Source organism: Arvicola amphibius, chromosome 4, assembly GCF_903992535.2.
Source record: "Arvicola amphibius chromosome 4, mArvAmp1.2, whole genome shotgun sequence".
NCBI lineage: Eukaryota > Metazoa > Chordata > Mammalia > Rodentia > Cricetidae > Arvicola > Arvicola amphibius.
The window spans coordinates 36,866,811-37,115,047 of record NC_052050.1 but is presented as its reverse complement, the minus strand read 5'-3'; the positions used below and the strand labels follow the sequence as shown (position 1 = coordinate 37,115,047).

The window sequence follows — 248,237 nt, the reverse complement described above, 5'->3', positions numbered from 1 at the left end:
CTAGCAAGAATTACAGTTACAATATTTATATCTACCTTATCTTTTATTATAACAAAGGAAAACTATAACTATAAATTCTTCAACTTCATCAAAGACTCCAGACGGATATAATATTACCTAAGTAAACAGGAAGCACATTATAAACAACTTTCAAAACTCTAGAATTGACAGAGACATCTCGCTGCCTGTATAGGCACCCAAAGTTCTTCTGTACTATTGGGACATTCATCTTCAGCCTACAGGCCCATAGTATCCAGCAGACTTTTCCATGAAGCAGGAAATTTCAAAGACAGTTCAGTCACTTTCTTCTGTATCTTGCAGAATGTCTCACAGACTCTTTCATGAAGCAGGAACCCTGAAGGATCGTCTCACCTTTAGGCAAGTTCAGCAGTCCTCTCTCTGTGGGTTCTCTGTGTCCAGTTTATGCAACAGTCCAGGCAAGAGCAGTCTCTTGCCCAAATGGCTAACTAACTCCATAAGGAGCCTCTTCGACACCCATCTTCCTCTCAAAGTAATTGGTGCTGCCAGGAGCAGATGTGTCTCACTGTCATGAAAAGTCCTTAGTTCTTAAAACATTTTAAATGCCATATTCTGTAGTCTTTGAAAGATATGAAGAATGCCTATCCATCTGAAATATATCTATACACATTTAGAAAATCTAACATGACTATAAACTTGACTATTATAGATGATTATCTATTAACCTATATTTCTTAATTATACATTACATTTTTAAAAATGAACTACACAATCACAATACCGTAATCAAGATCAGAAATACATATACATATAACAAAATTGACCTTAAATTTGTATCAATAAACCAAGATTCATACCAATGCGAATTATTCATATCTATATCACAGGAAGTTGAGGCAGGAGGATGAGGAGTTCTAGATCATCCTTGGCTGTAGCTATTTGGAGACTAGCATGGGCTCAGTGAGACCTTGATTCAAACAGACAAAAGCAAAAGAAATAAAATGCATATAAGACAACAACACAGGAACTAGAGAGTGATATGGAGTACTTACTGCTTTTGCAGAGGACCTGGGTTCAGTCCCAGCACCCGCTTGATGGCTCACAACCATCTTTAACTCCATTTCCAGGGATCTGATGCCCTCTTCTGGACTCCAGGGGCTCCTACATATACATGGTACACACAAACTTATGCAGGCAAACACATATGCACATAAATTAAAAATTCAATCTTTTAAAAATTATATTTATATTTTTTATTTTGTGGAGGGATGGGGAGCATGCCATGTGCGTGTGGCGTTCAGAGGGCAACTGGCAACAGACATTGCAAGTTTCTACCATGTAAGTCCCAGAGAAGGATGGAGCTCAGGTTCTTGGGCTTGGTGGCAGGCGCCTTTAAATCCTGAGCCATCTCACAGGCAAAGTATTAAGTAAATATATCTTTTTTTTAAAAGATATTTATTTATTTATTATGTATACAGTGTTCTTTATGCATGTGTGTCTACAGACCAGAACAGGGCACCAGATCTCATTACAGATGGTTGTGAGCCACCATGTGGTTGCTGGGAATTGAACTCAGGACCTCTGGAAGAATAGTCAGTGCTCTTAACCTCTGAGCCATCTCTCCAGCCCCCAAGTAAATATATCTTTAAAAACAAAAAAGGAGCAGGAGGAAGAGGAGGTCTGGGCATAGTGACACACACTTTTTAGTCTCAGAACTCAGGAAGTAGACGCAGGAAGATCTCTCAGTTAAGGCCAGCCTGTCAACATAGTGAGACTCAGTTTTTTTCCAGTCAGGACTATGGAGTCCAGGCTGTCCTGGAACTCACTTTGTAGACCAGGCTGGCCTCATACTCAGAATCTACCTGCCTCTGCCAACCAAGTGCTGGGATTAAAGACGAGCACCACAACCGCTTGGCCTGGGCAAAGTTGAATCTAAGTCCTAAAACCTATGACTCTTTCGTGACACAGTCCTAGACACAAGCACCCTCGAGCATAGTCAGCCTACAAGAAACTGCTAATATTCCTATATGCCTGGCTCATGGGCCTTCTATTTCAATGCCTTCTCAGCAGGGTGTTCGATTCTTCTAGAGGTTAATAAGGACCCTCTGCCCTGCACTGTTTATCCTTCATTTCCAGCACGTTGCGGGAGGGAAGGTGGCTTGTGTAAGATCCTGGAAACGTTTTCAGGGCACCATCTAATCCTGCAGAGCCCATGGCTGCAAACTTCTGAATATACCTCCCCCATTCTATTAAAATCTTCTAGAAAATGACACTTAAAGCAGAACATTCTCAGGCTGCTAGGATTGTTTACCCCGGGCAGTAATATGGACCTCGCCTTTGCTGTGACTTAACCTGTGTTGCTTGAATTTTATTCATGAATGCCGAGTGCTTTCAGGATGCAGTTATAGTACTAGCCACTAGGTGGCACAAATTCACAGGCGTCCTGTGAAAGTCTCTGAACTACAGCCCAGAGAGCAAAATAGGGTTTCTATTTGCTGAGTGGCACCGAAGAAAGGAAGACTGGGGGAGAACAGGTTTATTCTGCCTGAAATTCCTGAAATTCAGGTCAGATTATTGGATAAGGAAAAGAGAAAGAAATAAAAATGTGTTGGAAGTCAAGCTCCATGCCAGCCTGAGCTACAGCTACACTGTGGGACTCTGTTACACACAAACAAACATATTGTCTTAAACACACACACGGGGGGAGGGGAGGAGAGGAGAGCTTGGAAAGACAGTTTAGCAGTTAAGAACGCTTGCTGCTTTTCCAGAGGTCCTGAGTTCAGATTCCGACACCACCTATTCTTGGCTTTTCTAGGTGTGTATGCACATGTGTGCATGCACACACACACCTAAATAAAAAGTGATACAAATAAATCTTTAAAAAAATACATATTGAGCCGGGTGGTGGTGGTGCACACCTTTAATCCCAGTACTTGGGAGGCAGTTCACCCTTGCAGCAATGAGCATGGCAGGGCAGCCAGAGGTCCTGTTTTCATGCCTTCAGGGTTGGTTCACCCACACCTAAGACATCAGGGCCATCAGCTCCACTGTGCTGCCCAGGCAAGGTGCAGGACCCATTGTGAGTGCTTCAGTTGGTACAGGGGTAGGGTCAGCTCTCCCACCCACCACTGGTGGCAGGACCAAGGGGAAGAACATTTTGGGGGGGGGGGGTTGAGACAGGGTTTCTCTGTTGCTTTGGAGCCTGTCCTGGAACTAGCTCTTGTAGACCAGGCTGGCCTCGAACTCAGAGATCTGCCTGCCTCTGCCTCCCGAGTGCTGGGATTAAAGGCATACGCCACCACCACCCAGTCCAGACTAATGACTCTTTGCCGCGAACACTTGCAAGTAAAGGTATATGGGGAAAAAAGGGTTTACTGTGTGACTTATTATGTCACACTACAGCTTCCAGCCTCCATGAGGAGAGTTTTCCTTTTTCTTTCTTTCTTCTCTTAAATTGTATTTTATTCTATGTTTGGAGGGAGACTGCAGGGGCAGAGGGCAGATACAAAGGTATGGGGAAGGGGCTGGAGAGATGGCTCAGCGCTTAAGACTACTGACGGCTCTTCCAGAGGTCCTGAGTTCAATTCCCAGTGACCTCATGGTGGATGACTACCTGTAGTGAGATCTAGTGCCCTCTACTGGCCTACAGGCATATATGCAGGTAGAATATTATATACATAATAAATAATTTTTTTAAAAAAATTAATAACAACAAATGAATATGAACTGAGAGATGAATTTGCTGGGTGTGGTGGCACATGCATGTAATCCCAGAAGTTGGGAGACAAAGATAAGTGGATCTTTATGAACTTGAGGTCAACCTGGTCTACATAATGATAGCAAGTTCCAGGCCAGTCATAGCTACACAGTGAGACCCTGTCTCAAAGTCTAAAAGTCGTAGTAGTAATGTAATAAACAAAGAGATGAATTCAAGTTCCACTAACAATTACAGTATGGGCCCTCTTTGATCCATCTTGCCTAAAAAAACCAGTAGCAGCTTGGGGCTAGGAGAGGGCTCAGCTGTTACAGGGGTTGGTACTCCTGTTGTAGAAGACTTGAGTTTGGTTCCCAGCATCCATGGCAGGCAAGTTACAACCTTCTGGAACCCAGCTTCAGGAGCCCCGGATACCCCAGTCATCTGTGGCACTGTACCCACATATGCTCACACATAATTAAAATAAATAAAAATAATTCTTACATATAAAAGAAATAGCAACTTTTAGAAGGTTACCTGATTCTCTTGTACAATAGGAGTCATGCAGCCAGGCTTGGTGCCACAAGTTTATAATCTCAGCTACTCAAGTGCAACAGGCGGGAAGATTGTAAGTTCAAAGTCAGTTTGGATAAGTTAGTCTGTTTCTCAAAAAGTAAAAACGAAAAAAAGGGCTGGAGTTGTAGAGCACCGCTGTGGTCCATACAAGGCCCTGGGAACCATCTTCATCACTGGTAAAAAACAAAAACAGAAACAAAAACAAAAGCTGAGACTTGTCTCCCTCAACCATCCATTCAGTGATGGGCCATCAACACACAGTTTGTGTGTTTACTACAGATATGATGCCTTACTAATATAAAGCAATATAAACACACACAGTAGTGAATCTCAACACTCGGGAGGCAGAGGCAGGCAGATCTCCGGGAGTTTGAGGCCAGCCTGGTCAAAAGTTCCAAGACAGCCTGGGCTACACAGAGAAACCCTGTCTCGAAAAACCATTTTAAAAAAAATAGACAAATTCATACAGGGTTAACAGACTTCAAGAACAAGAACCAGGAAGTACACTTGACAGAAGAAATAGCAAGTCCTCAAGACAACATGAGGGCCATTGTGTGAACTCAGGATTGAAATTCTGAGAGTGGGAGGGGAGGGAGAGCACAGTCTCTTAACCTGGCCTAGGCAAATTGCGTCCATTTGGAAAGGGTTTGTGGCTCCTTGGCATAAGTAACTCTTCTTGGAAAATAGCTGAATCTAAACACTGGGGAAACACTTTAGGTCAGAATCCGTTGGGTAGTGTTTAAAGAGTGTCCAGAATCAGCAGTGGGGGTAGAGAGTGGTTAGGGCTGCTGTTGCTCCTATGCCCACTTTTGCGTAGCTTCAGGGTGCAGGAAAGGAAGAATGTTAATGCTTGCTTAGCATTTCCGGATATCCAGAATCCTATTCATTTTTTTTCTATGTAGAACAGGCTATTCTTGAGCTCATATGTAGCCCAGGTCAGCTTCAGGCTCATGGCAAGTCTCCTACTTCACTTGCCTGAGTAGGGGGATCATAAACATGAGCCACCACAGCTCGGTCAGTTTTGATTTGGTCAGAGTTATAGAGATTCTCAGCAGCAAAGAGCACTTGTTGCTCTTAGAGAGTTCAGTTCCCAGCAACCCCATGTCAGCTCACCACTCCAGGCACTAGACATACATGTGATGCATATACATTCTTGAAGACAAAACACATGTGTACACTAAATAAATCTAAAAATGGAGACATGGCAAATGTCCTTTATATATATTTATGTATATTTTAAGTGTTAATATTTTTTAGATTTATTTTTAAAATTTATGTATATATGGGAGGAGGTCTGTGTGAGTAAATGCCACGTGTGTGTGTACCTGTGGAAGCCAGAAGAGGGCGTTATGGCCCTTGGAACTAGAGTTCCAAATGGTTATGAGCTGCCTGGTGTGGGTGCTAGGACCCAAACTCAGTTCACTGGAAGAGTAGCAATCTTCCTAACCCTTTATACTTTTATATTTATATTATTTAACAAAATAATGTATTTTTAGGGGGAAAAACTTTCCTAGTAGCCATTCTTATTTTCTGTTGTTTTGCTCAGCATACAAAATAAATGGGTTTCATTATGAGAGTTTCATATGTAAGTATCATACTTGAATCTTATACTTTTACCCTACTGGCCTCTTTCTTCTTCAAATTAGTCCCCACTCCATTAATCTCTCTTAATGTAATTTTTTTTGAGACAGGGTCTCATTCTGTAGCCAAGGTTTACAGAGAACTCACTATGTAGTCCACACTGACCTGGAGGAAATCATAGCAGTCTTCCTGCCTTATCTGTCAGTGTTAGGATTATAGGAATGACCCATTGTGCCTGGCTTCAAAGTAACCCTTTTAACACCCCACAAATATAGCTGTTTACTCAGTCGTTAAGCAACAGCCTCAAAAGTTCAAAGTGGAGTTTTTTTTGGTGAACTTGTCTTGTTTGCACCAAGCAACTATCTGCCCTCATATTTGTACCTATCCAAAAGTGCTGGAAAGCTGAGCAGGTGGTTCAGGACTGTAATCTCAGCCCTTGGGAAGCTGAGGCAAAAGGATCATGACAGTCTATCCTACATTAAGATCAGACCAGCCTGGGCTACAGAGTGAGGGGGGGGAGTGCTGTATTGGAATATTAGCCAGGGAGGGTGGTGTACACTTATAGTCCTAGTCCTAGGAGCTAGAGAGAGAAAAATCAGAAGTTCAAGATCATCCTTAGCTACATTGTGAACTCAAAGCTAGCTGGGCTACATGAGACCTTGTCTAGCAAAACAAAAGGGTCATCATACAGATCCTTCAGAAAGAAAGAGTTCTAGCTGCCTTTAAAACTGAAAATAAAGCCGGGTGGTGGTGGTGCATGCCTTTAATCCCAGCACTTGGGAGGCAGAGGCAGGTGGATCTCTGTGAGTTCGAGGCCAGCTTGGTCTACAAGAGCTAGTTCCAGGACAGGCACCAAAGCTACAGAGAAACCCTGTCTTGAAAAAAAACTGAAAATAAACACAAGGACATTAATGGGTAATTGGAAATATGACAGTAATATATTAGTGGGTGAAAGAGGGCATTATGTTGAAAGTAGCATGGAGAGTGTTATGCTATGTAATATATGTCTCTTATTATATGCACATATACTTATTATGCCTATAAAAGAAGTATCAGTGTTATTAGTTACCTGTGGGAAAGTAAATATAACTTTTAATCTTATATTACTTTATACTTTATATTGTTTGATATAAATTTTGATAATGAAAATGCACTTTAGTTGTCAGAAAAACAGAATATATTTTAATGAGAAAGAGTTTGCAACAGAGACTTGGCACTTGGCAGAAGACTCATTGGCAGTTGCGCTGAAGTGTTTTATAAGAGGGTCATCCAGAGTGATGACCCGAGCATTGATGTCAGACTGAAGTCCACACCCCAAAGTCCACACAGGAGTGCCCCCTTTTTCTCTGCTCTCGCTCTCTCATCTCCTAGTTTCCCAAATCCTCCCTCCACTGCAGAAGAAATTCGGAGCTGTTGACTGATGAGGGAGTGAGGAAATCCTCAGAAGATTCTTTTGACAGGGAAAACATAATTTTGATTGTGTCAGTTTCCATGAAGAAAATCAGTACAGATGTTACCCAGTTTCACTCTTGCCAAAGAGCAGGCTGATGAGCACCGGCTTAGGAAATCTCATGATGTTTTCGGGTTATGGGACATTCTGTGGATGAGGGCAGGGGTGAAATAGATGCTGGCATTAATCCTAAGAGCAAATAGAATCTTTTTAATAACTCCCCCTACCAGACCTGGGGGAAAAAGTTTTTTGTTTGTTTGTTTGCTCAAATATATGGCCAAGCAAAGTAGCAGGTGTCCGGATAAACTTGAGGCAATGTTTTGAGTCACTAGTAGGGTGCAAGTGATCCACTCACACATCCAACACCACACATAGTCTTTTGTCCTGTCTGCTGTGTGCTAAAAGTGTGTTCTGTAGACTCTGAGAGGTTCTTCAGCTCTTCTGGGAAACTTTGAATCACCATTGTTTTGTGTCTGTCCCTTCCTCCTGGCTCAGCTTGTCCCCTGCTTAGTTAGTACACTTTCAAGAATTCTGTTGGGAACAGTACTTGACGTGAAAGGAACGGTTTCTTCTAGAGAACTAAGAAAACAGAGTCACTTGCCAGGCCTGGTGACACATACTGTAATTCCAGTGCATGAAAAGTGGGAGACAGGAGGATCATGAGCTGAAGGTCATCCTGGGATATGTACGTAGTTCAACACTAGCCTGGGCTACATATAATATATATGTATATATGGAATAGTATGTACATGGAGGAGGGGAACATCCGGCAGTTGGAATGGTTTCACGCTCTTGGGAAAGAAGCAGGACAACACAGAACAGCACCATTGGCTGCATCAGCTGTTCCAGTCCCTAGTTCTGCTTTCTCACCAAAATCCTGTCTAAGCAGGGCAGACTCTACTCAGAGCTGTGTCCCTGTGAGAGGGATCATTTTGTTCTCAGGTCCTTAATTAAAACGACATGCAGCTCATTGGTAAAATGCTGCCTAACCAGGTAGTAGAGTCAGGAAGGTTGGGAGTTCAAGGTGATCCTCAGCTACACAGCAAGTTGGAAGCCAGCCTGGGCTACACACATAAAATCCAGTCTCAAAAGAATTAAAAATTAAATAAGACATAGCTAGGCATGGTGATTCACACTTGTATTGCCAGCTCCTCTGGGAGGCTGAGGCGAGAGAGTTGAAAGTTCTTGGTCCACTAAGAGAGTTCCCGTTCTGGGTAACTGGTGAGAACCTACCTTTCCAAATAAAAGTAACCTTTACAAAAGGGCTTAGTTATATCCCAGGGACATAGCACTTGCAGGGTGAGGACCTTGATCCAAATCACAGTATCAGGAAAGAAAAGGCTTAATATCAGACCTCCTTTAGGAATCCTGAATGTTCCAATCTCATTTCAATGCTATATTCTGCTGTCCTGAAATCCTTCTGGAATGACTTATTAGAAGGGCTTTTGGGATGCTTAATGCTGGGTTCTCTTTATCAGGTATACTGACAGAGGCTAAGTCATTAAATCATAAGCCTGGGAGAGCAGATGCCCCGTGTGAGCTCGCTGACAGCCAGTGAGCATGAAGAAAGCTGGGAGGGCAGCAGAGGAGCTGGAATGTGGATGCTGTCGGCTCCAGCTCTTTGGAGACTGTGTCTCGGCTTTCACTGAAGATAAGGTCATTCACAACACTCGGAGGCAGGGACTTTGTCTTCGTTTGCTGCGATGGACAGATCACCCATCTTATGGATGTACAAAGTGAATCACAGAGGTTTATGTCTGTGTCAGGCGCAGGGCATGAGGGTAGCTCTGTCGACCCAGGGTCTTCCTTCACTGTCCTGGCATATATTTGATTATAAAGTCCCCGTGAAGACACGAGTGTGAGGGCTTCAGGAGGCAGCCTGTAATGATTTGCAATACGGAGACGGTGGTGCAGAAGACAGCACTGGCATCCAGAGTGAGGCAAAGCCGAGTTCAGAAGTATGTCTGGTGGGTTATAGTGACCCCCGTAGTTTCCTTTGAGGCTGAAGAGTTAGGAGCACTTGTCCAACCTAGAGATGGAAAGGACACGCGAAAGGTCAGTAAGTGTGCAGATGAACTGAATCAGCAAGGGATGGCTGAGAGAAATCCCATTTCAATCCAGTACACCTGGGTTTCCCTCTTTACCTGCCTGACGGTTGTTCTGAGAAAACATGACCACCTTGCTCATGAGTCAAGAACCTACAAGCCACTAGCAGAGGGCCCATCGCCCATGTCTTTTTTTTTTTTTTTTTTGGTTTTTCGAGACAGGGTTTCTCTGTAGCTTTGGAGCCTGTCCTGGAACTAGCTCTTGTAGACCAGGCTGGTCTCGAACTCACAGAGATCCGCCTGCCTCTGCCTCCCGAGTGCTGGGATTAAAGGCGTGCGCCACCACCGCCCGGCTATCGCCCATGTCTTGACCAGGTTTTCTGGAATGGAAACAGCCCTGAGTGTGCGGCTACACTGGATCCCATATGCACAGGAATTCTACTTCCTTCCTTGAATCAAACCCAAAGGATCTCATTATGTTTAAAGAGGATTTAGAAAGAGATTTTAGGATCTGATTATTTATTTTTGAAACAAGGTCTCTTGTATATCAAGCTTCCTCACTACGTAGTGGAGAACGCCTTGAACTCTTGCTCCTCCCCTCCATCATCCAAGTGCAGGGAACATAGGTGTGTGCACCACACCTGTGGGGAGTGGATGAGTCCTGAGTAAATGTGTATTGCTAACATGGGCACAGCCATGCCAACTACCCCAGTGCCTCAGACCCATAGGAGTGGGAAGCCTTCCACCGTGAGGTTCAGAGAAACGGCAAAGCCTTCTTCTGGTCCAAGTACCAGTGTTTACAAATGATTGCCCAGTATGTGCAAAAACTAGAGACCACAACTTCATCTTCCCGGATGACTGCAGCCTGGGACTGCTTCCCCCGAGACCTCCTACTGAGGTGAGTTAAACCTGCCTCCTGTTCAGTTGTAGCCCATGAGCCCGCTTCTTTACTTGGCTGTATACTATAAGCCTGCGTCCTTCATTCAGGTCTATAAAATAAAGGAGCTGAAGTTCTGGGCAGCAGTTGGTGCTGTCCATCAGAATGAGTGTAGCCCAGCTGATCCCAGTCTTTCTGTGTATGTGTCCCTGTGTCTGTCCTTCTCTCATTCCCTCATCACCCAGTTAGGCCAGTCCTTGAAGCCATGCAGAGTGTGGCATACACCTAGTTTAAACATTTTAAATAATCCAGTTCCATCCCTTACTGTGTTCAAGTTTATGACCTATCAGATTTTGTATGCATTTTCTGAATGCCAATATTATGAACGTTACACAGTTTTGTTTACAGGTATTCTGCCTACATGTATGTGTGTGTGTCATGTGTGTGATCTCTAAAGAGATCAGAAGAAGGTGTTGGAACCCTTGGAACTGGAGTTACAGTTGTGGACCACTCTGTGGGTGCTAAGAATCAAATCCAGGTTGGAAGAGCAACAAGTACTCTGAACCACTGAGCATCTCTTTGGCACCTGCACGACTTTTAGATGTGTAGGTGGCTGCTTGCTTGTGTGTACAGCATATGTGTACCCAAGAAGGCCAGAAGAGGGCATTGTAACCCATGGAACTAGAGTTAAAATGTAGTTGTGAGCCACCCTGTGTTTGTGCTAAGAACTGGTCTTAACTTCTGAGCCACCTCTCCAGCCCCCTTAGGGAGCTTATTAAAAATTTAAGAATATGATGAGCATGGGAGTAGAATAAGCTTCCTGGAAAGCTGAGATAGGAGGATGACTTGACGTAAAAAAATTAAGATTGGTCTGGGCAACATAGTGAGAACACATCTGAATAACAGTAATGATAATAAAGACCCCTGGTCCCAACTCTAGACATTACACATTTTGATTCAGTATATCTAGGTCCCAGAAATATATATTTCTCTCTAACCGACTTCTTTCCCCACCTCCACATGTCTCTGTCTTTCTTAGTATTATTATTTGTTTGATTTTGTTTTTGTTTAGATGGTATCTCCTGTAGCCCAGGGTGGCCTCAGACTTCCTATATAGCTGAAACTGAGGCTGACCTTCAACTGTTGATTCTTCCTCTGCCTGATCATGCTAGTATTATAGATGCATACTACCAAACTCAGCCAAATAATAATGTGTTTTTTGCTTTCTTTGTTTGTTTGTTTGTTTGGCTAGCCTGGAACTCACTATGTAGACCTGGGTGGCCTGAACTCAAAGAGGTCCACCTGCCTCTGCCTCCTGAGTGTTGGGATTAAAGGAGTGCGCCACCACATCTGCATCTGCCCAGTTTTGTTTTGTTTTCTGAGACAGGGTTTCTCTGTGTAGCTCTGGAACCTGTCCTAGGACTTGCTCTGTAGACCAGGCTGGCCTCGAACTCACAGAGCTTTACCTGCCTCTGCCTTCTGAGTGCTGGGATTAAAGGCAGGTGCCCCACTGCCCGGCCTGGCCAGTTTTTTGACACAAAATAATTCATCACATTTGCTTTATAACTGAAGCATTTGACCACATCTCATCACTTACAGGTTAGCATTGTTTTGTCTCGACACATGGCACAAACTATACAGAGAATACTTCCCTTCTCAGGCTGCAAGTCCAAATGGGACTCAGTTGTCCCAGGTTGCTGGTCTTCCTTTCTTTTCCTTCTCCATAGCCATTGGCATTGGCACAGCCTTCTGGCTCTGAGGCATGGACTCTGAAGAGAGAACGGCTGGTTATCATTTCAGTGGCTGATACACATTGGATTATCTTCCAAACTTCCTGTCAAGCCATTTAAAAGAAATAATGCTTTGTTTTCTTACACTCCCCCCTTCCACCCTTCTTTCTGTCATGTAACCTGGCTGGCCTCAATTTTGCAAGGCTAGCCTGGAATTCCTGGTCTGCTCCCTACCTTCCAAGTACTAGGATTCTAGAAAAAAAATGCTCCTCTCTAAGGAAGACACTAACTAGAACCACACTTCCTAAAGAGTGGGGGAAAGGAGCTCACGTTAAGAGAGCCTCTCAAACAGGATCCTGGTTAGCTGCCACAGCCACAAGCAAGGCAACATCAGGAGTTCTGTTTCAAGAGAAGGCAGCTGTAGAATGGAGAAGTCAAGCAACTTCCCACAAGCCACTCAGCTGGTGCTTGCTTTCCTTATGCTATGCTGCCTTTCCAACAGAAAGCAGCCTCTATTGATGGAGCCAGGGACCCAGTTCCTTTGTGGACATCAGCAGACTCACTGGGCATGGGACTTCGAAGATGACAAATACTGTAATGATGACTCCCCCGAGCAGCAGAGCAGCAGCAATCAGAGCTTTGGTAACAATACTCCATTTCTGCCTCTTTTTTAAGGACACATCTGTGTCTGAAAGGAAAGAGGGATGGAGAGAAAGAGCACATGAACAAGGCTTAGCAAGACTGTGAGTTCTCCTCCTCAGACTAATCAGGGACACTGACTCAGAGGCAGAGCCCGGATTTCCACCTGGGGCTCAGAATCAGGTGTGGCGGCAGCATGGGCTTCTCACTAGCTTCTTTATGAATGAGCCTCCTTCCCTAGAATTTGGGATTCTTCAGAGTCATGCATGCTGATTCTTGCACTGTTCTTGGGAAGAAAAACCTTGGGCGCACAAGGAGCGCTTCACCCATTGTTCCCAGTCAGTCATCTTGAAGTTCCCAATCTTAAAAACAAAAATCATATCTCCTTCCATCTCTGTCACTGAAAAAAGAAAAAGTAATACAAATATACAGAAATCATCTTTATTTATTTATTTATTTATTTATTTATTTATTTATTTATTATGTATACAATATTCTGTTTGTGTGTCTGCCTGCAGGCCAGAAGAGGGCACCAGACCCCATTACAGATGGTTGTGAGCCACCATGTGGTTGCTGGGAATTGAACTCAGGACCTCTGGAAGAGCAGTCAGTGCTCTTAACCTCTGAGCCATCTCTCCAGCCCAAAATCATCTTCATTTCAGGCCTGGTGGCACATACCTTTCTTCCTGGCACTCAAGAGGCAGAAGCAGGCAGGTCTCTAAACCCAAGGCCAGCCTCATCTATTTAATGAGCTCAATGTAGTCAGGGCTACATTGAGACCCTGTCTCAAAAACAAACAAAAACAAACAAAAATTACGGCTCCAGTCTTGGTTTCCGGAGGGCACAGGAAGAACAGCGGTGAATTGTCACTGCTTTTGAATCATCAGCCAAGTCCAGGCCAGAAGGCTCCCATCTATTATGTTATTCCTGATCTCATTATACTTTTCCGCTGGGATGTAACCTGGGATGTAACCCAAACTTGAATCTTATAGAATTTGAGTCTTGGCCAATTTAGGAAGGGCTTTTTTTAAAAACCAGTGAAGACGAAGACATGTTGGTTGGTGTCATCTCTGTTAGTAATCGCTTACTATCAAATATGTGCATCTGTCCATGCAAGTGGCTGGTATGTACCAGTTGGATTTAGTCCGTTTCCAAATCTGAGTTCACTTTCATGAAATAAGGAATTACCATTTTCAATAAAAGATTTATTATATATAGTCATGTGTGTATGTTTGTGGGCGCATGCACACGCACGTGCGTGCACACGTGCCTGTGCCTGTGTGACTTTATGTGCACTGGTGCATGCCTGTACCCTCAAGGACCAAAATGCATCAGATCCTTTGGAACTAGAATTACAGGTGGTTGTGTGAGATGCCTGAAGTTGGAGCTTTACTTCAGGTGAAGATGGTTCTTAACCACCGAGCCATCTCTTACCCTCAAGGAAAAGATCATTGACTGTGTTGAACTACAAACGTTTCTGGGAGCTTCCTTATGATAACCTTTTTTCCTCTTATTAAAACATGGAATAATTTTTAAATATAAAGTAGCTTCTCAGCCTCCAAGAAAGTCCTACGAGACCTAGAATAGTAATATTGGGGCTAAAATGTCTCTTTTTCTTCCTACTCTTGCTTTACCACCTCTGCTTAATTTGTACCTTGTGATAAAGGGCTGGAAAAACCCCCAGTGCTTGTAGTTTTCTCTTCTTTACTTGTAGGAGTTGTAGAGGTGGTAGTGTTAGGCACCGTCTCTGATGAAGCAGATCTACTCTTTGCTGGGTAGACCTTGCAGTGAGAGATACCTGATAAGAAAGCTATAAAACAAAAAAGAAGCAACACATGGACAACTATAGCAAAGCAAGCATCATCCTACTTTGGTTTTACGTGACAAAACCCTAGCTCTCCTCATTTCATACTACATTTTTAACTGTGGCCCCATTGACCTGTATGTTCATAGGTTTTAGGTATAGGCATAGAATAATACCAAGAATAAATGAGGCCAGCGATACTAAGAAGAGATATGGATTAAATCTCCAGGAATCCTTTGGCTATAATCAGAGGGAAAGAATGAGCCATATCTCGCTTGCCTACCATTCTTGAGGTTATAATAATAATAATAAAGATAGGGGGTGTGACCTTACTGAGCATTTCCTTCATTAATAGATGTGGTTCCAAAGTCCAGGGAAGAACTTGAAATGCATTGCCTGAATGACTGCTGCAGGTCTGTGTAGTGCAGCCCAGTCAACTACTCTGAGAAGGCAGAGGAACTAGAAGATGGAAAGGCACCCAGCTTCATGTTCTCCTCAGTTTCATCATTTAATATTAAAAAACCAGTGTCTATCATGTGCCAGGCACTGCTTCAAATCTTATATCAGTTGGATTCATAATAACAGGAAAACAAACAAAAAGGTCTGGGGTCAGGGCAGAGGAAGCAGAGACAACAATGACTTTATATATTTTATGACTGGGTGTAGTGGCACCTGCCTATAGTCCCAGCACTCGGGAGACCGAGGCAGGAAGATAACCTTGAGCTCAAGGCCCACATAGGCTACATAGTGAGTACCAAGCCAGCCACAGCTGAATAGCAGGACCCTACCTCAAAAAACAAAACTAAACAAAAACATTATTCTATATTAGGGTAAGTGCTACTTAAAAACTAAAACTATAGCTGGGCATAGTGGCACACACCTTTGATCCCAGCACTTGGGAGGCCAAGATCAGCCTGGTCTACATAGTGTCCAGGACAGCCAGTGCCACAAGGAGAGACTCTCTCACAAAAACACCAATCCATCAATCAGTCAATCAATCAAGAACAAGAAGCCACTCATGGTAGCTCATACCTGTAATCCCAGCACTAGTAAGGTTGAGTTGGAGAATTACTAAGAGTTCAAAGCCATCCTGGGGTAACTAGTGAGTTCCTAGCTAGTCTGAGCTACATAGTGTAAATCAGGCATGAGAGAGATGGCTTGGTGGTTAAGAGCACTAACAAGTGCTTTTGGAGGACCTGGGTTTTGTTCCCAGCATCACATCAGGCTGCTCATAAGTGCCTATAACTTCAGTTCCAGGGAATGCAGTGCCCTCTTCTAGCCGCTGTTGGCATCCATGTACCTGTGATACACATACATACATGCAGGCAGACACACATAAATTAAAAAAATAAATCTTTAAAAAACCAAAACCAGCTAGCTAGTCGGTGGTGGTGCATGCCTTTAATCCAGCAAAATTGGGTGGATCTCTGAGTTTGAGGCCAGCCTGCTCTATAGAGCAAGTTCCAGGACAGCCAGGGCTACACAGAGAAACCCTGTCTTAAAGAACAATCAGTCAATCCATCAAACAAACAAACAAAAAGCAAAAAAAAAATTGCAAGACAAAATAGTCGGAGGAATATTCATAGGTAAGAGTTGGGCAACCTGCAGTATAGGGCAAACCTCTCTCAGGTTAGAATTGAGCCAAGACTTGAGGGAAATAACCTAGGTGAAGGGAACAATGGGAATAAAGTCCCCAGAGCAGAGCGTGTCTGAAGGTTACAGTTATAGGGAAGCAGTAGGCAGTCAGTAGCCAACATGGAGGAGCAAGGGAGGGGATGAGGATTGAGAGGATGCAGGAATCTAGGCTCTGTGTGCCAAGTTCAGGGCTTTGGAAATAAGGATCTGTTGCAAGGTTTTGATCAAGAATGACCTTTTTGTGGGGAGGGTGTTATTACTTTGTTTGTTTGTTTGAGACAGGGTCTAACTCTGCAGCCCAGCCTGGCCTCCAACTCACAGTAGTCCTGCTTCAGATTCATAAGTGCTAGGATTACAGGTGCGAGCCACCATGCCCAGCTAAGATTCATTTTAATTGACCATTCACTGGACTGCTGTGTTAGAAACGGACCGTTATGGGACAAGGGTAGAGGAAGCATCACCTGGTGGTGGCTGCAGATTTTGGACACAGCAAGTGAGGGGTGACAGGATTCAGCCTGGGATAAAAGTGAGGAGGACCAGATGAATTCTGGCTGTAGTCTGCACCCAACTCCACCTGCTTATAGAATGGACCTAATCCAGTTCAGACAGTGGTGACTGTTCCTCTCCACACCCTCATACCTTGTACTTAAAAGACAGGGTGTGCCTATGTAGCCCATATTAGTCTAGCATCAAATGCACTATGGCCGGACTGCCCTCAAACATGAAGTGAGACTCTTGCCTTCCCAACTACTGAGGTTATAGGTGTGCCACCAAAACTAGTCTTTTACTCCATTTGAAACTGTATTATTTCCTGGGGAGTGGTGCTTCCAAGGTGTCCATGTGGAGGTCAGAGGATAACTTTGTGAAGGTGGTTCTCTATGTTTATTTGGGTGCTAGGGTTCAAACTCAGGTAGTCAGGTTTGGATCATTAGGCAGCAAGCACCTTCCCCTTCAGAACCATCTTGTGAGCCTTTATTCCATTTTGCATGGTTTCTTATCATAACTTTTCTTTAGCTTTTCTAAATTGCTCTTTTTTTGTTTTAATTTTTTGAGACATGGTTTCTCTGTCCAGGCTGTCCTGGAATGCACTTTGTGAACCAGGCTGGCCTTGACTCACAGAGATACCTCCGCCTCTGCCTCCTGAGTGCTGAGACTAAAAGTGTGCACCACCACCATCTGCCTCTAAATTACTCTCAAACGTCTTTAGATCCTTTAAAATTATCATTTGTTGTTGTTAATCAGCAGAGATGTTGAACAACTTGACAAGTAGAACAGCAGAGTGACAGTTTTAACAGTTGTGTAGAGGGAACAATCAGACTCGGGCAGCTTTCAGTACCAGTCATCATACAACAAAGGACAGGCTAAATAGTGGTCCCTGATCTGAGTCTAACTGGAGACAGTGTTGGCCACCATGCCCAGCTCCAGTCACTTCTCTTAAGTGGTAACATATATATCTGAAGATAAGCAGAACTCACTTTGGACAAGTTTAAAATTCTGAGTTTTGGTTTCTGTTTGCAATATTGTTGTAATAAAACATACTCACTGTATCTATTTCTCAGAGGTGTTGTAAACATCAGAAACAAATAAAAATGAGAAAGCAGATATGAAAACACTTTGCAAGCTGAGTGAACTGGGATTGAAAGATAAGGGAAAGCCTAGAGACTGTCTCTCTAAGCAGAACTCCGTCTGGTAGCCAGAGGGATAGTGGCGTGGAGACATATGTCCTGTATTCCCACCTATGAGAATGTGACTTCAGAGTCTGCTGGGTAGGCTTCATCTGTCAGTGTACTTTCAGTCCTCTGAATTAATGTCCACACTGGCCGCCCATCTCTTTCAGGTCCTGTCTCTGAGGTATCTGAACATCAAGGTAGAACAGATTTGAAATATATTTTATTTCCTCCGGGTGGTGGTGACACACCTCTTTAATTCCAGCACCGGGAAGAACCAGAGGCAGGCGGATTTCTGACTGAGATCAAGGTCATACAGAGTGAGTTCTAGGACAGCCTGGGTTATATAGAGAACAACCCTGTCTCAAAAAAAATAATAATAACCACTTTATTGCATTGATGATGGGATTGCAAAATTAGTTTTTCTTTGGCTGAAGGTATTTGAACTGAATGCTCCAATTTAAGGTGACCATGATGGCACATGCCTCTAGCTCCTGGACCTGGAAGGCAAGAGGCAGGAAGGTCAATGCAAGTTGAGATCGGCCTGGTTTATTTGAAAGTTTCATGCCACTTAGGGTTACAGAATGAGACACTGCTTCAAAAACAATCCACAAGAACATCCCAGCTTGCTTTAATCCCAGCGTTCTAGAGCAGAATCATGAGTTCAAGGCCAGTCCTATATACAGAATTCTAGGCAAGCGAGGACTGCATAGTAAGACTTTGGTATTTTTTTTTTTTTTTGCATAGAAAGACCCCAATTTAAGGAGTTTGTTTTTAAAAATCCAACTTTATGAAATTCTTAAATACAACAATAACTTATAGTTTTAAAAGATTCTTTGTTTAAAAATAAAGAACATTGAATATATTTAATCCATTTTCATATAAATTTAATATAACTTTTTGTTTGGCTGGATTTTGAGATTGGATCTGGTTATGTAGCCCAAGTTAAACTTGAACTAGCTATGTGTTGTTATTATTTTTTCTGAGACTGTGTTTCACTATGTAGCTAGAATGCCTTCAAACTTCCTGTCCTCCTGCCTTTGCTTCCAAAGTGCTGGGACTGCAGACATATACCACCAAGTCTGGATAAATACATTATATTTAAATAGAGGTGTCATTTTCTGGTCAATCTCTTGTGAGTTTGAGGGCAGCCTAGTCTACATAGGGAACTCAAGGATAATCAAGGCTATATAGTGAGACCCCGTCTAAAACAAACAAAAATAATAAATAGAGGTGTCTCTTAGAGATTATTCTGTAATAATACTCACAGGCTGAAGGGCCATTTGGGAGTCTTTACATTTGTTGTTAGGCTTGCACGCTAATGTTTAATCCTCTACACCTCTGAAAACTAGACCATCTTGTCAGTCCTCCCACTTGTAACTGTAGAAACTGAGCACTGGGAAAATGCCTAACTTGCCAAAGGCGATCATTAACATCATAATAAATACTAGTTTGATTTATAACATTTATAACTTCCATAACCCACAGTTTCATATGAGGTAACCAGACCTTAGATGTCAGTTCACACTAGTCAAATTATAAAGATCCTAATCCATCTACTAAAATGACATCTCAGCATTCAGGGAGGCAGAAGCAGGAGGATCTCTGAGTTTGAGGCTAGCCTGGTCTACAGAGTGAGTTCCAGGACAGCCAGGAACAGAGAAACTCTGTCTCAAAAAACCAAAAGAAGAGAGAAAGAAAGAAGAAAGAAAGGAGAAAGAAAAGAAAGAAAGAAAGAAAGAAAAGTCACACAAGAAGAAAATATTTGCCAGATGTGGTTGGACAGACCTTGATCCTAGCATTTGAAAGCAGAGAATCTTTGTGAGTTTGAGGCCAGCTTGGTATACAAAATGAGTTCCAGGCCAGCCAAGGTGAGATTGTTTCAAAAAACAAAGTAGAAAATATTTATCAACTGGATGAAACAGCTGTGTGTGGTGGTGTACACTTGTAATCTCAGCACTCAGGAAGTGGAGGCAAGAGAATCAGTAGTTCAGGCTTATTGTCAAATACGTAGTGAGGGGTACCTGAGAACCCTTGAAAAGAACTAGTCTTGAAAAGATAAAAATAAGACAAAAATCAGATAGGGTGTTTTTATCTTTCTTGTGTCCTATTAAAAACAGATAGGTCTCTATGAAACCTGATGGGTAACTGGAAAGCTTCTAAAAATAAAATCTGAGCAGTAGGAACAGGAACTGTATTGTAACTGATTGCCCCAGTTCCCTGTATGTTGGTGTGAGAAAAGCAACTTGGGCATGCACTCTATCAACTGAGCTACACCTCAGCCACTGTCTTGTGTTTCCTTTCTACATTTTATGTTTGGTCCCTGTCCTTACAATTCCACATTCTTACTTGACTTAGAGGAGCTTTTCATTAATGCCACTTGATTATATTTTAGACAATTCCCTCTGCAGACTGATATCAGCCTGAGTGCATGTCTCCTGTGACCATCTAAGTCGGACTGTTTTCCTAGATTTTATTTCTAACCTATCTGAGGTCTGTTGCATCTTTGTGATTTAATGTGGTTTAAATTCAGAACAGGCATCTTTGGTCTTTGAAAGAAAGTTCCTTTCAAAAGTCCATTTATAAGGTGGCTGTGTGGATTTGTCATGGTGGCTTTGTAAACGCGTATGGCGAATGGTGATTAGGACCCAAACTAACCAAATATCCATGAGGTCTCTTTACACGACTCAAATCCTATAGGGTGCTACCTCAGAGTCTGAATCTCAGAACCTTTGCTTTGAGCAAGCATCTGGGAGAAGGAGGAAGACTCCTTTTCTCACAGCCACATACAGGGAACTGGGGCAATCAGTTCGAGCTCTTTCTTGGAAAGAGCTCAAAGCCTGGAGTCACCCCAAGGCAAACATTTTTAATAGGGCAGGTTGATCTTTGGCAACTTTCCTCTCCCTTAACCCCCCAATTTTCCTGGTTCAGAATTTCTGACAGCTAATGTCCTTAATTACCTCAGGTCCCACAGTGTATAGCACGAATGAGTACCACTCAGAGAACTGCAGACTTAAGGTGACTTAAGGCCAGTACTGTGGTCAGGTCAACAGGGTGTCACATAGTAAGAGGAAAAGGCCCAAATAAATTACTATTGAGTGATTTTGGGTTTTAAGAGCCCTGCCAGTGGTAGAGTTTAATTAACTACTTAATTCTTCCTTCTTTCCTTCCTTCCTTCCTTCCTTTCTTTTTTTCTCTCTTTCTTTTTCCTTTTTTGAAACAGGACTTCATATAGCTAAGCTGTCTTCAAAATCAGTATGTTGTATATTCGGACTTCATATAGCTCAAGCTGTCTTCAAAATCAGTATGTTGTATATTGGGGTTATAGGTGTACCCTACTAGTCCTAGCTTTTAGTGATAGAATTTTTCTTAATTATAATAAAGTGACTGAAACATTCAAGTCATGTGAGAATAAATAATTTACCATTCTTGGGCTTTATCCCAAGAAAACGTCCGCCCCTTATTTTTCAATCTTTACTGTAGGTTTTAAACGTTTCTTTGTGAGTTCAAGACCAGTCTGGTCTACAGACTGAGTTCCGGGACAGCCAGGGATACACACAGAAACCCTGTCTTGAAAAACAAACAAGCCAAGTAGCCAAGTTTATTTCTACATCATTTTGCTTGCGAACCCTCTACTTCCCAGTTTCTCTAAGCACTGAGTGTTATTTTCCAACACTATAGCAGCAGAGCCTAAGCGACTGCCTCGTGCGAAGTGAGAGCTGTGCACTAATGTGTTGTTCAGGAACTACTCGACAGAAGGAATGTGTGAAAGAAGGAAAGGATGGCAGAAGTTGAAATCAAGAACTGCTGCTGTTGGGGAATCAGCAGCTTCACACAGAGCAGATAGCAATGGAAACTGGAACCACCTCTGTGGGGCCTAAATGAGCACCAGCTATCAGCTGTTGATGTGGCAGACCTGCTTCTTGGAGTTCTTTTTCTTGATAAATAGTAGCTACACAAGAGAACTGCATAATGTTATTGTTTGTATTAGTAAAAAAAAAATGGCAATAACCAAAATTGTCACCAGTGGAGAACTAGGGAAATAAATTGCAACTTAGTAGAATACCATGAAGAAGAATGAGGTAAGGCTGGTGACATAATATGCTAAGAAACAGACATGTGCTTAGCATGTTCAAAGCCTTGAATTCAGTATTCTACAACCCAACCACACATAGTCAAATTTATGACTATGGACATAGGATAAACCCGTGCATGTGGAAAACCAGGGTGCAGAGTAGGGTGTATGGTGTGGTACTGCCTATGCTTTTCACATTTGCAAATGATCTGGGCATGGGGTCTCAGGCCTGTATTTCTAGCACTTAGGAGGTGGAAGGAGTAGTTTTAGAAGTTCAAGGCTAGCCTGAGGTACACAGCAAGCTAGAGGCCATCCTGGGCAATATGAGACCTTGTCTGAAGGGGAGGATGTATGCACACCTATTCATGCATGGAAGGAAACACAGTAGGTAATAGTGGTTCCTTCTATCCTCAGGGACAGAACTGGAGGACTGAGAGGCAAGAGTAGGAGGGAGGATTACTTTTCACTATAGATATGTGCTGTTTGTAGATTTCACTGTGCACTAAAAAAACCCAAAGTTCACAAAATATTGGTGTTTTAAAAGACCTTTGTTTAGCTATTTGCAGATGAATGCAAATGTAAATTGCGTATAAATAGCTGTCCTGGAAATCACAATGTCCTGGAAATCACCAGCTGGTCTCAAACTCACAGACATCCTCCTGCCTCTGCCTCCTGAGTGCTCCACACCTGGCCCACAACTATTGTTAAAAGAAGACACACCCACCAGGTGGTGGTGCACGCCTTTAGTCCCAGCATTTGAGAGTTCGAGGCCAGCTTGGTCTACAAAGCTAGTTCCAGGACAGTCAGGGCTACACAGAGAAACTTTGTCTTGAAAAACAAATAAAACAAGAGAAGAAAAAAAAAAAGAAGATGAAGAAGACCCACCTATCAGAAATGAAGACTGGCTAGGCGTAGTGGTGAATGCATTTAATTCTGGTAGTCAGGAGGCAGAAGCAAATAGACTGATGTAAGTTTGAGGCTAGCCTAGTAGACATAAGCAGTCTAGAATAGCCAGGGATATACAGTAAGAACTTATCTCAAAAAATATTTTGTATCTTGTGAATATCACAGGACACTAGGGCCAGAAGGAGTCTTAGAAACTAGAAATATGGAACCTGGGATCAGTGAAGTGGATCAGTGGATAACGGCATTTACTACCAAATCTATTTTGTCTGACTCCCAAAGGTGTCTTCAGTTGTCCTCTAACCTCCATATACATGTCCTGCCTACACATATGCATGCTTGCTCGAGTGCACACACTTACGCACACACGCGCACACACACACACACACACACTACTAAACATATAAATATAATTTTAAATTATTGTTAAAGAAATTAGAAAACTGGTTCTCAGAGAGTACCCTTATTTTTTCCCAAGGGGAGAATAGTTTGTTTCACTGTGGCTTTGACTGCTAACAAATACTGGCCACCAAGTATGTCAGCTGTAAGTTAATGTCAACCTACCTCTAGCAGCTCTTTGGTCTCACTTTACCTGTTAGAAGGGATCCATTCTGAAACTGGGAAGTGGGCCTGAGGTGACAGCTTGGGGAGGCCGTGCTGTTTCTATGGAGATCAGCAAAGACTCCTAGGTTCTTCAGCGTATACTTGACCTTTGGCCTTCTCTCTGAATATGCAAGATGGACTCTTACTCTCCTCCCAGAGCCAAGGCACTGCAGGGTAGTTATAGTCTGATTTTCGTTGAACGGGGCCTCTTTGATGTCTGTGTGAATTTCTGGAAGAACTAAATGGAAAAACAAAGCGGGTTCTTAATCTGCATTGCGCAGATAACTCACTTTCATTCGGGACTCCTGTTGAACTCCACGGCTGCACTTTGTCCCACTTTGGTTCACCTCCTCCTCTGTGTTTATGGTACTAACTGTGCAGGCTCTGCTCTCCTTCCTGCAAGGGGCCATTGAAGACAAGCGACTGCAGTAAATCCAGCACAGAGCAATGCTCATAGATTGTTTTCCTAAATGCAGAGAGGACTGAGTGCCATTTCCTTCTCTTCTTCATCCCCGTCTGATTTATACAGTCATATGTTAGGCAACAAGTTAATATAAAAATTCATTTCCAGACATTCTCCTGAGGAGATATCTGTCTTTAAAATAGCACATTTGAGATCTGGACTAAGAAGTGTGGCATTTTTAAAAATTTATCTTATTTTATGTGTATGGGTGTTTTGCCTGCATGTATATGCATAGCCACTGGAGCTGGAATTACAGACAGCTGTGAGCTGCCATGTGGGTGCTGGGTATTGAACCCGAAGTCCTTTAGAGGAGTAGCCAATGCTCTTAACAGCTGAATCATCGTTCCAGCCTCCTAAAGACATTTTTTTAAAAGGTTAAAAAAAAATCCTGGTCTGGGTGGTGGTGCCACACACCTTTAATTCCAGCAATAGGGAGGCAGAGGCAGGTGGATCTCTGTGAGTTCGAGGCCAGCCTGGTCTACAGCGTGAGTTCCAGGACAACCAAGGCTACACTGAGAAACCCTGTCTTGAAAAGCCAGAAAAAAAAGAAAGAAAGAAGGGGAGGAAGGAAGGAAGGAAGGAAGGAAGGAAGGAAGGAAGGAAGGAAGGAAAATCCTGGGATGGCAAAGAGATTTTCCAGAAAGGTCTCTATTCCTTACCTCTTATTACCAAATCCTTGTGGCTTCTCACATCCTTTGGGAAGAAGCTAGGCATCTGTTCCACTTGGCAGCTGCTCTCTCTGGGGTCTAGGAAGGAAAAAAAATGGGTCAGGATGTACTGGGTCCTCTCCCTTTAGAATTCTGAGGCAGGGGAAGAGATGAAGTTCCTGCTTATAAAACTCAGAACTGGAGAGATCAAATACTCCCTAAAAAAGATTTTAAAACACATGGCCAACTACATTTAAGTAGGAATTGCTCCATTATAAAGAAAACTGAATACCAATGTATTATTTCTGAGAGAAAGAAAAGTGAGAGATGTAATTACTAAGTTAATGAAAGAATAGTCCATCTATTCTCTTTAAACAGTTTATTTTCTCGCTCACTCCTGTTCTATCTGCCTGATGTATTTTTTTAAACAGACAGGGTTTCTTTGTGTAGTCTGGAACTCATTCTGTAGAACAGGCTAACTATGAGCTTAGAGATCCACCTGCCACCACTGCTCAGCTTCTGCTTGCCGTATTAAGGAGAGAACCTTGAAGGTTGAATATGCACTCCCTTGGATATAGGCTCTCTATAGTTTTCCACAGAGCTATAGACCATACTTATTTATGTTTTTGTAGTATGTGGTTCACAGGGTATGGGAATTTTCTTTCTCATTTTCTTATTTTCTTTTTTTCTCATTTTCTTTTTCTTTTCTTTTTTTTTGTGATAAGGTCTCACTATGTAGCTCTAGCTGGCCTAGAACCTAGCTGTGTGACCAGGCTGGCCTGGAATTCAGAGAGCCCCCTGCCTCTGCCTTCCAAGTGCTGAGAATCAAAGCTTGCTGTAGTGGCTAAAGGACTGGCTCAGTGGGTAAAGGCACTGGCTGCTCTGGTAGAGGACCTGAGTTCAATTCCCAGCACTTCCTACCTCCACTTCCACGGGCTCTCATGCACTTTCCCTCCCTCCAATGGCACCAAGCACACGTGGTACACAGACATACATGCAGGCCAAATATTCATACATAAAATAAGATGAATGAATCTAATAAAAAATTTAAAAAGCATTCTCTACCACATCTAGCTTCAGCTGTTTTTTTTTTTTTTTTTTGGTTTTTCGAGACAGGGTTTCTCTGCAGCTTTTTTAGAGCCTGTCCTGGACCTAGCTCTTGTAGACCAGGCTGGCCTCGAACTCACAGAGATCCGCCTGCCTCTGCCTCCCGAGTGCTGGGATTAAAGCTTCAGCTGTTTTTTTAAGAAAAAGAAGAAGACTGTAATCTCTCCGTAGCCCAGGCTGGCTCTGTTCTGATGGCAATCCTCTTACCTCCATCTCTCAAGTGTTCGGGTCATAAGTGTGAATTGTTTAAATTTGCATAAACATGCTACTGCTACCCCTTATACTATGTTGCTTTAGCCTCCAGCTAGCTAATTTTAGAGAAGAAATGTTTCGAAAACTCTGAAAAAAATCATATTTTAAATAAACATTTACAACCAGGGCAAAGGCAGAGCTAAGTGGACGAACACTTGCCTAGCTTCCTGAGGCTGGCTTTCAAGCCTCAGCACAAAACAAACAAAAACCCCAAGTCAATCAACGTTTACCAAAGAGTAGCAAACAGTGCCACTCCACCCCCATATCACCTTTCCCTCGGCTCGCCCCATTAACATCTCCATTTAAATCATTTGAGTGTACCACCTTAAAAACTAAGGCAACACCTTATGAGGGATTAATTACAAAACTGTGGTACCATCTCACAATGAGAGCTGTCTGACCATGTTTTTATTGCTATCACTGTAAGCGAGGAAAAAGAAGGCACCACACTCCCTGAAGAGTCCTTATGAAACAGATAGATATCTCCTTGGGTTTAATGATCAGATATATGGGCTAATTTCTGCAAAGTACAACTTGGGTATTGGCTACATGCCTATCTGAAAGAAGAGGCTCCAAATTCTTTCTAGGATTCCTTTTGGATATTCTAGCATAGTATGTTAGAGAAATACTTACCGTTCTTGTTGGAATCATAGGACGCAATGATTAGACTGAAGACTAAGATGGTACCCATGCCAGCCTGACCTCATGAGCACTTCTTGCCTACAGCCCACTGTTACTCCGTCACAGCCTCTTACAGGCTTTGCCTCTTGTTGCTTCTACTGTTCTGAAACCAAGTTTCACTCTGACTATCTGCTTCTCCCCTGACTATTTTGCCTTGTTTCCTGAAGACCCAGGAATATACTGATTGGAGAGAGAACAAAAACTGCTTATTAATGATTGACTTTGATAGTCTGCCCTAACTTCACTGCTGATGCCAACTCTGAGAACTGTCATTATCTAGAGGTTTCCCTCACAGAAAGTGCATAAACACCCAAAGACATGCTTTATAAATACTTGCAGATAGACACGTAGTCATTCACAAGTGTGCTCTCTGATGGAGGCACATAGGTATACACACCAACATTAAGAGATACGGAGATACCTATTAAGAGGTACCATTTCTAGGACAGGAGAAGAAACTAGGACTGAATGAGTCAGTGCCTTATGCTGGGGAGAACATTGAACTTTAGCAATCACTACAAGTGAGTTCTAGTTCAAGCCTTTTTGGACACCTTGGAGAAATTACTTGGCAATTCAGACTCAGTTTTTCCCTTGTATAAACTGAGTCTCAACCAAAAGATCTCTGGAATTCATTTATAATTATAACCATAAGTTCACATGAACATAGGCATACCTGTGGAATTGTGTATATTTTCACATTCATGAATAATGGAATGAGTATAGTCAAAACAACTTTATTATGACTACTGGATCAAGAGGTATGAGAAAGAGCTACATACAGTGCATGAGTACTGAATATATATATATATATATATATATAATTAGTATTATGCTATAAAGACTTTTTTATTTTTATTTTTTTTTTAAATTATTTATTTATTATGTATACAATATTCTGTCTGTGTGTATGCCTACAGGCCAGAAGAGGGCACCAGACCCCATTACAGATGGCTGTGAGCCACCATGTGGTTGCTGGGAATTGAACTCAGGACCTTTAGAAGAGTAGGCAATGCTCTTAACCTCTGAGCCATCTCTCCAGCCCCAAGACTTTTTTAAAAAAAAGAGGTTTTCCCATATGGCCCAGACTTTCTTGAAACTCATGCTGTATTCCAGGCTAGCCTTGAACTCATGGTCTTCTTGCTTCTGCCTCCCAAAAAGAGAGATTACAGGTGTGTATCACTATGCCCACTCTGAAGATTTCTTGATAGCATCGCTAGGTGAGGTCATAAAGAAGAAAACGTCTAGTTAGATATTTGTCAATGTCCAGAGCCTTCACAGTCTTCCTGCCCGCTGTAAATTGCTTCATTGAAGCCAACATGGGCTTAGCTATGCATGAGAAGGTTCTGGAGGCTGAAACTTTTGGTTGATAGTCACATAAAGAGTTGGTTCAAAGAACTTTCCATAAGGGCTTTGTGATATTTTAATCAAATTACAATAAGTAGCATCCTGTGTCCTGACACCTTAATACAGCTTGAAATTTGGCCAAACTAAGCATCAAAATCTTGGTGGGAAACATTAATGGAAGGGAGATCCTTGAAGGACATTCTGTTGGCTCAAATAGAGAAGGGATAAAGGAAGCACCGGGCATCCAGCCCAGCAGCAAATCCCTGTGGGCCTCTTCCTCTGCTGCCATTGCTTTCCTGGGTTCTTGTGGGTTTTGTTGACAGTTAGTTTCCTTACTGTGTTCAAATGATTCTCCACTCCCTTGTGGTGTTGACACATTCTCTGCTGTTCTGGTTAAAAATTGCTGTAGCTGCCGCATGACAGTGCTGCCACCTCGCAGCAGAGGTAGGAATGACTCTGAAGTCTTGTTTCTCACCCTGCGTCATAAAAGAGGAAAATCTCGTTTTTCCCAAGAGCAATCTCATGCATGGTTAGAGATGAAATTGCAATTTTCCTTTATAAATTCTTGGAGATGTTTTCTTTTCGTGTGTGTGTGTGTGTGTGTGTGTGTGTGTGTGTGTGTGTTTGTACATACTAGGGACTGAACCTACTCATATATGCCCTGAAGTCAAATTGAATGTTGAAGCATGCCACACTGTGGAGCAGAGACACAAAACTAAAATTAAGACAAAATATCTAGTGGTAGAGATGAGGTGTCCTGTTGTGACCTCTGAAAGAGAGTAGGAAATAAGGCATGAATAGTCAAAGTGTGTCTGGAAAAGAAACCCTTGATGAGAAGTTTGGTTTTTCGAGACAAGGTTTCTCTGTAGCTTTGGGGCCTGTCCTGGGACTTGCTCTGTAGGCCAGGCTGGCCTCTATCTCATAGAGATATGCTTCCCTCTGCCTCCAGAGTGCTGGGATTAAAGGCGTGCGCCACCATTGCTCAGTGCCAGGAGACCTTTCAAGGTTCTAGTTGAGGCCTTGTAATTGAATCATTTCAAGGAAGTTCCTTAACCTCTTTGGGCCTTCATTACTGCAGTCCTTCTACCATGTGGATTCTGGGAAATGAACTGAGGTTGCCAGGCTCCGCAGTAAGCACTTGACCATCTCACTGCTGGGCCATCTCACCAGTCTTAATTAATTTATTTCTTCAGACAGGGTCAAACTCGAACTTGTGACAGTCTTGCCTTCATCTCCCCAATGTTAGGATTATGGTGATAAACTACCTTCTCCAGTTTAGAAATTAGCTAATCCTTTTTTTTTTTTGGTAACATTTTATTTATTCATTATGTATACAGTGTTCTGTCTGCACGTGTGCCTGCAGGCTAGAAGAGGGCACTAGATCTCATTACAGATGGTTGTGAGCCACCAGGTGGTTGCTGGGAATTGAACTCAGAGCCTCTGGAAGAGCAGCCAGTGTGCTCTTAACTGCTGAGCCATCTTTCCAGCCCTTATTATCTAATTCTTATGACCACAAATGAGTTTTGCCTTTGCCTTTTTTTTTTTGTCTTTTTTGTTTGGTTGGTTTTGCTTTTTCGAGACAAAGTTTCTCTGTGTAGCCTTGGCTGTCCTGGAACTCGCTCTGTAGTCCAAGCTGGCCTCAAATTCACAGAGCTCCACCTGTCTTTGCCTCCCAAATGCTGGGATTAAAGGCATGTGCCACCACTGCCTAGTGAGTTTTGCCTGTTTTTTAAAAAATTTCTTGTTAAAAATTTTAGGTTGGTCAGGAAGTATAACAAACTATACCCTTTGCCCAAACATTTTTCTTACAAATGTTCACTGCATTGATTATTGGTCTGGTTCAAGGCCTCTGGCTTCTGCTACCCCATCACTACGGGATATTCATTGAGACTCCTCTGATATCCTGCTGCTGCTCTGAGTCATGGAGATCCTTTGGCTTTAATTCCACAGGCCTTCCCCTTCACTCCAGCAACTCAGATATTTAAAAAAAAATTTTTTTGAGGGAGGGGAGGAGGTTACAAGAATGGAGAGCAGATATGGAAGGACTTGGAAATGAGTGGGAGGGGGTGAATAATGTGAAATTCCCTAAGAATCAATAAATAATTGTTTAAAAAATTTTAGGCTTGAATAAAAAGCAATGGGGAACCTTTGTGGTAACCTTTATATATATTAATATATATATGAATCATTATACTTTTTTGTCATTCATTCAGATTTTTGTCTCTTATTTATTATTTTTTAAATTTTTTTTTTTTGAGAAAAGGTCTTACTATGTAGTCCTGACAGGCTTGCAACTTGGTAGACAGATGAAGCTCACAGAGGTCTGCCTGCTTCTGCATCCTGGAATTAAAGGGATATGTCACCACTCCTGGCCTTGTCTATTCTTTTTTTCTGAGACAGGGTTTCTCTGTGTAGCCCTGGCTATCTTGCATCTCACTATGTAGATAGAGCAGGTTGGCCCCAAACTTAGAGATCCACGTGCCTCTGCCTCCCAAGTGCTGGGATTAAAGGTGTGCTCCACCGCTGCCCCACTGCCTTGTCTAGTTTTTAAATTAGAAACTTATTTATTTATTTATTATTTATTTAATGTTTTTTGAGACAATATCCCTTTACACAGCTGACTATCCTGAAATTCACTTTGTAGACCAGACTGTCCTGGAACTTACAGAGATCCACTTGCTTCTGCCTCCTGAGTGCTGGGATTAAAGTCACGCATCACTACACCCAGCTCTGACTTTTATTTTTTGTTCAGTACTAATTTTAAAATTGATTCATAATGTTTCATGTAGCAACCTTTTTTGTAATTACCTTTATAATATCCCATTTTATGAATGTAGCACAATTTAAATACTCTATTGTTGTTAATATTTTGGATCATATTTGAAGGTTTCCAAGAATATAAATACAAAGGTTGAAGCTGGATTAGAGGGTATGTAAGTTATGCTCAGCTTGACTATTTATAGTAAATTATTTTCTAAGAAGTTGTTTTCAGTAGTAATTCCATTTGTAACATATACCTGTTCTATATTCTTTTAAAAAAAATTTATTAGATTTACTCATTTTGTGTGTAAGCCTTTAGCCTGCATGTATGTATATATAGCATGTGCATGCTTGGTGTCCTCAGAGGTTGGAAGAGAGCATCAGATCCCCTGGAACTGGAGTTATGGGTCATGGTGAGCCACCGTGTAAGTGGTAGGAATTAAACCTGGGTCCTCTGCAAGAACAACAAGTACCCTAAACCACTGAGCAATCTCCTCAGATCCTTGTTCCATGATCTTGACAGAGGGGCCAAAGAACTGTTCCAGTATGACATGAAATGAGCAGACCCAGGTATCTTCCTTCGGTTGGTCTCAAACTCTTAGCTAATGGACATTTGCTCCCTCTCTGCAAGCACATGCTCTGCTATCCTGAATTAATAACATAGAATTTAATGCCACAGAACTCCTGAAGCGAGTGGGCATCCATTGGAATGTTTTCTAAGTACTTATAGAAAATGTGTGAAGGGGGAATAGAAAGGAAAAAACGAGTAATATTTTCTATGTGCTCCCTATGCTTCAGACTCTACTAGAGGCTTTATATTTTGATTATATTTCATCTAAAAGATCACCCTATGTAGCTGATTGTATAGTCAAGGAAACAGAGACACAGAAAAGGAGTCACTTGTTTACAGTCTAATTAGTGACAAAGCTAATTAGTGACAGGCTTAGGATTTTAGGCTGGTCTCTCTAATTAAACAGCTCAAGTTGGGTGTGTTTCTGTTTGTTTGCTTTGTTTTTTAAATAATGATAGCACAAAAGAAGCTTCCCTTATCTTTGGCTTAGATTACCAAGAATCAATTCTTCTAAATTTGTATGGACCCCTATTCAAAAGATTATGGGTGTTTCATCCATTGATGTAAGCCGCATTTCCTTTTGCTTATCATCCTCCTGTTTCCATTAAGCAAATCAGTTACATGGGAACAGAAGATCCACTGGATTTGTGCAATAGCTTTCTATCTGTATGTCTGGGTTATTTATCAGAAGTGCTTTTCTCTCTAAAGACAGAAGCCGTGAAATCTGGTTTAATATCTAATAAAGGAAGACGGGCATGCTTTTGTCGCAGGCTTGTATTCCCTCTGGAGATAGAGACAGGAGAATGAAGAATTTGGGCTAGCTCAGGTTGTGAAAATAGAATGAAAAGGATAAAAAGTTGACTAATGGATCAGTGTTCCTTGATAGTAAAGTCTGCAAATATTATCTTTATTATTTATTGTGCTTCATACAAAACAACAATGGGGAAGTTGAGGGTATTTGAGGAAGACAAATGCCTAAACATGCAGCAGGAAAAGCTCAAGTCTGATATTACGTAATGGAGATACTGAAAAAACTTAAACAGAGGGTAATGACAGGGGAAGGAAATAATTAGCCAGGAAGTCTTTCATGGCTGTAGGAGAATGAGGTGTGTAGGTTGTAAAGCAGAGTAGCACAAGGTCAGAATCCCAGGACTAAGCAACAGGTAAATAAATCATCCTGTTTTTCTACCTTTAAGTAAAAAGCTCTTTAACATTCTCCAGGTGTTTAGTATATGTATACACACTAAACACACACACACCCCTGTATGTAGGTCTCATGGAAGAAGAAACTGAGGTGTGGAACTGTCTAAAATTCAGCTAGGGACTGGAAGTGTTTGGGATTAGATAATACGGGGGGAGGGGGAAGGGGAGCTGAAATGCCATGTGAAAACCCAAGTACACTGTGAAAACCCTAGTGTCCATGTGAAAATATCGTGGGCAGTCTCCAGTATAAACACTGTTCTTCGTTATGCAATGTAATCTTGCCTTTCGACACCAGGCCTCTGTGAGGAGATTTTTTTGACCTTATGGTGTGAGGTTCCCCAAGGCTCTTAACTCTGGACAAACCTGAATGGTGTTCAGATAAGGTCTTTGTTCCTTTTATTTTACAACTGGAGCCACAGCTTTTTGGCAAGGGGCTGGCTTTCTTGAATTCTGATCATCAATACAGCTGCTAAGTAACTTACTGGAGGCTTTGCCTCCCAAAGGCAAAGCAGAGACTGATAAGCAGAGCTCAGGAGCACAGTGGCCTCTCAGGTACAGTGCTAGTCTCTTTTCTCCTTCTCCTTTTTTTAAAAATTTTTTTTTTATATAGGCTTGGCTGTCCTGGAACTCACTCTGTAGACCAGGGTGGCCTTGAACTCACAGATCAACCTTTCATCTCTGCCTTCTGAGTGCTGGGATTAAAGGCACAGGCCACCACAGAACAGTGCTAATCTTTCAGTCAGTGAAACACTAATATCTATACCTGCCCTTATGCTCAGAATTATAAAGAGGGGTGCTAAACTTTAGGGTGCTATCTTTAATATGCACACAAAGCTACAGCAGAATTAAAACACTGTACCTTGTGCTGGTAACCATACTGCTGCTAGAATGTACAGGAAAGAGATGAATGGAAGCTAGAGAAGAGCTAGCGTCTAAGAGAAATAGAGACTTTCAAGGACTACAACAATTCAGAAAAAAAACGGGAGGAATGATAGTCTGACAGCATAAGGAAAGGTATAAAAAACAATTATGGAGGGGCTGGAGAGATAGCTCAGTGGTTAAGAGCATTGAACTGCTCTTCCAGAGGTCCTGGGTTCAATTCCCAGCACCCACATGGAAGCTCATGACTGTCTGTAATTACAGTTCCAGGGGACCCCACAACCACGGCAAAACACCTATATACATAAAAATAAAAATTAAGAAAAATTATGGCAAATTCTAGAAGCCAGGTCAGACTATGAATATTGAGGGTCACTGGGAAAAGGCATCTTGATTTTGTTTTATTTTTTTTCTTTTTTTTTTCTGGTTTTTCGAGACAGGGTTTCTCTGTGGCTTTGGAGCCTGTCCTGGAACTAGCTCTTGTAGACCAGGCTGGCCTCGAACTCACAGATCTGCCTGCCTCTGCCTCCCAAGTGCTGGGATTAAAGGCGTGCACCACCACCGCCCGGCTTTGATTTTGTTTTATTTTATTCAGGGTTTCACTATGTAACCCTGGCTAACCTAGAACCTTTTACGCAGTCTAGTCTGCCTTCAGACTAGTGGCAATCCTCCTGCTACTGCCTCCTGAGTGCTGGGATTACTGGTTTGTGTCACCACGCCCAGCTAACATCTGAGTATTTTACCAGCAGGTTCAATTTCTATTAAGATACTTTCTTTCCTTCCCCTCCGTTTTGTGATATTGGGATTGAAACTAGAGCCGCAGGCATGCTAGGCAGATGCTCTACCACTGAGCTCCAGCTCCAAAATGATAAAGATATACTTTCCTTCTTTCATGCAACTCAACCCTGACCTGAAGATTGCTATCTTAGAAATAAAGGTGTTGGAGACATTGCTATTCAGCAAGATACTCTGGCAGCAAACAGGGGAACAGTAATGCTAAATACTAAACTTGTGTTGTCAAAGTTCATTGTGAACAATGATCAGGTTTCCTTTTTAAAAGTGTCTGCATTTTTCCTTTAAAATTACATAAATATACATACATACATACATACATACATACATGTGTATGTGTGTGTGTAAACTGGGAGGCAATTAGTGGGAATCTGTTCTATTTCCACCTTGTAGGTTCTGGGATTGAACTCAGGTCATCAGGCTTAGTGGCAAGTGTCTTAGCCATTGAGTCATCTTGCCTGCCCTTTTCCCTCTTCATTTAAAAATTTTATTGTATATATTGATTGCGACTATTCATATATACAAGTGTAAGAGAATCTACAACTTTGTGTGTGTGTGTGTGTGTGTGAGTATGAGTATGAGTATGACTTGGTGCTGATGTGGAGGTCAGATAACTTGTGGGAGGCTGTTCTAATTTTATTTTCCAACATGTGGGATCTGGGGATCAAACTTAGGTCATCATGATTAGTGCCAAGTACCTTCACAGGTTGAGCCATCTTGCAACCTCAACAATCTACATTTTAAACAAGCACTCCAGTGTTCTTATTACAGATGGTCAGTGGAACATATCTTGAGAAATATTGCTCTTATCTAAAGCAGAAATGACTGCCAAATGGAACTACCTGGAAAATGCTAATATGCTATTTAGATATATATGGGCTTATCTACTTCAGAGACTTTATCATCTCTCATCTATGCCCTTTACAAATTTTCATGACTATCATCTATGGAATGAGAGATAGGTAATATTTAAGAGTGCCAGTTTTGTCTTCCCAAATAAATTGTAATCATTTTACAGACAAGGATCTCTCAGATTTTTCCTGTAAAAGAGAAAGAGATCAATGAAGGGAGCTGGGATGCTTAGGATCAATTCCTGTTACCTCTATAAAACTTCATTTGTGTATCTGTTAAGACAGGGGTTCTCTGTGTAGTTCTGGCTGTCCTGGAACTTGCTTTGTAGGTCAGCCTGGCCTCGAACTCAGAGATGCGTCTGCCTCTGCTTCTTGAGTACTGGTATTAAAAGCACGCACCATCCTGCCCAGCCCGCCACCCCTTCTTTTAAACTTGCTTTATTTATGCTGAATTTATTCCTGTGCCATAAGCTTTTGTTTCTTCAGTTTCTTCTGGGGCATCTTTTTCTTCTGTGCATCCTCTTCTTCTGGCTTTGGAACAGTTTGTTCATTTCAGAGAGGATCACCTCGATGTGGCAGGGGGAGCACATGTTTGGGCTAATTTGGCTATAAGCTCTGTACGTCAGCACACCTTAGGTGCTTTGTTCATCTGGATATATTCAATGACTAGAGAACCTACATCTAAACCCTTCAGTTCATACTCTGCATTTTTAAGCATGCAGCAAAAATTTAGCTCTTTTTGAGCCACAGACCCACTCTTTGGCTTGGACAGCCTGACTCCACTGTTATACTGCTAGAAAGGGACACATTGTTCCTTTAAAATGCTATGTTTTAGACACTTGGTGGCTTTTTGAATGTGCATATCCTTAGTGACCTGGGCAGTTTCACTTTCTTAAAGTGAACATGAGGATTTGAACCTCTTGATTTGCATGATTTTGTAGTGTTTTCTGGGTCAAGGAAGCAGTGAACAACTTTTACAGGTCACTTCAGGCCACATACAGGAAGAGCTGACTTCCTCCTTACACAATCTATTTTTTTCTTAAAAATATTTTTTTATGATTGTTTTTTTTCCAGACGCTTGCTGGGTACTACACGTGTGCCTGGGGCCTGAAGAAGCCAGAAGAAGGTGTCAGATTCCCCTGGAACTGTAGTTATAGACTGTGAGCCACCCACATGGGTACTAGGAATTGAATCCAGGTCTTTTGGAAGAGTGGTCAGTGCTGCTGAACTAGCTCTCCAGACACTATATGACTTTTGAAAAATCTGGAGACCTTGCGTTATGTCTTTTAGGGTAGTTATAACAAAATACCACATCGTAGAAACAATATAGAACTCTTTATATTTTTGAAGGCTAAAGATCTGTGATTAAAGTGTTGGCAGTGGAAATGGCTTGTCAACCATTGTCTTCTCCCTGTCTTCAAAGGATCTTCTCTGCTTATCTGTATCTTAATATTCATTTGTTTAATGGCACCACTCTTATTTTACTAGGGTGTACCCTAAATGATCTTGTTTTAACTTATTAATATCCTTAAAGACCCTATCTCCAACCCCCTCACCCGCATCTTGATGTACTATAGATTAGGACTTCAGCATTGGATTTTGAAGATATAATTCAGCCCAGAAAAGACCCCTGGTTTTAGCTTCTAGCATGTGTACTCACTCCCTTCTCCTCCACCTGTCAGTCTTGTATAGTACATTTTCTCTACCCTTTGGCTTTCTTCCTCCACCTCTTACAGACATATGGCTTGTGTGGCAAGGATTCATGGAGACCAGTTCTAAAAAGCCCATGGTAGGATGGGCAGGCCTTAGCCTGCCCCAAATAGCACAACACTTAGGAGTGGTTCCTGTTCCAGCCCTTTGCCAGTCCTCTGCTCATCTGTGTCTCAGTGTTTGATACAGATTCTTTGGAACTGGTCTTGGGCTATCATCTGTCTTGGTTTTCTTTCCTGTAGCTTTTTGTTGTTTTGTGTCTTTCTTTAGTCTCCTAAGGCCAGGTTACAGACACACTTGGAGGCCCACTTCTCCTGCCTCTGCCTCCTAAGTGCACTCTTTCTGTTAGGTCTTTCAGTAGGCCTTTCCTTGAGTAGTTCATTAATTTTTTTTACATGTGTGTGTGTGTGTGTGTGTGCGCGCGCACGTGTGTGTGTGTATGTGTGTGTGTGTGTACATGTCCTGCCCCAGTGTACTTGTGAACCTTGTTCGGTTTTCTCCTTCAACCATGTGGAGTCTAATGACAGTACTTAGTTCCTCAGGCTTGGTGGCAGACACCTTTACCTGCTGAGCATCTCACTTGCCCACCCTGAGTGCTGGACTATTTGAATACCTCATTTGAGGATGGACCCCAGGGTCTTGCACACATCCCACAGTCCTGAAGTTTAGAGGATAAATCCATTACTGTGGCATCCCTAAAGCTGACGAACAGCAACACCATTAAGAGTCCTAGGGAAAGAGACTGTACCATTTAAAAGGTAAAAGAACAAGAGGCAACTTCAAGGGTTTAAAATTCTTTCCTTGGTCACTTCTTCATGCCAGCTTCAGAGAGTACTACCATGAAGAGGCAAAACTTTCCAGATCATTCTTAGTCAGTTGAACAGCTTGTTAAACCAGAAAGTCTTGCTCAATTATCTCCCTCTCACTCTTTTTTTTTAAGCTCGGAGTTTCCTTTGTTCGGCTGACATTTATCCCAATGACACAGTTACTGTTAAAATATAGGTCACTGTTTTGTAAAATTCGCTAATTCTCCAATTTGTTTCCAACCCTTACTACTTCAAGTGAGTGGGCAAATTCTTGGAGAAGCTGCCCCCTAATGGTAATGAGGGGTCCCATTGTTGACCAATCTTCCTGACTTAGCTTCCATCCAAGAATTTGTTTCCTGGGGTGTGGTCTTCTACCCTTTTCACTTTTTGCCCTCTGGCATTGAAATCCTCTACTGGCCATAATGTTCTCTGCACCTTTCCCGGCCTTCATCACAGGCTCGTATAAGGACTGGGAAAAGAACTCTGGGTCCTCTGAATTCTTGCACTAGGTTGGAACTCACCCTGTTCTTGTCAAATGGGTCTCCTCTCATCACCACTGCACCTATGCCCAATGGTTGTATTGTTGGGAATTCTTCCAGTCACCATTAATCGACAATGCGCACTGCCATGAAAGTCTTGCTGTGAAGTGGCAGAACTAGAGAAATCTGTTGGCTTCACTTCAAAAGGCTTGGAGCAACCCCAGGAAAGGTTGGAAGGAAATCTCAGAAGTCAGGACTCACTGGTGCTTAACTGTTGAAGGCAGCATGAGACTGCTGTCCTTTGTATCTGGCCTTGTCCACCAAACTTTCTTTACTAACTAACATTTCTCTTCAATATCCAAGATCCATCAACAGCTCCTTTCAGGTAGGCTGGGGAGCTAAGCAAAGGGCTGGGGATGAATTAGTTGCATTGGTTAGCCTGCACTAACCTGAAGGCAGTGGATGGGCTTGATATCCACCTCATTAGCGTCAGGATTAGTAATGCTACAGTTCATCAAGGCAGAGCCCGTACATCGCCTCCTGCACCACTTGGTCCCACTGGGTTCTGGGTTCCCTTCCCGCGATACTGGCCGCAGGTCCTTGCAGGGAGGTTCGAGCGGAACCATTGCATCCACTCTGCTCTCTGCCGGGAGGTGGAGCCATCGGGCTGGCCCCAAACTCTCCCTGGCAGAAGGGGTAACCGCCACGTCCCGGACCCGCCCGCCCTCGCACCGCTCGGCCCGGAATGGCAGAGCGGCGCTCGGACCATCGGCATCGCCTCACGTCGCCCCGCCCCGCGCCGCGCGCCCATTGGCTGACGCCGGCCGGAGGCCGCGCCTCTCCCCCTCCCCCTGGCGCCGGGACCGCGCGGCTGCCCGGAGCGGGGTCGGAGGTGAACGGCCTGGAGTAACCCCGGACGCGCGCCTACCTCATGGGGCTGGGCGGCTGAGGTGGGCGGCCGGGCGGGGGCGGGCCGGGGGCGGGGCAGGCCGTCGTAGCCCCTCCCTCCTCGGCCCGGGTGCCCGGCCGGCCTGCCGAGCGCCTGTCAGCCATCGCGGAGCTGCCGGCGTCGCCTCCCGCCCAGCACTCTTCGGCACAGGGGCTCCGCGACCCTCGGTCGGTGCGTGCCGCCAGCCTGAGGTGAGGGAAGGGCCGCAGCGCCACCCGGAGCGGCCCGAGTCGGGCCGGGGAAGAGCAGCCGGCAGGGGGCGGCCTCACAGCCTCCGCCCGCCCGCACGCGGTGGGGCTCCATCCCATGCAGACCCCGGGCTGGGCAGCCGGGTCCTCCCCTCAGCCCCGCGGCCTCCTGGTCCCCTTCCCCGGGCTCCGCATGGAGGGCTCTGGGGTCCGGGGCTGGCGGGCCGAGACCCCGGAACCTGGGAGGAGTGCCGCCCGGGGCCCTACGGGAGGACCCGGGGTGTCCGCCCGCTGCTGGCTGCCACTCGCCGGGCTCCGAGAGGGACAAGAGCACGTGGGAGGCGGGTGCTGAGGGCCGGGTCTGGTGGCTTGGAAAGTCTTGTTCCTCTCTTGCGGAGAGAGGTGTGGGGCGCAGAGGCGCGGGCTGCCGTGCCTCTCACTGTGCCTTTGTATCGGGGAGAGCCCAGGCCGGGCGGGCGCGCTGTCCCCTTGCCAGTTCCTGCTCGCAGGATTTGAGGGTTTCTATGAGGGACGGAAGTAGGAAAAGCTACTCGCCAGTTCTTCTTAACTCTCCTCTTGGCGTTCCTCTTGCTGGTGTGGGGCAGCTGTTGGAGATCGGGCATACGAAGGTGATAGGAAGCTAAAGACTGCAGAGGAAAATGAGCGTGGAGATTCTGCCCACTTATTATTTGGAACTGAGTATCCGGCAAGTGGACACTTGGAATCAGCTTTAAAGCTCAGGGGTTCATGTAGCCCTTGTGGGTTTTTCTAAAAGTACACAGTATATGTGCTCAGGGGAAATATTTAGATGGATGTGTTGGGAGATTTAAGAAAATCAAAAGACTTCAGGATTTCCTGATTCCATGTCTACATAAAGAGTTTCAGAAACTTTCCAATGTGCGGAATAAATCTCATGACCTGGCCTTCGCTCTCAGAAGTTGATCTCTCTAATTCTACAGTTCAGGCTTGGAAATATGCTTTCCTTCGTTACATAGTTTCCTCTCTTAGGGGATAGGAATACTCTAATTTGTTGCTTCATGAATGGGGATGCCCTTGACATCTGTCTTGGGGATTTCTGTGTCCACTTGACCAACACTCCTTGGGAAAGCACCGCTGTCTAAGAGTAGGGTCGCTTTTAGCAGTGCAGGTAGTAGGTGCCTGCTTGCTGCAAAGTAGCAAGTCTCCTCCCACTTCTTTGGCTTCTGTTTTATTTCTAAATACTACTTGAGCTTTAACAGGAGTGTTGGTGTGACCCCAATAATATCAAAACCTGTGGGTCTGTGAAGGCCGTCAACAGTAAAATTCTAATTTCCAAAGCTGCCTGTGCTTATTAGTGTTGTAGAGGCTTTGCTTATGTTTTACCAAAGTAAGAATAGAAATACATCAAAGGTAATATTAATTTGTTTTTAAAATGATAGGAAAAGTTGGGAAATCGCCTTTCACTTAATGAATTTGTACCTCAGCACAGCTAGGTAATGTCAAAGAACTGCCATTGTGAAAGCTAGCCTTGGAGAACTCTAAAGCTCTGAGAGAAGCTCAGGTGGAGAGCACTTTTCAGCTAATGAGGAGGAAAACTTTCCCGGCACACAGACTGGTTTAACTGCTCTGAAGCTAGTGTTTGGTTTTTATTTGGAGGGTCTCCATGTGTTCACCCTGAACATGGAATCCTCCTGCCTCCGTGTCTCAAGTGCTAGGCATGTGCCACCATTCTTTGCTCTGTGTTTTCCTATTCACTCCCCCGCCTTTCCTGTTCCCCCTTCCCCTTGCTCTCTCCTCTCTCTCTTCCTTTTCCCTCCCTCTCTCCTCTTAGGTAGGATTTCTTTGTGTATCCCTGGCTGCCCTGGAACTTTGTAGACCAGTCTGGCCTCAAACTCAGAAATCTGCTTGCCTCAGCCTCTCAAGGCGCACTCGGTTTTTCCTTTAGTCTCTTTTCTTTGTTTTACATTTACTTGTTTTTTGCTGTGTTTGTGTGTGTGTGTGGTCATGAGGTGCTGAGGTGCACGTGTGGAGGTCAGAGGACAACCTTGGGGAGTGGTTCTTCAGGTTTGATCTTGGGTTTCAGGCCCCACAGGTGTTTTTACCCACAATCATCTTCACTGCTCAAAAAAAAAACCCCCAAAATAAACAAACAAACAAACAAGCAAAAAACCAAACCAAAAACTTGTATTGGTTTATTTTTGCGGGGAGCATAGCATGATATGTGGAGATCAGAAGACAGCCTGAAATCTGTTTTCTCCTTCTATGTCATGTGAGCCTTGGGGACTGAACTCAGATCCTCAACAGCCATCCCCTTTGCCAGATGAGCTGCCTCCTGGGATTACAGGTGCACACCACCATACTCGTTTTGTTTTTTACATTTATTCGTGTGTGTGTTGTGCATGTGTGTGCTTGTGTGTGCACGCGAGTGCATGTACATGAGACCAGAAGACAATTTCCGAGAGTTGGTTCCCTTCTACCTGGTTTCCTGGCAAGTTCCTTTATGTGCTGTGCTGTCTCCTAGGCCTTCTCACCTTTTTTTATGCAGGTCTGAGGTCTGAACTCAGGGCTCTGTGGGTTCTAAGCAGGCAGCCAGCATCTAACCAGCTCAACATCCTTAGCCCCACTGCAACTTTCTTTAAAATTAAGGCATTTCCAGCCTACAGCCCCCAGGCCACATGAGCCACAATGTATCTATGAATAGGACCAAGGCATTAGTAGATGACACAGTTTTGGAATGTCAAAAGTTAGGTATTCCTTTTTTGTTTGTTTTTGTTTTTGTCATTATTAGCTGATATTATTGGATGAGGAAACAAACAAAATGTGTAATAATATACTTAAATTTAATATTTGTACTTGGGAGAAAAAGGGTATTCTTTTCAACAATTCAGAAAAGAGTTATTTTATCATTATCTAACTTTTAAAATTATATGTGCATATGGCGCAGGAGGGAGCGAGCTCAGGTCAGAAGACAATTTTGGGGAGTTAGTTCTCTCATTCCCTTATCATCACCAAAGATTGAACTCGAGTGGCCAGGCTTGCTCTTGAAGCTTGTTTTCTAGTTGAGCCATATCTCTACCCTTAGCGTGTTCTTAAAGATGAATAACTGTAGAAGCCATAGACCAAGCATTTTTCCATGCATTTAACTCAATAGTTTTATGAAGAAGTGAATAAACACTGAAGCCTCATTGGCGGAAAAGAAATCTTAATCACTGTTGAGGGGACTACCATGTGAAGGTCGTCCTCACTGATTATCCATTTAACAGGTTCCTATTTAAATGATTTATGTCTGTTTTTTAATTTCTAAAACTTCAGTGAAAATTCTCAGCTTGAATGTAATGGTTCATTTGACGTGATATAAATAAAAAACTCAACAGTATATTACAAGGATGTTGCACTTGCATGAAGAGTGCACCTGATCTGGCGTAAGCTCTTACAGGTTCAGCCAGTTAATCTTCATCCGGTGTGTTCTAATGATTGAGTTCTCTTACCAATTTGTTACTTTTTCAAGTTGCCGTTACACCATTTGGTTTTGGGATGTTGAGAAGTAGTTTCACAGTAAGGGATTTTGTTGGGTGTGGTGGCTCTTGTCTGTAATCTCAGAACTCAGAAAGCAGAAACAGGAGGACTTCTATGAGTTTGAGGCCAGTGTGGTGTACATAGCAGGTTCCAAGTGAGCTAAGGACTGCATAAGAAGAAACCTTTTTCAGAAAAAGTAAAAAGTGAAACCAAAAAGGGATGCTAATCATTATACCTATAGGTTGATGGCCTCAACTGCTGCCACTTGCTAGTGTTTTTCTTTGAGACAGTTTCATTGCATTCTTACAGCATTTTGTTCTGACTTCATTATATGAGGAACTGCAAAAATAATCACTATTCCATAACACTGGGGATTGAAGTCATATGGCCATATATACAAATTATGAAGAGGTCATCTTTTTTTTCTTTTCTTTTTCTTGTTTTTGGTTTTTTGAGATAGTTTTTCTCTGTAGCTTTGGAGTCTGTCCTGGAGCTTGCTCTTTAGACCAGGATGGCCTCGAACTCATAGAGATCCACCTGCCTCTGACTCTGCCTCCCAAATGCTGGGATTAAAGAAAGGTGTGCACCATCACCGCCTAGCCAAAGAGGTCATCTTACAATCAGCCAGTATAAATAATTTTATTTGATATGATAACAAAAGTTTGAAATTTTTGAATGAACTTGTTAAATTTGAAAAATAGACCTATCTGGGCAGTGGTGGCACATGCCTTTAATCCCAGCACTTGGGAGGCAGAGATGGAGGCTCAGAATTTGGGGCCAGCCTGGTCTACAGAGCAAGTAACAATACCACCACCACCACCAACAACAACAAAAGTCAGTTACACAGTAAAACGTACAGTGCTAATGTGTGAATAATATTTTTGTTGTTTGAATTAAATGCTCAAGATAAAGGGTCATAGCATTTTGGATTAATGGGAAGGCTGACTACTAAGTTTATTTTAAAATCTTAAGTTAATGATACATATACAAGTTAATTTCAAAATTTAAGTACAAAAAGATGAAAGCAGTGTTTACCCTCCCATCTTTGTTTTATAACCACCTTATTACCCACACCAGTAGCAAACAGTGTTTTTAATTTCTTTTTTCTTTTTAAAATTTTGTTATGTATACCAGTTCTGCCTGCATATGTAATTACAAACCAGAAGAAGGTACCAGGTCTCACTCATTACACATGATTGTGAGCCATTATGTGGTTGCTGGGAGTTGAACTCAGGACCTCTGGAAGAGCAGTGCTCTTAACCACTTAGCTATCTCCAGCCCTTATTTTTTTTTTTTTTTTTTGAGACAGGTTTCTCTGTGTAGCCCTGGCTGTCCTGGAACTAACTCTGTAGATCAGGCTGGTCTTGAACACACAAAGATCTGTCTGCCTCTGGCTCTCGAGTGCTGGGATTAAAGGTGTGCAACCCACCCCTCCTTTAATTTCTTACTAGTTATGGAATATTTTACTTATTTGTCCTTTGTGACATTTTACAAGCTGGCTTAATACTCACTTTGTAGGTCAGGCTGACCTTGAATTCAGCAATCCTGTTGCTGCTTTTGCGACGGGATTAGAGGCTCCTGGTACTTCATCCAGGTTGTTTACTTGTTTTTAGGCATGATTTTACCCAGTTTACTGATGGGTTACAACTCATATTGTAGCCATTATGGCCAAGGCTGACCGTGACATCTGCTCCTTCTGCCCCTTCCTCAAGTAGTGAGGTTACAGGTTTGTACCTCCATGCCTAGTTAGATAATTTGCATTTAATGTTATAAATTTTTTTGTTTGTTTTAGATAAAGTTTCTTTATATAGCCTTGGCTGGCCTAGACTCAGAGTTCTACCTGCTTCTGCCTTCCAAGTGATGGAATTAAAATTGTGCAAATGTTATAAATCTCTTAATGTAGAGAAATTTTCCTTGGGGTCTGGGGTCACCAAGTCCTGGAATTAAAGGTATGGGCCATACTTTACCTGATAAGTTCTTATCTCTGTCCCTCCCTTATTGAATCCAGGCCATCAAGTACCCTAGACCAGCACATTACCATATCCCTAACCCCTTGCCTATAGTTTAAAAAGTTATATGGTCCACAAAATTTGTTAAAATCCTTAGCATCCTACTTTGGTTTCTCTTGGTAGATATATTTGTGATATGTATTTTTGTGTGTGAATAACATACTTGCTGCATCTTGATTTTTCACAACTTTTAAACATTGCCTATTGATATCTTACAATAGATACTGAAGATTTGACTCTCAGTCTACTCCTTACCCTCATTATTCATCTTTATCTTTTTAAAAATTTTATTAAATATTTATTTATTATTTATTATGTATACATTATTCTGTTTGCTTGTATGCCTGCAGGCCAGAAGAGGGCACCAGACCCCATTACAGATGGTTGTGAGTCACCATGTGGTTGCTGGGAATTGAACTCAGGACCTTTGGAAGAGCAGGCAGTGCTCTTAACCTCTGAGCCATCTCTCCAGCTCATCTTTATCTTTCTTATATCCATCAACTGACCACCTAGATGAGTTACTTTATAGCCTTATTTTTAATCAGGAAGTTTATATTATGAGTGTGTAAATACTGTATAGGATTTAGTTGTATCCTATGATTTCTTTCCTGTACAACTCTTTCTTTGGAGATAATAATGGTCTTGATTTCTGTTGTTAGCTTTCTGTAAGTTTACCATATATAAACCATTCACCAGTTTTCTTAGTGTCTCAGGACACTGATATGAGCCAGATAGTTCATTAATTTTCATCTATAAAATTTTTCTCAAACTTTTCTGGCTGGCTCCAGGCTAAATTGTTTGCCTATTGCATCTTACACTTAATGGTCATCCTGACTCCCTCACCATCACCCTAGGGATTCTCTTTACTGTCTTTTCTGTTGCTGGAGAATTCATACTCCATCTTCCACAATCTTGCTTTGTTTCCTCATTTGGGTGGAGAATATCCTTTAGTGGCATCCTGAGAAAAAAATACATGGGAGGTAAATAGTTTTTGACTTTTTACTTAAAAAATTTCAGCTTACAAATAATAGTGCAATAGACACTAATGTTCCCTTGACCCAGATTCATCAATTTTTAACCTTTTGCCACATTTTCTTTACTGCTCTCTGTTGTATGTTTTTTTATGAGTCATTTCAAACTAAACTGAAAAACCTATAAATACTTCGTATTTCTTCTAAGAATTAGAATATTTTTCTGGTTTAATTACTTATTATGCCTCATCCTCCATTTAACATGGATGTAAAAATATGCAATTCATATTCTCATTTAAGAGTTCTTACTCATTTCAGTGCTTTTTTGTTTTGTTTTGTTTTTAAGATGGTCTCGCGGTAAAGCTCTGGCTGTTCTGAAACTCACTATGTAGACCAAGTTGGCCTCAAACTCACAGAGACACTTGCCTGCCTCTGCCTCCTGAGTGCTGGCATTTAAGGTGTGCATCATGCCTGGGCCTTTTTTTTAAAAAAAAAATTCTTATTCTCTCATATATTACATCCTGACTGCAGTTTTCCCACCTTCTCCTCTCCCTAGCCTTCCACCCTCACCTCCCACCCCCCCCCTCAGAAAGGAGCAGAGGCCTCCCAGGGACATCAACTAAACACTGCTTAACAAGCTACAATTAGACCAGGCACATACCGTCACATCAAACCTGGAAAAAGCAACCCAGAAGGAGGAAAAGGGTCCCACCAGCAGGCAAGAGTTAGCCCCACTCCCTGTTTTAGACATCCCATAACATAACTTAATATACTTCTAGCCATAACATAATATACAGAAGAACCTAGGTCATCACTTACAGGCTCCCTGATCTCTGTGAGCCCCTATAAGTCCCTGTCAGTTGATTCTGTGGTGCTGTGTTCTTGTGGTGTCTCTGACCCCTCTATACTTGGGCTTTTAAAAAAAGTATGATAGGATCCAACTATACTCAGGCTTTGAATTCACTGTAGTCCAGGGACTGTCTTAAATTTAAAATTGTCTTGCCTCATCTTCCTGAGTAGCAGAGATTAAGAGCCTGCCACAGCTTGCCCAGCAGCAGTCTGATTCCCCCCCCCCTTTTTTTTTTTGAGACAGAATTTCTCTGTGTAGTCTTGGCTGCCCTGGAACTTTGTAGACCAGACTGACCTTGAACTCATAGAGATCCACCTGCCTCTTTGCCTCCTGAGTGCCCACCACGTCCAGTTATGATTCTTGATTATTTGTATGAAGGCACAATTTTCCATCTCTAAAAGCTTATTGAAGCTTCCTCCTCTCCCCTTTCTTTAACACCCCCCCCCCCCCCGGTTTTTTCAGGAGAGGGTTTCTCTGTGTTACCCTGGCTGTTCTTGAACTTGCTCTGTAGACAAGGCTGGCCTTTGACTTCCAAGTGCTGGGATTAAAGACCACCATTGCCTGGTTAACAATGTCTTCTCTTGTGTTCATTTTCTTTGTGATCTGTTTTTTCTTTTTTTTGTGATAGGCATTTTGTGGACCCTTTTTTCCATTTGGGGATTGAACCCAGACTTCATGGAAACTAGGCTAGGGTTTCCCCATGAAGCTACACGTGCAGCTCATTAATGGACAGTCTTAATCTGACAGTCATGCCCTCTCATACTGGGAAATGTTAATTGGATTATTACATTAATTATATGTATATTTTGCCCTTGATTTTGTTCTTTTAAAAGCTGTTTTTCATATTTGGGCCTTTTTAGTAGGCGCTTTAACTTTCTTTTGTTTCTTATTGTTTATCTCTTTAACTTTTACTGACTTAAAACACATTTTCTTAGTTGTATCATTTTATAATAACTTTTTAAAAATTTCCGTGATATGTTTTTAACTTTAAACTTAAAAATATTTATAGCCGGGCGGCGGTGGCGCACGCCTTTAATCCCAGCACTCGGGAGGCAGAGGCAGGCGGATCTCTGTGAGTTCGAGACCAGCCTGGTCTACAAGAGCTAGTTCCAGGACAGGCTCCAAAGCTACAGAGAAACCCTGTCTCGAAAAAAAAAAAAAAAACCCAAAAAATATTTATATATTTTTGTCAGGAGTGATATGTATTGTATGATCCACAAACCCGTTTTTAAGTTTTAAGAATTATTTCTAGGCCAGGTGGATAAGGGCACCTGCTGGCCAAGCCATTGAACCTTAGTTTCAACTCCAGAACCCAAGTGGTGGAAGGAGAAACTGACTCCCACAGGTTGTCCTTTAACTTCCACAGGCACTTGTGCATGGGCGCACACAAATAAACAAATGTAATAAATAATAAAATAATTATTTCTTAGTGTAAATGGAAGTAGAAGTATCACTTACTTGAGCCCACAAAATTGAGACCAGCCTGGGTAACAGTGAGATATTGTATAAAATACAATAAAAGGAATTACTTCTGGTTTTTTTTTTCTTTGTGTTTTTCTGAGATAGAGTCTTCATGTGTAGCCCTGCCTGGCCTGAAACTCAATAAGTAGACCAGGCTGGCCTGGAATTTGATGCAATCCTCTTGATATCACAGGCATGTGCCACCGTGCCCTGTATATTTTTCATTTTAAAATATTTCTTTAAAAAAAAAAAAAGGCCAGGCAGTGGTAGTGCACACCTTTAATCCTAGCACTTGGGAGGCAGAGGTAGGTGGATCTCTGTGAAATCGAGGCCAGCCTGGTCCACAGAGTGAGTTCCAGGACAGCCAGGGCAACACAAAGAAATCCTGTTTCGAAAAACAAAACAAAATAAAATAGAAAAGAAATATATATATGTTTTGAGATTATGTAAGGATTTTGGTTTAGTGGATTTATCTAGTTACTTAGTACTTTCCTGCTTTTCAAGAAAATATCTGGGTGCCTGTAGCTACTTTACCAACAGCTAAATTCTGTAATTTCTTTATGTGTGTGTGTGTTTGTGTGTGTGCCAGCATATGTGGAAATCAACTTAAAGTAGTCCTTGTAACACATGGGTCCCAAGGATAAAACTCAGGTCTTCAGACTTGGTGGCAAGTACATTTTACTGAGCTATCTAGTTAGCTTCCTACCAACAAGTAAATCTTATTTTTTCTTTCCTTTTTTTTAAAAAGAATATTAATTTATTGGCAGGATGTGTGTTTGCGAGCCATAGCATGCCTGTAGAGGTCAGAGAACAACTTGCTATATGAAAACTCAGGTTGCCAGACTTGGTACAAGTACTTTTACATGCTGAACCATCCCTTTTATGTTTTAGAAAAGGTCTCCTTTTCTGAAGATCTGGAGTTGACCATTCTTCTACCTCAGCCTTCCAGACACTAGTATTATCAACTGAATTTAAAATTAAGATACCTAGGGTAGGGTGAATATTATCAAAGCCTGAGCACTGGCTGCTCTTCCAGAGGTCCTGAGTTCAATTCCCAGCAACCACATGGTGACTTACAATCATCTGTAATGAGATCTGGTGCTCTCTTCTGGCATGCAACTATACATGCAGGCAGAATACTATATACATAATACATACATCTAAAAACAAAAACAAAAAAACTGGGGCTAGAGAAATGACTCAGTGGTTAAGAGCACAACTGCTTTTTCAGAGGACCCTGGTTCTATTACTGTCACCCACGTAATGGCTTATAACGGTCTTGCAACTCCAGTTGCAGGAAATCCAATGCCCTCTTCTGGCTTCCATGGGTACCGGGCATGCAAGCAGTGTACATCTGTATGTATAGGAAAAACAACCATACACATAAAATAAAAATAAAGGTAATTCAGATACTTTTATCCCCTCCAACTGTAGATCTGATTTAAGAGATTTGGAGTGGAATTAACACATGGGTACTTTAGAAGTTTTATTATTATTATTATTATTTTATTCTTTTTATTTATTTTTAAGACAAGGTTTCATGTAGCTCAGATGGGTCTGGATCTTTCTGTGCTGCAAAGGGTTACTGAACTTCTGATCCTTCTTCCACTGCCTTTCAAATGCTAGGATTGCAGGCATAGGGCAGAGGTTATGACTGCACATGGGTAGTTTTTCAAAGCTCCTAGGTATTTTTTTATACATAATCAAAATGTAGAATTTCTTCCCTCATATTTTTAAGTTGTTAACTTAGAAGTAATTCTATTATTTGGGAAATAGAGACTTTTTTAGACCTTTAGAATTTTGGGATTTAGTATAATGGGAATGTTGTCCTCGCCTTGGTTTCTAGTCTTTGTGGATACTTATGACAATTTGGAAACATTCTCAACCTGAATTTTAGAGAATCAAGATATTTTCTCTCTAGTGCCTTGTTTTAAATAAAATATTAGAAATAATAAGTGTAATGTATTTATTTTTAGTATAGGGTGTTTTTTCAGAAAAACTATTTTATGAAATAGTAAGCTTGAACTGTAATTTAATATATTTAGAAATAATACAAGTTTCTTAATAAGAAATGCTTTTGTTTTACATAACTAATAAATTACTGAACTTTATGCTTCAAGTTAAGTAATATTTACAAGAAAACATGATATTTTGAATTTTACTATTTTTGTACTACGCTGAATTAAACTGGAATTGTCAAAAATTTGGGATTAAAAAAGCAAACAGAAAAAGCAACCTTCAAATCTCCCTTTTCTCTTTGTTTAGTTCCTTTTGGAGGTGGATATCTGCTGAGACAATAAGAATTATAAGAGGTCAGTTTCAAATAATACTTTTATGTTTACAAATGTAATAAAACTTTTCATGTGCTAAGATGTTCAACTGTGGGGTTTTGTTGTCTTCCGTGTAGAATATTGGCAAGTGGACAAGGAGTCTGACCGTGGTGATGACCCACTACTTTCTCTAATTTAGGACTAGAATCAATGGAAATGGGACAGGCTATGGTAGCTTCTAGAGTGTCTGGACGGCTACTCAGTGATTTTCCAGGCATGACCTCCCTTTTTGGTGGTGTGCATGCTTGTGCTGGGGGCAGTGTTCCGTACAGGTGCTTGTGCTGGGCAGGCGGCAGGCTGTTAAACGCTGAGCTGCTTCCAGTCTATGCAGCCCTCAGAAAAGGCTGTCTGCTACAGGCAGCTAGGAGAGGACAGCTTGAAGAGGGCTGTGTTGAGCCTCTTGTTCATCAGCCCAGGGGCCCTATTTTATTAACAATGGCCTTCTTCCATAATTTCAAAGAATCGTTACCTGTCATGAATTCTATTTTTGTGACCATCAAATTTCAGTCAGATTATACATTAGAGTGTACCTATGTGTGCCTTAGTTCCCTTGTGAAGGCAGGTATGGTGGTGTACACCTGTACTCCCAGCTGTTGGTAGGAAGAGGCAAGGCAAAGAAGTCTTGGCTATAGCTATGAGACTCTGTCTCTCCCTTGCCTTCTCTCAAAAAATTTTATTTTCTGTTGCTCTATCTTAATATTCTTTAAAGTGGTCAGTATATTTGAATTCCCCTTTTTATTTTCCTGTTATTCCCTAACTCCCTTTTTTCTTCTAATGATTTGGTTTTCTTTTAGATTGAACTCCATACAGTTTGGAGACTTAAAAAAAAGGAGAAAGAAATATAATATAATATTGCAATGTAAATGTATAGTAAATTTAGGCATTTTTTTTCCATTGCTGGGGCTTGAAACTGGGCCTTCTGTGTGTTAGGCAAGTACTTTACCACTGAGTTACTCCTCTAACCTAGAACTTTTATGTTTGATTTTTGTTTTGTTTTTTTAATGTACAAATAATGGGTTTTATTTTAATATTTATCATACATACATGTATGTCATTGTATATTGCTCATGCTCACTCTTGCACTGCCCTTTCCAACTCTTTTTTTTTTTTTTTTTGGTTTTCCAAGACAGGGTTTCTCTGCAGCTTTAGAGCTTGTCCTGGAACTAGCTCTTGTAGACCAGGCTGGTCTCGAACTCACAGAGATCTGCCTGTCTCTGCCTCCCGAGTGCTGGGATTAAAGGCGTGCGCCACCATCGCCCAGCTCTCCTTTCCAACTCTTGAACTGCTCTTTCCAGTCCCACTTTCCATCCTTATTGTCCCCCTTTCCCACCTCAAATACTCATTTTCTATTTACATGTCATATATGCATGTATATACACACACAGATATGTTTAAGCCTGGATTCTACATAGCAGAAAAAGTGATATTTTATCTTATTTCCCCCATGTTATCCTGTCTTGTTCTTCTCTACCCCTTCCTTTTCTACCTCTTCTTCCTTCCTCATTGCCTCACTTCTATATTTATTTATTTATTGCAAGTTTCAAAAATAAGTTAAAAGTATTCTTCAGCTGTCTTCCAAAATGTTCACAGATTTTGTTTGTTCTTATTTCCCTCTGTATATTTTGTATTCCTGGCAATTTGTTATTGTTGTTTTGCTCATGCAGCACAGTGGTTTTTTTTTTTTTTAAAGATTTATTTATTTATTGTGTATAGTGTTCTGTCTGCATGTATGCCACCAGACCAGAAGAGGGCACCAGATCTCATTATAGATGCTTGTGAGCCACCATGTGGTTGCTGGGAATTGAACTCAGGACCTCAGGAAGAGCAGGCAGCGCTCCTAACCTCTGAGCCATCTCTCCAGCCCCAGCACAGTGGTTTTTAAGGTTTAGGTTGTGTTAAAATACATTATTATACCTCATCCTAGAGCTTCTAAAACAACTGGTCTAGGATAGGCACAGGCATTCTCACTCTTACAAGTTTCCTAATAAGCAGCTTCAGGGCCAGGATCCACAGTCTGAGAATCTTACTATCCTAGCATTTGAAAATACTATTTTATCTCTAAACAGATTAACTCTGATTTACAGATCACACCAAAAGCATGGCGAGTGTGTAATTTTAACATACTCATTGGTTTTTCCAAACATTTAAAAAAACTTCTGGTGGCAGAGGCGTATAATCCTAGTGATTCAGGAGGCTGAGTCAGTAGGATCACCTTTCAAAGCCTGCCTGGTTCAAAGAGCAAATTCAAGGTCAGCCTGAGCAACTTGGTGTGACTCTATCTCAAAACAAACAAACAAAGTTAGAAGAGGGCGGAAGTTGTTGCTCAGTGGTAGAGCACTTGTCTTACAGGTGAAGGCCTGGGTTTAATCCTCAGAACCATTACCACCCCCTACCAAAACACTGATATTCTTGTCTGATATGATCAAACACTGCTCTCCACACACTTTTGTACCTGACAGTGGCTTATAACATATAAAATTTATCAATAAATGCATTGTTTTCTAATAGTACCACATCTTGGGACACCTTAAAATTAGGATTGACAATCATTTTCTGAATTAAAATTATTGCTAAACCACAAATTGTTTAGTACCAAGTTGATGTATAGGTTTTCAGCCAGCCCTGGTTCTCCTGGAATTTGCTTTGTAGACCAGGCTGTCCTCAAACTCATAGAAATCCATCCTCCTGCCTCTGCCTCCTGAGAGCTGCAATTAAAGGCATATGCCACCATTCTTGACTGATTTAATCAATATGTATATAATCAACACACACATATATATGGTTTATTTATTATGTATACAGTGTTCTGTCTGCATGTATCCCTGCAGGCCAGAAGAGGTCACCAGATCTCATTACAGATGGTTGTGAGCCACCATGTGGATCTTGGGAATTGAACTCAGGACCTCTGGGAGACCAGCTAGTGCTCTTAACTACTGAGCCATCTCTCCAGCCCTTAAATAAATATTTGAAGGGACAGAATACTTTTTAACTTAGTTTGGTGTTTTTTTGTTATGGGACTTTGAACTGGTAATTATATTTTGGTTATGTCTGCTAGCAATTGACAGTAGGTAATCTTGACTAGTAAGGTCCAATATCTAGAAAAATGGTGTTTGTGATGATGCATCAACTACCTTGAATATAGAATTAAAGTTTGTTGGTTGATTCACTTTCTCTACCAATTCTGTGTACAGAATTGAACAACAAACATAATATTTGGGATAGATTTTTTTGTTTTGTTTTGTTTTTAGAGACAGGGTTTCTCTGTAGCTTTGGAGCCTGTCCTAGAACTTGCTCTGTAGATTAGGCTGTCCTCGAACTCACAGAGATCCACCTGTCTCTACCTCCTGAGTGCTGGAATTAAAGGCATGTGCTACCACTACCTGGCTTTGGAGGTAGATTTTTAAAATACACAGTTTAAAAAAAAAAACCAAGCCCATGAAAACACTGATTTTTCTGTTTATTGTTTTACTTTAAATGTGTGTACTTAATAAAATTCATAATGTTTCATTATATGGTGTTTGGAATCAGATGATAATTATGTAGTTTGAACACTGAATTTCAACAAGTGCCGTTCACCTAAACTCTTAGCCCCCACTACCCACAGTGCTACAAATGAGTCGTAGTCTCACCACAGCTTTTGCTTTTTGCTGTCATATAGCTGTCCCTTCAGTATCACTGAATCAGTGAAGAGATGGAGAATGGTTTATAGAGTGTGAGAAATGTTTCTTTGAGGAAAAGAAAACCTTCAATTTATAGATAGAGTTACCATGATCTTTCTCTTCCTCCCTTGGAGGAAACAAAAGTGCTGGAATAGAGAGCTAAGGAAGCCAGTTCTCAGACTCAGTCAGTCTTGTTTCGGAGGGCCACTTGTGGTTTATGACTTATCCTCTTGAGTGTCCTCACCTATATGTTGTTGCCTATAGCTTGCTTTTCATTTTCCCTGCAGCTGTGAGAGCTTATTTTCAAAGAATAATGGATGAACCATCTCCGTTGACCAAAGCTCTAGAGCTGAACCAGCACTCCCGTTTCATAATTGGGTCTGTGTCTGAAGACAACTCAGAAGATGAGATCAGTAACCTGGTGAAGCTGGACCTACTAGAGGAGAAAGAAGGCTCTCTGTCACCAGCTTCTGTCAGCTCAGATACGCTTTCTGACTTGGGGATCTCTGCTTTACAGGATGGTTTGGCCTTTCATATGAGGTGAGAAGAGCTGAATCATGGGTAATGTGTTTGCTGTCTTGTTATTTTCATTCTCATGTTCTGAAAAAATAACTTCACCTGCATTCAGTGGGCCCATTTCCCATGAACAGGAAATTCTGCACTTTGGGGAGTATCTTTTCTTACATGTTCCTCTTAGCTTATTTCCCCCATCCTTTCTGCATACTAACTCCTTCAGTATGACCCAGTGAATGAAAGTTAGGTGGAGGAATTCCTGTAGTACTTCAACAATGTTGTAACTTTAGTTGATTGATAGGAATTTTGCAGATTTGGCCAAATTTATAGTCATTTTCCCCTCTTTGCCTCCCCATCAGTGCTAGAGATTTAACCCAGGGCCTTTCATATGATAGGTGAACACTCAACCACTGATCTACATTCTTAGCGTTTGTGGGTTTTGTTGTTTATGTTTTGAGACGGGGTTCCATTACTCCTGGTTGGACTGGAACTTCTTATATAGAGCAGACTGGCCTGGAGCTGGGATTGTGCACAGTGCCTATGGACACTTTGTCTTTTTTTATTTGGTTTTTGAAACAGGGTCTATTATTTTTCTTTTCTTCCTTTTTTTTCTTTTTTCTTTTCTTTTCTTTTCTTTCTTTCTTTTTTTTGTGAGACAGGGTTTCTTTGTGTAACAGTCTTGGCTGTCCTGGAACTTGCTTTTTAGACCAGGGGAGCCTCACATTCATGAGATCCACCTGCATCTGCCTCCCAAGGGCCGGGATTAAAGACGTGCACCACCCAGCTTGAAACAGGGTCTAATGCAGCTCCAAATTCTCTTGAATTCTTGATCCTCCTGACTCCGCTTTCTAAGTACAAGTTTTACAGGTATGTGGCAGCTCACTCATGTTAAAGTAACTGTTTTTTGTTTTGTTCTGGGACAGGGTCTTAGATGTAACTCGGGCTGGCCTCAAACTCATTATGTAGCCTAGGCTGACCTTAAGTTTCTAATTTTCCTGCCTTGTCCTTTGGAGTGCTAGAGGTACTGGAGTGCTGGGGTACTGGAATGAGCAACCATGCCCTTTGATTGATGGTTGATTAGATAACTATTTAGTCATTTTCTTTTTCAGTTCGTAGGTTTAAAGAGTTTGAGAAATTACACACACACATACACACCTAGAGTAAAACAAATAAAATGCTATCCAGGTGATTCTAATGTACACTGAGGGTAAATAGTATAGTTTTAACTAAGATTAAACAAACACAGGGTAGGCACTGCTACTGTTATTACCTTAATATTAATGGGTCATAATAATTAGGCTCTTTTTGTATATCAAGATATTGATTCTAGCTGGGCGGTGGTGGCACATGCCTTTAATCCCAGCACTTGGGAGGCAGAGGCAGGCAGATCTCTGTGAGTTCGAGGCCAGCTTGGTCTACAAGAGCTAGTTCCAGGATAGGCTCCAAAGCTATGTAGAGAAACGCTGTCTTTAAAATCCACCCCCCCAAAAAAAAACCCCTCCTGATTCTATAGTAAAGTTTTATACTGGTAACTTTACTATGGTTCTGATAATTCTTTGTTGTTATCTTTGAAGTCACACTGTTCTTTGAGAAGTTTTGACAAATTTAATTTTATGTGAAACATGAGTTATTGAATTAGGACTTTGAGTTTGGCAATGGTGCAATCAGTGCTATTACAGGAAACTCAGCTGATGATATCCTGAGGCATTATGTAGGTGCCAAGCCATTCCCAAGGCCCTGGCTGTCAGGCAGAGGCAGTGTGGTCAGGGGCATGACTGCAATGTCTTGGGTGCCTCAGTGTTGCCAGAACTCTCACGGTTGTTGCTCATGGCAGGAGTGTGATCAGCAGATGGAAGAGGAGGGTTGCCAGTTTCCACTGACTACTCAGCTAATGTTCCAAATAGAACAAGATCTCTTCCTTGATCCATTTCACCCGTGGATACGACAGTATCTTTGGGAATAATTTAAATTGTTTCGTTTGATAGGAAGACTTCTATGATATCTGTAGCTAATTAAATTGTATGTGACCATTGGCAATTCATAATTTTTCCTTGAACTCATTTCTTTTCTAAAAAATGAAGATGATGATTCAGTCACTGCTTTCACTCTTTGAATACTAAGTATAAACCTGTTGAGTTTATTAGCAGCTCCTAGAATGAGTAGCCTGATCTTTCACACATGATAGCCGTTACGGGGACAGGCTCATTCCTCACAAGTTTTAAGTATGGCCATCTGAAACAAAGTAAAATAATTGCTGTGATTTTTATTTTGGGTGCCAATTAGTGGTCTGATGGGTAAGCAGGACTAGAAAAATAGACTTTTCTAGGGATGGAGAAGACATGTATCATGTTTTTCCAGAGTCACTGAAAGATTGGATAAATCACTTCCTAAGTGGTCTTTATCCCCCACATATTTGAAAATAAGGGCTTAAGAAATAGTTACAGCTTGTTGGGAGCAGGCAAATCTCACTGAAGAACTGCTTAGACTTTTTAACTGTTAGATAAGATCTACCTGGGCTTATCAGCTAGAGTTAGAATATGTCTCTGAAAGTCATTAATTAATTGAACATTTTAGAAGACTGTTAAAAGACTTAATGTATACATCTTAATTTTGGCAACTTGTATGTGATTTGGTGACATCTAATAGAATTGTCTTATTTGTTTTAGTTTTGGTAGTTTCTCTGATGCCACTTAGGGTCAGATGGTCCTGCATACTTAAAATGCACAGAAGGATGTTAGCCCATGCCATTAGTCAAACAAGATTGTAAACAGTTCTGCCAACTAGTATACTGAATTCCTTGCTAAAGTCCAGGCAGAAGCAAACTATTTCCCATATTTTGGTCTTTAACCTCTTAGGATACTGTAGGTTTTTTTTTTTTTTTTTTTTTTTTTTTTGAGACAGGGTTTCTCTGTATCTTTGGAGCCTGTCTCAAAAACTACCTCTTGTAGACCAGGCTGACCTCGAAGTCACAGAGATCCACCCGCCTCTGCCTCTGCCTCCTGAGTGCTGGAATTAAAGGTGTTTGCCACCACTGCTCGGCTTGATACTGTGATTCTTAAACCTACTTCATGCTTATATTTGAAACTTCATCTCATTTTTTTCATAAACACCTTACAATAATGTGGTCAAAGTGCTGAATGGTCAGTTTAAGGACTTTGTTATCATCTGAGTGCACATGAATTGAATGTAAAATGTACCATAGCCTGGGTTCAAGGACAAAGTGGACTCTGTGAAAGAGAACTACGTTCCTGCCTCTCATCTTCTGAAAACTGAGAATTAAGTAATATGTTTGCCTGTAAGATGTTTGACTCTTCAGAAGAATCTAGAGAATGTTGAAGCTCTTGCTTTCTGCTTTTTAAATTTGTTCGTTTGTTTTTTCAAGACAGGGTTTCTCTGTGTAGCAGCTCTAACTGTCCTGAAACTTGCCTTATAGACTAGGCTGGCCTCAAACTCACAGAGATCTCCTGCCTCTGCCTCCTGAGTGCTAGGAATTAAGACGTGACCCACCACTGCCTGACAAAACACTTTTGTAGTTAGAAATTACCTGTAGTTTCTTCTGTGACGCCAGACAGACAGTGTATGAGTAAGTTTGGAATTGGTTCTCAGATAACTTTTTTCACTGTTGTAAACTTAGAAAAAACAAAAAACAAACCAAACCCGTATGGCGTTCTGTGCATGTGTTGTCTCTAGGATATAATGATGTTAAGGTAAGGTTCATAGAGACTCTGGTATTGGCATTGAGTGAGGGGGCCTGTTTTTTTTGCTGGTATAGCTGTTCTGTTTTTCACGTTACCTTTTTTATGTATTAGTGCTTGGGATTGAACCCAGGGCCTCATGTTTATTTAGTTCTGTTATTGAGCTGGACTGCCCGTCCCTTAATAACACTCAGTCATGTTTTCTCGGTGACTGATTAGAAAAATAATGGTATTAATAGATAGCATTCATAAAGTGCTTTAGTGTATGTCAGGCACTGCTCTGTTTTGTGTGGAGGGTCACACTTAATCTTTAGCACAACCAGTGAGGCAGGTGTTACATTATCATTCCCACAATATACATATGGGGAACTGGGATATAATGTGTAAGATCGCATGACTGAATATGGAAACTAGTGAGAGTCCTGTCAGCTATTCTATCAGACTTATGATTTCGTTGAGCAGGTCTTTAATCAGTCAGCTTTACTTCAAAAGGACAGAAAATATATTTGAAAAGTAATGCTTTATTTAAGAAACAGTACAGAAAATTGAGAAAGGCTTACATATCTATCAACCTGAGATTACGCTGCTAATACTCTCCTTAGTCTTCTGAATTCTTTTCTTTTCTTTCTTTTTTTTGTTTTTTTGTTTTTGTTTTTTCGAGACAGGGTTTCTCTGCAGCTTTTTTAGAGCCTGTCCTGGAACTAGCTCTTGTAGACCAGGCTGGCCTCAGACTCACAGAGATCCACCTGCCTCTGCCTTCTGAGTGCTGGGATTAAAGGCGTGCGCCACCACCACCCAGCTCTGAATTCTTTTCACTCTTTTAAAATTTTTATTTATGAATATGTGTGTCTGTTTGGGTATGTGTATGCTCTATAAGTGTAGTGGCCTCAGAGATCCAAAGAGGGCATTAGATTAGATCCTATGGAACTGTAGTGGTGGTTATGAATTTCCTGACCACTGTGGGTGCTGGGAACCATACTCAAGTCATTGAAAGAGCAACAAGTGTTCTTAACCACTGAACCATTTCTCCAGCTTCTTTGACTCCTCTTCTATGCATATACCCATATTAAACATGAGTTTCTTTCCTCCCCTTTTTCCTTCTTTTCTTCTTTCCGTTTAAGACAGAATCTTATGTATCCCTCATTGTCCTGGAGCTCTCCTCTATCCTCCTGCTTCTTCCTCCCAAGTGTTTCACCATGATGACATGCTACACACACATTTCTTTTTTTAATTTTTAAAAAAGTTTTTATATTTTATATTCTGGGCGTTTTGCTTGCATGTATACCTGTGTACCCATGTATAGTGCCTACAGAATAGGTTGTCAGATGCCTTGGAACTTAAGTTATATAGACTGCTTTTGGCAGTTTTGTGAATGTTGAGATTGGAGTCTGGGTCTTCTGGAAGAGCAGCTAGTGCTTTTAACCACTAAGCCATCCCTCCAGCCCCTTACACATTTCTTTATACTGAAATGAGCTCATACTGTGCACACTTTTATAAACTGCCTTTTTTGGGTGGTGTGGTTATCCTAGATTCTAGAAATCTTGGGCTTGGCATGTTATGTAAGCAATTGATCATATATTTACAGACCTAATCTATCAAAACCCTCCACCTTTCTATTTCAAATTTTTCATGTTAGTCTTGAAAGCTGGCTCAGTGGTTAAGGGTACACATATACCTCCCTGCCTCCAATAGCTAAAAATGATGAAGATAAGCCAGGCGGTGGTGGCACACGTCTTTATTCCCAGCACTCAGGAGGAAGAGGCAGGAGGATCTCTGTGAATTTGAGGGCAGCTTGGTCTACAGAGTTCCAGGACAGCCAAGGCTACACAGAGAAACCCTGTCTCAAAACAACAACAAAATAATAATAAAGATAAACCTTAAATTTTTGCATTGCATCTAATGTATACCCAAATTCGAATTCAGTCAAACAAATATGCAACACCACACATTATATTTTATGTCTCTTGAAGAAATTTTTTTTACATTTTTTTTATATGGGAGTAGGCAAAGGTGTTCTTCTGTGTATACAGAGGTCAGAGGACAACAACTTCTCCTTTTACAATGTGGGCTCTGTGATCAGATGCAGGTCAGGCTTGGTAGCAAGTGGTTTTACCTGCTGAGCCGTCTCACTGCCCCTTCGCTTAAACTTCTTTTTCTTTTTTGCTCTATATGGCCTGGAAATCACTATTTAGACCCAGCTGGCCTCAAACTCACCAAGATCCTCCTTCCTCTCCCTCCTGAGTGCTGGAATTAAAGGTGTTGACCACTACATCTGGTCCTCTTAAATATTAATTATATTACCACCCATTCCTTTGTGATGGTGACCAGAGACTTGTTTAAGAGGAAGTTAATAATTTGTGGAAATACTTGTATGATTGCTAGTGATTATTTAGTGCAAGGACAAAGAAAGGTAGACTTACCATATGTACTCTATAGTTGAGTAGTGACAGCTCCATCTTGGCACTTTCTTAACACTAGTAATGTAGTCAGTTTCATAGTCATGATGAGGATGGCCATTTTTGTTAAAATCTGTGAAGAGTAGAGTTTTTTGTTATAGCTAAACTATTTTTGTTTGGCATAGAAAGAAATGGGAATTTTTAAATTTAGCCTCACTTAAACTCCTTGAGTTTTATGACTTTAATGACTTCATTAAAGTCTGGTGATGGAGATAAAATTAAATAATCACTGTGTAAGCTTTCAAGAATATAAAATATGCCACACCCAGTCTACTGTGGTTTAAATGTTTGCTTATAAATTTCTTTGAGACATGGCCTTGTTATGTAGTTCATTCTGGTCTTGAACTCAAAAGTCTCCTGCCTTAGCCTCCAACTGTTGGAATGATTATCATGTACCCCTTAATTTTCTCTCTCTCTCTCTCTCTCTCTCTCTCTCTCTCTGAGACAGGGTTTCTCTGTAGTTTTGGAGCCTGTCCTGGAACTTGCTCTGTAGACCAGACTGGCCTCGAACTCACAGAGATCCACCTGCCTCTGCCTCCTGAGTGCTCAGATTAAAAGTGTGTGCCATGACCACCTGACATAATTTTCTTGTTTTGATTTTGAATCAGGGTCTTACCATGAAGCTCAGGCTAGCCATGAAGTTACTTTGTAGACCAGCTGGCTTTGAGCACTTGATCACACTGCCTTTCTTTCCTGAATGCTAGATTTACAGTTTGGTGCCACTGTGCCTGGCTTGATAAAATGTTTTGACTGGGGAACTTCAGGCTTTTGCATAAAGTTTGGATATTTAGTGTTGAAAGACTTGGTTACAGAAAACATGTACTGTCATTGTTAACAGTTCTTACACTGAGAATAACCTTTATTAAAATCACATGCCTTTTCTTTCTCTTGGCTTGTTTGTGTCAAGTTTTAACATGGTATGTAGGGAACTGGCTCTAGTTGTGGTTTCCATCTTGGCTTTGCTTATAGATAGGCCTGTGAGGGTGCTTTATGTTTCTCTTAGTGTTTCTCATTTGGCTTGCCTAAGTTTTTCTCCTTCCCCCAGTAGCTTTCCAGATTTTCTTTCAGTGCTCTTTCCTTAATATTCTGAGGTTCCCAGTTGCCATGGCACTGTAGTAGTGAGTAGACAGAGAAGGTCATTATGAGATCTGCAACTTGGTGCTTTTGCTGGGGGCAATAGTCTGCTTTCTGTGTCGCTTGCCCTTCCCTCCTTTCCATTCTGAATACAGGAGCTGTCTGTGACATGTATGTAAATCAGTCTCAGGAGTTCATTCTATAAAGTCACATAATTATTGCAAGTAGAGCTCTGTTCCATGATGTTATACCTCTCCTGTCTTTCATGAGTTTCTCCCTTTCTTTCTATTGGCATAAATTCATAAGTGAAGTTTGCATTTATTGTTTTATTAATAATTGATCTTTATTTTATGTTCATTGGTGGTTTGCCTGTGTGAGGATGTCAGATCTCCTGGAATTGGAGTTACAGACAGTTGTTAGCTGCCATATGGGAATTGAACCTGGGTCCTGTCGAAGAACAGTGTTCTTAACCTCTGAGCCATCTCTACAGCCCTGACTTTTTATTTTTTATTATTAAAAGCAATATGTTCATTGTAGAAAAGTTAGAATTCTGCCAAATCTAAAAATATAAAGTAGTTTCATCCAGTGATAACACAATTTAATATTTTCTTTCCTTTTGGGTGGGGGGCTTTTCAATATAGGGTTTTTCTGTATCTTTGACTGTCCTGGAACTCACTCTATAGACCAGGCTAGCCTCGAACTCACAGAGATCCGCCTGCCTCTGCCTCCTTAGTGCTGGGATTAAAGGTGGTGGCTTCTTTCCTCTTTTTTTTTTAACCACTTAACAGTAAATTTTATTAAAAAATAATGTCCTAGTAGCAGGACAGTTGTGGCACATGCCTTTAATCCCAGCACTCAAGAGGCAGAGATAGGCAGATCACTGTGAGTTCCAGGACAGTCAGGGCTGTTAGACAGAGAAACCCTGTCTCGAAAAACAAAAAGCAAAACAAACAAAAATATAATGTCTTAATAAATGCACAGTTGAGTTTTTCTAATGTAATACTTTCTTGTGTTATTAAGGTTTTTTTTATTTTTTTCTCTTATTTAATTTTTTTATTTTTTCCAGTTTATTTATTTTTTATTAAAAAATTGCCATCTCAGCCGGGCGATGGTGGCGCATGCCTTTAATCCCAGCACTCGGGAGGCAGAGGCAGGTGGATCTCTGTGAGTTCGAGACCAGCCTGGTCTATAGAGCTAGTTCCAGGACAGGCTCCAAAGCCACAGAGAAACCCTTTTTTCGAAAAACCAAAAAAAAATTTCCATCTCCTACCCTCCTCCTCCTCCTTCCCTCCCCTCCCCTCCCCCCATACCCTCACTCCCTCCCTCTCCAGGCCAAAGAGCCATCAGGGTTCTCTACACTATGTTGAGTCCAAGGTCCTCCCAACTCCCTCCAGGTCCAGGAACCAAACTGACAAGGCTCATACAGAGCCCGTCCTTGTCGTAGAGACCAAGCCCATCGCCATTGTCCTTGGCTTCTCGGTCAGCCTCCACCGACAGCCACTTTCAGAGAGTCCGATTTGGTCGGATGTTCCATCAGTCCCATTCCAACTGGAGTTGGTGGTCTCCCGTTAGTTCTGTCCTGCCATCTCATTGGGTGAACGCATCCCTCACGGTCCTGACTTTCTTTCTCATGATCTCTCTCCTTCTGTTCCTCATCAGGACCTTGGGAGCTCAGTCCGGTGCTCCAATGTGGGGCTCTGTCTCTATCTCCATCCATCGCCAGGTGAAGGTTCTATGGTGATATGCAAGATATTCATGAGTATGGTTATAGGATCTGGCCTTTTTTGGCTCCCTCTCTGCAGCTGCCCAAGGAACTAGCTGGGGGCATCTCCCTGGACACCTGGGAACCCCTCTAGAGTCAAGTCTCTTGACAACCCTCAGATGGCTCACTTAATTAAGATATATGCTTCCCTGCTCCCATGTCCACCCTTCCTATATCCCAAGCATCCCCTTCCCCTAAGCTCTCCCCATCCTCCCCTTCACGCTTTTCTCTCCCCATCTCCCCTTGCCCCCATCCCACCCCACCCCCAAGTTCCCAATTTATGCCCGGCAATCTTATCTACTTCCAACATCCAGGAGGATAACTGTATGTTTTTATTTGGGTTCATCTTCTTATTGTCTTCTCAAGGATCACGAATTATAGGCTCGATGTCCTTTAATTATGGCTAGAAACCGATTATGAGTGAGTACATCCCATGTTCATCTTTTATTTTTGAAACTTAATTTTATGAGGTCAGTCTGGTCTACAAAACTAAACCAAATCGAACCCAAAACAAACCAAAAGAAACAAAAACCTTACTTTAAAAGTCTTTTCATTTTAAAATAATTTTATACTTTCAGAAAAGTTACAAAGATAGCATTCCTATGTGTCCTTTCCTTCGTTTTTTCCTAATAATAATTTTCTAGCTTATTATGTGTCTAGAATTGCCATATTTAGCAATTTTAGTTAGATTAAGCCACTCAGCAAAGTGAAGCAAGATGTGACTGCCTCGCCAAATAATGTACCAAGCCACATGGCTAACATAGACAAGAATAATGGGCTAATATAAGTTATAAGAGTTAATAAGAAGTCTGAACTACTAGGTCAATCAGTTTATAACTAATGTAGACCTCCATGTGATTTCTTTGGGACTTAACGGCTGTGGGACCTGGCAGGAAAGAAACTCAGACAACATGAACCCATGTTCTCTGTAAGAACAACAAGGACTCTAAACTACTGAGCCCTTCCCAGCTTCAGATTTTGTTCTGTCAAAAAATGCCAGGCTGGCATGATGGCACATGTCTTAAATCTCAGCACTTGGAAGGTAGAGGCAGGCAGATCTCTGAATCTGAGGCTAACCTCGTCTTATCCTTTCATTCTATGAGAGCATACCCAGAAGCTAACAGAAGAAATAAGAAATGGCCTTTGTCCAGACTCTGATTTTCTTGTTGCTTTGGTGTTGGGTTTACTGTCCTTCAGAATTGGAGAAATACATTTTTATTGTTTATGAACTACCCAGTTTATGATGTTTTGTTATGGCAGCAGCTTCATTGGGGTAGGTAGGGATATTCTTGTTCTCTATGTCTCTGTCTTTTTCTCTGCATGTGTGTCTTTGTACACACTTGTGTGCATCAAAGCTTTTTATTGTCAAAAGACAAATTTACACAATTTAAAGATTTTACTTGGCTTTATTTTCATTTCAAGAATAGAGTAACCACTTCTTCCACAAAAAGGGAGTATTCCAATGTGATGAGCAGAAGTTAGCATGCTAGAATGTTTCTTTAGTTAAAAATTGAATAGATGGATGTGGTGGTACATGCTTTTAATCCGAATGCTTGGGAGGCAGAGATAGGCTGATCTTCCTTAGTTTAAGGCCAGCCTGGTCTACATAGTAAGAGTTTATCTCAAAAAAGGGAAAACTAAGAAGCTAAATGGTCTTTTAAAGCTACTTTCTTTGTAAGGCAGGAACAAAGAGACAAAAAGTAGTTATAGGCAACTTCAGTTTATTTCAGGTTCCCTTTGTGCATGTGTATGTACTAAGGTAAAGGGAACAGTATTTAATAAAATTGTCATAATAGGAGGATGCCTATCATGTCTGTAATCCCAATTTCTCCAGAAGTTCATATAAAGAGCTCAGCTTCTGTTTGCTTAGGGCTTTAGTGTGGGTGCCCCACTTGTAGCTTGTAGCTTGATCTGTCTGGTGTGCAAGAGCTGGAATAATAATCTTTCATAATTTTTAACACTATATATAGATACAACAGCTAATTGCCCTCCGTTTTAAAAATTTTAAGTCTTTACCATTTCTTGAACAATTTATTCTCTTGTTTTGTTTTTAAAATCTATTTATTCTGTATACTGTGTTCTGTCTCCATGTAGTCTGCGCACCAGAAGAGGTATCAGATCTTATTACCATTGGTTGTGGCCATTGTATGGTTGCTGAGAATTGAATTCAGGACCTCTGGAAGAGCAGTCAATGCTCTTAACCTCTGAGCCATCTCTCCAGCTCCCTATTCTCTAGTTTTAACTGTCATCTTGGGGATTTTTCCATGTGACATTCTCTGTTGCCTTGTCTTTTTGTTTTTCTTTTACCTAGATTTTTATTCTCTAATGGCTTGTTGGGAAAGATAGTTGAAAAGTGGTTTATTTTCATGCTTGATAGATCCATTTGTTTTTACCTGGTACCTTACTTTTGCTGTTCTCTGTGCCTGGGCACACTACTGTTTCTCTTGTGCTGCTATTTATATTCGTTGCTTACCCCGACTTGGGCCTGTGTACTTCTATCACTTCAGAGAGTAAACTCCAGTAAAATTTAATTGTTGGTGTGAAAAGGATAATTATTAAATTGTAGGAAAAGATGGAACTGTTCCAAATGTCTGAGAGCATCCTCTTGTTTTCATATAGCTCCCTCATCAAAGTGGGTACCAAAACACACTCGCTCTCATGGAGGTTAAATTAAGGTCTTGGGAGCAGACAAATAGCTTTCTGTTTCAACTTCATCCTGCCTCTGCTTGCCTCCTTAAGTTCTAGTTATTTAAAATCTTAAATTATAGTCACAAAACAGGGTCTTATCTGTTTACGTGGCATTATGCAGCTAAGGACTTGTCATTCACTGTCTCCTTTTCTTTAAAGTTACCTATTTAGCTATTGGGTAGATAATAAACTGTCTTTTAATTGATTAATTTTTATTTTATATACATGTTTGTGTGCTTGAAAGTATGTATGTACACACTTGCATGCAGATGCCATGAAGGCCAGAAGAGGACTTTGATGCCCTGGAACTAGAGTCATAGACAGTTGTGATTGCTGTGATCTGAACCCAGGAACTCTGGAAGAGCAACAAGTGCATTTAACCATTGAGTCATCTCACTAGCCTGAGGTTTTTTATTTTGTTTTGGCTTTGGTTTTGGTTTTTTGAGACAGGATTTCTCTGTGTAATAGCCTTGGCTGTCCTGGAACTCGCTTTGTAGATCAGCTTGGCTTTTAACTCATAGAGGTCTGCTTGCCTCTGCCTTCCAGAGTTCTGGAATTAAAGGTGTGCGCTACCCAGCTTTAGTTTCAGTTTTTCTGAAGTCAGTTTTGTAGAGATACAATTTACCTGTAGTAAAATTTACCCTTTAAAAATTACAGTACTTGTGGTTTGATACATGTAGGTACTTGTGTAATGTTCATCTCAGTCAAGATCAGCATACAAAATATCTGCATCCTCCCTACATGCCTTTACAGGCATTTCCCCACCAACACACTACTGAGCTTTTTGTAATGCAACTCGGTGATCCTTGTGTCAGAGTTTATATGGAGTTACTGTGCAGTTTTGTCAAGTTTCCCTTGAGACTGATTCTTGTGAAATTCATCCACATTATTGATCAGTGTGATGCACTGGTAAGTGTCACAGACATGGAACCTGAAAGAAATTAATATCTAGCCAGGACAACTGCAGACAAAGAAGGAAAGGCTTTTGTTTTCAAAGAACAGTGTGCCTGGTGTTTCCTGACTGTTTCCATAGAGGTTTCATGATATAATTAGGAAAACATTGAAAGGAGGCCTAGGAAACTATATTAATTTGTGTTTTAAACTTCCTTTGAAAACTTGGACAAGTCATCCTATTTTGAGGGCTTGTTTTCTTTCCCTCTTTAAAGTTCCAGTCTGAGTATGGGGAAGAGGATGAAGTTGTGTGTCTTTTTCTCTCTCTTTTTCTTTCTCTCCCTTTGTCCCTCCCTTCGTCCTTACCCCTGCCCCCTTCCTCTCTTTCTCTCTCCCTCCCTCTCTTCTTCCTTACCTTCTTTCCTTCCTTAATACTTTATGGGTATACTGGAAGAGCGAAGCATTAGGGTGCTTTTTTTAAAAAAAAAAAATGAAGAAAGTTTAGCAAATTGAGTAGTTTGAAATGTTACCTCAGAGGCATATTAGCATACACTGAGGGTCAGCAGTGGTATATATGGCCTTTTTTTTTTTTGTGGCTGTATCATTAGATCTAGTAAAGTAGCCACTAACTAGTTTCTGAATGTCTCTTGTTGCTGTCCTCCTGTGGATAATAGCTCTATAAGTTAAGAAGAGCCACCTTAGCCAGGCCTGGTGGTGCATGCCTGTAATACCAGCACAAGAGAAGTTGAGGCTGGAGACTTGAGGCTACAGAGTGAAATCTAGGCTACCCTCACCTACATAGTAAGGCCTTGTTTCAAGCAAAGAAATGAACTCAGAGCCATTTTAAGTCATTAGAAAGGATGAGGAGAGAACTTACCCAATGACTTTTATAGATATGCCGAGAGAAGAATGATTATTTTTCCTTTTTTCAAATCAGTAAAATTATGTAGGTACATAAAAAGTCACAGATTAGATAGAAAAAACAGTATCATAAGATTTTGATACCACTCCTCTAGAAGACATGCAGTTTCAAGGGTTGAAGAAAGAAACTTTTATATTCAAAATTCGAACCAAGAATGGAAAATACTACTGTAAAATTTGAAACAAGGCAACCAAAGTATATGGCTTTTGATTATTTTATTTTATTTTGAGACTGGGTCTCACTGTGTAGCTCTGATTGACCTACAGCTTGATCTGTAGACCAGGATAGGCTTGAACTCAGAGATCATGCTGCTTCAGCCTCATAAGTGCTAGGATTAAAAGCTGACTACTACTACCACATCGGATCTCTCAATCTTTATATTGTCATGTTGTTTCTGTCTTTCTTTTCCCAAGCCTTGCTATCCCTCATTCTTTCCCTAGATAACAGGATATTAGAACGCTAGTGTCTTTCTGTTTGTCTCAGATACATAGAATTTCAGATAGATAGATACTTCAGATATATAGAGTTTTTGTTTGTTTGTTTGTTTTTGTTTAAGACAGAGTTTCTATGTATAGCCCTGGCTATTCTGGAACTTACTCTGTAGACCAGACTGGCCTCCAACTCAGAGATTCTTCTACCTCTGCCTCCTAAATGCTGGGAGTAAAGGCATGTGCCACCATGCCTGGCAAGAATTATTTAATCATATAATCCCCTTTTTGTGACACACTGGTCTACATATAGCCTAGTTTTTATTTATTTTAAAAACAATCTTGTTTTTAAAATATATTTTTATTTACTGTTGTATGTGTAATATGTGTTTGAATGTTGATGCCACAGTGCACAGTGGAGATCAGAGGACAACTTCTGGAATTGATTCTTCCCTTCCACCTTATGTGGGTCCTATAGATTGAACTCAGGTTTGCAGGGCAAATACTTTAACCCATTGAGCCATCTTGCTAGGTTAAAAATAATCTAAAAAGAATTAAAAAACCTGTGCACACAAAATAAAGATAGGTCCTCAGCACTAACCTAACTGTATGGCCTCTTAACTCTTTCTTCTGTCCTCCACCTACGTAACTACTCTGCTTTATTGTCCCTTGGTCTGGAGAATACAGGTAGTCATGAATTGTCTGACTATGAACTGAACTGTGGTCCTCTGCAAGAGCAGTTTGTGTCTCTCTCCAGCCATCTTTCTAGCCTAGTTTTTCTTTTTTTGTTGTTGTTGTCTTTTTTTGTTTTTTTGCTTTTTTTTGTTTGAGGCAGGGTTTCTCTGTAATTTTGGAGCCTGTCCTGGAACTAGCTCTTGTAGACCAGGCTGGTCTTGAACTCACAGAGATCCACCTGCCTCTGCCTCTTGAGTGCTGGGATTAAAGTGTGCGCCACCACTGCCTGGTCAGTTTTCTTTTTTAATGGAGTATCTCCTACCCCTTTTCATGCTTAGTTAATGATTGAACCCAGGGCATTGTGCTTGATAGAAAAGTATTCTGCTTATAGCTGGACTAAATCTCCAACATTTCTGCCCCTTCCTTAGATTTATTTTGTGTGTATGAGTGTTTTGAAAGAGTGTATGTTTGTGTACCACATGTGTGTCTGGTGTCTATGGAGGTCAGAAGAAGGTATCTAATCCCCTGGAATTGCATTAGCCACTATGTGGGTGCTGGGATGGGAACTGAAATCAGGTCTTCTGTCAGAGCAGTAAGTATTCTTACCTATTCAGTCACCCCTCCAGCCCCTTGTTTTTATGTTTGTGACAAGAGTCTCACTTTTTAGCCCTTATTGGCTCAGAGCTCTAGTCACCTCCTGTCACAGCCTCACAGTGCTGGGATGACAGGCTTTATCGTTTTATCACATCCATTGAGGGCTGTTTCCTTTCCTGTGATCTACAACGTGTAGATTCCACAAGGGTCCTTGGGGAGTACTGTTGTATGATAGAAGAAAGGTTTTCAGAAGACAGTAGTGTTGTGAGTAAATCCTCTATAAAGCTTCTCATGGCTTCTCTGTTTCTATAGATCCAGCATGTCTGGCTTGCACCTAGTAAAACAAGGCCGAGACAGAAAGAAAATAGACTCGCAGCGAGATTTCACTGTGGCTTCTCCAGCAGAATTTGTTACTCGTTTTGGGGGAAATAAAGTGATTGAGAAGGTAAGTTTCAGCTTACTAAACAATTTTGCCTAAAGTATGTGAGACTTAATGCCTAGATTTGTTGTTTTGGTTTGTTCAAAATGGTATTTAGGTTTTTAAGGACTTTGCCTTTTTATGTATGAGTGTCCTTCTTTTTTCCCTAACATGCTACTAATACTTAATTTCACTGTTCACTTATTATATATCTCATATATATATATATATATGTGTGTGTATATATATATATATTAATATATATTAATGCTGGTAATTTGGTCATAGTTGATAAGGGGCTGAAACTCTGCTTGTAATGTTCTTTTGAAAGATCCTTGTGGAAATTGTATTAATTAAATTACTGCTTGGCCCATTAGTTCTAGCCTCTTATTGGCTAACTCTCACATGTTGATTTAACGCATTTCTATTAATCTGTATATCTCCACGTGGCAGTGGCTTACCAGGAAAGATTTAGCGTGTCTGTCTTTGGCAGCTCTATGGTGATCCTCTCCTACTCTGCCTTTCTTCCTCCCAGCATTCAATTCTGTCTTCCCTGCCTACCTAAGTTCTGCCCTATCAACTAGGCCAAGGCAGTTTCTTTATTCATTAACCAATTCATTAACATGGACAGGAGAACCTCCTACACCAAGCACATGTTGAAATATTTGCTTAGCAAACATTTAGAAATATTGCTTGATCTTGTAAGAGTTGTTTCTCAGCAGTTTAGACTATCTACAGTTTTTGCTTGAAATTCTTTTTCAGACAGAGAGATGTGTAAAAATCTTTGTTTTTCTATCATTGCCTTTCTTTGCTATATTTTCCTTCATTTTCCATATGATATACTTTCCTCCTAGGTTCTTATTGCCAATAATGGTATTGCAGCAGTGAAATGCATGAGATCTATCCGTCGGTGGTCTTATGAAATGTTTCGAAATGAACGTGCAATTCGATTTGTTGTCATGGTTACACCTGAAGACCTTAAAGCCAATGCAGGTGAGTTTCTAGCTTTATGTCACTTAGATATAAAACATTGAATAGATCTGCCTGTAAGTAGGAGAATGTTATCTTAGGGAGTTTCCCAAGCCCAAGATTGCCAGTGAAATCCTATGCAAAGATTTCCCTTTTAAAAAGGTGTCAGTTAAAAAAAAAAACAAGTAATAAAATATATCAATACTAGACACACAAAAGTGATTACCACGAAAAGGTCCCTGTGGTCTGAGGTAAGTAGTGAGAAATTTAAGAACAAGTATTTGGACTAAAAGGTGTATGACTTTTTCAGTATGAAGTATTTGTTAGGTCATGTATGTTAGTGTGTCTAATTGAAAATGTTTGGAAGAAAATACATGGAATTAGAGAACATTTTACTTTTTTTTTGAGACGGGTTTTTCTGTGTATCTTTGACTATCCTAGAACTCACAGAGATCCGCCTTCCTCTGCCTCCTGAGTGCTGGGATTAAAGGTGTGTGCTGCCATACCTGACTTAGAGAGCATTTTAGAATAAAGATTACCATTTTTCCTCTGACCACTGAGGGAGAGACATCTTGGAACCCAAATGGGTTTTCGATACAATTTTTTTTTTGAGACAGAATCTCAGCATGTAGCCCTGGCAGGTCTCGAACTCACTATGTAAACCACAGAGACTTGCCTGTCTCTGCCTTCGAACTTCTGTGATTAAAGGTGTGTATCCCAGCCCACCTCCCTTTAAAAATTTGTTTTTTTTTTTTTTTTTTTTTTTTTTGCATGTGAGTATTTTGCCTATATGTATGTTTGTAACATATGTGCAGAGCCTGTAGAGGTCAGGAAAGGGCATCATATTTTCTGAAACAGTTATAGTTGCTAGTCTCCTTTTGGATGCTAGGAACAGAACTTGGGTCATCTTCAAGAGCAAGAAGTGCTCTTAACCTCTAAGGCATCTCTCCAGTACCCTTTACATACTTTTTAATCACTATCTTAAGGCAGGGGGCCCACAGATGAGAAAATAGGCTATCATCTTAATGCCTGTTTTGGTTTGTAAATGTGGTTTACATGTTGACAGTGTTAAGACAATTTCTAAGAAGTAGAAGTTACCATGCCATCTTATTTAAAAAATAACAGAGATGTCACAAATTGCTGAAAAGCAAATGTTGGTATCTGAAAACCATTTAGCTGCATCCTTTAATATCTCTCTACATTACAATTTGTGTATCTGAAAAAGGAAGTTCATAGAGATGAGATTTTATATACTAAATATAAACTACTTTATTGGATTTCTTTTTCATAATTCCATATGTACCTGGTGTATGTACAAGTCATTTATTTAATCACTTCACAAACATGGAGATAAATAGGAATAAGATGTGAAACCAATGTTTAATATAATGAGATAAAGGCTGTGATAGCAACATATAAGATGGTTCTGTGAAAACACAGAAATGAGACATCTAGTATTTGGGAAGATGATTAAGAAGACACTTTCTAAAAGAACTGCCTGACCAAGAATAGGTAAGAGCTGTGACACTTAGGGGACAGTGAAGGGTGTACCAGGCAGAAAGAAGAGCAGATGATGGTATGATACAAGCATAGGAGGAATTTCCTATCCCACCAGCCAACTCCCAAATAACCACATAGAGACTTAATTATAAATGCTCGGCTGATAGTTTAGGCTTGTTACTAACTAGCTATTACAACTGAAATTAACCCATATTTCTTATCTGTATTCTACCACATGTCTCAGTACCTTTTTTCAAGACTGTGTGTTCATCTTTCTTCTCCCCAGTCTCCTAGCCACTCCACCATACTTCATCCCAGTGAATGAACTCCTTGTCTGCAAGTCCTATTTCACTTCTTCCTGCTCTAGCTATTGGCCATATAGTTCTTTATTAAATCAATAAGAGCCACATGTCTTCACAGTGTACAAAAATATTATTTTACAATATTTCCCTTTTGCCTAATTAAAAAAGGAAGATTTTAATTTTAACATTGTAAAACTAAAACTAAAACAGTTATCAAGTAAGAATTACAGTTACAATATGCAGTCCATTTGTATTTGACAAATTTAGAGAAAATACTCTATTATCTATCTTGTGAGTCTAAATTTTATAGCTAATTGTCTTTCTAACTAAGGAAAACTGTAAGTCTAAAAACAACGCTCTCTTTTGGCTCCTGAGGACATTGCCTACAAATGTTGTACAGACATAAATACAAGTAAAGCATCCACACACAACAGAATCTCAAAAAATTGCAATTGCTATTTTGTAGTCAAAATACAGATATGTTTAAGACAGACAATAATATGGGAAAAACACTGGCAACAGTTTCTACTTGTAATATAAGAGGAAAACATGCTTCCATACAAAATATGTGGCGATTATGAATAAGTATTCCATTAAAGAAGACACAGTGCAAGTGAGGTGATAAAGGCTGTAGTCCCAGGTACTCAAGGCTGAGGCAAGGAGTGTGCTTGATCCTAGGAACTCAAATCCAGTCTGTGTAGCATAGGAAAACTTCCATCTCATATAGAAATCAATAAGATAAAATAAATTCAAAAGAAAAATGGAAAAGATACAAAAAGAGTAATAAGCATATAGAAAGAGATTCTGTGTCATTGATAACCAGAGAAATACAAATACAAACTGTGGTAGATAGTGTCACAATTGGAAAAGATATATAGTACAGATGGAAGTGTAGGCATTCAGTTTTATCCTACATTTATTTACTGTGTGTGTGTGTGTGTGTGTGTGTGTGTGCAAGTGTTGGTGGAAGAGGTATATTGTGTGTGTGTGTGTAGGTCAGAGAACAACTTGTGGGATTCAGTTCTCTTCTGTCATGTGAGTACCAGGGATCTAACTCAAGATGTAAGGTTTCACAGCAAGAGCCTGTATCCAGTGAGCCATCTTGCTGGCCTGATTTGTCATTCATATTGCTAATGAAAATATAAAAATGTGAATATCTGCAGGCTGCAGAGGTGACTCAGTGATTAAGAGCACTTGCTACTCTTGTAGAGGACCCAGATTCAATTCTCAGCACCCACATGGTGGTTCACAACCATCTGTAACTCCACTTCCAGGGTACCTGTTGCCCTCTTCTGGCCTCCATGGGCACCAGGCAATCATATGCTATACATATACTTGCTTAGGTATACACATAAAATAAACAAATTTTTAAAGGAGGTAGGTGATAGGGCTTTAGCTCAGTGATAGAGGACTTGCCTAGTAAGCGCAACACCCTGGGTTCAGTCCTCAGCTCTGGGAAAAAAAAAATGTGAATATTGTTTGACTTACTCGTAGGACACATCTCAAAGATAAATTGTACATTGCTGTAAGGATATATAATACTTACTATTTTAAGATTTATTTTACTTTATGTGTGTGAGTGTTTTGCTCACATGCATGTAAGTATACCTGGTGCCCATGGAGACCAGAAGAGAGCATTGGATTCCCAGGAACTAGAGTTGCAGATGGTTATGAGCTGCTATGTATGCGGTGGAATTTGAACTCGGGTCCTCTGCGGGAAAAGCAAATGCTCTTAACTGTTGAGCCATCTTTCCAGGCCCCAGAATATATATTATCTTAATAATTTTCAAAATTTCAAGTATTCTTATGCTTCCATCAATATAATAAATGGATTATGGACTACTGAAATACTGTGTTCATTTCAAAATTATATTACATAAAATTACATCTTGTCAGAACATGGAAGATACCCATAGCGTGTTGTTAAACTGACTACAGTTTATTACAGCAGTTCTCAACCTGTGGGTCATGACACCTTTGGGGGTCACATATCAGATACCTACATTATTATTCATAGCAGTAACAAAATTACAGTTAGGAAGTAGCAATGAAACAATTCTATGGTTGGGGTTCACCACGACATGAAGAACTGTATTAAAGTGTCACAGCATGAGGAAGGTTGAGGACCACCAGTTTATTGTTATATAAGTTTACAGAGGTCCTAGAACATGCTCTAGTTATCTCTGAGATGGACAATTGATGATTTTGACCTGTTTTAAACATTTGTGGCCCAGGCTGATGGCAAACTTGGCATTTTCTTTCCGGCACTTTCTGGATGCGGGATTTGCAGCTGTGTCACCATTCCCTGAACTTGACGTTGTGAAAATAGCGTTATTACTTCCTGGGTGTGTTGTCTGACTCTTTTGTAATTACCTTGCTTCCGTCCTAGAGGAAACAAGCAAAACCAACTTTACAGTGAAATGTTTAACAGCTGCTGATTTAGTGATTCCTAAATGTGTTGTTTAAAATCAGAACCTCCAATGAAATGATACAGAGATTATTACCTTAATGCCATGTATTCTGCGGCTACTGAGGGTAGTCTCTATCTTTACCATAGTCTTGATGTATCATAATAATTTGGAAGAAAAATTATGTTTTCCTCATAAATTTATTTATATTTTCAGAATACATTAAAATGGCAGATCACTATGTTCCTGTGCCTGGAGGACCAAACAACAACAATTATGCAAATGTGGAATTAATTCTTGACATTGCTAAAAGGATCCCTGTACAAGTAAGAGCCTTCAAGGAGCCAGTTCCTCCCTTTGCACTTAGTTAGAGTGAAGACCTCTTGTCCAAAGAATTTAATGTGAAATCCTTTTTTTAAAATTTTTGATGATGTATTTTTATTTTCTGTTTGTTGTTGTTTTGCCTGCCTGTGTCTCCCGGAACTGAAGCTGTCATGTGGGTGCTGGGAATTGAACCCAGGTCTTCTAGAAGAGCAGCCAGTGCTCTATAACTGCTGAGTCTTCTCTCCAGCCCTCGAAAGTTCTTAAATGTCTTTATGTGAAATAATTAAAACAACAAGGAGAGAAGAAATGGAAGGGAAGGCATAGTTAAAAAATAAACATAGTAGACAAAGAATGTTTGGAAAGATTTTTCAGAGATTTTTTTTTTTCCTATTCTGTGCATCTCACCTCCAAGCTATCCCAAATAAGAACTTGACTATTTCCTGAAGAATATCTTAACTACAGTATGGTGCTGTTTTGGAAGATTCTTTCTCGTTTTCATATTGTGCTTGGAAATTTATAGTAAATATCTTAAAGCCCAACGAGGGGGGAAAATACCCTCTAGACCAGTGGCCCTCAACCTTCCTAATGCTGTGATCCTTTAATATAGCCCCTCATGTTGTGGTGATTCCCAACTATAAAATTATTTTTGTTACAACCCATAACTCTAGTTTTGCTACTGTTATGAATTGTAATGAATCTGTGTTTTCAGATGGTTGTAGGTGATTCCTGTGGAAAGATCTTGTGATCCAAAATGGGTTACAACTCACAGGTTGGGAACCACTGCTGAACTTGCTAGGCCATGCCACTACTAGATACAAAGGCAGAGTTGGGGTGGCCAGAATGTGAAGATTGTCAGTTTCCTTCTTTCCTTCCTTCCTTCTTTATTTATTTATTTTTTTTTTTTACTTTTTCAAAATCAAAATACAAAAACAGGGTTTCTCTGTATATCCCTGGTTGTCCTGGAACTTGATCTGTAGACCAGGATGTTCTCAAACTCAGAGATCCACCTGCCTTTGTCTCTTGAGTGCTGGGATTAAAGACTTACACCACCACACCCAGCTTTCAGGCTTTCTTTAGAAACCTCTAGGATTGTTGAGTTGCATTTCCTAAAGAGCAAGACTTGAGTTCATCTTTCTGATTCCACTTGGTTTTTTTGTTTTTTGTTTTTTGTTCTCTTGAGGGCTTTTGCCACATGCAACTGCTTATTGTTATTCTGTGGAAGGTTTGCTAGTTTTAGATCATAGAAGTTGAATTAACCCCTGGGCTGCTGTGGAGCCAGCCTGGATACAGTAAAGCAATTTGTAGTCTTCTTAGTATCACCTTTAAGAATGATTCATATTGTTATTCTGTTTTTGTAGGCAGTGTGGGCTGGCTGGGGTCATGCCTCTGAGAACCCCAAGCTTCCAGAGCTCCTCTTAAAAAATGGCATTGCTTTCATGGGTAAGCCTCTTGAGTTACACTGTGCCTGTAGTTCTTATCTGTTTTGTCCATATTCTGTCATTTTACTTTTGTTTTTAGAAGTTCTTTCATTTAACTTCAACTTAAGTTGAAGTTCTTTCATTTTATCTTGAAGATTTTTTTTGTTCTTGAGCCATTTAATCTGAGTTATGAAAAAGACTGGTATTTAAACATGGACTATTTAAAAATCTTTTCCATTAGCATTAAGAAGACATGTAGAAGGAGGACCTGGTTTTTGATAGTAGAAATAACTAATTACTTAGGGTCCCTAACAGTGTCCTTAAATATGAATTAGCACCTTTGTATTTGAAGTATATAATTTATATTCTACCAGTGAGAGCTATTTCTTCCTGCTTTTCTGCTCTCATCATAGCTGAAGGAAAAGTGGGGGGTATAAGGCTTCTCCGCAATGCTAACAATGCTTTGTAAGCATTATTAGGGGGGAAAATATCTTTGTTAGGTTTCCCAAGATCAAGTAGTGTATATTTGAGACGTAAATCCTAAAATTTTATCAGCTTTACTTTAGGATACAGATTTAGAGAAAAGACTTTGTTACTTGGTTAATGTGAATTTTGACTCAAAATTAGATTTTTTTCAGAAATTTAAAAATGGAATTTCTGTATGTTGGGCTGTCCTTGTATGCAACCAGTTTACTACATTGGATTCTAGAAACAATGCAAAGATGAGTCAAAGCGTGGTGGTCACTGTAGGTCATGAGTGGAACAAGAAAGGAGGCAGAGATGCTGCTGTTAAGGTTCCTCTCTTGTTTTGTTTTTAGGCCCTCCAAGCCAGGCTATGTGGGCTTTGGGGGATAAGATTGCATCGTCTATTGTGGCTCAAACTGCAGGCATCCCAACTCTTCCCTGGAGTGGCAGTGGTAAGAAATTATTTCCTGTTTTTTTGGTTTGTTAATTCTTTTATGTGTGTATGATATGGGTATATGTGTGGGTGTTTTCATAGGTATAAATAAATGGTCATATGTGTGAGTACAGAGTGGAGACCCAAATGTCAAAGGCCTTCCTTTTCCATTCTCTATTTACTCTTGTGGTTTTTATCATACTTTAGGAATATAATTTGAGTACTAGGTACAAACACTAAACTGAGATCTGGAATGATTTGGAGAAACTCTAGGACACATACTTAGGCAGGGGTAGGGTAGACTGGAAGCATCCTCAAAGACAGGCTTGCAGAGATATGGTCAGTAGTCACCTTTCTCCCAAACATGCAGAGGGATAAAAATTGAGAAATGATTTATCCTTGCCAATTCTTTAGATTGTCATGTGAATTTTTAAGCAGATATAAGAACTACCCCCCATGTACTCACACACAGGGAATAAACACATTAAAATCTTTTAAAAATAGGAATGACTATTAGCTTGAGACTGAACAGATTTGAACCCCTTTTCTTCTGACTCTCCAGAGGATTGTCATATCTTTTCCAGACCTGCTGGGTCAAATAGTTTAAAAGGTTGAATTTGTTCTTGTTTGAATGGAGAGGCTGTAGTGTTCCCCTTGGAGCTGAATACAGAGACATTTAGGGACCATGGAATCATGACTCTGCTGAGACCAATAAAACTGCCATTTTTGTTTCCAGAGGCTCATAAAAATTAAATTATTTCTCAGACCTCTGGCCCCAGAGCAGGCCTGAAAACATTGAAAGTATTTTGCCTGTGTGTTGCTGTGAGAAATCTGCCATATTTCTTTCTCTCCTTTTCTCTCTCCTTTTTCCTTTTCCTCTACTCCCACTCCACCCCCAATCCTTTTATCTTTGTATCTAGATCTCTGCCCACTCTCCTTGATTTTTCTAATTTAAGAACCCAAAATGCTTGCCCATGCTATAGCTGAATACTGTTGTCTCCAAGGTTTTATATTATTCTATCTCCCACCAATCTGCCTTCATTCTTTGGTAAATACAATAGCTTTAAAAGAAGGTATCAAAGAGCCAAGTGTGTGGAACATGTCTGTAATCCTTGTACTGAGGATGCAAAGGCTGGAGGATTGCAAGTTCAAGACTAGTCTCCATTACATGTCAAGTATCAGGCCAGTGTAGACTACACGTCCTTTTTTGAGTGTGGGCAAAAAATTGACATGAGTTCTTATAGGTGATCTCAGGTCATTATTGTTTATTGTAGGTCTTCGTGTGGATTGGCAAGAAAATGATTTTTCGAAGCGCATCTTAAATGTTCCACAGGATCTGTATGAGAAAGGCTATGTGAAGGATGTGGATGATGGACTGAGGGTAAAGTACTGACTCTAGGGGTGGTCAATTCTAGATACAAATATGGGGACTTGGGGTCTGATTCATGACATATACCCTTGCTAGCATGAGGGTTGTAAGTCCAGTACAAGTATACCTTAAGTGTGGAGTGAGGAAGTGACTTTAACCTTAAATAGTTTAGTTTTGAAGGGGACTGGTCACCTGCAGAAGATTTCTTGGGTGTTAATTCAGTGTTTTAAGGAGGTGCTGATTCTTCCTCTCTGCCAGCCATTAGTGTGTGAGGGATGCCAGAAGCACCGTCCCTTTCCCCGTGTGGATCAAGACATAGAGGCGAGGCAGGTAGATGTCAGCCTATTAGCTTTATTGTTGTAGAGGTATTTGAGAAAGTGGCTTATGTGTATAGCAGCAGTGAAATTTATGGGATGAATGGGGAATTAGCTAGGCTCCTCCCTCACTCTCTTAACTGGCAGTGCTAAATAACCAGACTTCTCTCCATAGAGACAGCTTTTATCCTTCAACTTATCATATGACTGAGAACTCAGAAAGAGCATGTGTTTAGTGCTGTGAGCTGGTTTCAGAGGAAGAGGCTGAGCAAGCATGCCCGATTTCTCTTTCCAAATTGTCCAGTTGAATAACTTTTTCCTTTGAGGAGTAAAGGAGTCAAGCAAGAGAGGCCCTGTGACAGTATTGTCACTCAGAATTATTATCCATTAGAAATGTGCCCCCACCATTTATAGTTATATATTGTCTTATAGTTTCCTCCAGTGTTTCTCTTCCACTTAGTTGTGCTTCTTGGTGAGTGATGCAAAAGTCATCTTAAGAAGATATACTTTTTTCTTATATAATTATATAATTCAAGTTAATCATCCTATGATTTACCCAAGGCTCTACTGTAACTAATGTAACGAGAACTTTAGTATCATCCCTAGATGATTAATGCTGAGAATATGAAGAGTCATTGGGACCACGTGCTGAAAATTGGTTTTCCGACAGGTTTTAATAATATTTTGAGATTTTATTGCTTTTATGTTTTATAAAACGTAGGATCAGGGGCCTGGAGAGATGGCTCAGTGGTTAAGAGCACTTGCTGCAAAGGACCTAGGTTCAAATTCTCAGCACCCACATGAAAGACTCACTGCCTCCTCTCTCCCCAGGCTTTCATGTGATTCACAGAGGTACAAGTAGGAAAAATACTCAATACACATAAAATAATAAAAACTTAAAAAAAAGGAAAGGAAGGAAGAAGAAAAAAAGGATGTTTGGAAGTTCTGACTTAACAAGTCTTGCGTATGTGGGGCTTGAAACTATGCCAAAACTGTTGCCTTGTATGATATATACAATATATATCATATAATATTATATAATATTTCATATTAGTAGTTATAGTGAGCATTGATGGCACACACCTTTAATCCCAGCACTCGAGAGTCCGAGGCCACCCAGAGAGAGTTCCAGGACAAGCCAGCAATATATAGACTGTCTAGAAAAACAAAACAGAACAAAAATTTATTGGAGCTGTCAAGACGTTAAATGGCATGTACACTTGACAACCTGGTCCCAGAGTCCCTAGAACCCATGTAAAAGCCTGACACAGTAGTGTATTTGCATTTTTCTGTGGTTGCAGCACACTTCTACAGGGAGATACAGAGACAGGTGTACTGTCAGAAGCTTGAGGGTGAGCCAGCTTGGCATATGAAGCTGTGGAGAAATAAGTAAAATCTATTATTTTATTACTTTAAAATAAAGTAGCGACAAGTTCTGCCACTGCTAAAGGTCCCAGTGATACATGGAGACAATGCCTCTTGGTAGATGATGCGAAAGGCATCTTAGGAAGATACACTGTTTTAGTCTGACTTGAATACTATTAATTCAGGAGGGTCTGGAATGTCAGTTAAGTTCACTATTGTTTGTAGTTCAAGTTAATCATCCTATGATTTACCCTTTCATTTTAGTTACATGAACATGTGTGCAGGTTCTTTGGAGGCCTGCAGAGGGTGTCAGATCTTCTGGAGTTGGAGTTACAGTAATTTGTAAGCTGTCTAGTTTGGGTGCAAGAAACTGAAGTTAGGTTTTCTGGAAGAGCTGCACACTCTAACCACTGAGCCATCTCCCTAATTTTTGAAGACTCTCCTCCTCCTCCTCATCCTCCTCATCATCCTCATCCTCATCTTCTTCCTCCTCCTCCTCCTCCTCATCTTCCTCCTCCTCCTCCTCCTCCTCCTCCTCCTCATCATCATCATCATTATTATTATTATTATTATTATTATTATTTTGAGACAGAGTCTCTCTACATAGCCATGGCTGTTCTAGAACTCACTCTGTAGACTAGGTTGACCTGCTTCTGCCTTCCAAGTGTTGGGATCCGAAGCATCTGCCACCATGCCCAACTAGTGACCATATTTTTATTTCCCTCCCTCTCTCTGTTCTTTCCTCCCCCCCCGTCTCTCCTGTTTTATTTTGAGACAATTTCTCTGTATGTAGCCCTGCCTGTTCTAGAATTCTCTAGACTAGGGTAGCCTTGAACTCACAGAGATCCGCCTGCCTCTGCCTGTTGAGTGCTGGGATTAAAGGCATGTGCCACTACACCTATCTCTTTAATGATTCTATTCCTAAATGAAGAAAATACCAATTCTCTTTCTCTACTAACATATCTCTTCCATTTTTTTCTCTTTTTTCTTGAAGGCAGCTGAGGAAGTTGGTTATCCAGTGATGATCAAGGCCTCAGAAGGAGGAGGAGGAAAGGGAATCAGAAAAGTTAACAATGCAGATGACTTCCCTAACCTCTTCAGACAGGTAGAGTACACGTTGATTTTGCTTGTTTGAGTTACCATGTATATCAGAGATAAGTGATTTAACTTATTACTGTATTTAGATAAACAAATTGTTGAGTTTGTATTTTTTTTTTTTTTGGTTTTTCGAGACAGGATTTCTCTGTGGCTTTGGAGCCTGTCCTGGAACTAGCTCTTGTAGACCAGGCTGGTCTCGAACTCACAGAGATCCGCCTGCCTCTGCCTCCCGAGTTTGTATTTTTATGTGTATATAATCTTAGCTTTGTTTATAGCCTTTATCTGATTGTTCATAGGAGTGGAGTTAATTAATGAACTATCCAATTCAGTGTAAATTCATTCAGTTATGTAATTCAAGCACTAGTTTTTCTTATATAGAGATAACTTTTCTCTCCATGGTGTGTGCCTCACACACTGTGTTGGTAAGAAGAGACAATGTTATTCTACATTCTATGGTGGGATACACTCATCTGCTTGGCCTTATGTTGGCCTGATGCCAAGCTCTCAGATAGGCTTTTCCTTACTTCTTGTGAAGTTGGCTGGAGGCCCTTGAGTTTCTTCCATGTTCTGTATTGTGTTGGTCAGCAGCCCATACCCTCGCCTGTGCTCTATGGCAATTACGCCCTGGCACAGGAGCCTCATGATAGATTCTCAGTGTGTGTGGACTGGGTGCCTCAGAAAGCTTATCCTCTCGTTTCTCTTGGTTTTACCTTTGCTTTATGTGGCAATACTACAGGTAAGTTGAAAAAGGGAGACCAAATTCTTTCCTTTTCTACCCTACAAGTCACCTTCACAAGCTTGTTTCCTTTTCTTTTCTTCTACCACCAAAACTCAAGTAAAGATGTGAAAGAAAAAAGAAAATTGAGAGACATGTTTTACCTTGTGTTGCTAGCACTTTTTAAAATATTCCTCCTTCTACCCTCCTTTTCTGTGTATGTTCTTTGTTCACACTATTTTCATTCAGTGGCAAATTTCTTGCTTAGTTCTCAAGAGGTAAGAGGAAAAGCTATGATTTGATAAAGAAAATTATAAAAGTATTGCTCTACTACATTTATTTTGAATGTCAAGTTGATTATCACCTGTTCTTTTCATTATATTCCTTTTGTAAAGTTTAATTTTGTAGGTAGATTGTGTTAGAGGGAGACTGCAAGATTGTTTCATGCAGTTCAGAAAAAAAGGCTTACTCTCATAATGTAAAAGTATTTTAATTAATGATAACAGATATTTCATAACTACCTTTTAGCTTGGAATTAAGTATATGAAGACTCTGGAACACTAAGAATTTGTTTAAAGTGAAAGTCCTTAATTTCTAATTAATGTCTAGCTAAATCAATCTTCCTATTCAAAAGCACCTAAAAATGCACAGTCATGTCACTGATTTAGTAGTTTAGTTAGTAGAATGTTAGTTTTTTTGTGAAGGGTGCCTTTAGTTTTAAGCCCTGGTGTTATGAACCATTTATGGTGGTGCATGCCTGTCTTCTTATATACAATCAGGTTTATGTACATATGTATACACAAAAATAGGTGTAAACAGATGAGATTAGACATGTTCAGTGGTATGGCCATAAAGAGCAGGGGGATCAGAAATTAAGGTCGTTCTTGATTTTAGCTATATTGTAGGGGACAAGAAAGGAAAACTGAATTAGATTTTTTTTCTTTAAAGCCTGTTAAGAGATTGGAAACTTTTCAAGATGGTAAAGAATTATAAGAGACTGAGAGGTGGTAATGCATGTTTTTAATCCTGGCACTCCGGAGGCATAGGCAGATGGATCTCTGAGTTAGAGGCCAGCCTGGTCTACAGAGGGAGTTCTAGGACAGCCAGAGTTACACAGAGAAACCCTCTTTTCAAAAAACCAAAAAATGGAAAAAAAAAATTAGAAGAAACAAAAACTTAGAGATAAGCCTGGGAGTTGAAGACATTATTATTTTTTTTTCTTTCACAGAGCTATCTTCTAGTTTAAGGTAAAACAGCTAACTGGGCATGGCAGCTCACACCCCTAACACCAGGACTCAGGAGTAGGAAGCATGCTAAACTTAACGACAGCCTTGTCTACATAGTAAGACCCAGCTTCAAAAAGCAAACAAAAAACCAGCTCCTTTCTCAGGGAGAAAGAAGGAAAATTATGAAACTGGTTCAGAACTTTCATTTGTCTTATAAGACTAAGAAGACAAAATTTAGACTTTAGAGATGGTTGTACAGTAATTTTAGAGGTCCCAAGAACTCTGTTTTATATTGGCATTCTGAAGGACTATACCAAAGCAGAAAGATGAACCAGAAATAGACTGACTCTCATAGGGACTAAATCTCAGATTCAAAACACTTACCTTGATTCAGGTATTATGTTTACAATTGCCAATGCTCCTACCCATCTGCATGCATAAGGCCAATGTCCGTCCTCTCCAGAGAAGATTATATATATAGTACTTCAAATTACTACTACTAATTTTTTTCGTGTAGCATATTAAACAACCAATTTAAAGTAAGTAGATATATAAATTACATGATTCAAAACCAAGAATTTAGATAATGGAGCTATCAGACAAGGATTTTAGAGTAATTATGCTTAGTACATTTAAGGAAATTAAAGGCAAGGCTGAGAATTTGGGTAGAGAACTAGAAATCATAAAAAAAATTCTAGGACTGGAACTACAGTAACTAAAATTAAGATATCAGTATATCAATTAAATATGTTGCAATTTAAGGAAGAATAAATCATTGGCATATAGAAGAAAATTTAGACTCAAGCAGGAGACCAAAAATATAGAAAATAGCAATACATAAGTTGCAAAGATGATCACGAAAATGCTTTTCTCTTCACACATTTTTACTTACGGTGTAAAATCGTGTCTCTTAACATCAAATAGAGCAATCCTCTTTTTCACTCTTGGATTCCAGCTAGTCTTTTGATTTATTTTTACCAACAGAAGGTGGCAGAAATGGTATACAAATTCTGAAGCTTAGGTAGACACAGAGACAGATCTCACTCAACTCATACTACACTATTATGGGAATGGAAGAAATTTAAGCAGTGATTCTTGATAATGGATAATAGTTTCCTTATTGGAATGAGCCCTCGACTGCCTCATGAAGAACCCATTCTACACTATTAGAGAAAGAGAGACCATATGAAGCAAAGCAGAGGAAAGCCTTCCCACTGTTAATGTAGTCTTGGAAATTTTTAGGCACTGCTTATTGAAAGCAAACCAACTTTTCAATTTAGAAAAAATCCTTACTACTTAAGATTCTTGCTTCCTTTTCCAACACAGGTTCAAGCTGAAGTACCTGGATCACCTATATTTGTAATGAGACTAGCAAAACAATCTCGTCATCTGGAGGTCCAGATTCTAGCAGATCAGTACGGCAATGCCATTTCTTTGTTTGGCCGTGACTGCTCTGTACAGCGCAGACATCAGAAGATCATTGAAGAAGCTCCTGCTGCTATTGCTACCCCAGCAGTATTTGAACATATGGAACAGGTGTGTCTACTAAATGCTTTAATTGCTGTTTTCCTAAACAGAGACAGATCTCACTCAACTCATACTACACTATTATGGGAATGGAAGAAATTTAAGCAGTGATTCTCGATAATGGATAATAGTTTTTTTCCTTTTCCTGGAGGAACATATTCTGATGTTGTTCTTTTAGGAAAATTGTCAAGAAACTTACCAAAGTCTAAAAATAGTTAATCCTAAAAAACAAAACAGAACCAACAACAGTAACAACAACAAAAAGCCAGTGCACTATTTTGAATAAGATAGATAAGAAACAAGTTGGGATTTTTAACAAGTTCATGAAGAGCAAATATAGTTTGCTGGGTTGACTAACATCAAGTCTTCTTCCAGGTATAGTGATTGTACTTAGAAATTAGAAAACAATGAAGAGTTTGCTACCATCTATGTTTTTCCACTATGCCCTTTTGTCTGATGGGAGGTTGCTTTCTCCCACTTTTCACTGATTTTTGTCATCCATGTCCCAGGACATTGCATAATAATCAGACGGGTGTGATTTTCTTGAATGTGGTTCAGTGTCTTTGGTGGCTTGTACAAGCACTGTGTAGTTGACAGCTGTGTGTAGTTACAGTGATGCAATGATTGGACTAGGTGAGAGACTTAAACAGTTTCTTATCTTCCTTTAAGTGTGCGGTAAAACTTGCCAAAATGGTTGGCTATGTGAGTGCTGGTACTGTGGAATACTTATACAGCCAGGATGGAAGCTTCTACTTTTTGGAACTGAACCCACGGCTGCAGGTTGAACATCCTTGTACAGAGATGGTAGCTGATGTCAATCTTCCTGCAGCACAGCTCCAGGTGAGTCATCCTGACCTGGACTCAAGTTAGAGATTAGAAAATTTGGGAAACTCAGAGATACCTGAAAGACTGATGAGAGAAGAGAACATATAAGCATAGCCACACCTATCTTCATTCTCATAAATGTGAATTGTGTGGGTATGGTTTAGTTTTCTGATTTGTTCAAACATAAAAAAATACTACTGTATCTTTTAGCTAGAAACAGCCAATAAACTGTTTTGAGAAGAAAGATTGCCTTTAAAGATTGACTTTCTTTAAAGTCAGTCTACTTTGGATCTGGAGAGATGACTCTGTGGTCAAAGAACTGGCTATTCTTCCAGAGGACCCAGATTTGATTCCCAGTACCCACTTGGTGGTGCACAATAGTCTCTAATTCCTGTTTCAGGCGACCTATGCCCTCTTCTGGCTTCTACAGTCACTGCATGTGGTGCCCAGATAAAACATCCATATACATACTGTAAAAATTTTTTTAAAACAATCTGCTTTGTTTAATTATTTAATTATAGTAAACTTTATAATGTTGGTGTTAATCCCCATATCTGTTTCTAGTCTTATTTACTGAAGCAACTCTGTATGGAGGTAATTGTCAATATTTTCCAAGAAAGACTGTAGAATTACTTATCTTAAAAAATAATGTATAAAGTAGTAGCTATTAATTCTGTGGTCTTATTTCAGCCTGGGAAACAAATACTATGGTAAATAGCATAAGTAAATGATGATATTAGATATTATTTTTAACCTGCTTCATTTTCAGTCTGGGCTGGTTCACCCCATTAGGCAGCCTGGTAGTCTCTGCTCCCTGCACAGACCACATTGATGCTGAACTTAGTGTGGACACCAATGAGCATCTAATCTCAAGCAGTCCTCTTACCCCATTCTCTCAAGTCTCTTGGACTACAAGTACATGACAGAGTGCCTAGCTGATAATCTTGTATGACCTAGTTTTGGCTCATAATGAGAACATCTTGCATATTCCTCTTAAAAACTCAAGGGTTTTTGTGGGTTTCTTTATATATTTTTTAAACATTTATTTTTGTGTATGGGTGTGCATCTTCCACAGTATGTGTTTGTAAGATATATAACAACTGTTGGGAATTGGTTCTCTCCTTCTACCATGGGTAGTTTTAAATTCAGATAATCAGCCTTTGCTGTGAGTGACTTTACTTGCTGAACCATCTCATTGGCTCTTAGTCTATATAACAAGTTTTTTGTTGTTGTTGTTTTGTTTTGATTTTTTCTTTTGTTTTTAGAGACCGAATTTCTCGGTGTAACAGCCCTAGCTGTCTTAGAACTCACTCTGTAGACCAGGGTGTCCTCGAACTCACAGAGATCTGCTTGCCTCTGCCTCCTGAGTGCTGGGATTAAATGTGTGAGCTGCCACTCCCTGGCGTTACATAGCAAATTCTAGGACAGCTAGGGCTACATAGTAAGACCCTGTCTCAACAAACAAACAGACAAGGTTTCATTATGATATTTTCAGACATTTTTATTTTGTACTTTGGTCATATCCTTCCCCAGTTACTTTTTCTTATCTTCTCTTTGTAGGAGCGGCCCCTGGCCCTTCCCAAGTAAAGGTCTAAAGGCTCATTTACTTTTTTCAGTAGTTTGCATGCTTAGAGACAACTGTAATGTTAAGACATTTTAGCTATCTAAACTTCTTGACTGACTGTTGTGTTGGATAATTTTATTGTTACCCATCCATGGAGAAATGATTGTAGAAGAAAATCTCTGTCTGTTGCATTAGGAATTTGGGAATATTGTAGGAAAGGGGGATGATCATTGAAAATTTAGATAAGTAATTTAGATAAGTGTAGAATATGGGATACAAAAGTAGAGTTTTTTGTAGTAACTTCAAAAAATGCAAAAACTGTTATGTATTTTGATAGCTTCCATCTGTTAACAAAAGGGGACTGTGGAAAATTACATGTGTTTTGTTACTTTTCAGATTGCCATGGGGATCCCTCTATTTAGGATCAAAGATATTCGTATGATGTATGGAGTATCTCCTTGGGGTGATGCTCCCATTGATTTTGAAAATTCTGCTCATGTTCCTTGCCCAAGGGGCCATGTAATTGCTGCTCGGATCACCAGTGAAAACCCAGATGAGGTAACCCTTCACTTACACGGCTTAATATTAAGACAAGTGTCTGAGGCCAAGCTTTTTAAAAGCCTTGGAACTTCATTTTGAGAGGGAAATTTATAAAAGATTCTGAGAACAGATGTTTGGTGGTTGTTGCACTGACCATTTAATTTCACTTTAGTGACTCAGGAAGCATCTGTGAGACTATAGCACTTGGCCTTGGCTTTGCATGGGTTTTGGGTCAGCTGTGCTTGATCCCAGAGCCTGAATCCTGAATACCAGTTTTCTTTTCTTTGGAAGTATGATGTAGTCTCTCATATTCTTCACTTTCTAACAGGGGTTTAAGCCCAGCTCAGGAACAGTTCAGGAACTTAATTTTCGAAGCAATAAGAACGTTTGGGGTTATTTCAGTGTTGCTGCTGCTGGGGGACTTCATGAGTTTGCTGACTCCCAGTTCGGTCACTGCTTTTCCTGGGGAGAAAATAGAGAAGAAGCAATTTCGTGAGTATACTAACATTTGATTGTGGTTTGCTTAATAAAATTGGGCTAATCCTTGGTGAAGGTATGACCATCCTTCATCTGCTGTGGAAAGCTTACTTGAAGAAATTTATCTTAGTTTGTACTTGGCAGATCTTGTATTTCATTCTGTAGTTCTTGGCAGATGTTTCTCTGCTTCTCGTGAGTCTTTGCAAGATTTTTTTTTTAAACACATGAGTCATTTACTTTGTTTTTGTTTTTACAGTAATGGTAGTATTATTGGGGAGATGTAGATTTTTGACCATGAATTAGGTATCAGATAATTTATAGATAAAGGTCTGTATCTGTCAGAATAAAATAAAGTGCATCTTGGGTACTGTGATTTCACTTACAGCCTCACAGTGTTCACAGCTGTGAACAACTTATTTTCTAATTTGACAGGTAAAATGTTTACGTGTGTGTGTGTATATGTGTGTGTATAAATGTGTTTGTGTGTGTGTATGTATACATTGGTATGCCACATGCTGCTTTGATTTTTGCATGCCTTGTGGAATCAAGCTCCCCAATATTTGCATCACCTCACATTTTTACCATTTTGTAATTCTGGTGATAATCCTTTAAAGTATGCAATCCTAGCATTTTCAAATATGCAGTGTTATTAGCCACAATCACCTTGATGTCTTGACATTTAAAATATTAAAATCTTGCTTGTTTTTATGAAAAATGGATAAAATAACCATTTATATTTGTGTAAACTGGTACATATTTTATAATAATTCCTTCCTTCCTTCCTTCCTTCCTTCCTTCCTTCCTTCCTTGTAGGGAAATTTTGTCAAAGTTTCCTAAGCTATTGCATTTAAGTATATTTTGTTGCATGGAAATGATTTATAAAGTAAGGATAATATATAAATTAAGATGTAAGGATGTAGAAAATTAGTGCCCTAGTTCTAAATAGTCAGCAGTAAATGACTAGAGTGATAAAAACCCAGAAGTGAAAGCTGAGAGTGGTTCTGTCTGTACTCTTTGTGAGGAATGGTTTCAATTTGCTCATGCATTTTGGTAATATCTGTCAATACTCCTTTATACCGACTTCTTGGAAGCTCTCCTATCTAGAGTACATGAAAATGAGCTGGCTTACAGCTATATCTTCATGTTCTTGGAACTCTGTCTTCCTGCTATGCCTCCAAAAGAATGGAACGATTCTTTCAAATGATTGGTAAAAACTAAAATATTTGTTGCTGTAATATTTTTTTTTCTTTTGCTTCCCCTAGAAATATGGTGGTGGCATTGAAGGAGCTGTCTATTCGGGGTGACTTTCGAACTACAGTTGAGTACCTGATTAAACTACTGGAGACAGAAAGCTTTCAGTTGAATAGAATTGACACTGGCTGGCTGGACAGACTGATTGCAGAAAAAGTGCAGGTGTGTATTCTCCTCTTGAACACATGGCTTTGGGGATTGTTTGTCTGTTTTTGAGCTATTCTTTTATTTGTTCAGTGAAATTTCATAGAGAAAAGAAGGAAAATTATTTTTTTAAAATTTTTTTGAATTTCTAAAGGTAAATATAGAGATTTTTGTTGTTTTTCTTTTTAAAAAAATTTATAAATTTTATCATAAAAAACTTGCAATTTAAAGTTACCCACAAATGATAGTTAACCAGACTCAAAGTCTATACATCTCAATGAACTTCTATGCAGTTGGAATAGCCATTTGAAAGTTGTGGGATTTCACATTGGGTTTTATTTTTTAATTATCGATATTTTTTTATGCATTTATTCACTACCAAATAGAAAAGAAAGAAAACAAGAAAAAAGGGAGATGGATAACAGTGTTAGAATTAGAACAGCAACTGGCTTTACATCTGTATCAGTCCTTCCTTATTTTTTCTCAAGGTCTTGGCTGCTCTCCTGAAAACCTAGTTCAGATCTTAGTATCCACATGGTGGCTCATAGCCAGCCACTGTAATTCTAGTTCCAGGGGACCTGATGCTGTCCTCTTACCTCAAAAGGGCCCAAGCACATGTATGGTGCACTTAACGTATACGCAGTCAAACAACATACATACAATAAACATAAATTAAAAACAAAAAGGTAGTTCTTTTGTGGTCCTAGCTGGCTTCAATCTCACTGTGTAGTCAAGGATAGTCTTTGACCTTCTGATCTCCTTGCCTCTACCTCCCAGGTTCTGGGATTGCAGATATATACCACCATTCTTGGGCCAAAAATCAGTACAGAAATAAGAATGTTTCTTCATAACACATTTGGTTTTTATTTTATTTTCTTATTTTATTTTATTTTTATTTTTTGGTTTTTTGAGACAGGATTTCTCTGTAGTTTTGGAGCCTGTCCTGGAACTAGCTCTTGTAGACCAGGCTGGCCTCGAACTCACAGAGATCCGCCTGCCTCTGCCTCCCAAGTGCTGGGATTAAAGGCGTGCACCACCACCACCTGGCGGTTTTGACTTTATTTTACTTGCTTTGGTGTCACATGACCATGCTTTTGATCTGTCCTCTGTTTTTTTTAGGCAGAACGTCCTGATACCATGTTGGGAGTTGTGTGTGGGGCTCTCCATGTGGCAGATGTGAGCCTGAGGAATAGCGTCTCTAACTTCCTTCATTCCTTAGAAAGGTACATGCCAGCCAACCAGTGGTTGAGAGTACAGGACTACAGCTCAAAGCCCCATTTGTTTTTCTGCAGCTTCTGGCACTGTATGAGTACTAGTTGTTATTCATGAACTGATGATGGCAAAGGAGATGGGGGATGGCTGGAAGTTAGTTTATGCCACCGTAGAACAGGTCACTTTTTTTTAAGTGTGTATGTGTTATGTACATGTTCATGTGGGTATGTACATGTGTACCTCCATGTGATTGGAAGCCAAAGGTTAACATTAGGTATCTTTTTTGATTGCACTTTTATTTTTATGGATTTTTGTTTTGTTTATTTGGTTTCCCTGTTTTTATTTTTGATTTTTTGTGATAAGGTCTTTCTAGGTTCCTGGCTATACTTGAACTCGCTGTATAGACTACACTGGCTTCAAACTCAACAGAAATCCACCTTCCTCTGCCTCCTGAGTACTGGGATTAAAAGCATGTGCCACTATGTCTGGCCTCACCTTATTTTTAGAAATTAGGGTCTTTCAGTGAACTTGGAGTTTACTAATTCAACTAGGTTTGCTGGCCAGTGAACTCCCAGAATATGCCTATCTTCACCATTCCAGCTGCCCCACTACCATCAGCACAGCGCTGGAGTTACAGACACGTGTCTTTGTGCTCTGCTTTTCCAAGCCACTGGGAATCTGAACTCATATCCTCATGCTTTTATGGCAGGAACATTGTTCACTGAGCCATCTCCCCAGCTCCAAGGTTAATTAATTTTTTTCAACACTGAAATCCAACTGCAGCAAACATAGTTTCCTGAGAAAAGCTCCTTAAACCGTAGGGATGAAGTCCAGTATTTCTCCCTAGCATCAAACCCTAAATATTTCCTGTATTACCTGCAGCACATTTCAGGAATTAATAACTGAGGCTGATATTCGGATGACCTCAAAGTCTTTGAAGTGGAGGGTCAAGCATGTATGAAGCTGATCTAATTTTGTACGTTGATTCCAGAGACTAAGCTCTGCCCAAGTCCCTAGGGAAATGGTCCAAAGGACTAATCACATCCAAACACTTTAACTGCAGGCACTTTATTTCCTTCTGTGTTGTTAGACTTATATTGGCCCCCTTTCAAAGTATCTGAAAGGAAGAAAAGAAGCAAATTTTTTGAAAATTGAACTGAGGTTTCAAGCCCTGTGATAAATATCTCACTGTGTTATTTTCATACACTAAAACCTTCAGCAGCTTGCTTTTCCTTTCTGACTCAAATCTAAATCCCTCGGTGTGACTTTCAACTCCCTGAACACTTTGGCCCCCACACCAGTCCACTCTTTCTCATTTCTATTCCTCAACTGCATTTCTAACCTAGTTAAATGGAATCCCTACACATGTAAAAGTTCATTAATAAATCCTTTAGTTTTCTTTTAGTTTTTGTGTTTTGTTGAGATAGTTTCATTGTATGTTTATCACATTGTATGTTTATCCCTAAGTAGTCCAGGCTGGCTTCTAATTCACAGTCCACTTGCTTTAGTCTCCAGAGTTCTGGCATTATAGATGTATCAACATTTTGAGCCTACTGTTCTTTAAACAAAAGAAAACAAAAGCTGTGTGGCACATATGTGTGAATGCCTGTAAAACACAGAAGCTGGTGCTGGAGTTAAAAGGCAGCTGTAAACTACTCCATGTAAGATGGGAACTAAACTCAGAACTTCTGGAAGAGCAGCAAGCACTTGCTCTTAAATGTTTAAGCCATTTCAGAGAGGCAGTGGTTGCACACACCTTCAATCCCAGCACTTGGGAGGCAGAGACAGGCAGATCTCTGTGAGTTCAGGGCCAGCCTAGTCTATAAAAGCTAGTTCCAGGACAGGCTCCATAGCTACAGAGAAACTGGTCTCGGAGGGGGGAAAAAAGGAACAAAAAAAATTAAATCATCTTTGCAGCCCCAACATTCTATTTTTTTTTTATTTATTTATTAAGTATATAGTATTCTCAGTACTCTTCCTGCAGGCCAGAAGAGGGCACCAGATCTCATTATGGATGGTTGTGAGCCACCATGTGGTTGCTGGGAATTGAACTCAGGACCTTTGGAAGAGCAGGCAATGCTCTTAACCACTGAGCCATCTCTCCAGCCCCCCCAACATTCTATTTTTAATTAATTTCAAAAACTTGAATTTTGAAATAATCTTCTGGGGAGAGCATAATGTTTAATGTTTTTCCAGGCTGGCCTCAAATACACTATGTAGCTGTTGCTGGCCTTGAACTCATAATTCTTCTACCTGTACCTCCCAAGTGCTTGGATTACAGGCATATCCTACAACACATGGCATAATTTTGTTTAATTATTTTTGTCTTTTGAGACAGGGTCTCTTTGTATAGCCCTAGTTGACTTAGAACTCACTGTGGAGACCAGCCTGGAGCTCACAGAGCTCTGCCTTTTTCTGCCTCCAGAGCACTGGGAGTAAAGTTGTATGCCTCCATACCCTGCCTCATAGTTTGCCTTTTATTAGTTACTATCTGTAAGCAGTATAGATAACGTACATACTCTTCACTCATATCTACTGGCTATCAGTAACTCAGCTACCCTCTCTTTAGTGCTCCCTGTTTTTATTAGTTTTTCAAATTCTGACTTATTTTGTTTGTGACAACAATCATCCTATTTCAGCTTTTTTTTTTTTTTTTTTTTTTTTTGAGCCAGGATTTCTCTGTCTCTGTGTAGCCCTGGCCATCCTGTAACGTTCTGTAGACCTGGCTGTTTTCCAATATGCATCCTTTTGAAATATAGAATATCTATTAATTGTTCTTTTAAATGAAATTACTAGACTTAGTGGTCCATTCGCACCTACAATCTTTGCACTTAAGAAGCTAGAGTAAACTGGGTGATGGTGACACAAGCCTTTTGAGAGGTAGAGTCAGGCAGATCTCTGAGTTCAAGGCCAGTGTGGGCTACAGAGCTTGTTTCAGGATAACTAGGTCTACACAGGAAAACCCTATCTTGAAAAATTAAAACCAAACCAAACAAAACAAAAAAAGTAGAGGGCTGGGCAGTGGTGGCACACACCTTTATTCCCAGCATTTGGGAGGTAGCCGGATACATGGTTAGAGAAGTAGCTGGAGTTGGGGGGACTGAGCTCTCTCATGATAAAATCACAGCACCCAGGAAGTTAAATACAATTGAACAGAGAGGTGGGTTATTGCATACAGCTGAACCAGGAGGCAGGGTATTATGATAACCAGGGGAGCAGGATTTATGTGTGGAGCTGGATCAAAGAAAGATACAGGCATAGGTAATCGTGTTAAGGCACAATATCTTTAAGGAACAGTCTTTAGATTCTAAATGTCTGGGCAAAGAGTGCTATGGTGGAAGTTTTTACACACACTGTCAACTAGAAGAGAAGGCTTTGCAGTTTCTCTGAGCCTTTTCCTGGGAAGGCTTTGCCATTTTCCTTGAGTCTGAGGCTCTGAGGTCTTGGTATGCCTGTGTCCCTGTCAGCACATATTCACTCAGAATATCACTCACTTGGGCCTTCTTCCATTCCCCGTAGATAGTAAGTTTTATGTTTTGTATATAATACCACAATTAAATGTAAAAAATAAATTTCACTCTTTTTTCATAATATATATGATCACTCTTTTATAGGCATTTATTTAGTTTTTTTTTCTCTTATTACTATTTCAGGAAATATCACAATCAGTAATCTTTGAGATTTCTTTATAACCTACTAGAACTTTATAGAAGTAAGTGTGTCATATATTGTCATTCTTTCAGGGGTCAAGTCCTTCCTGCTCACACACTTCTGAACACAGTAGATGTTGAACTTATCTATGAAGGAATCAAATATGTACTTAAGGTATGCAATCCCCAACAAAGTCTACACTTTAGTTTCTATCTTCTCTCTGTTCTTAAAGCTAGTTTTCTTAGGCTGAGAGACAGAGAAAGTTTGCTTTTGTTTACGAATTGGAATATTCCAGTCATTATTTGTGTCAGTGTCAGGAATCGGTATTTGGCAATTCTGTGAAAATGTAGTTATTTCTCACTTTGACATACTTCCAAGAGATAATGAAGAGGCAGGGAACAGCTGGAAGAGAGAAAAACAGCTGGTTCCCCGGCTTGCTGGTAACAGGTGTAATTAACACTGGTGTACCTCACTCTCTTCTTGACAACTTCTTAACCTTTATTTTGAAATACTACATTGTGTCTCAGGCTGTGCTTGTCTTTCCGGCCCTTGTTTACTGCAGGTGACTCGACAGTCTCCCAACTCTTACGTGGTGATCATGAACGGCTCATGTGTAGAAGTTGACGTGCATCGGCTGAGTGATGGTGGACTGCTCTTATCTTATGATGGCAGCAGTTATACCACTTACATGAAGGAGGAAGTGGATAGGTGAGTGACTGTTTAAGGTCTAATTGCTTGCCATTGTATTAACTTTTCCACTTACTGTTAGGATTATTCCAAGAGTACAAAAGTGTTTATAATTGTAAACATGTCTATGATTGTAAACATTTCTTAAGCTGGGTGTCGTGTTCTGTGTCTGTGGTTTCAGTTACTCAGGAGGCTGAGTTCTTTCTTCCTTGAGGGAAGGAGTTTAAGGCCAGCATATGCAAGTTAATGTGATCCTGTCACTTAAGGAAAGAAAACATGTTTCCCTACCCCTCCAATGCAGTAGACAATGAAAAGTAATTTACCTTTGAAGCAAACTATAATAATTGATAGTTTTTGTATATTGATTAGAATTTATATAATCATATAAAAATTATTCATAGGTGCATACTGTTGTTCCTTTAAATATATCCACAAATTATTATTTATTAAATACTATTTACACTTATCTTTTTTAAAAATATTTATTTTATGTCACTTACATGTGCCTGAGTATAGAAATTTATCATTTATTTCCAGTCCTTTGCAAGAACAGCAAATGTTCTTATCTTCCACCCCCCACTCCCCAGTCTCATAGCTCAGGTCTTGTTGTATACATAATGATCTTGAACTTCTTTATGATCTTCTTGCTTCTACATCCTGCATGCTGAAGTTATCACTATACATCACCACACCTGATTTATGTGGTCCTCAGGACTGAACCCAGAGCTTCGTGCATGCTAGGCAAGCACTGTACCAACTGTACTACATTCTCAGATCTCTGCATCTCTCTCTCTCTCTTTTCAGTAGTATATCACACCAGCCATATTGTTGTGAGAACTGAATGGTTTGATCTATTTGGAATGCATAAAGTATTGCTACAATATAGTTATTGTTCCACAAATATTATAGCTGAGCCTGGTATTTCATTCCTCTAACTCTAGCATTGAGGAAGCTGAAGAGGACTGAGGCCAGGCTCGGTTACATAGTGAAGTTCTTTCGGAGAAAGAAATAGAATGGAGAGAGGGAGAAAAATGAAAGAGGGGTTATTAGTTATTGTAGTATCATTATCTTTGTATTTTATATAAGTATTCTTTTTTAAAGGTTATGTTGTATTCATGTATATGAATATATCATAATTTATTTCATCTAACCTTTGACTGAAGATTGTTACTAAAATCTTAAATAAGGACCAGCAAGATAGCTAGACAGATAAAGGCACTTGCTTGACATCTAAGTTTAATCCCTGACACCCACATGGCAGAAGAGATAACCAACTCCTGCAAGTTGTCCTCTGACCTCCATAAATGCACATACCCACACATGGTACAACTGCATGTAAACTAAATAAATATAAGATATATAAGATATACAACTTAAAAATTATAAACAAAGATAAAGCGAATACTTTGTTTGTATGTGTGCATTGTATATGTGATAACATTTTCTTTGGGTTGTTTGTTTGTTTGTTTTTTGGTTTTTCAAGACAAGGTTTCTCTGTAGCTTTGGAGCCTCTCCTGGAACTTGCTCTGTAGATCAGGCTGGCCTTGAATTCACAGAGATCCAGCTGTTTCTGCTTCCTGAGTGCTGGGATTAAAAGCGTGCGCCACCACGCTTATTGTTTTTAAGACTGACATTTCTCTCATTTTGCTTTATAACCAGAGTGCTTTATTGGCTTGCCTGTTCTACTTATCTCTTAGATACCGAATCACAATTGGCAATAAAACCTGTGTGTTTGAGAAAGAAAATGACCCATCTGTAATGCGCTCACCTTCTGCTGGGAAGTTAATCCAGTATATCGTGGAAGATGGAGGCCATGTGTTTGCTGGCCAGTGCTATGCTGAGATTGAGGTCAGGGTGGGGAATAGGCTATTGGGTCATGGGAGGGAACATAGGTTGGTGGAAATAGGCTAGAACTGGAACTAACAGAAAGGAAGAACATCAGTTAATTTAGTGTAGATTGTGAACCTTAAGATTTAAAAACAAAACCTCACTATTTTCCTTTGACAGGGGAAGACACCTGAGCTTTAAAAACTGTAGTAGCAAGAGTACTAAGTGACAGTGCTGTGCTAACTGTTGACTGCTGTAGAGTGTGCTGGTAGAGCTGGGCACAAAGCAGATGAGTAGTGAAGTGTGATGGATTCTAAGAACAAGAGGGTCACCCAACCCTAAGATAGGGTGTGAGGTAAGGAAAGGCTCCTAAACGAAGAGACACTTGCTTAGCCTTCCTTTTGAAAAGATAGATAGCTGGTGAAGATGGGCAGGAGACAGTGCTTGACATTGAGGCACAGAAACAAGACAGTGCGTTGCAGTAGAATTTATTGAGCATAGATTAGGGTTTGATGTGGAGTGACAGGTAAAAACTCCATAGAAGGAAATTGAGAATATGATGGAGTCTATACTGTCCTGAGGCCCACAGGGAATCATTGAAGGATTTTAAGTGAGAATATGGTATGATGGGATTTAGGCTCTAGAGTGAAGGTTTTGGTGGACTTTATTGGAGGTAAATGTTACAAAGGGACTATATCTCATAATAGAGTTTTTAAAAGTACTCCAGGGGATCTGACTCTCTTACACAGACAATGTCCACACAAAATAAATAAATAAAAAGAAAAAAGTATTCTAGGCCTGAAATGAAATGACCTAGCACAGAGACACTGCAGCAAAGATGTTAGTGATAGATTTAGAAGTTGTACTTACTGGTGACTGGTATCCAGTAAGGAGAAAGGTGTGGTAAATGTTGGTATGATGACAAGTAAATTCACAAACAGTAGCAAAATATATTTAGTTTAGAAAAGTGTTGTAATCCCAGCACTTGATATGCCGGAGGGCCAGGAGTTCAAGGTCATAATTAGCTACATAGCAAACTGATTTAGTGACATAGACAGCTTTGGGTTCAGCAAACCATGAAAGCAGTCAAAAATCCAAAAACAAACAGGAGTCAATAGTGTCTGTTTTTAATCCTCAGATATTCTCTGAGAAATTTACCAGTTGCCTGCCTAATTACTTCACTGGAGATTTTGATAGATTCTCATTTTTGGAGGGTTAAACTAAGTGTATTCCAGCTTAGATGTTAAGGAGAAAACTGTCCTTTTAACTATTCTGTATTCATTACAGGTAATGAAGATGGTGATGACTTTAACAGCTGTAGACTCTGGGTGCATCCATTATGTCAAACGACCTGGAGCAGCTCTTGACCCTGGCTGTGTGCTAGCCAAAATGCAGCTGGACAACCCCAGTAAAGTCCAACAGGTAAGGAAGGCATTAGGATATCACTCCGAGAGCGAGAAACACAGGAACTTGGAGGAGCTTGATTTGACAGCTCGTCTCCTCTCCAATCTTTTCCTCCTCTCCCTCTTAATCTCCTTCCTCCCTTTTTGCATGTATGTATGTCAGAGTATGTATGTGCTATTCACGTGTATGTGTGTCAGAGGAGGGCATTAGGTGACCTGCTTTATCACTCTTCACCTCATTCCCTGGAGATGGTTTTCACTGAACCTGAGCTAGGCTGGCAGCCAGCAAGCGCCAGCAGTTCTGCTTCTGTCCCCTAACAGTGCTGGTGTGGTCCAGCCCAGCTTTTTTGTGTAGGTCCTAAGGATCTGAACTCGGGGTCTGATTCTTGTGCAGTGAGTGATCTTACCCCTGTCCTTTCTTTCTTTTCATCTTGAACTCCTCCTCTTCCTGCCTCTCTCTCCCAAGTTTTAGGATTGCAAGTATATGTCACCACAGTTAACTTCTTGTCAGTTTTTTTCATAATTATTTTTTCCTTCTGATTTTGTGCTTTGTATTTGTGCCTGTAGTACTGTGGAACTGGAGTTTGCATTAGCCAGTATAAATCTGAGATTCTGTCATTTTCTCATAGTGTTTCATTCACTGATTTCTCGCCAGAGTCTGTACAATGAAAGGATATTTCAGTTTTGATGGTGACTGAATTGTATTGGTGTTTATGTCCAGAGCAGATGGTAATGAATGATGATTTCTTGTGATCCACAGGCTGAACTTCACACAGGTAGCCTGCCACAGATCCAGAGCACAGCTCTCAGAGGCGAGAAGCTCCATCGAGTTTTCCACTATGTCCTGGATAACCTAGTTAATGTAATGAATGGATACTGCCTTCCAGATCCTTTCTTCAGCAGCAGGGTATGAGTTGCTTTCTCGGGAAGGGGTGTACAGATGTTTTGATTCTCTAGGTAACTTCATTTCTCAGGAGGAATTTTTAAGATGATTCTCCCACCTTACCCCCTTTTTGGTGCTTGGGATTGAACCCAGGGCCTTAAGCATAGGGTCTTAAGCATGCTATGTAAGCACTGTACCACTGAGTTACATCTTGAACTCATAAAGAATGTTTTTTTGGGAAAAGTTGTTTGACCTGCTATGTTCCCACATTTTGTTGTTGGACTTGAAGTTATTTATTTACTTACTTATTGGAAACAGGGTTTCTCTATGTAGCTCTGGCTGTCCTAGAACTCAAGACTGTGCAGATCAGGCTGACCTCAAATTCAGACTCACAAGAGATCTGTCTGCCTCTGCTTCTGCCTCCCAAATGCTAGGATTAAAAGCATATACCACCATGCTTGAATTGACTTGACATTTTGAGTCCTTCTTAGTTTTGTCATTTGCTTGGGATTATTTCTTTTTGAACTATAGGCTGGGGCAGTGTTTGATGTTTGTGCTGCAGTTTTAAAGTAAGCACTAGGGACTGGAGAGAAGGCTCAGGGTTAACAGTACTTGTTCTTGATGAACATGGATTCCCAGCATTTACATGATGGTTCAGAACCATCCGTAACTCACAAGCATTCATGTGATGCATTTCCACGCAATAAAATAAATAAATCTAAAGTAAGCATGAACATTGAAGTAGAGTAGATTCAGTTATCTCATTTTATTTTGGGAATTGTATTGACCTTGTATCTCATTTGATTATTTTTTTCTCCTCAGGTAAAAGACTGGGTAGAACGATTGATGAAGACTCTCAGAGATCCCTCCCTGCCTCTTCTAGAGTTGCAGGATATCATGACCAGTGTTTCTGGCCGTATCCCCCTCAATGTGGAGAAGTCTATTAAGAAGGAAATGGCTCAGTATGCTAGCAACATCACATCAGTCCTCTGTCAGTTTCCCAGCCAGCAGGTATTTATGGAGTAACACTGTCATTATATTCTGTTGACTGCCACTGGAATTCATGCTCTAGGAGGCCTCTCTGTTTGGTTCCTTCCTACTGTGTGATTTTTTCACTGTAAGCATTGAATCCTTTACAAAACTGCCTCAGGATATGAGCCCAATAAGGCAACATTATATGTACAATGTAGAATATCTTATACTCTGCGAGGAAAAGTGAGCTTTGGCTGTGTATTCCTTATCACTTTGCTTTCGGGAAGAGTCCCTGATTAAGAGTTGTTTTTTTTTTTTAATATATCTATTTATTTATTGATTGATTTATTATGTATACAATATTCTGTCTGTGTGTATGCCTGCAGGCCAGAAGAGGGCACCAGACCTCATTACAGATGGCTGTGAGCCACCGTGTGGTTGCTGGGAATTGAACTCAGGACCTTTGGAAGAGCAGGCAATGCTCTTAACTGCTGAGCCATCTCTCCAGCCCTAGAGTTGTTTTTGTAAGAGTGACATGAAGGATATTGGTAATCTGTTTGCCTGACCCTCTCCGACTACCTCAGCAGTCCTTATCCTTTGTTATAATGAAGGGTTATATAGGGAGTAAAGCTGGGGAAGTAAGTAAGTGAGTAAGGTGTGGATTTTGACCTTAGACCAACTTTTGCCCATCACAGTTTCTGGTTAATGTAGTTCTGTGATGTAATCATTAGTGTATCTGGGAAAGGGTTTTTAAGAGCCTTTGTTTATTTAGCAAGCTTCTAAATTTCTAGTAACTTCCTACTGCCAGCAGCATGTCAAAGATAGGAGTTATGTTATATAACCAAGAAGATTTTTTTGGTAGTGGTGGTCATTTAGAGAATGTGCATTGGGTCCCTTTGATAGGAAGGGCTTCATTTTTCTTAATTCTTTTGCCTTAGATTGCCAACATCTTAGATAGTCATGCAGCTACACTGAACCGGAAATCTGAGCGGGAAGTCTTCTTCATGAACACCCAGAGCATTGTCCAGCTGGTGCAGAGGTAGTCACGTGGGTCTCCCGAGTCTCATGCCTTCTTTGCTTTCAATTGGGCATGTAAACATTTACTTCAAATCTAACTTTAAGAGAGAAGGAAGAACTTTATCTCTCAGAAAGTGCCTTGCGTCTTTTTGCTCTCTTATCATTATGACCTAACTCATTCAGTATTTCTGCTGTTTTCAAAATATTCTGTCAGTTATTATGGCCTCTAAATACTATTGTTTTCTTTTTATTGCTATTTTGATGAAGATCCTAATTTTTCTTTTAACGTAGACTCCAATGTGTTTATTGTTTGTATTTTATTGATCCAGGTATTAGAACTAAAAAGCTATCCAAAGCATTTCCAACTTTAAGATACTTAAACTTTTCAAAAGTTCTTTAGCCATTTGAAGCTAGATGATGACTCGGCAGTGGAAGCTAATTCGCAGTGTCATTAGATAAGGATACAAAGTCTGGGGAATGAAAAGTAGGGGTGCTTTTTATTTTCCCTTTCTGCTTTTTCTTTATAAAAGGTTTATGCACTGAAGTTACTTTTCAGCTTAGAATTTAAGTTAATATGTTTGGGTGATTGAATTTTCAACCTGAAAATACAAGCTACAAGTCTGTCCGATATTCAGAGGGAAGACAGTTCAGGGGAAAGTCTAGAAAGTAATTTTGCCCATTGAGCTTATTTAATAGTATTGGTCTATCCTGCTTCATAGGTACCGAAGTGGCATTCGTGGCCACATGAAGGCTGTGGTGATGGATCTGCTTCGACAGTACCTGCGTGTAGAGACACAGTTTCAGAATGGTAAGCTTTGTCCTAAGGACTCCCTTAAGGAAGTCTGTAGTTCTGATTACTGTGTAAGAGCTAAGCCAGTTCACCCTGATACTAACACTTTCTTCCCATTAACAAACTTTCTTTCTTACTTAACTTCCCTGAAAAACTAAAACCTCTATACCTCACCAGTGTGAAAAAGAACACTAACATAACATAATCCAGTGTCCTTCTGAGGAATGGTTGAAATGTTCTTGTAGAGATTATTATTCCCTGCTGACATCTTCTTGACTTTGTGTAGTGAGAGTTGGTTGAGTCATGACCAGACTGAAATTGAAATTCCCTCTCTGAAGAGCTTGCCTCTCAGCAACTAATCCAAGGGTTATGGGAAGGGCTTAAAATCTTCACTACTTTTTAGTGTGTCATTTGGTTGGAATTTATCCCTGACTTTCTCTGAAGAGCTTCACTAAATGATGGATAGTCTTTTTTTTTTTTTTTTTTTTTTTGATATCAGAAACTATTTTATTTTTTTTTTCTCATGGTTTATTTTTTTTTTTATATTTAAAAAATTTCCATCTCCTTCCCTCCTCCTCCCCCTTCCCTCCCCTCCTTCTCCCCCTTCCCTCCCCTCCCCTCCACCCAAACCTCCCCTCCCTCCCTCTCAAGGCCAAGGAGCCATCAGGGTTCCCCACTCTATGCTAAGATCAGGGTCCTCCCAACTCCCCCCTGGACCAGGATGGTGATCGACCAAGCTGAGAAGGCTCCTACAGAGCCCGTCCATGCAGAAGACTCAGAGCCCAGAGGATAGTCTTTAAGAGTGAAATAAATACCTTGGTTAAGATTTTAAAGCAACATTTTGTTGTTTATGGCATCCTGCCACAAGATGGCAGTGTAACACCAAGTTCTCTTTTCCCATGCTCTGCTCACTTTTGCAGCATTTAAGAGCTGTCTCTACCCTTTATAACTAGCTAAATCCCCCAAGCAGATATTAGCAAGTTAAATCACGTTGGCTTTATGCCAATTAAAGCAAGGTTGATAAATTCAGGGGCAGTCAATTTACCATGTACTAGTATAGTAAGAAAGAATAAACAGAGTCATTATCTCAAGATATTAGGGATAAAATTATTGGACAAATATCAGTATGGAATGAAATGATATTTTTGCTATTTGGCGTGTTCCCACCTCTACTACTATGCTGGGGATAAATCAATAAGTTACATCTTTACTCCTGAAATAGAATATTTAAACTTGTTAAGATGACCCATAAAAGTTTCTCATGATTAAGTCATACATAATGGCAGCTTGTTCAAAATTCTACTTTTAAGATGAAAGCAGTGGTATCACTGTGTCCATTCAGCGTCAGTCATGCTGGGTGTCCTTGCTATTGCAGTAAGATAAGGATTTAGGAAATCTTAGAGCATGAAGACTTTTCCTTCAAATCCCAGAGCTTGAGAGATGGTGACAGACGAGTATCAGGAGTTCAAGGCCAGCCTTAGCTACATGAGACCTTGTCTCAAAAAATAAAAAGGTTTGAGAACTTGTGGTAATTAAGATTGGCCACCAAGAAATTCAGTGCCTACTTGGAAGTCTCAAAGAACCCCCAGGTTTATTACTAAATTATTTAAAACCAAACAAAAATTTCTAAGTATGAAAGTCAAACCTGCAAGGCTTAGTGGTGAGCACCTTTATTTGGGAGAAAGAGGCAGGATCTCAAGCAAACAAACAAATCAAACATATAAAATTCAGTTGCAGCCGGGCATAGTGTCATTGGCCTTTAATCCCAGTACTTAAGAGACAGAGGTATAGGGATCTTTGTGAGTTCGAGGCCAGCCTGGTTTACAAAGCAAGTTCTAGGACAGCTCTGTCTTGAAAAACTAAAAGAGTAAAAAAGTTAAAAAAATAAAAATTCAGTTGTAGCTGGGGGTAACTCCAGCCTAGAGCACTTGGCTATCATGCATGAGGCTGTGGGTTCAGTCCTCAACACTTCAGAAAAGATTTCTTTTTAATTATTTACTTACTTTTTAGACAGGGTCTTATTTTTCTCATTCTGTGGCTGTGGCTGTGGCCTTCCTCCCACTTGCTTTATAGATTAAGTTTGCCTTGAATTCATAGAGATCCCCCTTGCCTCCCAAGTGCCATTTGAGATTCAGGTATGTGCCATCAGGTACAGCCTGAAAAGACCCTTTTACAGCAATTATTTAGAAAAACAGTTTTGAAAAATATACTATTTCAAATTGCACTTAGAACCCATAAAATATAAAGGTACAAATGCAGTTAAAAGCACGCAGTCCTCTTCCGGTGGAAATTCTAATGAGTGAACAGTAGTGAAGAATAGCTAGGTAAATATCAAGAACAGACACTGTTCCAAAGGTATCAGTTATCCCTAAATTCACTTTGTCAACTGTTAGCATTCTAATAAGCACCCCTCTAGGTATCTTTGTGAGACTTATCAAGCTAATTCTAAGATTTATACAGAATTCTGGCAATAGCCAAGATATTTCCAAAGTAGCTGTAGCTGTAATCCCAACATTCAGAAAACAGGCAGAAGGATTGCTGTATATTCAAGACCAACCTGGTCTCCACAGCAAGTGCTAGGGTTACCCAGTGAGACTCTGTTCGAAACAACAAGATGAATTCTAAAGCAATAGAAAATTAAAAATACTTGTTGCATGAGATACCAAGATTTGCATATAAAGACATCATAATTAAACAGCTGTGACATTTATGAAAGGACAGAGTTATAGATAAAAGAAACATAATTACCCAGAAGTAGATCCATATGCATGTGATTCATTTCTTGATAGAGCAGTCGTTGTGATCAAGAGGAAAAGGAGAAAACATAGCTAAACAATACCAAGATGATGAGCGAGGCATCCACACTTCATTCCATACACTCAGGACCAATTTTGAGTAAATTAAAGACTTAAACATCTATCAAATAGGCAAAATTATGAAATTTTAGGATATCCTTATGACCTCAGGATAAAGAAGAGTTTATCAATACTACTGACAGGAAGCTCATACTGTAACAGAAACAACTGATTCATTCTCTCTGCTCAGGAACTTCTCTTCATCCCATATACTGTTAAGAAATCGAGAACATAGGCTGCAAAATGAGAGGAGCTATTTATAAAATTTACACCTATGATAGGATTAGTACTAGTATGTAAAATGCAATCGAACATAAAAATGAGCAAGAGAGAGAAAAAGATATTTCACAGAAGAGGAAGCACAAATAATCCATAAACTTCAAGAAAATGCTCACTCCCATTACCAATTACAGAAATAGGAGCTCAAATCACAGATTTTACAATCACATTATTATCTTATACTGCACTTGGGAATGGAAGTGCAAATGGCATGATTTCTTCAGTAAACAGCATGTCCATATCTAATAAGTCTTTCATAAAGTTGAGTTTTTATTTTTGCTCTTTAGTGTAGTAATCTTACTCTAAGATATAAGGATCGTTTTTGTGTTACTACTATTCATAATAGCAAAAAATAAAAAAGAGAGGAAACTCTCTAAATATATACAAATAGAATGGCCTTTTGATTTCTAGGATATTCCTACAGTGGAATATTGTATAGCACTGAAAATAGATGATTCCTAGGAACACATATAAACAAGTGACTCAGTACATAGTGTGCTTCTGTTTTATCAAGTTCAAAACCAGGAAGAAAGAAGTTAGATATATTGTTGACAAATGTAAAGAAGCAAAAGAGTATTAATATAAAATTCAGCTCAGTAATTGTTTTTGAAGAACATATAGTAGATAGGGGTATTAAGAGGCACTAAATGTATTTTTAAATTTAGTAACTTTGAAGGTAAGTATTTTGGTTCATTCTTCTAGCATGTGGGAATCTGAGGAAAAAAGATTGCCAAATTTAAGGCCAGCATTGTACCGTATACTGAGAACTAGGTAGGGGGTCTAGGAGATTGTAACTGGAGAGATGGTTCATCAGTAAGAACACTCAGAACTCACAGAGATCCGCCTGCCTCTGCCTCCCGAGTGCTGGGATTAAAGGCGTGCGCCACCACCGCCCGGCGTAATACTCTTTTTTTTTTTTTTTTAAGATGTGGTCATATATATATATTTAAAGAAAAAAATTTCAGAGTCAGATAGTGATGGCTCACATTGCTAATCCCAACACTTAGGAGGCAGAGGCAGGCAGATCTCTGAGTTTGTGGCCAGCCTGGTCTATAGAGCAAGTTCCAGGACAGCCAGGGCTACAGAGAAGTCTGTCTTCAAAACAAAATGAAACAACAAAACAACAAAAATTGAAATAGCACATAGGCATTTGTTCATTTGAAATAGTACATGGTTATTGATTCATTTCAACTTTTAGTATATAGTTTATGTATTTAAGGGTTTTGTTTTGTTTTTCTGGTCTGGAGAGATGGCTTCATTAAGCTTTTTAAAAGAAGAATACAATGTAGACAGTCTGCTCAGCAGCCATATAGCAGCCCTCTTCTGGCCTCTAATGACACATTACATGCATGTAGTGTACAAGCACTAACAGTCAAAACACCCATACACATAAAATAATTTTTAAAAGAGCTTTGTTTTTATTTTATGTGTTTTGCTATTTTGCTTCAATGTATGTCTGTGCATCATATCCTGTTCCCCCTGGAACTGGAGCTACACATGGTTGCAACCTGGTATGTTGGTGCTAGGAATCAAATCCAACCCTTCTGGAAGTGCAGCCAGTGTGCTCCTGTATTTTTTTTTTTTATTAAATTTTATTGATTCTTTGTGGATTTGTGGATTTCATATCATGCATCTCAAATCCCATTCATCTTCTTGTCCCCTCTTTGTATCCACCCTTCTGCCCTTGCAACTTCTCTCCCAAAATAAAATTTAAAAGAGAAAAAAAAAATCTCATCATGGAGGCCGTAGTGTGACACAGTGAGTTACACATTATATACTCTTTAGTCTGTACAACTTTACTTGCAGGTATTCATTGCAGTGAGTCCTTGGTCTGTGTCCAGGCCTCTGGCGTCTGCACTCACTGGGACTCGTCTTTCTCTTCTTTCTTTTTTTTAAAGCACTCATTTTTAATTATATGTATATGTGTGAGGGGAAATTGTACACATAAATAGTGCTCTGTGGGAGCCACAAGAGGGTATTAGATCACCTGAATCATTGTTAGCCATCAGATGTGAGTTCTGGGAACTGAACCAGGGTCTTCTGCAAGAGCAATAAGTGCTTTTAACCACTGACCCATCTTCCCACATCCTTTTTTGTCCATCACAACAGAAATTGTTTTTTTTTTAAGAGTGACTGCTTGTTATTATTTGCTCCTGTGTTTCCTCACCTCAGTTGAATATGTTCTTTTTATTTCCCTTGCTCCTAATAATGACTGTTTCCAGAGTATTTCTTTTGTCACTACAAAGCTGTGTTTCAGTAGAGGGCGTACAGGACAACCACTTTATTTAAGGCCGTGCTGGAGATCGGACATGGTAGACAAGTGCTCTACCATTCAGCTACATCTTTAGCTTAAGGGCAACTAATTTTTAAACATTCCCCATTTTATCAAAATTGGATCTTTTATTTGATTGGCTGCTTTCTAGCTAGTATAGTCTAGTGTTTTTCAAATATACTAGTTTCGTTTTGAAATATACTATTTATGTTAATTTCTGATGTTTAAAACAGATGTTAGGAAATGTTATTCTAGGAAAACAGTGACACATTTTAAACATCACTGCTTTCATTTGTAGTTAAACACAGAATCTGAATGGTGTGATAATTCTTTCATATTGTGATTTCATAAAGTTCTTGCCCACAAATATATAGACCCTAATTTTCCTTTCTTGGAAATTTGATTTAAAGCCATGTATCACTTATGCTCCTTCATAGATACATACATAGATATGTCAGAGATTTGTTTATGTTGCAGAACTCAGCTTTCCTGCCTAGCATTACCCTGCCTCTGGTGTCTTACAGAAGGCCAGCAAAGCATGCAGAACTATACTCCCGATAGCCTTTGGTGCATGTGAGGCTCCACATCATGTACACTGTGGTTTGGATGTAGAAATTTAGAAATCTGGACATTGCCTTTTCTTGTCTTACAATGGAAATATTGATCTCCAATATAGCAGTTTTATTTCTTGAGCTAAAACAGTTCTTAGTAGTTAGGGTGAAGCATTCTCAATGAGTCAGATGTGTCAAGCTGGAGTAGACTGGAAAGATGACAGGATTAATGATTTCAGTGTTTATTTTGTTAATATTTATGTTTGCCTACATGTATCCATGTTCCTCTGTGTGAGTGTATGTACCTGTATAGGTGTGAAAGACAACTGTTGGTTAGAAATGCCATTCATTTCTTTTGATACAAGGTTTCTGTTTGGCCTAAGGCTCACTAATTAGATTAAACTGGTTGTTCAACAAGTCCCAGAGATTTTTCTGTGTCTGCCTCTAACTCTAGGGTTATAAACATGTGATGCATGTTGGACATTTTTATGTGGGTCTTAGGGTCATACTCAGGAACTGGTGCTTGTGAGGCAAGCACTGTACCTGCTGAGCATCTTCCCAGCCCTTGACATTTATTTTTAAGCATGAAACTTTCTCTTTTAAGGAAATTATCCCAAGAGAACAAATAAGATCATGAAGAGAAAAAAAGTGGAATTGGAGTCATACTCTTCCCACCTTTATTTTAGAGGCATATCCCTGTCCCTTCTATTTTCTAAATAAAATCAAGACCCAAAGAGGTCAAGTAATTGACATAGTGAATTGATAATAGAGCTAGATCTTGGTTCCAGGTTTTGGGATCCCATGGATTCTCATGACTCCTGGTCTAGTGCTTCTTTTATGGCCCATGTGCTAGCTCTCTCTAATGCCATGAAAAAAAATCCATAAGGTGTTTCTTCTCACTGCTTATCAAGTATGTTACAGGCATTAAGAAACAGCCAATAGCATGTAAGGCTGAGGCTTCATGGATACATGGTAAGGACCAGTTTTCTTTACCACTTGCAGGCCACTACGACAAATGTGTGTTTGCCCTTCGAGAAGAGAACAAGAGTGACATGAACACTGTTCTGAACTACATCTTCTCCCACGCTCAGGTCACCAAAAAGAATCTTCTGGTCACAATGCTTATTGTGAGTATCAGGTTTGTTGTTTTTGCTGTTTCCAGAACTTGTAAGGTTGGTTGATGTTATGCAAAATGGTGTGTGTGTGTGTGTGTGTGTGTATGTGTCTGTCTGTCTGTCTGTCTTTTTCTGTCTGTCTCAGAACAAAAGCTGATGTCTTATAATTATGGTAAGTAGAGCCTGGGCTGCGGATAAGTAGTTGCTGTATCTAAAGCAGTGCACGACAGTTAGGAAGGGATTGTTTTGCATAGGCTGTGTACAGAAACTTAGCTCTCTTTGCCCCACTTGTAAATGCCAGGCCCTTTCCGTTAGCATGACAACAGCTTTCTTATGCAGTTTCCTCTAAGTAGTGTGCTGCTGCACGTTAACTCTTGTGTACATCCAGCAGTGCAAGCACTGGTTCTCATGTCAGAAACGTAATAAAATATGAGAAATTTAGTACTTTCCCTCCCCTTCCAAGAAAGCAATTAAATGTATTCAGCATCTTCTTTGGCCGTTTCTTCTTTGATTTACATGAAAATCTATGCTCAGGGTATTATATTGTAGTGAATCAGTTCTTTTGTCCCTGTTTCTGACTAATACAAAAATTAGTAGAAAATGGGAGGAGGAATAAAACTGGCAACTGAGTTGAAATCAGATACATTTGCCTCTGCTAGAATTTTGCAGAGCTGAGGGTTTTCATGTTGGTTTCAAGTTCTCCACTCCCAGTTCTTCCTGGCTGAGCTAGCATGCAGTGTTTGAGAACAATAGGGCTGCTTTTAGAGGACAGGACCTGCTGCTGCACTTTTGCCTTGCCGGGGACTGAAGTGCAGTTCACTCCCTGAACTCCCTTTCCCAGTGTTTTGTGGAATGAACATTCCTTACACTTTTAATTCTGTCATTGCTTCATGGAAGGGAAAACCCCTTATAAATCTTCATTGCCGTTTTTTATGTAATCCCTCAGAATAAAAGGAAACAGTTTTCCTTGTGTCTCTGGTTGACAGCATTGCCACTCAGTCAGCCATCTGCCACGCTGGTTGGCTGTATCAGATGTAGCATTTTTTAGGTAGCCTCTTTAAAAAACATGTCATAGGGAGAGTTCATTACCTTTGCTACCCTAGAATGGCTGCCTTTTGAAGAAACCAGGCCTTTGAGATGGGCAGAAATGTTGGCACAAAGAACTGTTTTAACTTTCCCATGAGATAGTTTTCTGCAAAGAATTTATAATTTATAGCAACTTACTTTTTATTTTCCCTTAGAAATACTACTTTCTTTTTCAAATTTTAATGCAAGGATTACACTTGGAGAAGAAAGTCAAGACTTTTGACAGAAAAGGGTAATGATTAGAAAGTTGAAGGATCCGTCAGTGTGGACCAAAATGGGGCCGAAATTTGCCTTTATAGGAAGCTAATTATGGCAAATTTTTCATCTTATTATGATTACCTTTTTAAGAACTTAACAGTTTTCTGCACTAAAAATAGACCAAAGCCCAGAATCCTTGGAGCAGCAGAAGAGTAATGATCGTCCAGGACTGTCGCTGGGTTTCTTAAATTCTAATTTGTAAGATATAGGGGCTCTGCTCGCTCCTTTTGCGGAGTGATTGTAAGTAACGCTTGCCTTAAGAATCTCATTATTGGAACACGGAGCCATATTTCCTCTGAGAATTCTGGAGTAGCTTTGAGCCGGGGCTGTTCATTTCTCAAGTAATCACGCTGGTGTGATGGAGAGAGAAAATGGCAGCTGTTCGGAGCTCAGGCCTTCAATTTTCTTCAGAGTCCAGTCACTCAAGTGTGTAATTACACGGGGGTGCTGCAGAGGCGTTGGGCCCTGTCAGAGAACCAGTTTGAGGCTTTGCTTGCTGCCTTTGCCAGTCAGGACAGCCAGAAGCCAATGGGACCCTGACTTGCTGCTGTTTTTCCCCCACCTTGTCATCCTGATTATTTCTTACCTGCATGGATAGTGCCCAACTTTCTTCGTAGCAGGCTGAGCTCTGGTAGCTGGATTTACCTGTTTCTCTATTTTAACATCTTTACTCCTTTTTTTCTTCTAAAAGCAAGACTTAGTAAGCATAATAGTATCTATAGTCTTGCATATCACTAACTTCTTTTCAAATATTATTTTCACCTTATTGTAAAAATTTTGATATCAAGTTAATTGTTATAATTGAGCTCAGAGCCAGCTATCAGTGACTTATAGATAAGGGAAAGCCTCAGATTGTGCCCCTCTCCAACCTATTTTTGTATTTCTGAATGTCAGGCATATTTTCCTTTTTGACAGTATTCTCCCCCATATCTGCAGTAATGATAGTAGCTTGTAAGAGGCATTTAGTACTTTGGATTCCTTTTTGTCTAGGTCTTACTGTCTTTTACAGATGTCACTGGGACATGGTAGCATTTCAATTCCCCCAGCTTGTGTTCTCTTCTGGTCACCTTTCTTTGCTTACTTTGGTCTCCTGATTGATGTTTATGTGCCCGGCATTCCAATCTCTGCTTTCTAGAAGTAAGAACGTTGATGTGTACTTTGCTGAGCCAGATGATGACTTCTGGGCTTTTGAACCTAAAGGAGGGAATCAAGAAAATCAAATTGCACCAATGGAGAGGTGCTATGTTCCTTTGTTAACATATGTATAACTTGCCCCAAGGACTGCTAAGCAAATTTCTATTGAGTAGACTTCTCCAGTGCATTTGTTCACAAGAAGTTGCTTTCATGAAACATGCTGTGTGTAGAAGCCTCTGATTTAATTCACACAGAGCATATAAAATGCAGACCAGTTTCTTTCCTTCTTTCTTTTATCATAACTACATGTAATTTATCCAGTGTGTAGGTAAAAAGCAAAATCTTTTTCAGAAATCACATATTTAATAAATGTTCAGTTTTATTTGTTTCCCGATAAAATACCTGATCAAAAAGCAACTTGGGGTAAAAGGAGTTTAGTTTAGCTTTCAAGGCCAGGTTAAATTTTATTATTGTGGAGAAGTCAAGGCTGGAACTTAAATAGCTAGTCACATAACATCTACAGTCAAGAGCAGAGAGAAAGAAATACATGCATGTTCACTTCCTTGCCTGTGCTCAGCTTGATCTCTCCACTTTTGCACAGTTCAGAGTACCCTGTCTAGGGAATTGTGCTACCCATCATGGACTTGGTCTTCCCACATTAATTAAGACAACTCCCCACAGATATGCCCATAGGCAAACCCACATTGAGAAACTCTTCCCAGGTGTTTCTAGATTTTGTCAAGTTCACACTTAAAGCTAACAAATCATACTGAATAAAAGCAACTGACTGATAAACTTATAACATCTTTCTCAGGAGGAAACCTTACTTAGCTGAATGGTAAGTAGTTAATATTTTGAGGGTATTATATCTAAGGCCTTATTCCTTCTGTTTTGAATTGCATCTTTTGGGGCACCTAATACGTATGATACTAAAATTATATTTAATTCTGTTGGGCTTTTCTATTTAGTAGTTGTGTAAATTTGGCCACGGATTGCTACTTTACGCATATTACTTTATTTCTGGAAATCTAAAATATTTCTTAGCAAACATCTAGGAGGATCTTTTATAAAAGCTAGAAATAACTGTGTTGTAAAGTCCTGACCAGAGATGGTCAATAGTTTCAGCAAATGACTTAAACTTAGCCGATAGATTATTTAAATGAACATTTTTGTTGTTGGCTTTAGGGAGTTTTTTGTGTGCTGTTTTGTTTTGGAAACACATCTGTCGACATGGTTGCCTTCTGATAGCATTGTTAATGAAATTTAACAGAATGGAGCGGCAATCTTGGTCTGTCCAGTTGTCCAAAGGAAGCTTAGACAGAGTGTGTCTAGGGCTGTTAGTACCCTGCTGAATGTTGTCACTTAGCACGAGCGATTCTGAAGAACACACTGATTGTTCCTTCAGGCTCTTAACACTGTGTCTGGATCAAGGCCAAAAGAATGTTGAAAAGTTATTCCACACATTATTTATTATTGCTAATCTTTTTCCATTTTCAACGACAGTGGAGAAAATAATACTTGAGGATTGAAGAGGCCCTGTTCAGAGCATTTGCTACTCTTGTACAGGACCAAGTTCAGTTCCCAGTACTCACTTGTCAACTCACAACCGTCTATAATTGCAAATATTTGAATGGAAAACTTCTAAGTTAAGAAAAACTAATGCAAATGGAGTTCCCTCCAAACTATATTTGATTTTGGCCTCTGAGAAGGTCTGGTTTTTATGCTGTGTCATGGGGAACCCAGGAAGATTGTCAACCTGTACTTGGGAATAAATAATTACTTCATGTTTTTTTTTCACTGAATTTTCATATTTTCTCCCACCCCATCCCACCCCCTCTTTTTAAAACAGATGCTGTTTTCCCCCTACCTTCTTTCTCATTTCCTCTCTCTCATGAAAAGAAACATGACTTTGTATATTTCATTTGGTTTTGTTTTTCAAGTTAGAATAGGATCTGTAGTTAAGCAAGAGTGTAACTTAATTTTTCTTCAACCTAAGTTGCTTTCAAAGGGCTTGTTCCCTATCCAAAAAAATGCTGCAAGTTGGAGAAGTGAATGGCTTTATTTCATTGATTTTTTTTCAGCTGTTGGCCCTTAACCTAGTTATTTGCAATGTTTGCAAATTATTTGACCTAGAATGCTTGCATGTTTTAAGAAGTTTTAGGGGACTCTTCTCATGATTGAAGTAAATAACTCAGACAGCAATGTGTTTATACATTATAGGGGTGTTAGGAAAGGAGGGGTTAGGAAAGAGGAACTTATCTTGGTCTCTCTACCTGCTCTTACTATGTTTTTGCTTTTTATGTTCTTATCATCTTGTCTTGCTGATGTACGTATCTGCTAAGGCTCTGTTTTGCTTATTATTTGTCTTCAAAAGATGAGATTGAGTTTCAGTTTCCTTTTTTGATTATGCCTAGGATGGGTGGGAAACAAACCACTGGGTGTTGATTGTATAGTGAGAATCTAAGGTTAGACATCATTTTCTCACATAATTTGAGCCAGAAGGTCAAGTGGGGAGAAAGTTTGAGATGCCTTCTTCTTCCTAGCATAATGGTATTGAATATTCCAAAAGTATTTTTGCCTTGTGACCTGGAAAGTATGGCTGGTTTTGGAAAATGTGTTTTGGGAAATACATGTCTCTCTCAGAGGCCAAATGTCCTATGCCTTTTTTAAAAAAAATGATATTTTAGATTTATTTTTGTCTTGACTATTTTTGTCTACATGTATGCCTGGTATTCTCTTAGTCCAGAAGAGGGTGTCAGATCCCTAGGAACTAAATGGAGTTAAAAATGATTTAGAGCCACTATGTGGGTCCTAGAAATCAAACCTGGGTCTTTGTGCACTTGCAAGCCATGCTCCAGTCCCATGCTCTCACTTGTACTTCTGTGATAAAGGTCTTGGGGATAAAGAGTATGCCTGCATGAGGGAAGATAAGTATGTTGCAGAAATTCCTCCAGCAATGGCTGATGATCAAGAGGAGAAGGAAGGAGAACAGTGCTTAAGATGCAGCTCAGCAGTAGAAGTGTTTCCTTTCCCTGTTTTAGATTCTGTCCACCAGAGTTGTTTTATAATATAAGTTTATGTGTTCCTTTCCACATAAACACTTAGGATCAGTTGTGTGGACGGGACCCCACACTTACGGATGAGCTGCTAAATATCCTCACAGACCTAACTCAACTCAGCAAGACCACCAATGCTAAAGTGGCGCTGCGGGCTCGTCAGGTAAGAACATTTGTTGGTTATCTTGAAAGAGTGGTATTTCTCATCGCTTGTACAGTTTTAGGCACAATGCACTTTCACAACGATAATGCAGTGTTTTCATCTGATAAAGTATTTTTTAAAGACAAACGACATGGTTATTGTTGGGTTTCTCACTTTGTAAAATACTGGTATTGTCCTCTATCTTCTCTGCCAGCCCTCACTGTAGTAACAAACCAGGGTCAGATGTAGGAAAGGAAACTGAGGGAAGGAAATGAACTCAGTATTTTTTACTTCCCAAAGGGAGCTTGGAGACAGATGAAAAGTTGTAAGTATATAGAAAATAATCAAGTGTGGAAAGCAGAAAGATAATGTCATGAATCTTCAGCACTAGCAATCAGAACAACCCCAGAGAAGTCCAGTTAGCTTCACCCTGTAGTCCTCATTTCCATTCCAAAAGGTTTCAGCAGGGAAGCTGAGAGTTCGCACTCCCTTTGTGTTTTCATTGCACGGGCATTGACAAGGACACAGCATTTGAAGCTGCTCAGTGACCTTCTGCTTTCTTTACAATTGTATCCATGTCACTGAACTCCTCAAAGTTATTGAACCTCTCAGTGACCTGCTGAGGATATTCAGGTCCTACTGACTCCCTGTTTGTTTGTGACACTGCTTTTACGTTATGCCCCTCACATGTGTCGGTGTTAGCTCCTGATGCCTTCTTTTTGGCGCTGAGTACCTGGGGCTGTCAAAGCAGCTTTTCTTCTCTTTCTACTACAAAGTTGCAAAAGGCTAGCTATCCTGCATCCACCTTCCCCACAGTTGCTCCTTGCCAGACCTGATTCCCAATTAACAGCTAGTCATGTAGTCTCCAAGACTAGAGCTTTGCAAAGGTAAATCACATGCACTAATGGAACTTGATTGAAGTTGTTTGCTCTCCCTCCCCCCTACCTCTATGGGATATTGTCCACCACGCACATCATGGTGAGAAGCAACTGAGATTCAGTATTTGGTGGCATTGACATTATACTACAGGACCTAGACATTGTTTTATTTGTTCTCTGTTTTATCTTTGATGTCTGTATTTACAGATTTGTATTTATTGCTTTTGTATCAGGTGACCTAATAAGAGCCTAGAATAATCACTCCCTGAGGAACTTATGCCTCTTGTTTTGACTTCGCTCTAGGTTCTTATTGCTTCCCATTTGCCATCATATGAGCTCCGCCATAACCAAGTAGAGTCTATCTTCTTATCAGCCATTGACATGTATGGACACCAGTTTTGCATTGAGAATCTGCAGGTATTTATAATAGTCCCGCCTACCACTTCACACTCCTGTTCCTTTTATTTCCATAAGCATATTTCAGTTAAAGATTTAATAAATTAATTTTACTTCTGTGTAATGAAATTTTATTCCTTAAATTTTAAAAATGATTTATGTTTGTTTTTTTATAAAAATATTGCATGATTATAACTCAGCTTTAAAAATCAAATGGGCCTTTTTTGATAGAAGTGTCCTATTGAAGTTTCTATCTTTTGAAAGCATTCTACACCAGAATTAGTTGGCAACGGTATTTGATTTCTGATGCTTGAATTAGATGCATACGTAGATGACTGTTCCTCTTCTGGAGACAAAACTATTTAAATATCATCTAATTTTAATTTTATTTTAATGCTTACTATTACATTTTATAAAGAGCCAATTTTATAAGATTATTGGATAATTTTGCTACAAATGAAGGACTTCAACTATTTTTTAAATAACATCATTTTCTCAGGGGTGCCTTTGTGTTCTCCTCATTGGAAATCAAGGTACCATTGTTAATTGGCCAAAGGAATCTTCATACATCCTGTAGGCTTTCCACCTAGGGAATCTAGAAGCGGAAAGAGGGAGATTTTTATTCTGTGGTTCATAGTGGAAATCTAGGGTTTCTATTAGCCTTCAAACCTGGAATTTCTGATAGTAGAGTATTTGAGAAAGTACAAATAGAGGTCTGAAATGATAATGTTTATAAGCACTTATATTGGCATATTATTGATACATTTTGATAAACATTCGAAGAATTTTGGATATCTTAACCCATCTAATCCTTAAGGCAAACCTGTGGGACAAGGTATTATGTTCTCCAAAACCATTACGTTTATATATGGCATTCACCAGTAGAATTTTTAGGTCTCACTGAGTATTTTGATATCCTTTGCCTTTCAGAAACTCATCCTTTCAGAAACATCTATTTTCGATGTCCTACCAAACTTTTTTTACCACAGCAACCAGGTGGTGAGGATGGCAGCTCTGGAGGTGAGTATTATTCTGGTTTGTGGTACAACCCTCTCCATGGGTTTACTGGAGTTTTCTGTCTGATTGATGTCATACCCCTTCTTTTCTCTTGGTCTTTTCTTCTGGAACACTACTTGGCTACTTTACCTGCTGTTTTATCTGCATTAATCACCAGCTCCCAGGTCTAATAACAGGGAAATACTGCCAGATTTTTAAATAGTCTGTTTTCCAGATATTTGAATTTTTCTATTTCATAATAAATTAAGACTCGCAGCATAAGTGAGTTGATTCACCTATTATACCTCACCATTTTGTGATCTGAGCCAAATGTTAGTTATATAGTGTCTAATGAACTGTGGTTTAGGTGTATTACTTTTCCATCTAATCCTATAGTTCTATAACATTAAAAAAAAGCGAGACTTTGAGGTGAGGTGACTTGCTCAGAAAATACAGATTTATTTGAACTTGGGACAGTCTGACTCCAAAGACTGTTCTGTTGCACCACAGCATACCACCTCATTAAACACAAAAATTGCAAACCCCGAATGCTTCCTTAACATAGCCAAGTAGATATATTTTGAAAATGAGAGGGAGAAGTGTTTTCAGTGATTTCATGTAATAGAACATCGCATAGTCTGTTGTTAGCTTTCTTGGTTTTTTTTTTTATTTATATTCTGTGGGTAAAGTGTAAAGTATCCTACTCAGTAAATATCAAATATTTGAAATATCTTGGTGTTTTTCCAGGCTTTCATGTCATTTAATGAAATGCCTCCTCATATGCCTCACCTGCTGATAGAACCTCATGTAGCATGTTATGTGCATGGCAAATTGAATACGAAGTCTGGGAATGTGGACTGCTGGTCTTTGCTGAGATATACTCTGTTGCTGTTTCTTTAACTATTGGATAGAGTTAGTGAGTTTGAGATATTACATGTCACATTATGCCTCACTGCTTTTTTGTGTAGTTGAGGATGGAAATCCTTCAGAACTGATTGGGGGCAGTAAGATTGGAGGTGGTGGTACAAGATAGATAAAAAGTTGAACTTGACTTTGACTTTCTGTTTTCCCTCTTTGTTCCCAAAAGTAGCCTGGAATAAGCACCTTTTGCTTTTCTAACTGCTTGATTTCTCTTCTGTTACGCTAATGAATTAGTAGTCATGATTTTGTATGTTCTCTTGCTAAAGGGGAAACCTCCAGCATGTAGGTTAGTGTGAAAGGTTTATCATATACCTAGCAGCCTCATTTTATTTCACGTATTACAGTCATGGGTGAAGCACTGAAACTCCAGCTTTAACAATTAAAACAAGGTGTTATGTTCAGGGCCTTGGGCCTCTCAGGGCAAACTGCCATCTCTTTTCAAGACATTTCCTTGTTCCAGCCATCCTCTTCATTTCTGTTTTTGAAGTATATTTACTAGGGATTATTTTTTAACCAGGTATATGTTCGAAGGGCTTATATTGCCTATGAACTTAACAGCGTACAACACCGCCAGCTTAAGGACAACACCTGCGTGGTGGAATTTCAGTTCATGCTGCCCACATCTCATCCAAACAGGTGAGCTTGAGCTGGTACATACACCTGAACTAGCCAGTGGCCTAAGATATAGTCAAGGGGAGTGCTAAATGACAGTTCTTTGATACTTGCAGCAAGAAATGTAAATAAACAAATGGACAAATTTGAACTGAGAGAGAAGAGCTTCTTGATGCCTGTGTCTTCTGGGGAGAAGCAGCATGTTTCTAGGTGGTTAGGGTTATTCTGTTCATTCTTGTTTGTATATGTAATTAAAGACCACCTTTCCACCTCCTTCCATTTTTTCTTTCTTCCCTTCTTTTGATTCCTTCTTTCCTTTCTCACATGAATATTTGACTTGCCAGACCACCCCCAACACATACTCTAATTTCAGACATCAGTTGAAACAGACAAGAATGCTGTGTACAAGTTCTGCTTTTTTATGTGCTAACTAAGGTTAATCTACCTGAGCCGGTCTCCTCTGCCTTAACACTAACACCCGAATTTAACAGTGGTAAATCAGTCAGGCTTTTCTTTTCTTTTTTTTCTTTTTTCTTTTTTCTTTTTTTTGTATTTACACTTGAGAGCCAAACTTCTTAAATATATATCAGTTGCTTAATTGGCCATCTAGTTCCATTATTTTTCTCTTCCCACGTCCTTTAAAACGTGCATATGTAAATTTGGTTTTGCTTTGGGTTTAAAATGAAATAATTTATTAATATACCCATTTAAAAATATTCTGTGACAGTGAAATTCTAAGATTTCCAAGACACACATGTTCATTCCCTCCTGTATTTTTATTCTTTTTAGTAACACCACAGGAAATATAAATACCACAGCCAATTGTACTCTGCTTCTCTCTATTTCTTCTTTATTGCCTTTGGTTCTTCGCGTGGTATTACAAACCACTATGTCTTTGGGGATCCTTAGTTATAGACATCAGAAATGGTTTTGTTCTGAATTGCCACTTCACCCAAAGCAATAGAGCCTTTCTGGAAACAAAGAAGTCTGTGCTGAGACTTTTGGCCACTGGATGCCACTGTTGATCCAGCAGAGGTCGACTGATAACAGAGGCATCTTCAGGAAAAGTATGTCTCTTCTTTGTCTCAGAAGATCCTTTCACTTTTCCACCTCAAAAAATATCTTGTGGCTGGCAGAGAAAAACATATATCCTTGATTTAGCAAGCATCTCAGTGCGTTTTTGCCTCCATGGATTTCAGAATCTCATTTTCTAGAAACGAGTGGTTGTCCTTCATCAAGCAGCGAAGTACTTGTGGCACATATGGGCTTGGCACTAGGTCTTTCTTTTCCAGCATTCCTTGAATAATTGTAGAGAACTACATGCTATACTTAATTCACTGTAATTCTCAAGACAACCTCCCTTTCTTCCTGCTTTCTCCTGCCTCTTTCTTGTGGGCAGTGATTTGTAGTTAGCCTGCAGGGCTCATTCTGATGACTTCCTGATGACTTCCTTCCACATTGCTCCTCTTGTCTTTGTGAATTGCTCTCACCCTATCTTACTGTTTTTCTTTTTACATGTGTGTGTGCGTATGTGTTGTCTGTGTTTCTACATGTGAAGATATCTTGCAGGAGTTGTCTCTCTGGCACTGTCTTTTAAATTTTGAGGCTATTTGTCTAGTTTGATGGAAAAAGCTTACTAGAAATTGAAAGTAACGCTTAACTGTTTTGTTTAGAACCCTTATTCACCTTTATACATGAAGGAAGTAAGTCTTGGTTAGTGCTGATATGGCTTCAAAATGTTCTTGTCTCTCCCAGCAGCCATAATGTATATACTCCCATGAATTAAGGCCAGGTTTGAAAAGAAATATAATTTATAGGTTTTAAAGTTTCCATTGATTATGTGTGTAATTGTAAAGTTGCTGGAATGTTATCATTATTAGTAGAAATAGTGTTTATATGGATGTGCAAGTGAAGACAAATGCAAAATAAAGATAAATAATCTTTGTGAAAATTATAAATATCTGCTGAAGAGATGCTTAGTCAGTAAAACACTTATCACACAAAGATAAGGACCTAAGTTTAGATCCCCAGCACCCATGTGAAAGCCAGGTACAAGGAATGCATTTATAACCCCATACTGGAGAGGGAGAGACAGGCAAGAATGTGTGTATGTTCACACCCGAGCATGCATGTGCACACACACACACACACACACACACACACAAATCTATAAATGTGTAAATTAATTTAAGCTCTAAAGACTCTTTTTTTTAATAAGTTTAGGATCTGATGATTACATTTGACCCCAGAATGATATATTCAGTTTCAGAGAATAGCTTATTCAGAAAGTTATAGATTTGCTATTTGATTTTATATTTGATAAAATTTTATATTTGCTTACAAATATATTTGGAATTATAACCTTATTCTGATTCCAGTTGATGGATTACAATTCAATTTTGATTCTACCCATATCAGATTTGATCAGATACTATCAAGCAAGCACGTGGCCTTCCATGGAACATCCCTAGGCCTCCCATATTTCTGATCAATGGACAGCAAAGGTGGTGGTAGTGGTCTCTACAGTTTCCTCAGTTTAATAATTTTGCAGAACCTAAGCACCACAGTTTTATTTGCAGCTCTGTCAAAGCTCTTATGTCATTCAGGCTGCCCCCTCAGTTCACAGCCCCTCTACCTCAGTTTCCTGAGTGCTAGCTGTATGGTTGTACCTCATTGCGCTTTGCCCTAGTTTTATTATAAAGACTAAAGATCAGGACCAGGCACATGAAACCTATGGAGGAAGTCTGGGAGAACTTCAAATCCAGTGTCATTGTTCTTCCTCTGTAGAATCACGGCACACCACCTTTTCCTTCTCAGAACATCCGTGTGCTCACCAGTCAGGAAACGCCCAACAATCTTGTGTTGGGTTCTTATTAGGATTTTATTTCATAGGCATGATGGAACAAATCATAAGTCATGTGCATGTGCTCAATCTTTCCTCCCCAGAGGTCAGGCTAGGACAAAGCACTAATCCCTTTGACCACATAGTTGGTATTTCTAGTGACTGACCAGTTTCTGTCTGGAGTCATGTCACCTCTTAGCATAAGCTTAGATGGGATGCATGGGAGGCATAAATAGCAAAATATGTTCCCATTGCTTAGGAAACTCCAAGGATTTGGAGTCTTTTCTGCTGGCATCTGAGAAAATGGCTGAAGACTCAAAATAAACCTGTTCCCCCTTTAAAAAATTCTTAGCTAATTTTTATAACTCCACTATTTTTTCTTTCATTGTGTTCTACGGATTATCAAAATTATTTAAACAGTGTCTTTAAAAAAAAACACATTGGTATCCTGGTATCCTATCCCTGATTTATTTTGGATTAGAGTCCTTTCAGCGACTGTTTGTAAAGTTCCTCTAATAGTTCAACACAGTGTAGTAGAATCTAATGTAAGCCACATATGTAATTTTAAATTTCCCACTTGCTACTTTTGAAAGTATAAAAAGAAACAATTGTAATAACATGTCATTAAAATCAATAAAATGAAATATCTTTTTAATATATAATAAAAATATTAATGTAATATTTTGTTTTCTTATTCATATTTAGTCCTTGAAATTCAGTTAATTTTACATATATAACATACTTCAACATAGACTAGCTACTTGTCTAACACTCCCGATCATACATAGGTAGTTACTGCCATACTGTTCAGCTCAAATCTAGGCCAGAATTTAATTAGGACAATTATATTGAGTCCTTTTATTTTATATTCACGGTCTTGTTCTTAGGAGAGAGGGGGTAAAACACATCTTAGGTTGCTATTCTTAGTAGTTATAGGAAGTACCACACCAGATACAGAATTATAACACTTTAACGTACTTCAATAATTGCTCTGTTAAAATAGAGAATGTAGAATCACATACCAATGCAAAGCAGATTAAACCTTTTCTCCCAACTGGAGTTAACAAATAAATAATTCTTTGGGAAGAGAATACTTTTTTGAGTGGCAGGTATCTTTTTGAGACAAGGCCTTAAAATATAGCCTAGGCTGGTCTCGAACTTACTATGTATCTAAGAATGACTTTGGATTCTAGATCCTCCTGTCTTCATTTCCTAAATGGAAGGATTACAGACATGCTGGCTTAAAAACGACATCTTATTTAACCAGTTACTTTTGCATTTCCTAGTCCTTGACTAAAATTGTTCAGCATGGTGTTAGGAATGTCTTTGTAAGCTGTCATAACTACAAAACCTGCTAGAATTCCCACTATTGATTTGACCCCCATACATTGGAATAGAACATGGTTCTTGGTCTGTAACCTGATAGCAGCAGTGGGTTTTGTTGTTGTTTGTTCAGGAAAATGCTTCAGATACCTTTTGTATTGAAAGCCTATGTTTTATTAGATTTACATTTGTTATACTTGCTTAGGTTGTTGAAACATAGGCAAATGCACATTTGCAAATAAGTAGGGCAGCTCTAAACAAGGGAAGGTTCCTTTTTAGTACACTTGGTTAATTAACTTATAAAGTTTTCACAAGGCTTTTCTTTAGTATTCTATGTATTTTTATTTTATGTACATGTTTTGCCCAAATATATGTCTGCATCATGTCCCATGTCCATGCCTGGTGTCCTCAGAGGCCAGGAGAGGGCATTGGGTCTCCAGAAACTGGAGTTATAAATGGTTGTGAGGCACCACGTGGGTGCCGGGGAATCAAGCTGCATTTCTCTGGAACAGCTTCCGAGCCATCTCTGGTTCCCTCAATGATTTTCTTTGTTTTAAATAGGATGCTAGTTCTTTGCTAATCCCTGTGATTTCCTCCCTCATCCTTACTAGGCATCCTTTATTTGGTGTGTCATTTTCTTCTTGAACTTAAAATTGCCCGGTTTTCTCTGGGGACTGTAGTTTCAGCTTACTTAGCTTCCTTTGTGTTGCTCATCAGAGCACCCCGTTTATTCAGACGTCCCTGGTCTAGAGTTACCTTTTTCTTCTTATTCCCTTCGCTTGACTAGTAGCTAAGGGGTAATTAGAGACCTGTAACATGTCTATTTTCATATATTTCCTTTTAAGAAAAATCTTAGAATTTAGATTTTATTTGCTATTACATATAATTTTCATTTTCCAAGAATCAGTTTTAAACTGTGAATTGTAGCCAGTTAGCAGTTATCCTTGAGGAGATATATGTAAGATTCCTCAATTATTTTCTTATGTAGGTATAGTTGGGACAGCTTCTCTACTTCAGGAAACTAATTCTTAGTTTTCAGAGTCCATAAGGCCAGCTAGATTTTGAGTTGGATTGATCCTAGTGCTCAGGCTTTATCATTTGCCATTTTTCTCATTAAGGCTTAAGGTCTGTTTGTATTTGTATTCCCTCCACCTCACCCCACTCCCATCCCCACCCCTTTCCACTTCTGAAACAATAGTATCATTCACTAGTGCTAAAAATGCCAAAACCTTGTCATACTGAACCATTATCCTAATGCCTTTATTTTTAAAGGTTTGTTAGATGATTTGATATAGGATTTCACCTAACCTTGAACATATTAAATGTCTTAGAATAATGTAGAAACAAGTTTTTCAGTTACTCTGTGTTGTGAAAATTCTAAAATATATCTACATTATACAAATCTATCTAAAGCACATTATGATGTAAGTTCTGTGACTGCATTTGGCTCTATATTATTGACAGTCTGGGAGTACAAAACTTAAAACTCAAAATAAATTTTGTATGTAACATACAGTAGTTAACTTTGGCATTTTTTAAAACTTATTTCATTATTCAATAAGTATGAAAGATGATACTAGTGATGAAGGTGTATATATATACTTGCTGTATATTTCCATGCATATTTCGTAATGGGTAAGGACCTTTAGTTTTTCTACCTATTTCTTAGATAAAAATCCATGCTTTAGTTAAGTTGGGTTGCATTGCACCTTCTTTGGTGTTTGTTCTCTGTAAGTCTGGCCTTCTGTGTTTGAGCACCTTAGCTCAAGTACTTTGCTTTTCTCATGCCTTACATTCAGAAGAGGTTGGCTGTGTTCTTCCCTGATAACACGTTTTGTTTTTGTTCATAGCTTGGTTTAGTGGTTCGGCACCTTAGGTTTTTAGTTGTTGGTCAGTGGTCTTTAGACCTTTTTTTTTTATTTGTAAAGAAAGTTAGAAATGAGAAGTCTTCCATGTGATTGACTAATCAGCAACCTGTCTTCATTCTTGAGAATGTTGATAATCTTTGACATTCAGAGATTAAAACCCTCTTTTGGATAGTACTGAGACACTCAAAAGTCATCTAACTTGTAGCATTTTTAGCAGTGGGAGCACTTGATTGTAGTTAACAGGCTAGAATAAGCTATAAATAAATATAATCCTACAGTGCTTGCTTTCTTCATTCAGGGTAGTCTGTTGATAAGATGCAAGCATCTGGCAGAAGAGAAGATTCTCAGCAGGTTTAAGTGCTTACCAAAGTGCTTTCCTGTGTCCATGGCTCAGCTTCTAGCCTCTGCTGTATTATTTTGGCACTCAGGACTTGTAAGATTGGAGAGTCGAGTTTAAAACTCTCAATATATCATTAGTGTAGCCCAAGGTCTTCTTGTCAGGGAAGACTAGCTGGTTCTAGGGGAAAGGAAAAGCAGAATCCAGGGCATCTGTAAATCCCTGTAGTTTTGTGCTGTGGATTTGTAGCTAATTATACAGCAGGCAGCAGTAATGTATTGTAACCCTGTTGGCATTCCTGTTTCAGGAAGAGCACAATCTTCCGTCAGAGCAAAGAAGGGGCTTTGAAGAGGCTGCAGATGAATGAGGCAATGATCATTTTATTGTAAACCGAAGCTTTGCTATAGAATCAGGGCATCTGAACTGTGAGGAGATTGGGGAGGGACACCAAGGGAAATTTGTTGTTCAGACATATTTTACAGTTCTTGATTTGGATTCTTCTGCTGAAATACAGTCACATGAGGAGACCACCACTGGTCACAGCCAGTCAAATTGCTCTTTCTCCTGTGGTACTATTGTTACTGGCTGCTAGTAGGTTACTCAGCCGACCTCTTCTGTTTCTGCTTTGTTGCTTAATTTCAAAAGATTTGCCCTGTACTGACTCTCAATCACAGCTTGATATAACCACTGCTGATTTGCATGCATACCTATCATTTTTTTTTTTTTTTTTTTTTTTTTTTTTGGTTTTTCGAGACAGGGTTTCCCTGTAGTTTCTAGAGCCTGTCCTGGAACTAGCTCTTGTAGACCAGGCTGGCCTTGAACTCAGAGATCTGCCTGCCACTGCCTCCCGAGTGCTGGGATTAAAGGCGTGCGCCACCACCGCCCGGCAATACATATCATTTTTATATAGGGTTCTTTTTTTCTTTTTCTTTCAGGCAAAATAACCAGGAACATTTTTTATATGATACTAGATCTATGTAGGGTTTATCTAAAATCAAGCAAAATGAAATTCGGCTGTAAGGGGTTGTCTAAGGCTCAAAGAACTTGAAATAGTCAGAGAAGTCAGTGTTTGTTATATTAAAGAGGACTCAGCTAGAACTCTAACTTTGCATTCATACAGGCTCCATAGCCATTCTAGGCTGGTGGTTCAATGAAATGAGAAGTAACTTAATGTCAAGAATTTCAGGAGTCAGAAAACTTCTATTGTCCTTTAAAGTCTATATTGATGTTGATAAAATTCTTAACTGATCTGATAGCAGCTCCTGTACAAATAATCCTTAATGATTTGACTAAGCATTGGCCTGTTAAAAGATAGTTTGTCTTTTCCTCTCATTCAACTTTTTTATAACCCCTAAATTCTTACTCTACCAATGAGGATGATTGATTTAATTTGGAAACCGGTCTTTTAATTAAATGACAATATTGTGAGGTTTTGTCTCCCCTCTTTTGCCCCACTGTGTAATAAGTATTTTCTATGACAAAGCAACAGGGGGGCTTCCTGTGAGAACTTGAAAATTTCTGGTGGAGACTAGCTTTTGGTTGATGTGCTTTTAAATTTAGACCTCGTTCTTCTGAAAACTCAGCCTTCAACAGTGAAGATGCCCTGAGGGGACTAGGGTAGCTATAGAAGTAATGAGTCCATTTTATTAGTTTAAGAATTTGGTTAACAGTTGGCTTGTGCTGGTTCTGAAACTCTGCAAACCTAGATGAATGGAGTCAGAGAATGCTTTGTTTATAGGTTTCTTCTCTCTGAACTGGTAAGTAAGAGAACCACTGTGCTGGTGGCCTTGTTGTTTAGAGTAAAACAAAAGAGTTAAAGCACTTCTGTATTTTTTTGACCATCTGTACTAAGTTTTCTGTTTGGCTACACCCAGTTTGCTGTAGAATCTGTGCATTTCCTGTATTCATGAGGTTTCATTTTCCTAAGTGAGAGTTCATGGAATCCAGACAGTAAAGAGTTTTGCACTTCAAGTAGCTCTTGTTATCTTATGAGCTCGCCCTGACACAGGTTTAATACAAAGAACATTACTGCTCACAAATCACACAAGGTGTACAGTTTGTGTGCAGTGATATGTCACAGCCTTTTATTTATATGGCCAGTTCAGTCTACCTTGCTCCTTTCACTGCCTTGGAAAGTGCATCATTTTCCTTCTCTAATCCTCCTTCCCACACATCAGCAGCACTACCCGGTATGTTCTGCCCATTAAGACTTCTGTGTGCCAGAAAACCCTAATAATGATTCTGTGCTGTTAAAAGAATGTAAGAGGGTTAAGAAAGCAACCAGTCAACCCCCCTTACAGTGCCCCTAAATTGTGGCTGATATTCATTTGCTACTTTAACTTTGAAAGTAAGAATTTTTGTTCGATTCATTTTTCTGTTTGCAAACATCTGACATCAAAATTCTGAGAAATACTTTCAAATACCAAAGAGAATTCAAGAGTCTTGCCTTATTTCCCCTTTATGTAATTCAGTCTGTTTGCTTGCTTGCTTGTTTGTTTATTTCAAGACAGGTTTTCTCTGTGTGTCCCTGGCTTTTTCTGTAACTCACTCTGTAGACCAGGCTGGCCTTGAACTCAGAGATCCGCCTAACTTTGCTTCCCTAATTCTGGGATTAAAGGCGTGCACCACCACCACCTGCCTCAATCTTTCATGAATTTGGCACATTCTTTATAAGGAAGTTAAAACTAGTCAAAGTTAGGTACAGTTTTATTTACGAAAGGCCTAGAGTTTCCAAACTAATAACAATTAAAAATAGTTATCCTAAACTCATTTAACTAAAGAGTATTAATTGTAGCAAGTTTTATCACACTAGTAGTATAACTTAGGTTCCTCAGGATTTTCAGTACTCATAAACTCCTTTGCCCTAAGAAACCTGATGACTTTTAGAGAGGAAGAGCTGGCTGAATTTCAAGGTGTCTGCATCAATAGATTAATTTCCTTAGAGGAGACTGTAGATCCATTACATATTCCAGAAAAGCAATAAGGCGGTAGGAGCTATGGAACCATCATCTTATTGTGCCTTTATAATAGGAGCAAGGAATAATTCAGAAATTTTGTCAGAGATCATATTTCATGTTTTAATGTACGATATAATATAGCTTGACTATTTACAAGTCCATGTTTTACCTCTACTCAACATTATTTTTTGTAATGAGAGTTATTTAGAAAAAAAAAAAACTGGGACTGGAGAGATGGCTTAGTGCTTAAGAGCACTGCCTGTTCTTCCAGAGGTCCTGAGTTCAATTCCCAGCAACCAGATGGTAGCTCATAGCCATCTGTAATGAGATCTGGTGCCCTCTTCTGGCCTTCAGGAATACGTGAAGCAAGAACACTGAATACATAATAAATAAATCTTTAAAAAAAAAAAATCCATGGTAAATACATCTGGACCCTTTCCTCCACAGCTGCTGTGGTGAGGTAGGTCAGGAGGATGCCTCTTTGGGGGCACCATGGGGATTGAAGGGTAATGAGCACTTAATTACATTTGCTGATACCAGAGCTGCTAAACTGGAGCTCCTGGTGACTGGTCTGTATCTACTCTGAGAATTCTTTTATTATGGCTTTCACTAACCTATCAGTAACTAACTGTGGTTGTTTAATTACAGAGGGAACATCCCCACGCTAAACAGGTACCGTATATTTAGTTTCTTTTCCGACTAAAAGCACCCTCCCCCAGTAACGTAAAATAGCGAAACAAGGTAAACACGATGGATACAGCAGTCAACAGGCTAATGTGCTATCTTCTGCTAGGGCGTCCTCAGCTTCCCCTTGGACATACTGAGTTGCTCTTTCTGTTTGGAAAACATGTCTTCAGCTGTTCCAAAAGTACTTGAAAAGTGTCAGTGTGGCAAAGACCACTTTGAGCTCTGCGTGAGAGGGAGCGTGTCAGCTGATGTTCAACATTGCTGGCAACATCTTGCTGAGTTCTCATTAGAGCTGGGGCTTTCAGAGGAGAAACCCTTAAGGTTACTCTTCTTAGCCTGGCAAATTGTTCATAGTATTTTCAATTTTTAGTTTCTCTAATTTGCTTCTCTTTTTAGAGGAATAAAAATCCAGAAATGGCTGATCTCATGTTTCATCAGTTTGTTAACTGTTTTTCTAAAGTATTATGATTTAAAAGTCATTTTATACTTGTAAGATTATCATTGGAAAAATATATTAAGTCTTGTTACATTGAGCTGTGAGAGAAGTTTCCAAGTCTATATATGCAACTGATACTTTAATCTGTGTTTTGCATTTCTCTGCTTCCTCAGTCAAGCAAGGTCACATGCAAGTTTGAGAGGATAGCAATTCTGATTGGACTAAATCCACAAAATGCTAAAGCAGTGACAAGTTGATGGCAAATTCTTTGTAGATGCTACATGTGAAAATGTTTATAATCTTACATTTTTTCTCTCCCTTTAAAATACTGTGTAACTAAAACAAATTCTAGCCTTATAGCTCTATTTAAGTGTGGGGGGAGGAGGAGTATGCTTTTGTAAGCCCATGGTCTTCCATTAGAGTGTAAGCTTGGTTCAGTTCTGACAACCTTAGCTGTTCTGGCCCACAAGCACAGTGGTAGAGGGAAACTGAATCATGTATATATTTCCCATGGGGTTCCATCAAGTGAAAAAGATATTTAACCCTGTGTTTGCCACAAACCCAGCCTGTTAGCTTATTTAGAGGGGTTCTGTTTAAATGTTTTCTGGAACCCTTTGTCTCTTTCCAGTCTAGTAATAGGTGCCTCACAAACTTGCTCCTTTGATAAGTGTACTTGGTGATCCTAGAAATCAGGATAATAGAATTTCTGAGTTAATACAGCTCAGAATCCCAGTTTCTAGTGAGCACCATATGTAAGACTTGCTTGATGTGTGCTTCATTTGTTTGTTTCACTCATGGTATCAGTGGTTTCCTCTTTCAGTCTGCCTTCTATTTCCCAATACTGTTGAAAGATGAAGTTCCTTTCCTATTGCCATCGCTTACCAAAAGAATAAAAACCATGAGTGTGAGTCTCTTTAGTCTGTGTGAGCAACATCCCCATCCTACAGAGCATCTCATTGCCTTTTATAAATATGATTTTTCAGAGGGCCCAGACCTCAAGCTCACATTCATTGCTCTCTCTTCCTCCTGCACCATTGCAGGCGGTGTTCTTCAGGGAGATTTTTAAATAGTTTTCCAAAGTGCAGGTGTCATCATCTCACTCTGAACTCACTTCAGATCGATGTGCCAGTAATGTGTCTTACAAATCCTGGTGGCATCCTTTAGCTTGGTCCTTCCTAACAGGCTGTCCTGATTGGTCAATCATTAATACCTTATGATATTATTTATAAGTACATTCTGCTGAGATGCATCAAAGAATATTCATATTCATTATGGATTTAGATTGAACAAATCAATTCAGTTCTCTTCAAGCATCTCCATTTAGCAACTGTTTGTTATGCTTACACATACTTTGAGACCAATGCTCTGCTTTTGTATCTTGCTAAAAGTTAATAAGGCTTTCAGTAGAGATATTTTTGCTCTAGTACAAAAGTGTTTAAATTTAAAAAGGAAGTTTTGCAATATGGGCTTAAACTCTTTCAGAAAGGGAGAACTCTAATCAGTAAATCTGTCAGTCTACCAATGGAAAGGGTAAATACCTCAATAAAGTTCCTTTAGAGGACTTCTGTTCCATAAATACCTTGCTAGAATTATTTACTAAACTACTTCATTCTTTTTAATTAGAATTACTATTTGATAGTTATAAAACTATGTCTGGGAATGTTTAACCTATTACAGTTCCTAAGGAAAAATGTCTTAAATGTTGAATAATGGTAACTCACTTGGCTTGCCTACTTTTTTTTTTTTTTTAAGGAGAAAAGGAGATGGGGAAGATGCAGGATGGTTTTTTTTTAACCCCTATGTGCTGCTTGTTCACCCAATATATCAAACCGTTGTGTTAAAAACTACCATAACATCCCTGGTAGTCCTTAGATGTCTATCTGAAGAACTTTTGGAGTGACAAAAATATAGTGCTGAAAAATGCATACGAAGACACGAATCTTGCTACAGCCTCATCTGTAGTGGGAAAAAAACCAAAACCAAAAATGAACAATAGCAACAAAAACCATATCTGCTCTGTAACCTGACCCTATATGAAAGTTTTCTCCACACTCCTTTTCCCTTGTTAATCTCCCAATGCTTGCTCCTTTTCTAATGAACTTGATTTACTGTTTAGAATGTCCTTTGCCTCCAACCTCAACCACTATGGCATGACTCATGTAGCTAGTGTCAGCGATGTTCTGCTGGACAACTCGTTCACTCCACCTTGTCAGCGAATGGGCGGAATGGTCTCTTTCCGGACCTTTGAGGATTTTGTCAGGTAAGGCATTAGGACTGTGTCTGTACAAGGGAAGCCATGGACTTCTAGTTTTGGGGAATATCACCTTTCTGAAAAGTAAAGCTTCCCCTGAAGAGTCATGAGCCAGCCAAAGAGATGCAGCCTTCACTGTATATACCCTTAGAGAGATAGATATCTTCTGATTTCTACTCCTCGTTGAGACTCTTAGCTTCTCCTTGCAGTATAAAGCCTGGACAGGAAAAAAAGAAAAAAAGAAACAATCATCTTTTCCTCAGGAGCTAACAGAAGAAGCTGTCTGCTCTGTGATGAGTGAAATGTCAGGAGAAATTAAACACAACACTAGAGTGAGCCCCACTAGAGACGATAGATCTTTTGATTAAATGCATTCAGCATCTATCTCTTGATGTATACTGATGCATTACCCTAGGGGGAGGGGTAATTACATTGGCCTGTCGCTGTTCCAGTCCCAGGCTCCTTCTGTTACTTTAAGAGTGATGATGATAGCACTGCACATATCTTACATACGAAAACAAAACAAAATCAAAAAAGCTTTATATCATTTTTAAAAGAAAAAATATATAGGTTTATTAAAGTTTAAATAATCTATCCTCCTAATTTCTGCCACTTGGTGATATTTTGCATGTCATCTCTAGCTATTGGTATTTCTATTCTGCTGACTGTTAAGCACACTATAGGATAGATTATTCTTTTAGACTGATCTACCATGGCAACATTAGTTTCCTGCCACTTGAGTTTTTATTGTGGATGTTTCTCTGGTGATTTTTTTAGGATCTTTGATGAAATAATGGGCTGCTTCTGTGACTCCCCACCCCAAAGTCCCACGTTCCCAGAGTCCGGTCATACATCGCTCTATGATGAGGACAAGGTATGGTATACCCTTTGGAAGACTACTTTTCTCTCTCAGACATAGTACTTATTTTTTTGTTTTGTTATTTTGGTTTTTAAAGACAGAGTTTCTCTGTGTAGTCCTGCTGTCCTGGCTCTCACTCTGTAGACCAAGCTGGCCTCGAGCTTACAGAGATCCACCTGCCTCTGCCTCCCAAGTGCTGGGATTAAAGACGTGCACCACCACAACCAGCTCCAGACATGGACTTATACTATACTATATCTTTCTGACTTTGGAATGGTACTTTTATAGTGTGCTATAGTGATTTTGTATGTCTCTTCAAAATACTTTTACAAATAATAAATGGAGCCTGGTGGTGGTGGTGCATGCCACCAATTACACAGAGATACCCTGTCTTGAAATTAAAAAAAAAAAATACATGGATATAAACTCTAAAGGTGGAATTTGACATTTTGTTTTTAAAAGTGTCTTTTTATTAAATCTCTTCTCAATAAATGAATGCTCTGTTCTTTCCCTCCGTTGTTTTTCTATGTTTTGATAAATCCATCATTTGATAACATGTAAGGAACTATAGTAAACAGGACTATGGTACACAGCTTTCTTTCCCTTCTGCAGATTGTTTAACTCTCATTTTGCTGGAGACACCGTGACTTTCAAGTTTGTTTCAAGAATTGAAGCTACCTTAAACTCCTGCTCTTGATGTTTTATGTGCTTTATTTAGCTCTGCTATGACAGTTGGGCAGTAGTTTGAGTGTGCTTTTTACTACTGAGTAGCAAACCAGAATATCCTATTGTTACTGTTCTACTAGGTACTGTGACTTATTCCAGTTTTTGTAGCAGCCAGCTTCATAATCTTCTTTGGTTTGTATTCTTGGTTTACAGGTCCCCAGGGATGAACCAATACACATTCTGAATGTGGCTATCAAGACTGATGGTGATATTGAAGATGACAAGCTTGCAGCTATGTTCAGAGAGTTCACCCAACAAAATGTGAGTCTTTGACTAGGTTAAAGTTGTTGGTGGCTTTTTCTACTTGTGAGTTTGTTTTTTTGTTTTGTTTTGTTTTGATTTTTTTTTTTTTTTTTTTTTTTTTTTTTTTTTTGTTTTTTGAGACAGGGTTTCTCTGTAGCTTTGAAGCCTATCCTGGAACTAGCTCTTGTAGACCAGGCTGGTCTCGAACTCACAGAGATCCGCCTGCCTCTGCCTCCCGAGTGCTGGGATTAAAGGCGTGCGCCACCACCGCCCGGCTTTGTTTTGATTTTTTTGAGGCAGGATTTCCCTGTATAACTGCCCTGGCTGTCCTGGAACTTGCTTTGTACTGCAGGCTGACTTTGAACTCACAGAGACACATCTGCCTCTGACTTCTGTGTGTTGGGATTAAAGGTGTGCACAACCATGCCTGGCTTACTTGGAAGGTTTTTCATTGATTAATTGTCTTTTATCATAACTCTCAAGACTATGGCTAGTTTTGCCTACTGGAAGAAATTTCAAAGTAATTTAATTATCTATAATGAATATCTTTTTTATGATCAGACCTCAGATACTCATGTTTTTTTTTAAAGTATGTTTTCTAATCTCTCCTAGAGCTTTAGTTTTGAACATTCATTGTTCAATCTTGAATTCACTGCTGAATATTTCCATTTTGTGGCAAGTTCCATATGTACCCAACTCCATGCAGGTTCTTTCTATGCTGTCTTCTGCTCTCCCCCTCCCCCCGCCCCACTAAAATATTTGCAATACTTCCAGCTGCCTTTTCAGGTTTTTGATATTGTTGTTGTCGTCACTCGAGTGTATATCACATTGTTATTAAACTCCATACTCAACACTTAGATTCTTGTCATTTTTATTTCTTATCCTGAGATGTTTTCCTGTCTCTCGTGTGCCCTTCCCTCTCCCTCAGTTCTGAAGGAAGTATATCAAGTTTTGCCTCCTTGGTAGGACTAAGTAGCTAACTTAACTTCATCTTTTAAATGATTACTACTTGATCAGCATACATACGTACTTACGAGAGAGGGTGTATGTGTGTGTTTGTGTCTGTGCTCACATACATTTTTTTGGCTTTTTGTTGTTGTGGGGGATTTTGTTGTTGTTCTGAGACAAGATGTCACTATGACTACTTGGAATTCACTATGTATACCAGGTTAGCCTCAAAGAGATATACCTTTACTTCCCAAGTATTTGAGATAAGTGGCAGCTTAAATCTTTAAACAATAATAATATATATTAATAAAGAAATTCTATCTCAATTTATTTACACTTTTCTACAATCTCACAAGTTTTACATGAGTCAGGAGTTATTCTATGTACACATGGAAAAGCTCATGTTCTGAGAGGTTAATTGATACTGTTTTATAACCAAGTGGAAGATGATAGAGCAAAGCCTTTCATGTCAGATCTATAATATTTAGAAAATGATACATTTTTATCCTCGTCAATTCTAGTTAGGGCAACCAAATAGTCATGTTTAAAACAGTAATAAACAGTGGTGATGGTACTGGGAATAGAAATCCCTGGCCTTCTGCATACCAGACAATTGCTCTGCTACTGAACTATACTCATGATATGTGATAGATGTCAAAGTCTGCTCTTAAAACTGCCTTTAATAGTCACACCCATGTGTTACATTTGAAGGAATAACACTTACTGCTTACTATAAAGAACTTTGTAGATATTTTAAAACTTAATTTAGCACTCTAAAAAGTTAGTGCCCTTGGCATTCATAACAGGTAAAAATACCTCGGGAGAAAATAATGTAGTAATTAATACAAGTAGCATTTACTCTGACTCTCTCAGAACAGGTGAACTGATATTGGAATTGCAATGGCCAACACAAGGAAATTGTTCTTCCAGAGAAATATGTGGTTACTACGTAAAATTAACCTTTGGTCAGCAACCAAGGTTACCTCAGTGAAGGAGTCCTGATATACATGGCAGTCAGTGAAAGTGTCTGTGTAGATTTTTTTAGATATAAATAGCCTGCATTTGATTGTGTTTTCACAATTTTAGGCTTTTTGTTTTTCTAAGACTTAAGATTGCATACCCTTATGCAGTGATCATTTTCATACATTGAGACAAAGGGAAATCTGGTGTCTTTGCCTAAGGCATTAAGAAGGGTCAAGACAGAATTCTAACACTAGGAGCCTAGAGAAAGCATCAGTTAAGATGCTTACCTTGGAAGATTTGCTATGTTCATCTACATATTTTTAAAATAGATGTGAGAAGAGGAGAGAAAAGCAATTTTGAAAAAAAAAAAACCTAGAGTAATAATTTATTTTGTTTTTCACTTCATAATCATACTTCTAGCAGTTTAGAAAAAGTTTTTTTAAAAAGCACACATTAAACTATCAAATAGGTTGATCCAAATTGTCCAAATAATCTTCTAGTCCCAGCATGTCTTCTTTTCTCTCATAGAAATTAGGATCATATATTTGTAAATGACTTGTAGAGGAGATTGAAGCAGTCAGTGTAAATGGAGTTTCTCCAGGTGATGACGCCTAATCGCTGGGTAATAGCTGTGGACTTGCTGTGAGACCTGCATTATCACAATGTAATCAGAATCCTGTTGCTCTGCTCTTATTGTCAGCCACTTGTGGAATTTTAAAAGCAATAACAATTTTGATTTTAAATCATGGCATTATTAAAGTTATTTTCTTCCCTTGCCAGAACATAGCTATTGATGCTTGTCTTTGAAGGCCTCAGCTGTAGTGGAATTCTTTGTTGGTGTCTGAAGTGTTTCTGTTGCTCAGCATACTGAGAGCATCTCCACATCGCCTTTCTTTTAGCACATTTTATTTTTATTGTAATGTCAGTTTTTGTTTACTTATACTGAAGAGTTTGATGACAGTATGGATAATTTTTAAATGTGTTAGACTAATGTTTACTTTTATTTGACCTAGGAATTTATCATGAAAGTTTGTCTATAGAAAATAGATTTTTCCTATTAGGTTTTGCTTATAGTATCAATAATAGCAATGTTTTTTACTAAGTAATATCATAGCAGAAATCTAGAAATGGGGGTAAAGGTCTAGACATTTGCTTCTTTATAAGAAAAAAATTTGGAATTGAAAAAACAAAAACCTGACAAGCATAATGGTGCACACCTTTAATCTCAGCACTCAGGAGCCAGAGGCAGGCAGATCTATGAGTTTGAGATCAGCCTGGTCTACAAAGTGAGTTTCAGGACAGCAAAGGCTATGCAAAGAAACCCTGTCCTGGAAAAACAAAAAACAAAACATAAAAAACAAAAAACTTAGATATCAGCTCCACCCTCCCCAAGACAGGGTTTCTCTATGTAACAGCTCTAGCTGTCTTGGAACTCGCTATGTAGACCAGGCTTGCTTCTAATTCATAGAGGTCTGCTACTACCACCTGACCTATATATTAACTTGAATGTTAAGATTTGGAGACCAGCAAGATGTCTCAGACACCTGCTACCAAGCCTGATGACCTGCTTTTAATCCCCAGGACTCACCCATATAGACACAAACACATGAGTAATAAATACAATTTTTAATTTTATTTGGTGTGTGTGAGTGTTTTGCCTACATGTATGTTTGTGTGCTATATTTATATATATGACAGCAAGAAGAGAATGTTGGGATACCCTTGGGTTGGAGTTATGGCTGGTTATGATCTGCTATATGGGTGATGGGAATCAAATCTGTGTCCCCTGAAAGAACTTCCAGTGGTTTAAACCACTGACCCATCTCTCCAGCCTCAAAAAATGTAATTTGAATGATTCAAAAAATAATTTGTTTATAAACTGTTAGTTCATGTTATATAGCTAGGAATGTAATCCAACTGCAGTCTTACTGAAGGCTGTAAAAGTCTACATATTTTTTTCTTTGTATTATTCATGAATTCTCCCAAATAATTCAGTTTGTTGGATTGCTTTCCTGCTTATTACCATGTAGCTCCTTTGTGAGAACATTTAAAAACATTAAAAACCTACTATTTGTTTGTGTTTTGAAGCAAATAAACAGTACAGAATTGAGGAAAGCTTAGGTTTGGGAGTTCAAGACTCAATAAGGCTATCTTGAAACCACTGTCCACTGTTGACTTATAACATCTTGTTTACCTATACCAAGTGGAGCTAAGAATAATATCAAGTTTAAAAGTCTTTTAATCATTGTTTTTAACAACCATATTTTTTCTTTTAGTTTTTTTTTTTTTTTTTTAAATGTCAGCACTTGCTTTAGTCCAGGTTGTTTTTGAAGTCATGATCCTTCTCCTGCGTCCTCCTAGGTGTTGGGATTACAGACACGTACCACCAATCCTGGTGGCTTTATATTTATTTACAATTTATGTGTGTATATATATATGTGTGTGTGTGTGTGTGTGTGTGTGTGTGTGTGTGTGTGTGTGTATACACAAACATTTATCTATATGATTGCATGCATGTGGTTTTTTTCTGTTTATGGAGATGTGCACGTAAGTGAAGGTGCCCACAGAAGGTAGATTTGACTTTACAGATAGTTGTGAACTTCCTGAATTGGGTCCTTGGGAATTGAATTCTAGTCCTCTAGAAGAGAAATATGTCTTAACTGGGCACCTTCTCTCCATAATATTTTTATTAATTCCTCAACTATTTTAGACAATCTGTTTTGATCATATTCATCCATATCTAGACTCATCTAATTTCCACCTCACGTCACTTCCCACCCAACTCTGAGTTTTCTTCTTTTTTTTTTTTTTCCATCAAGTCCAGTTTGTGTTGCCCTACAACTCTCCTTGGAATAAGGCCTGCCCTGAAGTTATTCAAGCTACTAGGGCTCACATCATTAAAGAAAACTGACTCACAAGAGACAGGTCTTCCCACTTCAGTTAATGCAGTCAGGATTACCCTCAAACGGGCTGGAGAGATGACTCATCAGTTAAGAACACTGCTCTTCCAGAGCCTTTGGGTTGAATTCCCAGAACTCACAGGACAGCTCACAACCTTCTTTAAACTCCAGTTCCAGAAGAGTTGATGGCCTTTTCTGACTTCCTTGGGCACTGAATATATGTGATTCACAGAGATATACTTAGGCAAAGCACCCATAACACAGAAAATATTAATAAAATAAACCTTTTTTAAAAAAATTACCCCATATAGACATGTTCACAAGGGCAATAGTGGCACCCACCTTTAATCCGAACACTCAGAAGACAGAGGCAAGTGGATCTCTTGAGTTTGAGATTAGCCTGGTCTACAGAGTGAGTTCTGGGATAGTCAGGGCTGTTACACAGAGAAACCTTGTCTTGAAAAACCTGAACCAAAACAAAACCAAGCAAACAAACAGACATGCCAACAGACCATCCTGCTCTAAATAATCCCTCATTGAGACTCTCTTCCTGTATGATTCTAGATTGTCATGTAGACAGTTAACACTAAGCATCCCAGTATGTTTTACTTGGAGGTCAACTACCTCTAAGAATCCATATAACCCTTGCTTCTCTGAAGACTTCTCTTTCCCTTCCCTCCTGATCAGTAGAACCTCTATTCCTTAACATTTAATCCCAGGAGCAATGAAGATTCTGAGATGAGGTCTTTATCCCAGAAAGGGTGCCTATTCCAGTTAGAATCTTGTGAAGACTTAAGTAAGGTAAAATTTGGTTGTCATCTATCTTACGTTTTATGTTTGTTCACAGAAAGCTACTCTGGTTGAGCATGGGATCCGACGACTTACGTTCCTGGTTGCACAAAAGGTATTGACATTTGAATTATATCTGTCTAGTGTTTATGTTGCCACCACGTTTTTTGGGTTTCACTTTTTTGCGACAGGATTTCTCTGTGTAGCAAATAGCTCTAGCTGTTCTGGAACTCTATAGGCCATGCTGGCTTTGAACTCATGTAGATCCACATGTCTCTGCCTCGCCACCATCTGACTGCCATCACAGTTTTAAAGATAAGAAATAGTTACAAGCCGGGCGGTGGTGGCGCACGCCTTTAATCCCAGCACTCGGGAGGCAGAGGCAGGCGGATCTCTGAGTTCGAGGCCAGCCTGGTCTACAAGAGCTAGTTCCAGGACAGGCTCTAGAAACTACAGGGAAACCCTGTCTCGAAAAACCAAAAAAAAAAAAAAAAAAAAAAAAAAAAATCATGGTTTTAAGAAATAGTTACAATAGTATGTTATTTATAGATTCGATGTAAAGAAATAACTATTTCTCTATAAATTTCATTTTTAAAAAACTTTTGATAGTTGGTATTCTGGGAAGGACTTTCTAAACTCATCATTCTGCTAATTTATTCTTCTATTTCCATTTTTTTTAATGTGAAAGGATTTCAGAAAACAGGTCAACTGTGAGGTGGATCAGAGATTTCATGTAAGTAAAGGTATCAACTATCAAAGGTTTTGTCTTTGCCACTGATTACTTAAGCAGAATGTAGCTGAGTTATATGAAAGGTTTATACTTGAGGATCATCCCTGTAAAGTATGGGAATGACTTTTTAATTCTACCTAATATTCCAGCATAAGTTTCTTCTTCTTTTAAACACTACATTGGAAATCTCAGTATAACTCTCAGTTGTCGATAAAGATGAAAGTGTACATTGCCTCTGTTGAATAAGAAGAAGGAACTCACCAGACTTTTTCCCTCCGCACACAGTGAGTCAGTAAGAAAGCAGTACTAGTTACTCTTGAGGTTTTAGTTTCTACTCAAAATGGATCCAAGTTTTGATACGAAGAAAACTCAGTTCTGAAGACCAGTAATTTATTGCTTAAAATGCTTTTGTAGAGGTCAAGTTGCAATTTTGTATGTTAATTCCAAGAGCAGGAATAAATAAATATTAAGGTTTTAATAAATAAATATAAGGTTTTACTGGAAGGAAAGTTAAGCTAATAGTAACCATCTGAACTTTAGTTTATGCTGAGATCATAGCCAATATGAAGATAGTGATTAAGACCAGTAACCTAGCCTATATTCATAATGTCAGTCAAAATGACTGATTGTAGTCAAAATGTTTCATTATAAATTGCTTCTTTGTAGCCTAGTAAGATTCCAAGGGTGTTAGGGAGTCTTGGTTTTCCTGAAGAAATTTTTACTGTTCTTGTTGTTCCTATTTTTTATTGTAGCAATTAAAACAATTAAGCTGTCATTCAAGTACTGTTCATTTTTAATAGTATAATAAAATAATTTTTAATAATAATAGTGAGCATTGTTAAAAATGAGCAGGAAACATTTTGAGTTCTGGAAGGGGCTTTCTAAACTAAAGGCTTTTGATATTTTGTTTTCCCTCATGGAGTCACCTTGCTGATCTATTTAGTCTATAGAGAAGCCTCCCCTGCAAGCTAATAGCTAAGATTTTTCTGAAATTCTTTAGGAAATGTAGTGGACTGCATAACTCCCTTGATGTTAGGAAATCCAGCAGAGTTCAGGTATATATCAATCAATAACTTCAGACAGGAAACTGGAGTCAGTGGAGAAGTATGAGGAGTTTAGAGAGAACCCTGGGGTTTTAGGAAGAAAAATCAGAAGCTTTTGGAATAAAATTGATACTTGGGGATAGACTATGAGTGTCCATGAATAAACACCGTGATTGGTAGATGCTCTCAGAATGCGTCACATTTGGGCTAGGCTCCTAAACATTTGGTAAGCTCACTTTTTATCACCAATATTGGATTAATAGCATATTATTAAATAAACTGACATGAATTTAGAAAATTATTTTACTTTTTGCTAAGAGTGCATATAATATAATGTGTATGGTACAATGACTACTTTTCTATAATCATTCCATGGTCAAATAAAACTGTTCCCTAAAATTTTCAGAAAGCCAAAATTCTTTGATATCACTAACATTTTTATTACTATATATATGAAACTCATACTAAATATAACAACAATAAAACCACAAAAGCAATAGCAAAAAAATTCTTATTTTCAAATCTGTATCATGTCCTAGTGTCTAACTTCTTTAATTTTTTTATCTCTCTGCTGTCCTTATACTTCTGAATTTAGGTTGCATAGGGATGTGTACAGACCAAATTTACTTAGTTAGTGAGGCTAACAGGCTGGTCTTCCAGCTGTTATTGTCCAGTTTTCGTTTATAGTAGCATCAGGTAGGAAATCAGGAGATTATAAATGTCTTCATTTTTCATTAGTGTATTAAAGCCGGCTTTGGAGTCAAGTGAACATTTACAATTTAGTCGTGGATTGAATTTGCTTTAAGGAATGAGATACTTTCAATCATTATTTCTTAGAAATGATCATTGCATTTGTAGGGACAATGGCAACTATTACTGAACCTCTAGGGAACCTTGGCAGAACTGTACAAGTTTAGGACTATAGTCCTGGTGCTGCTCTGAGTTTTTCCGATGGTGGTAGCTTGCCATTCATGAAGAATGCTTAGCTTCTGTCATGTCTGATACATGCTTGGCCCATAGTTAGTGTAGTGTAAAAAAGAGGAAGCTTTCCAGGAGTGTTAGAGATGAATCCCTTGATCTCGCTGGCTTCTTGATAATCCACGCTGTTGTAATGCAGCTCCTTCTGTTCTATGCTGTGTTACTGAATAGAAATGAGGATGTGTCCATGTGCAGCAAGTAGAAGAGAAAGGTTACCAAGTTTTGTTAAGAAAAACATTGGTTTATGTGGAGTGAAACAAACTGCTCTTCAAAGTCATAGATGTTTTGTACTGCCCTAGTACCATGAGACTAATAAGGGCCAGACAAAAGGAGGGATTCGTGGAGTGCAGGCGTACTGTGAGGTGTTTATTCTGATGCCAGTGAAGTCCATAAGCATCTCAGTACTGTGTTGTGCAATCATGATTGTCTCAAGAAAGCGACCACTGATATGTCTGCTGCTGCCTGATTGCTTGACTTTATACACAGACTCTTACTCTGAAACAGCTATTATGCCAGCAGTAAAAACACTAGGTTTGGAATCTGTTTTCATAGCCATGTAATTAAGTCAAGTCTCCTTAATGTGAAGCAAAGAACAGTTTGAAATTAATGTTATAATAGGAAGTTGGAGGAAAAATAAGTCTGTCCTTTTAAATATATATGTTGCATTTTTTAAAAAAGAAAAGAACCCTGAAAAGAAATGAGATTTCTTAAATTGTTTTTTGTTTGCTTGGGGTTTTTTATTGTTGTTGTTTCTTTCTTTTTCTGTATGTGTGTGTGTGTGTGTGTGTGTGTGTGTGTGTGTTGGGGAGAGGGAGAGACAACAGGGTCTCACTCTGTAACCTCAATCCCTCAAGTACTGCAAGTATAGACATATGCCACCCTGCATAACCTTACAGCTTTGGCTTTTAAATTTCTCAATTAAGTTGCAGTTAGTTACACTAATAGTTTAGATCTTAAATTCCAAAATGTATAGCAGAAAGAGCTAATTGGTATATATTATACTTTTTAAAACTTGACTCCTCTTTTTTTTTTAGCAAAGATATTTTCAAGGATATTAAAATGTGTGTTTTTACCATTTCTTCCTCTCTATGGGTGGAAGCGAGGGGAGGGAAGGGGGAGGAGATGGAAATCTTTAATAAAAAATAAATAAATAAATATTGGAAAAATTAAAAAAAAAAACTTAAGGTCCAAATACTGTGACAGGATTCTAAATCACACACAGTTTGTGTTTTAATTATTTTCTTTTTGTAGGTGAGCTTTAAGGGCTTGTGGGATTTAAAAAATTACCACAAATCTCTCAAGAGCTAGTTGTCCTTTCACGATTGCTTACATGTGAGTGACTCTCATGTAAGGTGAAGTATTTTAGATTGTTTAGGCCTTGAGGGAGGAGATTCCTATCCTAAACAGTTATCATGGCTCATAGTTAGTAGTTTGCACTTCTTTTCTTTTTGCAAGGTAGTTAGTTGTTTACTAGTAGACTAACTAGCTAGGTTTGGTTAGGGTTTTGTTTTAATTACAGTCTATATAATTTGTTCTCAGCATGTTGAAGTAAAAGAGAATTGCACCAGCAAGCTCCCAATTTCTTCATCTCATTAGGTTTTTTAACACGATTATTAGTATCATAATCAGCTATGATGCTTTCTCTTTCAGGTTTTTACATTCTCTGATTTGCAGGGTGTCTTGATTGGCTAATTTAGGCAAATTATTTTGATTGTCTTGATGATGGTTGGCTGATTAGAACACAGCAGGGGTATAATTTCTTCCTGAGAAATGTTGCATTCTTTTGTTTTGGCTTTTTGTTTTGTTTTGTTTTGTTTTTTTTTTTTACCAGAACACTAAGAGGGTTTTCTTTTTGTACATTCAATTATGATATTTGCCCATAACACTAGAGCATGCCTGGAAAGCAATTACATTAGTGATGGAATAAGCAGGAATGCTGTTAGTGGGAAAATTGGCAGCATGGAAATGAGGTGAAATGCAGAAGTTACTAAAACCATAGGATCCGAATGTTTTTTTTTTGTTGTTGTTGTTGTTGTTGTTTTGTTTTGGTTTTGTTTATGATTTTTTGAGACAGGCTTTCACTGTGTAACCGCTATGGCTGTCCTGGAACTCGTAATGTAGACCGGGCTGGCTTTAAACTCATAGAAGTTCTCCTGTCTCTGCCTCCCACGTGCTAGGATTAAAGGCCTATGCCACCATTCCTGGCTTTGTTTGTTTTTTTCCTAATGTTTTAGAGTAATTTGTTTGCCTTCTGAGTGCCAACAGTTGACTTTTTATGAAACCCTTCAGACTTCTTGTCTCTTAAATAATGTATTAAAATTCCTGCTTTCCTTTTTTTGCAGACATTTCATACCAACCCTATTGTAAATGTTCTGAATTTCAGTGTATCAAAAATCTCCTCAGAACTTGGAGGAGGTTTACTTCCATCACCTCAGATAACTTCTCAGCTCCCCGTGACAAAAGTGGGCATTTGTTGTTTGTTTTTGAGGGGCTATTTCTTGGTTGTTGTTTTAGTTTTTGTTTTGTTGAGACAGGATCTCACTACATAGCCTTGGCTATCCTGGAACTCAAAGAAATCCATCCACCTTCATCTGATTCATTAGTCCTAGGATTAAAGGTGCACTACCACACACAATGAAAGTGTTTTTTTAAATTGGTAGTGTAACTCTTTCTTGTCACCTTACAGATATTTCACACTTTGCCAAAATATAGTCCTTTTATTATATGCAGTGAAGGTATTTCCATTCAAACTGTTTGATTTTAATGCCTACAATTTTGATTAATTGATTTGGCAAAAAAGAACACTTCTATTAAAATTTTTTTCTTTCTACTGTTTTGTTTTTTAATAAAAATGGGAAAAATGTATGTCAAAATGACATATTAGTACCTCCTCATTTCAGCAGATAGAAAAGTGTGTGCTTAAATGTTATCTTACGGTTTTACTAACTTCTTTCAAGAAAAACCCATGGAATGATTTGTTTCTCTTTCTTTTCATTATGTTTTTCTTTTAGGTAATAATCTGGAAGCTAGATTTCTCTAGAATTAAACCAGAATTAGACTATGTGAAGTTCAGAGTATATAATCTACTGTCTGCTTTATATTCCTTTGTTGTTCTGCAATTAAAGACATGTACCACTACTACCCAGCCTCTATGGCTAACTAGTGTAATTGCTGGGGTTTAAGGTGTGTGCTACCACTGCCTGGCCTGTATGGCTTGTAATATGCTTTATATTATAATAAACAAAAAAACTGTTTAATATTCTTAAAGACATATGCTGGAGCATTGTCTGTCTTTATTTGTACAAGTATATTAATGATACCTATAACTTCTAGCAAATGTGTGATTATTGAACCAGCCTTTTCCAAACTCAAAACAGTTTTCCATTGAAAACCTGAATAGGTATCAATGGTGATGTACATATTTTAGTTTTCCAAATTCTATAAAATGGAACACATCCATTTGCCAGATCTCATTCCTTTGAGTCCCCTTTGGGTTATTTTCTGAAGGTAATGGTGTTTCATTGTATAAAGGATAAGTAGGACAATTTCTTATAATTTCCTTGGCTTGTTGTCATGTGATGGAAAAGTCTTTTTATAAACCTTTGCTATTGACATGATGTTTTTTGTGAAATTCTGAGACCTTCAACACATTTCCAATCAATAATTGATGGATTTCTGTATTACCTTGTGTTAGAGGACCTGGCCGACCCATATGGGATTTATGTGTGTTATGTTTATGGGATGATTACTATTTCTGATTGTATCTTGTATTTGAGTGAATAATAATGCCAATTCTGTGACATCTGGTATAAAATCAGTTGTTTCAATATGCAAAACCTTACTCTTTCTGCATATTGAGAATCAGTACCTTACATTGAGAGGTTCTCTAAAATTCCTTAGTACCATGAGAATAGCATACAATTCTGACTCTTGGACAGAATCATAATAGCTTTGATCCACTTTACTTAAATATTCTGATTTGTAACCTCCTTTCCTGACTTAATTTGCATCAGTATAGATTGTAGGGGCTCAAGTTATTGGTGTGTCCTGTAAAATTCAAGGAAGGACCCAGCTAGTTCTCTTGATAAGTTGAATTCTCTTGCTTTTGGGTTAGTTGTTGCTAATCTCTCCCAAAATATTACTGCATGCTCTTTGCCAGGGTTTACTTTCTTCCCATAGTTTGACAATTTTACCATTATTAAAAGGTACTATTACTGCTGAGTCTAGTCCTGCTAATTGATGAAGTCTAAATTTTCCTTTTAGAATTAACTCCGAGACCTTTTTCACTTAAGTGTTTAGTGTTTTACTCAGTTTATGTGGTAAAAAGATCTATTCTAAGGCAATATGTTCCCTCTGCATTAAAATTCCTGTAGGGGAATGTTGGAGGGTAATATGACCAGAATGCCATTAAGATGTGTTTCCACTTGATCAACATCTGCCTTCTGTAATTTCTCTTCAATCAAAGCCAATTCTCTCTCAGCTTCAGCTGATAAATTCCTGGGCCTATTTAAGTCCTTGTCACCATCTAAGGTTTAAGCAATGGCCTTTAACAACAGAGAAACTGCTGTTTTAAATACAGGTTTGTCTGTCAGCCATTTTAAAGGTAGGGCTGTTGGTGCCTCTAAAATATCGGCAGCTGTTGTGCCCTGTTTTTGTTCATTTTGAATGTTTGGTGACTATTCTTTATAAAACCTTCTAATATTTTTTCCAGAAACATATGTTAATTTATGGTGTGTTTCTAAGATTGGGAGAATATTAAACTGAGTATTCTATTGCTGAAACAAATCATGTCCCCACAAACTCATTGCTATGTTAACCACATATGGTTTTAATATTCCTCTCTGTCTTTCTGGACCTATACATCTGAGCTGTCTCACATTTTACTTTACTGGAGATAAAATTCCAGTCCCTAAAAACTGAACATTTACAATTGAATTTACAACTGAAGAGGCCAGTTTGTATGCCCAGATTCTGAAGAAATTATTTTTACATCCACACCTGTGCCTACCAGACCTTCAATGACAACATCGCTTATTCGTATTTTTAATGTTGGTCTTTGTTCATTTATAGTTTACCAAAATACTCTTACGGTTTTCCTGAATTTTTTGTTCTCTCTTCTATAGGTGTTCTATTATTCAGAGTAGTATGCTTTCTTACAGTAGTCATTGGGTTCTTTCATTGCTCTGGGATGGAGTTTCCTCTAAGATGGTAGGAAACAACTGAAACATATTTGGCATAGAGGCTTGCAAGAGGCCCATCACATAGTTTCCCGATGGCAAAGGATTACCATGAATATTCCTCATTAACCTGCATTCATTTGACCAATGCCTACTTTTGCCACACCTTCCACATAATCCAGAAGAGAGGGGTGTTCTGACTGTATTATTCTTAGAAAAAACATTGTTTCTAGAAACACCCTGCGTACAATCCCTTTTAAGGTGACCTTGTTTGCCACAATTATAACATTGGACATTTTTATTTTTTCTCAAACCTCTGGAAATTACCTCTCCTATCCATGCATCATCATGGTCATGAGATTCAATATTAATTGTATCTCGAATCCAATCCTCCATAGGTGCTGACCTTGCCTTTGACAGCCTCATTTTCCTTTTGCATAGAGAATTGACATTTAAAAAGGGATTTAATTATTATTTGTCTAGCTTCTGAATTTGGTATCATATTATTTACTACCGAAGTCAGTCTTTGTAAGAAATCTGTAAAGGCTTCCCTTGGGCCCTGTATAACTTTAGTAAGTGACTCAGTTTTCTTTTCTATTTATTTTGCCAATTCTGTCCCAAGCATTCAGAGCTGTTGCACAGTATAAATCCAGGATGTGATCATCATATTCAGCCTGCCTTTCTATAACAGCATAATCTCCGTTAGGAGATTATGTTAGGAGAGTTCCCTATCTTTAGTTTTACTTTGCTGTTCAATAATCTTATCCTCTTCTCTGAAACAGGTACTCCATCATAGTAGTGGACCAGACTCTAAAACACCATTCGTTAACCAATTCTATCCTGTCTTTAGGGATAATTCTATTACAAATTGACCATGATTTTAACATATGCTTCACAAAAGGTGAATGCATGCCATGTGAGACTATTGCTTCCCTGAATCCCCTTAAATCTAACATTGGCACAGGAGTCCACTCAGCCTTTAACAGAGCCTCTGCCATTTGACAATTCCTGTATGGTTACTGGATATATTAAGGTTGGTTGTCTGAAAACCTTAGGCTGTTCCTCTCTGTTCTTATAATGCTATACTGAAATTAGTTCTCCATTAAATTCCTCTGTCTAGATTTGAATATTTTTGTGATCTGTTTTATTAGATTTTTCTAAGGCCTATATCTTATCACTCAGATTAACCAACTTTTTTAGTGATAAAACAATTATTTTGATGCTGATAATGTTTACAATTGACACTACATAAATCTCATCTAAATTAGTTATCCTCTTATTTAACCTTTCTGTTTTCAAACTGTCCAGCATATTATCATATAGAGACATAAATCCCTCCATTGTAATGGTTTTTCCCAGATTTTAATGTGGAAAAAAAAAACTCTTTTAACTAATTCCTCCCTTTAAGAATTCCCAGTTGTCTTACCAAATCTGCTGCCAATGTTGATGAAGATGTGAGGCTTATTGCTGCTGCATAGAACAATAAATGTCTGATTGGATTTCAAGGCAGCTGCCTAGTTTGACAGCAGCCTGAGAAGGGGGTTTTGGAAGAGCCCACCAGAAGAAAAATAAAGAAAAGAAAAGAAAAATCTAACCAGTAGAGCAGTGAACCTGGCCACTTGTAGCTCTGGCCTATGCCGGTGTCTGTGAAGCCATAGGCAGATGGCTTTTTTGTGAATTTGTACTCCAGACGTTTGGTGCCAAATGTAGCACAATTAATAAAAACCCAGAGAAAGATATTGGGGTTCAACCTGAAGATCAAAAAAGCAAAGAAGCCACCCACTGGCTCTTACTCTACCTCAAACCGAAAATTGGCAGTTCTGCCTCCGTGAATCCTCAGATTGAGACTGAGACCTGTCTCCTCCCATTTTATATTTCTCTCTAGTGCTGGGATCAAAGGTGTGCACCACCACTGCCCATCCTATATGGCTAACTGGTGTGGCTGCTGGGATTAAGGGTGTGCCACCACTGCCTGGCCTATATGGCTGACTAGTGTGGCTGCTGGCATTAAAGGTGTGTGCCATTACTAATCTGTCTTAATTTCCATGTTGTTGTTGTTTGCTTGTTTGTTTTTGGTCTCACCTATGAAAAACATATTTATATGAGCAAGTTTGATTATAACAAGAATAAAAAGATAACACCCTATGCTTGGGAGGCCAAAGGCATGGTTTCTGTCATGAGAGACTTTGGTTAATTTTCCCCTTGAGCTAAGCCTCGCTCATCAGTAAAGCAGGAACTGTAATCATTTCCTTAAAAGACACAGGAGAGTGCCCTCCACCTAGTAGATTTTGAGTCCAGATTTCCTTAAAGGCTCCTGAAGAATGTGTAGCTAGCTAGTCCTGATCTCTCTGTTTTATGCCACCTTTCTCTTGATTATATTGCACTCATAATGAAGAAGGTACCTAATGGAACCTCCTAGAGAGGAAATAGTAATGACTCATTGCAGCACTGCCAGGAGAGCTTCCCATCCGAGAAACAGGAGTATTTGGTGTTAATAAGTTAAATTTCAGAAACTAATGAACTCTGCTAATTGAATTCATCTTTGTTAATTAATAGGGTTCTAGTAAATTGGTTGCTTTCTTGTGTAATGCTGTGCAGGAAGACCTAATGATTTCAAGTTCACTGGTCCCACTCCTCTCTTTCATAGGCAGAGCAATAGTGACCAAAGTAGCATCCACTGCTTCCTTTGTCTTGAAATGTTGTTATTAAATCCTTGAAATCATCAGTTTCAGAATGAATGTTGGAGTAGGGGTTGGGACAAAACACCATAGACTTAAAATTTACTTGACTAGTTTGCAATTGAAGAGTTTTCTTAAAGAGAAGCTTGGGAAATCAGTCTAGTAAGACTCATTGCAGTGGTTTTAGTATAGGGCATATTGTTTTTATTTGCCAGATTGTACCAAGAGTAACACACAGGAAGACTCTTTTTTTCTACTTGAGAGATGAAATGAAAACTCTTTCTTCAGAGATGATAGATATTAAAGGTAGGTTAATAGTGTAGTAATTCCCAAGTGGGGTGAAAGTGACGATTATCCAGAGGGTACCTCTTGTCTGGAGTAAGCTCAGATAAAGAGCATGTTTTTTAGGAACTGTCTTCTAGATATTTGACTGAGACCATACAGTGTGTTACATCCCCTAAGAGCCATTCCCTGAAGGACTAACACATTTTGCCTTCTTCTTTATCTCAGAGAGAATTTCCCAAATTTTTCACATTCCGAGCAAGAGATAAGGTAAGGATTATTTACTTCATTGCCCCTCTTTATTTCCCTTTCTCCCCCCCCCCCAGCCCCCGCCTCCTCCTTCTCCTGTCTGTCCTCCATTCCATCCTTTTCTCTTTCCCTCCCCTTTTTGTGGTATGAGTAGGCCATTGTTGCCATTCTTTTTTTCTAAAGCACACTTCCTTAAAATTTACTTTAAGAAATAATCAAATGTCTTGACCCAAAGAAGGCTGTAACTTCAAAAACATCCCTTTTCTTTAGAACAATTTTGATGTGTTATTAAGGAATGCTTTATTTAGTAAAGTTATTCTATTTTTTTTCCTTTTTACTAGGATTATTCTTTTTGGGTTTTCGAGACAGGGTTTCTCTGTAGCTTTGGAGCCTGTTCTGGAACTAACTCTGTAGACCAGGCTGGCCTCGAATTCACAGTGATTGGCCTGCCTTTCTCCTGAGTTCTGGGATTAAAGGTGTGTGCCAACACCACCCAGTTTAGTAGAATTATTCTTGTCACCTACAAGACAGTTGATTTATATTCAGCTCCTCTTGTCATCCATTTGTTATTTTTGGTTTTAAAGTATAAAATTTCATACAGAGTTGATTTCTCCCTCTTCCTAGCTTATATTTTAGGTGTCTTTTCCATTGACTTAATTGACATGCTTTCTAACAAAATAATTTATATTCAGCAATGTAGGAAATGTATTTATAAACTTTTTACATATAAGTGATGATGTAACTATTGGGATTTCCTCCAAAGCCAAAAACCATCTTAATATATGATGTTTATTTCTTACTACATGATAAGATATGAGTCTCACCATTAAGCATCATACTACTTAGGTGAGCCCATAACACTATCTTGTGAAGTAGATACTAATTAATGTGAAGCAATCTGCATAGTTGTTTTTTTTTTAATTTTTAACAGTATTAAATGCTTCAGAAGTTCTGAGGGAATTGAAGATTTTTGTTCATGTTGTTTTTATTTAATATTTTTTGGAATGACAGAATCTTACAGTGTAGCCCTGACTGGCCTGGAACTCTATATAGACCTGACCTAAAACTAAAAGAGATCTACTCGCCTATGTCTTTGGTTTTTTTTGTTTGGTGCTAGAGTACCTGTTATTATGTAAGCTATTCAGTAGTTCTGTATGTGTCTCATTAGTATATTACAACTTATGTTTCTATTTTTGAGCCCCTTCCACTCCTTATTATAGATAGAGTTTTACCCTGTAACCTAAGCAATCCTGTAACTCACTATGTAAACCTATAGCCTTGAATTATTTTGTATTTTATTTTAGTTATTTATTGTTGTGCTAGAGATTGAACCCACACGTTCGCACGTTAGGCAAGTACTCTACTTCTGATCCACAACCCCAAAATCCCCATGATAGCCTCAAACTTTGGATGATCCTCCTGCCTCAGCCTCACAGATGTCAGTTACTGGGTTCAATCTTTAAGAATCTGTTTTATCAACACAATCATAAAGTAATTTTGCAACTGCCTCATGTGAGCTGTTTTTCCCTCTGATTCTTGTGCTCAGTTTGAAGAGGACCGCATTTATCGTCACCTTGAGCCTGCTCTGGCTTTCCAATTAGAGCTGAACCGGATGAGAAATTTTGACCTCACTGCCATCCCATGTGCTAATCACAAGATGCACTTGTATCTTGGGGCAGCTAAGGTGGAAGTGGGCACAGAAGTAACTGACTACAGGTTCTTCGTCCGTGCAATCATCAGGCATTCTGATCTGGTCACAAAGGTGAGTCCTTTACTTTAATGGGAAGTTATCCATTAGGGAAAGGACAGAGAATTAGTCATGGCTCAAAATCAGAGTTTTACTATTTGAATCAAAGCTTTTGTCTTTGTAGTTCTCCAATATTCCAAATAATAAAGGCTCATTTTTCTTTAATTTGATTTTTCTTGATAATAAAAGCATGAGAGCACTTACTTGAAGAAAGAAAACAATGCTTAACAGACGAAAACCACAAAGACTTGGGTAATGGTAACGAATAAGGAGAAAGTTACAGTAACCGATACATAAACCTGTCTTCATGTGTGGGCTTCCTCATATGCTATATGCTAACTATTGCATCCCATTGCCATTGCCGTAAACTTCCTTTAGCTTTTCGTGCTAAACAGGTCTTTTTTCTAAAGTGTTCTGTTTGGCATATGTGAAACATAATCATATTGGGGTTTTAGCTCTGGTAATGCCTAGCATCTCTACTTCTTAGTGGAAATTATATTGTTAGAAGTTGGAGAAAGGGCTGGCAGCCTTTCTCTTAACCCTCGCCAGCCTTTGCCTCCTACAGTCAACGGACTTACAACCAAGATAAAGTTAAACAATGTATAAGCAGATAGATACCTTACTGTTTTCTCATATTGCTTCTTAAATTATTGCTTTGGGGGTAGAGGTGGGATGCATGTACACTTCCCCATTCAAGCACATGTGGAGGCCAGAAGTTGACATGAAGATATCTTCCTCTGTTACTAATCATTTAATTTTTATTACTATTTGTCTGTGTAAGCACATATGCACCTCTGTCATTCTCTACTTTGTTTTTTGTTTGAAAACAGTATATCTCATTGAACCTGGAACTTATAGTTTCAGCTAGACTGGCTGGTCAGTGAACCTTCTGATTCACCTGTCTCCATTCCCTACCTTCCCTTGGTGCTAGGGTTTCCGATGTAGGGCACTGTTCCAGCTTTTTCTTGAGCACTGGAAATCTAAACTTAAGTCTGTGTTTTCCCAGCAAACACTTTACCCATTGAACCATTTCCCCATCCCCTCTTTATTGCTTTTAAAGCACATTAATGGTGGTAATTTTCTTCTTATATAGGAAGCTTCTTTTGAGTATCTACAAAATGAAGGGGAGCGGCTGCTCCTGGAAGCCATGGATGAATTGGAAGTTGCTTTTAATAATACAAATGTCCGCACCGACTGTAACCACATCTTCCTCAACTTTGTGCCCACAGTCATCATGGACCCATCAAAGGTACATTTCTCACAGTTTCTCTGTCAGTCCCCACAAAGAGACTCATTTGTGTGTGACTCACTTGGATTTGGAAACAGATGTTCATGCCATCAGGTTGTTTTCTTAATTTTTTAAAGTCACAGGTTGAGTTTCATGGAGCAGTTCCAAAATTGTTTTACTTAGCCATTCAAAATAGTCCTCAAAATGGAAGGTGCTGTGTCACTTATTTGCTGTAATAATAGAACTTCTTCGTTAGAGCTGGAGAGATGGCTCAGAGGTTAAGAGCGCTGGATGCTTTTCCAGAGGACCTGAGTTCAGTTCCCAGCAACCACATGGTGGCTCACAACCATCTGTAATGAGATCTGGTGCCCTCTCTGGCCTAAATAAATAAATATATAAATAGTTTCTCCATTGATACTGGTTTTGTAATATTTGCCATGTGGTGTCCTATTTTATATGATATCCCAGGATTCCTTATCTGAACTGATTAACTTTGCTATTATTAGACATTTTGGCTAAATTATTGCCTTTATGCATTAAATACTACTTATGAGTGGTGTTGCTTAGGTGCAACACTGTCTGAAAATGTCTACTCTATTTCTCCACAGTGAGAGAATTTTATTGTAAGGAAGTTCACATAATATATCTGTTTTTGTCCCTGAGTCTGTTTTCTAAACTGTGTTCTGTACAATTTAAGGGAAGGAAAGAAGATGATTCTGTACTTAGCTTTTGTCTTAGTTGAAATAAAGGGCAAGTGCCTCTGTTCCTGATATTTCAGTCTTTCTCCTGGGTTGCTGTACATTTGGATAGGACTGTCAATCAATATCTGCCTTTCTCTACATCACTTGTAGACATGAACTTTTGCTTCTTTTTTAAAATGTACATGTCACATGTACACCAAACTAGCCTCAAACTTCCTGTGTAGCTAAGAATAATCTTGAGTTTCTGATCCTCCTCCCTCAACCTCCCAAGTGCTCATTTATACAGTGCTAGATTATATAGTACTGGGCAATGTAGTCCTTACATTGGGACTATCACTGCTGGGCTATAATGCAGTGTATCATACAGTGCTGGGGATCAAATCCAGGACTTTTTACATGCTACCCAATCACTCTGCCATCTGAACTGTATCCTTAGTTCTGATTTTACCCATTGAACTTAATGCCCAAGACCTGAGAAATTTTCCTACATTTTTCTTTTTTCTCTTCTAAACCCCAAGCTAATGATGGGATAAGTCTGTTTGTAAAGCTGTTCTTTGAGTCTCAGTTTGCATGATCTGACAGCAAAATTTCACTTCAGCACCAATAAAGCTAGAAGTCTTACACTTATAGGACACTGTATATTTTTAGTTGGCCTCTTCTCGATGAGTAATTTTATTTTAAAACATCAGCCTCTATGTACCCCCTACTCTGAGTACTCAGACTCTGCCTTGCTAGTCACAGATCACTGTTGTTTCCCATACACATAGATCGTTAGCTTTTATCCTCTCAAGAAAAGAATGCATAAACGTATCTTCATTAGCAAGCATAATGTAGTAGCAGGGAAGTTATCTACTTGAAACCTATTCTAGGGCTGGAGAGATGGCTCAGAGGTTAAAAGAACTGACTGCTGTTCCGAAGGTCCCGAGTTCAATTCCCAGCAACCACATGATAGCTCACATTATAATCTATAATGAGATCTGGTACCCAGAACACTATATACATAATAAATAAATTAAAAAAAAAAGAAACCTATTCTAAGTTAAAGTTCTGTGGTACAGAAACGAAATACATGCAGGCTGATACCTTCTACTGGAAAACCATGATTAGGACATGTAAGGTAATTTTAAGGTATTCTAAGTGCTGTGACAGCACTGTAGAAAGACACTTCAGAATGTTCTGGGTACTTGCAGCCCTATTGGGAACAGTTATTGCTTTAGCATGTTGGTAACAAAACCATTTATACATTTATTTACTTGGTTCTTCCCTTGTACCATGTGGGTTCCAAGGATCTTTAAGTTCTCAGGCTTGGTGACAAGTGCCTTCACCCACTAAGACATCTTGCCAACCTATAAAGTCACATCTAGGGATATCCAGTAAAAATAAGTTTTCTAGCTCTGAAAACCAGGAATACCAAGCTGTCTCAATACAAAGCTTCAGGGAAACAAGGGAATATCTCATCTCCTTAAATCTCAGTTGGACTTGGCAGTGACCAAAGTTGAGATCGCTGGTGTTTAGAGGGAACATTCTGGCACAGCCTACAAATTGCCTTTCTTTAATTTGTGCAATTTACTAAGAGACATACATTATCAAGTTTAATAAAAGTTTTGTAGGAAAAAGCTCATGGTGGTAATTGCTGTGTTGATTTAAGGTCCTGTAAGTGCAATGAAACATAGTTGCCATGCATAGAAATGCTACTTATTAGCTATTTAACCAGGGATTTTATTCTTATTTGGGGCTTTCTCTTAAATCCCCTGGCTTTTAATTTTAGATATTGCAGATCTTTGATATAGAGTATGAATATAATTGGGAAAGAGAAAGGAGTTGTACAGATTTGGGGGTTGTGAGTCAAAGAAAACCACTCAAATACTGAACCAGCATGAAATTGCCTCTAACTTGTTCGAAATAACAGTAGGTTGGGGGGTGTCCTAGTTTCTTTCTGCTGCTATGATAAACAAACAAACAAACAAAAGAAAACACCTACAACCAAAAGCAATGCAGGGAAGGAAAGGATTTATTTCAGCTTCTACTTCCAGATCACAGTTCATAATTGAAGAAGGTCAGTACAGGAACTAAAGGTAGGAACCTAGAGTAGACACCGTAGAGGAAGGCTGCTTATTGGCTTCCCTACTAGCTCATACTCAATTAGCTTTCTTTTTATACAGCTCAACCCACCTACCTAGGAATAGTGCTGCCTACAATGGCCTGGCCCTTCTTAATCTATCAAGACAGTCTAACCAAGGCAATCCTTCAATTGAGGTCCTTTTTTTCAGGTGACTCTGGATTGTGTCAGATTGACTATAAAAACTAAGAAGGACAGGTAGGATAAACCACATGAGATCTCTTTGTAAGTGTGGTACCTATCTCCATAAACTAGCATCTTTTTCCATTATTCCTTTGCAAAGATGTGCAAACTTAGAACAAGTTTTAGTTGCAAAGTATTTTGGTTTTACACTTGGTATTGTAACTGTGTCAGATTGAAGAATCTGTGCGGAGCATGGTAATGCGCTATGGAAGTCGGCTGTGGAAATTGCGCGTCCTCCAGGCAGAACTGAAAATCAACATTCGCCTGACAACAACTGGAAAAGCAATTCCCATCCGCCTCTTCCTGACAAATGAGTCTGGCTATTACTTGGACATCAGCCTGTATAAGGAAGTGACTGACTCCAGGACAGCACAGGTACAGTAGTCAAGCAGACTCCTCCAAGGTTTGATTTGATCCAACAAATAATGACCCCCAAACCCCATTGGTTTGCCCTTTACCTTTGAAAATGGCTTTGTGCCTCTTGATCACGCATGTTACAAAACCATAACCTTTTGTCAAATATTGACACGCTTTAACAGGCCAGGTGAACCAACTCCACAGATAATTAGGCAGTTCAGATGTTTATGGTTTCTAGGGGCACTTTTGCTAAGTAATCTAGACTTCCTGATCTGATTTGTTTTCCTGTTTCTAGTGCAGCCTTTCAGTGGCAGATGAGGAAAGGGGACCGTCTGGAATTTATCAACTTCTGTCTTTCAAAAGGGGAAATTTCACCATAGAATCATATCAGGAGCAGGACCAAGCAGTGTCTTCTTCATACTTGTACACTGCTTATTTCTTTCACTCATGCTCACTTTCTTTCACTGAGTTTAGAGTACTATATGCCTATCATGAGCAAAGTAACAAGCCATAACCCATTTTCCAGGAAAAAAATTTAGGAATGCAAAAATGAAAAATGAATGAGCATGTTTTTTCTATGATAATAGAGCATTCTGTTTTAATTCGCTTGCCACCTTAGTTTCTAAACATTTGGACCATTTTCTGTGGTATGCACACATCTTCAGAGGTAGTTAGTATGTTATTTTAGGGCTTCAGTGTATACTTGAAGAATGTACTCCTAATGAAGGGTGTACTTGTACCAGAATACAAGGGTTTTAGACTGTTCTATGCATTTGGTTCTGTGAAGCGATTATGTGGCTCTTGTTTTTATCTAGGAATGGAGGCAGGAAAAGACATTTTTGTCTCTGCTTTGGAGATGAATTTTTTAAAATTCTAGTTTAGGCCGTTTTCTTAGTGACCTTTCATTTTGTTTTTTGATTCTCAGTTAGATCACCAAAGAAATCTATTCTTTAAGAAGAAAGCAGTTAGAACAGCATGCACAGAGCACAGGAGTGAACAGGGAAAAGAGTGCTCAATAATTTTTGCTGCATGTGATGTTTTTCAGGACAACCTTAAGGACATTTTCAGTCAGGACTTTCCATGGTTAGGGATGCTTTTAATTAACTTCTACAATGGCTTGAAGGCAGGCCTATTCTTCTGTAAAATAAGAAGGCCACTTGAGATTTTAATGTTTTTGATAAATGTTTTTTTCTTCACAGGTTTCTTCTTCTTTTTTCCTATTTCTCTTTATTAGAAAGCTCTTAGATTTTCCTGATGTTGGATGGTGGTGACACAGGCGCATGAAAGGCACAGGTGCCTTCAGTATAGATTTAGTATTGTGTCTGGCACAAAATAAACACTTAATAGGCATCTGTAAGAGTGAATAGGCTGTCCTCGACCTGAAGGGGGCCAGCATATTGAAAAAGCCCTGGAGGTTGCCGAACCTTCCTGTGTCCTGGAAGCTAGGTTGAAAGCAGTGATAGAGGCAGAAACTGACCACAGCAGCCTCTAGCCAGTTCTCGTGCACCAGTGCGTACTTGGTACTTACTACTGAACTTCACTTCCTCTTTCTTTAGAAATTGATACAGTATGGAACAAATGTTTATCATTTGGTCATTTACTTATTTAATATTTACTATGTATAGTGTGTCAGAAACTATCGCTAAAAAGCAGTTCCTCGTTAATAAATGTATATTATAATGGGGAAAGATAGATGAGTAATTGATGCTTCCATGATATGATAAGAGACATCATAAAATAAACATTCAGGGCTCTAAGGGTGCCCACTCTATGAGAAGCCCTGCTGCAGCCTTCAATGGGAGGTATACATAAAACCTGTATATGTTTTCAAACTGGTAAAACATGACCTCTACCAACTTTTAATTACCATGTTTATCATAGGAGAAAATGGAGCTAACATAAATGGTCATTTGGGGCTTCAGTTAGGGTTCATTACTACCAAACTCTTGCCCTAGCACATTATTTATTGTCATTGAGAAGAGAAGTTAACTTGGTTGAGTTTCATGTTTCTTGTATGGTCTTTGTCCCATAGGCTGTAATGAACAATTTCAGGCAGTCCTAAGCAGGAAGAAAAGGTTTGGGTAGTTTTTTACTTAAATAAATTGACTTCCAGTGAGGAAAGTAAAGTGAACAGTTTAAAGTCACCTTTATTGAGTTTACATTTTTATATAGTTTGTATAGTTTACATGTACCAAAATGGTTTCTTTTGCTGTATTCGCTTTGATTAAGTCTGACAGTAGTACATGATATCTGTCATCAGAGTCATTATAGAGGATTTCTTGTCACCCCACCACAAAGTTTCTCATCTTTTCAGTGAAAGACAGAACACCAATTGCAGGCTTAGGCAACCACTGAGATCTGCTTTCTGTTGCTGTATGTAATTTTGCTTGTCCTTTAGTTACGTGTAAATTACATCAGACAATTTATACTATTTTTTATCCTACTTGTTTTGTTTAACATAATGTTTTGGAGAGAGAGAGAGGGGAGGAGGGAGAGAGGGAGGAGAGAGAGGAGAGAGGGAGAGGAGAGGAGAGGAGCTTGCAGGAATCAGGTTCAGTCCTAGGCATGGCATTAAACTCAGGTTGTCAGGCTTGGTGGCAGGTAGTTTTACTGTGTGAGTTGTCTCACAGTCTTGAACCTGCAGCTTTTATTTCTTTTTCTTACTTTGATTCAGTCTTTGTCCCAAATCCAGTTTTCTCATACTGTACTCTTGCCAAAACACCTGAAATCTGTTTTTAAAAAAAGTATGACTAGTTCTCCCAAGGTGTTACTGCTGCTGCTGTCTCCCACCTGGTAACTTTCCCCCTTGGTCTTTTAGAAGAGAATTGGAGGTTCCACTCTGGGGACTTTAAACAGCCTAGGATATGTTTGCCCAGAATAAGACCTAATTGACAAGTCACCAGAGCACTCTTATTCCTCTGAGCTCAGATGCTAAGGAGTCACTTAGATGGATGACCTTCAGGTTTAGGTTAGTTTTTAATTCCATTCTATGCATATATATCAAATCCATGGATCTTTTCATTAATGGTACACTTGTGCTTATATTTTAGGTCCAAACAGATGGGAATATATATATATATATATATATATATATATATATATATATATATACCTTTTCATCCCAATCTCCATTTGTATTCAGTGTGTTGGGAATCTATATTTTATGTGTTCATACATAAAGTGCCTAGTTTAGTGTTATACAACCTCTGAGCACTCAATAAATATTAATTGAATTGAAATAATGGCATCCCTTATAAATATTCATGAGCAAATAAAACTAGCTAAATATATGGAGTATGAAGTACTCTTCTAGGAAATATTTGAGTTAAAAAATGATTAAAAACTGGTGTGGTGGTTTCATTATGTGATAATCCAGCAATTGGAGGAATTCACTAGTTAGAGGCAGTATACTAGAAATACATACATACATACATACATACATACATACGTGTGTGTTAATATGTAATTTAATAAAATATAGTAATTTTACCATAGACTGTGTCTTATGAACTAACAAGAATTAATTAGGTGAGTGAATGAAATATACTTACTCTGACAAAAGTATTTGGAGCCTTTGTGTGGCTAATAATACTACAAAGAACCTTCTAATCAAGGGACTAATGCATGATCAAGTGGTAGCACCTTGATCTGGCCCAAGAACAAGAATTTTCTCTAGTATATAGCTGCTCCTTGACTTAAACACTAGAACTGTTCTCTTTAGTTAGCTGGCATGCTTCATTTTTTAGTATCCAAGAAGGCAAGTGCCATCACTCTGTCTCTGAGATGTGAAATTTACACTGGACATTTTTGTTGATGTCACCTAATCCCAAACAGCTTAGTATATATAGCACATCACTATTTTAGAGTTTGTTAAGTGGCAGAGAAGGGACAATACCAAATACCCAGTGTCATGAGGCAAGTCTTCACCATTAAGCACTTCCCCCACCCCCATCTGTTTTTTTAAGAAATAACATTGTGGAAAACAATGCTATAGGCAACTATTTTATTTTCTATTTGTCTCTTAACTATTTGTGCATTCTGTTTTTTCCCCACAGATCATGTTTCAGGCATATGGAGACAAGCAGGGACCACTGCACGGAATGTTAATCAATACTCCCTATGTGACCAAAGACCTTCTTCAGTCAAAGAGATTTCAGGCGCAGTCCTTAGGAACAACGTATATATATGATATCCCAGAAATGTTTCGACAGGTAAAAGTGGCTAACAGGCGAGAGTTTGAGGCTTCTTTCAATTTCCATCATATGTAACTTTTCCTAGAGAAGGGCACTCACGGGCTGGAAGTATCTTGACGCTATTCTAATTTTGGTCTCATTTTCCGTCTCATTAATGACTTCTAACTCAGGTGCTTCATGAGGAATGGTGAGAAGAGACGTCTCAAGTAAACCCTTACCACATTATGTTTACAAGGACCTATGTGAGGAGTTACACATGTATTAAGTCTGTGTTCGAATTAGAGATATTAAAAAGAGGAATGGAACAAGGTTTCATTTTCTTACTTTCCAGGATAATCCCTTAGCCTAAGCCAAGATGCGGGTCATTATAGGTAGCACAGACAAGTAGATAGCACCACTGTATATAGTGTAGGTATAACTTCTTCTGTAGGTTTACTATTATTAATTAAAAACCTAACATGAAAAAAATGACATTATAAAGCTCTTCCCCTATATGAAAAATTCCTTGACTTTTATGATGGTGAACCCTCTCTACTGCAGATTTCCCATCAAAAGTAGGGGGGGTATATATCACAAGCAGAGAATACAACAGATAAAGAATAGAGCATCAGAGGATACGGGATTTCTTTTTAAAAATCTTTGTTGTAGGTCTTCTCGAGTCTCAATCAATATCAGTACTATCAATATTATCATATTTGAATCTTAATGTAATATTTATCTGTGGACTTATTTAGTAGTCTGTGATTCCTGTAGTATTCACAAAAGCAAGTTACTTTTCTGTAACCAACTACTTACACCATCCTATCTCAGAACACAGACCTTCACTCATTACCTCCATTTTATGGAGTCAAGACCCTGACAACTGTGTATGGTTCTGATTCTCAGTGTCAGTACTATGTAAGTCATCTTGTAATTGACAAGGGACACAGGACACATAAGTGTGTGTGAGTCATTTGGGTTTTAGGTGTTTAAGACAAGCGTGGATGGAACTTCATAAAGAAGTTATTTACATAAGAAATAGAAAATGGTAATCATGAATGTTTTTGTAAGTGCATGGGTATGTCTGTATTCTCAAATTTGAAATTTGATTGAGCTATACTTATAGTCATCCACATCTTAACTTATTCTCATATGTGGATCTGTTGCTGTGAAAAGTAGTTAAGAGATCTTCCCTTAACCTACAGTAGAAACTTAAGTCTGGCTTTCTTGGATTTGTTTTAGAGATGAACCTGCTTCAGCCTACAAGTAATGAGACAGAGATTAGAGACATGAGTATCATACCTGGCTGATGCCTTTTATTTGAGTTTTTTATTTTATTCTTGCTGGATTGGTGTTAGAGCTATTGTTTGTGTTAATGCTCCAGTGCTATTTTAAGGTCATTATGTAGTGTGACTGTATTGGGGAAGTACCTGACTTTTGACATACTGAAAATGGTGTAAAATTGGCCACAAGTGTGTTTGCTGAGCATCAGTGTTCAAGCATTTGGTCTAAGGCTCATACTTTCCCTAGAGCTCTTGGAAAAGAATGCAGAGTCAGAGCAACTGAGTTTGATTGTGATTTTTATTCATGTTGAAATGTCACTGATAAGTCAATCTTCTTTCTTCCATTAGTCACTCATCAAACTCTGGGAGTCTATGTCCACTCAAGCATTCCTTCCCTCACCCCCTCTACCTTCTGACATGCTGACATACACTGAGCTGGTGTTGGATGATCAAGGCCAGTTGGTCCATATGAACAGGCTTCCAGGAGGAAATGAGGCAAGTAGTTATACCCTTCTCCCTTTCTATCTCTGTCCACTAGTACCAGCTGCTCACGAGAGCTATTATTACACAGTAGGAGCTACTCAAGTGGCAGAGTCAGGAAAGCATTCTTGGTCGATTTCCTCAGAGAGAGAATGGACCAAGCCAAGAAATTACTGTTATTTTTTTAGGTATAATAATAGTATTACAATTTTGCTTTTTGAAAAGGAGTGTTATTTTCTGGGGGGCATGCATGCTAATACAATGTCTTTATAAAATCAAAGGTCTAATGTCTAGGGTTTGCATCAAAGTAGAAATGAAGGTCAGATTTTAAGTGGAGCAAGATTGGGGAGTTCATAATTGAAGATACATGAGAATAGATTATTATCATTTTTTTAATTTGAAATTTTGAGATTTTAGGTATCTCTTTTTACACTTGATTCATTGGATTTAGTGATATTGTATGATAAATTCTTCCTAAAGGACTTGGTGAGAGCCAACAGTTTTAAAAGAAACACAAAACTCATGTATTTATTCATTCATTCGTTTGTTTCTTTTGAAATCTCACTACATAAGCCTGGGTGACCTGGAACTCACTATATAGACCAGACTGACTGTAAACTCACAAAGACCCTCCTGCCTCTGCCTTGAGAGTGCTGAGATTAGAGAAGTATGCCACCAGACCTGCCTGATTTGAATAGTCATTAAAAATTTGGAAGGGGAGGGACGGTGAAAGGATCTAGAAAGACTTAGGTTGAGGGGATATAATCAAAATATATTTTAAAAATGTTTTAAATGAAAACTATAATAAATTATTAGCCTTAAAAATAATAAAAATTTAAAAAAATAAGCACATTTTCTAGCCATGTGTTATGTCACATACCAGCATTTGGAAGCTGATGCAGGAAAATTAGAAGTTCAAGGTTAACCCGGGGTGTATGTGTCCCTGTCTTGAAACAAAGAAACATAAAAATCAGAAAGCATTTTCTAGTATTAATAACTTTTCTCATGTAGTACCATATTAATAATGACATAAAGACATATTTTCCTGTTTCCCCTCATATTCTTCTCCATATAGTAAGATCCTTAAGATTTTGATTATGCTACTAAGGTACAATGATAGAAATATTAGCATACCTAAAAATTCAGGTGTTTTTATTAACCCCCAACTAAACTCATTCCTTAAATAACCTTTATCTGAGCCAGGCTTCGGTGGTACATGCCTTTAATCCCAGCACTTGGGAGACAGAGACAGATGGATCTCTGAGTCTGAGGCCAGTCTGGTCTACAGAGCAAGTTCCAGGATAGACAGGGTTACACAGAGAAACCTTGTCTTGAAAAACCAAAAATCAATAATTTTTTTTGTTTGTTTTTTGTTTTGTTTGTTTGGTTGGTTCTTCATTTTGAAATAGGGTCTCTATTTCCTGCTCTGGCTGTCATAGAACTCACTATGTAGAACACACTGGCTTTGAACTCTGTTGTCTCTGCTGTAATTAAAAGCATGTACCACCAAGCCCAGATCCAGTATTCTTTTCAAAAATATTTGTTCTAGCCAGGCAGTGGTGGCACATGCCTTTAATCCCAGCACTCAGGGAGGCAGAGGCAGGTGAATATCTGTGAGTTTGAGGCCAGCCTGGTCTACAGAGTGAGTTTCAGGAGGACAATCAGAGATACACAGAGAAACCTTGTCTCTAAAACAAACAAACAAACAACAACAAATATATATATTTTTTTATTTATATATATATATTTGTTCTGTGTACAAGGTATATAACTGTTGTGTACCACAACACAGTCTGTGGTAGTAGATGATGAAGCATTAGAATGGAGACAAGCACTGAACTGTATGAAGAGGCTTAGAGTTGTAGCAGTTGGTCCAACCTGGTGCCTCAACAAATGGCACAATAACGGGGTGGAGAAAACGCATATTCATCAACACAAAGTTGAAGCAGCACTTTGTACCTACTGTATGGCTTCTGTTTGCAATCCCCTCAGCAGAAAAAAAAAGCTTTGTAGTGCTAGTCTGTAATTTTGATTCATTTAATAGCTGTTGAGGAATAGAAAGCGTCCTTGTGAACATGAGGCTGAGAGTAAAACGGTTTTAACTAATGTAATTAAAACATAAGATGAGGGGTTTTTGTTGTTGTTGTTGTTGTTTGGCCATGTGAAAGCTAGCTGCAATGCTGTGTGAAACCTCTTGCCACGATCTTTCTTCTGCTTTCTTTCTGTTCTCATTCTCTGTTTGAGTGAATGGAGACTGGGGGAATAGTGAAGTCCCAGAGGGACAGAGCTCTGTTCTTGCTGAAATTACAAGCACAGAGCTGCCTGGGCATGAACATGTAGTGTTTACTCTGCCAGTATGAATACAAATAGTCTTATTATACGGAACTCTGTACCCAAAGACCACACACACACACACAGACACACACACAGGAACAAAAATATTAAAGGTTTTTTTTAACCCCTTTAAGACCTAACAAACCTCAGTATAAAAGGAGTAGCTACTGCAGTGAGTGGCAGTCTACAGTAGTAACCACGAGTTTTCGTTTGCCCAATGCCTTAATAGTTGTGAAACCAGAAAGCTAACAGCGTTTGTGAAAATGACTGTTGCTTTGTATCACTTTTCACATTATTCTTTCTTTCCCTTTCTACATTATATGTTTTCTTTTCCCTTTCTTCAGATGTTTGACTAGGATTGAGCCTGCATGTTAGCTTACTGTTTCTGAGCCTAAGAGTTCAGGACGAGTGAGCCTGATGTTCTTTTGTGAGCAGTCAATAACTGATGCCCAGGATGACCGGTGAGGTCAGTGATCTTAGCTAGATTATAGGATACTGCATGACAGGAATGAGGTTAAGGTATTAGAATCAAGCTCTGTTTCCAATAGCTTGGACATACAGTGGAGTGTGTACATTGAGAGACTCGCCAGTCTAAGGATTGAGTTTCAGCTTTCAACTCTGAGGGACAGCTGTCAGTAGGATATATTTCACTGCACTGAACCCAGTTTTGTCAGGGCACGTTGGCTTTATACTACTGCAGTTTAATTTTCTTTTTTCAAAGTGAGAAGTTTGTCATGAGCCCGGCACTCTACATATTACCTGAAGAATGGTGTGAGAAGAAACAAGTGAGCTCTTGCTGATGGGATTTGGAGCAAATCTGTCCTTTGCCAAAGAGAATGGGCATCAGAACAGAGCCTTGAGATATAGCTTTATTTAAAAAAGAATAAAAAATTGACCTGTTAATGTTCTGAGAGCCAAGGCTCAATGTAAATGCCTTGATGCTACATAGACCTTAAATCATCATAATGTGGTGCTCTCCAGAGTGACAGTGCTGCCAGGTCGTCATTGTAGGTGATACTGAATTATTTTGAAGTATTGAAGTTTCTGGCTTTAAAAGCTAGCACACGGATATTAGGAATGGGGGTAAAACATGAGATTCCTATGTAGTTTTTCCATGTATTGAGGTGTTTTTCCTTACAGCCAGAGGCAGAAAATGTGCATCTATCAGACCACTGGTTACCTTGTTGCCCAGCCTTTCTCCCCTTACTTTTTTTCCTAGGATGGCAGATAGGTAAAATGGTGATAGGACCAGGACTTGGGCTGATTCCGTTCCATTTAGTTTTAGGTAACCTGTTTGCCATGTGAGAAAGATATTGGCTATTTCAGCAGAGATGTGACCTGCATTCTCAACATTGTACCTGTGCTTAAACCACGAGAAAGAGAGCTTTTCTGGCTCTGTGTTAGCTTACTTTCTTCTTCCTGTAGTGTCCCTTCCCCATCAAAAAAAATGTAAGTAAGGAAATGCTACCTAATTCCTGGTGAGAAGTATAGGACACTTTTTTCATTGTCAGGTTTGAATGGTATTTCATTTAATATGAATTTAGAGTGGGAATAAGAATGATGTGGACCAAATCTGAGAACTACATTACTTGCAAATAGCTCTAAAGATGAGTTGCCTGGGATTTTCTTAATAGTTTCAAGTAAAGATGAAAATTGAAGGAAATGTGATTGCAACAGAGACTAAACTGATTTCCTTTCTAGCTGCTCTGGTGCTGCAGTGATGAGCACTGTATGTAAATACATAGCTAGATGAATGTACGCTTCAGAGCTACAGAAGAAACGCAACTATCCATCCAGTCTGCTTTACTATTTCTCTGTTTTGGAGGAACTGTTTTCATTTTTCTGCCAATTTGCTAACCTATTTTGATCATTTGGTGGAAGTTATAATTGCAGGTGGGAACATTTTGAGTAACACTTTGCAATCCAGCACAGCTTCTTTTTGTACTAAACCTAGTTATTAAAAAGCTCAGGCTAAGAGCAAGCCAAAGGCCATAATAGATTCAACAGAGAACAACTTAACTTTGTCTGCTAGAACAAAGGAAAAGCTGGGCTTTTATGTGGTTATATTCTTACTTGTTCTGAAGTAAGTCCACTAGCATTTTATTATTATTTTAATAGTTATTGAACTTGATCAGGAATCTATAATGGTGAAAATGTGATAAAGAAGCTACTCTCACAGAAATTTTATTGCAGATGGAGATCGAGTTCCCAGAACATGGGCTTTTAGCATTCCTTCCCATCACTCTTGTCATTGTGGACCACTGAGATGAGAAAACACTGTTTAGGATAGTTATAATAGCAAGGTTCCCCAATCAGGGGTGATAACAATAGACTCCCATCCTAGTGTAGCATAAGAATTTCCCCCCCCCCCCCTCTCTTCTTGTTCCTGGAAGGAAAGTATGTTCCACACTTTATGCATTTTAATAGTCACCTCTGCATAAGCTGCCATGTGAAGGAGTGGCTCCGAGGCTTTGTTTTTCCAGCTGGGCACTAGGTGTCAGGGTTTTTCCTTCTCAGCAGTTTTAACATTAAGAGAAGCTTTGTGAATTCCCCTGTTTAGAGAGACAAACCCACTTGTTTCCTTCATTTCCTTTTAGTCTTTAAACCATAGTAGGATTTCTCTAATGTTCCTGTAATATTCAGTTGGCATTTTACATTTTAACTCTCATTGAAAATATGTTGAATCCACATCATGTCCTGGCACATTTTTTTAAAGAAGAAAATGCTTAAATAGGAAATAAAGTAATATAAATTAAAATTTAAAGACTGGCTGCAATCATGACTGATAACTTTACTTCATTTTTGCTTTTTATTAGGAATAAAATAGTGGCGATAGTGGATATTAGGAATTCATCCTTGAAACTACTTAACTTACCTATATCTGTATTTAATTATCATTTAACTGTTTTTTTTTTTTCCAGAGAAAGTGGGTATTTATTTAGTGGGTTATGGAGGGGAAAGGGGAAAGGAGGAAGGGGAAAAAGGAGAGGAGCCATGTCAGAAGCTGCCTCTTCAGGAGAGAGATGGAAAGGCCATTTAACTATTTGCAGTGTGCTATTGTCCTTTTTTATTTAGCATGTGTGTGCGTGTGTGTGTGTGTGTGTGTGATGGCACACAGTTGGATGGATCTCAGAGGACAACTCGTGTATGTCCCAGTCTCAAACTCAGGTTAGCATAATAATAAGTGTTTTTTTTTTTACCTACTGAGCTTCTTGGTCAGTCTTCTTGATTTTAATTAAAAAAATTTTTAAACAGTACAGAAAAAAAATATGAAGAAACATCAACTACCAGCCACTAAGATCCTACAATTGTGACTGTGAGTCTCGATTTAAGCCTGTATTTCTTTGAAAGTTTTGTTGTTGTTGTTCTGTTTTTTGGTTTTTTGTTTGTTTATTTGTTTTTGAGGCATGGTTTCTTTGTGTAACTGTCCTGGAACTCACTTTGTAGGCCTTAAACTCACAGAGATCCACCTGCCTCTGCCTCCTGGGATTAAAGGCATGTGCCTCCAACCACCCAACTTCTTTGAAAGTTTAATTTGAGCATTAAATAATATTTCCCAGCACTTGGGAGGCAGAGGCAGAAGGATCTTGTGAGTTCGAGGTCATCCTGGTCTACATAGTGCGTTCTAGGACAGCCAGATCTAGGTGGAGAAACTATCTCAAGAGGGAGAGGAAGAAAGGGAAGAAGGGAGAGAGGTAGGGGGAAGAAGAAGTTGATGATAGGAGGCCTGACCCTTTCTATACTTAGTGAAGAATTGGTTGATGGTGATGATTAATCTTCATTGTCAACCTTACTAGTGCTAGAATCACCTAGGAGACACATTTCTGTCTCAGATTCACACGTCTGCGGTATTTTCAGAGAGATTTATCTCCAGAGGAAATTTCTCCCTGAATGTGGTGACTCGTTTTCCATGGAATGTGGACTTCCATTGATGCTATTTGCCTCCTAACTGCAGATAGTGCTACCCTCTTCTACCCCACCCCCAAGACAAGGAGGTTTCTCTCATAGAGATCTGACTGCCACCGTGCCTGTCTAGTCTATCCTCTCTTAAACCCAAGCTAAAATAAACTTTTTAAGTTTGCTTTAGGTGGGTGTTTGATCACAGTGATGAGAAAAGTAACTGATAGAACTTGGCTTATCATAAATTCAAATTCTCACAGATCCCATTATCATCTAAAACTGCCTGGAGAATGTTTGTGGACTTGAGTAAAAAAATTATTTTTTATTTCTCCTGAACACTCAGGACCCAAGTATTTTTCTGGTGTGGCACTATGGTTTTTTTTTTTTTTATTTAATATTTTAAAAATTTCCATCTCCTCCCCTCCTCTTCCCCCTTCCCTCCCCTCCCTTCCACCCATACCCCCACTCCCTCCCTCTCCAGGCCAAAGAGCCATCAGGGTTCCCTACACTATGTTAAGTCCAAGGTCCTCCCAACTCCCCCCAGGTCCAGGAAGGTGATCAACCAAACTGACAAGGCACATACAGAGCCCGTCCATGCGGTAGAGTCCAAGCCCATCACCATTGTCCTTGGTTTCTCAGTCAGCCTCCACCGTCAGCCACATTCAGAGAGTCCGGTTTGGTCGCATGTTCCATCAGTCCCATTCCAACTGGTCTTGATGATCTCCCGTTAATTCTGTCCCACCGTCTCAGTGGGTGAACGCACCCCTCACGGTACTGACTTTCTCATGTTCTCTCTCTTTCTGCTCCTCATCAGGACCTTGGGATCTCAGTCCGGTGCTCCAATGTGGGGCTCTGTCTCTATCTCCATCCATCGCCAGATGAAGGTTCTATGGTGATATGCAAGATATGCATCAGTATGGTTATAGGATCTGGCCTTTTCCGGCTCCCTTTCCTCAGCTGCCCAAAGAACTAGCTGGGGGCATCTCCCTGGATACCTGGGAACCCCTCTAGAGTCAAGTCTCTTGACAACCCTAATATGTCTCCCTTAATTAAGATATATGCTTCCCTGCTCCCATATCCACCCTTCCTTTATCCCAACCATCCCATTCCCCCAAGCTCTCCCCATCCTCCCCTTCACGCTTTTCTCTCCCCATCTCCCCTTGCCCCCATCCCACCCCATCCCCAAGTTCCCAATTTTTGCCTGGCAATCTTGTCTACTTCCAATATCCAGGAGGATAACTATAAGTTTTTCTTTGGGTTCACCTTCTTATTATCTTCTCAAGGATCACGAATTATAGGCTCAATGTCCTTTAGTTATGGCTAGAAACCGATTATGAGTGAGTACATCCCATGTTCATCTTTTTGGGTCTGGGCACTATGTTTTTATATATTGTTTTTTTTTTTGATGACTCAACCTCAAAATAGCTTCAAGAATGTGAAGTTAGTCTAGATAAATTGTATTGTTTAATTTTTTGAAATTGGTTCGCCTTTTTAAATGCTGAATATTAAAATTAAGTCTTGTGAGGTATGTGTTAGAAGAGCAGTTTGTTAGAATTGTACTGAGGTGCAGGTGATCTAAGAACGAGCCCTTAGAGAAGCAGAAGACCAGGGCTGGAGAGATGGCTCAGCCATTACAGGCAGGCTCAGAACAAAAATATAAAGAGAGCACAAGACCTCTGAAATTGTTGAGGAATCCTAGCCACCAATCTATGCCTGAAGACAGGAGAACATATTTAAGTACTTGAAATCTTCAGGAGAAGGGAGACATAACCAACTACTAGGTGCACACAAATACTCCTAATTTGTATTGAGTACAGAGCCATACTTTCTATGAAGGCCTTTAAAGGAAGAAGAAAACACTGACTCCTTCCAAAGGCAGCAGATGAAGCTCAGTGATAAAGTGCCTGTCTGACATGACAAGACTCTGGGTTCAATTCCAGCCTCAGGGCTTAGCGAGATAGAAAATCTAGACAAAGAGAAACATTTTGTGGGATATGTGGTAAGACAGGTTTTTATTTTTTAAAAAAACAAACAAACATACTTTTCTTTTATCCCTAGTCTAAATAAGCATATTTGCTCTATGTTTTTGTCTAAAATGTTCTTCCATCCCTTCATTAGAAAATGTTTGAGGCTGATTTTGAAAAATAAGTCTGCCCAAATGGAGTTACTTCTAACAAATTTCTAATACTGTTCTTTTGAGTGCATGTGTTTTTCTTAGAATTCCTTCCAAATGGCTTTTGCTAGCATTGGAGATTTCTCATCAGGTTGGTTAGTTGGTTTTGACTGATTGTTAACAAGCCGAAGTTCAGTGAACTTAATTAACTGAAAAAATTCTAAAGTTCCAGTTTTGTACTAAGGCAGGACTTTCAGGTTTTCCTTTGACATCTGTCCAGATGTCAGTCCTAGAGATGGCCCCTAAAAGAATACTCTTGCCAGAGGTTTTTATATATTCTAAGTTTAAATGACTCCCAAGAATGAGGCATGGTGTACGAGAGATCAACATCTATCCATGCGATTAACAGCCAATGCTTTTAGAACTGCAGTGGCTTACTTAGTTAGCTTCTGTGCCAATCAGTCCTATGCTCTGTTTCTCAAGTACTACTGGTGTGTGTGTACTCCATGGCATGTTCAACAAAATTAAAATACTGAGTATTGATATATAATGGTTTGATGTATGTAAATATCCCAAGGATAAATTATTCCCTAATACTTGATTATTATTTCAATCTTTAGTTATATTTCCATATAGTTGAATTTTTTTTCCAGTAACAGTGATACTTACCTGCATGTCAACTTTTAGTTAGAGGGACTGAGGTAACTTTACATTAAGTTTGGCATAAAAAACTAATTTTTCAGCTGTCAAGAAAGTTGCCTTGAACTCATGTGATTATATGACATTAGGCAGTGAAATATCCTGTATCAGGCAGATCACATACATGGAAGGCATTAACTATTTTCAGCATAGTTTTCACAAACAGAAATTAAGTCAAATACCACATTGTGTTGTGACCTAAAATACAATTTTTAAAAGCTTCTAATATTTTCTGTATTTTGTTATTTTTATTAAAGTATTATTGATAGTTTCTAATTAAAAGTATGGCTTCAATTTGCTATGTGTGTGTGTGTGTGTGTGTGTGTATTTAAAAGGACAAAAGGTAAATTTTGATATAAGTACCCCCCCAAAAAAGCTTAGGTTCAAGTTCATTCTCCCCAGGTCTTGTTTTTCTCGTTTTTGATGCAGTGTCACCACCCGTCACAGCTGTGACAGTCTAGGGCTCTTTGTGTCCCACTCCAGAGCCCTGCAGGTAGTCAGAGAACTAGAACAGTAGCTATTGTAGACTTCAGCAGGGACAATGATAAACTACACCTGATTCAGCTTCAGCTGCCTGTGCCTAAATCTATGTAGGAACGCATTGCTATAGCTGACCCTGAAGTATGGAGAGAAGAAAGTCAACCATGGCAAAGATTTCCTTTCTGCTCCCACAGTCTAGCACCCTCAAAAGCAAAACCCTGTCATGTTTTTCCCTTTAGCTTTTCCTTTACATTTTTTTCTGTTGAACTTAATGTTGCAGTTTTATGACAACAGCATCAGCTTTGGGAAATGCTTGTGTCCGTTTGTATATTCTAGTCACACTGATAGTACAATTAATGTTGATGTCAATTTTGGTGTTAATTTTGGGGCATGATTAGTGTTGACACTGTATGTCAGACTAATGGCGATTAGGGGTACCAGCAGAATAAATGTTAATATTATTGGTTTTTTTTTTTATCTGTTATAGTAACATTAAACCAGGGTCCTCCCAGGAGAAAAAATACATATATGGATAGATAGATAATGCCTTTTTCTATTGCTGGTGTTACTCAGTGAGAAAATGACATCTCAGGGTAGAATCCTAATCACTGTTTGGAGCATCAGAAATAATGATCACCTCTGATCGGAGGTTGTGAATAATTCATTTGGTTTGATTTTCACGTCCTGTCCAGTGATACTTTTCAAACCAAATGTGTTTCTACAGGAAAATAATGGTCCCACTTCTTATGGAAATACCATGGCACAAATCATTTTACCCACATAAAAACAGTTAAATAAGACTGTTCTCTTCTGCTTGCTTTCCCCTCCCTATCCCCTCCTCCCTCATTTGAGCATGTTTATTCCCGAATCAGAATGTGGCCAGAGAATTATTTACTTCCTTAGGACTTCCATAGGGAAAATAAACACTTATTTCTGCTCCTCTTTAGCGTATTCACTGTAGCTCCTTTGGTCTGCCTCTCCTTTTTACCTTAAAATAATTAGCTTGAATTGATAACCCTACACCTAAGAAGCCTGCCCACTGAAAGTTCTGTTTTGGGGAATATATATATATATATATATATATATATATATATATATATATATACACACACATACATATATGTATATATATATGAAATTTAGTATTTTAAAACTTACTTGTGGCTGTCTACATCAATGAAAACATAATTTTAAGTAATAAGTACATAGGACTGCTTGGTTAGTAAATTCTGTAGACAGGATTTGGCCAGGGAATAGGATGCTTGTGCTGCCAGCGCCTAGAAGCCACTTGGAAACTCATTAGACATGAAACTGCCCACTTAGACAAATAGGCCACAGGTTGCACTTTGGTTGCTTCTGCAGTCTTTCCGTCCTCTTCAGGCTTTGGTCCTGGAGTTTCATTTTTACCAGATTTCTCCTACATAAAATATGAGAGGGGAAAAAGTATTGGGAAAAAAAAGACTCAGCGATAAAATTTCCCTTGGTGGTTTTTCTGTTCATATACAAGGCTGGTTGGGCTTAGGCAAAGTCCATGAGTCCTGCCTTGCTGCCAGAACTGCAGTTTCTGACATGAGATCGTCGTTGTGTATACAATATAGACCCACATATATAAACTAACTGGGCTGAAAAATTTATGGTGTCCTAATTAAATGGGGAGGGGAGGATATAACTGTCTTTTGATGTAATGCTGAATCCTCTGAGACAAAGCTATTCTTAGAAAATGTAGAGTCTTTTCTCCTGACTGTTGTAACCCTGCCCCTCACCCCCCTCTTTAAATCAAGGGCAAGAGGAAGCGTTTTCAACCTAGTGTTCAATCATCAGACGAAGTGTTTTGCATTCAGAAACCATTTTCAGTATCAAATTCAATTTTGTCAAGTGATTAGTTGAGTTTGGTAGAGAATAATTTAAAAACACAAAGCTGGAAATGGCCATGGTGCTTCTGCACCAGAGGAAAGCAGTTGCTGTTTTCCAGCTGCTGTCCTCAGTGCCTGTGTGTTACAACTGGATTACTATGTTAATGTCTTTGCTACTGTTACAGGCCTGTGTCTGTTGACACTGTGTGTATTCCTAGCTAGGACTGCTACGAGACATAGGGAAGTGGGGAACTGATACCTTTCCTGCCTATCAGTACTAACGCCCTTTTATGTACATATGTTTGTAAGCTCTTTAGTCCCCTTCAAGATGAAAGGATCTGTATAAATATAGGCTTTCGATTTTAGTACATGTTTGTAATACATGTGGTACAGTCCTAAATATGTATTTAGCTGATAGGCACTGTTCTTGCCTATTATACAAATATTGACTTTAAAAATATAAATATGTATTTAACCATCAGACCAGAAATACAGTGAGAAGCAGTTTCTTCTCAGGTAGAGATATTAATATTGTATAAACCTGTGTATACATATGCTTACATTCTACCACAGCATCACAGAGCACTTTCTCTTTTAAAAACAAAATGCTACTCCAATAGTCTAAGGTAGTTTTTTCTGTTGGTTTTGATTCAGGCTGTTGCTTTATAATCCTTATTGGCCTGTAATTTAAAACCATCCTTCTTAAGGCTGGTTTTATAGAGGTATCTTGTACTGTCTTTTTGCCTCCCAAGTACTGAGATTACAAGCTTGTGCCAATACACTCAACTTCTAGGAATCTGACTTCTGAATCTATATCCTTAATGACCATACTGTTTTGCCTATTACAATTATTCATGTATTTTAAGCTCTCTTTTAATTGTGTGCTACATCATAGTTTTCAGTGCTATTCATAATCTTCAAAGCCATCACTTTGTTTTTGAGGCTGAAATAAAGAAACAATCAAGAATTCTTAAATTGATCAAACACTTCTTCCTTGCCAAAGACCAAACTCTACACTTTTCTCCTCTTCTTGACACACCCATAACTTTTATCCACATGAAATTCCAGTAGCATGTCCTTTTTAATACTTTGTCTCCATTCTCTTCTTGCTCCATCTGTCAACATCTTAAATGTTTTGACTGTTGGGATCATGCACTTAGCAGTTTCATGATTGTAATGCTATTCAGAGTAATGCTGTTCAGGATACTAACAATTGACCCAAATATCCAATTTACTTTGCTTTTAAAGAAAGGTGTGCGTAAGAAAACAGTTATTCCATACAGTACAAAGAGAGAAGTAGACATAATAAAAGCCCAGGCTAGTCTGAAACTACAAGTTTGTAATTCCCCTGCCTCTGCCTTCAGAATGCTTGAATTACAGGTTTGCACTATTTTAAAATAATTATAGATTCAGAGGAGTCACAGACACAATATAGAGAGTTCTTTTTTCATGCAGCTTCCCTACACACTTGCATGCATGTGCGTGTGTGCTGTAGTATACACTCTACCACTGAACTATATTTTTTATATCCCCTTGTATTAACATCATATAATCATAATAGAATTTTCAAAATGAAGAAATTGTCATTGCTGCAGTTCTATAAACAAATGCTGTAGTGTACACTCTACCACTGAACTATATTCTTTATATCCCCTTGTATTAACATCATATAATCATAGTAGAATTTTCAAAATGAAGAAATTATCCTTGCTGAAGTTCTATAAAATAAACAGACCTGTGAACTTCACTAGTTTTTTTTTTCTAATAATATCCTTTTTCTATTCCAGGATCCAATCCATGAAGCCACATTGCAGTTAGGCGTCAGTGACATTTATGTTTGTGCTGCAATTAATATTCATAATCCATATCGTATTTAGCTAAAGACAATAATAATATTCTGAAATATACTTTTATCATTTCTCTAGTAAAGAAAGAGCGTTTCTTTTTCTGTTGTCTTTATCTTGAAAAATAAGTAATTCACACTAGCAATAAAAACAAGGTACTGGGCTGAGAATATAGCTCAGTGTTAGAGTGTGTACCTAGTATGTGTGGAGCCATGGGTTGATTCCTCAGGAAACCCCCCCTCCCAAAATTTACTTTCTGTCCCAGTTTCCTTATGGCAGTAACAGCCACCTTTGTATTATGATAACAGCTACATTGAAAGCATTTGTGTATGAAATTTTGTACTACTTTTATTATTATTATTTATTTTTTATTAAAAATTTCTGCCTCCTCCCCACCTCCCATTTCCCTCCCTCTTCCCTCACTCCCCTCCCCCTCCCTCTCCAGTCCAAAGAGCAGTAAGGGTTCCTTGCCCTGTGGGAAGTTCAAGGTCCTGCCCCTCATCCAGGTCTAGGAAGGTGAACATCCAAACAGGCTAGGCCCCCCCGCCCCAAAGCCAGTACATGCAGTAGGATCAAAACCCAGTGGCATTGTCCTTGGCTTCTCAGCAGTCCCCATTGTCCGCCATGTTCAGGGAGTCCGGTTTTATCCCATGCTTTTTCAGTCCCAGTCCAGCTGGCCTTGGTGAGCTCCCATTAGATCAGCCCCACCATCTCAGTGGGTGGGTGCACCCCTCGCAGTCCTGACTTACTTGCTCATGTTCTCCCTCCTTCTGCTCCTCATTTGGATCTTGGGAGCTCAGTCCGGTGCTCCAGTGTGGGGCTCTGTCTCTATCTCCATCCATTGCCAAATGAAGGTTCTATGGTGATATGCAAGATATTCATCAGTATGGCTATAGGATCAGGCCATTTCAGGCTCCCTCTCCTCAGCTCCCCAAGGAACTAGCTGGGGACATCTCCCTGGACACCTGGGAACCCCTCTAGAGTCAAGTCTCTTGCCAACCCTAAAATGGCTCCCTTAATTAAGATATATGCTTCCCTGCTCCCATATCCACCCTTCCTTTATCCCAACCATCTCATTCCCCCAAGCTTTCCCCATCTTTGGAAAGCAGTGTGGCGGTTTCTCAGGAAATTCAGGATCAACCTATCCCAGGACCCAGCAATACCACTCTTGGAAATATATCCAAGAAATGCCCTATCATATTACAAAAGCATTTTTTCAACTATGTTCATAGCAGCATTATTTGTAATAGCCAGAACCTGGTAACAACCTAGATGCCCTTCAATGGAAGAATGGATGAAGAAAGTGTGGAATATATACATATTAAAGTACTACTCAGTGGTGAAAAAACAATGACATCTTGAATTTTGCATGCAAATGGATGGAAATAGAAAACGCTATCCTGAATTAGGTAACCCAGACCCAAAAAGATGAACATGGGATGTACTCACTCATAATTGGTTTCTAGCCATAAATAAAGGACATTGAGCCTATAATTCGTGATCCTAGAGAAGCTAAATAAGAAGGTGAACCCAAAGAAAAACATATAGTTATCCTCCTGAATATTGGAAGTAGACAAGATTGCCGGGCAAAAATTGGGAACTTGGGGGTGGGGTGGGATGGGGCTAAGGGGAGATTGGGAGAGAAAAGTCTGTACTACTTTAATGTGCTCTTCCCAATAATCCCTTAAGAAAAGTTCCATGTTATCTTTAGGGAAATTGAGACTGTCAAAGGTTGCTGTGTACAAGGTTTTACAACTAGTATGAAGCTGATATTTGATCCAAGACAACTTGACTTACTCAATCTCTTAACCATGTCCGTGTTTGTCAACTTGTAGTGCAATGCAGCATGTGGTAGGCATTCATTTGTCAACAGCTGTTGTTCTTACTTTACAGGTTCACTTAAGGACTTAGTATTCTTAATCTGTAGTCTTTTGATGTTGCTCATGACCAGTGTTTTAATCCATAGTGTTGACTATTTTCCAAGTATTTCCAAACTAGTGTTGTTTTAGTAAAAGGACTATTCTGTGAGTGATGGGACATACATGCAATCTCAGCACTCAAGAGGCTGAGATGGGAGGGTCGCCATGAGTTTGAGGACAATCCAGTGCTACATAGTGAGTTCTACACCAACCTGAGCTACAGAGTAAAAAGTTGTCTCAAAAAAAAAGTTAATGACTTCTAGATGGTATCTTATCTATTATCATATAGATTCTCTGCATGAAGAACTTAATAAGAGATCAGAGAATACAGGAATACAGGAGTCAATTTAGGATGGAGAGACTTTAATAAGGAAATAGAGTTTGAGTGAAACTTTAAAATAGGTGGGATTCAGATTGGTTGAGAGGAAAGAAAAGGACAAGCTTTGTATGTTGTATTTAATACAGAGTCCTGCTTGTAGTAATTCATCAAACTCATAGGTGTTCTTTGTTGTTCATATAAGGACATTGAAGTTCAATAAGGTTAAATATATACCAAGGTCACTAAGCCGATAAATGATAGATCCTTGATTTAGTTCCAAGTTTGGTTAACTCCAAAGCCTATGTTTACCCTTATATGCCCTACTGATTGATTAGCAATAAAATCCAAATTTTAATGTTAATTGAACCACAGATGCTTCTTCATGTGTTCATTATGTTAACTCAAACTGAATATTTTCTTGTAAGGACTCTTACTGTACTGAGACTGGCCTAACACTCTCAATTCTGTTATGGTATGTTTAATGTAGGTGGTAGGGAGCAGGGGCTGATTGATGAAAGATAATTGATAAAAGAATGTGGTGTTGTGTGTTAATAATCCCAACACACAGGAGGCTGAAGCAGGATTGTGAATTCAGGCCAACTTGGACTACATAACAAGATCCAGGTCATCCAAAGCTAACTAGCATGATCTGCCTTAAAAAACTGAAGAGGGGAAGAAAATTGTTCTTGGTGCTGCTATGTTGACACCTAATTAGAAGTCAATTTTGCAAGCATAATGACCTGACCAGTTGCTGAACTGACTGCCCAAGTGACACAGGAGTCCCTAGATAATAAGGAAAGATAAGAGTATATTATCTGTCTGCCCAGGGCCACACAGTCACAGTGTTTACATTAACACATAAATGCAGAAGTAGATTCTTCAGGGCTTGTATATAAACTAGCCTAGGTGGCTAAGGTTAATATAGCATAAAATTTGGTGTAAAACCCAATCTTCCTAACTACAAATACACTTAAAAGAAAGTAGACAGTGAATAGCTTTTCTTTTCTGAAAAACAAATGAGTGGTTTAGCTAGTTCAGCACTTGAGAATGTAGAAAAAAATACTTCTCACACACAGGCAATATATTAAAGCCTTCTTGTTGTTTTGGGTTTTTTCCTTTAAAAAATCCAAGATTATACTATTTGGGGTTTCTCTGTGCCGCATTCTGGTGGTAGGCTTCTTTTCCGTTATTTGTTTTTAATGAGCAGATAGAGTAATACCTTATCTCAGAAAGTGATTGGAATTTTCTCCTATATTACTTTCATTTTGTGTTTGGCCAATAGTATGATATATTAAATAGCTTATATTTATCACTGGGTGTTTCATACATACTTCTTAATGCAGAGGATCACAAATAGCTGTGTAGAAAGCCTCAACCAGCCTGATTAGAGTGGATGTGCAATTGGATTGAGGAATGTGTACTCAGAGCTTATGATCACTGGCCGGGTTGAGTCTGGGTGATGCATATGGTTTTCCAGGGATGCTGCTATTTACATCTGTTAATGGCCCTTCCTGATGGCCAGTTCCCCAATGAGGTGATGTACAGCAGCCTGGGGATGAGAGACCAGTGCTGTAGATGTGGCTGGACTCCATTAGGCAGGACTAGAAATACTCATCTGGTAGGCTTTGTGTTTGGGCATGAATGGTGGGGGTAGGGAGAGAAACAGGAGACAGGAAAAATAAAGAGGGGAAAAGAATAGAAAGCATTAGTTATCCAGGTATATGGGAAACAGACAGGCAGACATGAAAAACTGCAGCTGTAAGTGAGGTGTAAGTGAATAGGAAAGAAATGGGACTAGCAAATAAACAAGTAGGATTGAATAGCTCTCATGTAGAAGGGGATTAAAAAGGAGAGGGCTGTGAGAGTTCGAAAAGAGACATGGCACCACTGTCAAGTCTATTTCATTTGTTTGTGTGGCTGGTCAGATGCCACTGAACAGAGAGCAGAGATTTACATACATCATAGTGCATCAAGAGATTAGCTCTGTGCATTCTTTGGTTTTCTGGAGCTGAAGAAAGCAGCAAGAGTTGCTCTCAAAGATACAGTGCTGAGCGATAGAAAATCCTTGCAGAAATGGAAAATACTTGGACCAAGCCAGTGAAGAATCTCTGTCTTTCATAGAGTAGAGAGTACAAGGGTCTCAGATCACAAAAGTTGGACAGTCTGAGAGAAGTGATGTTCTTTCTATCCCTTATGTGCTAAATATTTCTTGAAACAAATCTCACTAAAAAGCTGAATATAGTGTCTTAATGTACAGTTTGGTAAAATGGACATCCTAGACTTACCTCCACTGCCATAACATTCTTCAACATGTAATCTTGAGTGCATTTAGATGTGGAGTTTTTTCATTTTCTTTAAGTAATTGTACTGAAGAATTGAGACAACTTTGGGATACACTAATAATGTGAAGCAGTGTCCTAGAATATTTTTCTGCTTTTCAAGAAGTAATTTTGTTCTTTCACAATGCCTATCTTCTGAAGGATGTGTCTAAATCTAGTGCCTTTTCAAAAAAGACTTATTTATTTATTTGTTTGTTTGTTTAGTATACAGTGTTCTGCCTTCCTGTGTCCCTGCCGCCCAGAAGAGGGCACCAGATCTCACTACAGATAACTGTAAGCCACCATGTGGGTGCTGGGAATTGAACTCAGGACCTATGGAAGTGTAGCCAGTGCTCTTAACTGCTGAGCCATCTCTCCAGCCCCTAAATCTAGTGTCTTATCCTCAAAGAACTTGAAAAATAAATGCATGTATGAAGCTCTATTCATTTGTTTCTGTCTTTGTAGATTGGCATGGTAGCTTGGAAAATGAGCCTTAAAAGCCCTGAATATCCAGATGGCCGAGATATCATCGTCATTGGCAATGACATTACATATCGGATTGGGTCCTTTGGGCCTCAAGAGGATTTGCTGTTTCTCAGAGCTTCTGAACTTGCCAGGGCAGAAGGTATCCCACGCATCTATGTGGCAGCCAACAGTGGAGCTAGAATTGGACTGGCAGAAGAAATCCGTCATATGTTCCATGTGGCCTGGGTAGATCCAGAGGATCCCTACAAGGTACAGCCTACAAAGAGATAGCATTTCATGACTCTGTATGTTTATGCATGGGGATATGTTCGTGTATGTAAGAGGAAGAAAGGAAGAGGTTTAAGTTTAAAAGACAGCATTTACAAAATTACTTAAGAAAATTCCTTAGGGCCCAGTAAGGTGGCTGGAAGTAAGGTGGATGCTTCCAGCCCTAAAGACCTGAGTCCAATCCCCAGGATCACTTGGTAGAAGGAAAGAACCATTTATCATAAGTTCTCTGACTGCTACATGCACACCTATTTCCCTTCACATAATACACAAAATAAATGTAACTTAAAGCAAAACAAGAAAACCACCTACCTTAAGAGCTGGAGTGTAGCCCATTGATAGTGCACTTGCTTTGAATGCTCAAGGCTCTGAATTCAGTCTTCACACTGAGAAACAGACAGCATCCAAACTAAAGACTGCATGTGTGTTCATCTGGTTTTTTTCTCCAGCTTTTTTTTAACAGGTGACTGTTTTTGTGACTGAACCTTAGATGAACTAATAACAATGCATTTAGTATGACACATGGTAAACCCAAAATATCTATCTTTAAAATATTCCACTGTGGTTGCTGGGAGCAGTTACCAGTCATCAACAAAATCTCTTACATCATCAGTTCTTCACAAACCTGCTTTTCTACTTGGAAACTGACTCTAGAGACACTAATTCCTTGTTTAATTCCTAAGTAGCAGCTATTTTCTCCTTCCCTTGTGCTATATACCTTGAGGGGAACACTATTTTTTAATTCTCATTGCCGCTTTCAGACCCTTTTCCCTGGGGGGTGGAGGGAATCCCATCTTATAGTCTCATGTTTTCACGCTACTTCTTATTCCCTACCCTATGATCATAGCCTTTTTTTTTTTTACATCTTTTAAAAAGCATGATTTATTTAATTTTTTATTGTGTATGTGGGGAGGTGGATTATGCATCTATGCAGGTACCATTGAAGGTCAGAAGAGGGTATCAGATACCCTGGAGTTGGAGCTGGAGTTACAGGCTGTTGTGTGCTTCCCAACATAGATCTGGGAATTGAAATCTGGTATTCTCCAGTCCCCAAATTTATTTATTTTATACAAATAAAATGTGTGTGCATCTGGTATATCTGTATGTATACCATGTGTGTGCATGTGCCTGTGGACAGCAAAAGAGGATGTTGGAGCCTCTGGAAGTGGAGTCACAGACACTTGTGAGCTGCCATATAGATACTAGGAGTTGAACCTGGGCTCTGCAAGAGCAGTAGCAGTAAGCAGTTTTTCTGTTGTTGGGGTTTTTTTTTTTTTTTGGTTTGTTTGTTTGTTTGTTTGTTTGTTTGTTTGTTTGTTCGAGACAGGATTTCTCTATGAAACAGCCCTGGCTATCCTGGAACTCACTTTATAGACCAGGCTGGCCTCAAACTCACAGAGGTCTACCTGTCTCTGCTCCCAAGTTCTGGGATTAAAGGCACGTGCCACAACCTCCCAGCTTACAGTAAGCACTTTTAACCCCTGAGCCGCCTCTTCTACTTTGCATCTTTTAATTCTAAGTATATTGTTACTTTCTCCAATGTTGCTTAGTCCTGTATTCATTTTTAGGAATTGCTATGCTCACATAGATAATCCTTCCCACTACTGGGAAAGAGTCTCTCCTCTAATGGTCCCATCCTTGCTCAGTTTCTCTAGAATATATTTCAAGCATCTCTCTTAACTATCCTTCCATCCTGTTGTCCTCAGAACTTCTGAACTCACCAGAGCAGAAGGAATCCCACACGCTTATGTAGCAGCTAACAGTGGAGCAAGAATTGGACTCGCAAAAAAATCATCATATGTGTTCCATGTGCCCAGTTTTTCTATAGTACTCAAAATCTAACAGTCCTTTAAGCCTACAGATACTGTGATTCTACTACTTTTTTATTCTTTCCGTTTCCCACTCTTTCATTCAACTTGTTTGGTCGGTTTTTATTGTTTTGTTTTGAGACAGGTTTCTTTATGTAGCTTTAGCTTGTCTGGGGTGCCCCATATAGAACCTGTTGTCCTTGAATTTACAGAGGTCTACCTGCCTCTGCTGGGATTAAGGCCTGTACCTGGCTCATTCAACTTCTTTAAATTCCAAGGTTCATCATAACATTATAATTGTCACCTTTTTGTGTTTCTGTTCATTCTGTTTATCCTTTTAAAAGTAAAACCTTTTTTAAAACTAACTTTGTCTACTTCCTCCACATGTGCACTTGTGCAACTGAACATAAATGGAGAAAAATGTTCTCTGACTCATTCTACTTTTTAAATCTGAGCCTTTTAAACTCTTGGATGATGGTTTCACATCTCCTCTTTCCTCAGGACCTCCCCACCCTCTTCCCTTACCTTCTTTCCTACTCAGTATTAGGTCTTGCTTCCCAAGGTATTTCCATTTCAGGTTTGTCCCCAGTACTACAAGACAATAAAAGCAAGCCAAAAAACTCTGGCTTGCTGTACAGATGAGCACTTTCTGTGTCTGCCTCCACTCCTCTCTACCTTACTCCTGAGCTTTAATTGTACAATCCCCACCCCTTCCTAAAACCATCTCTCCATTCATACCCTTGATCTTCTCAGTTCTGTCTTATCATCACCTTTTCCCTCTCTCCTAGAACTCCCCTTGACATACAGACACGTTTTCCTCCAGTAACTCACTCCCATCCTTCTTTCCTTTAGAGCAAAACTTCTTCAAAGAGTTGTCTGCTTTATCTCTAGGCTCTCTTCTCATTTTCTTGAGCCCCCTTCTGTGAAGCTCGCACCTGAACCATTATAATCGAGTTACTTTTGTCAAGGTCACCAAAAATTGTGTGTTTTAAATTTGACATTGAATTCTCAGTCCTTATCTTAGTATTTATTTGGTGATCAGGCAGCATTTGACACCATTGTTCTGCCTTATCTTTTAAAATGCTTCTTCTCTTGGTTTTCTATATACCTTCATGGCTCCTTTTCATCAGTTTCTTTTCCTACCTACTTTTCATATATTTAAGACTGTTTCAAAGTATAATAAAAATTTTCCTTATTTTGATTGTGGTGGTGCTTACATAAGTATACACATTTATCAGAACTCATCAGATCATAATAACTAAATCCAGGTATGGTTGCTGAAATCTGTGATCTAACTCCTTTAGATGCTAAGGCCAGCCTGGGAAGCATAGTCAAACAGTGCCTCAAAAATGAAAGTTTATAACAAAGTCAGTGGATTTTAGTAAATATAAATTATAGTTCATTAAATTTCACATATAAAGTATATGGAAATCAGTAGTGATCACTAGCAAGTTTGGGTTTCTTTTGGGTAATGAAAGAACTCAGAATTAGTCATGATGGTGTGCCACATCTCTGTACAAAAACTGCTAATTTATAAATACACATAGCATGTTAAACATGTATAACATGGTTCTCTGCCTTAACTATAAGTTTGTATGTGTATGCATGCAAATAAACCACTAAGTATTAATACAGTTTTTGAATATAAATAGAATTTATTTATTGAAAAATGCAAAAGTATGAGTTTTGTGCTCAGACTGTTTGTACTGCTTAGACTTCTGGTTTCAATGTTAATCTCTCAGATTTGTGATCCTTTCATTCATTCTTTATCCCTCTCTATTTTGACAATGATATGAATTTGAGTCAAGAGCAGTAATTTACAGTTTCTGAATCCCATGTTGATATATCTAATAGAAGTGTCACTAAAGACCTGGAAATGACCCTTTAACCCTATTGAAGAGTAAAATGAATGGAACGCACCTGAAATTGTAACTATAGGGTATCTTGTTTCATGGGCAGACAGTCAGTGACTAAAATATAGGAATTTCATTTTCCAAACTGCCTATGCTAGTGTTCTGTTAGACAATAACTCAAATGATTTATCATTTTAAAGCAAGCTTTTTTTTAAAATCATTTTGGAACAAGTTTCATTATATTTTTGACTGTTTTGGTTATGTGAAAATGACAGACAACGAGTTAAAAACTGTTTGTGCTTTATAGGGTTACAAGTATTTATATCTGACACCCCAGGATTATAAAAGAGTCAGTGCTCTGAATTCTGTCCACTGTGAACATGTGGAGGATGAAGGCGAATCCAGGTGGGTATTTATATTTCAGATGAATTTGGCCATGAGTTTCAAAGGAAAGAGAATATTTCCTTACTTGTGTGCTACATTTTTGTTACTACATCTTTGTACAATCTAGACATGTTAAGATTTGTGCCTTAGCTTTACTACTTATTATCTGGAGTGCCATGCAATTGATGGAGGCTTTTAGGTAATATTTATATTAGTTACTCATTTGAGAAACTATGAAATATGTAAGTCTGAACAAAAAGTAAAACACTAGCCACAAGCCTACCCTGAAGCCACAATTATGAATTTATATTATTTTTACTGTCATTTCTATATTTGTTATCTTTTCTTTCTATGTAATTGGGACTATAGCAGGTAAGAATTTCTTTTCAATTTATACTTTGAACTAAAAATTATTTTAGGGGAATTTCTTATTCAGATTAGGTTACATTACAAATAAACTTAATTTTCCTTCAGAAATAAACATGAAGTTTAATAGTTGCCTAAAATTTCATCATAATAAATGTATTATCTTTGAAAATCAGGCCATTTCCAGCTTTTCACTATTGCATCTTTTTGTGCTGAGTATTCCTTTACATACGCTTTTAGGACTGTTCCTAATTAGGTTCTCAAGCTTTCTTTGTTTATGGTACCCTCACTTGCCAATTTTCTTCCCACTATATCCATAAGCTAGAATATACACTAATGTTTCTGTTTAAGTAGTTGAATGCAACAGCATCAAGTGTTTGAATATGAATTGCAGAAATGGGAGGGGTGGGAGATGTTAAACACAGGTTGCTGTATAACCCTTTGGATTAATTTCTAGATATTCATTGGTCAAAAGTCCATGTTAAAAGGTCTTTAAAATCTTTCAAATTGCCCTCCCAAGATCTGCATTTTTGGTCATTGAGTATGTGATAGTACTTCTTTCTTCTGTTCTAATTGTGCTCTGTCGTCACTATGTTTTAGTTATTGTTAATAAAACAATAATTATTATATTACAATAATGAATATTTTAAGAACAGCAACTTTATCTTGCAATTTTGATTACCAGTGAGGCTTGAACGTTTTAATAGCCTCTCTGAAAATATTTTCTACAGTGTTAATTGCTGCACTATTTATTGACTAATTCTTATATTCTTGGGTCATTCCACACTATTTAACTATTGTTATTAGGTGTATTTCTCACTTTTTTTTTCAAGTTGTAATTAGCTGATGAGGTTTTTTAATTTTGTGATACTGGAAAACAAACCCATGGCCTAGCACATGTTTTGATCACCAAAAACTTTCCATATGACTTTAATTTGGATTGTATTGGTTTTAGATATCATTTATAAGTATCTGACATCTTTCTGTTTAATTTCCCAAAAAGAAGCATGTCAAGTTTTCTATTTATTGAAGTGTATTTTTTTCATGTTTTATAGTTTCTTCATATAGGTTATGCCATAGGTTTTTAGACTTCCTTAATTCATGGCATATTTGAGGTTTTTTTGTTTGTTGTTTGTTTGTTTGTTTGTTTGTTTCAAGACAGGGTTTTTCTGTATAGCCTTGGCTGTTCTGCAATTTGCTCTGTAGACCAGGCTGGCCTTGAGCTCATAGAGATCCACCTGCCTCTGCCTCCAGAGTGCTGGGATTAAAGGCGTGTGCCACCACTGCCAGGCTCATGGCACCTTCAGTATCATAAAATATTTTTAGAGCACTTCTAAACTAAACGAAGAACTAATTTTTTTAAATTAGTAGTTAAATGCAAACAGCATCCTAATATGTTTCTATCCTATGATGATAATGATCACTTGAATAAAGTAATGCATGTGAATTGGGGGAAAAAATCTCATTTTTGCTTTTCTGGGTAGGGACTTGGGGAGTGTTGAAATAGGGTTCTGTGTACCTCAGGCTAGCCTTGAAGCCACTATGCAGCTAAGGATGGTCTTGAATTCCTGTCCCTCATACCTCTACTTCCAACATCTTAGACTAGTACCTAACTAATTCTTAAATAATTATGATAACTTACTAATAGTGTGTTAACTGTGTTTGCAGACTATTCAGACCTTGAAGTCACCTTGCATATAACCACCTTCACTACTTCTACTTCCTTGCTTTTTGTGAAAGCTTGCATTTGTTCCACAGAAACTGAAAACCTGGCTTTGTAAAGATAGTGCTGCATTTCTATTGACAATATTCTATCTTATGGTAATCTCTGAGCTTCCTAAAGCTAATCATTCACACAGGGTCTAACAGATATCACATGTCATAGTACTTTCTAAAAATATACTTCAGTGTCCCCAGGGGTTCACTGTGGTGCCTTGGGATGCCTTGGGTATAGTGAGTGGAGTTTTGCCAGCTTCTTCATGTCTCTTTGTAAAGGAAGATTAGCTTTATTTATGACATAACTCTAGAATCTGAAGTCTAGATATATAGGGAAGAAAAAAACTGGGAATAACTTGGTATTGGGAGAGGCTAAAAATAGAAAGCTTAGAGCAATCTGAGAAGCAGAAATACAGTCACAGACTACAGCTAAGACAAAGAAATGGAATCAGTGGAGGGATCGACAGAAAGAAGCAGAAAAATACAAGGATGGGGAGTTTAAGAGCCATTATGGAGTTGTAATTTTATTATTTCTGCTATGAAAGTTAAAATAAAACATAATTCCTGCCCTGTGCCAAGAACAATAAATCATTAATGCCTATCTCTGCCTCCAGCCTTGTACTTTCCGTGTATGTGTGTGCATGTATATTCGTGCATGTGTATGTATGGTGCTGTGGATCATTCCTTTTAGTAACTCTGTTCTCCATCTCCCATTTACCATTGTCAGCTATCCCTCCTAACCCTTGCTGGGAAGACAGATGAGTGGTTCCCACTAGACCCTCTGTCTGCTTTCTCGGCACCTTGTCGGCATTTCACTTGTGCATACATCACAACAGTCCCTTCAGAGAACCATCACCAGGACCCCTTGCCAGTATACTTGCTACGTGTAGGGGGACACATCGTTTTGACCTTCCTCTTTATTATAATCTTTGGAAAGGAGAGGGATGAGAATTCCTACTTCCTTTTTATTTGTACTTTTTATTCCTATTTAAAATTGTCAAAGATTATTTAGTGTTTATGACATATATTGGCTGGCTTTCTTTCTCTTTCTTTCTTTCTTTCTTTCTTTCTTTCTTTCTTTCTTTCTTTCTTTCTTTCTTTCTCCTCCCTCCCACCCTCCCTCCCTCTCTCTCTCTCTCTTTCTTTCCCTCCCTCCCTCCCTCCCTCCCTCCCTCCCTCCCTCCCTCCCTCCCTCTCTCTCTCTCTTTCTTTCTTCCTTTCTTTTGTTTTTCGAGACAGGGTTTTTCTGTAGCTTTGAAGCCTGTCTGGAACTAACTCTTGTAGACCTGGCTGGGCTTGAACTCACAGAGATCTGCTTGCCTCTGCCTCACGAGTGCTGGGATTAAAGGCATGTGCCACCGCCGCCTGGTGTCCCTGGTATTTTAAGTGTTTCTAAGTATGTAAGAAAGGGCTTTTAAAATCTGAGATGTGTCATGCCGTTTTGTTGCTTTAACTGTCATGTCTCCCATATCTTAGATATTATAATCCCCATCTTACAGAAATTATTATCCCCAGAGCCGTACCACTGTTTGTACCAATGAACTTTAACATAACCGCTAAATTCCATGTTTTGTTGTTTCTGATACAGAATATCACTCTGAAGTAAGTAGTATCCAAGCTAAGATGGAGAGGCTTAGGCAGGAAAAACATAAATGGAATTAAAGCACTTGTATTAAATAGTCTTATAATGATTGTTGTTCTGTTTATGAGTTACTATTACTGTATTTAACCTTTGTGATTTGTCATGGTTGTATCCCATAGGTATAAGATAACAGATATTATTGGGAAAGAAGAAGGACTTGGAGCAGAGAACCTTCGGGGTTCTGGAATGATTGCTGGAGAATCCTCATTGGCTTATGATGAGATCATCACCATCAGTCTGGTAAATATTCCTAGAATGATGTTTCCTTTCAGTGCTAGGGATTGAACCTAGGGCCTCACATAAACTAGGCAAGTGCTCTCTACTATTGAGCTACATCCCCCATTCTCCACAAGGTATGAAATTTATTGAATAGCTGGGTGTGTGGCTGGGTTTATTTCTACCCTTTCTCACTGCCATTCAGTCCTAAATGGCATTATTTCCTGAAAATGATACATCTACAAATTTATCATAATCATACACAAAAAACAGCAACATGGGATGATATAAGTTACTGGATTTCCCAAACAAACCTAGGCTTATTTCAGCATTTAGTTTCATTCTTATTTCTCTAAATATTCTACCAGGTTTTTAACAGTTGAATTTCTTCTTAGTACTTAACTTACTTGTACATGTTATGGGGATGACAGACATCTGTAAAACAAATAAATGGACCATGACTCCTGGAGTATCTAATACTTAAATTATTCAGTGAATTTTGTCCCTATTTGACCTGGAATTTGGGTGGGGTTTTATATCGTTATTAGACTTCATAAAAAAACAATGGTTTTTTTGATCATGTGAATTTTGTACATTTAATCTGTACCTTTGTTTTTAAAGCTTGGGAGAAGACATAAATAAATGGCATACACAATGTATTCTTTTCTTAAAGGTTACATGCCGGGCCATTGGTATTGGGGCTTACCTTGTCCGACTGGGACAAAGAACAATCCAGGTTGAGAATTCTCACTTAATTCTGACAGGAGCTGGTGCCCTCAACAAAGTAAGTTGCCAGGGATTGGGACAAGTATATGAAATTGTTTAATGATTAAAAAGAGTGACTTTTTAATTCAAGGTCCTGACTAGAGGGCAGCCTCTAGTGTGGCTCCTCTTCTAGTGTTTACTCATTGACTTACTTACCCATTCATTCATTCATTCATTCATTCATTTTATTCAATTAAATATTTTGAGTACCTATTTGTGTATCAGGCATGATACCTAGTCTTGTGTGTGTGTGTGTTATATGTATATAATATAATATAAACATGTATGTATTATATGGGTGTGATATATGATATTCATGGTATATATTATAATATATGTATATTAGAGAAAAACTACATAACCTCTGTTCTGAAGAGGTCATATTCTAGTCTCTGTCTAGGAAGACTAAGATTTAAGTGCTTCTGCTTTGTCCGAGTCTTTGATATGTGAAGAGATATGGTCTCACACAGGAAGCTGTCATGTCCTAAGTGTACTGGCTTTTGTTTTTTTTACTCTACAGTATGAATTTAACACTGGCCAAAGTATTGGGGATATGCAGCTTTAATGTTTTGAGAAATTTATAAATACACCTCTGAAAAAGAACACTTGTGTAGTGGAAGTGCTCAGTAAATAATGAGTGGTAAAATGATTGGGGGTACATAGATGAATTGCTGAGGAAAAGAAAGACCAAGATGTGTACCTTCAGAGTATAGTGATCCATATACGCTTGTAAGGCTCTTCTAAAAGGGATAAAAGATGGTGAGGTTACTGCTTAAAGAGTGAAACTAACAAGACAGTGAAACCTCCTCTTCCCTCCGTATCTCTGTCTCTCACATACACTGTAGGCATCTGGACTCTATTTTCTCTCCATCAGGAAATATATGTATGGAATTTGTATGGAATAGTTTGCGATTACTTGGATTACATTGTACAAGTGTATAACCTTCAGCTCTACATCTTTCTTGTCTGCAGAAGACTGGTGTTATTTTACACCTTAATTTTGTGAAGCTAAAGAAAACATACAAGTATTTGACACAAAGTGTAGGTTTTCATAGATCTCCCTTATGTGGCTTGGTGACTGCTTTTGTAGAGGTATACACATGCCAAGTTGTACTGGAAACTGTGTTCATGTCCCTTGGCTTTGCAGTATAGATTAAATACTGATCAGGTTGTTAACGATGTACAATTTTGCTATTTTGAGAAATCTCTGAAAAAGAACACTTGTATAGTAGAAGTGCTTTTTAATTTTTTTCTTAAGGCTTGGTTTTTAATGAAATAATAGGGACTAGGTGGAAATCCTATCCTTCACACTTAAAAAAAATAGTGGATAATTTCATTGTCTAATTAGCTTGAGGGAATATCAGAAATTATGGGGATTGTTTGATGTGGGAGCGTGTTCTCTGCCTTCCTATGAACTGTGTCCTTTGGATTTGCTTTTCTTTCTAAGGAAAGGCAAAGCAGTACCAGACTGGAAATGAAAGTAAAGAACTGCCACCAATGAAGATTATTGCACTGAGAAAAATTGCTGAGAATCTTAATTTTTTTAAGTTGCTCTTTAGATATTATCTAAGAATGAGATTTTGATGAACATTGAAGAGAGTTTTAGACACTGTTTTCTATGAGAATGGAATTTTAAAATGACACATGCCCCTGTATTTCTGTGATGTTTTCTTATGTGGACAGAGATTGTGTTTCTGAAGTGTATATGGTTACATTAGTGTGCACACACACACACACACACACACACACACACACACCCCAGTATGTTACATACACAGATTGTTGTAACAGCAATCTATTTTGAGGGACTTGCATGCATCTTGTTAGTTAATTTCATTTGTGACAAGAAGAAAACACTAGAGGTTTCTTTCTTAAAATCTGTTTTGATCAAATTCAGTATTCTTCTTTTCCCTAGCCTATAGGGCTGCTTATTAGAGAAAGGCCTAGTTACTGAGGGGAAGCTCTGTTGTAGCTTGTTCCCAGAAGAATGTGATCATTTTAGTTGAACGGAGTGTTCTTTGTAGAGGTTACTTAATCCTGATCCACCTGCTTTTCTGTCTTCATGTCTGCACCTCTTAAGTACAAAATCTTGCTGCTAGAAAAACAACCAATTTCATGCAAGTTCATTAGGAATGTCCTTTTGGCCCCCTTGCTTCTCAGAATGAAAAGGAAAGCTATCAGAGAGCTGCCTGTCTCAGACTCCCTCCCAAATACTGTCTTCTGACATCCTTACTCTTTCTATCTTTCTAGTCTCTGCTCACTGTTCTCTGTGCACATTTCTTTCTAACACACTTACTCCAGAGTTGTGCTAGTCACTCTTAGTGTATGTCTTTCATGTGAGTTGATTCTCTTTGTTTCTATGTCTTGCATGTAGATTCCACTCTTTTTTCCTGAATGTGCTTCTCTCAGAGTGTTCATGTGTGAGAAAGTCTTTGTGTGCTTGAAGTACTGTGTGGCTTCATTTTAAACCTTGACCATTTACTCCCTGTATTTGTGTACCTGTGTACGGAGTGGTACATGCAGGCTTATATACAATTGTAAACATCTGATACTCACCTTTTGGAGTCTTTATTCTTTATGTTAAACATTAGGGTGAAGAATAAGAAAGGGGTGTACAGAGGTTATAGGGGAAAAAAGATTTTGTGTGTGCAAGTGCTGATCCCGTTGACCCCTTTGAAAATTGAAATAATGATAATGCGAATCTCCTGACTGCATCAAAGTATCAGCACATCAAAAGCCAGGAGGCATGAAATGCAAATGATAAAGTGAAAGCAGATGGATTGTGCATGATCGCCTGATGCCCAATGAATTTTAAAAGGTGCTGGTTTGCAAGGGTGGGGGTGGGGTGGGGTGGGGGACTGAAATAAACACGTTAGCCCTGCAATTTTTTTTTGTTCTTGACGCTCACTCCTGACTATTCTTCCACACTTGAGTGAACACCCACTCCGTCTCTCTCCTTTCCACCCCCCTCCCACCTCTTACACGTCGCAGGTCATGTCGCTGCAGCTCCGGTGGAAATAATACGATATAAACCACGAGGCTGTTATTTGCATAGAAATAGCATGGAGCCCCAGGCAGCAAGAGAGAAGGACACAGGGATCATTTGTCTAAAATTTTAATGAAAACTTTTGCTGAGACAGAGATTTTTTAAAAACTTTCTTTCTCCTGGATTTTTTTCAAACCCTTCCCACCCTCTCAAGCCCCATCACTGATTTAACTTATGGGACATTACGAGAAGTGTTGACATGCCACATATCTTCCTCATGTAATGCAGCAACGTGCAAACTGTTTGTGCATTTAAAAGATAAGAAGCTTCAGCACATACAATTTCCAACTTATTACATTGCCTGTGTGCATTGGCTTTTATGGCTGCATTCCATTTCTGTGTATGTGATGATGCTGACCTGTTTTTTGGTGTACACCTTCCTACCTTTCACTTCCAAATAGTCTTAAGAGATTTCTTCTTCCCTCTTTCCCTTCTATAGTAACATGCATAATAAATAAAAGTATTGCTTCGGTATTTCTTCTCCTTCTTCCTTTTTTGTTGAGTTTTCTGTACATTTTATTCTCCAGCACTGTTCTCTAATGCTGTATATTTTGTTTCAAAACTATAGGCTATCTTCCACATTCGTATTTTTATTTTTTTCCCCTGGTGATCAGAGTATTTATGTTCCTTCCACACCTGCCTTGTTTTGTTACCTGCAGTTAATTGTAAAGTGTTCAGAATATTGCCAAGTCAAGGAGAGAGATGGTTTCTGGATTTGACTGTTGTGATATAGAGTTGACATTTAAACCAAAGGCAGTGAGCTGGTGATTGGGGGTAACCCAAATGATGTTTAGAACTCAAAAACCAAGAGCTTCTTTCCAGTTTCTTGTTGTTTGGGGATTTGACTAGTGGTTTCCTGGCTCAGACAAAACTGAAACAAGTGGAAGATTGGATGAGTTAGAACTTAAGTTTCATCAAAAAGGGCTCAGGTCTCTGCTTAATGTCCACAAGAGAGTGTTGAGAGTGATGGCATGAGTAGAGGAAGTTCGTAGGATTTGCTTCTCTGTGTCTCTCAAGGTTACAGTAGGCAGAACTTCAGAAACTCTAGGCTGCAGGTGGCTCGGATGATGGGGCCAACCTGATGGGTCTGACTAACTACGCGGTCTAAAGGGACTCATGCTGGTATGACAGAAGCAGCAGTTTTGTACTTGAAGTTTCAAGTTGGCAGCATAGACCCTTGGGGAGCTGAGACGATTGCAGTTATAAACGCCTAAGCTAGGGTGCTTTTGGATATTTGCAGTAACATAAATATTTCCCTTCCTTGAGCACCTCTCAGTTTCTATTTCTCATGTTTAACATAGTGCCCTGTAGCAGCCAGGCTAGAGGAACCTCTGTTGTAAGGGAGCACTGATATAGGCCAGAGCCTGCTATCTCTCAGCCCCAGACTTGATGAAATCCCATCATTGGACAGCAATCTGAATTTGTGGTTTATGGGTGTGCTCTGGACAGCAGTTGCCTGTGGAGGTAAGGACTCTACTAATGGCTGTGATGTGTGGGGAATAGATTACTCTGAAGGTTATATGTGACTTCCTTGTGGCAAACATTTTTTTTAAAGCTTCTCTTTCTCTTTTAGGAAGAAAAGAAATCCCATAATCTCTTTCCTTTGGTAAAGTTAGGCCCCTTTTTCCACTGAATCTATCAAGAAAAAAAGTGCACATGATTGAGAGCTCTAAGTCCTCTAAGGGCTAAGTTTGCTAATCTTGCTATTCTTTAAGATTCATTTTTATTTTTTAATTATGTATATGTGTGTGGTGAGAATGTATACGTAATTGCAGGTGCTTGTTTTGACCAGAGGCATTGGGTCCCCCTAAAGCTGGAGTCACAGGGGAGGTATGAGCTGCCTGATGTGGACCTGGGAATTGAACTGAGGTTCTCTGGAAGAGCAGCATGTGCTCTCATCCAATGAGCCATCTCTTTAACCCTAATCTTGCTTTTGAGATTTGGTCCAAAAAAGTCGCACTATGCAGCATGAAATGTGTGTTGTGGCATTTGACTCTCGAACACAGTACTAGGGTTCATATGAAGGAGACTTGTTTGTGGGAACAGGGACTTATACTGTACAATTCATGCTTACCCATGATGCTGTCATATAGTGTGAGAGAGTTAGGGAGATTCAAGAAGGGAAGGAGATATTTCTTAGCTATCACTGTGGAAGAGTTGGCATTGTCTCTTTGACAGAAAGAAGTTACATAGACTAGCAACATAAGACTCTCAAGCCAAGCTCCCCAGGTTTAATTTTTGTTTCTACCACATACAGATTATCACCTTGAGCAATTTCCCCACCCCCTAGCGTGTATTTAAGTTTTACTCATTTTTAAATGGGAGCCCATTATAATACTTATGTACCACAGCTTTTGTGGGGATTAGATGAACTAATATAGGAAACTACTGGTGCTGTTGTAATTTCTCTAAAGTACATTCCAGGTCTGTACTGACCACAGCTTATTATCCAGACCCTGGAAAAGAAATATAAACACAGTATTCTTTAAACTTTCTGGCTCTCTTAAGGCAAAGATTCTGAGAGGGGGGGGGGAGGGGAGAGGTTAGATTTTTTTTTTTTTTACTGTAGTAGTGCATTCACATATTGGTGTTCCCCAGTAGATGTTATCTAAAGACCATTAACACACTTTGGAACACCATTAATAGGAGAGGTACCATCCATGTTTGGTCATGATACGGTAGTATATGTGTCAGTCATCTGTTTCCAAAGGTCCCCAAGGATTTGTTGATATAATAGCCCTAATCACTCAAAGCATTATTCCATCAATTAGCATTTTTAAAGTCCCTCACTACCTGTTTTTGCAATAGAAAGTCCCTATGTTTCCATAGCTCCAAATGGAATCTCTCTCCTTTGTGAAGAGGCTGTTTAGCATCTTGTATAAGTAAGCTTTGCATTGACAGTATGAATGAGTTCTCAGAGAATATTTTAGTGGCCAGATCTTCTTAATTGTCAAATTCATCTTCTATACATTGACAAAATGTTGGTAAATCTGGTCCCAGCTGTTTTGGTTTTCCTTTGATGCTCCTCAGATTTGTAGAAAACCATACTAAGTATTCCTGACTCTGTTAGCAAGTCTTAGTGACCTATAACCAGCCTCGTCCTGAGTACTGGCTTGGAGATACTACACAGTGGGATTGCCATTCAGATTTCTCTCTCTCTCTCTCTCTCTCTCTCTCTCTCTCTCTCTCTCTGTGTGTGTGTGGGGGGGGGGGCGCGTGCGTGGTATGAATATGAGTTTAACATTTTGTTTATTATGTATAGAGTGTTCTGTCTGCATGTATGCTTGCACACCAGAAGAGGGTACCAGATCTCATCATAGATGGCTGTAAGCCATCATGTGGTTGCCAGGAATTGAACTCAGGACCTCTGGAAGAGCAGTCAATGCTTTTAATCTCTGAGCCATCTCTACTTCCCGTCATTCAGATTTCTATTACAAAAGTTACCTCTGACTATCTTAAGAGTGCCCCATGTGTCTATAATGGCCCCAATACTAACGACTTGGGAAACAAGTTCAAGTACAGAGCTTCTAGATAGAGAGAAAAGCCTGTGTCTCTGCTTTGGGACCCTGAATACAGATGTAGGAATGCTCACATTGACAAAAATAGCAGAAATGTGCTAAACGTTTTTGGAGTTCTAGAATGTTCTCATTTGCTTTTTGTTTCTGTGGGAAACACCATGGCCAAAGCTACTTAGGGATAAAAGGGTTTATTTGACTTACACATTCTGATCACAGTTTATCATTGAGGAAAGTCAGGTAGGAACTCAAGCAGAAGCAGTGGCAGAACACTGGACGGAAAACTGCTAACTGGCTTGTTACCTATAGGTTGTTCAGTCTGCTCTCTTGTACAGTGCACAACTACCTGTCCAATGGCGGCACTGCCACAGTTTGCTGGGCCCTCACACATCAATCATTAATCAACAAAATCCCACCCCCCCCCCACATTCCCACATGCCAATTTGATGGAGGCAGTTCTTCAACCGCGATTTCCTCTTCCCAGGAGAATCTAGTCTCTGTCAAGTTGTCAAAAATTAACCAACACACCTTTAACCAAACCTTTAACCTTTAACCGGGAAAAAAAAGGCTTTTGCACAGTCCCCATTGTACAAGCAACTTTGGACTTTAGTCCTTTGTGTAAAATGGAAAGCATAAACTGGCAGTGATGGCGCACACCTCTAATCCAGCACTCAGGAGACAGAAGCAGGCAGATCTGTGAGTTCGAGGTCAGCCTGGTCTACAGAGTGAGTTCCAGGACAGCCAGGGCTACACAGAGAAACCCTGTTGTGAAAACAAACAAGCAACAACAATAAAAATGAGAATCATACAATATATTGTTTACCTTAAAATGGAAGTCCAAAAAAGCTCTTAAATTCCTTTTAATTGATAATATTCTAATGCTATGAAGATGTGTGTTGGTCTGGAAGCAGGGAACTATGTTAGGCTAGAACAGAATGGGTTATAAGAGTGGAATTTTTTTAAAAAATATTACATATTATGGTATATAATAGTAAAATTACGTAATTAAAATTTATCTTGAAGAGCATAGTGGTTCATGTCTTTAATCCCAGCAGAGGCAGCTGGGTCTTTTTGAATTTGAGGTCATTTGGTAAGTAGTGAATTCCAGGACAGCCAGAGCTGTGTGGTGAGACCCTGGAGAGAAAGAAAACAGTTAAAAGTTAATTGTGTCGCAGAGACTCAGGGATCTCCTGCAGTGTCATACAGAAGTTTTGGGGCCCAGTTCCTTTTGTTTTGTTATCAGCTGCATTGTCAAAAGTCATACTTTGGGCTAGGGGATACTCCTTTAGGAATAATAGCTAAAATTCTTTGAGTACAGTGTTTAGTAGAATTAGTAAAAGTGTCATAGTTTGAAGGCACAGAAAGCCTGAGAGTACACAAACAAAAACTAACCTGCCAAAATTTATGCCCTCACTTCAGTATGCAGTCTCTAAATCACCTTATATATATGGACCTCTGATGTATCTCTAACCCATCCCCAGAATAACCTTTTTACCTTCCAAGATTCTGGGGTGTCTTTTGAGTATGAAATGAAGAAGAGTCTCTACTTCATACATTCTGCGGTTCAAAAGGGTCTCTTCATTTCCTGCTGCTCGTAAAGCATTTTCCCTAAACCCAAGCTAAGTGCCCACTTAGGTTTGTGAACATGGTCCTCTTAGGCAGAACCTTGTCCTCAGCTCCTTATTTCTCTAATCATCATTTCATTACACCATTGTTTGGTATGTTTTCTTTACTTTTTTCTTTCTATACATGTTCATAGCTCTATTTCAGAATATTCTTCACTTGACGCTTACTACCCTGTTAGCCCTCTCCTCTCTCTTCAACCTTTCTTCTTTCCCAGCCCCAGCCTGGAAATCAAGTAAATTAGCTTCTCACCCTCACCTCTCAGTTAAAAATCCTGTATTCCTCCAATAGTGTCTCCTCTTGGATTTGCAGTCCTCAGCCATCTCCAATAACCATCAGGCTGTCAGCTTTGCAGCTCCCTGCTACCTCCCACCTCCCCCATCACTCACCAGAGGAAAAAGAGAGCTGGAGCCAGAGCTTGAAATATATCATGCAATAGTGTATCATGAATTTGTTGTGAATCACAGCAGTGAAGCAGGTTTATTTATTTCTGAGACCTTAAATCAATACAAAGTAGGTCTCTTAGTTCTGAAGCTGGGATGGAGTGTGAAAAAATGAGCCCATTGTACTCTTAAAACTTTGGGGAAAGGAGATGACAGCTATATAATTCCATTTACCAGGCACTAGGGGCTTTAATGTGAAGGTGACAGGGAGCTCTTTGTGCATTTAGAGCACCATATCTTCTAAATAAAAGATCTGTACACCTGATAGTGGAACACAGCTCCAAGTTTAATAATCTCCAAGCATTAGACCAAGCCAATATGTTCCCAAGTCAGAGGGGCCCCCCCAATGCCCATAAATTAAAAGTGCAAGAACTGCACATGTTGGTAGATTAGAAATGCAGGGACTCCAGTCTTTTCTGAGGAAGATAGACATGAGCCCTTGCTGTGCACAGACTGCTGTGTGAATATGATAAAGACTTGGGACTCGAGACTGTTTAGAAATCTGACTCCTGGCTGTTCATCATTCTAGGAGATGTCCCCTGTGCATGGATCCAAATCTATGTCCCCTCTCCTTCAGAGTGGCCATCACCACACAGTCTGATCAGCTAATGTACACAGGCAGGAGAGTTGAATCATGAGAGAAGCTTAAAGAGCTTTTTAGATTGAACTCCAGATTGCCATGCCTGGGCTTCTTGTTCTTGTGCTTAAGTCTTGACCAATTTCTAATTTTAATGATATCTTGGTGCCTAGGATTTAAATCCTTTAAAATAGCATGCATATCTGAAAAAGTGAAAGACCAGTGTTATCAAGGGGAAGAATTCACCCCAGTTTAGTCAATAACATAAGATGCAAATATGATGATAGGCCATGTTAACAGGTAATCAACTTTTGGATGTCTTCATTTTCTACCTGACTCATTGATAAGATATCTTTTCTCAATAAAGCAAGTTTATACAACTTAGAACAGCCCTGATAATATATGACTAGAGTTACTGATTTAATACTAGCCCATGTAGAGATGTTTTTGAAGAGGTTTAGAGGGATGGCTCAGCTGGTAAGGGCACTTGATGCCAAGTCTAAGGAACTGATTTCCAGCTCAATCCCACATGATGAAAGGAGAGCACTGACTCCAACAGATTGTCTTTTCACACGCGCACACACGCACGCACACACACACACACACACACACACACACACACACACGCACGCACACACGCGCACGCACACACATGCGCACGCACGCACACACACACACACAAACAATAAGTGTTAAAGGACAAGGTAGGAACCAGTAACAGCTCACAAACATCACCAAGCACCTGCACCAAGGAGAGCAAAAAGGAACAAATCACTTGTTTCCCCTTTTATACTACACATTATAGCATAAGACTTCTGTTTCTAATAGCTCAACTTGCTTAAATGTGTCAGTGTTGAGTTTCTATGTGGTCCTTGGAATTGTGGCATACATTCATTGCATTTCTGTTTTCTGTAAGGTTGCTCTTATGCTGTAGAGATATCATGATTCCTGATTTCATGGTATTTAAAATAAACTTCTTATTTACAGGAATATCTGTGGAAAACATTTGATAAGAGACATAATCCAAAATACACAAAGAATTCTCAGAACTCAATAAGAAAACAACCCAATAGTTAAATACATGGCAAGAAATTTGAGTAGACTCTCTGTGAGGATGGAAAATAGGTACATGAAATTGTGTTTGTCACCACACATTTGAGAAATTAAAACCAAGTCTCACAGCATTACTTTTTTTCCATAAATGATAGCAGCTTTTTGTTGTTTGTTTATGGTGATGGGAACCAAACCCTAAGCTTGAAAGGTGCTTGATAAGTGTTCTACCACTGAACTACATCCCACCAAAAAGCAATTTTTTTAAATGTTTAACTGACAAATTCCAAATACTGATGAGGATTAGGATAGCTAGAACTCTGTACACTATTGAAAGATATGCAAAATAGTATTGCTACTTTGAAACTGTGTTTTTGGCTTTTGTTTCTTTTATTAACTTAGCTATACCCTTACCATCCAATCCAAAAGTTAACTGTCTCCAAAAGTTTGTAATAGCTTTCTTTATAATCTCTCATCAAACTGACAGCAACCTAGATGCCTACTAAACTGACAAACAAATGAATGATTGTGGTGCCCCGCTGTGAAAAGGAGCTGCCTACACTTGGACTGTATGAGTGAATATGATGCATTCATTATGATACCCATAAGAAGCTAGGTTGCGAATGCTGCACACTCGCAATCTGTTTATGTGCCATCTTACAAAAGGCAAAGCAAGCAGAGCAGAAATGAAGTCGGTGGTTGTTAGGAGTAGGCAGAGGGCACTAGGGAGCATGATGATAGACATGATCCCATGTCATTGTGGCACTAGTTTTGATTAAATATTTGTTTGCCAATTGTTGTGTGAATTCTAATTGGTCTTAATAAAAACCCCAAGTCAGTTATAGGGATAAATGCTGAAAGATCATAGACGCCACTAGTTCTTACCTCTACCAGTGCTCAGACCGAATGGGCTATCCTGTCTCTAGGAATCCTCAGATTAAATTCTCTCTACGAAACCTCAGACTGAATGCTGAGCTTCTGTCTCCTCCTGCCTTATATTCCTCTCTGCCCAGCCAGTCTCCACCTCCCTAGTGTTGGGATTAAAGGTGTGTGCCACCACTGCCTGGTCTCTATGGCTAGCTAGTGTGACTAGCTCCACATTCTGATCTTCAGGCAAGCTTTATTTGTTAAAGCACAAACAAAATATCACCACAGTCAATGTCATAGAATTTTACACCATAAATGGACACTTTTGTTACATGTGAATTAAACCTCAATAATTCCCCACCCCTTTGGTTTTCTTTTAAGACAGGGTCTTGTGTAGTTGAAACTGGCCGCCAACTCCTGATTTCCCTACCTCCGGTTCCCAAGGGCTGGGATCACAGGCATGAGTCACCTCACCTGGCTCTAAACCAGACTTATTTAAAATGCTAAGTATTACCATATTTAGAATTGATTTATTGTCAGTACTTTCAGGTCTCTAGCTAAATGAGTACTTAGTTGATAGATCCCTGGAATGAGTGATTTCTTTTGGCAGTCAGCTTTCTATCCGGAAGCCTATGCCTTTTCTCTCATATTTGACAGGCAAACTATCTATGGATCTTCTCTATCCCTTTTCATTATAATTCAGTCTCTGTCTTACCCACTCTACCTTCAAATCCTCATTGTCCTGCTGGTAAGTTTGTGCTTGTGTTCTCAATAAGCAGAGGTCTTGCAGTACTTTTTCTGGTCTATACCTCAATGTCCTTGTAGCTGAATACTTTCCTATTAGAGAATGATGGCATACACCTCTCCTAAGGAAGCCAGGACAAGATGCTCAGTTTGAGGCCAGCATGGGAGATATAGCAAGACATTTGTTTTAAAGTACATTTAAAACAAAATCAAATTATTTTCTTGCCACTGGTAGCAAGTCTCTTTGCCCAGGTTCGCTCTTCAGCAAACTCAAGCACATCAGAATTTGTTTCTTATTGAAAGAGTTTTGAGGCTTGCAAGGGGATTATCTTGACTCAAACTATGGTTCAAATCAGCCCTATTACTCAACAATGTGTATCATTGGGCTTCCTCTCTACCCCCAAGCCTAACCCACCAGCAGCCAGCTGGCTCTCCAGTTTGCCAGCACTAGCAGTGACAACAAAGGTATAGAAAGAAGTATAACCCTTTAGCTGTGTATTTTGTAACATCCAAATATTTTTGGTCATAGAGGTATTGTCCCTTGCTCCCAGAAAATTTAATTCCATTCATCCATGGGTATATTTCTGGAGAAACATTTACACAATAATATGTGCAGCACCACTTAGAATTGTTAATTGGAGATTGAATTATTTGTCAGCTTTTAAAAAGGTAGTTCTCTCAGGTCAAGGAGGATGCTAGCAGCACTGAATAGATGTACTGTTACCATTTTTCCCCTTCCCCCTTTCTCTCCTTTGCCCCTTCTATTTCATCCTCCCTCTCTTTTGTCCCTGTTAACCACTTTTTCCCTACTCCTATCTGCTTTTGCTCATGTCTTTCTGCCCTCCCCAATCCTTTGTCAATAGCATCCCAGAGTGAATTTAATACCTAGAATCATGCATGACATCCAGTGATGATGATTGTTCAGTAAATTTACCTTCTGGAGAATGGAAATACTATGAGAAGATTGCATCAAGAACTCCACTTGTGTAGCCTGATTCTCAGGTTTGGAGGAATTTTGTGCTCCCTGCTAAAATAGTAAATGCCCTGACTCTCCAAAGATTATTAAAAAGAGAAGAAACATGCAGATTTCCTTTTTATTATTAATTGATATGCACCATCATTATTTTCCATATTATCACATGATTGCAGATGTTTGCATATAACTCTAAAGGTCCCTAAAATAATATGATAAAAGCAATATTTTAAAAATCGAGACAAGTTGCATCATTGAAACTTGGAAATCTCAATACCTCTACTGACACATATCCTGACAAGTAAATACTAATACACATTCAGTATTACATAGTGATTTCATTTGCACAAACCCTCACAGTGCTCTGCCACTTCAGTCAAACCTCTGGAGCACTGGGGAAAGGAAGAATGTGTTTATCTTGATCTCCAAAAAGGGATTTAAGGGTGAGAGCAGGCGGTATATTAAACTGTTTTCATTGCCTGTCAGCTGTGGTAAACCTGAGCTGTCTGCAGTGTCTCTGGATAAGCAGCAGCAGCAGCAACAGCGGCCTTTGAATGTATGACTGCGTTCATTTATAGCTCTTAGGCATCTCAGCATTTCTGCAGGCTCTATAGCACCGTTGGTGAAACCTTTAACAATTGCATCTCTACTAATCACTGGCTTTCATGAGATACTTTAATTCTTAGGTCTGCCAGCTACAATAAGTGGAGCATTCAATGAAGCTTAAGTATATAGCAAGACTGGATAAAGATCCTCTTTGCTCTCAGATTTAACCTTTGGTTCTGTGGCCTGGGCACTCCTAAGCAAAGGACCCTGGAATGGTGCTTTTCTTATTTCATAGAGCTGCTTTGGCCACTTAGAACTAGAGGACAGAGGTGGTCTCAGGAATGCCCTTTTGAATGTCTCTTGTGTTTAATGGTGGTAGATGCTTGTTAGACAAATAAATTAGAAGAGTGTATCATATAGTAGAAAATGCAAGGGGAATGATTCAAGAACCAAAAACATTGCAAGGAATTTGACTAATACAGATATGCCTCTGTCAAAGTTTAAATAAGTGACAAATGCAGCCCACCTACTTGATGAAAATATGATGACAGAGTACTGTTGACCCACAGCTTTTCCTCAAGGGTTTTAGGCCTACATATTGAGAAAAACAGTGATTTCTTGTGGGTGCTTTTTTATGTTTTTAGTTGCCAGCTAGGACTTTTGTGGCTATCCCTGCAAAATCATTTCAGAGTTAGGCAGAATAGAATCTGTCCTAGCCCAGATTTTGCTCCCTTGGTTAGAGCTTTCATTATAAGTATTCTGAAATCATTAAAACCACTTGAGTCAGCAATGACCCCTACAAATCAGTAGCTATTATGAGAGCTCTCATCTCACTGGTGCATACTCCAAACCTACAGGCAGCTGAAGATAACCAGGGGTATGCTTTTCTCTTGATTGTTGAGTAACTGTGATGGTTGCTGTTTGTTTGTAGTTAAGGAAGGGCTTCATTTCTGTGTTTCCATATCTCCCCCACCCCCATTTCCCAAAGCTAATGCTGATCAGAAAGGGTTCTTTGGATGCTCTGTTAGTTTGTCCTATGATTTCTCTTTTATTAATTAATTAAATGAATTTTCTCAGGTTATAAGCATTTGTTAGTACAGTTATTGTGAGCTCTAGGGTTTCTTTGGAACCCAGAGGAAAAGAAATGTAGAAATGCTGCTTTCCCGAACATTTCTAAAGCATCAGAGCTTGAGTAAGAAGACGTACTAAGTCACTGAATCTTGCTCCTACTTTGAAAATGTAGAATTAGGGTTCAAAGAATTGTGTGCTGGGTTCAAAATAACAATTAGTATAGAATTAAAAATTAACAATTAGTATAGTAAGTGGCTGGGAGTTGCCTGGTTCTGGATGTCCTCTTCAACTCACTGAAAAGAGGGTAAAGACATTTAACATGATGCACTTAACACAGCTGTTCTTGGTTGGCTTAGGTTCCTTTGTCTGAGCTTGGTCCTTCATTAGCTCATTGCTAGTTTTGTAACTGCCCAATGTTCTTGTAGTTAGACATCATTAAGTATTAGAAGTTGGACCAAAAATAATGTTTCTAAACAGAAAATACCTCTTTCCTATGCAACAGGGAATATCTGGCTCCTGGCATAAATTGTGAATATCAGATATTCAGGGTCAGCACAGTGTCTCCTTTTTATTTCATTTCTCCTTTCCAATTTTATTTTAATAATTAAAAATACTGCTGATCACACTGAATGACTTCTAGCAGAGAAGCAGTCTGTCCCAGAAGGACCAGTTGTGGGCCATCGGGTTTATGACAGCCATAAAATCAGAGTCAGATCAGAGCGTGGCCTCCCTGAATGACGGGCCTTCTGCCTCCACCAGAGTCCCCTATCAACTGACTGCTTTAGAAATTTGTAGTGATTTGGTTTTTTGTTCTGTTTTGTTTCCTGGTGAATGTGCAAGAATATGTGTGCACACACGCTTAAAGATATAAATGAAACAGGTATGTAATGCCCTCTGCCTGTTAGAAAGACTAAAGCCATAAAAATAACAAACGGCATGTATTTGCTAGAATGTCAAAGTTATGAGTTTATTTTGTAATGATGTGCTCTTGCCTTCATGAGGTAAACTGGCCGTGGCGGAGGTGTTATTAGTAATATGGACTCAGTGGAGCAGAAAGCCAAGTGACCGAGAGATCAGTGTATCAGTCAGAGAGAGGGCAAATGGAAAGAGACAGCAGGAGAATGAGAAAAGAGCTGCAGTGCCTGGGCTAAGATTAAAGACAGACTGAGAGGAGGATGGCAGCCCACTGGTCAGATATGGTCTCCCCTGTTCACTGGCTCCTTCAAAGGAGCTGCCAGCATGTTACTTGGCTTAGGGCTGCCTGGAAAGGCTTGTTCCCTGTGCTTTCTTATCAAGGAAAGCAGTAATCGGAGAGCAATTTTGCTCTCCATATTCTTTTCAGAAAACTCGCTATGCCTTTCCTAGCTGAAGTTAAATGGTACCAAGGCCAGCAGGATCACAGTGAGGTTATTATTTTGGTCACCAACTTGCTCAGTCTTTGGAAGGTCTTGATGTAGGGGGCTGACCCAACATGCAGGGGAACCCTTCTAAGCCACTAATAAGAAAAGGCCAATTGAAAATATATAGGCAGAGTTTGTTGGCCCTTAATTTGTTTAGGTTCTCCCAAGAGGTTAAAATGAATAAAAGTTAGTAAGAAAAAAATTTTATGTTGTTGTTTTTTAAAAGAGAAGAGAGTGAACAGAAAAGAGAACATACAGTGAGCACTCCACAACTGTTTAGCACTCTCCAGGGCTACCCTAGATGACTGGCAATTACTACACACTCAGCAGTTTGCAATAGTCAGTGATCAGGCTGCCTGACTTCCATCTGCTGGGTCAGAAAACCTCCCTCCCTGGAAGAAATTATTAACCAATCTTCAGGAAGAAATGAAACCCTACAATTTCCAAGTCCAAGAATATTTTTTCTTTCTTTTTTCTTCTTTAAAGGAAACTTTGTAGTTTCAATTTGCAAGTGCCCCCAACCTGACAAGAGTAAAGTCCTCCAGAGACAATGGGGTGAGGCCTGAAGCCTTCCCAGTCCTCAGAGGGAAGCAGGCTTGGGAAATAAATCACAGCCTCACACCCAGAACACAAAGAGACTGGAGTCTTAGGGAGTTTGTTGTGTGTCATGAACTGCTTCAGGATTTTGTCTGGTTTAGTGATGGGGGAGGGAGATAGTATGCCAACTTTAAAAATCAGGTGTAAGGAAAAAACTAATCCTTTAGAAAAACAAGGCACCGACCCCATAGCATTTCTTCAACATACACTCCGCGTGTGTGTGTGTGTGTTTGTGTTTGTGTGTGTGTCTATACATGTATAACTACCAGACTTTGTATATGAAGATGTAGCCAGTGCCCCAGGGTCCCAGCCTACCTACCATAATTTCCGCTCAGAGTTAAAGTCCACTGCACATGTCTGTGGTGGCTTCTAGAAAGGGAGAGCTTGATGGTTTTAAAACTGCAACAGTGTATATAATTGTTGAAGATCTTTTTGTATTTTAAGAAAGGAAATCCCAGAAGTCCCTCTGAACAGGGCACAGAAAATGGGGTTGGTTTTGTCTGGTGGAGGAAAGAAAAAAAAAAAACACATTTTAGTGAGAATTAGGAAAGAATATACATTGTTATATCTGTAGAAACAAATGTCTTTTTACTTGCTCATTTGTCTAGGTCCTTGGTCGGGAAGTGTATACCTCCAACAATCAGCTCGGGGGCATCCAGATCATGCACAACAATGGGGTCACCCACTGCACTGTTTGTGATGACTTTGAGGGGGTTTTCACAGTCTTACAATGGCTATCATACATGCCCAAGGTGAGCCCTTCCCTCCATTTCTGCCACAGCTTAATGTGTTTGATATATCCTATTGAACAATTTTTAATAAAGTATATCTCTGAAAGCTGTATATTTCTTTTTCTTGAAGCTGTCTTTTACCTTCTACCTTCAGAATACCTTTGGATCTCACTAAGCCCCACTGTTTTCTAGCAGCAGATACGTTCATGGCATATATATGTTCACATCCCCAAATACTAAGACTTCCTCATCCCTATGAGTTTCCTTCCTGTAGTAGCCATTTTTGCTCCAGGAGCTTGCTTCTCAAAGAGCAAGGGCACAGTGGTCACAATGCACCACTGTGTGTCAGGCTCTTAATGAGACTTGGGAACTGTGCATGTTCCTTGACACATAATGTATGCTTCAGCTTTGATGATCAGGACCGATGGCTGTAGTTCTGTCGTGGGCCTTGCTGCCTTTGTCTGGAGCTCTTGCACTGAGTTGAGGTATGAGACTGGCATTGCTGATGGGTGTGATCTTTCTCTCCTGATCTTTCTTTAGAGCGTGCATAGTTCAGTTCCTCTCCTGAATTCCAAGGATCCTATAGATAGAATCATCGAGTTTGTTCCCACAAAGGCTCCATATGATCCTCGGTGGATGCTGGCAGGCCGTCCTCACCCAAGTACGTATATGTTTAAGGACCTCATGGTATTCTGGTCATCAAGCTCAAGCTAGTCACTGTCCAACCCCAGCACAAAAGCATATTACTAAGAAATTGCTGCTAAATACCTTGAAATAAAGAAAATGTATGAAGAAAATGTAAAAACAAAAAACAAAATCTTTGTGAGCAAACAGGAAAAAAGTGAGCTTTATTATTCACTCATTTAGTCATAGTTGGTGTAGCCACTAATTCATACCTTCTTTTACTAAGGAACTTAGTGGGTTAAAAGGCTTAATTTGGCATAAGCGATAAAATCACAGTCTTAAAGGACTAGGAATTCTTTTTGTTAGGGTGGACGTGGGGATTCTGAGAAATCAAACCCAGAGCCTCATTTGTGCTAGGTAAGCACTTTATCACTGAGCAACATCCATGGCTAAGGACCAACTAGTGTCTAAAAAGAGCATTGAGTCAGCTATAAGTGTACATTCCTACAGTCTTAGCACTTGGGAGGCTGAGGCACAAGGATCACCAGCAGTATAAAGCCGGCTTGGGCTACATAGTGATTCAGATAGCCTTAGATGCATAGCTAAACCATGTTTTCAAAACAAAAGGTGGGAGAAGACAGATTAATGGCGTAGCCTTGAGAAAATGTCTCTAAACCTTAAATGTAGAATTCAGCTGTACTCTTCTGAGCAAACTTTTGCTGACTACCACCCTCATATTAAAATGCTTTTTTAAATTTGGAGTTCTATCACTAGAACCTTCATTTTCAAAAGCTGGGCATGGTAGCATGTGCTTGTAGTCTCAGCGTGGGGCGGGGGATGGGGGTGGAAGTGGGGCAGAGGCGACTTGGGCAACACAGAATCAGTGGATCCTTAGGGCTTGCTGGCCATCCCTCTTAGTGTACTATAGTTCCAGGCCAGTAGATGGCACCTGAGTGATGATGACATCTAAGGTGTCCACAAAACACTACCTACACATACACACACATACACACTGGGAAAAAATATCTCTGTGTATCTATCTAAATTTATATCAATCCACTTGGCAGTTGTAGAAAATCTTCTAATCTTCTTTTGTATAAAACCCCAAGTGGCCTGTTTTACTTTGTTTTTTTTTTTTTTTTGTTTTGTTTTTTGTTGTTGCGATAAGGTTTCAGTTTGTAGCCCCAGTTGGCCTGGAACTTGCTATGTAGCCCAAGCTGGCTTTTATTCAAATTTTTTGCTTGAGTCTGCCAACTGCTAAAATTCCAGGTATGAACCACCCCCATACCTGACCCCTGTTTTGACTAAATGGTGTTAGGAAGTGTTTGTCCTTCATCATGTGTTTATTGTTACTATTTATTTTCAAAATACTATACATAAAAGAATGGGTTGCAGGGGCCGGAGAGATTGTTCAGCAATTAAGATCACCGGCTGCTTTTCCAGACATGGGTTCAATTCCCAGAAACCACGTGGCAGCCCACAATCATCTGTAACTCCCATTGCAGGGGAATCAGCATGCTTTTCTGGCCTCCCTGGGCACCAGATACACACCTGGCATACAGACACACATGTGGGCAAAATATTATACATATTAAAATCAAAAATGAATTGTAGTGGGTTGGAGAGATGGTTTAGCAGTTAAGAGCACTAGCTCCTCTTCCAGAGGTTCAATCTCCAGCACCCACATGGTGGTTCAAACCTCCTGTAACTCCAGATCCAAGGGAATCAGACACCCTGTTCTGTCCTCCCTTGGGTACCAAGCATGCACTGGTGCACAGACATACACTCAGGTAAAACACCCATACATATAAAGTAAAAAAATTAAAAAACTGTTTAAAAGTTTGTTAAATTTAAGGATAATTGTGATTCTGCTGAAATAAGTCTTCCTTATTCATAAAGAAGATATAGTAGAGACCGCTCAAGATAGAATCTGATTTAAAAGCACTTCCATATATACATCTTATTTTTGCAAGATCCCACTGCTACTACTTTAATGCTGGGGCTTCATCTAGATGTCCAATTGTAAATATTTTAGAAAAATTAAGAGAATTCTGTTAGTTTTAATTTATAACCATACTTTAATTTATAGCCATAACTCTTTTTTCTGTGTCTTATTAACCTTATTAAAATTGCTTTTTCTTACATAGACAGAAATATCACCAAAGTCATCTTTTGTCCTTATTTTTATACATGATGTTGGTGAGAACCCTAAGTCTGACATAGTGATTGGCCTTAAATACCCAGGACTTTTCTGGGAATTAAGTGGGTCTTATCTAAATTCAGAGCAAAGCTCAGTGGGTAATCTCCTGGGAAATATAGGGGAGCACCTCAGTGACATCTAGGTATACCCTGAGCTAGAGTGAGTGACCTTCCTTGTAGGACCATCAAGTCCAGCTAACATAACCAATGGTCCCTTCCTCCTTAATCACCATGTAAGACAGGGCAATTTTGTTGTGGGGGTACTGGAGACTGAACCCAGAGTCTTAGGCATACCAGGAAAGAATTCTAACACTTAGCTATCCTTCTAACCTGCAACCCAGGGTTTTGAAACAAGTAAACGTTCTGATTTTGAAATTAATTCTGTAGTTCCAAATCATTATTATCAAAGTAAATATCATAAAATGACCCAGGCATATAAAGTTAAAATTTCAATGTCTTGATGAAACTAGAACCAGTTTGGTTTAGAACCTTCACCAGAATTTAGGCCCTTTGCAAAGCATAATGTTATATGCATTTAATATTAGCACTTAAGAGGACAAAGCAGGAGGATTGCAAGTTCAAGTCTAGCCTGTATAAGATTGTCTCAAAAAGCAAAACACCTTTGTTTCATAAGGTAAACAGAAGTACATGTGGAGGTGGGCATTATCTGGGTCATTATTAATAAGACCCACAGAATAAAATGAAATTTGTGATAAGCTAAGTTTTCTAGTGTTTTGGATAATATATTTTCATTGACTCTCTAGTAATTCATCCTGCTGTCTAGGTGCAGCTAACACTCGCTCCCAAATCGAGTGACTTCAGATTTTAATTTAGTGGAAGCGTTAAAGAAAGCAGATGATTCCCTATGATAAGTTAAAGCAGATATCTTCTAGGTGAAAAGTTAAAGTCATTTATTAGAGGAGATAGTGCCGTGATATTCTTCAAACTGACGCCCAACACGAGACCAGAATCTAAACGATCGGCTTTGGGCTCACGATAGGGAGATAATTTTGAAATGGATGATCACATTTTACACTGGGGCCATAGAGGCAAGGAATGTAGAACACAGTAATTACAAGTTTAGTCTTGATAAAACACTCTCCGTCCTGTTTAAGTCAGCAGAGGTTAGCTTGCTCAGATCTCCACTTTTAATTGGTTTTGGACTTAAGGTTTTGGGGGTGGAGGGCCATGTTCAAATTAGAAGAATCACTGAGAAACTGTGAGCTGAGAGGGCAAACGAGAAAACAGTTATTTGCAGAAGCCTTTATGGGCTCTTGGTCAAACATTCATGAGCCTGTGAGACAAAAGTTTTATCTTAAACTAAGGTAGTGAAAGTTACATGCCTTGCCAGTATATGGAGCTGGATGAAAAAGGGAAGTGATGTTATTAAGTGTGTGTATCTTTTTTTTAAGTGTACATATCTTAACCATTATGTTTCTGTTCTGTCACGGGCATGTAATCATGGCTCTTCATGTAGAAAGATTATAGTTTGTCAACCATAAGTAAAGTGAGTCTGTATTGTTGCGTTTCTGGCAGAGAGACTGAATCTCTTATTTACCTTCAAGTTTGAGTCTTCATCTGATCATTAATACTTACGTTTTCATCTTCTCATTAAAAGAAAATCAGTGGAATCAAACAAAATTGTCAGGCAAGTTCTAAAATAGAAATAAGCATTTTAAAAACATCGTTAATGACTTGGCTGCCTCTTGACAAATGTTTGTGGTGTCTTGAAAAAAGCCAAGCTATTTATTTAAAAGCACACAAACTCTCTGCTAGCTGAACCCCATCGTTTAACAATAAATGATGCCTTTGCTGATAAATGACATGCAGACTAGCAAATGAAATAGAGAATGATTTCTGAAGGCAGATGAACACTCAGTTGTTTAATGCTTCCATCTGTTATAATATGGTTAGAAACAACAAACTCCTCAAAACAAGTTCCTAAATCCCACCTTAAACTCATCATCCCAGTGCGATGTCAACAGGTAGATTGTCTTCATGCTCTTTGTTTCCTTTCCACCTCACCCCTTTTCCTTTTCCTTCACAGCCCAGAAAGGCCAATGGTTGAGTGGATTTTTTGACTATGGATCTTTCTCAGAGATTATGCAACCTTGGGCACAGACTGTGGTGGTTGGTAGAGCCAGGTAAGACCTCTTTTGTTTCGAAAACTTTTTCTTCCCAAGTAAAATTAGGAAAGGAACGGTCATAGCATTGTTGTTGTCTGGGTTTTCTAAGTATTAGATGGTAGACATAGCCAAGGTAGTCTGCTGGTCCCCGTATCTGTCCAGTGTGTCATTCTAATGATGTACTTAATCTGAAGGCTGATTTTGACAGTATTTCCTTTTTATACTTCTGCAAGAGAAACTCTTTAGGACCCACAAAGCTGCACTACAATAGCCATCACCAATCAAGCCCCCCCAGACTGCTTTCTCTCAGGAGCAGGCACCACATGATTTTTCCTGTACTCCGAGAGGAGTCTCTTTCTGACATCATGACTACTGAAGTGACTTATAATATTGCATTGTATTAGAATAGAATCAGATTTGAGTTGAAAAAATTTTTTCTAATCTGAAACAGGAGTGAGTAAAATAAGCTGGCATAGGTTGCTTGGATACCCATATTTTTCAAGTGGGAAATTGAAGTTTTTATTAAATTTTAATACCCACTCTAAGAAGTGCTTCACTCAACAGCAAGCTCTGTGCAAAATAATCTGCCGTGCTTGCTATAACGAGCACCTGCCAAGGCTGATCTTAATCTAGGTCTGTGCTGCAGACACGCTGCCTGAGAGACCTGCTGCCTGAGAGACTCGCATCAGGGGCTCACCTTCCTCCAGGGGGCAATCAGTTTTTCTTATCTTGGTGAAAAGAGGCACCTGCTCAAGATTCTCCAACATGCCACATTGGCTTGAGATTTAGATGCTAGCCTTGAAAATAATTCTGGGCTTTGTGGTTCTCTCAGTACATCAGGTCAGCATGCTTCATGCAGCCAGTGACAAGGAGCCATCAGATGGCAAATCCCACAGACAGGGCCTTCCTTTGTGACACTGAATAGGAGTCATCTGAGACAGGAACTCGGAAACTAGCTGCTCATTTTCTTTCAAGTGTCAGGTCCTTTCTCTCACCCCTAGCTACAGCATCCCTAAGAGAATTACTTTGTGGTGGTAAAATTCCTGCTGAGGAAGTGGAAGTGGGATATACAGCTAGTTACAGGGTCTCATGTTATATGAGAATCAACGTTTTTGTTTATTCTGTTTCATTTTTCCTGTATATAAAATACATGACAGTCTTTAAGCTTTCCAAAGTCAAACTTTTTGCTAGAGTCATTAAGATCTTCCTGTGGGATATAAGAGAACAATGTTTTACCCTTAAAATTAGAATAAGGATTACTTTGCAACCAAGACCAGTCAAGCTTGACTTTGGTTAGCTCAGGTATTGTTTATTACAACACTCACTCTTTTTCCTTTCTTTCCATCTGATGAGTTCTGGGCTTCTTACTCCAAACACATACACATGCTCAGAAGTATATAAAACAAATGGAGCTAGCTTCTTTCAAAGGCAGTGGCATTTCAAGAAATAAATATAAATGTATTCTTCTGGGATTGTTACTGTAAGTGCTGCCAAAACTCATCTTTGGTATGTGTGCTTGGAATATGTGTGCTATTGGCTGTAAATTGTCTTTTATTATTCCATGGCACCTTGTCCAGGGACACACTATAAAACAAGATGTAGCATCTTCATGTGCTAGCCTGATAAAATTTATATGAAGTATAATAGAAAACAGAAGTTGTTCTGAGCTGTTTTCAACTTCAATAAATAACTGTAATACTCGGATAAAGATGTTCTTTATTAGGTCACATGGGCCCTAATATATAAGTTATAAGTTACCGATTTAGGGTGGCTTTTGCAATTACAAGTTTCTTGTTGGAGTGTTAATCATTGTGAACAGAAATATTTCTGAACCCTCCTGTGTACCTCCTGCTCATTGTCTGGTTGTCTAGAGAGCTTTTGATTCTGATTCAGTGCAGGCAAGTGACAAGAGGGTGGTGGGTGGTCTCCACTCAGCTCCAGTTAGATCTCTGGTGATGGAAATAATCCATTTCTAGTAGTTGATGCAATAGCTAAAGACCATCCTTCATGGAAAAGTTTGTTATAGACACATTGTAGGGAATGAGAGTATAACCCCAGCCCAGAGGAAAGCAACTGACAGAATGAAGATGGAGTCACATTTTCCAGAGTATAGGATTCACCTTACACTTGGCATCACCCTCTTGGTTTCTCTTCCTTCTTCCCTTCATCTCTGATTAATTCTAGGAAATCTTAATGAGGGCTGATATGGGAGATTATTACTGAATATATAGGCAGAAGCTTCAATCTTCTGAATCGTAACATAGCTTTCAAATTAAGTATCTGATTCTGATATAGAATTCACCAAGATTATTACTAAATATTTCTGTCTCTTTGTTTTTTTCCACTGAAGGAAGGGCAGTGGTTTGTTTAACTACCATAGCTCTATCCCATAAGACCAGCAGTTTCAGGCTTTGTCCCACCATCAAAGAGCTGATTAACAGCAAACTGGGAAGTTTCATTTCGCAACCACAGAAGTAGACATTGCACTAGGCTGTTGAGGCTTCCCTAATACAGCATTCAGTTTGAATTTGTCCTGTTGGGCATTTTAGAATATGAGTGAGTGTGAAGGGACTTTCCTTCATATTTGTGAAATAAATACCAACCCTCAGAAGTCTCACATTTAACCCCTAGAAGCGTCAGACTCACCCCTACTGTCTGCTTCCAGTTTTCCCTCAATGTTTGTGTATGAATAAAAATAAGTGCCTAATTATAATAGTAACATGCATTATGTTCCTATGTGGCTTGTCTCTCCCCCCTCACCCCAGGTTAGGGGGAATACCTGTGGGAGTAGTTGCTGTAGAAACCCGAACCGTGGAACTCAGTATTCCAGCTGATCCTGCAAACCTGGATTCTGAAGCCAAGGTTGGTCACCTCAAATACATCTATCTTGTGCTGCGCTTGGAGTACCTTTGTACTACAGTGCCCACAGATATATTGAGAGTATTGCAAGCCACCAGATTTTAGAGGGAAGGGTGGCAGCCACCTTAAATTATTGCAGAACACTGTGATCGCTTTCAAGATGCCTCCGGATCATTGCAAGCAGAAGTTTTATGTGAAAAGTTAAATAGGCCTCTGTAGTGGTCTTGGTGATGCTAGAAAGCAGTCTGCTTTTGTTGGGCTGCTAGTGTAGCAGAGGCAGTGGGCACTGATGCTCATCTGGTCCAGCTTCTGAACTACACCTAGGAGTGATAGCACAGTCTCCAGAAGGCCAGATGTGGAAACTACAGCCCTCATCTTTTATTTTTCTTAAAAAAGGATTCCAGTTGGGTAGTGGTGGTTCATGACTTTAAGCCAAGTTCTAGGAAGGCAGAGGCAGGTGGGTCTCTGTGAGTTCGAGGCCAGCCTGGTCTGCAGAGCGAATTCCAGGACAGGTTCCTAAGCTACATAGAAAAACCCTGTCTCAGAAAAACAAAACAAAACAAAAACAGATTATATGTGGTGGCACATGCCTGTAATCCCAACACTGGGGAGGCAACGACAAGGGAATTCCTGAGGCTTACTGACCAACCAGCCTCACCTACTTAAGTCAAATTTAAGTCAGTGAGAGACCCTGTCTCAAAAAATCAAAGTAGATGAGACCTGAGAATGACATCCATTGTTGATTCCTAGCCTTCGCGTACATACACACATAGGTGCACACATGTTCACCTGCATATACATACATACATACATATATACATACATACATACATACATACATAAAAGAATAGAAAGAAAAAGATAGTAATATAATTGAGTTGCCTCTGAAAAGGGTTCTTATTACTGGTTGGGAGAAGCAGTTCAACTCCTCCTTTTGTCTAAGGACTAATGTATAGTCAGGCTCCAAAGAGAAGAGTGTTTAACAGGGTTAGGGAGCCCAGGATTCTTTCTTTTCACTTCAAGGATCATCCTCATGATGAACAACAGTCTTGGTTTGATCTTGAGTTTACTATTTTTAATAAACGTCATATTGATCAGCTGGGGGAGGTTCTCCTTCAAACTTTTGTTAACTGGCTCTTTTTTGACTTTCTCCTCAACAGATAATCCAGCAGGCTGGCCAGGTTTGGTTCCCAGACTCTGCATTTAAGACCTATCAGGCTATCAAGGACTTCAACCGTGAAGGGCTACCTCTAATGGTCTTTGCCAACTGGAGAGGCTTCTCTGGTGGGATGAAAGGTGAATAGTGGGCTGGGAAGAAAGTGGCTGGTCTGCCCTGGCCTCCAGGGGGTATCAGTGATCGCTAGGCAGAGACTAGGAGGGTGTTGGAAGAGGTTGTTGGCAGAGTATAAGTAATTGAGATCCTGTGGGTGTGGTAACAACTTGTCACCTATGACCTGAAAGCTCCCTTTGAGATACTGGAACAATAAAATATGTCATCTAAGCTGAGCTTGGTGGATATCTGAATTCGAGGCCATTCTGATCTACAGATCAAGTTCTAGGACAGCCTGGACTATACAAACAAACCCTGTCTCAAACATCCCCCTTTCCTCCACTTGCCAAAAACAGATAATGTCTTCTAATCTTACAAAAAAACAATTCCAGAATAATCTAGTATTGTGTAGGTAGGCTACTGTTGAAGATTTGGCCTTCATAGGTAGATGTTAGACTGCTCTGGTGGTTCTGGGAAGTAGTGTTTCACTGGTTCCCACCCTCTTTTCTGCACATGTTCTTCATTCACATCACTCTCTTACAGGCTCCAATAACCAAGATGTGTTCAGAAATTAGCAGTAACTGGAAAAAAAACGAAGAAAGTCTGTTCCAGAGACTGGCCATTCTTTGTGGCAGTTTTTAGTATCTTTTATTATTATCCACCAACAGCCCTAGGCCTGTGGCTTCCACAGATTAGACCATTAGTATAAAGGCTCTAGTCCATGCCATGGGAATTTCTTAGTGATTAGGCAGCCAGTGTCATCATTAAATAAGAGCCCTCCATGAACAGAGACGCTGTGGGCAGCCCAGAGAGAGACAAGAAGGATTGCCTCTTATAAGGACAGACACCCACAGCTGTGCAAAGGCCAGCATCTGCACCCACAGGCTGCAAGAATATGTGGATGGGTGCATTCTTCACTCATCTCAGGATTCTAAAGGAGTAGATGGGCTGGGGAAATGGAAGGAGCTGACATGCTGGAGTGACTGAGATTGCTGAGAGCGTAGAGATGTGAAGTAATGAGCTCTCCATAGAGAGCCTGCACAAAGCTGTGAGCAGGAGCGCCTCAACTTTCTGAGAGAGGAACAGCCTGAGAGAGCTCTCCCTTGTAGGTTACTACATTTATGAGAGATATTCATAATTTTTACCTATGACATACACTTGCCAGGCCTCATTGAGAAAATGAGAAGCTGTTATTACTGTTTTTTGCATTCATCAAAAAGCCCATATTTACTAGAGAAATACCCCTTTGCCTGGAGAAGGCTTTGACTATACATACAGTTTAATGCTTATGCTTTTTTAAAGGATTTTTTAAATGTGTCCAGGTGTTTTGTCTATTTTATACTTATGTACACCACACGTATGCCTGGTACCTGTGGAGGCCAGAAAAGGATGTCAGATCCCCTCAAACTGTAGTTAGACATGTGTGTGAGCCAAGATGTGGGTTCTGGGAACTAAACCTAGGTTCAATGCAAGAAAAATAAATGCTCTAACCATTGAGCAATCCCTCCAGCCCCACTTACGTACTTTAATTTTTTTATTATATTTGGTTGTGGGGAGGGTGGATCAGAGGACAACTTGTGGGAATTGGTTCTCTTCTCTCATCGTACAGGTCCTAGAATTCCAACTCAAGTTGTTAAGATGTGATAGCAAGCCCCTTTATTTGCTGAACCATATTACCAGCCCCTTGTGTACTTTTTTTAAAAAATATAAAGGTGAATCATCTATGAAAATACCATGAGAAAAGGAATGTATGGTTTAATCAGGTCAACCCTACACACTTTTACTGAATTCCTATGTGTAACTTTATTAGCTGTCTCTGAAGAAAGGAAGAAACTCAGAAACAGTTATTGCTTCAATGAGTCAAGAAAAACATTTCTTTGGGTAGCATAATAAAGCTGTAATATATAAGCAAAATACCAGGGTATTCAAGAGAGGATACCACGTGAATGCTGGGATGGGGGGGTGGTGTTAGCACTTTTTCCATTCATACATGTGAGATCCAGTTAGCATTCAGTTTCACTTGGTCCCACTTCCTTTGCAGTATATTTTATGCTGAGACCTGAGAATTCAGTGATTTTGCTCCTTAGTGACTTCACTGCAGAGCTCTAAGAATACACTCTTGTTGACACACTGACAGGGAGTCACTTGTCTAGAGGTCAGAGTTGTCACTTCTACTAAAAGCTTCAACTCTGCTGCCTGTTTTGGCATCAGTCCCTTGCTGGTGGCTAAGCCCTGAAACATTAAGAACAAAATTAAGATTCGTTGAAGGCATTTGGGAAGCTGAGGCAGGAGGATTGGCATGAGTTTGAGGCCATTGTGGGTTACATAGCAAGTTCTCAGTATGGTGCAGAAGGGTTAATGAATCTTGCACTAGAAGCTCTATTAACTGCTTTCATGTCGTCTCCTGTAATCATAACACGCACCTCTAGGAGACATGTCAAACTGTTGTCTGCAGTTTACGTGAGTTGAGGCTTGGGGTAAGTAAATCTCTTTAAGTGACTAGCTTAAAAAATGACAGAGTTGATAGAAAAATGTAGATCCATCTCTCTTTTTAAGTGTGTGTGTGTGTGTGTGTGTGTGTGTGTGTGTGTGTGTAATGCATACACATATAAGCACACCACAATGCTTTTATGGAGTCAATTCTGTCCTTTCCATGAGTTCAAGATCCAACTCTGTTGGCCAGATTTGCTCCCTGAGTGCCTTTACCCACTGAACCATCCTGCCTTCCAATCTCTCTCTTTTTCTCTCTCTCTCCTGACCAGAGTCCAGGAACAAAATGAGTCAACTTGGAACATCCCTGGGTATCTTGAGAAAGTTATCACTTGTTTATTTTCCCCTCCTTTGGAAATGTTCGTAGTTAATTGCAGGAAGAAATAGCTAGAGTTCAGAAATGATTTTTGGTTTTTGTTTGTTCTGTCAACATTACAGCAAATTCAAAATTAGTTTGCTTGTATAGTAACTTCTTGTCTCAAAAAAGTTATTTTTAATTGTGGTGAAATACACATAATCCTCATCTTAATGATTTCTAAGTGTACAATTTATTGGTAGTGCTGTTTAACAATTAGTGTTACTTCTGTCCCAAACTTTACCATCTTCAACTTAAACCCTACTCAGTAAATAATAACTGCCATCTCCTCCTTCTTCTGTCCCTGGTTGGAAATTAGCTATTGGCTTAATATAGTCCAGAGCAAGGTTATTTCTTCTTAATTTTGGTGTGATGCATCCATTTACACATCATATAAGACAGGTAGACTTTAGGGGAGATCGACATCTGTGTGAAATCAAGAAGGGAAAGAACAAGCTCTCCTGTGTACATACAGGTCCGGCTGTTTCCCACATATTATCTCATGTAAAGGGACCTAAACTAAGAGCCTCTTGTCATTCTTCACATCCCTTGGGGAGATGTTTGCAGTTTTGGTTTCAATACTGGCTGGGGATTATGCAGGGAGGGAAAATAAACAATTATGCCATCCCTCAGTGCACACAAACACACAGCCAGGAGCCGACTGCACTGTGGGTAAAATGACTCCAAAATTGTGTGTAATGAGTAGGAAAAGATTAGAGACAGCTCTTGCTATGCTGAAAATTGACATTAGTGGAGAGGGGAAAAAAAACTCTTTACTAGTCGGCCTAGGAGGTCTAATTCGAGCAGTAAAAAATATAAATAAATAAATAAAAGCTTGTCAAGATGGTATTGGTGCTTTTTTTCCAATGAGTTCTATCTGGCCGGAAGGCTATTCAGCATAATGCAAAATTAAATTATAAAAACTGGCTGAATATTTAGATGGAAGAGCCATTTGGAAGCAGTTTATTTAGACGAACCGGCAATGACCCACAACAGGGAGACATCAAGCGTGAAATTTACTAGAAATTAGCACCAGGGTCCCAGCCTCAGTGTGAATAGCTTGATAGGATGCAAATCCCAGTGATATTAAGCCGCCTCACTGCTGGTGCTACAGGGTCACTCTCAGTTGGCTTTTTGTGTTATACTTACTATTTTTTCCTCGGACAGGTTATAAATAACAATAAAAAACCACATTTATTGAAAACTTTAACTGGAATGAAAGTCTATTTTAAAGTCTCTCGTTACTTGGATGTTGAAATACAATGTCCGCCAGCCATAATGAACTCATGAGAGACATTACATGTATGCAGCTTGTGTATGCCTAATGTTTACCTCACTGCCTAATATAATCTTGCCTAAGCCAATAAGATCCGTTCCAGTTTGCGAGTATGGGGCACTATGAAAATACTTCCATACCCTCCTCCCAATGTGACTGCCACAACTTATCCATGTTGTGTAACAATGAAGGCCCCAGGCAGAGATGATACCTGGGTGCTGGGTGTGATCACCATTCTTGCAGATGTACTTTCCCAGGATGCTAGAAAGCTCCTTCCTCTCCAGTCAAGAATGGATCAATATTTCCATTTCCAGTCCAGTTGCATTTCTCAGGCACCAGAAATTGCAAGCACATACATGACTTTAAATTTTTCTGAACTGACTCCAGTCAGCATAAACCCTTGGAGATCACCCCCACCTCTGATATTAGCTAAGTTTTTACTCTGGTTTTTAAATATGAAGGAGTTTCAGACATTTGTATGTCAGGTCATTGTTTGAAAATACCTGGTTTGGGGAAACTTGCAATTCAGTATTAACATATTAATTGTAGAATTTGCTTTGTGTTTATATTGAATAGCCAGTTTGGGGATGCTGTAAAAATTGCATTATGGGTCTGCTGGTGTTCCAGGGGAGATGGTATTTAAAGGACATGAAGGTGTTATTTTAGCTGTAAGCATGGCAGCTTTAAAGAAACCTAAAGTCCCTTTTCTACGTCAGTTTTGGTACCTAAAGGTATTTGTTTGGCAGCCAGATCCTTCACATAACTGCTAGTTCCATCAATATAGTTCCTGACACCTCTGAACATAAAGGAAATCCAGGCCACAGGTAGGTGCAGTCACTCAGGTGTCTTCTGGTTTAAGTGAAGTCAGCCATCAGATGTTTCAGATTCCTCTCAAGCCTCACCCCCTCTCCTAGCAGTAAGAATGAGTGAAGTGAGGCAGTAGAGTGGGATTTAAAGCTGTAAGATGTGCGCTTGAATCTGGACGTGGAAATGCATACTTGCAGTCTCAGCAATCTGGAGGCAAAGACAGGAGAATCGTAAGGTCAAGGCCAGCCTGGCTACATGGTGAAACCCTGTCTCAAAAGGAAAACTGCATTTGGATGTCATCTCTGCCATTTAGTCTTACTTAACTAAACTTCCTTTTACTAGCTATAACATGGATATAGGAAAAAGATAATATTCTGATTATTAATGTTGTACATTTATACCTGGGCACATGAGTATGTATGTGTACAGTCATGATTCCTGGTATACAGTAATCTACCCAGATGATAAGGAAAAACCAAAATCCTTTTCACAAAAAAAAAAAAAAAAAATGAAAAATCTGCACTTAGCTTTATCTTAATTCTATGTAGTGTGAAGTCAGGTGGTGTCTTTTTAGTATTAAATGCCCTTTGGAGAGTAGCTCTGTTAACCAGATAGATTTTCATGTAAATTCACTTTTAACAAAAATGAGGAAAGTGGCTGTAGACTGTCTTCATTTACCTATAATATCATTTTTTTCAAGTCAAATGACTTATTTTCTATCTTCTGTTTATTTTCATCTTTTATTTAGACTTTCCTTTTCTCTTCAGTGCATATACCAAGGCCACTCCTTTCTGCTACTTGTTCTGAAACTGTTCTCTTGGCAATACTGAAAAATGTACTGCTAATTACACAATTATTTTATTATGTAGCATTGGTTGAAATATCCACTAAAGAATTAATTTAGTTAAAATAATTTGAGCTGAGCAATTATTTTCATAAGCACAGTATTAGCGTAAAGTGCTTCAAGTCCTTTATTCCTGCTCTTCATACAGCAGTTGTGCAATTAGCAGTAAATTAAATGTCTTCACTCTGACCATATATACAGAGTATATGACCATACATGCTCCACACAGACTAGGAAATGTATCCTGGAGAAACTTGGAATTTCTGAAGTCCTTACAGATAAGCCAGGTTAGAGCAATGGCCAAAGGCATATGCCTCAAAATAAGCTGTGCTCACTGGTGTTCTGAATATAGAGCCATTTTTACTCTGGAGAAAGTGGCAATTTAATTTGCTCGTAACTACAATGGAAGTTTCTATTTGGTTTGCTCCTAACATCCCAAAAAATGCTTCTTTGCCTTGGTTTTCAGAATTGATTTATTCCAAATTGAAGTCCTGTCTGGATAGGAAACGTGGAGCCCGGTTGAACCTGTCTTTATTATTTGGGAAGGATCCTTTGTGGCTCCACTGAAGTACTCATTAAATGTCTGGAATCAGAGCCTTAACACTAGCAATGTTTAAACTTTAGGGAGCTGGGAAATGGGAAGCGGCCCTTAAAACACTGGGAAATAAAGGACTGATCCCAAGGACTCGCTCATTTATGCACCAAGGGTCTTTGTAAGCTGGTCCTGGCCTTTGGGGGACTACTGAGTATTCTCGAACAGAATGGAAAGGTTGGCTTTTCATGTGGCCATGTGAGATTTCATATGTGAGTGTGCATATATAATTTCCTACTCACTATTATCCTATAAAAGTACAATTACTAAATAATTTTTATGTTCTTTCAAAAGTATGTATGCTCATTCACTCATTCAGTACTGACTTTAAGTACTGAGTATGTTTCAGTACTGGGCAGGTCTTTTTGTGTATACAGGGATGAAAAGTCCAGTTTTTATCTTATTTTTGAAGCAGGCTTCACTAAGTTTCTCAGACTGAACTGGAACTTATCCTGTGGTCCAGGCTGGCCTCACAACTCACAATTCTCCTGCCTTGGCCTCCCAAGAACAGGGATTATAGGTGTGCCCTAACATCCCTGGCTCCAGCTTTTAAGGATGAATTTTTTTCATGACCCATTGCTATTAGCTGCATTTTTAAAAAAAAAAATTTAGTTGCATATTTTAAGAACTCATTGTACTCTAAGAATCGTGAAAGGAATTGAAAAATAGCTAGAATAGTTTCTTCTTTCAGAAAACTTAATGTAGTGAGAGAGATCATATATTGACATGAAAAATACGTAACGTTTGTAGAGCAAGTATGAATTAATGTGGTGAAACCTGAATACCGAAATGCAAGGAGGGTATAAAATGGATATTTAATCGTTGGCTTTGCATACTGTATCTTATGAATGACTGGATTTTTGTCTTGTGCTTTTGAAGCTCCTCTGAAGTCTCGAGTGGGGTACAGGTAGATGCACCAATCTCTGTTGCCTTTGGGATTGTCATAGGACTCCTGGTGGCTGGAACTCTCAGTCCTGTCACTTCTCCCGTGGAGATACAGTGTGCCATCATAGTCTGTTTTCTATATCTGCTTTGAAGAGAAGTTTATTTCTAATTTGTCTTGTTCTCCATAGATATGTATGACCAAGTGCTCAAGTTTGGCGCTTACATTGTGGATGGTTTGCGAGAATGTTCCCAGCCTGTTATGGTTTACATTCCTCCCCAAGCTGAACTGCGGGGTGGTTCTTGGGTTGTGATTGACCCTACCATCAACCCTCGACACATGGAGATGTATGCTGACCGAGAAAGCAGGTATTATGCCTTTTTATTGCATTCAATGCCTCTGGGGACCCTCTAGCTTTTGGTCTCCCTGCCCCTAGGGAAAATTGTAGCCAAGACAATTTCATTTGAATCTTTCCATTCCCAAAGGACTCTAAGGTGAGAAAAAAAAAAAAATAGGCTATCTAAATAGTATCTGCTTGCATGAGAAGGAAACCAGGTTGGAGTCAGGTTTTCTCATCCCAGTCTCCATCCCACATCATTTTACCACAAAGTTCTCTTTCCCAGGCCCTTCCAAACTCAGATTCTCCCTTCCTGTTTGGATATGACTCTTAACTATCTCTTTTTGGAGCAAAGGGAGATTAAAGGAATGAAAGACTCAAATGTAATCAGGACTTCTAGGGGTTGTTTTTGTTGGTGTGTGTGTGTGTGTGTGTGTGTGTGTGTGTGTGTGTGTAAGATTTGTTTTTATTTATGTGTATGTGCAAGTGTCTGTATGAATGTATGTCAGGTGTAGGGTCTGTCTATACAGGTCAGAAGAGGGTGTCAGCTCCCTGGAGCTGGACTTAAATAGTTGTAAAAGCCATCATGAGTGCTAAGAATCAAATACAGGTCCTCAGGAAGAATAGCAAGCACTTTTAACCACTGAACTATCTCTCTAGCCCAGTTCTAGGTTTTAATCCACTAATTGTTAAATTAATCCACTAATTGCTAAATTTGGAGTGGCCTTTGCTCTTCTGGAACTGTGTCTCCTGTTAATGAGCTCAGTAGTTAATTGATATACACCACAGAACCCATGTACTGACTCCAAACCAAAGCTGCTCCCTTCTCTTGGAATTCTAAGATGGCTAAAGAACTCTGTTTGCAAACCCTCAATAAACTACAGAGAAGCCTACATCTGTAAGAAGGAAGTTCTTGAAACTAAATAAGACACGTCAAGCCCAGCACCCTCTCATAATGTGTTCATGATCCTTTCCGAAGAACATCAGCATCATTGTCCGTATACTTTACTGCATGTCATCATTTTATTGGAACACCTACTTCTTTCTATCTCCTCAAATCTTAGCCTTCTGCTTCAAATGCTGCTTGGGAATGTGCAATAGTTTCACCATTGAATCCCTAAGCTGATACTCTACACCTACAAGTTTATTATTTTTAAGTCCTAAGCTATTCCCTGATATTAGATCAGAGAAGTGGATAAAGCATCCTGTTTGGTGCTATGGAAGTTAGCAAAGTGAAGGCCTCAGAGTTTCTTACAGTGAATATTAATGATACTCTAATACCAGAAACCCTGCCCTAAACAATTTTTAAGTCCATTAAGAAATTTTTTATCTAGCTGCGTGGTGGTGGCATACACCTTTAATCTTAGCACTTGGAAGGCAGAGGCAGGCAGATCTCAGTGAGTTCAAGGACAGCCTGTTTCAAGGAACCTTGAAACAAAGAGAGTTTCACAACAGCCAGGACTGTTACACAGAAAAACTAAAAAACAATAGAAAGAGAAAGAGAAGGATCTATTGCCTCTCAGCAGCCTGGCCTAGTGTGTCTGGTTTCAGGAGCAGATTAACAGCTGTGGTACAGGACAGTCATCAACAGTACCCCCACCCTACACACAAGTACAGCCCAAGAACTGGAGATAGTTCCTCTGCTAGGGGCCTACCTTTTGGGATTTTTGTTTTGTTTGCTTTTCTGAAAACAAAAATGTGACGCCTGTCACCTTCGTCAGCTGTCAGTGGTGGAATCTGTATTCTCTCCTTGGGATGGAAATCTACTGGTGAGATAATGAAAATTATTTAAATTGCTTTATGTTAGACCTTTCTCATACCTCACTTAGATACATCTTAGATGTTTGCCTTTTTTCCCAGGGGTAACTTCTGAGAACCATGGGTGGCTAAAACAGTAATGAAGCTATTTCCTGGTCCACAAATTATAACCTATTTCATTCTGTGTCCTCTGCTTTCTTTTTTGCATCCAGGGGATCTGTTCTGGAACCAGAAGGGACAGTAGAAATCAAATTCCGCAAAAAGGATCTGGTGAAAACCATGCGTCGGGTAGATCCAGTCTACATCCGCTTGGCTGAGCGATTGGGTACGTCTGCTTGTTCTCCTGGCAAATCAATGAGCCATTCAGCTGATTTGTAATGAGTGCATTCATAGGTCAGGGGAGGAAGCACTGAAGCATTTGATCAAATTCATGATGATCTTTATTTACTATCCTCTATGTGGTAAGAACCCTGGTAGAATGAAATAGTGTGATAGGAGGGAAGGTAGATACTGAAAAAGAAAAGTCACATGATTTTTCTGATATTTCCTTAAATTGCAAATAACCCACTTAATGGGATGTTCTTATAGATTATCATTAGTTAGAGGTTGCTTTGGGAGGCAGGCTAATCAGGTGAAGAATATCTGCAACTTAAATATTTCTTATTTCTGTAGTCTTTGGACAGCCTGTCTCATTTCTAGGGGTTATGAGTCAGTGTCACATTATAGAAAAGCTAGTCTCTCCCCAGACAGTGTTCTGGGGTCATCCTGAGCTACAGAAAATGGAAGTAAAGATTGTGCACTATATGCCTCGAAATAGTGACTGCAGCAGTCATACCCTTGGAGCATCTGCACATTGTGTGTCTAGCCAGTTCTCTGTTGCTCATTTGTTTTCAGAACTCTTGTAAGAAGACTAAACTGTAGGAGCCCTATAATGACTTTTGGATACTTCTAAAACACTGGTTTTCTTCCATTGAGCCACTTGCTATGTCAGTAAAGATTGCCTAGGATAATTTGTTTTGTTTTATTGTGTTTTTGTTTTTCTAAAGGAATAGAAAGGTTATGTTTAAAAAGTAGTACAACCTAGTGAATGGGAGGAGCAGAAAGACACCAGCTCATTTATGGTCCAGGGAACAGTTTAATGAAATACTATTTGGAGATTCTATTATCTTTACCATGTAGGATCAGACACCCTCCTGAGTGCCTATAGTGTTGAGGCTGCATGTCTAAGCAATGGAAACATGGCCAAACGTGGTGACTTGAGTTTCAATAATCAGTTTGTGCCCCCATTGTTTGCTGTCAGGTAACAGCAACCAAAAACTAACCCAGCCGCAGCCTGACCCTTTCTGGGGTAAGCACACATACAAAGGGAAACTGGCAGAAGTTGTTCTGAAATCTACTGCCGCCAGATTTGTTGAGGTATTTTCCCCCCTTTCTTTTCCAAACAGGATAATTACTTCTGACCAACCCCATACACTTTAATTAAAGTGACTGCAGCCCAAGAGCGAGTTACTTACAACTGTCCACAGCGAAGCTCTGAAAGCTTCAGCCACTGATAAGCATCTCACTTAGGTGGCTCATAACTGCTCCCGGCATCCAGTGATCCTCGCTGCTGTTTTACTAATAATTCTGTACAAAGGCAGCAATGCCACAATTGTAGGACACAAAGAATTGCCTAATTTTCTTTCATTTATTTTTGTTCCTCCTTTTTTTTCCCCTGGTTTTCTTTCTGGCCAATTTAAAATTTGTCAAAGTCGGTCTTCTTCTGGATCACTGCCCTTTGATATTTCGCGCACTCCATTTGCCACAAACAAGCCGCGGGGCCGCAGTTCATGCTGACTCTAGCAGAAGCAGAGAGAGCCCCATTTATCTTGCACTGCCTGCTGAATTCCTACTCATTAACTGGGGGTTCACTGCCTCTTTTTAACCCCCCAATGGCTGTTATCATCCCTTTGAGTAACGGGGTGGTAGTAAGAGGATCCTCTCCACATCTGTGTGCACAAGGACTGGGTGGTGAGGGGTGTGGGGCCAAAGCTTCCTTCTCACAGAAAGTGGTGTTGCTCCCATCTCCATCTAGCACCTTTAACTGTAGAAGCATGTGTAGGGAAGAGGGAGGAGACTCCCAAATGATGGCCATTTAATCGTTTGTTACGAATCATCTCATTATCAATTTCCTATCTATGCTGAAGAAAATCATATTTAGTTAACCTTGACCATACAATGACATTCAAAAAAGAATCTGCGCCCAGCATTTGGGAGTCAGAGGCAGGTGGATCCCGAATTCAAGGGCAGCCTGGTCTCCAGAGTGATTTCCAGGATAACAGGGCTACTCAGAGAAACCCTGTCTCAAAAAAAAAAAAAAAAAAAAAAAGAAAGAATGAATGAATGAATGAATGAATTTATAGTCTGCTAAATATGAAGCAAGCTCTGACTCAAGGCATCTTGATATAAATTAGAAATAGTTGTCTAAGCATGGATATGTTACTTACAGGTATTTGCAGCCTTTCAGAGACTACTTAAGTAGTTATAATGTAGCAGATTGGCTTGAGTGCACTACAACATAATAGAAACCCAGTATGGGGAGAGTTTACACTGCATTCTGGCTTCCTTCACAATCCCTTACCAAAAGACTACCAAAATACCTTTTACAAAGTAGTTGAAAAATGACCTTATTTTTCAGATTGGAAAATTGAAGCAAAAAAAGCAAGATTAAACAAGTCTTCCACAATATACAATAAATGTTCATGAGGGCACAGAATAGAATTCTCAATCCCTAAGCTGAATACTGAGCCTGGTCTAAATCTAACAGGGATTCTTTCCCTTTGTGAGCTGAAACCAACTGCACAGAGGAAATCTGATTTAGGAGAAAGCCTGTGGGAGTGGTTGTTATCTTGTGTTTCTGATCTCCTTCCAAGTCAGCCACTGTACTGGGGAGCATTCACAGAGCACCTAGACTAACCGGTGTAGACTGATTGACTGCACAAAAATTACAGTTCATTCTCTAAGGATATGAATAATAATTTCTGAACAGTTAACTTCATCTCTTCCAAACTCTTTATTTGATAGCTACATGACATAAGAGAGCTAAGGATTGAAATCAGGAGTTTACTTTTTTTAAAATGAGTTTTTAACCATTTTCTGTGGCTGGTTTGGGTAAGAAGTTTGCAGATCTACAGTAACAACAGCAAAATAATTGCCCTTAAAAGTAAGTGAACAAAGTTCAGATAGCAGAATGTCTCATTGCTGAACCAGTTCTGACCCTGTGTTCTCAGTGCATGCCTTGCTAAAGTCATTGAAGGGAGGATTACATCTGACCATTTTGGACTTAAGGAAATCAAATTCCTTCCCAGTCTTCCAGTATCAATCCCTGTGCTGCCTCTCAGAACCAGAGCAGAGGAATGGCTGGGGAGCAGAAGTAGTGCTGTGCTAGCCTGGCCTTTGCTGAACTGTGAGCTGGGTTCTCCCTATAGATCTTTATTGAGCCTCCTCTTTACATGCAGGGTGAAATGACATATCAATTTAGATGGAGACAGAACTATGTAGCCCAAGTGCAAAGCAGTTATTAGCTTCCTGTTGTCCCTTTCCCTCAGTATAGTAAGCACCCGGGCAAAGAAGTCAGGTAGGAAGACCCTTGTTCTCTATCATGGCCCTGTTCCCAAACAGCTGGGCATCCTGCCATGTAGCGTCATGTTCACTTACTTTTAAGAGCAATTATTTTGCTGTTGTTACTGTAGATATGAAACCTCCCTAATGGCTGACATGTTCAGCACTTTCCTGGTCCTCGCTTGATCCTTCAGGCCTAACTAGCACCCAGCATGCGTAATGACCTGAGGTACCTGGTGCAGTTGAAGATTTGTGCAGTTGCAGATAGGCATGTAGAAACTTCCAGAATGCCTTTCTCCAGAGCTACCTCTTTATCAACAAGAATGACCTGGAAAAGATTATCTTGGGTGGTAGAGATTCAGGGTTACTGTCAAACTATGCATTTTCCTACCCCTTCAAGCTGTTATCAACTAAAAAGACCCAGTATTGCTTGTCTGAGGCAGAAAGAAGATCTGCCTCGGAAGTTGAGACTAGGAAATAAAGATGTCCTAGTTTATATGCCTTGAAAGTGGTGTCTCCCCTGTAGTGCACGGAGTGTCCTGTGTGGTGAGGAAGCTGAGGAAAGTATTTTTTTTGTCGTGAAAGTAAGTGAGATCTTACATTCTTCCTTAAGTTGGTAGTAGCTAAAAACCCACCTCCTCACTTTAATTCGAAGCCTATTTGGCTTGATGAAATTTAGTGAGACTGTGACATTTATGGGGGAGCTGTTTTAGTTTGATCCCAATCCAATTCAATTAATTACATTTACCGAAGCACCTGTGTGCCCCCTCCCCCACTCCCACTCCTATCCCCCATCCGACCCCCACCAGAAAGGTATGATTCACAGTTAGGACTTGGCAGGGATTTTGTTCATTAAACCCAGGCCTCTCTACCTGAAGACCATTGTCAGAATATGTCCAAGGCCCTCTTCCCTACTTATTCTCAATTGGCCCAGATCCCTGTCAGATTTAGGGAGAGCAGATTAAGGAGAGAAAATAACAAAGGCTGTAGAGAGATCTCTATACCAGAATTCTGAAAATTCTCTGTTGTTTCCTCACTTTCTCATATGGCCATGTCTATATGAGGTAAGGGGGCAGGATTGAAGGGAGAATTATTCAATTTTTATTCTTATTTGGAAGTCCGAGTTAATATAATGATTATTTAAATATGAACGAGATTACTCACACTATTGCAAGGAACTTCAGGATCAGACATCCCCTGAGAAGATTGCACTTAGAATCAAAATGCAATGATATGCAGTTGTATTTAGTTAGGTGGGTGTGGCCCCTTTTGAAAAAAAAAAGCAGACATATGAAAATGGGACTGTGGGTCAGGGGAAACCTAGATGCATTGAGAAAAATCATTCCCATTACAGAAGGATTATTTGCTTTACCAAAGGACTCACTGCAAAGTTCATTCTAAATAGCTCCCTTGGGGCACTCAAAACAAGGTCTGACTTACAGTTTCTCAAGAATGGTTTTTGTGGTTTTTGGTTTTTGGCTTTTTTAAGCACTCCTGTTATGGATATGGAAATATGGAGATACTTTAGATGATTTTTTTACTATCTTCATAGAGGAATTTTTTCCTAACAAAGAAAACATGAGTGCATAGTTCTTCTAACTGCTACTTGTGTTGATGCCTTTGATCCTGAAGAAGAGTTCAGTTATTGTGGCTTTTCAGTATCAAGGTCAAATATCTGTGGTGTTCAGGAGCCCTGCAGGGAGGGTAATCCAGCTCTTATCTCTTGTATATCTCATATTTAACCAATCAAAGCAAACTTCTTTTTTAAGAGAATGAAGAAGAGTCTGTAAAAGTTAAAATTAAGCTTAGGTTTAAAATAAAAGTTAAAAGTTAGGTTTAAATTTTTATAGCCCCTTTATAAGAAAAGTTAAGAATGTTTTGTTTTTTAAAAACTTTAATACTAGCCGGGCGGCGGTGGCGCACGCCTTTAATCCCAGCACTCGGGAGGCAGAGGCAGGCGGATCTCTGTGAGTTCGAGGCCAGCCTGGTCTACAAGAGCTAGTTCTAGGACAGGCTCCAAAGCTACAGAGAAACCCTGTCTCGAAAAACAAAAAAACAAACAAACAAAAAAACTTTAATATTGGGCTGGAGAGACGGCTCAGCGGTTAAGAGCACTGACTGCTCTTCCGGAGGTCCTGAGTTCAGTTCCCAGCACCCTTGTGTTATTTCACCACCATCTATAATAGAATCTGATGCCCTTTTCTGCCTTGCAGGTGTACATGCAGAACCCTCAAATATAAAATATAAATAAAAATTTTTAAAATGTAAGCCTTAATATTACTTTTGTTTAAAATAAAACGTTACCCCATTTCCGAGATTAGGGTTGTAAACAGGAAGCTGCACTTAGACTGAGGGGTGTGCCTTCTGAGGGTTGTCATTCTTGGCTTTAAAAGTCTCAGCCCCCAGAAACTCCTTCCTGTGTCTGCTAGGACCTAGGGTAGGGCTGACCCTCACCTGCCACCTTCTGTGTTAAACAACTGCTGCAGAAGCCAGTAGCTGCTCTGGTGGTACTGCTTGTCCTGGCTTCAGGTATGGCTGACTGGCTGCTGGCCTGGGATACATGTAGATCAGTTTAAGCTGTTTTAAAGTCTCAGAATTGTAGCTGAAGAAATAGCACAGTAGTTAGATCACTTGTTACTCTTCCAGAGGACCAGACCACGCACACACATGGTAGCTCACAGCATTTGTAACTCAAGTTCTAGAGGATCCGATGTAGGCGCTGATCTGACCTGTGTAGGTGCTAGGTCTACATGTGGTGCACACACATAAAAATGAAGCACTAATACAGATAAAACAAGTGAATCTAAAAGAATGCATAAAGATCCAGGACTATGGCTAGACTCCATAGGCCACAACCCCAGCTCTGGTTTCCTGGCTCTGTAGCATTGAGCAAGTTACTTGTCTCTTAGTCTCCTCATCTTTGAGGTCATGACCTTTCAGGTCTAATGTGTTAGAGCAAATGGAAGCATCATAGCTTCTCTGATATTAGCTCTTCACACTTGATTAGGCTAGCGATGCCTCATCTGTGTTTAACTCTTGTATGTTGGCTCTGTAATCATAAGGTTTGGTGTTTTAGGATTTAATGGGAACTTGGATTTTGTGAAGGGACAGGAGCAGCATACCTTTCTCCTGTCTCAGCCTTTGCCTAAGGCAGGACTCCAGAAGAGAATGACTGTAGAGCATATTCTTAAACACACACACATACACACTCTCTCACACACACTCACACTTGCTTTCCTAAAAACCCCGAGGCCCTGCAATCTGGCTAGAAAAGAAAGAAAACCATTCCAAGATATTTAATTGTACAGGGAGCTTACAGGATTGATCGTGAGCTTAGCTTTTTACAATAGTCCAGTGAATAAGAAATGCTCCTGACAAACGATCAATGATAGGATAATCACTCTTCATCCCCTCCTCATTCTTACCTTCTTTCTTTCAGGAGAACAGGGTTCAGAAGTCAAAAATCTTTATAGACGCCGCTTTTAAATTAAGCAGAAAATAGACATTGACATATTTGTTAATCTCCCCTAAATCATTACCGGGGCTGGCTGCTGTGCTACATACAGCAGGCCCTCCATGTACGGCACAAGGGGAGCACCCACCTGAGAGCAGCCTTCTGCTCCTAGGACATAAAAGATTAGAGATACTTCTCCTCAAAACAAAACACACAGACTCTGGGCCTTCTTACATGTTTAAGTCTTCTCAACACCTCTCCTTGCCCCGTTTCTTTTCTGAGGTGGCCTTTGGGAAACGCTGCCTCATTTTCTAACTCCTGAGAAAACAAGAGCACCATAGTATTTATTTTATTATTCCTTTGAAACTCTAGACTAGCACAATTGGCCTGACCTCCCCTACTCCTCCTGAAGGCTCTCTTCGCCCTGTAGTTCCTCCTCCTGCATCCAAGTGTTGAGGCTGCTCTTAATTCTGCAAACACAAAGAACCAACAGCCCAGCTACTGTCAGGAGATCTGCTTGGCCACTTTTGGTACCATTAAGGAGGACAAACACGGGCATTGGGGGTGGCCAGACCCAGGTGTAAATTATGACTGTGTTACTTAACAGCTAGGTACCCCTTTACATTTCAGAGCCTCTTTTTATTCTGGTTTGTAAAATGGATACTTTGTCTATAAGGATCAGAGATAATGTATGTGAAGCGACCTGGAAAATACTTGGCAGCACTGAAGGATTCAGCTTAGCAGCAGGGTTAACAGCTGTCCAGCCTAGGTCTGAATCATGTGTGTGTTGACTTATGAGGTATATGATCCTGAAAGCCCCATGTGCAGGCCTGACACACAATAAGTGGTGTGTTATATATGGCCCATGTAGATGCATACGTGTGTTCAAGTGCAATGTCAGCTGTTTACCTAGAAGAAGAATCTTGAAGGGTTTGGAGTTCCCTGCTGAACTTTCTTCATGAAAATCCTGCCATTCCTGAGGGCCCAGTATTTTTACATTTTCAACCTCATAGTAAAGGGGAAGCTCCTTTAAATCTTGGTGCTACTAGAACATGGCAGACATTCTTCTGTCTTCGCTACACAATAGGACTAAGGTGACTTCCATATGACTTAGCCTGAAATGGAAGGGTCCACTGCTACTGAAGTAGTAGTCCTCTGCAAGTAAGAAAGGCAGTGTGACACCGTCCAACAGCTTCAGGGCAGTGCTGCCCTGAGTTCTGGCTGTCACTTTCTTGATCTGAGGCCTTGATGACTCACACAAGTTCTTGGTATCTGTATGTTTACTTGTAAGATGCTAAGAAGAATACAGCCTCAGGAGTTGGTAAGACTAAATGGGGTCTGAGACAGCAGGTCAGTGACTGCTTCTCACAGTTTTAAAATGGAGAGGTGGAGCTGGGCATCCAAAAAGTCACATAAAATAAAACTAAGTGCTAGAGTCCCATCCTTGCTTAGTTAGCATTTGCTTATGTGTGATACTTCCAGCTCACTCAGCAGCCCAAAGCTATTCATAGCATATGATTCGTAGTGGCATAAAAGACACGACATGTTCCCATACAGGCATATGCTTGAAACAGGCCTTCCTCTGCTGCAGCCCATCACCTGTGCTTGTGTATTTGTCAGCGTTAGTGACAAAACTTATCAGATAAGTCCTGCACCAGGGCTGTCACCTATTGTTCCTTCAGTTAGATGGACTCAGCTTTGCTGGGCAGGCAGATAAATTTTCAGTATTGATTGCAGACCCCACTCTGAAAGTAATTAGGGAGGGAAGCACAACATAGCAAGACCTCTACTAAAACCCAGTAGATGGAGATGGTCTTCCTTGTAACAAGAGCATCATCTCTGATGAGGTGATGGTACTGTGTGTTCCATGCTTAGCAATCCACACAGGATCTGCTTTTCTCTTTCCCTGTTTCCTCTCTTTTAGCCTAAGACCTAGAGTTTTGTCACCTAGTCAGGGATTGGGTCAGGACTGATGTGAGTTACATGAATCTGGTTCTACTTGGTTGAATTGTACTACTTTGAGGTTAAGAATATTCAAATCTGACATTAGAAGCTAAGGAATACAGCACCTTGAGACTTAGGGGTGATCTTAGTGCTTAGCAGTTTCGCAGACACCTATTGAGGACTTGCTAAACCCAGAGATGCTGGTCTATACTCTATCCCAGGGGACGCTCATCTACAAAATCCTATATTTGGACTAGTCCAACTACTCCAGTGGTGGGCATGGTATCTTGACTTGTGGGGATAGAGGAGCCTTGCTGTTGGACCGTGAACTGATGAGAGAGGTACAGACCTTCAGGTGGTCACTTTTCCTGTTTAAGAGAGACCTGGAGAGCAGGATTGCCACCACTACTTTCATACTCATGACCTGTAGGGAAAAGAAGACACATGGGCTCTCTGTGACAAAGCAGGGACAGGAGTACTATCTCATAGAGTCTGTTATGTAGCAAAGAGTGATGCAGTGGAAAGCCAGGCCCTAGAGGGAAGGACTGTGACTACATCTGTGCCAAGATTCCTGATCCCTGCAGTGTGACAGGCAGGTTTATGTAATTGCAGGCACCCCAGAGCTAAGCCCCACTGAGCGGAAGGAACTGGAGAACAAGTTGAAGGAACGGGAGGAGTTCCTAATTCCCATTTACCATCAGGTAGCTGTGCAGTTTGCTGACTTGCACGACACACCAGGCCGGATGCAGGAGAAGGGTGTTATTAATGTAAGTACCACAGTTGCCATTTCTGACTTATCAGAGCCCTGCAAGTGACATAGGCCCACAAGTAGGGAGCTTCAAGAGCCATATCAACACAGCTTATGCAGATCAAACCATTTCAAGATTTTTTAAAAGACATTCCCCCCTTTCTGTATCCACTGTCATCTAAAACAAAATGATTTAGGTTTCCATGGAATCCTCAGGCAAGCTCTTCGTTGGTGAACAACAAAACAGGTGATCGTCAGACTGGATTATTACAGTGTCAAAGTTATGGTGATATAGCTAATTCACCATTGATCTGCATGAAAGTTGAGCTGTCTGCTCAGAACATATTTTTCCCTTTCTAGTTCTCTGGGAACTTAGCCTCTTCCTCAGAACTACAATCATGTGTAGGATAGCATTTGCCAGAATACTGGCTATGCACAGTGTTCTGTGATTTGTAGGGATGTTCTGGGGGTGTAGGGAGTTTAGGCTAGCTTTGGGGTCTCTAAAGGGCTTTTCTGGAGAGTGGCTTTTTATGGCTGTGGGGTTTCTTCAGATTGAGTGCTAGTGCCAGAATGTTTACACTAATTCCTCTGTGCTCTTCTGGGAGTCTAGGACATCTTAGATTGGAAAACATCCCGTACCTTCTTCTACTGGCGGCTGAGGCGTCTCCTGCTAGAGGACTTGGTCAAGAAGAAAATCCACAATGCCAACCCTGAACTGACTGACGGCCAGATCCAGGCCATGTTGAGACGCTGGTTTGTAGAAGTGGAAGGCACAGTAAAGGTAGGTGAAGCACCTACAAACCTTGATGCTGTACAGCCATCCATGAGAGTTACAAAGGTTGTCAGTTAAGAATCTTCAGGCCTTTAGGGGTGGGGAGTACAAAGAACCTAAAACCCAGATCCTCTACCATTCCAAATTACAGCCAAATAATATGCTATGATATCATGTTAGAAAAGCTAGAAGAGCCTATCTGCAGCCCATAGAGTCATTCAACAAGCCATTTTGAACACTTAAAACATGCCAGACACTGAACTAGACCCTGGGGACTTAACAGTGAGAGACAGTATGCCTGCCCACAGAGAGCTTGTGTTGTCCTACCCAGCAACAAGGTTGGTATTAAACCCAACAAAGAGCATAGTCATATTGCACAGAGTAGATACCCAATTTTGAAGCTGGAAGAGCAAGATTTCTGGAGGAAGGGATGTCTCAACAGAGACTTAATAAACCAGAAGAAAAAGTTGTGTTGGTGGAGCAGGGGTAGAAAGAATGCTCCAAGCTGAAGCAATTGTGAGTTCAAGGTATGCTAGCAAAGGCAGCATGTATCTGGCAGGATGACTAAGAGAGTGGTTGACTAGGTAGAAACCCAACTGCCTAAGCTGCAGAGGTGTCTGCACTGTCTGGAAGACGGTTGTAAGCAGCCAAATTACACTCCTCAGGAAGCCTAATAGATGTGATGATCTCACACGCACGCACACACACACTCACGAACGATGCTAAGACTATAGTTTTGGTTTCACATCTGAGCTGGAAGAACATGCCTGCCCTGCCAGTGGGAATGTATCTGACATCATCTTAGGGTGATCTCATAGAAGGGCCTCTTAACAAGACAGTGTTCCCAGTGTTATTGCATTAGAATTACAGACAGGACAAGCCTGAAGTCAACATTCGTCCCTGGATTTCACAAAACAGTCCACAGGAAATAGCGAAGGAAAAGCTAAACCTTTATGTCTACATTCTTACTAAGTAAAATTAAGGGCAAATGTGGGTGGCTAAGGGAAAGAGCTCTTGCTTGTATGATGTATGTACCCCTGAATTAGAATCCCAAGGAAAAGATTAACCTTTTTTAGTGTTACTATATACATTTTAAAAAACATTTATTTTGTGTATGAGTCTGGGGATGCCACAGTTTACATGGAGAAGTCATAAGATGACTTGAAGGAATTGGTTCTCCTCTTCTACCATGTTGGTTCATGGGATCAAACTCAAGACTTCAGGCTGGACAGCAAGTGCTTTTCATCACTGCCAGTCCTGTTTTATCAGGCTACACTAAACAGATATATTTTGTAATATATTACCTATGTGATCAAAATCTTTGGCGACTGTCGAATATTGATGGAGAGTGACTAGTTGGTGGTGGCATGAAGTGTCGTGTTTTACAGAGGGTCACTCCAGTCTCCTCATGCTACCTGGTGTCTTTGCTAACAACTTTTCTTATCAAGGAACTGTAAGACTCGCTGTCAGTTTTAAAGCCAGTCATGTGGAGTGATCTAAGAATCACCTTTGTGTTAAGTCTGCCTGTTTCTTTATGATTGGAAAGCTTCTTGGATAAATATTTCATATGTGCAGCAGGGGAGTGGGACATTCTCCGACATTTGGTTGAGGTTAAGGTCATCATAATTGAGTGAGACAATTTTGTCAGTGGCTACTGGCAGCTTCTAGTGGAAGTTGGCATTGAAAGTCATGCAAGTGTAAAATAAGAGGTTGTTCCCCAGTTAAGAGTGGTTGGCTAGGTAAATGGAGTGTGTGTGTGTGTGGCCCATACGCCTCCCTACCACATTAGTCACTAATGGACATGCACAGCCTCGGTGGGCACAAGGATGAGGAGAAGGAATAGCTTCCCTCCAAGCATGAAGTGAATAGATAGGTCCCCTCACTTACTCCTTAGTGGCATCCTCCCAGGGGACAGTGTGTCTAAAGAAACAGGCCATTGCTATCTCTCATCAATGGGGAGCTGTGTGTGCACAGGCTCCTTGCTGGATTGAGTGCAGAAGACACTGCAGGCTCACAGCTCAGGAAGAGGCTGTCTGCACAATGAATACCAGTTGATACTATTTCCCTTGCTTGTGTTTACAGAAGATTGCTTTTCCTGTGAGCTCTCATCCTAGGGGACAGGGAAAAGAAAGGAAGGACAAGTGATCCTGTGAAGTCAGGACATATGGCTTTGAAACCTCCTGCCACATTCTGCAGGCTCAGCAGGCCCTGAGTGTGGGATAGGTGATAAAATCTGCAGCGCCCTTGAGAGAAGAAAGTGCTGCAGTGTTCAAGGTGTAGAGTTGCCTCTGAAGGGCTACTATATAAGCTGCCTGATGTTAAGAAGTGGCTGAGAGCACTCTGTATGGTGGCAGGATCTTCAAATAATGACACATTTCATGTCTGTTTCCCTCAAATGCAAAGACTGGTAGAGTCCTCTTGAGTACCAAGACCTTTGCTGCTGTTATTGGTAAAGAAGGCATGTAGTGACAGGCATTTATTAGCCATGCTTTGTATTGTTTTTCCCTCAGAGATTTTGTTTTCTTGATCCTGGCAAAAGATTTTAGAATGGAAAATTGAGCAATATGAATCTTTTGTTCCCCTTAGAGACCTCCATCCCATGAGCTCTAGGGTTGCACCTGGATCCACTGGGCAGCAGTGTTGTAGGAAGTAGTTGGGTTTATAGTTCATGGTCTCACCGTGGGTAAAAGCAGCAGCATCACTACCACTCCCTAAGGAAAAGGTTCCAAGAGCTGTGGATTGACTTTGGTTGTGCAAACATGGCACTTGCTTGCTTCATGGGGATGGTTTCTCTCTTGATTTCTAGCTCCACAATTTGAAGTATGCAGTTTTCCCAGTAGGCTAATTGGTTCTCTGCCTGAAGACTCTGACAGGAGAAATCACAATTAAAACATTGCATGGAGCCAGACAGTAGTTGTGCATGCTTGTAATCCCAACACTTGAGACCAGCCTGGTCTATAGTTTCAGGACAACTGGGGCTACACAGAGAAACTAAGACTTTGCATGGAACATTGGGGATCTCACAAACTCACTTAAAAAGAAGTTCCTAGCTTCTATTTGATTGGACACATAATTTGAGCCTCCATTCCCTCATATATAAATTGGGGATAATGTTTATGGTGTCACAGGATTCAGTGGATTTAAATGTCAAAAGTAAAGCATGTTATACATTAATAGCAGCCAGACATGATAGAGCATACCTTTAATCCCAGAACTCAAGGATGTGATCTTCTATGAGTTCGGGTTAGCCAGGAATATATGGTGAGAGCCTGGGGGAGTGGGGGAGAGAATGAGGAGAGGGAGGAGAGAGAAAGAGAGCACATAAGCAAAGTCAAAGCATGAGACTAGGTGAACTGACTCATTCTGGAAGGGCTACCAGACTCACACTAGTGTCCCCAGGGCTTAATGCCCTAATTCATTCTAATTGTCCAGTTACCCACTTCCTCTTATTCTGGAGTTCCAATGGAATGAGGATCAGAGAGAGCACTGTTGATAAGGTCTCTACCGTCTCATGCACCCACAGATGGCCTCGTGTATTAACGAGGGATGAGGCAAGGGGAAAATAGACAAGAATTGCCTGGCCCAGCCATAAAATCTGGCAAGCCACTGTTCACATGGTCTTTTGGTGTTTGCCACAAAGACTCTGAAAAAAATCACATTGCATCTTGGGCTTCAGAAGGTCATAACCTTAGAAACATAGATACATTAAAGGCAACTTCCTTTCTAGGATGTATATGTCTACACCAGATATCTCTCCAGCTGGAAGCATCTCTAAATAACTCACATGGTGAAGTCATTTGTAGGCGTGATAGTCAAGGCTCACAGCCACCAGGTTGTGCCCTAGTCACTCCCTGGACCTGTACAACCATTGCTTAGGGAGAGCTTAACAGCTGTCCAGTGCATTAGAAATGAACCTTTTCAAACAGGTCATTTAGATTTTGTAAGCTAGACTAATTATTACATATAATTAGTGAGGCTGAGTGGTGCCTGAGATACTTATCCACTGATGCAGAAAGAGAGTGTTGTCTGGTGAACGTGTAAGGCAAGCCAGTGTTGTGATGTTTAATTGTTGATATTTTATTGATATTAAGATGCTCTGGCTGGGATGTCAGGCAGGTGATATGGGCCCAAGGCTGTCGTGGGGCTAGCAGCAGCCCAGCATTTCACACTTGTTTAAGATCTACTCTGGAATCCTAGGAAGGCAAATAACTACATTTTTATATATATATATATATATATATAATTCTAAGGAAGAAAGTGATAATGGCTTTCCCCCTTGGAACTGCCCTTCCTCATGACTGGATTAGTGAGTCTTATGGCCGTCCCAGAAGGCAGCTTGCTTTTCCTGAGTGCAAGAGAATAATAGTTCAGAGCATGGTAAGCCCTCCCAGACAGATTGAAGGAAAACATAGCACTGTGTGTACAAAAGTTTGTTTCTTTTTGCTAAAATTTAATTGGTTAGAACTCAAGAGTCCTCTGTCTTCATGTACTGTGGGCTTCAGACTTGGTGGTGTCATCCAGTTGTGTTCGGAATAAACAGCATGTTTTATATGCAGGGTCCATATTTTTAGTATCTAAAAACTTGGAATGTGTTGCTGTCTGTTATTCTGCCTGGGAACTGTTTTAAATGTTTAAACACCTACTGTAGTTTGTGCCTGCAGGAGGGGAAGGCAGGAGTATTTACTCTAGAGGGTAGCTGCCTTTCTCCAGTGTAGTGTGTGAGCATCGTTAGAAGCCAGCATCTCGTTAGCTAATACATTACACCAATCAAGGAGAGTTATCTTAAGCCACAATTAATCTGCTCCCTGGCATATGTTGATAGCAAAGCATCATGCTGTTTCTTAATTAAAAGCAAACGGATTAAAAATGATTAATAAGAGTATTAAATATTCTCCTAAACTAAAGGCTTTGGAACTCCTGAGTGAATCTAGTTGGGTTTTGTTTGGTTTCCTTCTGAAGCTCAAGAAGCCGCCATTGTTTTATTTTTTGCACCTCTCTCCACCAAATCCTCCTAAGTTGGGGAAGCTGTGAAGTCCTCTAGCCACAGGGAACTCTTAATCACCAACAGTGGAAACGGCCAAGTTTATAAAGGTGCCAGTGGCTGGAGTTCAGGTGTCTTCATTCATCTGGAGTCCAGGTATAAAGCAGACCACATGAGCAAGGCACTTCATTGTCAGCAGGGCTTACTACAGCTTTCCTGTGGAGCAAAAGCTTTTCCCTATTGCAGACCCTCAGAGAGGTGGTACTCCCACGTGAAACATGGAGATGGGTAGTTCCCAGCTTGTTCTGTGAGGGAGAGCTGATCTCTGTCAGAGATGCCCAAGGGGGGCAAATCCAGAACCAGGAAAGGAGAGAGATAAGACTGCTGGAAAAGGCTCACTACTGACATTAATCCCGGGAACCTGTGATTTAGCATAGTAAACAGTCAGGCACAGCCAGCCCACCGATTAAGTCAGGGGAGGAAGTGAGTCTGAAAGGAAACCATAGTTTGGTTGGTTGCTTTTGTAAGACAGAGTCTCACTCTGTACCCTTGGCTAATCCATAACTTAGTGTAGCCCAGGCTGGCTTTGGACTCCCTATCCACCTGCCTCAGCCTTACAGGTGCTAGGATAAAAGGTGTGAGCCACCACACCTAGCAATAAAAAGGTATTTTTTAAAGTATGCAGTAGGTGAGAAGACAGCCCAGTTTCCTGATGCTGGATGCTTCTTTTGTGAATGTTCACTCCACACTGTGCAGGCCCTGAGGTTACAGCTGTGGCTTTTGTGCCATTGCTTGTGTCTGTCTGGATTTTCTGAAGCCACAACACAAGCCTCAGAGTCCCAACAGTGCCCACCTTTTAAATTACAGCGCCAAACTCATTGTCATTCTGACTTTGACTTGGTTAGTGATAACAGAAAAGGATAGCGCACCTTTAAATGACGAGCTTTGTGTTTAATTACCCAAACAAAATGACATAAATATGAATGAGCCCTAATGGTGGTACTTGGTTTTCCGGAAACCATTAACAAAACGATTCCTAAATGATTTGTAAAGAAATGAGAGAAGAGAGCAAGGAGAAGGCTATTAGGCTTCTAACATACTCCTGAATTATTATGTAGTCAGCTGCCTCAGAAATACTTCGCTAAATGATCTTGAAAGAAAGGAAGCGAGAGGTGGGCTGTTGAGACTCTAGGGCTACAGACTTCTTGACCCTCTGCAGTGCTCTCATAGCTAATAAAGTGGGGTGGGTTTCTAGCTTGGTGGCAACACTGTAGCAACAAGAAATTCCTTCCTATCAGTATCCATGTTGTATTGTGTGTTGTCCTCTAAGTCTTGCTCCCATGTGTCCTTTAAAGAAGTGGTCCAGCCACAGAAGGCTTTCCCAGCTAGAGAACTAAGGCACATACAGAGTCTTGTCTGCCACATCTTGCTGGGACTGGAATTGCACTTCAGCATCAGTGTTTCAGAGACAGCCACATACACCTTTCCCTCCCAGTCACACTCTTTAAGTACCCTGCTCCTCGCAGACCTACTGTTGTGGGACAGTAGAGAGCAGAGCCTCATAGGACAGACTCCCATGTGAGTGTCTGAAAATCAAAGGAAGGAAGAGGGAGGAAGGCAGCTCCTGGCTGGGAACCTGCCCCCTCCTCCCCAGCCCTGAACAGTAAAGGAGAATTGTGAACAATGTTTTTATGCCAAGAAGGTTTTGAGATCCTGGGCAACCAGGTTTCCAGGACTAGTCCCTGGCATTTGACCAGGACTTGATTGTTTGCAGGCTTACGTTTGGGACAATAATAAGGACCTGGTGGAGTGGCTGGAGAAGCAACTGACAGAGGAAGATGGTGTCCGCTCAGTGATAGAGGAGAACATCAAATACATCAGCAGGGACTACGTCCTCAAGCAGATCCGCAGGTGAGGCCTTGAGGCTAAGAAGCTACTTTCTTTACAATAAAAAGTTTTATAATAAACTATGAGATAGTGCTGCTCTGGTCCCGTGGTTCCCCTGTCTGGAACTGCTGTAGTGGAACAACAGATGCAGATAGATCCCTGAGACACAGCTCTCTCAGCTGCCCTTTACACACGCATTCACTCTAGGTACAGATATTCAAACCAAGTGGATGATCTTGAAAGGCAAGAAGGCTGACATCTCCCAAGGAAATATATTACTTAGGGAAAAGCTGCAAAGTAGAAGCTAGCACTAGTAATTCGCCTCTCATTTAAATGTTTACCTTATCAAAATTGTGTGCAACTCTCTAAGGACAGAAATTCTATGTGGCTACAGTAAAACCATCAACTTTGGTAAGTTACTGACTAAATGCTTTTATGGAGAGTTTTCCCTATGAGCGTGGGCTCAGTGCTAGAGCACATTGGTATCCCCAGCACTGCCTTGCCCCAGTCCTCCATTTGTAGAACATCACTTATTTTTAGGTTGTCTAATGTTTCTCTGTGGTTTGAGTTCTGTATTGTATCTGTATCACATGTGTGATATTCTGTCCATCACAGAGTAGCCCCACTGAAAGTCACCCAGAGTTCATATGCCCCTGGTGTTAATTTCTATCACCTAGCCAAGCTGTTTCTGGATTTCACCACTGTATAATTACTGACCATCACCCCCTCTGCCTTGCTACTCACTAACTAATCTGTGGGAAGACACTTGCAGGCCAGAGAAGCTATCTTGCTCCCCATCAGTCCTTTTCTAGACTGAACATTCACTGATATCTTGCCTGAAGAATCCTTACTGTGATCTGTACCCTGCTTCCTCAATTATGCCCTCACTTAAACTCTGTAAGCAACAGTTCCTGTCTTCCCTCATGCATTTCTACATTATTGACGTAGACTAGGAAATTCCTACTTCCTTTATTTTCTAGTTTACTTCTGGGACATATAGCATCAAAATCATGCATATTTGTCTAGAAAGGGCCCTTCATTCAGGCACCGTTGTCAGTGTGACCCTGTTGACTGAGGTTTTTGTCCTGCCCAGTTCCCACAGTTGTTAAGTCCCAAAGAAATCACACAGAGTTCTACATTAATTATAAACTGATTGGCCTAGTATCTCAGGCTTCTTATTAACTCTTTTAACTTATATTAGCCCACAATTCTTATCTGTGTTAGCCACGTGACTTGGTACCTTTTTCGGCAAGGCAGTCACATCTTGGTTCTTCTCTGTCTGGGTGACAACTGTAGAATGACTTTTCCTCATCCAAAAATTCTCCGTTCTCATTGCTCCACCTATACTTCCTGCCTGGCTACTGGCCAATCAGCATTTTATTAAAAATAATACAAGTGACAGAATAAAAGACCATTTTCCCACGGTATGCCCCCACTGTTTTTGTTTAGGGGTTTGTTTATTTGTTTTTTATTTTTTTCTGGTTTTTTTCAAGACAGGGTTTTCCTGTGTTGCCCTGGCTGTCCTGGAACTCACTCTGTAGACCACGCTGGCCTTGAACTCAGGATTTGCCTGTCTCCGCCTCCCGAGTGCTGGGATTAAAGGCGCCGCCACCACCCAGTTTATTTAGATTTTTCAAGACAGGGTTTGTCTGTGTAGACCAGGCTGGCGTTAAATACTCAAGATATCTCCCCTTCTCTACTGCCCAAGTGCTAGGATTAAAGGCCTGGCTGGAGTTTATTTTTTAATTGCTCCTTATTTTCTAACATCGTAAAATGTTTTCTAGTGCCTTTTATACAATCCTTAGCTGCTAGGGACGTTTGAACAAAGGAGAACTCATGAGGTGGTGAGCCCACTGTGCACAGCTGCCCTTGTCAGCATGTCTGTCAGGCAATTCTTCAGTGCCCCAGTCTAGACACTGCTTTCTATCTTTTCTTCACCTTCTCCAATCTTCTCTCCAGCTTGGTACAGGCCAATCCAGAAGTTGCCATGGATTCCATCGTCCATATGACCCAGCACATCTCACCCACTCAGCGAGCAGAAGTTGTAAGGATCCTCTCCACCATGGATTCCCCTTCCACGTAGGAGAAGCTTCTCACCCATTCCTGCCCTGTCTCTGGAGAAGAGAGCTAGGGTTGCCTCTTACATCTGAAACCACTGTAATGAGAAGGCACCGGACGCCCGGTACTGGAGTCAGAGTGGCATTTGCTTCCCCTTGAATGTTTCAGGTTCTGCATGACATCCTGGGCTGTAGGATCACAAAGCCCAGTCACACATACCCGGTTCAGTATTTGTTAGCCCAGCTCTGCTGACAGTCCTCTTTCTATGCACAGGACTAGAAGGCAATGAAGGGTACATGCCTGTACCATGAGGTCTTACTAGACTAAAAGCAGGACCGCCTCCTGTCCTGCCCGCCCCAGCACAGGACCGTGGGGACAGTGTCCGAGCGTCTGCAGCCCCTGCCCAATGAGCCACAGCTGCAGCCGCAGGCAGCAGGGGAGGGCTGGGGATGGAGGAGACTCAAGTCCATCCATCACTACCCCATGTGCAGCCTGGCACACCCCAGGCACCGGAGAGGAACAGTCCCCATTTAACTATACCAAGATACCTGTTTATGAGGGACGGGGGCAAAACCATGATTTAAGAGGCAGGCTGAAAAGCAGATGAAGTCATCGTTGCAGTTAAAACAGTCTCGACCCTGAGTGGCTTCTCAGTACACCTGGGGAGATGGCCAGCCTGCCACCACCTGCTTATATACCCAGGAGCTAAAGGCCAATGCCATTACCTCTGTGTGGGTGGCTGGAGGCAGGCAATGCAGAGCCTGAGGTGGTGAGCTAAAAGGAGACTATCTTTCCTATCAGAGAGTAGTCCCTTCTGAGGACTGGAAAGATTGTCACTGTGGGGCCATGCCTACAAAGTTATTCATCCCTATTCCTGGCAGAAAGTATGGCAGGTCCACCTTGATGACAGCTGGGCTTTCAGCACCAGACACTGGCCTTCCTGGTGCGAGAAAGCATCCAGGGAACAAGAATTCACCTGCCCTTAAGATTCCTTACAGTTCAGTCACGGTGCTGGTATTTCCAGATTTTCTGGGTTCTCCATAGCCGGCAACAGGGCCTCCTCAGAGGTGAGCCGCAGAGCTTAACAACCCATTTATCCAAGAAAGGCGCATTGGTGTTCCCACAACAAGAGTGGAGACGGTCAGCGCTGTAGCCTCCAGTGCCTGCAGGATGACTAATGTTTCTCACTGGAGACCCAGGAGGAAATCACTAAGATGCCCCAGAAACCATTGGCATGAAACTTCAGTCTGAGCCTTAACCCTGGATTCTACAGAAGAGCTGGCCTCCTCTTCAGGAGCATCTCGTCTGAGATCCCAGAGGACCTTCTCCTCAGCCACATCACAAGTATTGCAAGTGGACATCTGGGGGACTGGGTGCAGCTGTCCTGCCCCCACGAGCCCTGGTGGAAGGAACAGGCAGGCAGGAGCAGGTGGAGAGCATCCTTAGTCCAGAAGGAAGCTTCCGTGGCCCCTGGTTCTCTGCTTACCTGCTAGGTAAGGATGGGATTTGTCTCCAGCCTCCATTGCTTCAGCACTTCCAGTCCCACGCGTCACTGGTGGTATGAAAGTTTACCCTCCTGGAGGCCTGTCCTGGCGTTCTTCAGAGGTGAGATGGGCGGTGCTTCTAACCCCTCCCTGCTGCCCCATCCCCAGGACAGGGGCTTCTCATATGGAGAAGTCAGAACCACAACATGAGCAATCTGGTCCCACAGCCCATTACACATGCAAGGTTACTGAGGGAGGAGGATGAATGATATATTGACCCAGGCTTGCTTGAACTGCGATTGCCATATTATCTGTTCACTTCGTTCACAAAGCAGCCTTCACTCGTGTCAGTGAGAATTCGATGGACACACACGCCAACGAGCAAGGGGCTTCAGTCCAATGCACTCTTTTCACATTTTGTTGAAATAAACCTCCACATTTGTAGAAGAGCCACCGTTTGTCATTTCAATCCATTCCCAGCCACCCATTTTCTTGTCCCACTTTCATTGGGGACTGAGAGAAGGGAGAGTCCCTCCTTGACTGTACAGTACCAACTAGGTTTTGTCTCCTAAAATTGCTAAGAATGAATGGGGTATCTGTCCAAAGCTGGCCTTGGCCTCCCTGTCATAGGACACTACCAGTACTCCAGCTAAATACGAGTTCTTTAGTAATGTTTCCGTAGAGTGTTCTGCTACAGAGTGCTCACTGCTGAGATCTGAGTGGGAGTTCTGGTAAGGCATTCTCCCAAGAGAGAATCAATTTAGAGCAGGGACAAGAAAGACATCAGGAAGAAGGGACTTAGCCTGTTTGTGGATTCTGGCTCCAGAGAAAAACTGCCTGCATGCAGGATTTCCAGTGTCCTCAGCATCATGAGCTCTGGGACCACCCCACCCTTGAAGATTTTGGGGGCATTGTTTAGGTCTCCTGGGTTTTGAAGTCTGAGCATGTACGGCACTAGGATCAGGAAAGACATGATTGTGTGCCCTTGACACCCTCCCCCACCAGTTCCTCAGGACCAGCTCTGTGTCCCCGGGGAATTGAGGCAGCATCTGAGAGAACTTCAAGCAAACAGGTGGGAGGAACTCTTGGCTGATTATTAAACTGGGTTCTGTTTTGGAGGTTGTATTTTGTTTGTAAAGCAGAGGGTGATTTTTTTTTATGAAATGATACATCAAGATATAATACTAACTTGAACTACCCTAAGTCAGTGTTCTAGAAAGAGGGGCAGGAAGGGAGGTTTGAGCTGGGTATTGTGGCCCAGGTCTGAGATCTAGGCCACCCTGATCTATATATGAGACTGCCTCAAAACAAGAAGTAGGAGAGACGGATACAGAATCCAGTGAGAACTGCTTCTCTGCCTGCAGCTGCACCCTGTGTCAGCACAGAATCCGGGTCAGTGGCTGAGAGCCAAGGCCAGGGTATGGGCTTTCAACTGTCCCAGTGCTCAGCCAGCACTGGCAGTTGCTTCTGGGATAGCATCAGACTGCCCTTGATCCACCCAGGGAGACAGAGCTCTGAGGCACAATGCGAGTAGCACAGACAATGAGGGTCAAAGCCTCTTGTCAGGAAAGAGGAGGAATGTGGTGTCTGCAGTTATTCAGAACTACTGGGGTGCTGGATGAAAGCAGAGTAGTTTTTTGGGGGGTGATGGACAAAGCAAACAGGTGTCAGAAATGAAGTCAGTGTCCCTGCTCTTAGATGCCTCTGACACCTGAGTGTGGGTCAGTATGTGGAAGGGTTAGGCCAGGGCCTGGTTGAAGGGAAGCAGTGTCCTACGTGCCATGAACTCTGGAGCCAAGCTCACCTCTCTTGTGTATGTGTGTCCACGAG

The 248,237-nt window shown here is 39.7% G+C and overlaps 2 protein-coding genes and 1 pseudogene across 10 annotated transcripts; 1 reads left to right on the top strand and 2 right to left on the bottom strand.

The window, feature by feature from the left end:
- Positions 1–6,989: 6,989 nt before the first annotated feature.
- C4H17orf78 (chromosome 4 C17orf78 homolog) lies at positions 6,990–38,470 on the bottom strand. 5 transcript variants are annotated; one of them, XM_038324770.1, is made up of 7 exons: positions 38,253–38,470; positions 24,381–24,467; positions 23,248–23,496; positions 14,226–14,381; positions 12,496–12,620; positions 11,800–11,971; positions 6,990–9,309 (listed from the first exon to the last, which is right to left on the bottom strand). In XM_038324770.1, the coding sequence occupies exons 2-7, from the start codon at positions 24,433–24,435 to the stop codon at positions 9,233–9,235; spliced, it is 834 nt and encodes a 277-aa protein (XP_038180698.1). In that variant the 5' UTR covers positions 24,436–24,467; positions 38,253–38,470; the 3' UTR covers positions 6,990–9,232. The 5 variants fall into 5 exon arrangements, with proteins under 5 accessions (XP_038180698.1, XP_038180697.1, XP_038180695.1 ...); XM_038324769.1 differs by lacking the exon at positions 38,253–38,470 and adding an exon at positions 37,846–38,135; XM_038324767.1 differs by lacking the exon at positions 38,253–38,470 and adding an exon at positions 26,361–26,576.
- On the bottom strand, positions 34,319–39,563 carry LOC121677152 (annotated as a pseudogene).
- Positions 38,818–246,856, top strand: Acaca (acetyl-CoA carboxylase alpha). 5 transcript variants are annotated; one of them, XM_038324766.2, is made up of 56 exons: positions 38,818–38,943; positions 49,992–50,038; positions 54,003–54,255; positions 69,726–69,858; positions 70,686–70,824; positions 75,227–75,336; positions 76,693–76,774; positions 77,571–77,669; positions 78,925–79,031; positions 81,693–81,803; positions 85,064–85,273; positions 85,934–86,104; positions 88,050–88,211; positions 88,522–88,685; positions 89,933–90,083; positions 91,185–91,288; positions 95,021–95,102; positions 95,491–95,636; positions 97,313–97,463; positions 98,730–98,864; positions 99,606–99,752; positions 100,551–100,739; positions 101,639–101,739; positions 102,437–102,525; positions 109,467–109,591; positions 115,163–115,276; positions 116,437–116,550; positions 117,460–117,549; positions 118,964–119,082; positions 129,034–129,057; positions 131,625–131,768; positions 132,537–132,633; positions 133,498–133,605; positions 139,246–139,302; positions 139,876–139,920; positions 150,304–150,345; positions 151,871–152,086; positions 153,165–153,320; positions 156,474–156,677; positions 160,715–160,870; positions 162,463–162,609; positions 180,839–181,108; positions 185,095–185,192; positions 189,015–189,135; positions 189,785–189,895; positions 206,937–207,080; positions 207,600–207,720; positions 211,930–212,026; positions 214,774–214,870; positions 216,028–216,163; positions 223,575–223,752; positions 225,692–225,804; positions 235,090–235,244; positions 235,836–236,006; positions 242,753–242,889; positions 244,825–246,856. In XM_038324766.2, the coding sequence occupies exons 3-56, from the start codon at positions 54,029–54,031 to the stop codon at positions 244,946–244,948; spliced, it is 7,041 nt and encodes a 2,346-aa protein (XP_038180694.1). In that variant the 5' UTR covers positions 38,818–38,943; positions 49,992–50,038; positions 54,003–54,028; the 3' UTR covers positions 244,949–246,856. The 5 variants fall into 5 exon arrangements, with proteins under 5 accessions (XP_038180694.1, XP_038180693.1, XP_038180690.1 ...); XM_038324765.2 differs by lacking the exon at positions 49,992–50,038; XM_038324762.2 differs by lacking the exons at positions 38,818–38,943; positions 129,034–129,057.
- The last annotated feature ends 1,381 nt before the right edge of the window (positions 246,857–248,237 follow it).

Bases quoted from the DNA above. Each gene is read 5' to 3' on its own strand.
- C4H17orf78 (XM_038324767.1), bottom strand. From the start codon at position 26,418: ATGGGTACCATCTTAGTCTTCAGTCTAATCATTGCGTCCTATGATTCC. The intron at 23,497-24,380 runs GTAAGGAATAGA...TTTTCCATTTAG, and splicing joins CAAGGATTTGGTAATAAGAG to TTCTTCCAGAAATTCACACA. The intron at 14,382-23,247 runs GTAAAGTGAGAC...TTTGTTTTATAG, and splicing joins GAATGGATCCCTTCTAACAG to CTTTCTTATCAGGTATCTCT.
- Acaca (XM_038324765.2), top strand. From the start codon at position 54,029: ATGGATGAACCATCTCCGTTGACCAAAGCTCTAGAGCTGAACCAGCAC. The intron at 95,103-95,490 runs GTATGCAATCCC...TGTTTACTGCAG, and splicing joins GAATCAAATATGTACTTAAG to GTGACTCGACAGTCTCCCAA. The intron at 150,346-151,870 runs GTAAGGATTATT...TCTTGTGCTCAG, and splicing joins CATTCCGAGCAAGAGATAAG to TTTGAAGAGGACCGCATTTA.